Genomic DNA, 234,562 nt, shown 5'->3' with positions numbered 1-234,562 from the left:
ACATGCTATTTATCTGGGAATCTTCCTAAGGCACCACATTGCCTGTCTCAGCATGATGCCAGAAAAAAGTCAAATTACTAGTCTATTAATACTCAAAAGCAGAATAAACCAGGAAGAGCTTAAAAAGCTCTATGCCATGTAGCAACTAAAAAGACCTAATTTAGATAATCTCCTCCTTTTTTATCAGAATTTCAAAAGGCTGCTGAATTTATAAACTTTCCAAGCAATTTTATAAAGCAGAAAATTTTTAATAAACTATGTTATAAGCAGAAGTTATATTGGGATTTGAAGAAGCCCCAAAGACATCACCTTTCTCTCCTGATTTTCTAAATAACTGTAGCACCATCACCAATACAATGGCTAGCAAGGAGCAGGATTCCATCTCTGAACACCAGCTTCTTCAAGGTTGACTTGGTCATCCAGCGGTCCACTGTGAACCACTTTCCTGTGGTCTACCTTCAAAAACTAGCAACAGTGGATGAAGAGAGCAGAACAAATCCTTCCATAAGAAAGGATCCTGATCTCCTTCATTCATTTGTTGGCCTGGGAAGGAGTAGAGGGGAAGAGCAAGACCAGCTGTACTTCGAAGTGGAAGAAATAACCACAAGTGGGGGAGACGTCAATCCTTCAATCGTCAGCAAAGCTCGCCCAAAGCAGGATATTTTTAGGACTCTAAATTCATACACACAGTTCTTGGGAAATCATGTCAAATGTTAGATTGTAAAATTTTAGGCAACAATCCAAGCTGTGCATATTTGTAGGTTATGCTTACCCAGTATTTGGAACACAGTTCTCATCAGGTCTTAATTCGTAAGAGGACAGCTCACAAACCACCCAACCATCTATGACTACCTAAGTGTAAGATAAAAATGTTAGAGGGCTGAGTTATATAGACATTTCCCTAAACATCACAGGCTATTGCCAAGGCTATCGGCTACTGTCCAGAACTGAATGGTAAGGCCCTGTTGCTGAAGACACAACTTCTTAGGTCATCAAACACTGAGAAGTCAGGCTGGTGCCTAACTAGAAGCTTCATCCCCAATGACTAGTGTTCATAGTGCTAGAAGGTACTTTGCACGTTGGAGGAGAAAAGCAATCATCAGCACCAACCAGCTACAAACCCTGCAAGCTACAACAAAGACCGGCTTGCAAGATATACTGATGTAATAGTGGCGCAGATGTTATATGAGTAAGCAACCACTTTTGACTGGATTTAAGACTCACTCCATGAGATGGAAGACATATTTGACACTGCTGAAAGGGCAAAAAACCTAGGATTAAACGGATCACAGGCCTAGGAGGAAGCCTACTACTGTTATTCTCCTAAAGGAACACAGCAATAAAATGACTCCTAAGGACACATTTCTACACCCATAGATCAGAGCATTGCTCGACCCTCATCAGAGAAGCTTCTTCTTGCAGTAGATGGTGATTAACACAGAAACCCACAACTGGGCAATGTGCAGAGAGTTAAAGACTTTGGAGTACTCAGTCCTAAATGGAATGTCTTCATCAAATCCCTCCTCTCAAGATTTAGAGATCTACGTGGAAGAAGAGGTGGAAAGATTGTAAGAGCCAGAGGTGGTGGATGACTCCAAGGCAATAGCATCTTCCAGAAATAAGAGGACTGATACACATATGAATTACAGAGGCGGTGACAGCATGCACAAGATCTGCAAAGGTTAAAATCAGACAAAATCCCAGTACTGAGAAGAAGTGGACACAAAGTCCTACTTGTAACCAAGAAACTATTTACAACTGATATTTCCTCCAGTGGTGTGTAACTGGGTATGCCAACCACTCTAGGGTAAGTCTCATTCCAGGAGCAGTTAGCCTACACAAAATGGACTCCATGGTTTTTTGGTTAGTTTTTTTTTTTTTTTTTTTTTTTTTTTCCTCTGAGAGAAAGAACATGGAGTGGGTAGGGAGAGAGGATCTGGGAGAAGTTATATACAAACTACATTGTATGAAAAAAAAATTTTTTTTTCTCGGAGCTGAGGACCGAACCCAGGGCCTTGTGCTTGCTAGGCAAGTGCTCTACCACTGAGCTAAATCCCCAACCTTGAAAAAATTTTTTTAATAGAAATTAAAATATTAGGGTGTTGAAAAGATGGTTCAGTAGTTAAGAGCACTGGGAATCTGAGTTTGATTCCCAGAACCCACATGGAGGCTCACAACTGCCTGTTACTTCAGTTCCTATTCAACACACTCTTCTGGTCCCCATACATACAGGCAAAACATAAATACATATAAAACACTGAAGTAGTAATAATTTTTTTAAATGTCAGTCAATAGATGCTTACACTGATTATAATAGAAAAGTTTTAAATTATGGATAACTATTAGTAACTTCTTTCCTTATGGGAAAATACCTCTGTTTTTGAATAAAGAGCTCTAGTATTGAGAATCAGTAGAAGTTCTGTGAGGATTCAATATTGCTTCAAAACTCAGGATTCAGGGCCTGGAGAGATAGCTATTTGTGTATATATTCCCTCCTGGCATTTGGAACACCAATGAAGGATGTTAAATATCTTCCTGTCTGGATTGTGCAGATTCACACTTTACTAACTGGGCTTTATTCTACAAGTAGGACAGAACACAGGGCTGCAGGCCTGCTAGGGGGACACCTCAAACACCAGCATTTCTATGAAGGAAATGGATTGTTTTGTTCTTTTTGAGATAAGTCTTTGTAGCCTAGGCTGGCTTTGAACTCACAGGAATTGTCCTGCATTAGCTTGGGTGTTGAGATTACAGGTGTGTACCACCACTTTTATCCAACCCAGGCTAAAAATGATGAATTACATCAGTGTTTGTTGGAATCATAATAAATAATAACAACCTTCCCAACAACAACAAAAATTCAAAACAAAACATAGCTAAAAACCAATGAAGTCAACAGATTGACTCAAGAATAAGTCAGTGCTACAGCTTAACATAAAAGCCTTAAAACTTCCAAACATATCATTTAATTTCATTTAGCACACAGAATAATTCAAAACAAAACATAGCTAAAAACCAATGAAGTCAACAGATTGACTCAAGAATAATTAGTGCTACAGCTTAACATAAAAGCCTTAAATCTTCCAATATTTAATTTCATTTAGCACACAGAATAATTTATTCATTAAAGTAATGCCTATTTACAGAACTCTAACAGAAAATTTTCAAAATTTAAAAACAACTAGCACAATTTTACAATTCTAATTTTGTATGAACATAAACCTTTTGGGTACATAATGTATCAAAATGTAAGCTCTGCTTACACAATACAAACAAGCTTTCATAGTGTCAAGAGAATCCGCCAAAGGACAATATGGCTACTATAAAAACCGAATACGCTTCCATATACTGAATGACAATGGTCATGTGTCCTGGAGTACTACCTGCATCTAAGTAACTCTGATTCTGGCTACACACTCTAGAGGAACACGTGCTGATGAGGGCTGAAACTGATCTGCATAAATGAAAAACTGCTATGTTGAGCAGGAATGATGGACGTTGAGCTTTTTTCTTTACACACCATCTTACCTTTAAAAGGAGAAGAAATTAAGCAGTTAAAAGTAACTACAGAACAAAAGTGAAGCAAAGTGTGGAAAAAAGGCCAACTGAGAAAACAACTTCCGTGATCAAGAGTGTCTTATCCGTGGTTGGTGAGGTGGGAACTTAGGGCTAGACACTGGTGTCTGCAGAGGCAGAGCGGGGAGATGCTACATCCCTTAAAGCACATTTCCGCTCCCCACAAGTTTAGTACAGCCCAAACAGCCTAGTCACTCTTCTGGGTCACTAAGGGCAAACTTTTAAAATACGTAAAGCATGATCTCCAAATGCATACAGCAGAAAAACATTCTCTTCTATATGCAGTGATGGGTCTTTCCAGGAAAAACTTGCACGGGTCTCCCCAATACAATTCCCCTCTCTCTTTATTTGGGGAGAGACACTATCAGGGACCATCCCCAGTGCTCTCCTTACTGTTCAAACGATCAACGGTTCTTCACTTTTATCACTAGTCCCGCCCTTGCACTCATCTAAGGGAGGGCCCACTGTGTTCAGTCACATTAGGAGGAGGCTGGTGGAAGGCTGCTATGTCCCTAGGAAGTTATGTCAGGTCACAAAGATGTACCTTTTCTACTTTTTCCTTAAATAGTTGGTTTATCAGAAAAAATGGTTGACCTTGATTTTTAAAAGATTTATTTTTATTTATGTGTGGGTATGTACCCATGTGTGTGGTACTGGGAGGCCACAAGAGAGTATTAGCCTCTAGGTCTGGGATCACAAGAAGCTGTGAGCTGCCATAGGGTGCTGGGGACTGAACTCTAGTCCTCTGCAGAGCAGCAAGTGCTCTTAACTGCTTAGCAACTTTATAGCCCCTTGACCCCAATTGCCAATAGAGTGACACTTAGTGACTAACTGCTAACTGAGGCCCACAGTGACCACCTGAAGGCAATAACTCCCAAAGCCTTTCCAATCACCAAAAACTACAGGCAGCCAGGCAGTGGTGCTGCATGTCTTTAATCCCAGCACTCAAGAGATAGAGGCAGGTAGTTCTCTGAGTTACAGGCTAGCCTAGTCTACTGAGTGAGTTCCAGGACAGCCAGGGCTACACAGAGAAACCCTGCCTCGAAAAACCAACCAACCAAAAAAAACAACAAGAACAAAACAAAAAACCTACAAGCAACAACAAAAAGGGAAATTCTGTTTGGTCAGGTTTACTCAAGCAGACCTCTTACACAAAATCAATGCTAGAGAACATTTAGTCAAAGTGTGGGCACAATTCCAACATCCTTAGACAGGCAGCTTTGCTGAAACATTTTCATGAACTGGCAAGGATGTTTTTGCATCACTTTTGAGAATGTTACTTTCCTACAAGGCCAGGGTACCTGAGAACTAACTGCATGCCCAAGACACATTTGTGGTTCTCTCTTTTTCCTTAAACTGTTCATAGCCCATTATTTGCTTCTCATGTGTCTCCCAAAGGAGGGCAGTGTCTGGTACAGTGACATGCTAAATAAACATCAGATGAATGAATAAGTAAATAAATCTCATATAATCCAAAGTTCTGTTTGGGGAAAAGAAAAAAAATCTCTCACAATATCAAAGACAATATGGAAAACAAGAAAGATAGCCAATAGTCCCCATCAACTGAGGTTAACAGATTTGATGTAAAAACAATAAAACCAAATCAAACAGACATCCCTTACCTCCACCCCAAATGCCATTTTCAACAACTGGTATTTTTTTGAGATTCAGAATATCTGACTGATTTTAACTGAAAGTTAACATAAAAGGTGTACTCTGGCTGGGTGGTGGTGGCACATGCCTTTAATCCCAGCACTTGGGAGGCAGAGGCAGGAGGATCTCTATGAGTTTGAGGCTAGCCAGGTCTACAGAACTAGTTCCACGACAGCCAAGGCTACTCAAAGAAACCCTGACTCGAAAAGCCAAAATATAAAAGTGTCCTCTGGAAGACTCACAAAGGCCCTGTGACTGTAACAAAATGCATAGGCACCTAGTGCTCTGTGTGTCTCAACATGGCAGAGACTCTTCTGAATACACCAGGTGAGTGTCCAGGGTCCCATAGAGCGAGTGCAGCACACTGAGGACCTTTTCCTGAATGGTGTCAACTTGTTCAGGAGGACAGTAGTCATCCAGACTTGACCTGGAGCCAAGAGAAAAAGAGGAAGGCTATGTGAGCATGATGAAGTCATTCTGTGCGGAGGAACAGGCTGCGTGTGCTACTGTCAGTAAAGAGACATGCGGGTGACTGAGAGCTAGCAGATGTTTACCTACTTTAGGTGCTTTACAAGAACTGTTCTTTATCATTATTTTTAAATAGCTATTCTGTAGGACAGGTACAATTACCAACTTTCTGCAGTTTTGTTTTGAGACAGCATATTGCAATGCAGACCTGGACGGTCTTGAACTGGTTATGTAGACCAGGCTGGTCTCAGGCTCCCTATAACCTTCCTGCCTTTGCCTCTCAAGTGTGTGTGCCAAGCATATGCTACCATGGCTGAACTCAGGCCCTCATACTTGCATGGCATGCCATCTCCCCAGATCATGCCCGACATGCTTTTTAAAGCTCACCAGCCCCATGTAGGTGACAAAGTGTTGTTTCAGGGTAAGGGAATTCTTTTCCTTAAAATTTACTTTTATGTGTGAGTGTGTGCCCATGTGTGTGGGCGTCCACAGAGTCTAGAACAGGGCATTGGATACCCTAGAATTGGAGTTGTGGTTGTGAGTGACCTGATGTTGGGTGCTGAGAACAGAACTCAGATCCTCCGAAAGAGCCGCAAATGCTCTCACCTGCTTAGCCATCTCTTCTGTGTGTATGTGTGGGGCAGGGGTGGAGTTTTACAACCTACAGCTTTAGGAGAGTTCCGCTCTCTCACCTTTACTAGCATCTAGATTCTGCCTGCTTTCCTCGCTGAGAACAGGAGTCCTATTCTCCATCTTCCAAGCTGGCAGTACGACACCTTCCAAACCTTCTTCTCTCCTGATTCAGTAGTTCAGACCCCCTCTGAGGAGGAGTCCTGTGACAACACTGAGGAGAACTCCTTTCAAAACCCTTGCATTCTTCACACTGCAGAGTCCCTACTGCTGTGCAGAGGTTCCAGAGAGTAGGACACGGACGTCTGTGATGGGCTGTCATCCAGCCAATCACACTTACCTTGCAATTGTCACAAGAGTAGGCTTTGGAAGACTTTTCAGTAAAGAATACATAGACTGAATAAGACACTCAATTTCTTCTTCTGTGCTGACGTGATGAGGGAGTTCGGAATAATCGCAGGTTAGCCCAGCCTGGTGAACCTGAAGATAAGGAGAAAATGACACCGTGAGTCGGGTATGCGTCTCGATGGCAGAGTGTATGCCTAGTGTGCACAAGCACGGGCTCCGGACCCACTACTCACAAAGACTCTAAATGGAACTGGAAGACTTCAGTGACTTTAGAAGGCTCTTGGGAGAGCGGGCACGGAGGGGACAGGTAGAGCCTTAAAGCTCACTGGCTGGTGAGCCGAGCTGAACGAGGAGCTTCACGTTCAGTGAGACCTCGTCTCAAAAACAAAGGCTGACGGAGACAGTGGGCTCAGCCGAAGGAAGCGCTTGCCACGAAAAGCCTGGACCTCAGTTCAATCTCAAGAACCCATGTAAAACCAGGAGGACCAGTTCTACAGTCTGACCACTACATGTGCATTGTGATGAGAGACAGAGAGAGACAGAGAGAGAGAGCGAGAGCGAGAGAGAGAGCGAGCGAGAGAGAGAGAGAGAGAGAGAGAGAGAGAGAGAGAGAGAGAACAATCAAGGAATGCTTCAGGCATTTGACTGCATCATCGTTTTCAAGCCCCGAGTATCATGCACCTACCATTCTTTTCTTTTTCAGGTTATGTGTAAAGGTGTTTTACCTGCATGCATGTATGTGCACCACATGTGGGCAGTACCTGCAGAGGCCAGAGGGCATCAGATCCCCTGCAACGGGAGTTGCAGATGGTTGTGAGGGGTCACGTGGGGGCTGGCAACTGAACCTGGGTCCTCTGAAAGAGCAGCCTGTGCTGTTAACCACTGAGTCATCTCTCCAGCCCCAACATGTGCTATTTTTTTTTTGTTTGTTTTGTTTTTCGAGACAGGGTTTCTCTGTGTAGCTTTGCGCCTTTCCTGGATCTCACTCTGTAGACCAGGCTGGCCTCGAACTCACAGAGATCCGCCTGCCTCTGCCTCCCAGTGCTGGGATTAAAGGCGTGAGCCACCACCGCCCAGCAACATGTGCTATTTTTAACAAACGCTGTTTTCAGAGAAGAGTAAGCCTTGGCTTTGCAAGCATTAACTATGCTGTTATTTATTTATTTATATTTAATAAGTGAAGATTAAGTTAGTAAACACCAGCTCCAATAAAGTGGCATGACAGCATTCACAACCAAAGAAAACCAAAAACACCTCTTACTGATGAGACAGAAGCAGCAGACTCAGAGGCAGGGGACTTGGAGTGTCAGCTGTGGCATCTTAACAATCTGAGGAATGCACCTAAACTGTACTGCTATGTGGCCCAGACTGGCTTTGAATGAAGCATGTAGTCCAGGCTAGCCCAGAACATGCTACTGTAGCCTCCACTCCCAGAGTGTGCAGACTATAGTGAAGCCTTTCCTGGCTTCACTTGAACTTTTTTTTTTTTAAAAGATTTATTTTATTTATTATGTATACAGTATTCTGCCTGCATGTGTCCCTGCAGGCCAGAAGAGGGCACCAGATCTCATTATAAGTGGTTGTGAGCCACCATGTGGATGCTGGGAATTGAACTCAGGACCTCTGGAAGAGCAGTCGGTGCTCTAAACCACTGAGTCATCTCTCCAGCACTCACTTGAACTTTTAAAGCTTTACATCTTCTCAAATATTGAGTCAAAAAGGAAAATATCTGCTTCAAGGACTCTAAGGTACTAGGAGTTAGAAATTATGATCACAGGTCTTTGCCTCACCAATCAGGTCACTACTGACAAGTGGCAAAGAACTAACATTTCAAATGCACCAGACACAGTTTTTTTTTCTTTTTTCTCTTTTGGTTTTTATGATCCTGTAAATTTTCAGAGAAAGGAAAAGAGTCCAAGTAAGAACTAATGGCCAGGCGTGGTGGCATACCCCTTTATTCCCAGCATTTATTCCCAGGAAGTTTGAGGCCAGCCTGGTCTACTCAGCAAGTTCCAGGTTGGCCAGGGATATGCAGTGAAACCTTGTTTGAAAATAGAAAGAAACATCAACAAGTAGATGATGAAATTAGAAACCACAGACTAAATTATGGATGGTGGGGTGAGACTGGATTATCAACAAGCCCAGAAAAAAACAAAGTAACAGTGGGGCCTGGTGGTGCATGCCTGAAACACCAGAACTGTGAGTGGAGGCCTGAGGATCCCGGAGGCCTGCATGAGACCCTGTCTCAAATCATAGTAAAAACAGTAAAAGATTCAGAGTACCTTGGCTTCTTAGATAAATAAAATAAGAATCTCTCTCTGGGTAGTGGTGGCACACACCTTTAATCCCAGCACTCAGGAGGCAGAACCAGGAGGATCTCTGTGAGTTCGAGGCCAGCCTGGTCTACAGAGTGAGTTCCAGGGAAGGTACCAAAACTACAGAGAAACCCTGTCTGGGGGCAGTGGGGGACCAACCAACCAACCAACCAACCAACCAACCAAAATAACAAACAAAAATCTTTCTCCTGGGAAAAAATATATATTTAATTTTATTCATTTTTATTTTATGTGCACTGGTGTTTTGACAGGGGTGTTGGGTCCCCTGGAACTGGAGTCACAGACAGCTGTGAGCTGCCATGTGAGTGCTGGGAATTGAACCCAAGTCCCTGGAAAAGCAGTCAGTACTCTTAACCACTGGGCCATCTCTCCAGTCCTCTGGGAAAATATTTTTTAGAATCTTTTGTGAAAAGTATGTATTTTATCACTCTTTAATTTTTAAATAAGTAATCTAAACAAAATGAGCCAATTGAAGAAAACTTTCATTCAGAAAATTACTTGTATAAAGCATCAATTTTACAAAGATATGAAATATTTACCATTTCATAGTCTGGTACTTCCATCCGTTTTTTCAAACTCTGTACAAGTGGAATTAGTGATTCCATTCTGGAAAAAAGCCACCCCAGTCATTAAACACCACAATAACCTTGACTAGCATTGGCAACAAATGGCATACTAGACATTTTTTTTTGTTGTTTGTTTAAATCATGGATTGGGGTCAGGAGTTGTGCTAGACAGTTTTATGTTAACTTGACACAAGCTAAAGTCATCTCAGAGGAAGGAACCTCAATAGAGAAAATGCCTCCATAAGATCAGGGTGTAGGCAAGCCTGTAGAGAATTGTCTTAATCAGTGATCAGTGAGGGAGGACCCAGCCCATTGTGGGTGGTTCCATTCTTTGGTTGGTGGTCCTGGGTTCTATAAGAAAGTAGAGTGAGAAAGTCATGAGGAGCAAGCCAGTAAGCAGCACCCTTCCATGGCCTCTGCATCAGCTCCTGCCTCCAGGTTCCTGCCCTGCTTGAGTTCCTGTCCTGACTTCTTTTGATGATGAACTGTGCTGTAGAAGCATAAGCTGAAGAAACCCTTTCCCCCACAAGTTGCTTTGGTCATGGTGTTTCACCACAGCAATAGTAACCCTGACTAAGACAGGAGCATATAGTTCAGTGCTTGCCTAGCAAGCATGTGCAAGGCTCTGGGTCCAATCCACAGCAGTATACAGAAAATAATGATTAAAAAATAGAGCTCCACCATGGATACATGCTTCAAATGATGGATGGTTGAGAAATGAAAGACAGAGTTGTTCAATACCATCTTCTTTAAATTTATTTGAAACAGGGTCTCACTATGTAGCTCTGGCTGGCCTGGAACTCAAGATCCTCTTGCCTCTACCTCCTGAGTTCTGGGATTAAAGGTGTATACCACTCGCCTGGCTATCTTTTTAACTAAATTTATTATTATTACTATTCTAACTGTTATTTTAGAAAAGTAACTATTTCACAAAGCCCAAGTTAGCTTGTAACTCAATATGCAGCTGATGATGACCTTTATCTTCCTGTCTCTCTCTCTAAACCCTTTTACAGAGAGTGCATAAATAATACTCAACAAAGGCAGTGGTCAACACTGGGTGTCTTCTCAGTTATTTTTTGAGATAGGATCTTCACTGACTCTAATGCCCATCAATTCAGCTAGGCTGGCTAGCCAGTGAGCTACAGGGATACTCTTGTCTCCGCCTCCCTATTACAACCAAGTCTGGCTTTTTAAATAGATGCGCAGGATCTGAACTCGGGGCTCATGGCGATGTGGTAAGCACTTTACTGAGTAAGCCGTCTCCCTAGCCCTTGATTCGAATTTAAGGAGCAACTCGTCAGACCAACTTTGAAATGTGTCTAGAATGGACAGCTTGTGATTTGGGAAAGAAAGCGGTCAGGGTCTTACCCGGGGTTTGAGGCCCATCTCTGTACAGTTTCTTCACCATCACCATCACATAAATCAGCAAAAACTGCTTCTAAATCTTCCAGTTGACGAGTCCGAGTATCAACAATATCTACCAAATCTTCCTTCAAAAACATGGAAAAACTGAAGTTACGGTTATTCCTTTAAAAAACAAGTAAAATACTATTATGATGAAAATACCAGTTCAGTTAGCTAAAAATATTTTCTCTGTACTAACCGAAGCATTCCCCGAAAGAATACACATGTACGTGTGAATATCTATATGCACACGAAGAAGAATCCGGATAGCTGAGAACATTTAAATAAGCTACAAGATGTTCTTAGTGCTAGGCAAGGTGGCTTACACTTACATTCCCCGCACTAAGGAGGCTGAATTTGAGGTAGGCTAGAGCTACACAAACTCTTAAAATAATCATCCTAATAATGAAAGCAAGTACTTAGTGGTAGGTAAAGTGCAGGCTTACCTCAGTAAGGTTACTATCAGGCTTTTTAAACTGGTAAAGCTCCTGTAGAATTTTGTACTCATCCTGCAAGACAAAACAAAAACCCCAAGGTTATGAGTTTCCAACAATATGCCTATTTCCAACAATATCCAAACGTTTGTCTGGGAGAATCAGGCACACTGTATACTTTAAATTTCTAAAACAGATCTATTTTTTCAGGACACATTTACCTAGCTGGGCAGAATATAGTATAAAAATTAGCTAATAGGCTAAGAGATCATCAAAGTATTTTTCTTTTTTTTTAAGATTTATTTATTTATTTTTTATTTATTTATTTATTTTGTTTTTTGAGACAGGGTTTCTCTGTGTAGCTTTGCGACTTTCCTGGAACTCCCTCTGTAGTCCAGGCTGGCCTCGAACTCACAGAGATCCGCCTGCCTCTGCCTCCCGAGTGCTCGGATTAAAGATGTGCGCCACCACCGCCGGGCCGATTTATTTATTTATTATGTATACAGTGTTCTGCCTGCATGTATCCCTTCAGGCCAGAAGAGGGCACCAGATCTAATTGCAGGTGGTTGTGAGCCACCATGTGGTTGCTGGGAATTGAACTCATGACCTCTGGAAGAGCAGTCAGTGCTCTTAACCACTGAGCCATCTCTCCAGCCCCCAAAGTCTTTCTAATATAAGCACATACCATTATATGAATGGACACATCCTAAGATCTAAACAGACGTTAGCTGTTCATGGGAGGCATACACGTCTTCCATGGCGATGAAAGAAGATTCCCCATGGGTACCATGCAGCTACTTCTCTAGCCACAGAGACCTTTGGAGATCAGAAGCAATGCTGGCCTGCAGAGTGGCAGACCCAGAACCTGAGTTAAGGGAAAGATGCTTAGCATATCTAGATTTTGTAAGTGAGGTAAAACGAGTAAACTCCTTCTTAAAAACATAACTGGACAGCTCCGTTTCTAAGTGGCTGCATGGGGCCCAGTGCTAGGTAAGAGCTAAAATGTATAGTGTTTCACCGACCATGACAACACTATGAGCTGGGGCTTATTCATTATTTAAGTACCTACTCTGCAGCACTGAGGATTGAACCCACAACCCTGAGCAAGCTAGTGCTCTACTGCTGAGGTACACCCTTAGCAGGCTGGGGATGACTGCTTCATTGCAAGTACCTTTCCCAGGATGGCACAGCTAGTAAGCTTTCCGAGACAAAGGTTTCACGTAGCCCAGGCTGGATTTGAACTCATGATCCCTATATCTTCTTCCCAAGTGCTGGTATTACAAGCATGTGCCATTACGCTTTGCCCCGTTATCTTTGTTTATTTTAAAATAGAGCTGGGCCAGTGAAACGGCTCAGAGGGTATAGGTGCCTGCCACCAACGCTGATGATCTTGAAACTGACTCTGGAAAGTTGTCCTGGCTTCCACAGGTGCGAAGTGGCATGAGCCGCCACCACCCTCCCAAAGTTAATACATTCATGTAATGACCAATAAAAATAGCGCTAGTAAATTGGAAAGTGCAATGTAGGTTGGATATCTTTATCTGAGATGCTTGGAAGCACAAGTTCTATCAAGTTCCAGGAGTTTTCCAGATTTTGGAAAATCTGGGGACTTTAGGGGTGCACTTCTTCATGGTGCGTAGGAAGTTTTGGGTTTTTGAGTGTTTAAGATTTTGTAATTTTTAATTAGGAATGATAAGCTTGTATGTAATTTTAAAAGACTGGAAAAGAACAGAAGAATATGTGGCAGGAAACATGGCCTTTAAACCCGAAGATAATTCTCATCCGGATGTTTGCGGAAAGGTTACTCTCTGTCATCCAGAGAAATGCCATGCAATTCTCAGGGTCTATGCTTCCAAACTACCACATTTACCTGCGTGAACATTTCTTTGAAGGGATTTTTGACAGAAAAAAAATCCAAGTCAATATCTAGAACAAATGCATCTCCATTCTTCAGCACTTCCAGGATCTCTCCAATGTTGGCTGTGCTTTGGCACTGCTGGCCTCCAGAGGAACAGGGGCCTGATGGCTCCGGGCAAGCACAGTCACTCGGTGGGGTCACTGCATCTCCCTCGCAGTCCTGAGCCAGGATCTCTCCAATGTTGGCTGTGCTTTGGCACTGCTGGCCTCCAGAGGAACAGGGGCCTGATGGATCCGGGCAAGCACGGTCACTCGGTGGGGTCACTGCATCCCCTCGCAGTCCTTCTGAGCAAGGGTCCCCGTTAGCAGCGGCAGTGCTCTCTCGACCGCCCAGTGCCAGCTTGGGCTTCTTGGCAGAAGACACGGAGTCACTGTCCTCTTGATGGTTACAGAGTCTGTGAGGTTCTACCACAACCACGTCCAACTGTAAGGGTTTCTGGTTCTCCAGCTGGTCTTCAGGTACAAATAGACCGTCACTTAGGAAGTAATAGTCGGTACTGGTAACCCTGGATCAAAGGGAAAACTATTGTAAGGAGAGAGCACATTAGCCGGCGTGACACCGCAGAAGAAAGACATGTCTGACAAAAACAAGGGACTTTAATGCTTACACTTTGTCTTCAGTAGACACAGCTTCTCCACATTCTGAGCTGGCACACCACTGCCCAAAGGAAAGACTACACATTGTTTTGTAGTCCAACCTGCAGCTAGCTGTGGCCACCTCACAAGTTCTGGTCAGTGACTGTGACAGGTGTATGGAGTGGTGCTCTCCCCATCTTGCTGACCAGCCATGAGCATGAAAGTGGGAAGTTACGTTGGCCCATGAGGACTCCAGAGATCGTGGAACATGAAGATAGAAGGAGCCAGGTGCGGTGACTCATGTCTGTAATCTCAGAGCTTGAGAAGCTAAGGCAGGGCTGGTGCAAGGATGAGGCCAGCCTGGGCTACAAAGTAGGACTTGGTCTACACATGCACGCACGCACGCACGCACGCACGGGGGGGGGGGGGGGGGGGGGGGGGGGGAGAGAGAGAGAGAGAGAGAGAGAGAGAGAGAGAGAGAGAGAGAAAGAGAAAGAGAGAAAGAGAAACTAGGTTTTTCTAAAAGAAATTGTTAATCAAATAAGAAAACAAAGAATGGGCTGGAGAGAGAGCGGAGAGCGGGTAGGTTAAGAGCACTTGCTGCCCTTCCAGGGGACGAGAGTTCATTTCTTAGCACCTATAAGAGACAGCTTACAATGGCCTGCAACCCTAGCTCCAAGGTATCCAACCCCTTTCTAGCATGCTTTGGCAAATGCAGGCAGACACACACACACACACACACATAAATCTTCAAAAATGTAAATAAAAAACTCTAAGAAAAAAATTATAAGAAATAATTTCTCTAAATACAGAAGTTCTATTTCATAGCTTTAGTTAAAGTATATAATCACAGTATTTTTTTAACATGAAAAGCAATTTCAAAAGATCCGCATATAAAATTCAGTTTATGAGCTCTGGATTTCTGTTTTAAAGATTTATTTTATTGAGTTCCCCCCACCAACTTTTCTGTGTGTGTGTGTGTACCTAAGTGTGCAGGTGCCCATGGAGGTCAGAAGGGGGTACTGGCTCCCAGGGAGCTGGAGACACAGGGGTTTGAGAGGGTCTGGATGTGGGTGCTGAAATCCAACTCCAGTCATTGGATAAAGCTCTAAGTGCTCTTACTGCTGAGCTATCTCTGCAGCCCTGACGTTTTAGTTTTTCCTTTTCTTTATAAAGAGACAGAGTGTGACTAAGGTGCTCATTGTGGCATCCAACTCTAGGGCTCAAGTGACCTTGCTTCCAAGAATCTGGGACAATAGGAATATGTAGGTAAGATTTCTGATTCTAAAAATCCAGCATGTAGCCAGGTGGTGGTGGAACACGCCTTTAATCCCAGCACTTGGGAGGCAGAGGCAGGCAGATCTCTGTGAGTTCGAGGCCAGCCTGGGCTACCAAGTGAGTTCCAGGACAGGCTCCAAAGCTACACAGAGAAACCCTGTCTTGAAAAATCAAAGAGAAAACAAAAAACAAAAAAAATTATTTATAGCTCTCGCATGTGTCCTTCCACAGGCCTGATCACATCTATCCCTTTCTCTTTGTCTTGATAAAACTCTTGTTAATGGAAAAAAAACAACAAAGCAACAACAACAACAACAACAACAACAAAAACAGTATGTACACAGCTTTTTGACTATGTCTTGTTGAGTACTTAGAACATTAAATTCAAATACATGTTTCAGAGGCATACTGTACTAAATGAAAATAATACAGTTTATTCCCCAATTGTCATACTTTATATAGCTTTAAATTGACCTGAGACAGGGTCTCACACAGCCTAGACTGTCCCTAAACTACTGATTCTCCTGTCTCCACCTCCTGAGTGCTGGCATTATGGGCATGTGTCAACATACCTGGTATATGTGCTGGGGATTGAGTCTGGGGTCAAGTACACTAACCACACACCCTACCAACTGAGGCTCCACTCTCAGTCCCTACAGCTATAAATTAAAGAGAAGATAGTCGTCAAAGCAGATCATTGACATAAAAGTAAAAGTGCAAGCTTGTTAAAAACTGTAATGTCCTGATGAAGACCAAGACTGTAACCCTAACCTGAATTTATAGTCTGTGTGTGGTATGCATGCCAGTGTGTATATGTGGAAGCTACTCTGCTGTGGGATGTTCTGTATGGCAAATGTGTTGCTAATTAGTCAATAAATAAAACACTGATTGGCCATTGGCTAGGCAGGAAGTGTAGGCGGGACAAGGAGGAGGATAAAGCTGGGAAGTGGAAGGCTGAGTCAGAGAGACACTGCCAGCCACCACGATGAGAAACAGCATGTGAAGATGCCGGTAAGCCACGAGCCATGTGGCAAGGTATAGATTAATGGAAATGGATTAATTTAAGCTGTAAGAACAGTTAGCAAGAAGCCTGCCATGGCCATACAGTTTGTAAGCAGTATAAGTCTCTGTGTTTACTTGGTCGGGTCTGAGCGGCTGTGGGACTGGCAGGTGAGAGAGATTTATCCTGACTGTGGGCCAGGCAGGAAAACTCCAGCAACACTACTCGACCTGGGTGGCATCCCTTGAGGCTTTTGCTGGTCTGGAGCTCACTAGTAGTCTATGCTGGCTGGCCTATGAGCCATACAGATCTGCCTGGCTCTGCCTCTTCAGGACTGGCATGAGAAGTATGTGCCACCATGCCCAGCCTTTTCATGCAGGCTCTGAGATTAAACACAGGTCCTCATGCTTATACTGTAAGAACCTTATCAACTCATCTCTCTCCGAAGCCTCATATTCTTCTTAAGCAAATTTTACTTTGCTTCTATTCCTACAAATAAATAAACGCAGGTACATGCCTACATGCAATAGACTGTTCAAACATGTTTACTTGTTGGACTAACTAAATCATGAGGGAAGCACAATATTCCCCAAGCTGTTATTAAATTTTGAGTTTCCAAAAATATCTGTGATGTTCTGTGTCAGAATAAGACCCTGTCTCAGAAAACCAAAACCATGCCTGGTGTTGTGGTGCACCCCTTTAATCCCAGTACTAGGAAAACACATCTCTGTGAGTTCAAGGCCAGCCTGGTCTCTAGAGAGTTAGGCTATCCAAGTCAACATAAAGTGAGAATTATCTCAAAATACAAAACAGAAAAACTCTCTCACACATACACATCCCTATCAAGCTGGCACGATGGTTCACACCTTTAACCCCCGCATTTGGGAGGTCAAAGAAGGGCTGTTCTGAGTCTGCTGAGTAACAGTGACAACAAAAATCAGTTGTTTTTACAGCTTCTATTAGGTCCACTCAACACACTGAGCTCACTTGTTTATACAAATCAATATTATGTACAATATTTGCTATATGTTGAGGTCTAATTACTTTTTAAAAATTATATAGTAAGTACAATTTTCATAAATCAAGATGACGTCACTCATATAAATGACAAAAACATATAACACCAAAGGTAACACTGTCATCAAAACGGAAACAGAATTACAGGGCACAGTTTTCATTGTCACTGAGGGCCTAGAAAGCTATGTGTACATTGATTAAAACGTTCTTCCTATCCCAGGAGAATTTAGAACCAGACTGCTACTTCCAAAGACAGACACTGTTGCAACACAACACAGAGGATATTAGTTAAGTAGCACATACAAAAAAACCTGATGTACATATTGCTCAAATCAGAGGGCATAGTAATTCAACTTAGACTAAATACCACAAATCACAACAATAAATTTAAAACCTAAAATCTACTTACCCAGACACCGATTTATTAAAAATGAAAACAAAAACAGTGATTTATTTGTTTGTTTGAGACAGGCTCTCATGTAGCCTCAGCTGGCCTCAAACTCACTATGTGACTGAGGATGACCTTGAACCCTAGATTTTTCTGCCTCTACCTCCAGAGGGCTGGGATTACAGGTATGTGCCACAACTCCCAGGTAAGTTTTATGTTTTTTCAGTGCTGGGAATTGAACTCAGGGCTGTAGGCACGTTGGGCAAGTGCTCTACTATTGAGCTATACCTCCAGTTCTTATTTTCGCATTTTGAAACAGGGTCTCATTCCATAGTTCAGGCTGACTTCAAACTTTCAGCATCCTCTTACCTCAGCCTCTCAAGGGCTGTGATTATAGATATGTGCCACTCACCTTGCCTGGCTCATTTTTAAAAGTTCACCTCAACACACTATATTTATATCAGAAGGATCAGGGAAAAAAATGCACTATTGGTTATATAAATCTATAAGACTTGATGGAGTTAGCCAGCAACGGAATCTAAGTTCCAGAAAATGTCATAACACAAAACAATTTCGCTAGTAATAGATATAAAGATTACATGAAAGAGATTAAGAGGATTAAAAATCTGTTTCTGGTGATTCAAGAACTCTTTGGAGGAGCTGGGGCTTAATGTGACTCTGTATGGAGGCATTTAGGAAGTTATTACAAGAATCCAAAGTATAATTCAGTTCCTTTCATACTTACCAAAAATGAAGAAATTACCTGATTGTGGTGGTAGAAATGTCTTTGCCTACTAAGAAGTGGTGTTTGCCCTCTGTGATTTGCTGAGCCCATGTGGGATGAAGCCATATTATATGAGAAAAATGGCCAGCATAAACTGCAGGCATAATCCAATTTTCAATACTTAATTCTCTGGAAAAAAAACCAGAAACATTACAATTATTAATGAATGATTTTTCCCAAACATTTGAAGACAGTAGGTCTCAAGTATGGCCCCTGACAAGGTTCCTGAGACTATTAGGTTAAACGGTTTTCACGGAAATACTATTACCTTTTACTGAACAAACATTTGCACAAGCATGATGGTGCACAGCATGATGATACACAGCATGACGGTGGATTGGTAACTTAAGTGCCACGCAAGGTCCATTAGCAGTCATTATAACATTACTAGCAATTACCCTGTCCAAAAACTAGTTTTGCTGAAGAATGGTCATGGTTTTATTAATTCTTGCCCCCAACTAGATATTTTAAAATAATTCTGTGTAGCAGAAAAAGGAAAACAGCAGAACTCCTTCTGTTTAGATGTGAAGCACAATGGTGGCTTTGAGGAGAAACACCTGGGGCTGAGTTGTGACGAGTTAATTTCTTCTTTGAAAGATCAATTAACTGAGGTTATTCAGACACAAGGCTGGATTGTTGGATTTTGCATTCTAGTTAAGCTTTCAAAAGCTTGTGGAGTTTTGGTGGAGGATCAAAGAACATCACAACACTACTTATCTGATTAAGTGATGGAAATACCATCCCATTTTCCAATCACATCTATGAGAACATGAATTTTCATCATATCCTTCAACCAAAACACCACACAGCAACAGACTGAATGAAGAAGCAGATAGAGAATCCAGACGTCATTTACAGGGGCAAAAATGAGATCTTAAAAAATTTAAATAATTCCATAATAGTTTTAAAAATGTATTTTTATATGCAGACATAATGATGTAATATTTTACAATGACTATCTGAAAATTTTATTTTTAGTTGTAACATAAATACACACTACTATAATTCGCATTGTTTTCAATATGCTTAATTTTTTAAGAGTATAAAGGAATGCAGAAACTTGGGCATGGTGGCATGTACATGCAGTCCCTGCATTGAAGAGGTAGAGACAAGAGGATCAGGGGTTCAAGGCTGGCCTTGGCTATAAAACAAGCTGAAAGTCAGCTTGGTCTACATGAAACCCAATCTCAAAACAACAATAACAACAACAACAACAACAACAACAAAACCCCACAAAACTAGAAAAAAGAAACAGGATACTAAAAAGTTTAAGAACTGTTCCAACTAATGGGTGGTCTGACTACATGCTTAGCACTTTCAATTTCTAAACTATGAAAGAGAGGGAGGGAATGGTGGAACTACCACATTGCTTTAGGAATTAGTGCCTTGACTTGGAGTTTTAGAAAAAGTCAACTAAAAGGTCTATAGTAGACTGAACGTAATATGCTTTACACATGAGATGATGACAGGATTTCAGGATTTATTTGAAGATATAGAATCCTTCCTGAAGGATGGAATGTGAATTATCAACTTGACTTCTATTCCTCTGACTTTACTTTTTAAGATTTCTTTTACTTTTAATTATGTGTGTGTACAGAATGTGCACACGAGTGCAGGTGCCTGCAGAGGCCAGAAGGTGGTGCCGGGTCCTTCAGAGCAGTCACAAAGTGGTTGTGAGCCACTCAGTGCAGATGCTGGGAACCACACTTGGGTACTCTGCAAGCGTAAGTGCTCTTATCTGCAGGGCCATTTCTCCAGCCCCATCTCTACGATTTTATAAAACTGAAAATCAACAGGATTTGTAACCTGAAAATAAAGTCACTGCGAAGTAGGAAGGACACAATCGTAGAGAGGACGGGAAAACTGAAGATGTAGCACTGCATGATTATGGAACTGTTTTCAGAAAAGTCCTATTTTCTGGACCCCACTACCAGGCTTTAAAAGGGGAGGAGAGCGTATTCAGATTACTTCGCAAGTCTCTTTTAGCATCCCCAATTCTAAATTAGAGACCATCAAATAGTGGCTTGGCTGTTTGTTATAATTTTTTTTTTTTGTAAAGTTTTATTGGAACAACCTCTTGCCATTTGCTTGCACAATGTCCATGATTGCTTTCATGTCACAAAGGCAGGCACAAGTAGTTGGATATGGATACAGTGCCAGGAAACCTAAATTACCACTCACACACACCAGTGTCTTAGTTTCTTTTCCTGTCACTATGATAAAATACTTTGACAAAAGTAACAGCAGGTTTTGGCAAGGAGGTCAAGGCAGCAACACTTTGAAGCAGCTGAACACGTCACATCCATAATCGGCAGGAACCTGAGGCAGGGACCAAGGACCAGGTCTGTTCACTTCCCTCTCTCATTTATACAGACCAGGTCCCCAGCCAGGAAGGGCACTCTCACAGTGGGTGGGTCTACCCCCCTCTAGTAATCCAATCAAGACAACCCCCCACAGGCAAGCCCTGGTGCCCACTTCTCTGATAATTCTAGATTCTGCCAAGTTGACAGTTAACACTTAACCATAAAGAGGATTCAATGTAGCGCTGGCTGGCCCCCAACGGTAATTCTCCTGCCTCAGTGCTCTAAGGGCTGGGATCACAGGTATCAGCCACCATGCCTGGTCCCTGTTTTGCCTCTTTTAGTTTGTCAAAAACTTGTTCTTAAACAAAATAAAAAAGGCGACGGGCAGTCGTGACTGCATGTCTTTAATCCCAGCAGAGGCAGAGTCAGGTGGATCTCTGTGAGTTCGAGGCCAGCCTGGTCAACAGAGCAAGTTCCAGGACAGGCTCCAAAGCTACACAGTGAAACCCTGTCTCGAAAAACAAAACAAAACAAACAACCAAAACAAACAAACAAACAAACAAAGCCGAAATAAAAAGGCAAACAAACAAATAAAAACCCCAAACACACGAGTGTAGCAAAAGTCTATTGTTTATCATCTGCTACATGTTATGCTTCAAATACATAAAATGATTAAAAAAAAAGTCATGTTACCCAAAGAGTGCTTCCTTATCAAACACAGTGTCTGCTGGCATATTCACAGGAATAAGGAGGTCTGGATGTGAGTCAAAATGTAAAAAGCTGATATTACTAGCAGGAAGATGTTTCGAACCTATGGCCCGGTATATGAAGGGCAGAACCTGTAACAGAGACACATACACATTGAGAATTGCACACTGTCAAGTTGCGGACTCAAAATCAATCAATCACTGCACAAACTTGAAGCGCATCAAGTTGATAAAAAGTGGAAAAATACAAAATTTCTTTACTCTAGATGGTTCTGAAGAAAATCTCCGTCTTTATCACCCAACTGCTCAGAACCACTCACTAAAGTACTCCAGCTTTTAGGACATTTTCTGTCCTTTTAGGACGGAGCTAGGCTGGATGACTCATGTTCTCCTCTTACACGCTATATGCCCAGGTTTCCTCCTAACTTTGAAAGCACAGACCAACCCAAAGTTGACTTTGTCTCAGAAATCAACTTTCTTTACCGCCTTCATCTTTTTCCATCAGTAAGTCCCCCTAGCCCACTTTTTTTTTGTAGGGGGAGGGGTTGAACCCAAGGTCTGTGGCAAACACTGTACCACTGAGCTTCACTCTTGACCCATCTTGTTTTATGTCCAGAGACCCTCCATGGGTTCTGTAAACAAAGCTCCTAGACCCACGGACCTCTTGCTGGCCGTCTACCAGAAGTCTGGATAAGGTACCCACGCTACAACAGCAGTGCCATAAAACGTTAACCAACGCCGATGACTTAATGTCCTCAGTAGCCGCCCTCTAAGAGGATCTACGATTATGGTCCCCACTTCACAGCTGAGGGTTCAGGTTCTTGGCCAACCCTCTCATCCAACAGCACAAACAGTAGTCAGGAGACAGGTGGCAGCCAGCGTCAGAGGATGGTCTCTGCAGGCTGACGCGGGTTCGAATCCCTCCTGTCAGGGCTCGGGGGCTTCTGCTGCCCGCTCACCTCCTGGTGATCCTCCACCACCCACACCGGAAGCCTAGGGTAGCGCCTGAGGCGCGTGCGGTCGCCTCCGGTGCCACTCATGTCTCCGCGCGACTCCGGGGGCCGCGACTCCGAGGAACCCGGAGAGGCGCCCGGCATCTCCAAGCCCCGCGCCCCCCACTGCCCTTTCGCGGCGGAAACGCGCGCTCACCCGGTTGCGCTTCCGGATTGGAGGACGTCAAGGTGGAGGGGCGGGTGTGAGAACCATAGGTAGTGTTGATTGGTCCAGATGTCCGTCACTCTCGCTGGCCCGCCAATCACGGCGCAAAGGTGCTGCGACGCTCTCCGGAGAGTTTTCCCTCCCTAGGCTCAGCTTTTTCAGGTTTGCTTTTTAATTCCCGGGGTTTCCTGTTCCGGAGGCGCGGGCGGCGCCTTTGCCGTGGAGGCTGTTGTAGTAACCAGGCTTGGTTCCGGCGGCGACCCCGGGGACTCTCTGTAGGTAAATGGGGGCGCTTGGCGGGTGTTTGGAGAGCGAGTATCGAGGGTCGGGATTTCAGTGGAGTCCAGGGCGGAGCGAAATGATCCTGGGAGTTGGGTCTGGCCGCTTCGGTGCAGATCTGCCGCCGAGGGCGAGAGAGCGACCCTAGGTGCAGATCCCGCAGATATGCAGGAGCGGGATGGGGTGCCTTTCATCTGTTTGTGGAGCACAAGCCATGGTCCAGGCCCAGGGCCGCCGGGGAGGCGAGTCCCGGAGTCCCGCGCTTACCTCGCAGGCTGGCGGGAGATGCAAACCAGAGAACGTGCAATTGAGCAGCCACCAGGCGGAGGCCGGGCTTCAGGGTTCAACCGTGGCAAAGTGCGGAGTCTCAGTGACTTGTAGTCACACCTTGCAACTCTATGTGTTCGATTGACGTTCCTGGACTAGTCACCTGTTCATAATGGCTCCCTGGGTTTCCCTGCTTTCAAATGACAGCCCAGGAATAGGCGTTTTTCATTTACATTGAATTCATTGAGTTAAATTTTGCATCTACAATACATTGGTTCAGTATGTTTTATCTTTTCTAACTGTAGAAACGCCCAGGGTGGTCTGGTAGTGAGTGTTCCACTCCATTTTTACACTATCCAGAGGTGTTAATTACCCTGACTGTTGCCTGACTGTTGTCTAGCTTCATTATATTCCTTTTTGTTATCTTGGAGTCTTTCCATCCTTATTTTCTTGTTTTTAATCACGTTGCATTTTTCTTTTTGTGGTGTCTGGTTTTATTTTTTATTTTATTTATTTTTTTGGTTTTTTCGAGACAGGGTTTCTCTGTGTAGCTTTGGAGCCTTTCCTGGAACTCACTCTGTAGTCCAGGCTGGCCTCGAACTCACAGAGATCCACCTGGCTCTGCCTCCCGAGTGCTGGGATTAAAGGCGTGCGCCACCACCGCCCGGCTGGTTTTATTATTATTATTATTAAAACATTTGTATGTGGGTTTTGAGATCTTTGAGCCCTGAAGGCTTGTGTGTGCCATGTTCATCTTTGAGTCTACAGAGTTTGGGACAGTGCCTCACATGTATTGATTGACTCAGTAAATGATACATGAATCAGTGAAAATGTCTGCTTCCTGGGTGGTTTCAATAATATAAATTTGTGGGGAGAAGAAGGGAAATGAAAACGTAGTGACACAGAGACACAAAGTAAAACCTGCCTGCCGTGTATTGTGTGCAGAAGCTGTGACGGATGCAGAAATGACCGAATGAACCCATGGTTTCAAGGATCTAGTACCATTGAAGGAGCTCAACATGGGCACCCCTGACTGCCGCAGGCAGTTGCTGGTAAGTTCTATAAAAGAAGTGAGTATAGACTAGGCAGTAGGAATCTAGAAGGGATGAGATTATGTTCCCCAGGGAAACCAGGAATGCTTCTCAGAATAGGTTCAGTAAGAGGTTGGTGGATGGGTAGGAGTTCAGTGGACAAGTAAGGGACGGTGGGAGCTAAGAAGTTTCGTGATAGTGCTCCGTTTGTTACGGGTGGGCGGGCGGGGAAAGGATGGGCTGGGAGGGGCTTTGTGGAGAAGGAAATAGGATGATAAGCCTGGGAGAGGTTGGGTTTCGGTCCTTTAGCGCTTCAAATGCTGAGCGTGGAATTTGTACTCAATTCTGTTGGCTCTGAGGAGCCTGTGATGCCAGTAGCTCTTTGGGTCCCAAGTTTAATCATGAGAGTGTTGGAATGAGGAATAATCATTAATCACATTATTTGGTAGCTATGTTTATTAAACAGTAATTGATAGAGCTCAAGTTATTTGTAATTTTTCTTTTTTACTTTGTCAGTTTGATAAAGACTTAAGCATTTTTAAAAAATTTTAATTTTGTAGATGTGTATCTATATGTTCCTATATATATGTGTGTGTGTATTAGAGTTCTCTAGAGTTAGAGAACTACATCTATAGAAAGGGCATTTATGCCAGGTGGTGTTGACATATGCCTTTTAATCCCTGGGAGGCAGAGGCAGGCGGATCTCTGTGAGTTCAAGGCCAGCCTGGTCTACAGAGCGAGATTCAGGACAGGCACCAAAACTACAAGGAGAAATCCTGCCTCGAAAAACCAAAAAAAAAAAAAAAAAAAGTAGGGGGGATTTATTAGTCCCAGCATCCAGTAGTTGCTCAGTCCTTGAGGCTGAGGCTGGATGTTTCAGCTGGTCTTCATTATGTGCTGGAGTCCCGAAGAAGTAGGCTCTAATGCCAGTGAAGGAATGGACTTGCTAACAAGGCAGGAGCAAGCAGGCAAAGAGCAAAAGTTATATATAGGCTTACAGCAGAAGGTATGGCCCAGATTTTTAGATTACAGATCTGGATTAAAGGTAAGTCTTCTTACTTCAAAGATCTGGATTAGAAGTAGATCCCACCCCCCCCCCCCCCCCCACCCCCCCCCCCCCCCCCCCCCGCCCCCCCCTCCCCACTTCAAATTAAGCATAAACCCCTCACAGATGTGCACCCGGAATAGTTATGTTGACAACCAAGAATAACCATCACAGTGTGTCTACATCAGTGGTTCTCAATCTATGGGTTGTGACCCCTTTGGGTCAACAAAATATTATGGTTGAGGGTCACCATAACATGAGGAACTGCATTAAAGGTCTACATTATGAAGGTTGAGAACCACTGGTCTACATTTGGCCAGGGGCCTTTTTTTTTTTTGGATCCAGCCTATTTGGTGTTCTGTAAGCTTCTTAAATCTTCATAGGTATTTTTTTCTTTATGTTAGGAAAGTTTTCTTCTATGACTTTGTTGAATATATTTTCTGTGCCTTTGAGTTGGTAGTCTTCTTCTATCCCTATTATTCTTAGGTTTGGTCTTTTCTTGGTATCCCAAATTTCTTGGACATTTTGTGTTAGGATTTTTTTGGCATGAGTGTTTTCTTTGACTGATGAATCTCTTTTCTCTATTGTTTCTTCACCGTCAGAGATTCTCTGTTCCATCTCTTGCATTTGGTTGGTTATGCTTGCATCTGTAGTTCCTGTTCGTTTAGTCAGAATTTCTATTTCCACCATTCCCTCAGTTTGCGTCTTCTTTATTGTCTTGATTTCAGTGGTCTACATATTTGTATGTATACAAGTGTGCAGGTGCTTCCAGAGGCCAGAAGAGGGCGTGGTATCTCCTGGTGATTGTGAGCCACCCAACATTGGTGCTGGGAACTGAACTCTCCAAGAGCAGCAGGTGCTCTTAACTGCTGGGCTATTCTTGGTCCCTAGAAAGATGTTTCTACATTAAAGCTTTGGCATTTAGTATTTGTGTGTGTGTTTTAAAGCTTTTTGCCAAAGTTCAAATATTTCAAAAGTCATTTATTTGACAGTGTTCTTCTGTGGGAAGAGCGGAGAATGAAAGTAAATAATGTAACTTGTGTTAGTAAGGTTGTGGGTATATTTGAATTTGAGTACAGGTTTCACTGTGATTTTTGGGTTGGATTTATGCCTACTTTATATTACAGTGGAGGGAAATGTGTTTGTGAGGGACAGAGAAAGTCTTTCCTTTAATCTTTTTTTTTTTTTTTTTTTTCCAGACAGGGTTTCTCTGTGTAGCTTTGCGCCTTTCCTGGAACTCGCTTTGTAGACCAGACTGGCCTGGAACTCACAGAGATCCGCCTGCCTCCACCTGCCTCTGCCTCCCAAGTGCTGGGATTAAAGGCGTGTGCCACCACCGCCCAACTTCCTTCAATCTTTTACTAAACCAGAGATGGGAGGTGACTGTGCTTTTGTTCAGTTTAGCAATAGTTAGTTTTGAGTTAGTACAGCTAATGAGGACAGCTTGAGATTTGCTTGGAAACTTGAAGATAGTATGTTCCTGATTTTGTTAATAGGCTAAGCATTTTCCAGGGTTTAAATTTTTTTTTTTTCCTAGACAGGGTTTCTCCTGTAGTTTTGGTGCCTGTCCTGGATCTCTGTAGACCAGGCTGGCCTTGAACTCACAGAGATCCGCCTGGCTCTGCTTCCCGAGTATTGGAATTAAAGGCGTGTGCCACCACCACTGGCTGAGGGTTTAAAATTATTGTTAAGATAATTGTAAACAAACAAGCAAAAAAAAAACCTCTACTTTATAGCATTGGTAGTTTTGAAAACATGTTTAAATAGTCTTTCTGTCTTGTAGAGCGTACATTCTGAGTGGAAGATGTAGCGTATCTAGAGGATACATCACCATGCAAGGCAATACATGGTAAGTGGTATGCTGGAAATGGCAGTTCGGGAAGACTGAAGAAGAGAGGGTAGGTAGTGGGCCAGAGGGTGGGAAGGTTCCAGATAGAAGGGAAGGGCAGGGACTGTGTTCATTCTTTAATCTATGGTCATAGCACATTAGAGGTTTGTGTGCAGGGCTAAGAGCCAGACCAGGAGCGTGAGTGAAACATCCTAGAGCCGTCCCCTGAGTGAGCTTGCAGTTCTTGACTGCAAGTAGGCATTGAAGGTAGAATTATATAATTAGTTGGTGATGCTTGTAAGACCTGCTAAGAAGCAGCATCGAATATTGTAAGAGCAGGAAATCTCAGGAAGACGTGTTAGCCGGTGTTCTCTAGAGTTAAAGAATTTACAGAATGAATTGGTTTATACAGAAAGACTTATTAGAATGACTTACAGACTGATGCACAGGTAATCCAACACTGGCTGGCTGTGAATGAAAAGTCCAAGAATCCAGTAGTTGCTCAGTCCACAAGGCTGGATGTTTCAGCTGGTCTTCAGTCTATCCTGGAATCCCGAAGAAGTAGGCTCTAATGCCAGTGGAGGAATGGGCTTGATAGCAAGGCGAGGACAAGCAGGCCAAGAACAAAAGCTTCCTTCTTCCATGTCCTTATATAAACTTCTAGCAGAAAGTGTGACCCACATTACATCTGGATTACAGATCTGGATTAAAGATGTTTCTTCCTACCGCAAAGGTCTGGATCAGAAGTGGATCTTCTTACGTCAAATTAAGCAAAAATCCCTCACAAGCATGGCATCCATTTTTGAGTTTTAGTTCCAGATGTAGTCAAGTTGACAACCAAGAATAGCCATCACAGAAGACTTATGTGTGGTGATAAGGCTGTTGAAAGTTCAGCAAGAATAAAATTGTTGTTAAGTAAGGAAGTACTCAGGGAGTATTTACAAAAAAAAAAGATAGGAATTTTATTTTTTAAAAAATATTGTTGGTACACGCCTTTAATCCCAGCACTTGGGAGGCAGAGGTGGGCTGATCTCTGTGACTTCCAATCCAACCTGCTCTGTGTTGAGTTTCAAGCAAGCCAGGGTTGCAGAATGAGACTATATCTCAACAAAACAAAACAAAACAGAACCTTATTTATTAAGGTGTAGTGACATATACATGATGTCATTTTAAAAATGAAGTTTTAGTTAAATGGGGTAAGGGAGAGAAAGTTTTCAGGATGATTCCCTTGTATATGCATTGATGCCCAACAAATGATATTTGTTGGGAAGGGAGTTGAGCATTTTGTTTTTCAGCAACTAGAGATAAAGGTCCTGGCACTAATCCTGCTTGGGTACTAAAAGAGGACTGTATGCATTTGTCAGGTGCCAGCATGGTCAGGTTTCAGGTTTGCTTTCATGGTGAAGATTACTGTCTGGTGTTCAGGTGGCTTTCTTGCTATATCATCCTTCACCAGGTAGAGACAGGGTTCTCTCTCTTCCTTTTTCATAAGAGTACTAATCCCATTATTAGAACACCCAGCTGTGAAGAGACACCATAAATAAGACAATTCTTGTAAGAGAAAGCATTTGATTGGGAGCTTGCTTAGAGTTTCAGAGGGTTAGTCCATGATCATCATGGCAGGAAGTGTGGTCGCTGACAGGTAGGCTGAACCACAAGCAGGGGGGCAAGGGGAGAGAGAGAGAGACAGACAGACAGACAGACACACAGAGACACAGAGACACAGAGAGACAGAGAGACTGACTCTGGGCCTGGTGTGGGCTTTTAAAACCTCAAAGCCCACCCTCAATAATACTGCTCCTTTCACAAGGCCACACCTCCTAACCCTTCCCAATCAGTTCCACTAATTGGGGACTAAGCATTCAAATATATGAACATATGGGGGACATTCTCATTCAAACCACCACACTTATGACTTACTTTAGTAAATACCTGTGACTTACTTTAATCCTGGTTACTTCCTCGAGGCCCCTCCTCCATGTATCACCACATAGGAATATAAGAATTTTGAGGAAGCAAAAATGTTTAATCTATAGTAGCATTTTCAGGAAGTTTAAATGTGAAGAAGAAGAGAAAGTGCATAGTTGAGGGAGAACTGGAGGCCAAGGCAAGTGTTTTATGTTGAGTAGACTGGACACTCAAGTGCTGGTGTCCAGGGTCTGGTGGTCGGGAAAGATGGGAAATGGTGGATGGAGAGTAGCAGTCCCCTAGGTTTTGGAGGCTGGGGCTCCAGGTGCTTGTAGTAAGATAAGCTTTGCTAGAAGCAGGAAATCGGGGATGGGATTGGATGCAGATGAGTTTCGTAAGTTGATATAGCATCTGTTCTGAACCCTCAAAGCCCCACCCTCTGTGACACACTTTCTCCAACAAGGCCACACTTCCAATAATGCCACTACCTATGAGTCTGTGGGGGCCATTTTCATTCAGACCCCCACAGTGCTCATGAGGACAGTCTCGTATTTGGGAACCTTGTTTACGCAGTGACGTGTGTGGTCCACATAGATGCATGCAGAGGACAAACCTTGGGTGTCTTTTCTTTCCTCAGGTGCCACCCACTTTATTTTTTGAGATAAGTTCTCTCACTGTATGACTGGCCAAGGGGCCCTCAGGAATCCACCTGCCTCTGCCTTCCCAGCTCTGGGATTACAAGCATATTCACCATGTTTGGCTTTTTTATTTGTTCTGGGGCTCGAACTCAGGTCCTCATATTCTCCCTATTCCATGAGGCTTTTTTTTTTTTTTTCTTTTTTTCTTTTTTTTAAAGACAGGGCTTCTCTGTGTAGCCCTAACTGTCCTGGAACTCATTCTTGTAGACCAGGCTGGCATGAACTTCGAGATCCTCCTGCCTCTCCCTCCTGAGCGCTGGGAATAAAGGTGTGCTCCACCACTGCCTGCTTCCCATGAGGTTTTTTAACGACATTACTTTAAAATTCCGTTTGTTGTGTGTGTGCGCGGGTGTGCAGGTCACAGGGCAACTTGCAGGAGTCGTTTCTCTCTTTCCATGATGTGGATCTTGGTGAGGCCCATGTTTTGATTTCTCTTTTCTTTTTCTCTAAAAAGTCACAGAATGTCGTTCCACCCAGGCCGAGGGTGTCCCCGAGGACGAGGAGGACATGGAGCCAGACCCTCAGCACCAGCTTTCAGGCCCCAAAATCTGAGACTTCTTCATCCTCAGCAGCCTCCTGCGCAGTATCAATATGAACCTCCGAGTGCCCCTTCCACCACGTACTCGAACTCTCAAGCTCCCAACTATATGCCTCCGCGACCAGACTTTGTACCCTACCCTCCACCCATGCCGCCATCAGCCCAAGGCCCGGTCCCACCCTGCCCAGTTAGGCCCCCTTACCCCAACCACCAGATGAGACACCCTTTCCCAGCTCCGCCCTGTTTTCCACCCATGCCCCCTCCAATGCCTTGCCCTAATAACCCACCAGTCTCTGGAACACCTTCCGGACAAGGCACTTACCCCTACATGGTCCCCCCGCCTTCCATGCCTCACCCCCCACCCCCTCCGGTCATGCCCCAGCAGGTTAATTACCAGTACCCTCCCGGATACTCGCACAGTTTCCCACCTCCCAATTTTAACAGTTTCCAGAACAACTCCAGTTCGTTTCCACCCAGCGCTAATAACAGCAGTAGCCCTCATTTTAGACACCTCCCTCCGTACCCACTCCCAAAGGCTCAGAGTGAGAGGCGGTCCCCAGAAAGGCCTAAGCACTATGATGACCACCGGCACCGGGATCACAGTCATGGGCGCGATGAGAGGCATCGGTCCCTGGAGCGCCGGGAGCGAGGCCGCAGTCCTGAGAGGAGAAGACCGGATAGCCGCTACCGGTCAGAGTATGAGCGGGGGAGATCGCCGTCCCGCCATCGCAGCTACGATAGGAGCAGGTACACCCGCATGGAGAGTACTTTGGTAAAGCCACAGAGGCACAGGCACGGCCAGTTTCTATCTGCCTGCAGACCCACAAAAGCTTGTGAACTTTTTTTTTTTTTGGTTCTTTGAGACAGGGTTTCTTTGTGTAGCCCTGGCTGTCCTGGAACTTGTTCAGTAGACCAGGCTGGCCTCGAATTTGGAGATTCATCTGCTTTTGCCTACAGAGTGCTGGGATTAAATTTAAATGCATGTGCCACCACTGCCACCATCACTCGGCATGTACGTTGATTTGTTTAAAAAAAAAAAAAAACAACAAAAAAGCATGATTTAGACATTTTAGAAGAGAGACTGAGAAGAAGTAAATTAATTGTAAAGAAAAACAGAATGTATGTTGGGTGGTGGTGGTATACTCTTAATCCCAGCACTCTGTAGGCAAAAGCAGATAAATCTGCGAATTCGAGGCCAGCCTGGTCTATAAAACAAAATCACTTGTTCCAATCTTGGCTATACGAGTTTTGGTCTGCATTTATTTGTTAAGCTTTTGCCGTAGGGTTAGGTTGTTAGGTCTTAAGATTTAGGTAGACTTCTATCTAGCGCTTAGTGTTAGTGATGACTTGGAAAACTGTCTGCGGAGAGACTGCCTGTCCCTCCAGTAAAATGAGGAGGTGTAGTAGGAATAGCACCTAGAATTTTCTTAGCCACGGGCCACTTCTTCAGAGGAAAGTTCAGTGCAGAGATGGTGTTGTGAGTCTTTGCTGAAAACAACTCTGTGTGTTATTTCTTCTAAGAGAGCGGGAACGAGAGAGACACAGGCATCGGGACAACCGCAGGTCGCCATCTCCGGAAAGGCCCTACAAAAAAGAGTATAAGAGGTCCGGAAGGTAAGCAGGCGTCGGAGTCTCTCTCAGAATTCTGATTTCTATGTATGTGCCGCCGCCTGCCAAGTCTTCATTTCAGCTCTGGCCAGGGTGGCCTGGAAAATCAGAAGCCCAACATTAATACGGAATTTGATGAAGATCTTAAGTGTCCCCAAATTAGAAAGTGTGTATGTATGTATGTATGTATGTATGTATGTATGTATACATCTATCCACAGTGCAATAAAACTATGGACTAATAAGTCTAGATTAAAAAAAATTATTCATAATTATGTTCTTAAATTTACTTGTTTCAGAAAAAAAAAGAGCAGAGTGTTCAGTTTATGCCCCCTTTAGCAAACAGACGCCACGATTGTGATTGCTACAGTTTAAAGCATCATTTCTGTGTTTAAATCTGCGGTCTTAGATCGTGATGACTAAGAGTGGTCCTGGAGTCGGACAGGTTTGAGGTAAAATGAGAGTAGTTCGATTTTCCTTATTGACTGGCAAAGTGTCACGGAAGTAATACACATTAAACACTGAACCAACCCTAAAATAAGTACCAAATGAATGGTAACTGTATATGATTATGCGAGCACTTGACTTTAGAAATAGGTAGTGTTTTAGTTAGGGTTTCTATTGCTATGGAGAGACACCATGATTATGGCAGCTCTTATAAAGGAAAACAGTTCATTGAAGTGGTGGTTTACAGTTCAGAGGTTCAGTCCATGATCATCATGGCAGGGAGTCTGGTGGTGTACAGGCAGTCATGGTGCTGGATACATCTTGACCAGAAGGTAACAGGAAGTTGACTGAGACACTGGGTGGTATCCTGAGCATAAGAAACCTCAGAGCCTGCCCCCGCAGGGACACACTTCCTCCAACAAGGCCATATCCATTCCAAAGACACACCTCCTAATAGTGCCACTCCCTGTGAGATTATAGGGATTACATTCAAACTACCATAGACAGTAAATAAGCAAAGCAGAGAATAGGATTTCAGAAGCTGAGTGTGGTGACTCACAATTCATTGCTCAACATTTGGGAGGCTGACACAGGAGGAGTCAGCCTTGAGGAACCCAGCAGTGAAAGATCTTGAATGGAGTTGTTGCAGAGAAATCTTACCGATGTCTGAACTAGAGTAGGTAACCAGGACTGTAGGGGAAGTGAGAAGAGCGTGTGCGAGGGACTTAGTGTAGAGAAATGCTCTTAGAAAGTCAGCCGGGGATGTCAGGAAATCAGCTGTGAAGGCTTCTCTACTAATCTTCAGCAGAAGTGAGTCTGATGCTCTAGATCAGTGGTTCTCATCCTGTGGCAAACATCTGTCTCCAATTTCCTTATTGTGAGTGGGGGAGACATGAAGAAAGATAAGAAAATGAGTTCAGTCTGGGGCAATAACATTATGACCAGAATGTTCAAAAAAGAAGTGACATGAACTGCTGTCATGTCATTGGTGATACGAAGTCTGCTTACTTCAGCAGCTCAGATGCCGAAAGAATTGGAATGTTAGAGAGATTATGGCCCCTGTGCAAGAAGGACATGGAAATTCATGGAGCACTCCATAGTTTTTATAAGAGAGGGTAGGAGGTAATCAGAATGCATCATATACATGTATGCATTTACCAGATAAGATTTAGTTAGTAAGAAATTGTGAATTAATTTACTTCATCAGAATGGCAGAGATTTCAAAAGAACTGTTTTGATGAGATGTGCAGAGATGGGAACTTGCAAGTGCTTTTGGTGATAGCTTAAATCAGTGCTAGGTTATGGAGACAAGACTGAAAACCAGCACCTACATGGTGGTGACCATTGTGACAGACGGGTAAAGAAAACATGGTGGTATTCTCAGCAGGGAAATGTTAACCCACACGACTAGTGTTGGAGTTGTTAAATGATGGTCTCTACGTGAGAGATTAAAATCCAATGCTAGGTCACCCTGTAATCCCAGCACTTCTGAGGTGGAAGCAGGAAGATCAGGAACTCAAAGCTAACCTTAGCTACAAAGTAAGTCTGGGGCCAGCCTGGGCTACATGAGACCCAGCCTCTAAAGAATAAAGAGCAAAACCAGAATGGAACCTGTGAAAAATGACTCAGATATAGGTGTGTTAAAATAGAACATATTCCTGATTAGGAATATTTACAAACATTCATGGACTATGATTGTTATCTGTGAGGGTTTGGATATTTTTTTGTTTTGTGTTTATACTTTATCTTTCTTTGCTTTTTCTTTTTCTTTTTCATTTATTTTTGTTATTTAGACAGGTTCTCACCATGTAGCTCTGTCTGGCCTAAAACTTGCTATGGAGATGAATCTGGCTCAAACTTTCAGCAACATTCCCCCCTCTGCTTCCCGAGTGCTGGGTTTTAGGCATACATCAATAACCCAGGCTATGCTTTCTTCTTCTACAGTGAACCCACATTTTATTTATTTACGTGTGTGTGTGAGTGTGCCCGTGCGTGTGGAGAGGTCAGGAGACAGTGTTTGGAAGGGCTCCTCTCCTTTCGTCCTGTAGGATCTGGGATTCCACTTGTCCGACAATCAGTGTCTTTAGTTGTTACACCCTCTCATGTACCAGGCTTTTCTTCCGGGCCACTAGCCAGCTCCCAGATCATGACACAGAGACGAGTGCTTGGCTTTAGCTTAGGCTGGTTTCTGGCTTTTTTTTTTTTTAACTTATCCTGTTTCTCTTCATCTATGTTTTTCCTCAGGACTTTTTACCTTTTTTCTGTGTGTTCTACTCGTGTCTACTGCCTGGCGGCTGCCTGGCTAGCCCCCAGCGTCGTCTTCTCTTTCTCCCTCATTCTCTCTTCTTTTTTTTTTAAATTTTTTATTAGATGTATTCATTTTATTTCATGTGAATGTTTTGCATCCATGTATGTATGTGCACCCTATGTGTGCATAGTGTCTGCAGAGTCAGAAGGGGAACAGATCTCCTGGGACTGGAGTTAGGGATGGTTGTAAACCATCATGTGGCTGCTGGGAACTGAACCCAGATCCTCTGCAGGATCAGCAAGTGCTCCTAACTGCTGAGCCATCTCCCCAGCCCCTTGTTCTCTCCTCTCTTCTTCTCTTCTTTCCAGCCTAAATTCCTCCTCCTACTTATTCTCTCTGCCCGCTAGCCCCGCCTATCCCTCCTCTGCCTAGCTATTGGCCGTTCAGCTTTTTATTAGACTAATCAGGTGCCTTAGGCAGGCAAGGTGAAACAGCAACACATCTTTCCATCATTAAACAAATGCAGCATAAAGAAATGTAACACATCTTTACATCATTAGTGAAGGCTGCAGAAACAAATATAACACACCTTTACACTGTTAAAATAATACTCTGCAACATAAGCAAATGTGACAGCTTTACATGGTTAAGATAATCCACAGCAATCTCATGATCCCATTTGTTTTATTTTGATTAGAGCTTTTTGGTTTTTGGTAACAAAACTAATGATGCATGTGGTAATATGTGTGTTTAGAAGTTACAGAAATTTTTGCCGAGGGGTGGTGGCGCACGCCTTTAATCCCAGCACTCGGGAGGCAGAGGCAGGTGGATCTCTGTGAGTTCAAGGCCAGCCTGGGCTACAGAGTGAGTTCCAGGACAGGCTCCAAAGCTACACAGAGAAACCCTGTCTTGAAAAACCAACAACAAAAAAAGAAGTTACAGAAATTTTTGAGACAGGGTCTCACATCTGTTTGCAGACTGGCATGGAGCTCAGTATGTATCACGGAGGTCTAGAATTTATAACAGTCTTCCCATCTTTGCCTCCCAAGTGCTGAGATTACAGCCACGAGCCACCATGCCTGTCTCAGCGTTCTTGGGTAGTAGTAACTTTATTAGTGGACAGTGGGGTGGCCACTGGTTTAATAATGTGGCTATTCTTATTAGCTGTCTTTTTGAAGGAATTTTTTAGGTTCTGTCTAAATTTAATAGGCTTAAGTTAGAATCTACTCTAGATTTTTTTGTCTCCAAGTACATCCATAGGATTAATCTTCATGCATTTTAAGCCCCAAGAATTCAAGGATAGTAGATTTCTTACCTTCTTTATTAGCTAAGTTGATATGACTATTTTGAGGGTCAAAATTAGGCACAGTCTTGATCGAGCAGCAATACTCAAGTCTGTCTTTATGAGGGTAGGAGTGTGAGTGTTGCTTCGGTCAGATTGTCAGACTGCGTTCATTTTTAGGAAGCTTAAATTTTTTTTTTTGGCAAAACAGTATGTGAAAGGTTCAAAACTAGTATCTTCATTGATAAAATTGTCCATAAGTAGAGATTTCCTGCCAGGGTCCAGCCTTGGCTCGGGTTCAGGTTCTGAGGTGGGGAAGGGGCATCGGCTGACCACCCAGTGGATTGCACCCACGTGGCCCCAATAGCTCAGGCCGTCTTTATTTATACTTAAACAGAGTTTGTTTTTGTTTTTTTTTAACCAGGGTTACATGAACAGCTTTATTATTGGCTTCTATTTTTGACTTTAAGAAATACATCATAATTTAAGGAATACATTGTGATCATTATGAAAGCCCCCATTGTTCCCCTTTATACTTCCCCAACACACCTTCCCACCCCTCCATATTATTCTAGACACAGAGTTCAGCGTTTCTGCAGCTTCACTAAATATCGAGCCAGACACATCCTGCTCTCGCAGCCCATATGTCAGCTGGCAGCTACTTGTGGTTACAAAGTTAAAAAGTAATAGACATGGGCACACTGCTTTAAGGACAATATTCAAACCCAGACAGTTCTTTCATGTCTGCAAGATATATTTTTATACAGTTCCTTTTTTAAAAGAGGGTCCCATGTCTCAGTCTTATGTAAAAGGCAGACTTTGACAAAGCACTCTTTTCCCATCTCACCTCTCCCATCAATATAAGCTCCTATGTATGGTAAAGATGGATCTATCCATCCCACATTTTTATTGTGTTTTTTTCTCTTGGAGCATACCAGATCCTACCATGACTCTATGCTTAGTGTCTAGGGAACTTACTCTCAACAGTTGGCACTATGTGTATTCCTGAGGCTTTTTCCCTATTCCGTGTATGCATACCTTACTCTCCTCTCCAGAACTGTGAGACATGGTTAATGTCACAAGTGTTGTTTTCTCATATGTACCTAACCATCTCTGTTGAGTCAGAAAAGTGTCCAGGATTGGGAGTTGTAGTTAGTAATCACAGATAAGAGATTTAAGAAACATTAGCCGCTTACTGAATCTTAGGGGAAAGTATTTGAAAAGGAACAGAATTTCCAGGGAAAATTACAGCTGTTGCCTGTGTGACTGATGAAGCAAAACTAAAAACTGCCCAGAGAATCACCAATATAATGAGAGAGAAAAGAGCCTGCAAGCGGCACGAATTTTGCAGATTCCTACGCTGTCCTGTGGACTGCTGGTTTTTGCAAGTCAGAGTCTGTTTCCACAAGTGCCTTGTCCTGAGGAAACCAGTTGGACAGGTAGTCATATGCTGATCCGAGACTAGGCTGCATGGCTCCCAACAATTTCCAAATATTTTCTAAGTATCTTTTTTTTCTAGGAGCTATGGTTTACCAGTTACCCCTGAACCCGCCGGATGCGCACCAGAATCACCTGGGGAGAGTATTAAAAATACAGATTCTTGGGCCCCACCCCCGGAGATTGCGAATCAGTAAGTAAATCTGGGGTAGGGCCTGGGAATTTGTATTTTTAAACAAACCAGGCGATTCTGATGCTAGCAGGCTGGCATTTGGGAATCACTGATTTAGTGAAAGTTGGTGTGGTGTATTGGCATGGCATTGGCATGGCATTGGCATGTAGGTGGAAAATGCACCAGCTCGCTGAGATGATGCCGCATTATTTTTAATAACTAGCTCTTCACCCCCCCCTCCCCCTTTTGAAGTCGTTCTCCAAGCAGGGAGAAGAAGAGAGCTCGTTGGGAGGAGGAGAAAGACAGGTGGAGTGACAGCCAGAGCTCTGGCAAAGAGAAGAACTACACTGCCATCAAGGAAAAAGAGTCGGAGGAGGCGCCCCCTGACAGAAACGAGGAGGAGGAGGAGGAGCTGCTCAAACCTGTGTGGATTCGCTGTACACATTCAGAAAGCTATTACTCCAGCGACCCCATGGATCAGGTGGTAGGTCTGAGGCCGAGACCGTGCCCACTAGGGTTTCCCCAGCCCAGCCCTGGTGGCCTTTGCAGATCATTCTTTGTGGGCGTTGCCTGTGTATTATGTTGTTGCCTCTATATTGTAGTGTGTAAGCAGCGTCTGTAGGTCCTGTTTGGTCCTGGTAGCACCCTTCCCCAGTGGTGAGAACCAAAGCTGCCTTTAAATGTGCCACCTGTCCCCGGTATCAGTTTTCTGATGCCGTGGTAAAATATCACGACCAGAAACAGCTTAAAGGAGAGAGGTATTTGGCTTGTGGTTCCAGAGGGTTAGAGTCCAGCATAGCAGGGACCCAGCTGGCATGGCAGCAGCTGGCTGGAGCAAGAAGCTGAGGACAGGCAGTCAGTACTAACCAGGCCCCTGCCTGCCTGTCTGCTGAGACCAGACAAGATCGGGCACCTCAGGATGGTGTGGTGTAGAAAGAGATCACATCTCGGGGGCATGTAGGAAGTGAAGAGCAAAAGCTGGAGGCAGTGTGAGGGTGTAAACACTCAAAGCCTACCCCCAGAGATATACTTCTCTAGCTAGTCTGTACCTCTTAAAGGTTCTGTAACTTCCCCAAACAGCAGCACTGTTTGAGGACCGAGTGTTTCTGCCTGAGCCTATGGGGTTGCATCTCTCATTCAAACCACAGCGTTCCCTGAGGGGAATCACCCCAAGGTGAGAATCACTGTTGCAGAGAAACAGTGTTTTAAAGACACCAAAGGCTAAGAGTCTAGTTAGTACCTACATAAGGATTCTGCATTCCGTGATGCTAATGATCTTAATACTGGTATTTTTGTGACCTCTAACCTACAACTAGTCTATGGTGGCATGTATGGGTATGTGTGTGTGTGTGTGTGTGTGTGTGTGTGTGTGTGTGTGTGTGTATTTCCCCAAATGGGAGGTAAAGGATTTGGGTTTCATTTTGAGGTGTATGTATCCTTGAACGAAAGATCACTAGCCATAGGAAGTTTCCAGCACACCTTGGTTGATTTGGGGAGGGGAAACCATTCTGTCCCCTTTCCTGTGCCATAGAGGGGACTCCATGTACATAGTCCTTGGGATGCGCTCCTGTAGGTCTCAGCTGTGGGCACTGCCGTTGCTGTGGTGGACTCAGCCCTCCACACACTTACTCCTCTTCATTTTCCTTCATCTTCACTGTGTTTTCTTTCATCCTCTTTCTCGTTTCTTTTTCTTCCCTGTAAGGATTGTGCCAAGCCCATTAATTATAAATTAAGTTCATATCAAATACTTGATACAAGGTTCATTAGTGAAGTGAATGAGTCCTACAGATTTAGGGCACAAGAAGTTGGCCATGTGAGATTTAGTGCATGAGGTTAGGTATAGATGGGGTTCTGCTGTTTGGGGTTCTATGAAAACAGAGATGCTCCTTGACTTAGGACAGGGCTACATCTCAGTCACACCATGATAAGTTGAAAATGTCTTAAGTCCAGGATATATTTAATACACCTATCAAATGTCATAGTAACCCTACTCTGCTGTAAGTGTGCCCGGAGCACTTAGGTTCTACTCTCTCATTGGACAAAAATCATCTTCTGTCGTCTGATAAAGTATTGAGTAGCTCATGGAAAGTTTTGAAACGTATGTCCTAGAAATCCTGGCAGCATATTATGAAATAGAATATGGGTTGTACCTTGTCATAATGGTGTGGCTGCCTGAAAGTTGCATCTCACAGTCACTGCCCAGCATCTCAAGAGGGGACCATACAGGAAAAGATTAAAACCCCAACTCTGAAATACAGTTTTTTAAACATTTATTTATTGTATGTGTGCGCGTGTGTGTGTGTGTGTGTGTGTGCGCGTGCGCGCGCGAGCGTGTGTGTGTGTGTGTGTGTGTGTGTGTGTGTGTGTGTGTGTGTGTGTATCTGTGATCACAGGACAGCTTGGGGGAGTTGGTTCCCTTTATCCACCAGGCTATGGGATTTGTCAGGTTATGGGACTGGACTCAGGTTGGCAGGCTCGGCAGCAAGTGCCTTTCCCGCCCCGCCAACTTGCTGGCCCTGGAATACAGCAGCTTCTACTGAATATGCACTGTTTCTGGACGGTCAGTTCCTCCTGTTGGGACCCTTCTCTCAAGGGGAACTTGAAAGATTTCCTTGTTTTTGGAAGAGAAGGGTTTGAGGACTCCATGATAGTGGTATGATACTTGATAAACTGGAGCAGGCTTTTAAGTCTGCTAGTTCCTGTTACGTAGCAAAGGGAAAGTGTGTGTGCTGAGCACTTTCATGGTGCTGACCTTGTAGTCCGTGTTTCCAGTGTCCTAATTAGTCGTACAGTATCTGCGGCAGGAAGTCAGTGTTCGGTTTGTGAGGCTGGCTGCCATAAGAAATACTGCTACTTGAGTGAGTTGGGTTTAGTTTTCTTACAAGAAGGTGTGTAGAGGGCTCAGGGATAGCACTCTGAGGTTGTCTTAATCCTCCACAGTTCTGGAATTGTACTGGGTAGGCATTGTGTTCTTACCTATGTCTGCATATAGGACACACAGGGCATGTGTAACCTTGCCCAGGTTCCCCTTTCACCTCTCTGCCAGAGCTGTGCCGCTTGTCTCCATGGATTATGTTTTCCATTTCTGCCATAACAAAGCTTTATAAGCTGGGTGGCTTCAAAAGCAAGTGTTTATCATTTCGTAGCTCCAGGGCTTGGATCTCATTGGCTAAATCAAGGTGTCAGAAGGGTAATATGTTCTTTCTGGAACGCTGGAGAAAATCTTTTCTCATTCATTAAATTGTTTTGTTCTTTGTGGCTATTGAGCAGAGGTTCTGGTTTCATTGCTTAACGTGGTTCCTGTGGGTTCCTCACTCTTGGTGGCCGTCTGTATTTCTCCTCATTTTGAGGACGCTGCCATGGCGGCTCTGACATTCTTACCACCTTCTCCGCCAGAGACAATAAGATTCAACGGCAAATGCCAGACTGCAGGTGTCTGAGCAGCCTCCCTCCTAGTAATCTCCCTTTAACGGTGTAAGAAAGGGAGCGGGCTGGAGAGATGGCCTAGTGGTTAAAAGCCCCGGGTGCTCATACAGAGGCTCCAGGTCCAATCCCAGCACTCATGTGGCAGTTCACAACTGGCTCTAACTCCGTCACCCTCCTCTGCCCTCCAAGGCACCCGTTAGAGACAAAGCACACAGAGAAGGTGGTAAGAACGCCACAGCTGTCGAGGAGGGGCAAAGGAGAAACAGTCACTTCCCCTTCTGAGGGGCAGATAATTGATTTGCCTTAGTTTTATTTTTATGTATGAAAGGTCTGCTTTTTACATTTTGAGGTTATTAGGCCAAAGGGTCTGGGCGTTTGGAGGGATTTTCGTTCTGGAAGGAGAGTGGGTAGCTGCAGAGGACTTCCTCTTGGACTGTGTTTTAGAAGCCCTGTGCTCCTTGGGTGTGCTTGTGGCAGGAAGGGCAGGAGGGGACTTTCTTTTTGCTCCAAGGGCCATGGTATTTTTTAATGTCACATCTAATGGGCATTGGCAAATAGTTCCCGTGCTGCTCTGTGTTGGTGAAGGCCATTTACCTGAACTGCCAGGCAAGCAGTGTGTGTTTGGCCCAGAGGCTCACCACCGGTGTGTGGCATTTTCCTTTTCAAATACTGATTGCACTGGGGCTTTAAAAATGGCATTTTGTAGTTAAAGGTTCTTAGTGTGGCGGTTTTTAATGTGGCTTCTCCCATTGCTCCTTTCCATATTCAGGGAGATTCTACTGTCGTTGGAACAAGTAGGCTCCGTGACTTGTATGACAAATTTGAGGAAGAGCTGGGGAACCGGCAACAGAAGGCCAAAGCTGCTCGGCCTCCGTGGGAGCCTCCGAAGACGAAGCTAGATGAAGATTTAGGTGAGTGGAGGACCCCAAGACTGCGCCGTTGTTACTCCTCACTGCTGGCCTTTTGGGGAATAGCTTCAGACCCCCAACTTGAAATACTTTCCTTCTCCTTCTATCTTTCTGAGCTATAGTCAGCAAATACATGGTCTTATTTTCTCAGTTACTCTCCAGAATATGTAAGGTCTCATTCTATAGGACGGGCTAACAAGTCTACCTCTTACAGAGTTGTCTAGCCTTAGAATCAGAAAGTATTGTATTCCAGCACCCCTCTGAAAGCAGGAGTCTGTGCCTGAACCCTTAAAATGGAGAGCTGACACTTCTTGGCTCTCTCCGTTGCTGAGTGCTTCTTGTTTGATGAGGAAGCCTTAGCCCTGTGTGAAGGCTTTTCAGAGATGTCTGTTTTTTCCACTCGCTCTAGCTTTTTGAGACAGGCTCTCATTCTGTAGTCCTGGTAGCTCTAAATTTAATCTCCTGCCCAAGCCAGACTTGAACTCATGGTGGTCCTCCTGCTTCAGCTTCCAAAGTGCTAGAATTACAGGCTCCAAGGTGTGCTGATGGTATTATCTTTGAGGATAGAAATGCTTTTTGCCACTTTGTGTCCTTAGCCCCTAACGAATGCCATGCACAGATGTTACTACACTTTATCATAGCCAGAAGGTGGAGAAGTGATCACGAGACATTCCATATGCTGTTACCTCTTCTGTCTGGCTCTCACTCGCCCAGATTCATTTTGTCTCATGTCATACAGTAGTGGCAAAATCATAGACTCAGAAGCCAAGTGGCCTGGCTCAGAATCCTTGTGCTCCTTAATTACGAAGTGAGGGAGACCAGCTCCCTCTTATTCCTCCAGGGTACTTTTGAGCAGAGAGAACTTGTAGATAGAAGTATAGTGGAGAGAGACAGACAGAAAACACAGGATAGCCTCGGGAGGGCCTGGGTCCAAACCCACCAGCCCTGAACTTAATTCCAAAGGGCTTTTCATCACAATGCCAAGGGGAGGAGAGAGACCTCCCCCTGTGAGATACAGCCAAGGGTAGACCCTTCCAAACACCTGCACTCAGGCCTGTGGCCCAGTCATCTTCTTTATGCAGACCTGCTGAATAAAGCCACCAGGAAACCTGGATGGGTTACAACAGCGAAGTGATTTTGGCAGAAGACTTCAGACACAAGTCTCTGTGTCTCGGTCTTCCCGTAGTAAAATGGGACTGACAGCCTTGTCCACGGGAGATAACTTTGTGATGCTGGATTTTGTTTTTCTGCTGCTACTTGCTTTTTCCAAGCTGTAATAAAATACAACAGGAAGTTTACCATCTTAACCATTGGAATCATCTAGTTTGGTGTTATTAAGTACATGTGTATTGCCAGCAACCAGTTTGAAGAACTCTTCATCCTGTAAAACTGAAATGTCCACATTAAGCAGCAATGCAGTCTCCCACCCCCAACTATCAGCACATTCTGTCTCTGAGTTTGATGAATTCAAATCCTTCACCTAAGTGGAATCATGTAGTACTTGTCTTTCTTTTGTGGCTTATTTCACACATCATAATTCTCGCTCTGCTTTCATGCAGTTACTTTCAGGGACTAAAATCTTGTCTCTGTCTTTCTCTCTCTGTTCTTTGAGACAGTCTCAGTAACTGGTTTGAAATTCACTGTGTGGTTGAGGCTGGCCTTGAACTCTTTTTTTGTTTGTTTGTTTGTTTATCTATTTATTATATAAACAGTGTTCTGCCTGCATGTATACCTGCAGGCTAGAAGATGGCACCAGATGTCATTATAGGTGGTTGTGAGCCACCATGTGGTTGTTGGAAATTGAATTCAGGACCTCTGGAAGAGCAGCCAGTGCTCTTAAACTCTGAGCCATCTCTCCAGCCCCCAAATAGTAATTTCTTTTCTTCTTTTTTTTTTGGTTTGTCAAGATAGGTTTCTCTGTGTAGTTTTGGTGCCTGTCCTGGATCTTGCTTTGTAGACCAGGCTGGCCTTGAACTCACAGAGATCTACTTGCCTCTGCCAGGCCTTGAACTCTTGACCCTCCTGACTCTGTTTAAGGAGTACTGGGGATACAAGTGTGAACCGCCACACTCAGAAAGGACTATGTCTTTAATTGCTACTATCAAGAGAAAAAAGTATAAAATCTTCAGTGTTGCTGTCATGTATAGCCTGGAGTCTCACATGTGGGGTGCTTCCCTCCCAATACTGTTCTGCCGCACTCAGCGTCCACCCCAGTCCTGTCTCCATCCCTGACTACCTGGCCCCTCCTCATTCCTGCTCATCCTTCCATCGGTCTCCTTCTGCCAAGTGTCTGAGTCACAAGTGCCCCTCTGTGAAATTGCCACTGACCTTTCTGGCTCACAGTGGACTAGCTCTTTATTGAGTTGATACTACTTTTAAAGTGTGAAATCACTATGACTGTGTTATTTTTGTTTGATATTCGTCATGATTCCCATTTTCTTGATAAAAGTCTGTATTTTCTTTGTTTCCCCAGTTAGATTATGCCTTAGCATTACGAACCGGTTTTCATGGCATTGCTTAGCAGTGTTTGGTGTCGAGTAACCCCTCAAAAATTTACTAGAGCAGTGAGCAGTGATCCCAGCTGCCCCTTACCTTGAAAGGTTTAGGGCATTTGAAAGTCTTTGTAGAACCTTCTGTTAACTTCACGAGCTTCTTCTGTGTTCTCTCCTGCCTTCTACTAGAGAGTTCCAGTGAATCTGAGTGTGAGTCCGACGAGGAGAGCACGTGCTCAAGCAGTTCTGACTCCGAGGTGTTTGATGTCATTGCGGAGATTAAACGCAAAAAGGCTCACCCTGACCGGCTGCATGATGAACTCTGGTACAACGACCCGGGCCAGGTGCGAGCTTTTTTATGCTTTTGCTCCGAAGGTTGCAAACCCACACATCACATTTACGACTCAGGGCTGGGAAGATGCATGTTGGCTGGTATAGAAAGGGGACTTTTCCTCCCAGGGCTTGTGTGCCATTTTTCAGAGTTACTTCTTTCACCTTCAGAGTTCAGCCGCCCAGTGTGAGCGCAGAACAGCTGTTCCTTGAATCACATTGATGGCGTTTGTAAGTTCCTTGTTGGGAGCAGGATAGTAGTGCTGTTCATAAACCTGCAGTAGGAGAAGAGGAGTGGCGGGGGGAGGGAAGAGCGTGTGGGTCTTTGTAAGGCAGTTCACCTGGAAGGCATCTTGCTGCTAAATAGTGAACCGAATCATTCTCTACAGTATCATTTGTTTTACTTGCTAACGGTCTCGAGGTTTTGTAAATTCTCTTCTTGGTTAAGCGTGTGAGCTAATGACATGACAGCTAGAACACTTAAAACTTTTTGATTATTATTTTGTTTTGAAGTGATATTTGATTAAAAAACAACAATTCTATGAATATGTGTTTGTTGTTGAGACAGGATCTCATTATGTACTTTTGGTTTGCCTCTTGAGTGCTGGGTTACAGGCCTGTACCACAGACTTGGCTCTAAAAATGATATCTTTATAACAGATTTGTGCTTACAGATACACAGTCCGTACAAAAATGTGTCTTCTATGAATGTGAATTTGTTTCACACAGTAAGACCCGTCCCTCCTTGTTCTGTGTGATAATTTACCAGTTATAGTTGTGAATAGGTTCCTACCATTCAGTATTAATTGGAATTCTCTTCTGATTCTTGTTAGATAACAGCTATTTTAAAAGCTTTTTTAAAATTTTATCATTATTTTGTCTTATGTTGAGTGTATGGGTATTTTGCATGCATGTCTGCCTGTGCACCACGTGCATTCCTTGTGCTCATGGAGGTCAGGGAAGGGCATTGGATCCTCTGCAACTGGAGGTCCATATGGTTGTGGGCCACCATATAGATGCTGGGGATTGGACCCGGGTCCTCTGGGAGAGCAGCCGGTGTTCTTAACCGTGGAACCACCTTTCAGGTTTTGATTTTTGAAAAGGATTAATATAATTGAAATGACTGAGAACAATTGTACTTTGTGATACCCTGGAATTGAGTAGAAACATTTGCAAAAATTTCAGTGCATTTTACACCATATTTTTATGGATAGTCCAGGTTGGTCTTGAACTTGTGACTCTGCTGCCTCGGCCTCTTGAGTGCTGCCATTCCTTACAGGTGCTACCACATTTAGCAGTTTCCTTTCGATTCAGACGGAGGAGAAAGTTTTCTCCATAGTTGGTTTTTTTCACCAGGTTGTTCTCAGTCAAGAAGTATCAGCCTTGCTTTCTGTACATTACTGTCCTGTCCGGCTGTAGGGCTCCAGTCTTGTTTCACTGTTTTGTGTGCAGTACTTGGTCTCCTGGCTTCCATACTGGAGCCTTGTGAAGGGGTCCATGTGGGAGCATCGGCCCCGGGGAAGGCAAGCATGGAGGCTGTTTGTCTGCTGTCCGGGAGCTAGCGCCGGCACTGGGGGTGTGCTGTGATTGTTGCCAGAACGATAGACAGCCTCTTGTGTGCCAGCTCTTCCTTCAGGTAATGTCCTAGCTCTGTCTTTAGATAGTAATGCTGTTTTTCTGCTGTACCTGCAGGAGTGTTAGATTTCCCAAAAGGCTAAAGAGTTTAACTTTACTATTTCTTGCCAAAGTCTGTTGAGATATTTTCATTTATATTTTATTTGTTTTTTGTTTTTTGGGTTTTTTTAAATTTAAATTTATTTTTATTTTTATTTTTTTTCCCCCTGGAACTCACTCTGTAGCCCAGGCTGGCCTCGAACTCACAGAGATCTGCCTGCCTCTGACTCCCGTGTGCTGGGATTAAAGGTGTGTGCCACCACCACCCTCATTTATATTTTAATTGGGTACAATGAATTATAAATCCCTAGAACTTAAAAACAACAACAAAAACTATCAATATATAGTCACCCCTCAGAATCTAAGGAGATTTTGGCTCCAGGGTCTACACAGATACCAAAATCCACAGATGTAGAGTCTTTTATGAATACAGTGTAGTATTTACATGTAGGTGACACACACCTCTTTTATGCTTTAAATCTCTAGATTGCTAATAATACCTTACAATATAGACTCCATGTCAGTAGTTGTTACACTGTATTACTTAGGGAATGAAAAAAAACCTATCCATTCTTAGTCCACTTAATACACTCCTGGAACTAACATGCCTGCACGTAAGTGTGTGCCTGCATGTGTGCATGGAGGTTAGAACACAAGCACAGGTGTGATCCTCAACTTATCTGCACATAAGTGTGTGTCTGCGTGTGTGCATGGAGGTAAGAACACAAGCACAGGTGTGATCCTCAGGGACTTTCTGTCTTCTGTTTGAAGCAGTTTCTCGTTGGCCCGGAACTTTGCCTCTCTGGCCTGGCTAGCTGGTTTGTGAGCTTCCAAGGGTCTCGCCATTGCTAGAGTTCTGGGCATGTGCCCCCTTGCTTGGCTTTTTGTGTGGGTTCAGGGGCTCTGAACTCCAGTCTTTACCGTGCGGGGCATGTGCATTAACAACTGAGCCGTGTCCTCAGCCTGGGCCCTGGCTATTACGGCGCTTTACAGTTAGATTTCAGCTCATGTTTGGTCTTCACACATACACGACCCATTTTGTTTAATGGGGTTTCACGTCCCCGAGTATCACACAGGCTTCCTCTTTGTCTCGTGCATGCTGGTGGTGGTGTGTGGGGAGTAACCATCTTGCTCGTCTGCGCTGACGAGCACTTCATTTTCTTCTCTTTAAGCCTTGCCTCACCAACCCCAGCAGCTCCAGGGCCGGGTCCATTTAGATGGCGTTTCTTTTTTCAAAATCCAAACAGTGTCTGCTCTCCTTTCTAGAATAAATGTTACTTGAGTTCATGGATTCTGTGCTATTATTTATCCTCCGCTGCTTGGTACTTACTGTCCTGAACGGCGTTCAACATTGTTTACTTCCAGAGTACAGCGAAACAAGGTGGAAGAGGGTTGATTTTAAGCTGTCTAGCATTAAAAGCTTTTTATTTTATTCTGCTGGATGCCCCTGCCCCCGCGTGTCATACATACTTCAGTTCTTTTTCTTTCTTTCTTTTTTTTTAAATTTTTTGAGACAGGCTTTCTCTGTGTAACAGTCCTGGCTGTCCTGGAAGTCATTTTGTAGACCAGGTTAGCCCCAAACTCACAGAGGTTCACCTGCCTCTGCCTCCCAAGTGCTGGGATTAAAGGCGTGCACCAGTACCGCGAGGCATACTTCAGTTCTTAAAGCATTACATCTGCAGGTCATCTTCAAAGCAGTCTGTGCATGCCTTTAGGATATGAAGTACATTTGTCTCTCTGTGTGTAAAGTCATTTTCTCTGAAGTAAGAAAAAGGAAAGCGCTGTAGAGAGGCAGGAGACAGTGAGGGTGAACAGTGTGCCGACATTGATATTTCCTGCTTGACTGCACAAATAACTTGGGATTCCAGTGTTGCCGGACAGTTTCCTCTTATCATCTGTTATTATAGACAGTTTCCAGTTTATTGGTTTTGGAACATCCGTTTAATCTTCTAACCGTGACAGCCTCTTCAAGGCCCCAGCACTCATGACATTAAACCTCACAGTTTCGGAGGCATCTTCATGCCTCGTGTGGATTTCCCCCCAATAAAACTAAATTGCATTCTGTTTCTGACAGATGAATGATGGACCACTTTGCAAATGTAGCGCAAAAGCAAGACGCACGGGAATTCGGCACAGCATCTACCCCGGAGAAGAGGTAACTGGCTTGGGTTATGATTTGTGTAGGCACCAAGGAGTCCCAAGGAGATGAATGCCATTGTTATTCTTTTCCCATGAAATGAAATAATGTCGTCAAAATGATCTGTTCGTGTTCCCTGTTATAGCCTGTGTTACTGACAGTTACAGAGGGAAAATATTTGGGCTTTGAGTAGACTCCAGAATGCTGTCAAGGAAACTAAAAAGAGTTTGGAAGGTTCATGTATGTTGTATGCATTATTATTAAGTGTTCTCAAACTGGATACACTAGCGTTAATTTCCTGTTTTCATCAGTGGTTATGGATTGCCCCAGGGAAATGTTCTAACTCTAGCTATGAGGCTCATGTTCTCCTCCCCTGGGGACCTACCCTGTTTCTACCTGCAGGTAGAACTTCAGTTTCACTGGGGAACTTGTCAGAATCTTCATCTCTACCGTTGTTGAATTCCCGTTGACTCTATACCCTAGCCTTGGCTTCTCAGGAACACTTTAAGCTTGGCTGAAGGGATAGAAGACCTTTACACTGTAGCCTTTTGTAACTACTGTCTTTTGATTAGTTTCCTATGATTTTTTTTTCCTGATTTGTGAATGACTATCTTTCCCATCTGTCAATTATTTCTATTAATCCCAGAATTACCATTTTATGATTCAACACATTATACCTACACACAGAATATATAAGTTCTTAATTTCTATTTAAAACTTGTTTGAGGCTCTAATAAAGCTATGAGACTGCTTGATAATTTCAACGAGTTAGTTATCTTTGGAGCCCAGCGAGTGTAGTGAGGAGTTTTGACCAAGTTTCACCTGTGGGCATCTGTTCCTGTGCCTCAGGTGGGGTGGTCTGACCTGTTGTTGGGGATCAGTGTCTGAGGAGAAGAGTGGGGTCAAGGGTAGAGGGGGCGGTTCAGCTGCTCTGTGGGCCTGATCAAGCCAGCTTGACAGAATTTCCTTTTGTTGGCTGGAATGGCCTTTATACCTTCGCATCGCATGATCTCTATAGCAGCCCTTTTCAGGAAGCACGTGACCTTGGGAGGGGGGGCTTTGTAGCTGGGGGTGACCTCACAGGAGCTGTCCTGTGGACCAACAGCTGCAGCCTGCATGCCAACTCTGTTCCCTCTAGCGAGGTAGTAGGCTTTTCCAGGATGGGAGCCTGAGTGGGCCACGGTATCAGCTGTATGCCTGTGGGCTATATTCTACTTGTTTGCTCCTGTACAGATAGAAGAGGCCTGGGTAGTCAGCTTGTTCTCAAGGGGTGGTGCCAGTGCTAACTAGCCGTTTATATAGATGTTCACTAGCATAAGGTTAGCTTAGCTCACTTATTTCTTGTTAAGTGGGGCCTGTGCTCTTGGGTTCTTGTTACTGTGGTCACTACACTCATGGGCCTACCCTGTCAACTCTGGGATAGTGTGGGGACAGCCATGATTGTCCTAGTCATTCTGTCTGTTTGGTGCCATAGTAGCTGCTCTCTGATGGTCACCATACTGATGAGAAGTCATGAAGTCCCTCCCGCTAGCCCAGTTCCAAGTCTCTCCCAAGACCTTTTCCTTCTTTGGTCTTTTTCCTTGTGGAAAAAGGAAAGAAAGGCTACTTCCTTTTCCATTCAAAGTACCTGATCAGGGGCATTGCTGGAACTGTTCACTGGAGAGATTTCCCCCTCGTTGGTGTCTTTCAAAGTCATCTCAGAGCAAGACTGCAGTACAGTCAGTTTTTGTTTGCATCTGCATCTTAAATTAACTTGTTTGTAAACCAGGCCTAAGCTTTTTCCTCCACCTACATCGTTATATCCTTAGTCATCAGCTGAGGAGAGAGGGACGGTGATGCCACAGTGTGGAAGCCAGTAGGGATCTGGGCCATCTGCCAGACAGCTTGTCTGTCCCTTGTTCCTATTGTGTGTTTGATTCTGAATGTGCCACCTTCCTTTTAGGATGGATTGTTGCCTGTGCCACTCAGCCTAATTGCTTATTGCGATTGACAGTATCCAGTTTATGACAGGCAGGTCTGGACACATATTGATTTGGTGTCGTCCTAAAGCCAGGCCTTCCATACTGATCAGGTACACTACGCTTACACCACCACCCCCGCATCCTCCCAAGGCATGTAATTCTTTACTTCAGATGACTTGGCCTAGGTCCAGAGACCAGCATTGTGATCCTCCAGTGTGATCTGCTGTGCAGTTCTTTTGGCACCTTTTCCTGACCTTGCCATTGTGAATTATTGGTTATAGCAGTAGGAGTGTGTGTGTATGCCTAGACTTGCTAAGGTATCTTCCTGGGGCCCCACTTGATACTCCAGCCTTGTGCACCACCATGTAATTGGCCAGAGCACTCTTGTTGGGTGTGGGTTTTGGGTATCCTAGGAACCTGTAAGAATGTCCAGATGTTACGCTTCTTTCTTCATTGTAGGAAGTAGATGGTAGGATAATGTATCTTTTACTCTGCAGATGACGTCGTAGTGGTCTATACATAACTGAACTTTATAATAGTGTTGGCTGTGGTAGGGCCTTGAACCTTTGTGGGGTTTTTTTTCTCTGATCCTCTATCGTACATATGTCTTTATTAAGGTTTCTAGCTTGAGTAACATAATTCTGCAGAGATAATGGAGCAGTTTGATGTGTAGCATGTCTGGAATTTGGGACCTTTATGAATACTGGGATGGAGATGTAATGCAGAGAGGTATTGTGAGAAATTCCAGTCCTCATTTCTGATTGGGATGGAGACAAACACATTGACTGAATGAGTTGCCGTGGAGTTTGGTTAATGTCTCTTTGAGCCACAGTGCTTGGCACAGCAGCTGCCACCAGAGCAGCTGCTTGGGAGAGACCATGGTAGCCTACTGCAACCCTTTAGGACCCTTTAGGGACGACACTGGTGAATTCAACAGTACCAGCACCTCTGTGGGCCTTAAGGATGGCCGGGATCTCCATTGTCTTGTAGTGCAGGATTGTTTGTGGTCCTTGGGTTGAAGGAATGGTGGTGGTAATTTAAGCAGCTTTTGCCTGGTCGTGCTATTATGGTTGCTCTTCTTCCACATTAGGACCCAGTGTGAGGAATAGTTTCATATGCCAAGTTATGTCAGTTCCAATGAGCAGTCAGCAGCCAGGAAAATGACTGCTGGGTAGATCTGAGGTAGATTTACTAAACCAGACGTGGCCAACATTCCATCATATTACACCATTGCCTACTCTTACTGGGTGCAAGGATCCCATCCCTATGGTATCGATGATTTTTGGTTACTGTGTCCAGTACTCAGTGAACTGCCTGGATATCCCTTTTCCACTTTGTACAGAGTCTCAAGGAAATAGTCATTGGACCGTTGAGGAAGGATAGGGTATTCATCACCAGTTGTAGTCATTACAATATGCAGGATTTTTTCTTCTGGAATCTGGTTACTTTTCCAGCCGATGGATTTCAGTCTGAAAATCTTGATGAATTTGGAACTGGAACTGGTCAGGGGATAGAGAGTGTGTCTGTTGAGTGGAGTACTCGCCTTTAGCCTCTTGGTTATCCCTGAGTTCTTCTGCTTGTACAAACTCGAGCTACTCTGGTTGATTGTTCATTGTTTTGTACCCAGTGACAACATGTTCTGTTAACTGTTTCCATGGTGCAGACCCCCTTGGCTGGTACTCCGACTTTACTAGTCATAACGATAATTATGTGACATGGCTTCTATTGGCTTAGTTTCCAGATTGTGTCATCCCTGTTGTTCTTGACAGATTCCGACTACTTGTCCTGTGGTCTGTCCTGGCTGACAGAGGAGGCTACCACTGATCTTGGTGATGCAGCACTCCTCATCACCTAGCAGATTTGTGTTTGTGTCCTTTGGGGGTCATCTGCATATTCCTAGTTGTAGGTACTACCTCCATCCCAGCATGCCTACTCCTTCTCTTCAACATTTGGTTGGGCTCTTTGGGGCTTTCAGCATCGCTTAGATGCACCATTGCATCTTAGACCTACCCTCGGAGGAAACTCCAGTATCTCTTGGTTTTATATCTCGAGTTCTCCCAAGTCCACAAACTCTTCCTTAACCTGAAGCATTCTCTCCATCTGACCCTTGGCAGACCCCCTGTTGGGACATGCTGACTATTTCTTAGAGCTCCTTTGGGACGTAGGCTCTTTCTCCCAACCTCCTATACAACTGGGTTGTTCTGTGAAATAACTCGCAGTGTAGGTCTGTTGGCATGGAGGCTGATTGATTGATGGGGTCTGTGTGTGGGCTGAGGTATAGTGGACACTGCTGTCTGACAGGATCTTCCGTTGCCTTCTGGTGCAGGTGAGCGAGTGATCTAAACAGGGAGGGATGGGCCATCTCTGCAGAGTCAGAAGGTTCCGAGGAGTCTGGGGAGTTAAAATCTAAATGTCCTGTCCCAGGTTTCCAGGGCCCTGACCTTGCCATAGCAGACCTACCTTGGTTGGCTGTCAGTTGTCCTAGAATTATGGCTCTTTCACAGGTAGGCTCTGGTTTGCTCCTAGCTTTTTCTGAGGTCTCACTGCAAGTGATGGGAAGTTCTTTTTGGATCTTCAAGAAGCCCTTCGGCATTCACATCTCTCTTCCTCTGCCATTACATTTCCTTAGAGCAGTAGTTCTCACAGTGAAGTCTTCAAATTAGTATCAGCTTAATCGGAGCTTATTGGAAATGTACACTGTCCACCCACCAGCTGCCAGGGGGAAAGTATGCTGTGATTTAATAAGCCCTCCAGGTGATTTCACAGCAGACCAAGGACTGAGGCCAAGGTAGAGAATATGGTATTTAACACTTGGGATCCATTTCTAAAATCCATGACCCTTTCTTTTGTAGACACCATTTCCTCTATAGTCCTGAATACTTGGTGTCGTGTACCAGCTCTTCCAATGGTGCAGCCTCCCATTTCTCAAAGTCTGAAAACAGTAGTCATCTGGCCACCTGATGCCAGGGTCATTTGTACTGTGTTTACCACCAGTGATAGGGACTCTTTGTTAGGTGGTGGATAGTGTTTCAGCTCCAAAACACCATCTTTGTTCTTATTTCCTTAGCTTATTTGTTCCTAATACCATCTGCTACATCTTAGGTTCTCTAGAAGCAGAGCTAAGGTGTCTCAGATGCAAGCTTGGTGTGATACAACTCAGGTCTGGATTTCCAAGAGCCTCACTCCCTCAGCACAAATGCAGCTTTCTGAACCCTTGGCTCTATCATTTCAAAGCGCTTAAACTCCCTTAATGAAGGAACACCTGGTAACTGCCTCAAGCTGAACACTGGCGCAAGAAAGCAGGACGGATGCCCCAAATTCCAAGAGCAGTTTCACGTAGGGACTCTCCTGGTCAGTCATCTGTCCCATGTGTTTGACCTGCTTTGGCTGTGTGTTTTGTGGTGGTGTTGCCAGGATAAACTGCCTGAGCATTGGGCAGTACCTAAGACTATTTGAGATGTGGATTGAACTGATGGGGAAACAAGAGCCCTAGGGGCTGATTAACTGGGACTACCCAAGAGTCCCGAGCATGATGGCTGGATATTAAGGTGGGATTCCTCTGAGAAAGTGAGTCACCACTCTCACTTCTGTGGGAGGGTCCGGAGAGTGAATAGTGACTGGATCCCACTGGGAAACCAGGAATGCTCCACAGTTGGCTTGGTCGCTTTGTTCTGTTTTTTTTGACCTGCTTCAGCTTTCTGTATGAACTTCTTGTCTCTGCTATGGAAACTGTTACCAGGCACAGTATGGCAGAATGATTCTTAAGACCACTCTGGGCCCCCTCTTTGGGGATGATTGACAGGAGGATGGTCTGGATGCTGTGGGTAGGAAGTGTGCTCCTGGTTTTCAGAGCTGACTGCCAGATGGTGTGTCTCTGGTTGCTGCTATTTAGGAGTGTGGCTTGTTCCGAAAGTCTTGGCATCATGATGCCGCCGAACAAGAGGCCTAAGGAAAAGCTTATCTGCAGAGAGTACAAGTGTTGTTTGTCAGTGGGGGAATCTGGATGAGTATCTGCTGATGGGCCCAGCAGAGCCCACGGAATCACAGAACCTCACCCTTACTCTCTTCTGCGGAGAGCATGGCCTTCAATATGGAGAGTGCCAACCCCTGTGATGCCTGCCAGCAGCTGTTGGTGCAGTGTTCTCATGCCACAAACAGCTATTACAGCTGAGCACAGGTCTAATGTATGTATTTCCTTGCAGCATAAATTGCAGACTGCATCCTTTCCATACAAACATAAGGAAACAGTATGCTCAAGTCTCCCAGGCACTTCTCAGAGTTGTTACTCTGCTTGACTGATCAGGAGCCCTGTGATCTGTAGAGTGTTTATGCTGAGTGAGATGTTGTTATTCACCGCTTAGGATATGGTTAAGGAGCCAGCTGCCACATACATAATTGGCTCAGATAAAAAAGCATTCACCCAGACACCATTGAGTCCACATAAAGGTATGCCCCTGGTATGGGTGCAATTCACAGATGTAGTCTGCAGTTCACGGACCAAGAAATACAACAGCTGGTAGCCGACTACTAAAGTGGTAAGAATGTTACCGTAAAACAAGGCTTACCCTGGCAGGGCATGCACACATGTTCCTATACTCTGCTGCAGGAGCTGTTCATGGCCTGCTACATACTGCACTCTAGTACAAGCCTCCTCACATTAAGGTCTTAAAGTGGGGAAGGAAGGGGACTAGGAATACAGTCAGGCATGTCCCAAAGGATGTTTGCAAGTGCTATCTCCACAGGAGAAGAGCACCTTGGGATCAGATGTTTTACAGTTTGGGACCCTACCACTGGCTAAAGATCCTGTGGAGCTGATGGCGTAGCTGCTAAGAGTTAAGTAGGCTCCTTGGGGTCTTTGCCCTGGAAAGGTCAAGGAACTCATGACAACAGTAGTCCATCTACTTTGTGCTACTTTCGGGCCTTTGCAGGCTCATCTGCCTTCTAAAGAGACCCCGGGCAGCTGCCTGCAGAGTGAGTAGAGCCGTTTCTACAGGTTGTATGCCAGATAGGGCTCCCAAATAGGCTCCTGGTTGGCAAGCTGTGAGTGCTTCCAAAGCCTCCTGGATGCTGACGTCACTTACATATCTACTTGTACTGAATAGAACCAGATTATACCAATAATGATTCCCGCTATGGGTACTGGGGGTCTAGCCGTGTCCCCCAAGTACTCAACTGATGACAGATACCCATTCATTGAGACCATGTATTTGGTGGGGGACATAAAACCTGCAGACACTTCTGGTCTCACTGAACACCAGATCACAGGTCCGTTTGGTCCCCACTTCACTAGTGCGTATGGAGAAGGTTGAGAACCCGTGACTAGCCACATCTTTTTGTTCATTTAGTTAATCCATAGTAAAGTGAATCGTCTGTGGAGGAACACACAGAAAAGCAGTTGTCGGATGTGAAACTGACAATATAGTTCCTTTTAAAAGACAATGATTTTCTACTTCATTTGTAAAACATTCTCATTTTGTTCCCCCAGGCAATCAAGCCCTGTCGTCCCATGACCAACAACGCTGGACGACTTTTCCACTATCGGATTACTGTCTCCCCTCCTACCAACTTTTTAGTAAGTTACTGATGAACTCCCATTCTAGCCTAGGATGGCCTGGAACTTATGGCATTTCTCCTGCCTCATTTCCAAAGTGCTGGGATTATTGGCATGAGCCTCTAATTCAGTTCTTACATTGTTTTTACTTTTAAAATCATTATGTTGATAGAATTTGGCTTTATCATGATGTTTATTTCAGCTTTCTTCCCCCACATTTTATTGTGTCTTTTTTATTTGTAATGGTACCACGCAATAACCAAGTTTATAATAGCCAGTGAATTATGAAGCTGTTATTGGAGCAGTAGAGTGGGAAGCATAAAGTAGGGCATTTCCATGTTTTAAAAGTCAGTGGGCAGATTATTGTCTTGTGTCTAAATCAGAAAATTCAATGTATAATATGACAATATGGTAATATGGTGTACTTATGCACATGTACTATGTTCTAGGTACCATTCTAAGTGGTTAGCACAGTTAATTTAATTTTCACGATCGTAACTGTGTATATATTATCCATACTACCCACTTGGGACATTAGTTCCTATTTTGTAGATGAGCCTGAGTAATTTGCTCAGGTACTAAGTAGCGTGGTGGTTTTCAGAAGCCAGGAGTCTGCTCCAGTGTACATGTCTATATGCTACGCTGTGCTGCATTGCCTTTCACATTATGAAGTTGGTTAATTCTGGTAAATACATCGAGAAGTCTTGATTTCAAAATTATTCATAATTACATATTTTAATAACTTTATTTAGCTATACTTCTTGTGTCATTAAAAGCTTTACCCATATAAATTGTATAATTCATGATGTTTAGCATAATTACAGACTTGTAAAACCATCACCACAATCTAACTTTAGAACTTTTTTATCCTAAGAGAAACTTTATATCCTTTAGGTGGTGTGTGTCTGTGGACTTGGCTAGCCTAGACTTTTCATAGAGATCATATGGTAGCTGCTTTTTCTATGTCTCTGCTCTTTTAAAGATTTGTCCGTGTTGTGGCACGTATCAGTACTTCACTCCCCTTTCTCCTTTATGTTCTTCTTTTCAGCGCAGGGTCCCTTGTATACTAGGCAAGCACTCTGCCACAGAGGAGCTCTGCAACCTACATCCTTTATGGTTTCTTTTCATGGCCAAGTACTATTCCCTTACGGAGTGTGTGTCTGTGCGTGTGTGCGTGCGTGCGTGTGTGTGTGTGTGTGTGTGTGTGTGTGTGTGTGTGTGTGTGTTGTATAGCTACAGCATGTTTCATTTGTTCATTTATTACATTGATGGACTTTGGGTTGTTTCCATTGTCCGCTATTGTGAATAATGCTGATAGTAGTATCTGTGTGGGACTAAGGACATGGCTCAGCAGTTTAGGGAACTTGCTGCTCTTCCAGAAGATCCTCTTTTGGCAGCACCCACATGGCTGCTCACAACCATCTGTAACTCCAGTTCCCGAGGATCTGATTCCCTTTTCTAGCTGCTGTGGGCACCAAGCCTGCAAATGGTATACAGACATGCGCATGAAATAAAATTGGATATGCGAGGGATTGGGGGAGATGGATGACGGAGAAGGGGGAAAGTAATATAATTATATTTTTATTACATTTTAATAAAAGTATTTTTATGACTCTATTAGTCTTCTTGAGTCACTCAAATAGAAAGTGACAGCTTAATTGACAAAAGAAATGATGTGTATATGGATAATCTTTAGTTCTTTCTGGTTCTTATTTATAATTTGTGAAATAATGTTTAGTACCTAGGTAAGAAGTGTCTTTTAGGCTACCAATCTTTATAATTTGCTTCACATTTGACATTTAATATCAAAAGGATTGGCTATTAAGAATGTCATACAAGGAAGAGAGTGTCTCGTGGTGAGATTGACGTGTCTGTCATGGAATTTCAGGTTCTGTTTTTAGGTCACTGAAGTCTTTGGCATTGCATGGTCCCTGGCCTGCTGCAGTGTTTGGGCTGTCTTCTCCTGGGGAGGATGGGGATGCAGCTGTGGGGTTGAGCTTCCGGCACGTCGAGGCCCTCAGGCTCTTCTCTATTGTGGTGTCAGTCTATTTGTTCAGTTATGGGATTAAAGAAAATGAATTTCTAGAAAATGAAGCTATAGGATAGCCTTTAATCTTCTTTATGGTGTCCATAATAAGCATCATTGGTTATTTAATTATATAGTATGCTGCGTAACATCTGAAGTCAGAGAATTTCATCAAGCCAGAGCATTCCCTTTAAAATTAATCTTTAGTGTATGTTTCCTGATATTTGGAAAAACATTGAGTCTACAAAGTTGCTTTTGTTTCTGCCTTGAGTTACTTTGGGTCTGGGTGGCTTCCTGCACATGCGAATGATATCATTAATTTAAATCCTGTCTCGTGTTCTTGTTTACTTTTAGACCGACAGGCCGACAGTTATAGAGTACGATGATCATGAGTATATCTTTGAAGGATTTTCTATGTTTGCACATGCCCCTCTGACCAATGTAAGTATGTGCCAGTTGGCTCCTTTCTCCTTCTTACGTCTCCTGCCTCCCCTGCCTTTCCCTTATCTGTCCTTCCCCCAAATCAAGATAGACCCCTTTATGTGTTCATCAGTTACTCTCCATCCCACCTGTGTGAGCTGTGGGACGGCTGCCGCAGTGTGTCAGGTGGGACTGTGAGTCTGCTAATGAGTCACAGGTTTGGGCTACATTACATGGTGTAAGTAAACGTGTTAGAATAACATTTAGAGAGTGTGAAAAATGGAGAGAGGAGGATAAACTGTGGAGTGATGTGATAAGCTGTTTTTGGGTTGATTGTCCTTAAAGGAAAGTTGGAAGTTGAGACATAATATATATATATATATATATATATATATATATATATATATATATATATATATATATATATAATGTCTCTGAGCAAAAGAAAAGAACAGGACTTGTTCAGGACACTAGGTTTCTGCTTTTGAATCCCGGGACTGTACCTGTGTTCAGAGACGTGGTGATATTTGTGTGGGTATTAGAGATGCTTTTCTGGGCATCAGTCCAAATGGATGCTCTGTGTCTGGGCATCAGAATTGTCCTGTTTTGAAGTTGGCCGCCTTGGGCATTGCCCTGCAGGTCTGGTCCTCAGGTTGGACAGTGGACGGCTGGAGCAGTGCTGGGAAGAGTGCGGCAGTTCTTTACCTGGGCCGAGGGTCCTGTGGGGCCTAGTGAGCTGGAGTTTGGTGTGCAGCTTGCCTGCAGTCGGGAAGCCATCTTAGTGCTGTCTACTTGGAACCCGGAGTTTTCCATAGAGGCTGAGAATCAAGTCTTGATCTTACCATGCTTCTATCCATCATTCCACTTTATTAAGTAGATATGACTAGGTAGTGGTACTGACTTAAAACAGTGTTTTCTTATTTTCCATATTCTATGATATATCATAACCCTGTGGAAGTTTTCTAACTTTTTGGATTTTTGAGACAAAGTCTCACTAGGTAGCCCAAGCTGGCCTGGAGCTTGTATAGGTCAGGGTCTTTGAACTCAGGATCCTCCTGCCTTAGTCTGTTCCAGAGTGCAGGCGTACGCAACCATACCTGGTTTTGTTTTGGAGAGTTTTCTTTCAGAAGATTATACTATAAATACTCAAAAACATATATATATGTTGTGGTAGCACTCCCATATTTGTCTCTCACTGCCCTCCCCTCTCCCTCCTCTCCCACTTAGTTCCTTTCTCTCTCCCCAAATAGTCTCCTTCTGCCTTCATTCCACATATGCACATCTCCATCTCTATGTCTGTCTGTCTGCCTATGAACCCAGATTTCTGTTTGTTTGTTTGTTTTGTTTTGTTTTTCAAGACAGGGTTTCTCTGTGTAGCTTTGTGCCTTTCCTGGAACTCACTCTGTAGCCCAGGCTGGCCTCGAACTCACAGAGATCCGCCTGGCTCTGCCTCCCGAGTGCTGGGATTAAAGGCGTGCGCCACCACCGCCCGGCTTGAACCCAGATTTTTAATATCAGAAAATATGCAATATTTCGTCTCCCCATCTCCCTTACTTATTAATGCTTTCCCTTTTAGAACTCTTCCCCCTCATTTCCCCTTTTACTTTCATGTCACATAAGATGCTAGACATTTTTAGAATTTCAGTAGTTTCTTTGCTGTGTTTATGTGTCTCAGACAGTCAAATTCTTTGTTTACCAAATTCCAGTCTTAAGTCTTGATGGCCTTAAAAGTTCTGTAGTCTACTAACCTCCACTTTTTATGCCAATTTTGTTGGCATGGAAACACTTAAGCTTATCTGTCACCTTACCTCTTAATTCCCTAGATGTCATATAGCTCTCACTTTGACTTTCGGGTCACCTGAATCAGAGAAGACAAACTGTGGCTTTGTAGATACCAATTTGGGGCATGTAGTGAACTCCATTTGCTGACTCTGTGGTCTGACACTAAACTGTACACCTTGGTTTCATTGTCTGTGGATGGGGTATTAGTTATGTTAGGTGAAGGATAAATGCACTGGCACATGGCAAATATTTATCATGGTAATTGATGCATAATAAATATTGGCACCTCATTTTGGAAAAGATATCAGATAGATGACTTTGAACATTTTCGTTCTTTTTTGCTTTTTATTTTATGTTGGACAGGTAATTCTTTGGGCTTTGTTAATGATAGCTATGTTTAGGATTTTAGTTAGTCAGACCTTTTTTTTTTTTTTCCAAAAGAAAGATTTATTTTTTAATATTTATTTTGTGTCTGTGTGTGGGTATGTGTGTGGGAGTGCAGGTGCCCATGGAGGCTAGAGGCATCAGATCACCTGGAGATGGAGTTAAAAGAGGTTGTGAGCTGCCCGATGTGGGTGTTAGGAATGGATCTCTGGTCTTCGTTGGGAGCAGCAAGTGCTATTAACTGCTGAGCCACTGACTCAGCATATTTAAAAAGAGAATTTTATCTATCTATCTATCTATCTATCTATCTATCTATCTATCTATCTATCTGTCTGTCTATTTATTTTTGTGAGACAGATCTTACTATATGATCCAGATTGGCCTTGAAATATACATTTGCTTTTCTAGAGCAGTTTCAGTTTTACAGCAAAAGTGAGTAGAAAATGATATTTTTGTAAAGATAATTTTTTAATAGTTTCCCAGCACATGGCATGAGAAAGTTTGGCACTGAGAGGCAGTTATACCAAATGAGTCAGTTTTTCTTTGTTAAAAGAGATGAAACCAGAAACAAAACTCCAAAATCCCTGACCTCAGCATGTGTTTCATATAAATGCTGAATGTCTTTTAAAAACTTGAGGACTTTAGTCATAACAAGGAGCCTTGTCATTTTTGTGAGTGATGTGGAGAATAGCAATTGAATTTTGAGTTAAGGATTCTAAAGTTCACAGAGCTAGAGCCATCAAAGATCTCTTGAATTTGTAATAGACTCCCATAAGGTTTTTAGACTGCATTACTGACCTGATCCATTTCTTAGAACGAGCCCATCAGCAGGAAGGGTCTAGAGGTGACGGTTGTGTGGACTCTTGACCAGAGCTGACTCTGACAGGTAATCCGAAGGTCTTGAATTGAAGTGGATTGAAAGCTTTGCTGGCTAAGTGTGTAGCACATTCTGGATGGATTGTATCCTGTCATGTAGGACACTTGTGGTTCTTTGTAATACCTGATGTTGTTTGGGGCTTTGACACTGCAAAAGGTGCATTAATTGCACAGTGTCACATAACATTCTCATATGCCCAAGAAAACCCCATGATCATTCTGTGATCAAGAACTTGGTTGGGGGCCTGGAGAGATGACTCAGAGGCTAAGAGCACTGGCTGCTCCTCCAGAGGTCCTAAGTTCAATTCCCAGAAACCACATGGTGGCTCACAACCATCTGTAATGAGATCTGGTGCCCTCTTCTGGTGTGCAGGCAGAACACTGTATACATAATAAATAAATAAATCTTTAAAAAAAAAAAAAGAACTTGGTTGGTTTTCCATTTTTTCTGATCACTGATGATTCATTTCATCACTCACTCACTAGAAAAAGGATTGATTGATTGTATAGATTTGGGGGGGGTACTAATGAATTAATTTTGCCATTATGGGTTCGGGTTTAATATCAGCATGCAGCACTGTGTACTTTTGAGTAATCAAACCTGTTTTGGGAAGCGCTAGGCATTTGTGTTAGTTTGTGGGTTGATGGAAGCTGCTCTGGTGACCTTTGAATAGCAGTGGATAGAGAGAGGACAAGTTCTCTGAGTCTTAGAAAGACATGAGGCTGTGAGCTGGTGAGCAGTGGTGCCTTTCCAGCAGAGTGCCTCTCTGGAGGCCTCTGGTGGTGTGGATGGAAGTCCCGAGTGTGCCCTAAGGAGTGCCCCGGAAGTGAGTTCTGCTGCGAGGAGGTGGGGACCGTTCTGTTTGCATCTTTCTGCAGTCCTTCCTCACAGGCTAGGAAGGAGGACAGGTCCTACTTCTGCTCTTGCTCTGCCTGCCTTCTGTGTATTTTTCCCTCCTGTGTCCTCTCTTGCTGGATGTTCCAACACCACCCGTGGTCTTCGTTCCGCTCTCAAGAAGTTTAACAGTTGTCGTTAGTAGCTTTGCCCTGCTCTCTCTCTAGACTGTCCTGTCTGTCGGCATGTGCTCTTCGATGGCCCCTCGGGCATTGCCTCAGTTAGGGTTTCTGTTGCTGTGCTGAAACACCATGACCAAAAGCAAGTTGATCAGGGAAGGAAGGGTCTGTTTTACTTAACAGTTTGTAGTCCATCATCCAGAGAAGTCAGAAAGAGCAGACACTCAAGGCAGGAACTGATACAGAGGCCACAGAGGATCCCTACTTACTTACTGGCTTGCTCCTCATGACTTGTGGAGCCATGAGTTTCTTCGGGGGACAACTTTGTGGATTTCTGCATTGGCATTGGTGCCGTTGTGATTGCCCTGGTGACCCAAGCCCAGGGATCCAGTACTTGTTCTCAGTTCTTTCCTCTCATGACAGAATGGTCAGTAAGGTCCCCTAGCTGTATTTAAAACTTGTCGCTCTTTCCAGCCGTGCCTTATGTGGACTGTAGCCTGGTCTTCTGGCCTTTGCACTCTCTCCAAGCCATTTCCACAGTTTATGTCGTGGCCCATCTGAGTGTAAACTGAGGTAGTCTCTTTTGGGGATGTACTTGAAAGAGATTGGATGTAGTGGTAGACCCTGGCCCCAGTGTGGTTTATAAGGAGGGCATGACAGTGTTCCTTCCCCGCTAGCTTCTCTCTGTGTGCACTGTGCTTTCTGAAGAGCTCAGTGACCTTCCAGGTCCCTTTTCTTTGTGTTCCAGTACCTGCACCCCTCACCTGGATGGATGTGTCTGTGTACCCTTGGGTTTGTTTCTTTTTCCCCCCCACCCCCAATATCTTTGAGCAGATCCTGCTATATTTCTTTGGCTGACCTAGAACCTACTGTCTAGACTAGGCTGTCCTCAGCTATCCTGCCTGTACCTCCCAAGTGCTGGTATTAGAGAGCTGTGCCTGGCGTCCTGCTGGTCTTACAAAGCAACCCAAACGTTAGCTGGACCGCTCATGCTTTGTCATATGCTGGTTTTAGTTGTATTTACGATGTGCCACATTCTCTTTGTACTTGTTTACATCCCTTTTCCAAATCCTTGCCTTTTTTCTTTTTTGTTTTTGAGATGGGGTCTCACTTTGCTTTCCAGGCTGGCCTGGGATTCATGATCCTCCTGCCTCTGCCTCAGGAGCTTTAGGGTTGTAGGAGTTATGCCATCTTACTGGACTCTAGATCCTTGATTTTTAATACAGGGCCTATGACTTATTCTAAAGTTTAAACCTTATACAGGCGTTAGTAAAGAATGGGTATTTTAAAACCAGGCTAAATTGTGTGCCAATTTGTAACTCTCGCGAGTATTTTAAATGTCTGTGGGGTTAAAGTAGGTTGTAATAATAATAGTGTACTAAGCATATTGTTTTGGTTAGCTGAGGACTGGGGACATAATATGTCCAGTAGTTGGAAATGAATCCTGTAGTAAAATTATAACAAAAGTTAAAGGTAGCAACCACTGTATTTAAAAAAAAAAAAAAAAAAAAAAAAAAGAATAAGAAAGACTACCTAAGAGCTAAACTTCATTTCCAGTAGATGGCATTGTAAGACTGTTTTTCTGTTTTCTTACTATCCTTTTTTGCTGGGAGAATTAAAATTTGTTTCTTTCTGACAGCTGTGGTTTGTAAAAGTGATTACAATGTTTCATGGACAGATTGCTAAGCCAGAAAGAGCGTGTAACACATCTACAGGGCCTCTGGTTTCAATTATTGTGCCCAGCTAGCCAGCTCGGTAACCTCCTTCCTTGCCTTCCTTGCCTTCCTCATCCTTTTATTCATTCAGAAATCTATTTATGGAAAACTCCTGTGTCTAGATATTAGGCTAGTGTCTGATGATGCACTGGGAAGATAAGACAGCTGTGGATTAGTTCATGCTGAACCTTCAGTTTCTCCCATGCTCTGGGTATTAGAATGGGGAATGACGAGTGTGTTCTCTGGTAGGTAAGAGGTGGGTCTAGAATAAGAATTCCCACTTGACCAGCAGCCTGCTCCTTTATACAAGGCCCCTACCTGATGGCTCTCGTAGTTTTTCCCTCTCTCCCAGTGCATAATGGTCAAACTTTCGTTTTAGGGCACCCGTGATAGTTGCCTGAGTAAATATGGCGAACTGTTAGATCAGTGCCTGGCCTAGCAAATACCAGCTACTATTTTTTTTTTTTTTTTTACTTACTACCACAGCTGCTCTGGCCCCAGAACCAGACAGGCAGCATGCATTGTGCCCTGATCAATGAACTAAGTGTATGTAACTGATACATTATTGGGCTGCCATTCTTGACCCGTGTGAAGATTAAAGGTCAAATTAGTACGTGATTGGTTTTATTATTTCTTTGTAGAGGTGACATGTTTGAGTTTAGTGTGTTCTTGTTGTGTTTGTGGTGCTTTGCTAATCACATTAATGAAGTATCAGTATTATTGCTGTCTCTCATAGAAGCTCGGTCAGAGAGATTCTAATTCTTGCCATTAGAGTGCAGTATTTTGGGGCTGGGTGTGGTGACACATTGCCTTTAATACCAGTGCTCAGGAGGCCGAGGCTTGCAAATTTCTCTGAGTTTGAGGCCAGCCTCGTCTAGTCTACACAAGAGTTCCAGACAAGCCAGGGCTACAGAGTGAGACCCTATCTCAAAAAACAAACAAAGGAAGCAGTTGAAAGTCATGCCTAAGGTTGTTACCAGGTTGGGTGAAGGTAAACTTCATTTGGTTCATGGTCATCTGAGTCAGAGAGCAAACTCTTCATTACGAGCCTGCCGAGAAATGCTGGGAAACTCAACAGCTCTTCTTCTTGCAGATCCCACTGTGTAAAGTGATTAGATTCAACATAGACTACACAATTCATTTTATTGAGGAGATGATGCCTGAGGTAAGAGAAAGGATTGCTTTACAGCTTAATGTATTTTATTCTGCTTTTATAAACTTTTTTCCCCTTAAAAAAACAAACCAACAAAAACCCCAAAAAACATCAACACAATTGAAGTTGGTCAGCTCCAGCTTTTTGCTGCTTCAGACCCCTGAAATACCATGTTCACTGTTGAAAGGGTTGCTATAATGTCGCTCTGATACCACAGTTCAAAAATGTAAACCATTGACCTGTTTCTGAACCCATATCTTCTCGTCTGCATCTGCTGATAGTCACCGTACATCTGTTCTCAGCTTTGCTAAAGGGACAGAGTTTGGGCCCTGGCCAGTCTCACAGAGAGGACTGGAACAGTGAAACCGAATGCAAGAGCTGTTGGAATAATCTTGCTCATTATCTCCAGTGACAAGATCAGTGCCGGCTTCATTTTTCTTCCCATATATTTACATTTTTTCCTAATTGTTTTTCATTGCAGATGCTAAACAGCAGATTTATCTAAATATATGCAAGAGATTTAAAATTCCAAAGTAAGATTAATGTGAATCTCAGAATGATTCATTGCCTGATCTGGAATTTAGTGTTGTCAACAAATCACACTGAGAAACAACAGCTAGACGGCAGACAAGCCTGTGCGCTTGATGCGTTGGAGTTGGGGTCAATTTCTGGAGCCCGTGGCTCTTGGGATTTGTTTAACTGGGAAGCATTGTCATGGATGGCAGGGAGAAATGGGGAGGGATTGATGGGCCTGATGTGCATTCTAAATTCCCACCTCTTTCACTCTGGGCCCGTTGGGATCATCCTACCTGGATTTAAATGGCTTAAAGAACAAGGGCTGCCCCCTCCGTTGGTGAGGGGAGGTTTCAGCTTCTCTTTTGCTTCTGTTTGGTTCTAAGGTCATAAGCCTTCACTTATCGTTGTAAAACTTTATGATTCCTGACGTGATCTCATGCAGGCTGATTTATGAACCCTGAGCTAAACAAGTAGGTGGGAGACGGAGGAGACGAAACTGACTTGCAGATGATATGTCTTCTGTGTAGCTTGTCTGCAGGAGGAAGTTTGGTAGACTTCTACAGTTTTCCTCAGCCCTTTTATTTGCCTCTATTAACACTTCAAAATTTTTGGTACAAAAATTGGTAAAATTTGGTAACTTGGCAACAGTGATCCTGGGTGTGGGGTAGGGTGGGATGGGAGTGGAGGACAGGCTAGTTAGCTTGCAGGTGTGTGTGTAGCCTGAGTTCACATAAAGCTCCAGGAGAGTCTTATACATTTTACAATTAGATCAGAAGGCCATGACAGAAGTAAGACTTTAAGCTTCAGATATTTTATTTGTACACGAAAAAGAGCTGAGTTGACATTTTTGTAGCAATCCTAATGGCATTATTGTCTACTTCATTTCTCTTTGAAATCGGCAAGCCATTTTAGGACAGTGGCCAAGCTGTGTAGGGAATACTTTTAGTGTGTAGTTTCAACAAACCCTTTGAGATACTTGGCTAGGACAAGTTAAAACTTCAGTTAATATGTATTTGCAGATCTATAGTAATTTGGTTTTGACTTATTTTTCAGAATTTTTGTGTAAAAGGACTTGAGCTGTTTTCACTGTTCCTATTCAGAGATATTTTGGAATTATATGACTGGAATCTTAAAGGTAAATAATACGGCTTAAAAAAAAAGCAATTCTTCTAAGATGTATGTCACAGTGTGTATAAAAGCTTACATGAAATGGTGTAGGCATAGATGAAGTTTTTTTTTTTTTTTACTTTGTAAATACCTAAGTCAAAGCACGACATCTATAGGAATACTTGCAATCATCGGACAGGAATAAGTGGTTATGGATTTTGCTTCATGTAGTTTATCAGTGCCTATTAGCCAAGAAGATGGTACCAGTTATTACTAGTACAACTACCTTATTTATGTGTATTAGAGGAAAAAAATCTCAGTGATTAATATTTTAAATATAATGACTATTACTGTAATAAACTTGTAAGATAGCAGTTTATTAAATTAGAGAACCGATTGCTCACTAAAACATACATGCATGTGCAGATTAAAGATCTGCGGGTGTCCATGTTCCAGAAAATGTTTAAATTGGCTTATTTTTAAAGTTGTGTATTGAAGGAAGCCTTTTTGAAGCTAGTTTTTAAATGAAATGAATGAGTAGCTTTTAAAACCAAGTGCATGGCATAAATGGTTTCCTAAACCAATGGCATCGTTTAGTTCTTCTAGTGTATTGATTAAACACTGAAGGAATTAACATATATGCACATGTGATATAGTGCTGTGGTTCAGTTATAACAAAGGCGTTGGTGTGTTTTGATTTAAGAAGTGCTTTGCTGTGTGCTCTGGCTCCTTGGCTTGCTCTCTCCCCGTGAGCTGCTGCTGTAGGCCCCTCATTGCGGTCCTCATAGACGCTGTGGCAGCTGCTGCTGATGGATTGAGCTGTTGAGGCAGGGTGGAGGGAGTGGCACTTTTTATGTCCCTGCTTCTGGTGGTGGTTTTTTGTGGTCCCCATAAATCTTGGGAATTAAGTTGCAGCGTTGGCTCTCTAAGGCTGTTTGATTTCTTTCTTCTTTTCTTTCTCCTTGTTTGCTTTAGGTCCTTTGTTTGAAGACAGTCCTCCCTGCTGCCCAAGATTTCATTTCATGCCACGTTTTGTACGGTTTCTTCCAGGTAAATCTTTCGGCTTGTCAGTGACCTGGTGTGACTGTGTGTCTGAAAATAAGCCTGCCATTCTCCTGTCAGTCTTTAGGGACAACTTTTCCATGTTGGATGCTGTTAATTATCTACTTCTCAGGTTGAACTAGGAAATGTAAAACTTTACATGCTGATTGATACCTTTCATAATTTACCATACTCCTCAGTTTGGTGAGCAATAGGTGAATTGATTTATACACTTTGAAAATGTACTCAGTAAAATGTCGTGAAAGATAAAATAATAGAAAAATACATATTGCTTAATTCTGTGTATGGTCAATTGGAAAACTATTAGTGAAAAATTTAATTTATAATGTATTTATAGCTATGTTAAAATGACTGCAATAGTAGTTATATTAAGGTGGTAGGATGTAGGAGATTATTTTCTATTTTGATAGATAAGTTTAAATTATTTTGCAATGAAAATAAATATATAATTGTTCTCCCTTTAAATTAAAATATATAAGTAAATGAGTAATTTAGTTTGTAAAGTAATGTTTGTTTTCTGATTTTTTTTTTCTCAAGAATATACTTGTAAGATATGGCAATTTTTAGTATTGTGAATGATTGGGTCTTCAATGAAATCTTTTGGAAACCTTATTTGCCATCTTTTTCTTGGAGTCTTCTACCGTCCATCTCATTCTCCGATCTTATCTTTACCTGCTCTCTTCAGTGCTGAGCGGTCTTGCAGAGCTTTGCTACAGCTGAGTGACCATCTCCTGCCATTCTTCCCTGGGCTGTGTAATGTTTTCCTTTTTCTACTCCAATGGCTGCTGCAGCACAGTCACTGAGTCCTTGAGTAAAACCTTGAACCATGCCAACACTGAGTGGAATTGTTCCTGGACCTGAGCTCCAGTATTTCACTTCCGACGCCATCTTTTGTATTCCAGTATGTCTTGTTTTAGCTGACTCCACCCCTTCTCGTGTGCACAGCCACATTTCTTTGCCTTCTTTACTAAGTTCTCTCACTTGGCTCTTTCTGTCCCTCTGGTCCCTGTGCTGTTACCTCTGGCCATGTCATCATTCCAGCCCACCCGCCTTTGCTAATGTGTGAACCACTCAGGAATCGGAGGGAGGAAATACAGCTGCTGCCCTCCGCGTGTCTGCAGCTGAGCTAGAGAGCTGGTCTCAGTGTAGCTTTTCTGCGTGGTTCTCCATGTCACTTGGGGAAATCCAGCTCTGCACTCATGCTTTGTGCCTGCCTCTCGTTCTGAGGTGGCTTGGCTGGCCTTCCCCATGCGTTGGAACCTGACCGATGCCGGCTTCCTCCAGCGGTTTTAGTCTGTTTCACCCCAAGTTCTGCTGGGGTGTCAACTCCCCTCCCTCCCTGTCCAGTCCACTGTGGCCTGTGACATCAAGGCCAGCCTCCTGCAGAACAGTGCAGAGGACCTGTTGCAGTTCTGCCCTCTTCCTGAGGTGGGCCCTGGGCTCCTGGTGCTGTCCTTCATTTTGGCTTCTTTGGTTCCTCCTTAGTTGCTTTTATTTGTCTGCTATTTCCCTGGAGAATGTGAGGAAAGAAGACTCTTTTTTTCAAGGCCGTCACACTGGCTTATTTTTATGTTAGGATAGCATCACTTGTATTTTTACTATTATTGTTATTGTTGATTTCGTTTAGGAAATGTATTCAGAAGCTGCTTTTCCTTGTTGCTTCTGGTTTCATTTCAAGTGAATGGATCTTTGATTTCATAATGGAGCTTCAGGAGCAAGCGTCTTAGAAAATAGTATTAGTGAGACATTGTGGAAAAGCCTGCCCTCTCTGTACCTCTCTCCTCTCAGCATTTTATCACCAAACAAATCTATAAGAAAGTAGGCAGTTTTAAAGCCATCATATAGAAAAATCTTACTTTATGGGATTTCAAGTGTACAAAATGCTTCTCATAACTATAGGATAACATTTACGCTGTCATAAATGAAAAGGTCTATTGCTTTATTTTAAAACAGGATTTGCTTTCGTATTAGACTTGCCCCTGAAAATATACAGATTTTAAAAACCTTGAAGGCTACAGAACAATACCCACTATATAAAATTCTTCTTGGACTGGGCGGCACATGGTTGATTTGTTTTTCACAATATGACTTCATTAAAGATCATTTCAAGAAGGAAGTGAAAGCCACATTTGATATGTATTTCCATATGTTTCTATGCATGAGTTTTTTTCTTATATAGTTACATTAGTCTTACACCCTATTTTTAAATAATTCATTGAGCAGATGGGTAGTTTTTAAGGATTCTGTTCTTTAGTGCCAGATTTCTCATCAAAGGAAGCAGAGCAGTTCTGTTGCTGTGAGAAAGACGCTGTTACTCTTTAACATCAGGCCCAGGCAGGCTCTTCTCTCCTCTTTCCTTCCCACATCATTTCCTTCCTTTGTAAAAAACATTCAACCAGTTGCTCCTTTGAGGCCAAGAATAAACACTCTCCCCCCTCCCCACCCCTCCCTCTCCTCCATTGACAGAGTCTTAAACTAGACACCTTGATGCCATGTCTCTCCCGGTGCTGGTGGTGCAGGTGTGTGCCGCCATGTCTCTCCCGGTGCTGATGGTGCAGGTGTGTGCCGCCATGTCTCTCCCAGTGCTGGTGGTGCAGGTGTGTGCCGCCATGTCTCTCCTAGTGCTGACGGTACAGATGTGTGCCGCCATGTCTCTCCCCGTGCCGACAGTACAGGTGTGTGCCACTATGTCCAATTCATCTGCTTTTTGCATTATCAGTGATCATGTTGTTCTCAGCACCTATCAGGGACTCCTTAAATACCTGCTTGCTGATCTTAGTGTGTCATAATAGCACATTATTTATTTTTATTTTATATGTATATGTGAGTGCCTGCATGTATGTATGTGTGCCATGTGTGTACATGGTGCCCACGGAGGACACGAGAGGACATTAAATCTTGGAAATGGAGTTACAGATAGTTGGGAGTCATCATGTGGGTGCTGGGAAGTGAACCCAGACCCTCTGCAAAAGCAGCAAATGCTCTTAAACCTCAGCCATCTTTCCGACCCGACGGTACTTACTTAAATGTTGATGTTTTAGTTATTCATGAAGGTGCTTTTCAAACATTTGTTATTGCCTCTACCCTGCTTTCATGTTTTTTTTCTTTTTAAAATGTTTAAAAAGACATTCTTACTATGTGGCCCAGGTTTTCTCACTACATAGCTCAGGCTAGCCTCAAACTCATTTTTTTCCTTATGCTTCAAAGCCTCCTAAGTGTTAGAATTATGAGCATGTATCACCGAGCCTGGTTTTTGCCTTTCCTTTTCCTCCGCCCATGTTCTAACTGCCCAACCCTGCTTAGCTTCCAAGCCACATCAGCTTGGGTATTTTCAGGGTGATAAGGCTTTAGACTGTACCTCATTTTTCTAAAGTAAAGCTTTAGTCAAACTGTGGCAAAGTACTGACAAGTGCATACATCCTAAGGATGGATCTCAGTGAATTTTTATGAAGTAAATGTGACTGTTTTCAGTACCCAGATCAAGACTACCAGTGTCTGAGAATCCACTCTGGACCAACCCGTTCATTGTCCAGAACCTCGATAGAGACCCCTGTTCTGGCCTGCAACACTGTGCACTAGGTTTACCTGCCTTTGAACTATATAAACTGGAATTTTATATTTTCTTTTGTTAAGTCTACTGTTGCTGTAATTGGTTCATTTGCCTAGTTGTGCCATTTTATATGATATGATTAAAATAAACTTACCTGATTAATGGACATTTGAATATTGTCAGATTTCATAGCTATGTGAAGTATATGTATATTGAAGTAGCATATATATGTACGTTAAAGACCTGTACCTTCTGCATATATGTCTTCTGAGCTATGCATAGGAATGGAAGTTATCAGTGTTTTATATTAAGTTTTATAGTTCTTTCAATTTTCAAAAACGATCATGCCATCAGTAGCGTGTAAAAGTTCACATTCTTCACAGCATTTGACGCCTCCCTCACTACCCACTCTCCATCCCTCCCCAGACCTCTTCGTTCTCTAGTGTTTCTGGGCCAGGCCCCAGCTGCTTCAACGTCGTCTTTTTCAGTTTAGCTCTGCTGATAGTGTTCAGAAGGACCCCAAGTTCTTGTTTGTTGGTTTGGTTTGTTTTTTGCTTTAGTGCAGTGACTAATGAAATGTAGATCACTTTATCCTCTTACCATTTCTTACTATTTTTTGAAGTAGTAGTTCAAATCTTGCCCATTGTTTAATTGAGTAATGTCTAAATGTCTACCTTTCCCCATATTTATTTGCAGAATTTGTAAATCTACTATATATGGCATTTTCTTTTAATTTTAAAATTTCATTTTTTAAGGTGTGTGTGCGTGTGTGCGTGTGCATGGCATGGCACACACATGGAGTCAAAGGGAAGGTCTCAGGAGTTGGCTCTCTCCTGCAGCTGTGGAATCTGGGAGCAAACAGGTCTTCAAGCTGTTGTGCAAGTGTCTCTGGTTGCCGAGCATCTCACAGGCCCCTTTTGTCTCCTTTGAAACAATCTCCTCTCACTGTAGCACAGGCTGGCCCAGAACTCACTGTGCACTACAGGCTGGTCTTGAACTTCTGTTAGTTCTGCATCAGTTTCCTGAGTGCTGGGATTCCAGGCACAGGCACCTTGCCTGTCCATGTGAGCTGCTCTTTGCCAACACATTCTCCATGGATTGCTTTTTTATAATCTGCATGGTGCTTCGTGATGAGCAGAAACTCCTAATCTTAGTGCTATGCTCTGGCTTACATTTGTGGTTTTCTCATTTCTACAGCTTTTTGTATCTTGTTCAGACTTGCCTGTTCTAATGTCATCATGATTTTCTTCCATGTCTTCTTCATTTTAAATTTATACTCTGTCTTGATTTTTTTAATAATTGGTATAAAATGTAGGCCCAATCTCTTCATCTTCAATATAGACATCAATTACTGCATATCATTTATTAAAGACATTTCTTCACAAATTGGACTGTTTTTGTCGTCCGCCCTTAATCAGGATGCCTTGGTTAGTGTTCACAAACAACACAAGAGAAAAAAAAAATGAAAGCTGAGCACACATTTCTGCTTATGTTTTAATCTGCATGAGGCATGTTATGCTTTGCTCTTCAAATGAGATTGTGTTGAGCATGCTACATAACTTGCCCTTTTCACTCCAAAACACCTCAGACATTTTTCTGTGTAAATGTTTTGTGTCATTTTTAATATATTGACAAAGAAGAGAATTCTGTATTACTGATGGCTGTGACTTTTCTGACAATTGTTGAGGTGATGAATAGTTTGAGGGTTCCCTGTTTTACCTATTCCATAGAGTACTTCAGCAGAAGTCCTATGCATTTGTCCATTTACGTTCTGTGTTTCTAAAGATAGAATTCTAGAAATAAGATTGCTTTGTTAATAGAGCACACACAGTTTAAAGAAGAAAAAGTGGCCAGATTACCTCTGGCCAAGAATTTTGGTAAAGTATTAAGTATTCTTTTGAAAAAGTTATTTGCTGACTGAATATTACTATCTATTCTCTACAGTTTTGTCCAAGATGCAAAACATAATGCCATTGTTAGTGTGTACATGTTTCTTAAATTTCTGAGGACTAGATAGTTTTTCTGTATTTCTTTTCTTTCTTTCTTTCTTTCTTTCTTTCTTTCTTTCTTCTTTCTTCTTCTTCTTCTTCTTCTTCTTCTTCTTCTTCTTCTTCTTCTTATTATTATTATTATTATTATTATTATTATTATTATTATTTTGGTATTTCAAGACAGGCTTTCTCTGTGTAGTTTTGGTACCTGTCCTAGATCTCGCTCTGTAGACCAGGCTGGCCTCAAACTCACAGAGATCCGCCTGGCTCTGCCTCCCCCAAGTGCTGGAATTAAAGATGTGTGCTACCACTGCTCGGCTCAGTTTTTCTGTTTCAAGTCTTTTTATTCTTTTATTTATATTTTTGTAAAACATGTTTTCATTTACGACTTTGAAAAAAAATAATGGAGACATGGTCTCACTGTTGCTCTGGCTGGCTTGGAACTCATGTAGACCAGGCTGGCCTTGAACTCACAACACCTCCACCTGCTTCCCCAGTGTTGGGATTAAAGGATTAAAGGGATTAATGGTGCCTGACTTGCAGTCTACTGATAACAATGTATTATAATACTAAATTGAATGATAAAGTTTTATCATTTTTCTGATTTGAAGACATCTATCTCTGTTGCTTCGCGCATATGTACAAACCCCTGCTTGATAGTGTAAACTAGGCATTGTTCAGCGCGTGCAAGTTTGACAGAAACCAAGTCGGAGCAGCTGCTGTATTCAGACTTTCGGAATCTTCTTCCACTTGTCCCTCTTGAATCCTGCTCTTCCCTCTGGTGGTAAAGTGACTGGGAGGAACTAGACGCAGGTGAAGATTTTGTTCTGACCATAGCTGAGGGGAACAGGAAGTGACTGCAGAGGAGAGTCTGTGCACTGCTTGCGTCTTCATGGGAGTGAGAGGGAAATCCTGAGTCCGTTTTCCAGATCGACTATCTAGCAAATTGATTTTGGAAACAGCCCCGTCTGGAGCGGTAGTTGTCAGGTATGGCTGGCTGGAGGCCAGGAGGATGAGAGGGTCTTTCAACATTTCTAGGAAGTAAGTGTATTTGGGGAACTTCAATTGATACAGCATCTTTAAATTTTTTATTGCTATTTTATTTTAAAAATTTAATGTGTATGAGTGTTTTCCCTGCGTGTATGTGCACCAGCATACATGCCTGATGGCCTTGGAGGCCAGATGAGTACATTGTACTCAATCAAGAGGTTGATTTGGAGTTCTGTGCATATGAGTGCTGGGATCGCAACTCAGGTCCTCTGTAATAGCAGCAAGTGCTCTTAACTTCTAAGCCATCTTTAGCTCCTAATATAACTTTACACTTTGAAATTAAAAATACTTATTATGAATACCAACTTTAGAAAATAAAATCATTCCAGATTGTCTTGGTAGGAATATGTGGAAGGCGTAGTAATATAGTTAATCTCAGTGTAAAGAAAGGGGCAAGTATTTTTATATCCTTTGAGTTGAGTGTTAGTTATTCCATTGATAAATACTTGGTCAAGCAGCCATATATTTAACACAGATTCCCTAACAAATTGTCCCCCTCTTCCAAATAACCAAGCAATATAAACGGAGGGAGTTGGGTCTTTGAGAAACAGTTTATAAAGTCTGTCAGTTCATTAATGACTGTCCAGATTCATTCCCTGAAACACAAACTCCGGTTCTTCCCGAATAATGAGCCGTTGTCACGGTTCCAGCCCCAGAGCTGGCAGAATTCCTGCTAACCTTAGCTTACCCGCTCTAATTTCTCATTTGTATCATGTCCTATTTATCCTAGCCAACGAGATAAAAATTACTTTGTTGCCTTCAGTGACATAATTCCATAAATCCCCAACATAAACATGTAGCAAACCAGACAAACCCAAAGAGCCAATTCATTAGCATGGGCAAATTCATGGCAGCGTGAGAGCAAGTGGCCATATGATTAATCTGCTTCAGAAAGTATTCCACAAATATTTATTATGGTGTCTCTCTGCTCGGCGGGGTGTGAGGGGTACAGCTTGTACTCCGTGGGCTGGTACAGGGCTCTTAGGCCTAGTCTAACTCTTATAGTATTTCCATGCAGATTGCATTCCGAGTCTCAGTCCCCTTTCTGGATGAACCTTTCACCTCAGCCCGCCTGTCCTGAGTTTCTGCGTTTTCCCACAGTTGTAAATGACTGTCTTTTGAAGCTGCCATGTGAATTATTCCGTAGATTGTTGGCATGGATTTATTTTCTCTTCCAGCAGCAGCAGCAGCTTTGCACCTGAGAAGTATTTGCGTGTTTAATTATGTCCAGTTTCTGTGCTGCTGGAAAAGCAGGCTTGCTCCCAACCCAAACCGGAGACTGGGTGGTTGGCGTCTTCGTAAGCATTTATTGGCCTTGTTTTTCAGCTTGCAGATATTCCTGTCCTAAACTGGGCAGTACCCACACCACGTGTTCAGTAGAATCTGAGACTTTAAGCGACAAGTCAGTCTGTAGACTTAAGTATTTTCCTCTGCTAGTAGCTCTTTAGCTTTTCACTTTAAATGAGATACCGCTCATCCAGTTCACTGCATGTGAAGTGCGTGGAGTCAGCCAGGCAGAACTGCCCCCAGAGAGCCCCCGTTGCTGTTTTTACCTTATCTGTTGACGTTTGCTCCTTCCCCACGCGCCTTCCTCTCCCGTAACAATATGGAGACTTTTCCAGATCTAAGGCGGACAACATTTCGCTTCTTACAGAGTGTAGTCACCTGTTCACTTTACAGTGTCCCTTGTCTGCCTGTTCCCCTCAGACTCCTCGGAAGCTGAGAGCTTAACACGTCATCATTGCTTCCTCATGCAATCAAAACTGAAAAGGAAGACAGAAGCGTTCTCTGTCTCTGTCACTCTCTCTGAGACAGGGTCTTGCTCTGTAGCCCAGGGTAGAACTTAACAGAGTAGCCCAGGCTGGCCTCAAACTTGCAGTGATCCTCCTGCCTCTGCCTCTGAAGAACTGGATGACAGAAATGTAGCATCTTTGTCTACAAACGTAGACTTGGCTTTCTCATCACTTTACGTTCAAAAGACGACGGCATCCCTGAGGGCGAGATGCAGAGGACGAGAGAAGTGGCAGGGGAGGCAGGTCTGTCTTCTACAGGAGCTTGGGGTTGTGATCATGCCTGCCCCAAAACAGAATCCCTAAGTCTGAGGTCCTTACTCACCTGTTTGACTGAATCACCTCACTATGGACCCATCTTTTTTGCTTTTTTCTTTCTTTCTTTCTTTTTTTTTTTTTTTTTTTGTTTGTCAAGACAGGATTTCTCTGTAGCTTTGGAGCCTGTCCTGGAACTCACTCTGTAGACCAGGTTGGCCTCGAACTCACAGAGATCCGCCTGTCTCTGCCTCTCGAGTGCTGGGATTATAGGTGTGCGCCACCACCACCTGGCGGACCCATCTCTTAATACCTTCTTCCTGTTGGGGATAAAGATTTTGTTTACATTGTTAACTTGGCACGGTCTGGAAGTCACCTGGGAAGAAGTCTTAATGAGGAATTGTCTAGAGTAGGTTGCCTATGGACATGTCAGTGGTGGATTATCTTGGTCGGTTAGTTGATGTGGTATGTCCCAGCCTAAAAATGGGCTCTGCCAGTTGCTAGGTTTGGGTCCTGGACTGTATAAAAGAGAAAGTGAGCTGAGGACATACACACAGGCATGCTTGCATTCACTTCTGCCTACACTTTGTTTTTAATTGCATAGATTTATTTATTGAGAGGAAACTTCTTTTTTAATATTTTTTTTTTTTAGATTTACTTATTTTATGTATATGAGTGCTGTATCTGTATGTACACCTGCCAGAAGAGGGCATCAGATCTTATTATAGATGGTTGTGAGCCACCAAGTGGTTGCTGGGAATTGAACTCAGGACCTCTGGAAGAGCTGCTAGTGCTGTTAGCCACTGAGTTCTCTCTCCAGTCCCCATTTCTGCCTACTCTTAACTGTTGATGTGTTATGACTAGCTGTTTCAACTTCCTGCAGCTTTGACTTACCCCAAATAAAGTGCTGTATCCCAGAACTGTAAGCTAAAATAAACCCTTACTTCCCTTTAAAAAAAATAAAAGTTGCCTTTTTTTTCTTTTAAATATTATTTACATATTTGTGTGTGTTTTATGTTCAGGCACACACGAGGACACAAACACATACACAGGCGTGTCATGGCATGCATGTAGAGGTCAGAGGGCACCTTATGGGAGCTGCTCCCTTCCTACCCCCAAATGGGTCTCAGGAGTCAAACTCTGGTCGTCAGGCTTAGTGCAGGTACCTTTATCCACCGAGCCATGTTGTTGGTCCCCCCAGGCTGCTTTTTTTTATCAGTGTGTTTTATCACAATAGACATGAAACCAGGACAGATGTCAACATACTAATTTTGAGGGACACACCTTTCCATCTGTAACACCATGGGAGTTTGCTAGTCAAAAGTGAATATTGGCTTTAAGGTAGATGTCTTCTAATAAGGTGTAAAAATACCACTGCTGTGAACAGTAATCTTGGGTCAGATAGAATACACCTTTGGGTAGTTTCTTTGTATTTAGATATGTTTTTAAGAGGCTCATGGTCTTTGATGAAGATAATTTGTTTTCAGAATGTTATTTCTTTTAGGACTTTAGTGATTAGTCATTATTAACTTAGGTACTTCTTGAGAGCCTAAGGCTTGTAGATTTTGTTTGGAGTGGGCATAATTGCAACATGGGACCACTCACAGAGTCTGGCACCTAATGCTAGAAAACATCCTCCAGTTGTAAAATAAAACACCAAGCTCATAGTGAGTGCTGTAACGCTCTTCGATCATTGCCGTCCTGCTGCCCCTCTGCCTCTCTCCTGCCTGATTATTGTGTCCTCCATACCAGCCTTGCAGTTCCCGGAGCATACCCATCTCACTCCATCTTGGACTTTTGCTGATTCTTCTTCTCAGATACTCTGCCCCTTGTGATGGTCAGTTTTAATTGTCAACTTTACACAGTCTAGAATTACCTGGGCAAAGTGACTCCATGAGGGATTGCGTACATTAGGTTGGCCTGTGGGCACGTCTGTGCGTGATTGTCTTGTTTATGTTAATTCGTGTGAGAAGACCTGACCTAAGAGTCGGCGGCGCCGTTCCTGAGTCCTGGACTGTGTAGAAAGGAGGAAGCTGAGCACCAGCAGAGGTGCTGGTCGGTCTCCCGCGGCTCTTGACTGTGGCTCTGGTGTGACTGGCTGTTCTGAGTTCCTGCAGCTGTGGCTTGCCCAGAATGAACTGTAACCTGCGGAGCTGTGAGCTAAAGGCGGCCCCTTCTCCCCTAAGTTGCTCTTGTCAGGGTATTTATTTTACCACAGCAACAGGGAAGGACATTGGGATGCTCTGTAGCCGCATGGTGGGTGGTAGCTGCATGGTGGGTGGGCTCTTCTTTAAAGTTTTTGTTTTTGGATTTGTTTCAGTGCTGAGGGTAAACCCAGAGCCTTACCCATGCCCGGGAAGACCTCTGCCACTGAGCGTATCTTCAGTCCGTTTATTTTGTATATCTCTTCAAGGATGCCTTCTCTGACTAGACTATCCTAGAGTGTGTGTGGTGTGTATGTGTGTGTGTGTGTTACCATGTGTTGTTGTGTAGCACAGGCTGGCCTCAAATTCACAGTCTTCTTGCCTGAGCCTGCTGAGTGCTGAGATCACAGGCATGTGCTATCGTGCCTGTCTCCTTGATGATCCTCTCTGCCCTTTCGCACGCAGGTTGTCCTTCAGTAGCTCATCTTGTCCTGACCTATTATATAGCTGCTTTTAAATGTCTGTTCCTTTCCACTGGGCTGTAAGCTTTCGGGGGAGGTACAGGACTTAGCTGTTTGGATCACTGATGATGTTCCCAGGATCTCTAGAACGGTGTCTGCCAGCGACAAGTGTTCAGGAAATGCCAACTGTGTGGATATTTATGAGGAGGAATGGATGTCGACTTAGTCAGTGGTGACAGTGTTCAGTTCAGAGCAACACCTGAGGTAGAGATTTGATCTTGATTCTTTCAAGTGTGTTGGCCCATCAAGGGTCTTAGCCACCCCCAGCTGTGCAGTCTTTATCCCCTTGGGTTTTCTACCCACCAGATGCCTAGGTGCCAGGAATTCCTCTGACCCAAGCAGGGTTTTCTTGCTCCTTTTGGCCACTCGGTGTTTGGCTTGATCCTTGCTTATAACACAGCTCATGTTTGAGGGGAGGGTAGTAATTGTCCTCTCAGGAACAATCTTCCAAGTTCCCAGGAAGGCTTTTGTCCTTTTGGGTGGGGGTAGGCAAAGAAAAGTAGTCCAAGATGTGCAACCCATGTCGGTTATGAAGCTAAATCCAAAGAGGAGGCAGAAACCTCAGCCCCCGTCTTGGGGCCCACACGAGCCGCATGTCTTTCATTTATAAAGTACAGATTGCTCTTTCCCGAGCTATTTTAATGGCGTCTTTTGTTGCTTTCCACCCTGTGTACTTGTAAACCTCCGACAGTTGGTATTTTATCCTTACACTAACTCCATAATGGTCTTCTGTAATATTAGTGCAGGCTCTTCAGCTCCGTTCGTCATGGCAGGTGCAGCACATTAGCACCCTCAAATTAGATCATAATGCAACAATATCTTATTGAAAACATCTATAAATATCTCATAAAGCTTAGAATTTCCCTAAGACAGTAACATCGCCTCTGAAAAGCTTTCATCTGTTACCCTACAAAGAATGATAAAATATTTAGACATAACATGATTCTGTTTATTACAAAGTGTGGTTTCTTATGCTAGGTTACTTTAAATTTATTTAGGCAAACACCTTTTTTGGTATTCATACTTCACCAATAAAGCCTTTATCATTTATAATGTTGTTGTTCCCATTTTGGTAGATGAGATGGTTTATGAGCACTGTTCATCAGTGAGACAAATGGTGTTCGTAGGATTTGGCACCTGGCTGAACCATGTAAATTTTGAAGTCCTGTTGTATATGTGCTCTTCTACAGCCGTTGTCTTGTTTTACCGTGGTGAGTTGATGATTTGCTGTTAACTGAGCAGCTTTATCCCTCTCCCGCCCCCTGTGTTCTCACCCAAGACGGAGGCAAAGAAGTGCTGTCCATGCACCAGATTCTTCTGTACCTGCTGCGGTGTAGCAAAGCTCTGGTACCGGAGGAGGAGATTGCTAACATGCTCCAGTGGGAGGAGCTTGAGTGGCAGAAGTACGCCGAAGAGTGCAAAGGCATGATTGTCACCAACCCTGGCACGGTAAGTCCTGTTGCTTAAGCAGCATCCTTCTTTGGATGCTCCACACAGACAGTAAGAGTGTGGAACTGTTCTGAGTACCGTGGTTTCTTGTCCTCTGGGTAATTTTTCCCTAAGTGTTTAGTAAATAAGAAAAATACTAGAATTTGGGCGTATTTAGTGAGTTCATCTGACTAGTATGTTTATTCTGCCTGAAGATGTGTACTTTCAAGGCCTTCAGTGTACATTTCAAATTTCCCCCCAGGAGAATTATATGAGAATACTCATTCCTTTGTACTGCTCATACTAGCTTCAAAATAAAAACCCTTGCCAGTTTGATAGTGGAGGATATTTAGTTTTTTGCCTAGTTTTATATTTATTTTAGTTTCTAGTGAAAATTCATATTTTAAATGCTTTTTGTCAATTCATGTTTTTTAAAAATAAATTCCCTGTTAATACCCATTATTTGATTTTTATTTTCTGGTACTTATCCTTTCTTTATTGATCATTTGTGGTAAAGATAGTACTTTTTTCAGTCAGTGCCTCACTGCGGCTTAGGCTGCCCTGGAACAATGCACTGCATAGCTCCTGCAGCCTTTTTCCTGATGTTACAGCCTCCTAAGTGCTCGAGTTCAGTCACTTCCTAAGTCCTGAGCTCAGTCCTGCTTCAGCCTCCTGAGTGCTAGACAAAGGTTTGAACTACCACACCAGGCTTCCAATGTTAATTTATAAATTAAAAATTAGAAAATAAATAGCTCTTATATAAAACATGGCATTGTTTTGTATTACATCAAATGATTTTTCCTTTGTTTCCTAAAACAATTATATGTTGGCATTTTATCAGGATCAATTTTTGCAGAAAGTGTGTGTGTGTGTGTGTGTGTGTGTGTGTGTGTGTGTGTGTGTGTGCACGCGCACGCGCGCTTGCACGCACGCGCGCATGAGAGAGAGAGTGTGTGTGAATGTGTATATATGTGTGTATACAAGTGTGTGCGCACGCACACGCGCACATGCATCTGTTTTGCCAGGTATGATGATGTATGTAGTCTCAACTGGGAGATTGCGGGAGGTGGATTGTGAGTTTCAGACTAGCCTGGGCTAAGTATTAAGTTTATGACCACGTAAGGCTGCATCGTGACACCTTGTCTCAGTAAACAAAATACAAAAACTCAGATAAAGAGACAGTGAATTGTTTAGACAAAGCTTTTTTGTTGTTTTTATTTAATTGTCTTAATTGATAAATTGTAAACTCTGCTGTACTTTTTATATAGCATGGTAGTAGTACCTGAACAAATATTTCAGATAATAAAATTCCAAGTAAAATTGTTTAGTAAAAATGTATTTATCCAAAAATTTAATTAAAACTAGAAAAGTAAAACAAATGTTTGCTGCTACATTGTAAAATCCACAAAATTAATAAAGTATCTTTAAAAAGGAAAACAAATAGCACTGTGTATGACGATGAATCTTCCTTTTCTTTAAACAGGTGCCTATATTTTCATTTCTCCTGACCATTTTAGAGCTGAATCAGAGTGGGCGATGGTAGGATGCGGAGTGTGCCCTGTTCTGTAGTGGTCTCTGGAAGCACGCCACCCTGGGCTTCTTTCGTGGGATGGTTCAGCTTCCCGGAAACCCGCCCATCAGTTGGAAGCCTTTGAAAAAAATTAAGAATGCTCTGACTGATCATTGCCTGTGTTGTAGACAGTGGGCCCAGGAAGCCACAGTTTAAAAAAGTCTCTGGTGCTTCTGGTTTTTCCTGGTTTGTTTTGATGTATGGATGTAGGTCACTTACCTGTCACCCAGCCTTCATGCAGCTGGTTTATTGGTGAACCACTGTGAGAGCCACAGCTGGCGAAGCTTGTCTGTGAGGCAAGCAGCCCGTATTGAGTGTTTGGTTAGCAGCCCATGCACGGAAACCTTTGGTTTTTGCAGAGATCAGTGTGCTACAAATGCTACCGTGAAAACTCACAGGAATGAAGAGGTTGTGTTATCATTGGTGTGATTAATGTATATCCTTGAGATGGTGAAAGGCTTGTCTTTGTAGCTAGTGAAGGAAACCAGACTAGTCAAGTAAAAGGCTTATATTAGAAAATAATCAGCAACAGACTAGGAAAGAAAATGTAGCTGTTTGGCTTAGGGACATGATGGTGAATAACTCAGTTATTTCTCACTATTTATGCAAAGATAGTTTATTGTCATAGAAGCAGCTTTTCATTACGTACTCTCCAGAAGGATGCGTGTTACTCACAGGACAAAGGAGGCGCGACACTGCATTTCATCCTGGACAGTACCCGTTTTGAAAGATTGCCTGGTGACAAGGACATTGGGGAATTGATTAAGTTTTTCAAGCCATTATGGTCACATTAAATACTTTCTTGCTGCAGACTTAAAATAATTAATGTCCCTCCCTGACAGTTTTGCCTCTGCCTGAGAACACTTTGGTCATTAGTGAAAATGCTTTAAATTCTTACAGAGAGATGGGATGATAGATTTGTAGGCTGTAGCCAAAGTCTTGAATTTACTTCTTTCCCCAATGCACTAGTCTCATAATTTAGAAGTGATTTTTAATTTTTAAAAACTCTTTTTTGGTAGTTTGAGCCAAGGTTTTATGAGCCCAGACTGGCCTTAGACTCCTGATTCTTCCTGTTTCCACTTCCCAGTGCTGGGGTTCTATGTCTCTGTATCATACATGACTTCGAAGGATACTTTAGGTTTTTGGTTGTTTTTTAAATGATACCGTGTTATGTTGCTGAGGTTAGTCTTGAATGATTAGGCTCAAGTTCTCTTCCTACCTCAGCCACTTGAGTAGCTGCAAGTGTAGGAACACACTACCTCTGTAGTGGTACTATGTAGTAGTAGTATGATACAGAAATAACTCATGAGCATTCTTTGTACAGTTTTTGTAAAAGCACAACATGGCACTTTATGCCCAAACAAAACATGGCATGTTTCTACTGTTAATGTGCATTCATGTAATTTTATGTTTAGGTTACCTGTGGTCAAAATCATCTCATTTTGGATGTTTGAGAACAAAGACCATTTTCTCAAGCTCGTAGTGAGATTTTTATTTTTAAGTGACATACATTTTTTTGAAATTTGACATTATTTTTTAACAATGCCAATGAATTTCTACAAATCTGCAGCTGGCTGGGCAGGCTGGGAACCTACAGGTAGGAAGCACCTTGTCCAACCTCCACTTCCAGGGGAATCCAGGACCTTCTGACCTCAGGGTACCAGGCATGCACATGGTACACATACATGCATATGTATGAAGCACTCATATATGTAAAATAAATCAATCTTAGAGAGAGAAAGCCAGCTGTCTGTTGTATGGACTTAAGGATTATAAATGTACACTGAAATCTAGTGGAGAATTTAAATAGAGGCATCTGTCCTGAAAAGCAGTGTGTTAGTCATTTGACTATGATATTACAACAGACTAAGCCTGAACATCTTTCCTGTGATGCCGAACGCTTCCCCTGTGCTTGGAAGAAGTTAAGCAAAAGTTCTGTCTGCCCAGGCATCCTTTTAAAAGTTCAATTCTTAAAGGTTTCTGTGTAGATTACAAAACAGAACAAAAGATAAAATCACTGCTCATTATGCCAAATGGCAAAGACTTGCAGGGATGACATTCTAGTATTTACATAGTAGAGTTTTTACATGGTATAGTTGCTGTGCCGTCTTCTGTTTGGAGATGAAGGTTTCCTAGAAAAATAATCCGATTAATCCCTTTCCTACTTGGGTTAAAGTCAGTGTCTCAAGACTTCCTATGGGAATAAATGATCTTGATATTCTTTTCTCCCCAGAAACCAAGCTCTGTCCGCATTGATCAACTGGATCGTGAGCAGTTCAACCCCGATGTCATTACTTTCCCAATTATCGTCCACTTTGGGATACGCCCTGCACAGTTGAGTTATGCAGGAGACCCACAGTAAGATATTTCTCAGTGTTTGTCTTGGCCAATTTCACCTTCTACTAACAACTGAATTAGCAGAGGAGTACCTTTAGTGGACATCTTCCTTTTAAAAGTTAAGACTTGAAACGAACCATGTTTCCAAATTTACAAATTAAGTTCTGGTAGCTTGTGAGGAATGAGTTTCTTTACACATTTGACTGCAGTAAATTACTCAGTAGATTATCCCTGACAGTCTTGTCACCAAGAGTCCTGCATGGATTTCAACTCTAGGGAGCTTCTCCTTTATTTATCGTTATGATATTTACTCATTTTTGTTGGGCAATTTTTAATTTGCTTGGTGCCCTTACGGAAAGTAGCACTATATTGGTTCCTACCATGGGGGTATTTGTAAAATTCCAGACAGAGTCAGGGTTGTGTGGGATGTAGGAATTGTATATTCCTACTCTTAGAATTCATATTGCTTTGCAGATGTGGGCTTTTCCAACTGGCACATTAATATTTTTCTGGGAGAAGATGAGAGGATATGTGGGAATGGAGATAGATAGGACCATTATATTTTTCAGGTGTGTTTGGATTTCCTACCTTTTAGACAAATAAACAATTTCCTGACTTAATTAAAAACAAACAAACAAAAAAAAGAACTCGTAATGGGAGAAAGGGCATGGGAGATTTTCAGTTCGTAACTGCAGTTCTGGCTGACGTATATTAGAAGAGGCTAAAGGGTTTTGTTCTTTTTTTTCCCTCTTTGGATAAAAGTATGAAGCAGTGAACCAGGCCCTGTGTAAGTACTTCTTTCTTTCCTCCATTCTCTAAAAACTGTTGAAAAAGGAGAGAGGCCCAGCGCAGGCCAGGCAAGGAGCAGGGTCAACAGGGCAGGAAATCTTTGGCAAATCCCTTCTTGTCAGAAAAATGTTAGTAGAATGTGATTAGGCTCTGTCAACTCTCACGGCAGGACTGTGAACTGATACAGGGCTACATAGTCTGCATTCCCTGACCACTTTGCCAGTATCTGTTAGACTGAGCCCAGCTTACCGTGAACTTGGGTGCAGCAGATATGCTGATTTTTAGTATGGTAAATACAAAGTGTGCATACCCTTTGTCTCTCCCCGCCCCCTCCCGCTGAAAAATTGAATCACTTGTGTGGCTTGAGCATCAGCACTAATGGGTTCTCCATTCTAGTGCTCTTGAACTGACCATCCCTATTTTAAGAAAGGGATTTTTTTTTTCTCATAAAAGATATATTTTAAATGTAAGCAAACACTTCCCGTATAAGGAGTAACACTGAGAAATGGAACCGGATTCCGTAGCCTGAAGTGGTTTTGTGTGTCTTCTGTGGAGTTGATTCCGGAGACTCCTCCATTTAATCTAAAGGAGCCTTCAAGTCACGTAACCACAGGCCCCAGGGGGCACCTGGTCACCCAGTCCCTGAACTCTCAAACCACGTGTTTCTTTAGGATGAGCGTTTTCTGCCACCAGAGTATTTAAAGGAATGTACGTGTGAATGAGCAGGCTTCTTAGAGTAGCTGGTTTTATTTTCGCTGTAGACTTGCCTTCTCTTTGTCTAAGATGACCATCTGTCCTTTTCCTAGGTACCAAAAATTATGGAAAAGTTATGTGAAACTTCGCCACCTCCTGGCAAATAGTCCCAAAGTCAAACAAACCGACAAACAGAAGCTGGCGCAGAGGGAGGTAGGTATTGAACCCGCCCCTTGATGACTGACCTTGGCGCACGACCAACCGTGGTGCATGCTGGATTTTTTTCCAGATTGGTGTATTAATTACACTTTAGTTCCAGATAAGATGACAAAATAGATTTTAAACAAGTAGAGTTACTTCTTTCCCTCTTCTGGTATATTGATTCCTTTTTAAAAACCCTTCAGTATTTAAAGAGGCATTTTTTTAACTTGAGAATTTCATACACACATACAATGTTTTTATCCAGTCCACTTTAGTCCCTCCACTGTAGCTGCTCCCAGATCCTTCTCTCCAGCACTCCCTTGTAACTCCACATACCCTTGTTTTGTAAGTACTGGGCCTGGTTGGTGTTGCTGGTACGTGCATGGGTGTAGGCCGTCCATTGGAGCACATTTTTACCCTTAAGAAGGCCAGTTTCCTAGGAGATCACTGTCTTGAATCACATGTCTGTTGTTTGTTTTGGTATTGGTGACTGAACCAGGGACTTGGGCACTTGCATGCAAGGTGAGCACCCTACTACTGAGCTACACCTCAGATTATAAATATGCCTTCTGAAGAAATAGAAAAAGCTTAAAATTTGTAAATCAACCTTTGTCCCTAATTTGATATTGCATAACATTGGATCTTAGATTTGGGGGGTGTTATGGTTGTAAAAGACCATCCTCCCATAATTCTGTAAAGTTTGATATCTCACATCCCATGTTGTTTACTAATGAGTAGTAATATCCTCTACATTCCAGAATTCTGTTTTAAGTTTACATGTTGCGAATACATTTAGAATGAACACAAACTTCTAAGTGAGGTTTTATTCTGCTGTAGGTAGTACAAGGCTTAGAAGCTTGGAAAAGATGTGAATTCTGGCTTTGTAGCTTCCTGTGACTTGAGTCAGTCAGAGTCTTTATAAAGAAAGGTCCTAAGGGCTGGCTGTACGCCCTACTGTGTACCCAAGGCGCCAAGGCTGAGGGCTGGCTGCATGCCTACTGTGTACTCAAGGCCCTAAGGTCGAGGGCTGGCTGTACGCCCTACTGTGTACCCAAGGCACTAAGGCTGAGGGCTAGCTGCATACCTACTGTGTACCCAAGGCGCTAAGGCTGAGGGCTGGCTGCATGCCTACTGTATACCCAAGGCACTAAGGCTGAGGGCTGGCTGCATGCCTACTGTGTACTCAAGGCCCTAAGGCCGAGGGCTGGCTGTACGCCCTACTGTGTACCCAAGGCACTAAGGCTGAGGGCTGGCTGTACGCCCTACTGTGTACCCAAGGCGCTAAGGCTGAGGGCTGGCTGTACGCCCTACTGTGTACCCAAGGCACTAAGGCTGAGGGCTGGCTGCATGCCTACTGTGTACTCAAGGCCCTAAGGCTGAGGGCTGGCTGCATGCCTACTGTGTACCCAAGGCACTAAGGCTAAGGGCTGGCTGTACGCCCTACTGTGTACCCAAGGCACTAAGGCACTAAGGTCTGGCTGCATGCCTACTGTATACCCAAGACCCTAAGGCTGAGGGCTGGCTGTACACCCTACTGTGTACCCAAGGCCCTAAAGCTGAGGGCTGGCTGTACATCCTACTGTGTACCCAAGGCACTAAGGCTGAGGGCTGGCTGCATGCCTACTGTGTACCCAAGGCACTAAGGCTGAGGGCTGGCTGCAGGCCCTACTATATACTTAAGGCAAAAGGTGTTTGTGTGGACTTCTGAACTGTGTCACTGAAAACCCCTCTCCTGGTATGTGGCCTATAGTAGGAACTTAATGATGGAGGTGGTGGTAGTTACTGTTTTCTTTATATTCAATTCCTGGGATTTTTATGAAATTGCATGTTTCCAAATACAATTTTTTGTACATGAAGGGTAGTGAAAAGGAAGACTTAAGCTCTGATTGTGTCTCATGGGTGAGGTTTGAGGCCATTGTCTTTACTTTCCCCCCTCTATTCTTCCAATGGAGTCTCATTTTATAGCCCGGATTGTACTCACATTTGCAGTCATCATGCTGACAGCCTTGTGAGTTCTAGAGTTATTGGTGTGCGCCATTGTGCTATCCGTTTTCACTTGCCCCCGCCCCTTCTAACATGTCCCCCTGCATCAAGAGTGTAAGGGTTGTGCAGACTCGGCAACTTTTAGAATCACGTAGGTATCAGATTGATTATCTTTCTTAAATGGAAATGCTTAATATGAGGCATGATATAAATATACTTTTTACATGATGATTTCAGATCCCAACCTATATATTGCTTCTCATTTGTAAAAGCATATTTTGTTCAAACATGCTGGGTTAGTAAGATTTAGTTCAGGGCTGGGCGGTGGTGGCGCACGCCTTTAATCCCAGCACTCGGGAGGCAGAGGCAGGCGGATCTCTGTGAGTTCGAGGCCAGCCTGGGCTACCAAGCAAGTTCCAGGAAAGACGCAAAGCTACACAGAGAAACCCTGTCTCGAAAAACCAAAAAAAAAAGATTTAGTTTAGGATTTTTGTCATGTGGTTAATAGGAAGGATTGCTTAGTACTAGAACACCTCCCCACTTGGCCTTCATCTCAAGTATAATATTCTCCTTTTGCATAAGGAAGGTGTAGTGTCTGAGTGTAAGGAAAACATTGAGTGACTCTTTGTTTTCTAATGCTTGACACGTGGCCTCGTGTGGCGTCCGTACTGCTGGGTTACTCAGGATGAGCTCTTTTCTAGGAAGCACTCCAGAAAATCCGACAGAAGAACACAATGCGACGAGAAGTGACTGTGGAGCTGAGTAGCCAAGGCTTCTGGAAGACTGGCATCCGCTCTGACGTCTGCCAGGTGAGGGCGCTGCTCTGAAATCACGTATGCCCACACATCTCTTCCTCACAGGCGTCGGCCGCGAGCTTTTTTCTAATTGAGAAGTTGCTGTGGATTACGCCCTGACGGGAAGTGGAATACCAAACACAGGCTTCTTTCCAGCTGTTCGGGTTTGTTCTTACCTTCTGTAGCGGTGCTGTGTGTGCTGTGGAGGTGCAGTAGGGAGGAACACAGGTGTCTCTTCGGGTGGAGAGCAGTCAGTCGGCTTCCAGATGTATCTCTCCGCTGCAGCACGTGTCTAGATACTTGTGCAAGAGTCCAGCAGCCGTCCAGATGATAGTCATCAGAAGTTTGCCAGGTTTCTGGACCAGTGACTCAGATTTTGCATAGAGAGCTGAAGGCTTTTTCATATTTGGCAATGACTGTACTTTTTCCTTGAGGTGAACGTAATAGAAAACATGTCTGCTGCTTTTATCAATGACTCATTAGTAATCATTCTTTTTTCTTTTCTTTCTTTTTGGTTTTTTGAGACAGGGTTTCTCTGTGTAGTCTTGGCGGTCCTGGAACTCACTCTGTAGACCAGGCTGGCCTCGAACTCACAAGAGATCTGCCTGCCTCTGCCTCCCAAGTGCTGGGATTAAAAGTGTGCGCCGCCTCCACCCGGCTACCATTATCTATTTTGTAGTTGAAATTTACACCAGCTTTGATGTCCCACCAAAGCAGCATGCTCTGGCTTTTCCCTTGATTTATGTGTCATGGGTGGTGTTGGTTAGAGTGTGAGAAGGGAAGGGAAGGAATGAGGGCAGGCAGTACCGTTTGCTTCATTCAGCCCTTTACAGGAAATACTTCATGCTTCCACATCTGTCTAACGGTAGCTGTATTTTAATAAGTTCAGGTATATACTTGTAGGTATTCATTTTACTATAATGAATTAAAGAGTTCATCTTGCCATTTAATTCTGTTGAACAGTGGAATTTATTCAATTGTCAAGTGTTATTAAATGATTAATATTCTGAATGATAGTCAAAATTAACTAATTTTTTTTTTGATTGTTTGTTTTGGGTTTTTGTTTTTTGGTTTTTCGAGATAGGGTTTCTCTGAATAGCCCTGGCTGTCCTAGAACTAGCTCTGTAGATCAGGCTGGCCTTGAACTCACAGAAATCCACCAAAGGTGTGCGCCACCATGCTCGACTGAAACTAATTTTGCATTAAGATGAACTTAATTATGAATTATTGATGTAGTAGACAGTTGGAAGTAGTTGGAGGACAGTCAGCTTTTAGCTGCTGACCGTATTTCCTGTTCTGGATTACGTGCACTGCACCTCTGCCCAGCATGACCACATTTCTGACTGTAGTGCTTTGAGGTGCAGTTATCTGTCTTGCTTTCATTCTCCCTCAACTGTGTGACGTCATCTAATCACTAAGTTTTGTGGTTGGTAGTCATTCTCCAGAACCAAACACAGTGTTGTGAGAGGACGTCATTGACTATGAGCAGACTGGTGTGCCGGCCACTAAAAAACAGTTGACCTCAGTGGCAGCTCTCAGTTGATTGAGAATCAGGAACTGCTTGGGTTTGAGTGTTGAACGTAGTGGCAGCGTGCTTAACCCTAGGTTTGATCTCCAGCACCACGGGGAAATCCTGAGAATGTGATACCTTGAGAACTGGAGCCGGAAGAGACCTTTGAGGCTTTCAGTTTGAGTGGCTTTGCTCTTCTTCCTTTCCTTTTAAAATGCATTTTATTTTATGTGTATGAGTGCTCCGCCTGCCTGTATGCGTGTGCGCTGCGTGCACACCTGGTGTCCACGGAGGTCAGAAAAGAGGAGTGTCAGAATCCCTGGAATTGGAGTTGCAGAGGGATGGTTGTGAGCCCCCCCCCGTATGCGTGCTGGGAGCTAAGCTCAGGCCCTCTCCGAGAACAGCAGGTGCTCCTAACTGCCGAGATCTCTCTAGCCCCATAACCAGTGGTTTTTAAACTTACATTTTTTTGGTTCAATCAAAGTATGTTTTCAATCGAAATTTACGGAGAGCCCATTTGTGACAAGATCCAGATGGCTGATGGATGGTGAGTGCTCATGCTTACCTGGTTTATAAACACGCTTTAAAGCTTTGGGCCCCTCCTTAAAAATAAAGTTATCATTGGAAATAGCCACTGCTTGTTCTTCCTGAATCTGATTGACATGGTGCCCTTAGCTCATGTTCGTTCTTGCTTTGTCTATTTGTCTGTTTTTCGAGACAGGGTTTCTCTGTGTAGCTTTGGGGCCTTTCCTGAAACTCACTCTGTAGCCCAGGCTGGCCTCGAACTCACAGAGATCCGCCTGCCTCTGCCTCCCGAGTGCTGGGATTAAAGGTGTGTGCCACCTCTGCCTGGCTTTATGTGAGACTTTATGATGATTGTTCTCTGTAGCTCTGTAAGTTTTTTAAATGGGTTAAATTAGGCAAAATAAGTGAACTATTTCCCTGTACATTCTGGATGGAAGTAGAATAGATTGTTGTGGTTCTTGAACATCCGTTTTTGCAGACTGTCCCCACCCCGTGCTGGGTCTACCTTCTCTGCTCCCTGCTACGTGTTCATTAGGCCTCATCATGTGACCCTGTGTTGTCTACCACCCCCCTACCCCCTTCACCCCCCGCCCCTTCCCACATGTTTCTTGTTACGTAAGGAGCTTCTGGACCAGGTTCGAGAGTGCAGGGCACGGTTGCTCCAGCACCATTCGTCTGTCCTTGTCCTGGGCAAGAACTAAGTTTGCGTAGCCCGCCCTGTTTTGCTCATATTTACCAGTGAACACACACTGCTAATCTGTGGGTTCCTCAGTCTTTGGGCTGTCAAAACATAGCCATTCTCCTTTTCTCTCCCTTAGATACTGACATCACTATAGTTCTGAATCCCTGTGCACTGCTCTTGGTCGGGGATCTTTGATTTTGGTAGTCTGTTTTTTTCACCTTTGTGTTTTAATCTTTAAAAAATTTTATACATGTATACAATGGTTAATGGTTATATCCACCCCCCATCCCATCCCTCTAGCCCCACCCCCCAGTCTCTTTCCCGTCTCCTTTCCAGCTTTATGCCTCTTCCTTTCCTTTTTCTTTTTTGATAGTGAATGAAGTCCAGTTAGTACACACGTGTGTGGGGTCATCTACTAGGACATGAGGCCCTCACCAGTGGCTTAGGCTCCCCTCCCCCAAGGAAACATGACCTTCTACCAGCGTCCATTAACTCCATTAGCTCCTCACCTAGGTGTAGGGGCATCAGGAGCCTGACCCGCAGGTCAGTTAGAATTTGAAAAGTATACATTGCTGTTTTCTCACAATATTTCAAAGGGGCTTTCTTCTTCTTCTTCTTCTTCTTCTTCTCCCTCTCTCTTTCTTCCCTCTCTCTCTCTCTCTCTCTCTCTCTCTCTCTCTCTCTCACACACACACACACACACACACACACACACACACACACACACTTATCATGGATTAAGAGGAAAGTGAAGATACCTGGTGATTGTAATTTAACACTGAGCTGTCCACACAAGCTCTCTTGAGCTTCCTACAGTTTAAGTGGCTGGAAATGGTGTTATATTGACTGCATGCTTTGTGTTCAGATTATCGTATTTTTAAATACTGGAATTATAAAAACAAAATTGACAAAGTGCCAATAATGTATATCATAATGGCATGTCTCTTATGCCCTTGTTGAAAACCTTGGTGTTCATCTTTTTTATTTTCCACAGCACAGGGAGGCCGTGCACACATAGGTACTCGGTGGATGCTTTACTCAATTGCACTGGCAAGCAAGACTTTCTGTAGCTTAGATCCTATTGGCAGAAGTAGTGTTTCTTTTTAAGTGAATAACATAAGACTGATGTCTACTGTAGCTTCACGTAGACCCGTTTTTATGTGTATTTTTAATAATGCCAGCTTAAAATACTTCAGAGAGCAGAATGAAAAGCATATGTCAATCATTCTGTGGGCTGTACCCCCCTCCAGCTTCTGGTGAATAAAAATGATTCCTTCATTCTCTTGAGTTCTAGAGAAACATTATTCAAGAAAAGAAAAAGATACGCCTTTTGTGAAATCATCTCCCAATAAGGAATCTTTAGCCAGATAAAGAGTGATTGAAGCAAAGCTTTAAGTTCTGAGTCCTCAGGTGCCTTGACTGTGTAACGCTTTCATGAAGGCTGTCTTTGGGTGTGTGATCAGTGAATGTTAGATCTAGTGTGGCTGTGGTAGACCTTGTGCTAAGATAGTCTTAAAAGATAATGGTGAGGTTTAGGGATTTGTGAACACATTAAAAATAGCATACAGATTTTGCATATGGAAATTTTTTCTGGAGAAAATTTCTTTTTTTATTTGAGGCTCCAAAATGTCTTGACCTGAAAATGTCCAAATGCGTCTTCATGTATCCCCCTGAAATTAGAGACAAGGAGGCATAGAAAGGCATACTTGAGGCTGTTCTGCTGAACACTCATAGATCCAGAGCTATTTCTTATAAGATGCCCATAATCCTAGCACTTAGAAGCTTGAGGCAGGAGGATTGTGAATTCAAGGCCATCCTTCTACATAGCGACTTCCAAGTTAGCCTAAGCTCTATAGCAAAGCCTTGGATTTGAAAAATAAAGAAATAAATGCAGGCTGGAGAGATGGCCCAGGGTGTAAAATAGTGTACAAGCAGAAGGTCCTGAGTTCAGTTTCCCAGCACCCATGTAAAAGCTGGGTGGGGTGGCACATTCCTGTAACCTCAGGGGATGGTGGGGACAGGCAGATCCCTGAGACTTGTTGGCTGGGTGGTCTAGCCAAAAAGTGAACTCTATACAGTGAGAGACCCATCTGAAAATGAGGAGAGCGATAGAGGAAGACACCCAAATTGATCTTGTGCCTTCACATTGCACGCACGCACGGAGTAAAGGAGAGAAAACAAGAGAGTTTTACACTTACTTTTTGTCTATTTAACTGTCCTTGAGGTTAGCTACATTTAATATCCTCGTTTTACAGGTAGGGAGACAGGCAGACTAAAATAGCCCCAGGTCACACAGTGAGTGAGTGGTAGAACCAGATCCAGGCATTCTGATTCCAGAGACTTAGAAACTATAATATACTTACTGCTCCCGGTAGACAGTTCTCCACGCTGCCACCTAGCCAGTAAACTGCTTCAGGACTTTATGAGATAGAATTTGGAATGAGGAAATAGTTCTTATTTATTGTAGAATAAACAAAATGTTTTTTATAGAGTTAAATATATTGAAATATTTTTTTTTCCCAGCATGCAATGATGCTGCCTGTTCTGACCCATCACATCCGATACCATCAATGCTTAATGCACTTGGACAAGTTGATAGGATACACTTTCCAAGACCGTTGTCTGCTACAGGTAAGAATTGCCACTACAGATCTTCAGACTCCCACAGTCAGGTTGGAAGAGTTCGTCTTGCACCCTTTCTCTCTCAGTTTTTTGAGGCCTTTCTACAAAAGTAGACCCGTCTACCATCTTTATCTGTCAGCAGTCAGTACCTCTTTCAGCGTTCCCTTGTTTATGGCTCTTCTTTCTAGATTCCAGGACTCTAATCCTCCCCTGAAAAGGGTGGGATTTGGGGCTTGTTTTCAAAAGAGCTTGCAGCACAGTTCTGAAATTTGATTCTGAAGGAGCTAGGGTCCCTTAAATGTGTTGCTGGAGCATTATAAAGGTGGTGCCTGTGTGCTGAGTCTTTCAAGCTTATTTCATTCAAACCGTAGCTGGCCATGACTCATCCGAGTCACCATTTAAACTTCGGAATGAATCCCGATCACGCCAGGAATTCTTTGTCTAACTGTGGAATTCGACAGCCCAAATACGGAGACAGAAAAGTTCACCACATGCACATGCGGAAAAAAGGTTTGTTTGGATGAACCAAGACACTGCTCTCCCTTTGTGTAGTCTGTGCTTCTTCCTAAAACTCGAATCCCGTCCCCATCCGTGGACCAGTTCCCTGGTGGCTCCTTAGTCCCCTCCCTCTCTAGAGCTTCTCACACATACTAACTTGCATTCACTCTGGGTAGAACATTCTAATAAAGATGGATGACTATTTTAGAAAAAATGTATTCTTCTATCAAATATTTTAAATACTTGCATGTAGATGTTAAACTTTTTATAGTCAAATTGGGGTGAGAAAAATTCTTTTCTATGTCAGAAAATACTTCTTATTTATTTGTATCTTTGTGGTTTTTCAATAGGAATTAACACCCTAATAAATATTATGTCACGCCTCGGCCAAGATGATCCAACTCCTTCAAGGTAAATTTTTAAAAAGCAGATTTATGAGAAATAATGTGCATATTCTATAATTTACTCACTTCACGTGTACACTTCACATGGTTTGGAGAGTCTATTCATAAAATTTTTCAACTGTGGCTGTCTAATTTCAAGACATTTACACCATATCAAAACAAATACCTGTGCCTGTGAGTAGTTCCGGTATCTCTCAGCCTACCTGGCCCTAAACACCCGCCACCTGCCCTTACTCCTTGTAGTTAACGCCTTTCTGAACAGTTCGTGTGAGCAGCTTTATCGTCTGTGGCTTTTACTTCGTCTTCTGTGGCTTACTTCTCTTGACATGATTTGTCTATAGCAAATGCTCCTTATTTCCTCTCATTGCTAAACAATAGCCCATTGTGTGAATCTAAAACATTTCGCTTATTCACTCAGTTGATGGGGTTTTGGACATATGCTTTGACTTTTCTTGATATTTACCCAAGAATGGAATTTTGAGGTCATGTAGTAACTATTTTATCTTTCAAGGAACTGATTTTTTTTTCCAAGTGATTACACCATTTTATATTTATAACAGCAGTGCATAAGTGTTCTATACCTCTTAAGAAACATTTAATTTAAAAATATTGCTGTATGTGTGGTATAGCGCACACATACTCTTGTGTGCACAAAAGGCCAGCAGAGGACGTGAGTATCTTTCCCTGTTGTTTTCTGCCATGCTGCGTTAAGACAGGATCTCTAGCTGAACCAGAAGCTTGCCATTCATTGTCACTAAGCTGACCTACCAGCAAGCTTCAGAACCTTCTTGTCTCCGTCAGTACTGGAGTTAAGTATATGCAGCTGTGCCCACCTTTTTGCATGGGTGCTGGGGATTTAAACTCAGGTCTTTGTGTTTTCACAGCAAGCTATCTTTCCACTGAGCCATTGTCCCAGCCCTGTCCCTGTTTTTAAGTAGTTGTCACATCTTTCTGATCCTAGCCATCCTAGTTGGTATGAAATATCTTATTTCCCTCTTGTGTCATGATGTTGGTATCTATTCATGTGCTTATTGGCCATTTGGAAAGATATCTGTTCATATCTCTCTCATATCTGTTGATCTCTCTCATATCTTGTTGAGTTATTTTTTATTAATAACTTAATACAAGTTTTCTACATTCTGGATGAGTCTCTTATCAGATCCATGATTTACAGTCTTTCCTCATTCTAAAGATTGCCTTTTATTCTGAGTCCTTGGAGACAAAGAAATCTTTATGAAGTCCAGTTTATCCTTTGTTGTTTCCATTGTGATTTGGGGATTATGCCTAGAAAGCCATTCCCAAGTGTAAAATAACAAAGATCCTTGTAGCTTTATCTCATTTGTGTAGGTTTTTAAGTCCACTCTGAGTTGGGATGTGGTGTGATGTAGAGGCCACCCCACTGTATTTTTCTGTAGTATCTAATTGTTCAACACCATTTGTTGAAGAGTCTCCTAATTAATGCCCTGATGAAAATGTGAGGGCTTGTACTGGGACTCACCTTTTACTCTGTGGATCTGGGTCTGCCCTTGTGGCAGCGCCACGCCGTTTTGATTGGTAGCTTTGGAGGAAGTTTGGAGATACTGCTGTATAGTTTTTTTTTTCTCTGATTTTTTTTATTTGGTGTATTATGGTAATATTGGCCACAGTTTGATTTTCCTTATTTCTTGATTTCACAAAAGATATCTTTATTAACATCTTCATTTTCGTTTGGCTTTAAGTCCTTGAAGAATTTGGGAAGTGGGCTGGGTCTGTATTAGCTCCACATCATGTTACACCTTAAATGTGAAATGTCCCCCATAGGTTCGTGTGTTTGAACACTTGGTCCCCAGCTGGTGGCACTGTTTGGAAATGTGGAAGCTTTAAGAACTGGGACTTAACTGGAGCAAAGGGGGCACGTGCCTGAGTAGGCTTCAGTCCTTCCTGGTGGCAGACACAATGTGGCAGACTGCACTCCTGATGGTGTACCTTCTACACTGTGATGCCCTGTGTCTGTTCACAGTAAACCCTCCTTCCCTCAGATTGCCTCTCACAGGTGTGTGCTGTGCACCCCTCAAAAATGGAACAGAATCCCGTCCGGTTGGCTGATATGCCAAGGGTTAGCAGGAGGATTATTTTGTGTGTGAAGTAGAGCAGACTGTATTCTGAAAGCCAGTTGTGGAGAGTGCTTGAGGGAAGCTTCCTTTCCACGTGGGAAGTGGAAATGGTGTTGGCTGTCACTCCCTCTGTCTAGGTTCAAGTGGAGGAGGGAGGCGAGGCTAAGGCAGTAGCTTCTGAGCTGCCTTCCTCCACAGCTCACTTTCTGTCCTTCCTGCAGCTTGATGGTTCTTCTCTGAAATGCTTGAGACTACCAGAAGTATTTAAGAATGTTGCACAGTTTGAATTGTCTAACATTTTAGACTATCGCATTGACTTGATCACTTTGAGTAGCTCTAATCCCAAAGTCTAAATGTTCCGGAATCCAAAGATTTTTAAGAACATTGATATGATTGCATGAAAATCTTGTGTTTCAGTTTCATCTCTTTTGCTGTGATGATGATGATGATAATAATAATAATAATAACAATAGTCTGACCAAAAGCAATTGGGGAGCAAAGGATTTGTTTCAGCTTACAAGTTACAGTCCATCATCGAAGGAAGTCGGGGTGGGAATCTGGCAGGAACTTGAAGTAAAAACCATGGCAGAACAATGCTTGGTTCCATTTTACCTTATATCATGGAATCCACATGACTAGTTCTTTCATAGTTTTATCACATTTTCGTTTGCGGGGGCAGGGCACACATACTGTGGTGTGTCTGGAGGTGAGAGAACTAACAGGGGGCAGCTGCTTTTCCTTCCACCATGTAGCTCCAGGGATCCAGCTCAGATCATGAAGCTTGGCAGCCAGTGCCTTTACTTGCTGAGTCTCTCCTCCTTCTCCTTTTCTTGCTCCTCCCTTCTCTTCTCCTATTTATTCTCTCTGCCTGCCAGCCCCGCCTATCCTTTCTCCTGCCTAGCTATTGGCCATTCAGCTCTTTACCAGACCAATCAGGTGTTTTAGACAGGCACAGTAACACAGCTTCACAGAGTTAAACAAATGCAACACAAAAGAATGCAACACATCTTTGCATCATTAAACAAATATTCCCCAGCATAAATGAATGTAACACATCTTAAGCTAATATTCCACAACAAGGACCCCTACACAATTCCCTAACAAAGCACATCACTCCCACCACAGTTGTTGGTATGTAAACTACATCTTTTGATGGCACTCATTGGTCAGATCTCAAGAGGACTTTGTCATCCTCTTTCTCCTCCTCTTCTATTAAAAGAGATGGATTTTGTGGGAATGTAGCTGTCTGGGAGTGCATACCTAGCATTTCTAACACTGGATTCCATTTCCAGAGAGAGTCTAGGAGTGGGAGTTTAAGTGTGTGCAGATATGAACTAGAGTGGAGGGAGGGAAGGGTTAACAAGGGGTGGGGGTGGGAGTGGGGGTGGGGAGAATTTGAACTGCGGCAAAAAGAGTAACACCTCAGAATCATGTCCTTTCTGAATTTACTATTTTGAAGCTTCAGAGCAGACAGCAGCTGAGATCTAAAACCGAGGTAGCAAACGTAGTTAGGTGGCTGATTGCAGCAGCAACCCGGAGGAAGCTGGCAGAATGCTAACATACTCTTTTCCTTTTGCTGAGACTATGTGGTTTTTGTAGATGTAGAGTCGACCTCATGTGTCTGATCTGCAAGGGCCTCCTGGCCTCAGCCGCGGGGTCTGCTGCGTGACTGCTGTGTGTGTCTGCAGCTGTGCAAGCCGCTGAAGCCCAACTTAAGAGCTTCACACACATTGAAATCAGTGGACATTTACCCAGAGTCTTTTAGTTTGAGGCAGTTTGCAGGTATTTTAGGGGATCCAAAATCAAGTACCACAAAACCCCCACTCTTAGGGAGGCACGATTGCCTGGGGTAGGATGAGACTGCTGGAAACCTGAATTATGTAGGAGCGACTCCGTTAAGTGCTTTTGTGCAGATCAAAAGGGAAACACAGCAACTGCCAAGGGGCACGGGATGGATGAGGCCGTTGTTTCGGGATTATAGGTCAGTTTTGTACTGTGCACTTGAATAATTGAGTTGACTTTCAACTGTTCGCCCTCTCCCGTGTTTGTTTCTTGTTGCTGTTGTAAATGGGATGCAGTCACCTCTGCTTCTCGGTAGCGTTTGCTTATCTTTGAAGCGCGCTTCCCAGGAGTCTGCACATTGGTGGTTGGGTCTCAAGCAAGGGACTCTGTAGAGATGTCTCTAATACTGATCAAGGGGAGAAGAAGGGAGGCACCCAAGCCAGAACTTTGGTCCACCAGGTTGCTGACAAAGCTTTCCTTGGGGTGCCCTGAACCCTCGGCACCCACCCTGCAGTACCATTATGAGTGGCCAGCCACTTTCTGCCTGTTTTCCTGGAGCTGCTGTTGCACTAGACATCTTACTATCTCCGATGCCTCGGTTTGAGATCTTAGCTGTTGTCTGCTGCAGAGCTTCCACCAACTAAGCAATGGCTGAGCCACCGCCGGGCAGTCCCAGCCCACGTGACCTGGCCCTGGACTGTGTTGACAGGCATGACTTCTTCATGTGGAGAGCCACAGGCTTTCTGAGTTGTGAAGCATTCCTGCTTCCTTCCTCACAAGCCAGTTGTCATTTTACATTTGCTTCTGGAATGCCCAGCTGGCCTTGTGAAATCCTGCTGGTGTATTTTCCACAACGCGTGTCCTTTTCTTTTGCGTATTATGATCATGCGGCAGTGCTAATTTTCTTTATTAGACAGTGAGGGGTTTGAAGGTCTGTGATCCTGCTCTTTTCTCTCCTTTTCCTTTCACAGAGAAGACACTTCAGTAAGTAAGCATTCAAACAAAGAATTACTGTTGACAGTAATTACTGTTGATGTGTGTGGTTATGTGCATCGGTGTGTTTACATGTGTGTGCAGATGCACATTCCCGTGTGTGTGCGTGTGTGTGTGTGTGTGTGTGTGTGTGTGTGTGTGTGTGTGTGTGTCTAGGCCAAAGGTCAGTGTCTTCTTCATTACTCTCTGTCCAGCATTGTTCACATGATGCATGCTGGGCCTGAGATCTGATGAGGCTGTGGCCTCTCTTCTCCTTCCCTGGAAGTCCAGCTACATACAGTGAGAGACGTCCCTGAGTCGGGTAGGAGTTTCCCCTGACCTTCAAGAACCCTATAGATCTGCCCTACCAGTCACTGCTTGAGACATGAAACATACAAGTGAGAAAAGTTGTGTGTTTACCCTGGGATGGCTTTGCATGGAATAAATGGCACCTTAGACTGTTCGCTGGTAGAGAGAGACTATGTCTTTTATAAGGTGCATTGAATTAGATGAAATTTGAGGTATAAATGTGACAGTTAATTTCATGATAGCTCTGTTAATTCAGTTCTCAAAATCAGACAGTGTTTACTACTCAGCAGACCCCTCACCCTGGTCTCGCTTTATTGGTAAAGATGAGTGAGGCTGTGAACAGTGGGAGGAACAGAACATTTGCTGTTGCTGTGAGCTCTGGTGGCTTACTCTGTTTTTTAGTTACTGTTCTACCACTGTGTCAAAACACCATGACCAAGGCAACTTAGGAAAGAAAGCATTTGATTTGAGGCTCATGGTTCTAGAAGGTGAATCTGTGGCCGTTTTGGTAGGAACGTGGAAGCCAGGGTGGTGCTAGAGTAGTAGCTGAGAGCTTACATCATTTCCACAGGTAGGAAGCAGAAAGGCCTCACTGAAATGGTGTGGGCTTTTGAAAGCCCAAAGCCTACCCTCAGTGATACATGTCCTCCAACAAGGCCACACCTCCTCATACTGTCCAGATAGTTCCCCCAGGTGGGGACCAGTTGTTCAAATCTATGAGTCTGTGGGGCCATTCTCATTCAAACTACCACACTCTGTCTGTCCACTTTCTAGAGAAACTGTTGGGTTAGGAACTGACCAGCATAATAGTCACATTTTTGGTTTATGGTTTATTGTCAAAGTTGAGTCATAATGTGGAAATAGAAAACCAAAGCCAGATATGGGCAATTTTTTTTAATGAATGGTAAATTCAATATTGAACAACCCTTTTTAGAATTGTTGATCTTGAATTTTAACCAGTCTAATTTCTGGTAATTTAAATACTAGACATAGTCATTGTCTCTATTAAAGATCATAAAAGAAATTAAGGTAAAATTTATGCCAGTAAGATGTCATTTAAAGTCACATATGACTTAGCAGTTCCTGTTCTTTGACTAGGTGTCTTATTATTCTCTAATAAAGCTACAGTTCAGATATAGTTTGTCTTTTGACCCCTTCCCCCAAACTCCTAACAGGGTTCCATGTTTTCACAGTAAATAGTTTTCACTGTGTAATACTTTGAATTGTTAGGGGGAAAAGAATCTCTGTCAAAGAAAATGGAACTTTATTTTCATGGCTCATAAAACAGACTAGTGTAATTTCTTTTTCTTTTTAAAAACCTTTCCATTCCTTTTTTAATTTGAGTGTGTGTGGGAAGAGAGAGACAAATGCAGGGGCAGATAGAAACAGACAAGGTGTTGTTCTCCGGCTCAGGATGGCCTTGAACTTCATGGCATTCTGCCTGCCTCCACTTTCTGAGTGCTGGGATTACAGGGGTGAGCCTTTATACCTGGCAGTTCTGTTTCTTAGAACAATAGCTGACTAGTTTAAAAACACACACACACACACACACACACACACACACACACACACACACACACACACACACACACACACACACACGAGGATTTCAGGGTTGTTTCATCCTGCCTTTAAATAATGTCTTTATTCCTTGATGTTTTCTCTAAGAGAAATGGCAGGCACTTTTGGAAGTCAGTAGTTTTTGTTTGTTGTTTGTGTTTTTTCAGACAGAGTCTGCCCTAAACTAAGTGTCCAGGTTGGCCTTGAACTCAGAGCCCTTCTGCCTCAGCCTCCTGAGTGCTGGGATTACAGACTTGTACCATCATGCTTGGCTCAATTAAAAACATACACCCTTCCTAGTCACTCTTAGCTAATAGAATAGTAATAATGACAGCAACCTAACCCTAAGTGGTCTGTAAGAATCAGAAATGGGGCCGACTGCTTTATATGTGTATGTACATGTGATATATGTATATGTGTACATGTGAAGCAGTCAGAGGGATCAAGAGTTCCTCAGCCTCGGCACTTTCTTTATCCTCACTATTGGCTGCTAACTCCTGAAGGAGTTTTCTTTTGGAGGGCTACTACTGAGGATTGAACTGAGTGTCTCATGTGCAAGGTAGGTGCTCTACCACTGAGCTATGACCCCAACTGAGTAGCCTTTTCACGAAAATATGAGCCATCAATTGAGATCAGGTTTCAGGGTGACTTCTTTATAGTGTTGCTTCATCATATCAATAAAGTATGACCTATATACCGGGGAGGGGAGTATTTACATTGACGAGGGACATCATCAGGCAGGATTTCCTAGAGCTTTTCCTGAACCTTGAGGGAGAAAGTGGTTTTTCAGTGTATCTGAGTGTAGAGGAGCAGAGAGTAGAAAGTTCTTGGGAGGGAGAAAGCCTGGCTGAAAGACGGGCAGTAACTGCCTGTTCTGTGTTCTGGGAAGTGCCCTTTCCGAGAATGTTTAGTGGTTTGGAACAGGAGGCCAGCACACAGGTGAGAGGGTAGCAGCAGTTAATGAGGTGGTAGATAGGTTAGGCCTGTCTTCAAGGACTAGATGGGAAGGTGAGTTTTGAGGTGAGGTGGTGAGATGCTGTCTCGGGGGCTCTTCTGGAACACATTCCTCTTTCTTTGGCTCACCTGATAGCAGAGTGGAGACACCATAGTCAGTGTGAGAGTGCCTGGCTTATTGGGAAGCTTTGAAGTCTTGTGTCCAGGGGAAGCTTTGGGCCTGAAAGTTGGAGCCATATAGTATAATGGGATGAAACCCATTCATTCTCCACTTCTCTCTTGGTGACGGTTCTGTTGCTGTCAAGAGACACCACGACCAAGGCAACTCTCAGAAAAGAAAGCATTTAATTGGGGGCTTCCTTACAGTTTCAGAGGTTTAGTTCATTGTCATCATGGTTGGGAGCATAGGGGCATGCAGGCAGGTGCTGGAACAATAGCTAAGCACTACATCCTGGTCTGTCAGCAGAGAGAGACTGTGCCTGGCATTGGCTTTTGAAACCCTAGAGCCCACCCCTAGACACACACTTCCTTCAACAAGGCAGCACCTCCTAATCCTTACAATCCTTTCAAATAGTGCCACTCCCTGGTGACTAAGCATTCAACCATCCGAGCCTATGTGGGCCATTCTCATTCAGACCACCATACCTTCCTCCTAGGTGGGGCCTGGATGCCTTCAGGATAAGATAGGATAGCCATTGCTGGAATTTGAGAGACACGGCTATAAGGGGCTGGGTTACTCAGTGAACTAACTCTACTGTTTCCTTTTTGGAAGAGATGGGGGAAGTAAATGTGCTCTTTTTTCTTTTTTAAATAAAAGCTTTTTAAAATTACATTTCTCATGTGGTGCACACCCACGTGCCCGTGTCACGGCACATGTATGGAGGTCAGTGGACAGTTGGTTGGAGTCATTCTCTCTGTCTATCACGTAGGCCCCGGCATTCGTACTCCGGTGAGCAGGCGTCCTGACAACGTCTTTCTTTACCTGTTGTACCATTTTGCTAGCCCTAAATGTGCCATTTAAATGCTCTTTTACATTTTCATTGCAGGATTAATCACAATGAAAGGCTGGAGTTCCTGGGAGATGCTGTTGTTGAGTTTCTGACCAGGTAAGGAGGTCTTCCCCCACGCAGCCCCCCACCAGTAATTATATTTGATAAGTTGCATGCTTATTATGTTACCTCCTTTGTAATTAGCCAAGCAAGGCATTGGACAACTGTGTCTTTTCTCTTATGAAAGGCTTCAAAGCCACATGTCTGTGGCTCTTGCTCTGACAACTGCTCTTGCTGCTGCTGTAATGAGTGAGATTACAAGATGAAAGGCCGGTGTCTCTGGCCTGTCAAGCATGTGTTAAAAGTTGCTTACAGCCACAGGATTTCAGCCGGTCCTAGACTAGTGCTCCAGAGCTTACATTCCATTTGAAAGGGAAGGGATGATATTTTAAAATGTCATTTCATCTTCCAGGATTTGCCTTTGATCCTGTTCTGTCTTTCTAATCTTGAGGGAAGTAAAGCTTACAAGTAATTTTAGTGACTAGGTGTGTGTGAGTGCAAGAGAGAGAGAGAGAGAGAGAGAGAGAGAGAGAGAGAGAGAGAGAGAGAGAGAGAGAGAGAGAGAGACTGAGAGAGAGACTGAGAAAGACTGACTGTGTCCTCTTCAAAAATGTTCCAAGGTTCTTCTAAGATCTTTGATTGGAGGAAGTGCATTTTGTCTTTCCATGCTCACAATCTCTCCCTTAGGGAGATGACACAAGCTTCCCTTGGAACTGTCTTGAACTATTTTATTCTCTTTAGGTCAGTGTTTTCCAAAAGAAAGACACAAAGACAAGGGGCCATTTCCTAATACTCCAAGACTAATGAGCTTAGCTGTCCCGGTGGACAGCAGCTCTGATGAAGTGGGGTGCCACAGAACAGAGCAGAGCACTGTGATCCAGATCGATTCTGTGTGACCCTGTGCCTTGTCGCTCTATGCCCACGAGTTCCCTTCACTCATCATTGCATAGGACCTGTCACTGTCACTGCTCTGTTCCTGGCTGCTGGGATTTGGGGCACTATATCACAACATTGCTACTGGGGTTTCCCAGAGTTGTCTTCAGGGGCCACCCATAATCCTACCCAGTGTAAAGCGTTGGTTAACGTCCTAAGTTTGGACTTTCAGATGTGTGCTTCTGTTAGTCACAAACAGTGTGACAGATTGTATCGTTATCAGATTTCAGAGAGATCTTTTTTTGTTTTGTTTTGTTTTTGCTTTTTAAGCCATGGTCTTACTGGCTATCCCTGACTGGCCTAGAATTCGCCATATATACCAGGCTGGCTTTGAACTTGGCGGTGATTCTCTTGTCTGCGTCTCTGGCATGCTAGTATTACAGATGTGTGTCACTATGTCTGCCTCCAGAGAAATCTTTTAACAGAAGTATATATGGACATAAGAGTACGTGTTGCTCTTTGGACTTTAGTGCGTTCGTACATAATTTCCCCTTTAGGTTGTTCAGTGCAGCTGGCATCTGTTACAGACCCGGTGCCACCTCTGTCTCTATGTTACAGGGCCGCAGACAGTGTTGTGATACGTATTTATATGCTCTCTTGTGTTCTCTCCTCCCCGCCCCCCACAGTGTCCACCTGTACTACTTGTTTCCTAGTCTGGAAGAAGGAGGCTTGGCAACCTACCGGACTGCCATCGTTCAGAACCAGCATCTGGCCATGCTTGCAAAGGTATGGGGAAACACCCGAAGCTTTTGTGTGGAGTCGGACATTCTTTTCCCGAGTCCACACAATTCTGCAGCTGAATGAATAATTCTTGATAGTGTATTGGGGAATCATGTTTTATGGATCAGACCATGGTGGGGGGGTTATTTGTTTGTTTTGGTCTGTTACCTTGGTGGTTTTCACCAGCAGCTAATGAACTCCACAGTGAGGTCACTTGGAAACAGATGAGGAAGAAATTGACAGATGTACGAGAACAGGCTAAACATTTGGGAGAAAGTAACATGAGAGCTTTGCAAAAGAGATGAACTAGTGTACTGTTTCTGTATTACATTTGTTATTAATTTATGTTAGCAGGCGGAATTATAGCTCTGAACAGAATACTTCAGGCAGTTCACATCTTACGGGATACTTGTTAGGCCTTTGGGAATCTCCAAATCCTAAATCCCAGTAGTAATATTTAAGATTTAGGCTGTGTACTGGGCTCACTGACCTAGCTCAGTGGCTACCAGAACCTCTGCTTAATTTAGACTTGTGCTAGGACTTTATTCCCCTGGTCTGGTCTGGTGTTTCTCTTCCATGTGATGTTTTACAGTAGCACATAACAGATAGGAACATGGACACTTGGGCTGGCCCCTTAGGGTTCTGTCCATCCCTTTTCTTACATACTGGGTAGCAATAGATGAGTAGTTCTCTCTGCCGAACCTCAGCTCTCTCATTTCTAAGGTAGGAACCACATTAGCTCCCACCACACATTCTGGTTATGAGAACTAAATGAGGTCATGAGTTTTCATGAGTCTATTTAAAGTGGGTTTCATGATCCTTGTTCATAGAAATCACACAAACGTGTCAATAAATTTGTGGCAGCTAGTTACTTTGAGTGTTGTTCATCCTCGTTCTTATGATAAATTCTCACATTTTATAGCCTTTGTGTTTATGAAACAACAGAAAGAACGGAGGCTCTTGAGTCCCTAGACGGCAGCGTCTCCGGGAAAAGCTTTCCTTTGCTTTGCCTTCAGTAGTTTCTTCCTCTACCCTTTCGTTTTGATATAAAAGTTGGAAAAGACTAGTTTTGTGACTGGCTTGTTGATTTGATCTTGTCGGGATGCAAATATTAAAAATGTAGCACACTTTAGCCTCTGGTTTTTGTGTTGGCAAGAAAGCATTATTTTACTTTGTGTAGTTCCATCATCGTAGTTTACGGTGGGAGGCCGCAAGCTGCCGTTGGTGGCATTTGAGAATGCAAATGAGAAGAATGCCTAATGAAAAGCTATAAGCAACCAGGTAAACAACCACGATTTCAGCGCCTTCCAGTGAGTGATATCCAAGTGCCGTATAAAACTGCTTCGGTGGTTAGTTGGTTTGTCAGCTGCTTCCTGGTAGTTTATATTCATGTGATTGGAAGTACGTTGTCCGTCCTTGTTTTCTTTTCGGTTTGGGGCATAGTGAAGCTGCCCAACTGTCCTTCAGAAACTTAGAGGGATGACAGTGGGGAGGACATTTACTGGGTGTAGGAAATTGCCATAGCCTGAAAGCAGGCATTATTAACACATTGGATCCGATACAGGGATCCTATCCGTCCACGAGAGATGGCCGGCTGGCTAGTGTCTCCCTCTGGGATTTCTCTATGGTCTTTTATTTCACCAAACCCACCCCAGCACAGTTCTCTCACTAGGATTCCAAGTACTGGAAATATGGTGTGTATAGCCAAGCCTGGCTCCTTTGCTTTGATATCTGAAGTTACTTATTTCTTATGCTAATATATAACTAAATATAAATCTTTGTAGAAGCAGACATGTTAAATGAATATTTTCTTACAAAGTTCCTCAGACTGAAATTAGATGACTGGTCCCCCATCAACTAGCTTCCCTGTAGCATTCATCTCCAGCCGAAGGCCATGAGGTCCCACCTTTTCCTAAAGCAGTGGCCCTGAAACTCTTGGGCAATAAGGAGCTAGAGAACTACCGACAGGGCTGTGAATTGGGTGCTTGGATTCCAGCACTCACTCTCCTTTAAGAGTTCTGCCAACACCTACATAGAAAAATAAGGGTAAGAGAGTGGGGGGTATGAGTAGTTGGAAATTCTCAGCACTCCAGAATAATTGTTTATAACATAAATATGCAGTTTGCAGTCTGCTCTCAAGCAGGACTCCAGACATAGCAAGCGATTGTATTCCCCAGTGAGGCTGTGAAACAGATGAAGTTTACATTCTCTAGTGTAAACTCTGGCACTTTGGGATCAAGGCTTTTTTTGTGTGTATTGTTTTTTAAAGGAACTTTCTGCTGTTATATTTGTGGTAGTTGAAGCTCATTTGACTATATTTTATACTAGATTCTTAGCAGTGTTTCCAATATAAATGTATATGGATGCTTGACATAGAGAGTGAGACATATAATCTGAATGTCTTTAATCCAAAAACTGATGAAATTCCAACTGTGTTAGGTTATTCAGTAGCTTGTATCTTATTCCATATTATGTTTCATACTTTTGTTTAGTAAGTATTTTTAAATTTAGTTTTATGGAAATGGAAACAGATTTATTACATGTTTATGTAATATTTATGTCTTAGGAATTCTCTTGCTGTGATGAGACACCATGACCATAGTAACTCTTACAAAGGAAAACATTTAATTGGGGTTGGCTTACAATTTCAGAAGTTAAGCCCATCTTTGTCATGGTGGGAAGCATGGTGGTGTACAGACAGACATGGTGCTGGAGAAGGAGCTGAGAGTTCTACATCTGGTTCTGCAGGAAGAAAAAGCCACACTGGGCCTGCCTTGAGCATCTGAGACCTCAAAGCCCACCACCCCCAGTGACAAGCTTCCTCTAACAAGGCCATACCTACTTCAACAAGACCACATCTCCTATTAGTGCCTCTCCCTATGGACCTATGGGGGCCATTTTTATTCAAATCACCACAATTTGTATCTTTTTCCTTTTATGAAAAATAATTACTTCAGTCTCAGGAATTTTTAAGGAAGTTTTCTGTAGCTTGAGTTTTCCTGCCTGGCCCACAGTCAGGACAAATCTCTGTCACCCGCCAGTCCCACAGCCTCTCAGACCCAGCCAAGTAAACACAGAGACTTATATTGGTTACAAACTGTATGGCTGTGGCAGGCTTCTTACTAACTGTTCTTACAGCTTCAATTAATCCATTTCCATTAATCTATACCTTGCCACATGGCTCATGGCTTACCGGCATCTTCACATGCTATTTCTCATCGTGGCGGCTGGCAGTGTCTCTCCCACCCAGCTTCCTGTTCTCTCAATTCTCCTCTCTGTTAGTCCCGCCTATACTTCCTGCCTGGCCACTGCCAATCAGTGATTTATTCATTGACCAATCAGCAACACATTTGACATACAGACCATCCCACAGCACTTCCCCTTTTCTTTTCTTAAAAAGGAAGGTTTTAACCTTTACACATCTCCAAAGTCAGCTTGGTATATTTGGGAATTTGGGCGTAGCTTCTCTTACTACTTCCTGCTGGAGGGGGGCGCTGTATCTTCTGGGGAAACAAAGAAAATTTTAGGATCATGGAGTAGTCCCTGAGGCTGTATCATCTGAGCCAGTTACCTTGAAACGGTTCTGGATGTTGGATCATCTGGGCCATGGTGTCATCAGAGACCTTTCAGGTGGTCTTGGCTGGTCAAACCTGATGTGTCTTAATCTGGAACAAATCCATAGCCTCTGGCTTTCTGTGGAAACAAAAGCAGTCTCATTTCCAAAGTAACATATCCTTATATCCAAATTTTGAAGTCAAGGTACCTTTAAAATATGCATATTGGTTTAACTCAGCTTCCTTTACAATCAAATATCTCTCTGTAGTTAAGAATCCCAAAGACAACACAATCCAGATTCTCTGTGTGATATCCATCTTTACGGGGCTTATTTTTTATATTAATTTTACTGTCTCTTTAAAGACTTTATTTTTTAAAACTATGTATTTGTTTCTGTAACTGTATATATCACCTTTTTAATCTCTTTCAAGCCTACGTATATTTTACACACATTTTAAACTATTACATCTGAATCTGTCTTATTGTGAATCTATTGCCTTAAACTGCAGCAGCTGTGGCTGCTGGCTCCGCCCACCTCAGCTTCCCAACATGGCGGCGGTATGCTTACCGCCAGCTCTGGGAGCTATCATGGGTCTATGCTTTTATCCAAGCACAGCATGTAGCCCAGAAACCTCTTTTTTTTGTTTTGTACTAGCAAAGGCTAAATCCACCAAGCAGCTTAATGTGCCACTTGCAGAGGCCTCATTCCCGCCATATGGCGGCAGGTCGAGCGCACACGCTAGGAACCCGCCAGTAGCTCAAACCGGCAGGCTGCTGCTCATTTGAGAGAGACAATTAGGAAGCTGTTTTTAGCTCCGTTTTAGAATCTTTTCTCAGTTTTTAGGTGGAAACTCTTGCCACCACGTTGGACGCCATTTGTAGCTTGAGTTTTCCTGCCTGGCCCACAGTCAGGACAAATCTCTGTCACCCGCCAGTCCCACAGCCTCTCAGACCCGACCAAGTAAACACAGAGACTTATATTGGTGCTGTGGGGATGGTCTGTATGTCAAATGTGTTGCTGATTGGTCAATGAATAAATCACTGATTGGCAGTGGCCAGGCAGGAAGTATAGGCGGGACTAACAGAGGAGAATTGAGAGAACAGAAAGCTGGGTGGGAGAGACACGGCCAGCCGCCATCAGGATAAGGAAGATGTAAAGTACCGGTAAGCCACAAGCCACGTGGCAAGGTATAGATTAATAGAAATGGATTAATTTAAGCTGTAAGAACAGTTAGCAAGAAGCCTGCCACGGCCATACAGTTTGTAACCAATATAAGTGTCTGTGTTTACTTGGTCGGGTTTGAGCGGCTTGGGACTGGCGGGTGAGAGAGATTTGTCCTGACTGTGGGCCAGGCAGGAAAACTCTAGCAACAGTTTTCATTCATTTGGGTCTAGCTTAAAAAGGTCTTATATTGTGTATTAGAATATGAAATGAGTAGATGTGGAAAACCAAGTAAAGGAGCTAGACTTGGTGGTAGAAGCCAGAGTCTGAATTGGAAGGTGAAGAGAACTAAGCCACCCTAGCCATACAGTGAGACTGTCTCTAAAAACGTTAAACACCCATCTAAGAAGAGAAATCACATAAGGTCATAAAATGTCACCAAATGTAAAGGAAGTAGACACTAGTGGATTAATAAGTGCTATTCCTAGTACTGGGCCACACATTTTCTAAGGCCACATCCAAAAAATAAAATACTATTAAGTACAGATGATATTCTCAAAACCCTTAAAATTAATCCTGTGGTTACATGGCAAGTCTCAGTGAGCCCAAGAGAGATGGGCGTGGGAGCCTCTGAAAGGAGACATACATGCAAAACACAGAGCTCTTTGAAGCCTCACCCAGTTAAATATTTAGAGCTGAAAGTATTTTTGAAATCCTCACCTGTTCTGTGTGGTACAGACATATCTGTGTCACGTATTTCTGGAATCTAGAGAGTCAAGACTCTTGGTTAGACCTTTGGGTTAGGTTTGCATCTTCTAGGTGAACCCAGACGTCCATGTTCTTGTAGCAGAATCTTTTTTAGTGTAGTCTCATACTTGGTTTGCACTTGGATTTGAAAAGTCAGATTTCAGTGATTTCTGACCCCAACTCTGACTCTTGGAATCTGGGGAATCCTTCAGCTGGTCAGGACTGAACTGTGTGGATTTCTTTTTTTTTTTTGGTTTTTCGAGACAGGGTTTCTCTGTGTAGCTTTGCGCCTTTTCCTGGAACTCGCTCTGTAGACCAGGCTGGCCTTGAACTCACAGAGATCCGCCTGCCTCTGCCTCCCGAGTGCTGGGGTTAAAGGTGTGCACCACCACCGCCCGGCAAACTGTGTGGATTTCTAATGGATCACCTGATAAACTTGCACGAACAGTGCATTTACCGTTGCTCCTTTCCCCATGAGACGCAGAGTTACTTTGACAAAACCGTCTCACTTTTTATCATTTTGGATTTTGCAGAAACTTGAACTGGATCGATTTATGCTGTATGCCCATGGGCCTGACCTGTGTAGAGAATCGGACCTCCGGCATGCGATGGCCAATTGTTTTGAAGCATTGATAGGTAATTTCCGTTGAAAATCTGCTCCTTGCATGTGTTGAGCTTGTTGGAGAGTGCATGAAATTCAGTGGAGAAGCTTACAGTAGAGTGGCTTGTTCCTAACGCACGTGAACACCCACCACACTGTGCTGTAGTTGTTGTAGTGTCTCCACAAATCAATCATGCTTTCTAGTTACTGCATGCTTCGTCTCTGATGGCATGCTTAGTGTTTCCAGAATTGAACTGAATTAATATGAACAAGGCTTGCTTTCTAGCTTCGACATACGTACACACGCAAGGAGACAGGAACTAAATTGCTAGTAAGATCCCAGTGTGGTTTTTGAACGTATTTTAAATCATTTACAAAATTTTCTGATTTCAGTATCTTGAAAATAAAACCTTTTTAATTCTTACGTCTTGAATCTATGTAACTATTGTTGGTTTTTGCAAAGCAAGACTGATACAGGCACTTCTTACCCAGGCATTATAACTGCAGCATATGGTTATCTGTTGGTACAAGAAAATTAGTGGAGAATTAATTAGCTGGTAATTGAAATATACTGTACAATAAAATATTATAGTTGATGGACAGTTTCTTAATTTTTAAGTAAACAATTAAGTACATTTTATTTCTCAAAATCCTTTGCGTTTCTTTTTGCCCTCTTCCTTTGAAAATGAACACAGAAGTTTCTATTACAGTTTCACATTGGTGATAGTGGAAAGAGAATGTTCGTAGTTATCCACTCTTTCCCAGCAGTGTCTGGTTTTCATCAATAGGTCCATTTCCAGGGAGTTTACCACGTGGAATTGTTGGGCCTTTTACATATACTATCTACAGTGTGGCGGTTTGGCGTCGGGGTTGAGCAGACATGATTCGATTCCTTATTCCCTCAGTTGTCCGATATGTGTCTTTGGTAGACAATCCAATCTCTGATCTTCATTTTCCCCGTCGGAGATGGAGACAGTGTCACTTCCTCAAGGAGTTCTTGAAGGAATCATTCCAGGCCTGCCAGCCCCCGGTCCAGAGTTGAGTTCCACATAGCTGAGCCTTCCCACCAGTCAGTGAGGAGCCTGGACCACAGGAACCTTCTGACACTTTCCTGAGCTGCCCCATGAAGGGACAAAGAGGAATGTGGAGTAGCTAGCCTGGTGTCTGCTAGGCCCTAGACCATAGCTGCTGTGCTGACCGTTTTGCTACAGCTATTGATACAGTTAGTAACATTGATCAAAAACGTCTTAGCACTTTAACATTGTACGTGGATGTGGCCATTCTGAAGACAGATATAAAATTTTGATTGTAAGAAAATATGACTTTTCTACTCATATATTTTGCTACCAAGTTAAAATGTTAGTATAGCACTAACAGCTTATGATTAATGCTAAGTGCATTTACAGTGCTTAATTATTTCAAATTAAAAGTGTAGCATATCCTGGTTTTTATTTTCAGAAGCCTTCATTGGTCTAGACTCTGGCTTTATCTATTTTTTTCTTAGAGTCATGCATATGTTTGTTTTAAAATATGTACTATATAAACAGAAACTGAATTGAAGTGTTTTCTTTAGTATAGTTAGGTATTGTCCCTTTCATAGGGTATATGCCGCATCTCCATGAGAATTCATATCTCACCTCTTTTGCTTACAAATTTTAGTGAGTTAACTATATTTCAGTCTGAATTTTACCTCGGATGCATAGCTCAGAGCAGGGAGGTGTTCCCTTTAAAACGATCTCTCCTTATTCCTGGTCTGGTTTTGACTTGCCTGTTGACTTTTTTTTAGAGCTGTGTAATTTTCTCTGAATATTAACACGGCCTTCCTTTTGGCTTTTGCTTCCTTCCATCTAGGAGCGGTTTACTTGGAGGGCAGCCTGGAAGAAGCCAGACAGTTATTTGGACGCTTACTCTTTAATGACCCGGTATTTATGCTCAGTCATCTTCTTCCCTCAGCCGTCTATCAGAGCAGAAGCTTTGTTCTTTAGAAAGACTGTAGGAGAAACTAAATGCCAGCCCTCGTAGGCCGCAGATGTCGAGTACGTTAATATCGGCCTGTTCAGCGCTTGCAGATGTGAGAGTTTGGTGGTATTTTTCTCAGGGATTTCTCTTTCACCTGATCTCTTTTCTTTGTGGTCGCTTCTAGATTGCATATGCATCACACATACAGTAGGGGTGGTTGTGTTGGGTCATTTCTCTAAGTTAATTATGGTTTTACACTTTTTAACAAATGGGTACCGGCCTCGTGCCGTTAAAGATATTAGTTAAAGATTATAGTTAAAGATATTAGTCTGTTCATGGTTTGTTTTTGCTTTGTTGGATTTTTTTCTCCTCAATTATGTAGACTAGAAAAATGAATGTTTATGTTAGACAGGAGTTTCTGATGGGTCTATGAATAAATCATCTAGGAGAACTTTTTAAAGCAAATTGTAGTGTTTGTTTTTTTGATTCTAAAATAGTTTCTGTTACTAATGTTTTAAGCTATTAATATTGCCAGGGATACCCTTTTACTCTTGCATGTGCTAGAGCATCCTAAATGCTTTCTCTACCAAAACAAGTCAATTTAACATTAAGAGAGAAAGGCAGCTCGATATTCTGAATTGAAATGTCATCATAATTGAAATAACTCTTGTGGAGGATGGAGAACACAGGATGCCAGTGTTGTAAGTCCTCATGAGACCTCTTCTTACATGCCTGTCAGGTGTCATGACTGCATTACTTGGTGTAGTTAAAAGTCAGTACTTTTAGAAATGTGACCTCACTGTTATGTCTAAGAATTAAGTTCATTTTCCTAGATATGTGATGATTTCTCTATTTGTGTATTTGCTTGTATTAGAAGAATTATCTGCAGATGGTCCATAGTCCCCCATTTTGTCCTACATGCACAAACAACTGTGTGTCTTGATTTGCGTCTGTAGCAGATGGCATGTATTTTAGGACTTTTCCCTCAGATTTTAAAATATCATAGTTCTGGCCTTTTTCTTTTGTTGGCAGTTTCAGCCAGCTTTTCCCCGCCTTCCTCCTCCAGTGTCTCCCTTCCCTCTGCTTACCCCTTCTCCGCTGTCCTGGCTGAACCTGCTCCTGCTCCTGCTCCTGCGCTCCTTCCCGGCATGTTTGCGTCTTGTGTTCTTAATTGGATCCGCTTGTGTTTAGACGGTTTTCCCCCTTCAACTGCTCTGTCCCATTTGTCTACTTAGTAAGCTTATCTTGTATTTCCAGCGCCTAGTGCAATGCTGACCTGCCCAGCATTTAATATTTGCTAAAAGGGTGAAATGAAGAAGTGTGTAAATGGAAAAACAGAGCCCAAACATTATCTTACAAATGGAAGGGCTGAGGCTCAGAATTCATTTTGATGTCTCTTGTAAAACTGAGCAAGGCCCAGTAATACACAACTTTCTGCTTCAGAATTTTCGTGTAAACAAGCTTGGGCCTTTTAACTTGAGTGGCGTTTCCACATTGGCTTGAATCTGCTAGTTATTAAATGAGTGAAACGTTGACAAACCAGTGTGTGTGTGTGTGTGTGTGTGTGTGTGTGTGTGTGTGTGTGTGTGTGTGTGTGTCTGATGTTATGAAAATGTAGTCAGACGAACAGCCAGGAAAGAACTGCAGACAACTAACGCAGGTTGATGAACTCTGTGACTCAAGAGTGCCCACACAGCAAGAGAGAGGCGTCCTTTAAGGCCAGGACTGGTGCTGAATACTGAGGTTCTTGGTTGGCTGCTGGGCATGAGACCAAATTAAGAGAAAGGTTTGGTTTGAAATGGAGTGCTCTGGTGAGGTTTAGCAACTGAGTGTGTCCCCAGTAGTTATTCAGGGGACCGGGCACTGTGGAGCAGGCGAGAGCGCAGTGTTGTCCAGAAGGAGGAAGGTTCTCCGCAGAGGGTCCTTTCGGGTTTCTCCTGCTGCTGGCTGAGAAGGAAGCCTTGCTTTCTGTCAGCGTCCCTGTTGACATTGTCTACACTCCCCTTGCAGCCCTCTCAACAGCAGGGCTGGCTGTCTTCTCTCCCTCAACTGATTTTTCACTTTCTGCAACAGTATTTGCTTGTATAGCCCTGCAGGCTTACCCAGTGAGTTTTCCTGCGTGGAAAGCTTGGGTTTCATCACTCGCCCTGGCCCTCTTAAAACAGTGGAGAGGTGTTATATAACCTTCCCTACCTTCATCCATCTTTTCTCTTTGTATATCTGTCCCCAGCATCTCTGACCCAGGCCTTTCTCCCGCCCTCTGGAAATTGAAACTGTGTCTCTTTAAATTGCTTCTGAGCAGCCTGGTGTGGGGTCTTCCACAGACTTGCCATTTTAACATGTTTAGTATTGGCCCCATCGCTTTTAGTCTCTATCTTTAAATCAGAAACCTTAGAATGTTTCCTGTCCCGAAGCTTTTCCTCTCCGTGTATCCATTCAGTTTTAAATTTTCATCACTGTTGGTTGACTCAAGTGAGTCTTGGATTGCTTCTCTTGCAACTGGCCTGCATTCTTCTTAAGGCCTCGAATCCCTCCCTTGTTTAGCTGTCTGCTGTCCCTCACTGCGTCAGTCTTTCGTTATGCCAAGAGTTGTTGTGTGAGTGAGTGACGACGGGCCTTTCTAGTTTAAGATACTTGATTACTAGTCTATACAACGGAGCATAGAAGGTCTGGGTAGGTTTTGGTGTTGTTTAGACAGGACCTCACTGTGTGTGTAGCCCTGGGAGCTCACTCTATAGGCCAGGTGGCCTCGAACTCAGAGAGATCCACTTACCTCTCTCTCCTGAGTGCTGGGATTAAAGATGGGCACGGAGATCTGATGTTGTCCTCACCTGTTCGACCTCTTTTAGTCTCCTTTTCGCCCACGCTGTATGCCATTCCTTAGACGTTTCCCTTTTGTGCTTGTATATGGCTGGCTTTCGGTTCTCACCCTCTGCTGTTTCCTAGATTTTTCATGTTCTTCCAGTCTTCTTTGAAGAGTTTCCTAACAGCCCCAGGCAGAGTGATGTGGCTTTCCCTCTGGTGCCCACTCCCTCCCATCCTGGTGTAAGAGCCTGCCGTCCATCAAGGAGCCTATCTCAACTGCAGCCGTTTCTTTTCATATGAGATTTAATCTGAGAAAGAGGCAGCTGTGGCATAGTTGAGAATGATTTTTCTCTATTAAGGGACCTACTGCAGGTACCTAAGCTCTGTTTATTTACCTTCGTTCTTCCTCATTAGGCCCCTTTGAGGACAGAGTTGTATCCTATTTATCTTAGTAACCTAATACATAATAGGTTTTTAATATCAATATGCTGTGGTAATGACCCAGTCAATCTTGAGTCTTTTCTAGAAGCATGTCATAGTCCTGGAGCTAATTAACGGTATTGCTGGGACCCCGGTCTAGATCTTTCTAGTGTATTTTCTCTGACACTGCACTAGGATAAGTAAAAGGAGATGGATGTGAATGAAATGTCTGGTTGTAAGGTGGCATGGATTTACACCAAGTGGGTGGCCATGACCATCCAAGGAGAAATCATACCTTTTTTAAAAGAGAAAACCATGAAGCAGCAAGGAGGAAACGAATTCGAATGTCTGTGTGACTCTTGGGTTCTGGAGAACTTGGGCACGGTTGGAGGAGGGCTGCTTTATGAATGCTGTTGGTCCATCGTTATTGATGTTGCTGTTTTCTTTGACCCACACCGGGCTTCGCGCCTTCACTGCGTTACTCATTGAGATATCAGGGAACACTTTGACCCAGGGACTAGGATTCTCTTTGGCTTATACCTGAGGCTCATACCTCTAGGTTTGGGGAGAATAAATAAATTCCAGTGTGGGATCAGAATGAAACCTAGGCGCCCCACCAGACTGCAGCTCTTCCTGACACCACACTCCCTAGCTTAATGTGAAACGTGAAGAGTTACTGCCTGAGTGCATGTGAGGTCAATGCCATAAGGCATTCGAAATTGTGACTTAGATGAGAGGTCATTGTAGCGGAATAAAATAATCCAAACTGAAGCAGGAATGAGGATCTGTAAAAATGACGACATACTCCACAGGAGACAGGGGCTGATTTGGAAGCATTCTTTTTGTTGTGGGAGGAGAGAGAACCAGACGTTGAGAGAACACCAGGAAGTGTGAGGAGGGATGACATTCAGTATAATTCACTCTGGGGAATAAAAGGGAGAGGTTGTTAATTTGACTAACAGTAGTCCCTTCATGTGCCTTTAGAAATGAGTTTGATATTTAAACCCTGTCTTTAAACATTGTCTGAGAACCTCTGTGTGTTGTTAAGAAGTAAGTTGGTCAAAACATGGGACTTTTCATTTCGCTTTATGACCTTATGTGTCACAAAGGATCCTAATTTTCCTATACCCGGCCAAAAAACAAACTTTGGAAAAATATTTCTCTTCAGGTTATTTTTCTCACTTTTTTAAAAAAGTCTAACGCCAAGGCCTGAGAGTAGATCTAGGTTGAGGCTCCCTGAACCTGGAGGAAAAACCCTTTAATCCCAAGGAAATTGGAATTTAGAACTGCTCCTGGATTTAACTCAGCCAATGAGATAATTTAACAGGATGTTCCATAAAGTTTATTTATTACCATATTTCAAACAAACATTTGTGTGAACCGTGTTAAAGCATGGTCTCATAGTTGTGGGGACTTAGGAACTAGACGCGGGGTGTTTCTGCATCCTCTGAAACGAGCTCACGACCATGAAGTGAAATAAGAGAGATGTGAGGGGAGTTTCACACAAGCTGTAACAGATACCCAGGTCTGGGGCATGCAAAGTATGAATACAAGAGTAGTTTGATCCAGCGTAGTAGGTTCAGCAAATGTGGAAGTTAGTTTTAAAAGGCTCTCTTCCTCCCCAGCTTAATAGGCTAATGAGAGTCACTACAGGCAGTTTGAGTGGTGAATACACTTTTAAAAAATTAGTTTGCTAGCACTATTGAATTTGCAGTAAGTGGAGTCAGCATCTGAAATAGTTCAGTATTTCAAATAATGACATTTTATTTAGTACTCTGGAGTGTGTTAAATGACTCCCTTGAGCACTAAAGGCATCATTTCATTTTCCAGGATCTTCGAGAAGTCTGGCTCCATTATCCTCTCCACCCACTCCAAGTGAGTATGGCCTTCTTGTCTGCAGTGAGCCTTAGAAACTCCATGGCTTTCTCTTACTTTTGTCCCATGCACGCTTCCCCCCTCCGCCGCCCCCTCCCCCCCCAGCCACATACACACCTTTATCCTTTGATTCTCTTCCCTGGAATTAAGACTTTATGTTGGGTGCCAGTATAGGAAATTTTGGAAATAAATAGTAAATGTACCCAGGTGTTGTGTGTGCTCATGTGATCTGGAAGTCATGGGAGTCATGTTCCTCACAAGACAGAAGGAGCTGCTATGGGGGTATAGCCCTGTCCCAACAGATGCAAATGTGCTAGCTTAACTCTTACATACCCTCGCGCCTGCTAGTGTGGGGAAAATGATGTTAGAGGTGATCTTAGGCATAGTTAAAAAGTAGAACACATACTCAATTAATATTGCTACGTTATAACCTAATTTGGGCCTTAGATATTGATTCAGATTGCATACAATTTACTGCACACTGATTTAGAAATTTAAAGGATCTGAAACAAGGTGCATGCTTTTCCTCGGTTCACTTTCAGAGTTTCTGTTGTTTTTTTTTTTGCTGCTTTAGTTTAGGGTATGTGTATATGTATTTCACCTCATCACACATCTTATATGTGAATATGTATTTAGCATAAATAATAATTACTAGTAATCAGATGTTCATGGGAGGTTTTATAATAGTAGATGGCAACTCAGAGTGCTTTAAAAATATTCTATTAAAAAATAAGGTTGCCCAATGTTGTTGGAAATGTTAATTTTATTTATACTTCTTATATTTTCTCCTTGCCAGGTGTTAAAGGCTCGTTGTTACATGGAGTAACACCTGTCTAGTGGAATAATAATATCTGCTGGAATCGGAATTCAGTTTTAGTGATGCTCATTTGCCCAAACAGTTTGGTCTCTAGTAGATGCACAGTAGTCCATGTACTCTAAAATCAGACTCTTAAAGGGCACTTCCCAAACAGCAGCATTTTATCACCTAGAAACTTGTCAGAAGGGCAAATTCCTAGCATCCACTCTAGATGTGGAAAACCCTGGAGTCTTTCTACTCTATGGGCAGGGCCCAGCCATCTGCCTTTACCAAGTCCTGCAGGGGCTTCATGAGGGTAGAGAACTGCTGCTTCTTGACCTTTTGGCTAGAACGAGTGGAGTTTAAGAGTCACTGCTCCCTGGCACATACTTCCTCTACACACACACACACACACACACACACACACACACACACACACACACACACACACGGCAGCTGTTCTTCAGCTTGCATCTTCCTTAGAGAGTTAGTCTAATACCAGGGATTTTGAACTATCTGTGTACAGAACTTGGCCTTGAAATTTGAATGAAGATTGGAAAATATTATTTGAGCCTTCTTTAAATATTAGGTTTGTTTGCTATTCTAAGAGTGAGGAAGAGGCTTTCACTTTTTATTTGGCATTTCAGAAATTTCTGCCCACGGGAGATGGAATTTTACAGAACAGTGTCCTGCAATTGATAATTACTCTTGTAACAAAACCTACATGTGATTTTTATTTTATTTCTGTTTTCCTATAGCTACAAGAGCCAAATACGGATCGACAGCTTATTGAAACTTCTCCAGTTCTACAGAAACTTACAGAGTTTGAAGAAGCAATTGGAGTCATTTTTACTCATGTTCGACTTCTGGCAAGGGCATTCACGTTGAGGACTGTGGGGTTTAACCACCTGACCCTGTGAGTTCAGAGTACCCATGTAGCCCTACTTGACCATTTAGAGGAGGGAGTTCCAAACCCTCCTGCCCTTCAGAGGAGAGTCATGTGACTAGACAGACAGCAGCTAGACAGTGGACCGGGGGTTGTTCTCTCATCCCATGCCTTCGGGTCTGTTCACAAGCATCTTGCTGTCTTCATGAAGTTTATGAGATCTGAGGGAGTTAAAACTTTTGCCCATACAGAAATATGTATTAAGTATTATCAGCTTTGTAGACCATGTGGTTTATTTGTCACTTGCCATAATACCTTAGAAACAACCATAGATTAAGAAAAATAAATGTGACTGCTCTCTAGTCAAAGCTGCAAACAGGCTGTCACTGGATCTGACTTTCCAACTCCTACTTTAGAAAATTGATTTGTTGAGACTATTGAAATTAAAAATAAGAAAAACTTTGCTAGAGATTAAAATCCTGAGTTCAGTCCTCAGCACAGAAAAAAAAGTAAGTAGCAAGATTGTAGGTGTGAGTATGTATGCAGCTTTATATAATACAATGGTTTTTTTCCCCTTCTCTTGAGTGGAAAATTCCCAACTCTCTTTAAACTATAAAATTAAAGACTCTAATAGCTTTTTATAAACATTTGTAAATTAAATTCCAGATTTGAATAAATAACTTACATATTTAATAGCTTTAGAAAAAAATTAGAGGCTCTTTTCTTTCTTATGAGAGTTTTTTTCCATATTTTACTGTACTTTTCAGTTGATAGAACTAATCTTAATTTAGTAGTCATTTAATCCTTCAAGTATTCACTGTCGAGCTGGGCAGATTAGTGAAGGAGTTAAAGTGTGTACTGCTCTTTCAGAGACCTGAGTTTGGTTTCTGTACCTATGTCAGGTGCTCACAATCATTGGCGGCTACAGCTCCAGGTGATCTAACACCTTCTTCTGGTCTTATGTGCACATACCTATCACAAACACAAACACCACACATATGCAATTAAAATAAAAATATTTTTTAAAAATTAATTTTCCTCAGTTGAGTGTATCAGGGTATTATATTTAGTTTTATGCTTTAAAACAAAATGAACCAATTTTAATTTTTAAATTGTAATCTTGAAAATTATTGTTTTTAAATCAACAAATGCTTATTGGTTAGCTTACAGTGATGTGTCCTTTTCCAGAGGCCACAATCAGAGGATGGAATTTCTAGGTGACTCCATAATGCAGCTGGTAGCCACCGAGTACTTGTTCATTCACTTCCCCGATCATCATGAAGGACACTTAACAGTGAGTCTGTCTTCAGTTATCCCCTCTCATGACTTTGCAGGGTAATGGAGAGCAAGAAATGGGAGGCGCAATGCACACTTGTTTAACCTGTGACTTAGTTCTCGTGACTGTGATAGTCATTTTTCTTTCCTCCTGAGACAGGGGAATAAAGTAATTACAAAAAATACTTGCCATATAAATTACACGGGGGCGTATGTGTGTGTGCGCGCGTGTGCGTGTATGTGTGTGTGTGTGTATACATATATATACACACATGCGCACATTATAAAATGTGAGTGAGTATAACTCAATGCAAGGTTGAATGTGTCAGATATTATAGAGGCACAGGCCAGTTGCTGGACTTAGACGGTCAGGAAAAGATTCTTCTCGTTACAGAGTGCAGGGTAGGCTTCATGGGCATGGTGATGTTGGACCTTCAAAGATGGGTAGGATTTAGCCATTGTGAATTTGGTAAGAGTTGATTTCTCTGCAGTGGCTTCCTTCACACTGAGTCCAGAGAAACAAGGGCATGCATGAAAAACTTGGTCTGAGGCAACAGGGACTCGTGTGGCCCTGTGGCAGCATGAGAAGGGAAGTACAGAGACGAGGTTAGATTCAGACCCAGAGTAAAATGGTCACCGTTCCTTCCACTTGTTTCCCTTAGCCAAAGTTTATGAACTTTAGTTTGCTGCATACAGTTGTTGCTGTGACACTTCCCAGTAATATATAGGTGAAAAAGCCGGTCCGGCAGTCACTGATGTCGGAGGACTCAGAGTAAGCCCCGAGAAGCCCCTTGAGAACAGGGCATCGGGAAGGCTGGGGCTCCGTCAGGAGGAAAGTAGTGCTGCACTGGCTGTTCTTCATTGTAATCTCTATTGTGTTGAAGCTAATGGCAGTTCGTTCATACTTTTTAGATTGCTATGTGCGGTTTTCTTTGGATAGAGTCAAATCTTAGTTCTGCAACTGTGAGACCTATCGGTAGTCTGTGTGAGACCTCAGTATTGGATGTAGAGAGAACATGGAGTTTAGATGGGAATTGCAGTGGCGTTTCTCTACTCAGTCTTTACTCACTCACTGAGTGCTGTGCTTCTGTCTTACAGCATGTGCTGCATGTGCTGGGCTAAGTGCTCAGGAATCAATAGCACCTCTCACTTTACAGTGAACAGCTTGATTGCCATTTAAAATTAACTGCCTTGAGAAAGACAGGAGTTTCTTTGTTTAGTTGATAATTGAATTCTTTAGAAAATATGAATCTTTTTGAGAGCTAGTGTCTCACATCTTGCTTATGAAAACAATATATTGCATGTTCCTTTTTCTCCTTTAGAGAAGAAACTTCATAGATGTCAGAAGTATCTTGTTTGTCTGAGAAGTAGTCACACCATACCAAACAGCTTGAAGTAACTGTCTTAAGGGCTCTGAGGAGAATATGTGGTTCAAATGGGCCTCCTCCTTCCCCTGGTATTCTTCCAGAATTAACTGTGGATTCTAAGACCTTATGGGGATGGGGCCTTTCCTCAGATGCGCTGCCGCTCACTAACTCCAGCACTAGGCAGCAATGAACTGAAGCACAGGGAGACCTGGGTCCTGCCTGTGAGCAAACCCAGGGCAGTGCTGGAGATTTCAGGGCCTGGCTGCTTTCCACAATCCCTTCAATGCTGGGAGTGGGTCTTAGTTAGGGTTTCTGTTGCTGCGAAGAGACACCATGACCACAGCAACTCTTATAAAGGAACACATTTCATTGGGTGGCTTACAGTGCAGAGGTTCAGTCCATTAGCATCATGGTGGCATGCAGGCAGACATGGTGCTGGAGAGGTAGCTGGACATCTTGTACAGGCAACAGGAAATGAACTGAGACACTGGGTGGTATCTTGAGCATAGGAGACCTCAAAGCCCACCCCCACAGTGACATACTTCCTCCAACAAGGCCATGCTCACTTCAACAAGACCACATGTCCCATTAGTGCCACTCCCTTTGGGGACCATTTTCTTTTAAACCACCACAGAGTATAATTGATTTTGGTTTTGTTATTTTGAGATGTTTTGTTCTGTAGTCCAGGCTGGTTTCAAACTCATGGCAATTTTCTTGCCTCAGTCTCCCAAATGTTGGTATTGTGAGTGTGGTCTAGCACACCTTGCTCCAGAAGCAACTTTATACAAGATGAGTTTCTCAGCCTTGCTGTCTTCAAATTAGAGTTTTTATTAGACTGGTGTTAGCAAATGATAAAACTATGGTACAATGGTTTTATACTGTATTGTTCCAGAATGGTTTGGAAGAAATGAATAGCACCAGCAGATCTGTTGGCAAGACAAAGATGATCTGTCATAAGCACAATTAAACATTGGCGTGATTTTTCCTTCCTTGAAATGGCATTTCCATTGGCTTCTATCACTCTGTATTCTGGACCTTCCTGTACCTCTTTTCTTAGCTACTGTGTCTTTGACTCCTTTGCATGTTCAGCTTATTCTTTACAGCTAGCAAATATGTCAGCATCTAAGAGGTCACTGCTAGAGCATGTCTCCTTCTAATATATTGTCTCTCAGACAGTCTATTCCGTGTGCATCGGCAGTTTCACCTTATTGGCAGAAAGCTTGCAACTGATCTCTTCAGGCTCCCTTATTGGCAGAAAGCTTGCAACTGATCTCTTCAGGCTCCCTTCTGTCCTAAGCTCCAGTTCCAGGTGCTAAAATGAAATGTAATATTCTTCCACCTCAGTCTTCTTGAAGCTTCCTGAGTAATGGGTTAATGACAACATCAGCTATCTGGTTCTGTGTGTCAGAAACCTGGAAGTCATCTTTGTCTCCTCCCTTTCTCTTCCCTCCTCCCAAGTTCTAACAGTGTTACTCTGTATTTCTGGAATGTGTCCTAATCTCCATCCCCATAGCTGCCCTCCCCAGTCCTGATCACCTGGATCACTAAAATGTGTTCTTCATAGCTATCAAAATGTTACAGGAAGAATGTGATTGTCAGGGAAACCCAATTAGAAGCAATAACTTTTATAAAATTATAAAGGATGGGAGGCTTAAGGTTCTGGTCATACAAAGCGCAGGGTAGTAGAGCATCCTTCTGCAAGAGGAGTAGGCTCCCCTAGTCCCCACATTTCTTCTGAACTATCTGCTACTCTTGAAAAGCTTGCCTGGTATTTTTGAGGGCACTTTTGTGCTCTGCCTAAGAGATGGACAGTTTAAAGCTGAATCTTTCAGGAGGCCCTGATCTCAGGATGGCTTGAAGTCATTTTTCTTCTATCACTTTGTACCCCGATGCAATCCATTTTATGTGTTTCATCCAGAAGAGTCCTTTTACAACAGCTCTCCTGTGACTACACCAACCAGCCATTTATCCTCAATTTGCTAGCATCAAAATTGTCCCCGTTCTCAGTTGTCAGACCTCCCCTCTTCCTTCGACTTCTGCTCCATAGACGACCTCATCCTGTCTGTCTTGTGATTTTGAAAACATCTGTATGCTACTTCCTGATTTATGTCCAAAGCCTTTCTTTCCTCCTCACACTAGACTTGTAGCTATGGGATATAGTGATACTCAGATATCCAGATACATAAACATGCAAGCCTTTAACTGGATTTCTAACAGGAACTCAGACTTAAGTGTCTAAAGAAAACAGTTTGCGCCTCAGTCCTGCTTCTTTGTCGCTCAGTGTTCTTCATGCTGATACAGATGATTCCATTAGTTGGGTTGCCAGAGGCCTTAGGGTCAGCCTTGTCTTTGCCTGGTCTTACACCTCCCCAACTTCAGGTACCTGTGGGCTTGAACTTCTCGTCCGTTCTGAGTCTGACGGCAGCCCCACCGCTGACGCTGTCTGGCCACAGCCACGCTGTCCCGTCTACCTGGCCCTTTCCTCTCCAGTCTGTCTTCCGTGCAGTATGTAGAGGGATTCTTTTCCTCCGTGTTGGAGACTGAACCCCAAGGTTTGTCCATGTGAGGCGGGCACTCTTAGCCTGAGCTGCACCCCTAGACAGACCATTTTGAAAGGGCAACCAGGTAACAAGTCTCCTTTACATCAGACCTTGCATTCTTTCCACCTTCAAGGTAAAAGAAAATGCTGTTTAGTCTCTTCCCAGCCTCTTGACATGGGCCTACAAGAGTGGGACTTCGCCTGCGCTGTGATAGTCCTCTCTAGGTAATCCACGTAGCCAAATTCCTCATCCTCTCTAGCTCTGTTTAGTTAGTTAGCCTACTCTGCTTAAACAGGCAGTCCCTTCCTCTGGCTCCTAGTTCACTCCCTTTGATTGGAGCTTCATCCCCATTTTCTCCCTGGGACTAGGTATGTGTTATTCTAGTCTTTTCCCATCAGAGTATACACTGAAAACATTGTGTCTTTTCTATTCTGAATTTTGGTTCATTGGGAAATTCCTGTTATATTGGTACTCAGAAAAAAAATAGGCTTTGAATGAATGTTCTTCACAGCCCAGAGTAACCATCTTTAAGTCTTGTTTGGACAGTGGCTAGAGAACCAGCCAGACCCTTAGTGGTCTTGCCTACACCTCTTCAGACCGTCATGTGCTCTTTCCACTCTGCACCAGTCTGCTTGGTCCAGGCCTCTTCCGCCATTGCCTTAGCACATGCTGCTTCTCTGCCTGGAAACCGTTCTACTTCGGTCCTTTATTCTGCCTAGTGTCGTCTAGTATCCCCTCACTTGGCAGTTCTGACCTGACTTCTGAGTGTAGGAGAAGCTTCCCTGACCCCCCATTCCACCCGTCTAAAGTCTGCATTCCTTTCTATTCTAGTGTTTATTTCAGCTTGCCTACTCCACTAGACTAGAAGTTCCCTAAGAGATGCTTGATTTCCTCTCTAGCCCTGCAGTACCTAAGATAGGTTAGGTTTTCAATACAGACTTGGTAAAGAAGTCAAAGAGGGACAGTTTGCAGAAGGGTAAGTCACACAGCGGGCAGAGGGAGTGGTTCTGTAGAGAAATGCATGTTACTTTACATTCAAAGGATGAACTGGAAACTGACTTTTAAATGTGTGTGCAGATTACTGGAATTGCATTGGAAGGGTAGCAGTTGTTCCTTCTTGTGATCAAAGGCACTGAGTGGCAATAAATCCCATTGGAAAGTCTGACCGTGGAGCCAGTTGGGTACACACTTGTTTTACAAAGAATAAAGACAACAGGACAAATGTAATTATATTTTCCAAGTTTTGCAGGTTGTTGAGGAAAAGTCTTGCCCTGTGAGTGAGTACTTAAAGAGCCTGCTCGGGAAGGAATGTAGATCATATACAGTTAATACACAGTAAGCCTTAGCTTAATGGAGTTTGAATTGGGACGTCTGGGGGAGATCTTCTATCTAGACACTCAGGTTTTTGTTCTCTAGGGTAAGCCTACCTGGTAAGGGCAGCGTGACCTGAGAGCACCCGAAGGAAAACCTTACTCGGGCCCGAATGCCTGTCCCACATACTTGCAAACATGCGCCCTTCCTACTTAGCACGGTGTTCCACTGTGGAGCTAACAAGGGCTGCTCATTCCATGGCTGCCGTGTGCCAGGCACTGTATCCGATGGTGACTTCACTAGCAAGATGAAGTTGTGCAAGTGTTTTGCTTGATTTTAGAGGCGTGATGCAGGTAATAGGAGAGAGAGCAGGGATTGCAAAGCTTGAGAAGTGGTGATCTCATCCTGCCCTGCTGCCTCCTGATAGCAGAGTATAAATCATCCAGGCAGGCAGGTACCCCAGCCAACAGAGCTCCGAAAAGATGGATTCCCCAGCCTCCTGACATCATTTGGCTCCTCACGTCTGACCTGCATTCTGCCGGCTGTCGTTTGTGTACCTTTTCTTTAATTGCCATGGGAAAGGGAGGCCGTCTAGCTACCCCTCTTGGTAGAAAAGACCTGTGTGGCAGGTCACTGTCAATTTTAATTGTAGACTTTGCTTTCAGGCCACTGTTAAAGCCCTTAAAATAATAGATCCCAGTCTACTTGCCTTACACTAGGTGGCCCTCTTGGGTAGCCTATGTCCTACGCTGTGGTTTCCTCCTGGAACCCATTGACTAGGGAAGTTGAAGGAAACCAATCAATGTTGTCCTTATGGAAGTTTAAGTTTAAAGTAAGTGTGGGAGACTTCTGTGCTGAGATTGTAGGAACATCCTGAATTCTCAAAACCAGAATCTGAGGTTTAGAATATTTGTTGGCCCTTGGCTGGCATTAAGGGATCAGCAGTACCTTTGTCAGGTTTTCAAAGGCATTAACTGTACTTTTATTTGTTTTTGGTTTAAAATTAAACTTTGAGGAGGGCTAGTTTAAAAAAAAAAGTTGGTAGGGATAGGTAAGTATTTGGGCCGGGCGGTGGTGGCGCACGCCTTTAATCCCAGCACTCGGGAGGCAGAGCCAGGCGGATCTCTGTGAGTTCGAGGCCAGCCTGGACTACCAAGTGAGTTCCAGGAAAGGCGCAAAGCTACACAGAGAAACCCTGTCTCGAAAAACCAAAAAAAAATAAAAAAAAAAAAGGTAAGTATTTGGTAGAAGGGAGGATCTTGAAGGCTTTAAGGAAGTGGGTATCCAGAAGGTTTTGTATTAAAATAAATCTACAGGAACTCTAGAACTTTCTGGAATCATTTCCCTATTACTGAAGAGTGAGCAAACCTTACCTAATACTGATGCTGCTGTGGATAGCACCTAGCTTTCTCCTAAAACTAAAAAGTAGATCATGCCCCTGTAGAAAACAGTAATTACGGTATCAGCATCTTGCCTTGCACTAGCTTGCCCCTTTAGGGGCTCCTTTTCCTCTGCAGGGACATTGCACTTTCTTCCATCTCCTGTGGCCTTGCCTGTACCAGCTCTCCCTCACTTGGCTCTGGTTTTTCTTCTAGCTCCCTCGATGGTCACCTTGCTGTGTCATGGTTTCTACTTTTGCCGCTGTGGTTCATTTTCATAGAAAACCCTCCCAGCCATTTTCCCATTAACTACCTCACTCTTTTTTAGTTCTATGCTCATCATAATCTATATGAACTATTTTTTTCCCAGAGGGCAAGCATGCCAAGCTCAGAGTTCAAAATTCTGATTCCTTGGTGTTTGGGAGAAATGTGGGTACCAATACCTGAGAAGCATCTTAGACCTCAGTCTTGAAGTTGGGTAGAAGACTCTTGAGAAGAGTGACTCAGGTCAGCTTCTCTGGAAAGCTTGGTCGAGAGGAGCAGCTGTGTGCTCCTGAGTCTGTGCTCGGGTCTCTGGAAGCATGGTGGTGACTGTTGTGGCTGACCTGTGTGTGGCTTTCTTAGGAGTGGGTCCATGCGGAAGCACTTGAGAAGGATGCTGTTGATCCTGCTGGATCCTCAGCCTCCACTGCTGCCATGCTGACCTCACATGGTCACAGGTTTTGTTTCTGTTGTCCATCCTCACTGTACCCATGATTTGGCAAATAGCAGATTTATTCTGAAGTTGAAGTCACTGGAGGACAAAGACAGAAATTGTCACTTTAATGCCCCTCCATCTGGGCTTTCATGCTTCGAGAACAAAGTCTTACCTCGTTTTACTTCATGTTCCAAATGTAAATGGACTACAAAAATAAGGTTAATTACTGGTCCCCCTTTCCTCATTGATTATTAGTTCATACTCTGAATTTTTAACATGAACTTCACAGATCTCAGTTACTGTTAGCTACCTTGCTGCTTTAAGCCCTGCCAGGGCTTGTCGTAAAGTAAAGCTGAAAGCATTCCCTGTTTTCATCCACACTGCTTTCTTTCTCTGTCAGACAGTATTACTCCATAGGGCGGGTCAGTGACCCTGGAAGTGGCAGCTGGGGCCTGATTGCTGGTGTCTTAGTCGGGGTTTCTATTGTTGTGAAGAGACACCATGACCACGGCAACTCTTAGAAAGGAAAACATTTCATTAGAGCGGCTTACAGTTTCAGAGGTTTAGTCCATTACCATGATGGTGAGAAGCATGGTGGCATGCAGGCAGATATGGTGATGGAGAAGGAGCTGAGAGTTCCTCATCTTGATCTGCAGGCAGCAACAGGAGACTGTCACTAGGTCTGGCTTGAGCATATGAGACTTCAAAGCCTATCTCCACAGTGACACACTTCTTCCAACAAGGCCACACCTACTCCAACAAGACCACACCTCCTAATGTGCCACTCCCAATTGGCCAAGCGCTCAAACACATGAGTCTGTGGGGGCTATTCCTATTCAGACTACCACAGCCAGCCATGTGTCATCACTTGTGTATGTTCTTGTTCACATGGGGGCATTGATCCTGGGGCATGAACAGGCCATATACACAGCCTGTGGAATTTCCCTTCTTACCCAAAGCGTGGGTTCAACTTACTCAACATAACCCTATTCCCCGAATAAGCTTCCTATCCCTGTGTCATCTGCTTCAGCTCGAAAGAGGTAGCACTTTCAACTCAGGTACTCTGTAAGTTGGATTGGATTTGGCCTTTTCAATTTTAAGCTCTTTTGTGGGTTTCAATTTTTGTCTTTTTTTTTTAGTATACATTAATTGTACAGCACAACGTGTATATAATTAGTTTTAAAGAACTAGTGTTCCGAAGAAACAGTGTAGTTAGGAGGAATAGGAAGGAAGTGGAGCAGAGACAGGCGACGAGTTAAGTCTCAAATTCAATAGCGGCCATGGCTTATGAAGATCAAGTTGTATTTCTGCTTCATGAATCATTGCCAGACAAATTAAGAACATATTGTTCCTTATTTATCTAGTGTCAAGGATTCAGTATCAAGCACTGAGAATAAATCTTGATTTTCATAAGCTTTGTTGACACCGTGGAGCCATAGAACATAAAACTTGCATCTGATAAACACAGTGCACTATGGACCAGTGGCGGGTGTGATGCTCGCATGACTCATGGCTGCTTCCTCCTGACCCTGTGTTCAGGAACCAACAGTTTGTGAGTGCTTCTGGTAAGGAAAATTAGAGATTTAGGTGCAGTGTTCCCCCAAGTCTTAGGGACTGGGGATACTTATGTCAATTCTTTCAAGTTTGGTGAGTTCCCATCTTGTTATCTGCCTGCTTCCCCAGTCTCCCTTCCCATCTCTCTCCTATGCATGTTAAATGCTTAAATTGGGCTTGTTATGGACACTTGGAATGGATCAGTTGTGTAATTTTCAGGCAGTGTCTCACATTACTATTCAAATAATCCTTGGAGGCCTCTTAGTAATCTTGAATTCCTAGGAGACATTTCTGTTTTGAATTCCTGAGGTTAAAATACATAAATAATTTTGAAATTGGGGGCTAGAGTGATGGCTCAGTGATTTAAAGAGCTCACTGCTCTTCTAGAGGATCTGAGTTCTGTTACTAATAACCATGTAGGGAGGCATGCAGCTGCCCCCTCCAGCAATTCCAGCATCCTATGGTCTGCACAGGCATCTGTGCACTTGTAGTGCACATGTATGCACACATGAAAATACACAGTAAATAAATCTTAAAAATAAATCTTAAAAATGGTATTTAAGGGCTGGAGAGATGGCTCAGCGGTTAAGAGCACCGGCTGCTCTTCCAAAGGTCCTGAGTTCAATTCCCAGCAACCACATGGTGGCTCACAACCATCTGTAATGAGATCTGGTGCCCTCTTCTGGCCTGTAGACAGACATGCAGGCAGAACACTGTATACATAATAATAAATCTTAAAAAAAAATGGTATTTAAATTTGGTTAAAGATAAAGTGTCTGAGTATGAAAAGACTGAGATACGGGAGTACATAATATAGATCTTTAAAATAATAATGATATAAATAGGTGATTCAATAATATTGAAACATCTCTTCCTTAAGTCATGTAGTATCAAAATTAGGATCTGTCATGAAATATGATGCTTCTTTTAGATTTAAAACAACTTTATAAACAGGTTTGTTTGGTGGATGTGCCCCTATAATTTTTGGCTATGACTGATTATTTCAGGGTATGGGAAATTTGTTTGGGATGGTAAAAGTGGGTAAGGTTTTTAAAATTAATGTAACTGTACACAAAGGGGTATATTTTATTGGATGTAAATTATATTTAATTAACATGATTTTTTAAAGTTTCAATGCTTCCTAGTTTGGTAGCTTTGAACTTGTTAGTAGTCATATTTTAGTCATACTGCTTTGTACCTCTCTCCCAAAGTCTTCTCACTGCTATTAATTAAGTGATTGAGTGTGTGACTGTTGGGTTAAGTCGAAGTGGTAGAGCAGGGTGAGTTACTGAGGAGACAGTAGAAGTATTTGGAGTATGTTGTAGTCACCCGAGGATAGAGGACCTAGATCTGAACTTACCTGGTATCCCTTCATGACATGCTGTCCAGGTGGTTGGGTTCAACACAGGAACAAAGGAGAGACCAGACTGCAGTGGTGTCTAACTGTGCCCCAATTCCTTTTTACCAGTTGTTGCGAAGTTCTTTAGTGAATAACAGAACTCAAGCCAAGGTGGCAGAGGAGCTGGGGATGCAAGAGTATGCCATCACCAATGACAAAACCAAGAGACCCGTGGCCCTGAGAACCAAGACACTGGCAGACCTTTTGGAATGTGAGTGCTCCCTACAGTGTAAAGCTTTTTTTTTTTTTTTTTTTTTTTTAATTTTAATTTATTTTGCAATACAATTCAGTTCTACATATCAGCCACGGATTCCCTTGTTCTCCCCCCTCCCATCCCCCTCACCTTCCCCCCAACCCCCCCCCCCCCCCATTCCCATCTACTCCAGGGCAAAGCCTTCTCCACAGCCACAGACTGAGGTCAACCTGGTAGACTCAGTCCAGGTAGGTCTAGTCCCCTCCTCCCAGGCCGATCTGGATGCAGAGATCCATGACAAGGCCCTGGGTGGATCTCTGGGAGTCCAATTAGCGAGAATGAGGAGGGTTTATATGAGCGAGAATTGTTGAGACCACAGTGTAAAGCTTTTAACCAGCACGTTCAAGGTTCAAGTTGAACTGACTAGAGCTTATTCTCATGATGATGATGATGATGATGATGTTCTGGCTAAAGAACCTCTTTTCTCTCTTTTTCTATTTCTTTTCAACCAAGTTCTGTATATTCCAGGTTAGCCTAGAAATTCCTGTGTAGTCAAAGGTAGACTTGACCTCTTGGGTGCTCCTGCCTCTACCTCCCAAGTGCTGGTATTATAGGCATGGGTGACCACATCTAAGAAACCGCTTTTGGTTTCACTTTTTGTTTATTTTTGCTTTTCACTAAGACGTGAATAATGTATTTTTTTTGTTCAACTTATATTCAGGGGTGGCTGTTCCTCCCACCATCCTGACTCTCAGTCATTACATCCCTTTGTGAGAAGCAGTAATCCGATGTGAAGATTTGTTACTGTGAATCACAGTAGTGGTTTTCTTTTGTTTGTTTGTTTTTGCTGCCCGGCATCCTTCATAAAGGGACACAGGTGATAGGATAACTTACTCACTAAATACTGAAATTACCAACTATATCTTTTGAGTGAGTACAAAACACTGAACAGACCCCATCTTTTGTGTTTTCTGATATGGTCTGGAAGCATTATAATTAATCCCATTATAGCTAATTAAGGGATTATACACATAATTTTATTATTTCTAATATTACTTCAAAAGAACTAGACTATTCTCTGGGCCTTAGAGCTCTTTATATTATAGTATTTTCAGAATTGGAATTATATGCAAATCCTAAAGTCTGCTGTTCAAACCAGCTGGTGTACGAAGCACAGACCATCTAATCAAGACACTAAAGAGAAGTGAACTCAACTGAGTGATCAGTGGCACTGGAGTTTTTATTTTAGCTCAATGAAAGATACTTTCAGTCTCGTAAATAAATGCACCATTTGTCTACTTAGTTAAAATTCTTTTAAATGAACTCATCTTTGGAATTGTCCCTTATTAATTCAGTTACATAGATTATTGTGTTGTCATTGAGTTGTTCTTAATTTGGACAGGTAAAATCTTTAAGTTTCTCATTTCTTTTCCTGTTTATGAACTTTAACCTGGAACTGGTACACTATGAACTTTAACCTGGAACTGGTACACCAGTGGTCCCAAGAGTGGTGTTGGGCACGGCGGGTCCAAAGATGTGCTTATTCCGGCATCGTCTGATCTGCAGCTCGAGTTTTGATTCTTTGTGTTAACTTGGTTATTTTCCCAGATACCAGTCCTAGTCTGCACTGTAGCATTTGGTGTAGCCTTTACACCAGTGGTTCTCAACCTGTGGGTCATGACCCTTTGGGGAAACAGCCCTTTCACAGGCGTCACCTCAGACTCTTGGAAAACACAGATGTTTATATTACCATTTGTAACAGTAGCAGTGAAAATAATTGTATGGTGTGGGGTTGCCACAACATGAGGAACTGTATTAAGGGTCGCAGCAGTGGGAGGGTTTAGACTGTTCACTTAGTCCCTAGCTAACTGCAATCCAGTCTCTGTGTTCTGTGATTTTGTATCCTAACCACGCATCTACGTTGGTGCTTCTGGTATTAGTCATAAAGGGTACAGTTTTATTTGAAGAAAAAAGAAATAATTATGCTTTTAAAAAAAAAGTGTCTAGAAGTCAAAAACCTTGTGAAAATACTGCTCAGCCCTAAGGGCCGGGAGATGTCTCAGTGAGGACCCTTGTGGAGGACCCGAGTTCTGTTCCATTCACCCATGTTGACACACATATACATGTAATTAAATATGAAGATTAACAAAAATGAAGGAAGTTCAGCTCTTGCTGTTTCTGGCGAATAGCAGTGCACTGCTTACTTCGCATTCTGTTTTTCAGCATTTATTGCAGCGCTGTACATTGACAAGGACCTGGAATATGTCCATACTTTCATGAACGTCTGCTTCTTTCCGCGGCTGAAGGTGAGCTCTGGCGCTGTCGTCGCTGTGCGCGCTGTTTCCGGTGGTCTGAAGCACAGCACTCAGCGCTCTGTCTGATCCCACAGGAGTTCATTTTGAACCAGGACTGGAATGACCCCAAATCGCAGCTGCAGCAGTGTTGCCTGACGCTGAGGACGGAGGGGAAGGAGCCGGACATTCCCTTGTACAAGTAAGTGCTTCCTGCACGCCGGCTGCTGGCCACTGTCCGCAGTGTTCTCAGTGGGTGTTCTCAGTGGCTTGTTCGTGGGCTTAGATGGAAAATGCAAAATGCATGGATGACGGAGACAAGAGACTTCAGGAGACACTGGCTAAGCCCTGAAGTGCTCTGTCGTAGCAGCTATAAGTGGGTGCATCTTGATTGTCCCTGCTTTCTCCCAGGTACAGATCTCTCTGACCTCCTGCCTGCCTGGCAGGAAGATCTACTAAGGCTATGAGATCAAGGTATAGCAATTCAGATGCAGTACTTGTTGATTTTTTAGGTGTATTTTTTTGTATGTGTATGTATGCTTTGCCTGCATATATGTATGTGCACCACATGATGAGTGGTTGGTGCCTATGGAGGTCAGAAAGGAACTGGAGTTACAGACGCTTATGAGCTGCATTTGGGTGCTGGGAATTGAACTTGGACCCTCTTCAGGAGCAACAAGTGCTCTTAACCCCTGAGCTTACCTCTCACGCCCCCAGGTGAAGTAGTTTTTTGTACAGTTTTTTATGTGTCTGATTTCTTGTAGGGGTGGTGAGCTATGTATTGTTTGTAGCAATATTTGAGTGGGGCTTTGTGCTCTCCGGTGAGTACAAGGGAAGCTGTTGGCCTCTGTCTGTTATTTAAGACTGTCTCCCTTGAGTCTCTGTTGGCCTCTGTCGTGTCTCCCATGCTGGGCAGAAATGGAACAAGTGTTTACTGCTGCTACTTTGTTACTCAAGTGCTTGGTCTTCCTGGAATCCGAGTCAAAAGTTGCCTTCCACTTTTGAATGTAGCCAGAAGACATTCAGAAGCAATGTGCATGAGTAACGGGTCACTATATCACATAACACCAGTACTGATGAGTAACGAGTCACTATATCACATAACACCAGTACTGATGAGAACAGATTCGACTCGTATCTTGTGATGTTCACATGTGGATTGAGAAGGGCTTTAGATGGGAATTGCAAAGTAAGGGATCATTAGCGTACATGGCTGTCTCCCAGGGTATGTTGATACGTGATTTAGGGATGCTTTAAAATCTACTTTCATTGGGCTGAGGAATCCTCAGCAGTTAAGAACACTTACTGCTCTTGCAGAGGGACCTGAGTTCAGTTCCCAGTACCCACATTGGGAGGGCTCACAACCATCTGTAACCCAACTCCCGGGATCAGATGCTCCTCTGGCCTCGGTGGGGACCTGCATATGCTTACTGCTCTAGTTGGCAGTTTGAACCTGGAGAGTGAGGGGCTAAAGTGAGCCGACTAACATTTCATGCAGTAGCCAACTTTATTCAGAGCATCAGGCAATTTATACTCTGAGGGATAGATATGAAGAATCACATGAGTAAGGTGCTCAGTCACAAGGACAAGCCACACATGCATATGACAAAAACATGTTTTTCCATAAAGGCATATGAGTAACAACTGAAGTAAACTCACACCCATGCACTACACTTGGGAGGAACACAAAAACACTCCAAGAACATTTCTGTGGTTTGTAGAAACTGAGGTCACAAAGACCCTTGTCTTGTTTTCTTCGAGTTTTCTCACAAACTCAGAATTCTTACGTGACCTCATTTTTAAACTGTGTTCACACACATGCATATACATATATATTCTTTATTAATTAAAAATAATCTAGTTTCAGTACTGTTTGCTCCATGCCTTTGGGAACACAAGGTTCTAAGCATCCCATGAGAGCCCCTCCTTTTGGACTTTTCAAACTTCACACCATTAAAACAATTGTCACAACAGTTTCTGAGCTTTTGTGCAGCCAGTAAAACAGAGGCCAGAAGACTCGTCACCCTGTAGCCAGCTACTCTAATGTGCAAGTGACTGTCAGTATGAAACAGTGTTGTTGTTGTTGTTGGGGAAAACCCCTAAATATTTAGAAGTAGCTTATTAATCTGTCTGATAAGCATAATGAATACGCTGTGTGATATGAGTGTCTCAAAGGCTCTCTCCATCAAAGTGATAACTGAGGGTCAGTGATAAAGATGGTGCCTGTCTTACAGCACAGGCATGATTGCTTTAGTAAGAACTACCTTTAATGGAGGCTGGAGAGATGGCTCAGTGGTTCGGAGCACCGGCTGCTCCTCCAGAGGACCTGGGTTCAATTCCCAGCACCCACATGGCAGCTCACAACTGTCTGTAACTCCAGTTCCAGGGGATCCATGGCACCAGGTATGCATGTGGTGCATATATGTGTGCATGCAGGCAAAATACTCATACACATAAAGTAAAATAAATAAATCAACAAAAAACCAAAACTACCTTTAAGAAGCCACAATGCACACCCCTTGAATGTGTGAACCAAAGGAAATTGCTGTGCTCTCTGCCCATACGTCTTCCCACAAGATGATGACTTCTTATTATCAAGATGATGGGCTTGTTTTACATAGTTTCCATGATTACTGTGTTCATTCTATTATCATTCTTGGCTACTTTTAATTTCCCTTTTCCATGAGTTATCAGTTTTTTTACATTTGAAATCTGCACCTTGTCATTAAATCCGGAGTACCTGGAGCTTTGCTTTTTAGTGATTGTGTTATATACTTGCCGTTATAGCATATCTCTGAAATGATCACAGATGTTTCAGAAATTAAATATGTTTTCTGATCTCTTCGATAAAATACTAGACATTAGAAAGAATCCATAAAGGGTGTGAAACCATTGAGGTGTGACTTGAGGTGTTATTACCCATTTATTGCTTTTAGCTGTGATAAACATTGTAATATCACTAAAGCCCTCAATTCTTCATATAAAAGTTTGTTAATTGTGTGATACTCAAATATCTACACTTAGAAGTTGTTTTAAAGTATTGCATATTTGGGGGAAAATACTTGACCATGAGCCCTCAGATACCACTCCTATTTGAGAAAAATAAACCGCAATGCAGATATTTTTTTCAGACTTTCTATTTCAAAATTCTCTATATAGCAAATCAAAAATTGAACCACTTCCTTTTTCCATATTTCTTGTTATTTTTATGTTCCCCTCTTTCTGCAATCAGAATAAGGTTTTTTGTTTGTTTTGTTATTTTGTCAGTTATATAATATCAAATAATTGAGCATTTTGTCATAATTGATGTTCTTTCCTTTCAGGACTCTGCAGACAGTGGGGCCATCACATGCTAGAACCTACACTGTGGCTGTTTACTTCAAAGGAGAAAGGATAGGCTGTGGGAAAGGCCCAAGGTATGAGAGGGAGATGTTTGTTTTATTGAGTGTGTGTCTATGTTCAGGGAAGTCCCTACCTGGTATTTCAAAGCTCTGCAGTCTGTATTGCAAAATTAGAATGTGGAGTGTCTGCAGTTAGAGCAAAATGAATCCCAAGGACTAATGTCTCCTCTAAGCTAGCTGTGAAGCCTGGTAATCAGCCTTGGACCGGGCATACCGTTACACAAAGGTCCTTGGCCGTGGGGAAGAAACTCTGTCAGTTGCTACACTGGTCAGTTCTGCCCAGTGGCAGCTTCTGCAGAGTTCAGATATATAAGGTGTGTCATGGTGTGCATGGCACCGCCGTTAGACATTTCATTTCCTATCACTTGAGCTTTGTGGACATTCTTACCATTTTTTAGGAAAAAGAATTGTATTTATTATCTCCTTTCTTTGAACCCTCTAATCTGTGCCTTGCCTGTTTCTCTCTGTACACATTTGATCCTTTCATGTTTAAGCTTTACATGGGGTGTTTTCAGACTTAAGAAATACTTTAGACCTAATATAAATGGGAGATATTCTGCTGCAGTGTTAGAAGTGTGGAACAAATACCTTAAAGAGACTTGTGCAAATCAAAGACTTTCCTGCGTGCTCTTGTGTATGTTCCCAGCCATGCAATTCCATGTGTGATGGAAGTAGTCACGTGGCATTTTATGCACGACATATGAAAATCAGTGTTAATAATTCGTCACTGTAATTTGTGTTTTTGGAGTGGCAAACCTTTAAAATCTACCTCCCCATTTTATTCAACAGTATTCAGCAGGCAGAAATGGGAGCAGCAATGGACGCACTTGAGAAATGTAAGCCTATCTCTTTTTCTATAATTATACCTTCATAATGTAATGAGTGTTTTGTGGAAGGAAAATGAGGAAGTAGAGGAATGGTTAAGTTCTAATCGACTGTGATCATATTTTGTTCATAATTATCCTCCATACAGAGCACAGTAGAAGGTGTGCTATGTGTAAAGCACACATAATTTGTCAAAGGCATTCCTAAGTGGGTTTGGTTTTCATTTTCCTTCTTTACATAGAGCTCTACTCTCAGCATGGGAACCTCTGTGAGTGGCACGTTGTTTCTGGCCCTATTTCCCCACACTTGATAGTCATATAAGCCAGGCATGGTGACACACAGCCTGTCGTTCCAGCTCTTGGGAGGTAGATTCAGGGGATCACGAGTTTGAGGTGACCTGAAGCTATATTGTGTGGTCAAGGTGAGGCTGGGCCACATGAGACCTTGCTTCAAAGCAAAACAAAACAAATGAAATAAAACAATAGTATGTAAGTGGGCTTGGTGGTGCACGCCTTTAATCCCAGTACTCAGTAGGCCTGTGGATCTCTGAGTTCAAGGCTAGCCTTGTCTACACAGAGAAGCCTTGTTTGGAAACCCCCCCCCCAAAAAAAAAAATCTTATGTAGACATAAACATATACACGGGGAGATTTTTTTTCTGTTTAATTTTTTAACCATTGTCTTATTTGAATTGGATGGTAACTACATACTTCTGCATACATTTACATGCTAATGTATGTATATAATAAGATATCTCACTTTTGTCCAGTATATCATGGGCAGCCCTGTGAGTCATAAAATATAGAGTGGCGCCAATTCAGTCTTTCTTAATAGTTGCAGACTATTTTCTGCTGTGGGTGTGCTATATTTTATTGATGATTTTTCTCATGATTGGTGGCTACTTTGTGCGTGTGTTCAATGTCTACAATAAATGTCTATGTTGTAGTGTATTTAGTTCTGGGGATATAGATTGTCTCCAGAGTGGAATGCCCATTTTGAAGAAACTCCAGTTGCCTAACAGACCATAGAGAGAGCTGCCTGGTCTTGTAAATTGAAGGCATGAATCGGGACACTGTCCTCTGAGGCCTACTGTGCCGCACAGAAGGGCCTGTGGACACAGCATGCCAGTGCTTCCAGAACCAGCTATAGGAGTGGGAGAGAGTGAACACTCGAGCTCCAAGTGAAGTGACCCAGGGTTCTCAGGCTTGAGCGAGGTTCTGGGAAAGGTTGGAGGAAATCAGCAGACAACGGCTTACTGTTGAGGGTCAGAAGCCAGGGCTGCCAGGGTCTAGCATTGGTGGAATCCGCACTGAGAGTTTTACATTGACTTTTTTTTTCTTGAGACTGTTTTCATTGATTGTTTGTATAAATGCACCATCATTTATTGAAGTAGAGTGGGATTCTATTTTCTAGTTAAAACAACAGAGTCCCCCACACCCCTCCACCCCCAGCTTCTGATGTTTATATTCAGCTATAAGATGGTACTGGAAAAATTACTAATCCCCAAAAGTACTATAGGAGTGGATTACTTAAATGCTGGAAGGTAATTTGGCATTATGTCAGGTCCTTAAAGAAGTTCTCACCTTTTGGTTCTGATTCCGTTTCTAGGAATCCAACCTAAGGAAATACTTAGATTCTGAACTATAGCTCACATACCATGGCAATCATGACAACTTGATTTATAATAGCAAAACATTTAAATAAAATGAAACTGCACATTAAACAGTAAGCAAGCTTATCAATAAATGGTATCTTAAGGGTTGGCAAACCTTTTCTGTAAAGGACCAGCTGCATGTATTTAGGCTTCACAGGTCATAATCTGTCTCAGTTACTAAATTCTGACATGGTGGCACACAGGTACAGGTGGTGTCAGACGTCTGTGTCTGTTTTAGTTACAGAAACTGATTGAGAGCTGTGTTTGGCCTGTTGGCAACAGTTTACCAATTCCTGAATATCCAAGTGTGATATTTTTGTAGCTATTGAAATAATGCTGTTGAAGACTGATACCAGAGATACAAAGGAAAATATGTATCCATAGACACATACCAGTGTAGGGATGGAGCGTGGAAAGATTGTCACTGTTTATGTAGTGTATGTGTACACACACGTACAAAACATATGTTACTACATACATGTAGTAAAGCTATTCTAAACAAAGCGCTGTGGATACATTCTGAAAGCTTGCTTGTTCATGGTTAGATATGAACAGTAAGACTTTAGTCCAAACTCATTTTCACAGTAGAGTCTACTGAAGAAACAGGGCTTATTTAGCAGAAACTTTTCACTGAGTTTGGGGGATTGGTTTGACCATTTTTTTTTAACGACTTACAGTATTAGAAGTCAAAATGTATTCAGTGTGTAAGGGCTCAGTATTCCTGATAGAATGGGACAGTATTCCTGTCTTAGTTCTCAAGTGATGGTGTCCTGGTCTTGTTAATCACTCACTCTCAGATACACGAGGACTTTATGATTCACTGTTTGTCTTCCAAGTGCTTTTCTACTCTGCCCCTGCCTTCTCCAACCTGTAGTGAAGATGGGACACGGTGTAGAAAAGAGATAAAAAAGAATTTAGGAGCATAATGCATATAGACAGACACACTTCATTATGCTCCACCCTCCAGCAAACAAGTAAACAGACTTGCTTTCCTGGGCAAGCCACATCCCCTCACCTCCAACTCCTTGTGTGTGAAAAACAGAATAATCGGTTTGTAAGAACACTCCTGTAGCTGGCCAGACAGAGCTGTGTTCTTTTTCCATGTGTTGCCAGCCAGCATGTGTCCTTTGTGACCTTGGTCTGAGTGTGTCACTGGCCAGGTACACGCCATGTCGGTTTCTCACTCTGTGCTTGATTTCTCACCTCGTTGGCGCACAACACTGTGTGTACATCATGGAGCAAGAGAATTGTGGAATTGCTAAATCTTCATCCAAGTTTTCATTGTGTCTTTGCTGTTGCATGAGGTCAGATCTCAGACTAAATATAGCTCAACTGTACCACTGAGTGACAGTTCTCCTTGTATCAAATCAGAGCTCTCCACATGCGCTTTGCGAATACAGCTCCGGCCTTTGATGGTCCTCTAAAGATAGACTTGCACCCCGGACACAGTGACTGAATGTGGCCTCCTTTTGTCCCTCTCACGTGGGTTTGCTCTTCCGAGAAACTTTCCTTCTTGGTAAATAAGGGTATGATAGCATTGCTTGCAGGGAACTTTTAGTTTGAGCCTTTCCAAACTCTAAGACCCTACATTCCTTCACTCTTCCTGCCTCCCTGAAGTCACTCATAGAGAATGCTGCTTAGAGCTCCTGCCTGTTTGGAAACACTCCAGAATCTTAAGTCTCTATTTTAACTTGCTGTGTGCTTTGGTGCCTTTACTCGGTTTTATATCCAATATTGAGATTAGAGGCAGAGATGTCAATCCAGACTTCCAGTGTATTTATGGATAACAGAAGAGTAAAAAAGATCACTCTTCGCCTGTATTTTAGAAAACACAATGATGTATGTGTGGTGAGCGTGTGTTTGTCTGTGTGCGTGTGTGTTTGCCGCCATTCTTTGCACTCGTGGATATCCTTTATTAAGTACTAAACATATCTCCTTGTGTCAGATAACTTCCCCCAGATGGCCCATCAGAAGCGCTTCATTGAACGGAAATACAGACAAGAGTTAAAAGAAATGAGATGGGAAAGAGAGCATCAAGAGAGAGAGCCAGATGAGGCTGAAGACACAAAGAAGTAAAGGAGGGCACGCGAGTGCTGGTGCATTTACTTGCCTAATGACTGTGACTGCTGCCCATCGAGACCTAGCCTAGTTTCCCTTCAATGAATGAAGTGTGCCCATTGAAATAAAACTCCAAGTCAAACTGCGATTGTTGTTTCATTGATTAGATGTTCTGTTTCCAGCTGGATGGTCTTTATTACAGAGTATTTGATTTCTATTTAGTGGGTTGCATTAGTCCCTTTATTTTGCTTTTAAAAGATTAAAATTCAGGAAACCGTATTCTATGGACTAGTCGTTGTTTTCTGTTTCAGACTGTGACTTCAGACTATCAGCTGACGAGGAACAAGCTCACTTTACCAGAGAGTTTTGGTATTTGTCACTACTGACTGTGGTGACAAATTTCCTTTTTTGCAATCTGCATTGTTGATCCAATTTTTCAGCTTTCCTCTGGATGTTTCTCTAGTACTCAGGAGCAGATAAGAAGCTGACCCATCGCAGGCAGTGAGTGTGGTGTCGAAGAAACCCGTTCAGCGTCTAACCAGTTAATGGAGCTGCAGAAGGAAGGGCTCCAGTGAGTCACACACATTCTCTGAGTCATCCGAGGAGGGAAGAAATCGTGCTGTGTCAGAACATCTTTTAAACAGCTGCTCTCACCCAGGGTTTGTAGTCCCTGCCGAAGTTTATAGTCTCAGAGTCTCCTGAAGTTGCATTTAATTTTATGTGTGTGCAGTGGGGGTAGGAAGGGCAAAGAGTCACGAAGAGAAGTCTCCATAGCTTTTATCAGCTTCTCTAATGGTCCCCTAGTAAAAAGACAACATTTTTTTTTAAACAGTTATTTTATACTGAACATCAAGGGTTTCTTAATAATAAAAGAAAAACTTTCTTGTAACACAAATGTGTTTTATTCATTATTTCAACAGATACCATAGAGCAAATGCTTACTATGTATCAGGTACTGTTCCAGGCTCTGAGGAACACCACCACCTCAGGGAGTTTGTGTGCTAACACAAGGACACCCCAGTTTTACAAGGGACTAGTAAAGCAGGGAGGCTGGTTTAAGGATATCATTGAATTAAGACAAGGACAGGAGAGAACTCTTGGGGGACCTGGAAATGTTTCCCAGCTATACAATGATACCTTACTGAACGTTCTCAAATGTATTTTAGCAGTAGAAAGAGTTGTTCCTTTGAAAATATTCGAAAGCACAAGCAAGAAAGTAAACCCCTCATGGTTCCATCACCCACAGAATTTGTCTGTCCTGTCAGACCTGTGTATGTTCACGGGTACAGCTCACTCAAGCATTTAGTCCATGGGATGCTGTATAGCCGGTTTCCATTGCCTGTTTGAAATGATCTGGCTTGGGGTTTTGAACACATGTTATTGTCGATGGCTGTGTGGATGTATCATCTTTAGCTGAGACACCGGAAGATGTGTAGGTTGTAAAAAGTCTATCACATGGTCTTGCTTTGCACCCTCCAGAGCGGAGGGGTGGCCTCCCTCGGGCTTGTGCCTGCAGGGGAAAGGTCATCCTGGTGCCTCCCCTACCAGGGAGGCTGAGGACAGGATGGCAGGCCAGCACTGGGGAGGGAGAGGGGCTCCCCTTCAGCCAGTTGTTCAGCACGTCTCCCAGGCCATTGGTGCAGTCACGCCTGAGCATCAGATTTAAGTTACATATTCAGTGGACAGCAGGACAGGAAGTGAGGAATGCGGGACTCCTGGGTGGCCGTGACAGTGATGACAGTGGTGGCCTCTGACACATGTTTGGGTTAAGGCAGCTCTCCACCATGTGGCTCCAGGGATGGACCTTGGTCATCCTGCAGCCGGTCCTTTTATTTATTTTTTTTTAAAATTTTAAATAAGCATTTTCATGAATCTTAAATGTTCCAAAATAATGCCAAATTCAGTGTGTGAGTCAAAGATCTTTATTGGGACTTGTCCTCTGGCCCTTTTCTGCTTCCTAAAGTGAAGGGTCTTGAACATGGGAGAAGTGAGGTCTAAAATACCAGCATAGCTCTTGTCATGGGGACTTGCGGGCACATCAGAGCAGACTGGCTACCGTGACCACAGACTCCCGCCCTGCCTTCTCTCCACCCCAACCCAGTGTCGTGCTTCCAGTTCTGCTGAGGGCTAAGTTCGTGCAGGAACTCAACTGAATGCAAGTCCTGTTGGTCACTGAATCGGAAGGTTGCTTGGGGGTGGTTGAGAGGACAATTAAATGATGCTGTGTATAGAGATGAAGGGACTCAACTCCGAGAGACTGGGAGGGGATGGAGGGAATGCAGCCCAGCCTGGAGTTTGCAGTTGGGTTTATAAGTCTGGGGTAGTGAGCAGGAGATGCCGAATGTGCGGACTATGTGAGAAACATTTATCTGTGTACCACGGCTGAAACTTGGGACTTGTCCACTCCTGCACCTAATGTTGCCTTGAGTTGCATCAGCACTTAGATGCAATTAAGTGTTCATCAGCCCAGCCGTATGGAAAGAACTTGTTCGCTCACAGGCTTCTCGCACTGACGCTTACTTATGACTCAGAACTTCCCCTGTGTACAGATTAAGAGATGTTAAGATTGACAGCCGTGAAGCAGTCCTACTTACAAATTAGGGGTTTTCAGAGCACACTGCATTAAAGGTTTACTAGCATTTGTAGCATATACCACATCCTGGGCATGAAGGTTAGAGGGCAAGCCCTTGTCCTGAGAGGGCTCACTGTTTAGGAGAGGAAATGCCAGTGTGTGTTGGGGGCCACACAGAACCAGGCGAGAATGACCTGTTCCTTTCAGAAGGTTAGGGTTCAGTCACATCAGGAGGGATGGCCTGTCCCACTACGTGGACTTTATCCACTGGACAAAAAGACTTTTTTCAAGTCAAACATTTTATTTAACCAAAATAGTACTATGACACCGTAAAATTGCCAACACGTTTTTAAAAACATGTAATAACCAGTCTATCTGCACGTGTGCAGTTGGCTGGTTCAAGGAATGATTTAGATAAGGCTCATGACGTGTGTACATTTGGTTTTTATAGACTCTTAAGGGACTTTTGACCTAGAGGAGTCCTCTATCCCCTTTTTTCCTGACCAGCTGAAGAAACCACGTCAACACATGGTGTTCCATATCTGGGTCATAACACATTGGTTTCCTGCGACATTAGTCGCTTCTTCCCTGTATACTCTAGGTTGGGTCTGAAGCCTTGGTTTTAGAGGGAGGTTGGAAATGTTTGACAAATGTGTATTTTAAAGACACTCCTTCCCCAATTATTACTTCAATAGTGCCATTTATTCAATTCTTTTTGGCAATAGATGATTGAGATGGTTAATTTTATGTCAGATAGGAAAGCTACCGGTGTTTTAAGATGCAAAGTTTGTGGTAATTTGATATCTCATGGGCTCTCTTATGGCCTCTAGAATAAAAGTTTCTTACAGTGGCATGGGAATTGGATGTGAGCAAGGGGCGTCAGCCTTTTACACAGTCCTACCTACAGACTGTCCAACCTACAGCATTACCTCTTCTCTTCCCTCCAGGGCCTTGACTGCCCTAAGAAGGTCATCTCTTTACTAACCATTTCTTACCTTTGGCCTCAGCTCGGCTGCTAACTCAAGTCAGCCATTTTCTGGGCCTCAAATGAAGTGTCCATTAGGCTCTTCCTGGTCCATTCTATTCTCATCCCTACTCATTCTGTGTGTGTGTCTGTCTGTCTGTCTGTCGGTCTCCCTCTCTCCCTCTCTTCTCTCCCCCACCCCCATCTTACTAGATGCCCTGGATGTCCTGGAACTTAAGAGATCCAACTGCCTCTGCCCAGTGCCAGGATTAAAGGGATGGCCCAAATCTTTATTGTCACTATCCCTTGGCTTACCCACCTTCCCTCACTGGTCCACAGCTCCTGATGAGCAGGACCACCGTGAATCTACCTTGGAAGCAATGGCTTCTAGCACTCCACTCTACTCCTTGTGGACTCTTATCACTGTTCAATGAATAAACATAGCTGGGCTCCTCTTGCCTGTTCTCCCACGAGCCCCAGCTACCTCCAGCAATAATGTAGCTTCCTTTACACCATCTTCCTGAAGGACCTCTTGAGACTGAGGTGAGGCAAATGACCCATTGGGGTCCACTGGACTGTGCCTGCCCTCTCAGGATCTCCTGCACTTGGATCCAGCAGGAACTAGATTTTCAGACTGAACCCCAGGAGCTCCCGTGGAATCCAGGCAGAGGTAGAGTGCCTTTCGCCTGCCTTGGCTTGTCTTCTTTTCCAAGGCAGAAGCTCCCAGGAAGTGGACAAATCAGATGTCAGCTCTGGGAGCTCTAAGACAGTAAGGGCCTCAGAAACCAGTAATGGAAGCTTAGTGTTTGGCGACAGCGCGAACTGGAGGCTTGGGACAGGCTTTTCCCACCAACGCCCGTTATCTTCAGCCTCAGCTCCCTCTCCAATATGCTCCACCTTTATTTAATCTTACATCATCTTGGATAACACATCTTTATTTCTAACTAAATTGTCACCAAACTGCTGCTGTTTAGTACTTTGGGAACTGTGTAGTTCTGAGTTTAATTCTAAACCAAACCCCAGACCGGTTTCCCTTGCAGCCACCCCAGATAGATTCTTACTGCTGACTCACAAATCTGGGGCTCAGAGACATCCCTTTGAAGAGAACCCCTCCCCCATTTGTGCCAGTAATCCCATGGTAAGTGGAGCCAACTGTCCCATGACTCCATGAAAGTTCTTTCACTTCATATTAGGAGAAAGTTTTAAATGAAGTGGTTTTTTTTTTTTTTTTTTTTTTGATCTGGCTAGCTAATCATTTGTATGCCGCATATTAGCCCGTCATGATTTAAAACTCTCCGATAAAACAACCCCTAATGAACATGCAGTGAGACGTAATGGTGGCGGGTCCAGTGCTCGCCTCTGTTATTGCAATAATAGGGGTCTCGTGCAGCTGTGGAGAACAGTGGCTGCCCCTGACTGGAATTCAGCTGGAAAGATCAAGAGCGAGCCCTAATTGCCTTTCTTCTGAGATCAAACAATTGACTTAATTCTCCAGGCCTCCACATGGAAATGTGTTTGAGGAGATTCAAATGGGTTACTACAGAGGATTAAGGTTTTCTCTGCAGATTATACTTTTATGCCCTGTAGTTCATTGCTTGAAGTGTTAAGTAGTTTTGTCAAAATAAGCAGGGCTGGAAGGATTTTTAGAAACTTACAAATCACCTAAGTCTTGCTGAGTAACACAAGGGACCTTTTCCCCCCTTCTCCCTCTTTTTTTTTGTTTTTTTTTTTTTTGTTTATTTTTTAATTGGATGGTAGTGACTCGGGGGTGTGGAAAGATCAGCCATATGAAAAGATCAGCTGGGAACTTCTAGAGTCTCCGATAAGAGGAATACCAGCGTGGCAGTCTGTTGTATTTGACTCTTAAAAATTGTCTCGCAAATGATGCAGTTAAAGAAGCCACATAAAGAGAAGGGATTTTCTCCTGAATGCTTAACTGCCTGCAGACAAAGTCCAAAGGGGATGTGAAATCCGACCCTGGAGGCCTCTCTGGAGTGCTGTGCTAATCAGTGTTATTTTACCCACTGAGAAGTCAGTTCTGCTTAAAGGACTTGGTGGCAAAAATAAGCTTTCATTTGCTTAAAAATGGAACATTCCCCAGAAAGGGCACTTGTTAGAAAGCCCTCAGTGGTAGTGTCCTTGGATCTCTCCACCTGTGATTGTTGGCCACTTCCTCTGACTGGCTTTCCTAGGATCCACGAGAATGGGTCTGCCCTAATCCAAAAGTTGCTCCTTGGAACTCATCCTGGCCATCAGCTGCCGGGAGAGTGCTGATCTGTCCACCCTTCTACTTTTTGGGTCATCGCTGGGCTTGGCCACATTGAGAAACTGAGTAGATGCCTAAATACAGTATAACAAAGAGCAAATGTAAACTGCAGACGAGGTTAAACCCTGACAATGACTGGGCAACCTTGACGTGCAAACAGCCACAGCACTCGTGGGGGTTGTTTTGGGTTTCGGTTTTGTTTTCTGGGCTGGTACAGTCATTTGCTTCTGAGTCAACTCCTTGTACCTGGGTCCTGGCAGTTGCCAAGGAAATTATTCTTTGACTTTGATTTCTCATAGGAATCTATTTTTCTCGGCCTCACTTTCATTCTTATAGGTAAGAAATCCATCAACAGACAGAAGGACTTGCCAATACTCCCAAACCACTAACAAAGGCTTTCAAAGCACCAATTCACTCCCCAATGTGTGCAGGGTCCGGGAAACCTCATATATTATTTATGACCCCTCTCTCCTAGGAGGCCAATTGCAAGACAGAGTTAGGTAGTAAGGGCGGGGGTGTGAATTTAGCCCAGGCAAAGCAAAATCATGCAAAAGGGAGAGAAACCAAAAAAACCTAGAGGGAAGGTGTGGGAGTCGGAGGCTGCCAGAGCCTGCTGGTTCTCAGAGCTGGGAGCACTGGAGCATGAGCACCATGAAGCAAGGTGTGGGGTGGAGCAAAGCCTAACCGGAGGTTAAGGATCATAAAGTGCACCCCACCCCCCCACAGCGCTGTATCCCTCCTGACTCTCGGGAGATCGCATCAGAAAACTATTGATTGCTCAATCATACAAACAGCAAGAATAAAGGTAGGTGTTGACATCAATGACTAGAATGGCCCTAAAGAGAAGTGCCACTGCACAGGTCTAGTCGTATCTGGGTCACGGTGCCCAGAGAAATTATATTCTTCCACCCCCCGACATTTTGTATTTCCCATCCCTATCACTTTTCCCCTTTTGCCCATTCCCATCCTGATGGAACCCCCAAATGGACCCCTCTGCTCTATCCATTCCCCAAGCCGAAGCCTTCTGTGTGTTTAGATCAGCATCTCTCTGTTAAGTTCCTAACACCAGTTAAACCCCTTAGGCAGCATGGCAGCCTCACATTTAGGACTTAGAAGGCCTTATATGCAGGTGCTGAATGACTGCTTGAAGACGGGACTCAGCTGACTTTGAAAGCCCAGGTAGGCCATGATAAAAATTTTATAGACATTGGCATTAGAATTCCATATAACTTTCACATATTAAAAGTATTATTTTGATTGCTTTTCAACTCTTTTAGAAGGTAGAAAACATTCTTGGTTTGGGGTGATAACAAGTGGATGATAAGGCTAGATTCTGTCCATGGGCCATAGCTTCCTGACCTCTGCTTTGAGACTGAAAAATGCCACCAGGAAGCAAGCCACATTCAAAGCGTATTGCGGTTCTTTCCCACCTCTGCAGACGTGCTATGGCAGTGGATAAAAATGCCGGCCATCAAAGCCTCAGATGCAGGATCAGTCCATGATCCCTGATGGGCAGACAACAGGACGGACTTACAGAATTGTCTGCTTTTCTTCCAGATAATGAGGCTGCAGGCCCAGACGCCTTTGTAATTTACACGGCACGTTCCTTAAACCCATGCCCTTTATCTGAAGTAGGCACCAGGGACCACAGGAGCGAGTCTGAGTTTTCACGACAGCGTATGGTTTTCAAAGCATTTAACACACGTTGCCTCATTGAATCTTCAGAACAAACCCGAGAGATAGAATAATGTTTTTCTTCATTTTTATGAATAAAGAGAACACAAACAAAACCAAGGCTTCGAGAAGTCGTGGTGTTACTGCCTGAGGTCAGTCACCGGGAGGGAACGCAGGCTGTCAGGAGCCAGGGAAAGTAACAAAGAGACTCTGAGTCTTGACCAACAAAGTAGATGGCCAACCCAGAAAGCAGCAATCCTGCGGTCCCGTTAACATGAAAAGAATTGGTGCGCATACAAAGATGAAAAAGAAATGGAAGTCCTTGTTTGAATATTTTCAGAAATAGCCAGGCTTGTTTGTTGTAACCTAAAAGCATATCTTAAGGGAAAAGGGTCTAAAAGCCGAATAAATCTCAAAGATAAAAAGAATAGACTTCAAGGCAATAATTAGACTTCCCCCAAGCAGTCTTCGGATGCTTTTAAATGGCCGGCACTGCTATGTGAGTTTTGGTAGTCTCACCTATGTCCAAATCTTAAAGCAGGCAGCAAAGAGAATGTTAAGAAAATCACAGAGCTCAGGTTGAACATAAAGGGAAACATGAATTGGGACACAAAGCCTGGGATTGTGACCCTTTCGCACAGACCCGAAGGGGATCATAAAGGCCTGAGGCTTTAATGAACCACAGCGGGTTAGTGGCGAAGGCGATCCTGCTGCCCGCTTGGGGTAGCTTTCCTTCTGGGAAGAGGTCAGGGAAGTGGGGACAGCCTGCTGCTACTGTCTGCTTCAATAGAGGCCACACAGTGACATCACACAAACCCAAAGGTTTTTGAACACTACCCTCAGGAAGTGTCACTTGATGACAGAGCCGATGCCCTTGCTGGGTGCCGGCCGAGAGCAAGAACTTGGGAGTTGCACTAATCTGGGTTCCAATCCCCAGTCCTCTCTTACGTGTGCCTGTGGGGCGCTTGCCTCTGTAAAGCGGATGGCTTATAAAGGGTAATGTAGTCACCACATCATTGGCTTATGGGGAGCGCTAAATAAGACAGTGCATATAAAATGCCTGCCACGTAGCAGGTGAATGGTACAGATAGGCTCTTGTCACTGGTGTTATTTGTCAGGTCAGTAGCAAGCCTGCATGGCTAATGACTCTGGAGAGGCCAAGTCAGTCAGAGAAGGAAAAGCTTTGGATTGGGATTCAAGAGAGGACGTGCATATCAAATTCTGGCCATGGGGGAAGGCTGTTCACGAAGCTGGGTTGTCTTATCTTAGGAATGGAGTTCATAATGTCTGTCTCACAGGGTCACTGGGAGTATTAAGGAAGACAAGATAACGTTATAAGATTATATTGTTATATTGTATCATAAAAATGCTCAGGACAGCATCTCCAATTGCACACATTTGTACCTACCACATCTCCTTCCATAAAAGATTTGAGACATTCTTCAAACCTCAGGCAAAGCCCAAAACCCACATAAGAAAAAATCCACACAGGATAATGAACTATAAATACAATGTAAAAATGAGGATACAAGAAGAGGTGAAAGTAGGCACAAAAGATGCCGGAGAAACAAACATTCAAAATTATCAGCAAGAAGATTGTGTCTACTTTCCCATTCAAACCGAATAGCAAATGTGTCTCCAAGTGTGCTGAGAGGCAAAGGAAAAAAAATGAAAGGTGTGGCTTTTCATTCTTTATTGAAAGAATGCATGTCTGTCTTTCCATCTCTTCTCCCCGTCCTCCCCTCCCGATTCCTACAAACAGACTTTCGGAGTCTTTCCTACAGCTTTACCACAGTTAGTGTTCTTTCTAGATGTCAGAACACAGCCAGGTTACCTTCCTCGCCTGAGATCACACAGTGGTCTGAGACAAGGTCAGGGGTTCCGAGCCAAAGCCTTGAGGAGAGCTGTTTTGCTGGGGCCTTGCTGAGCTGTTCACTGTTGAGTGAGCCCGGGACTGCCTCAGTGCTGAGAGGTTTGTAGGTTTTCAGTGCAAAAGGAGCGGAATTCAAGTCTGCTGGTATCTCTGATATGGATAAGCAGAGTTAGCCTTCATGGCAGGCATGGCTTGGAGCCACTGAGCGAAGAGAGGCAGCCTATTGCCCTCCAACTTGTGACGATGTCCGCATGCAGGGGTGCAGCATGACTGAAGGCTGCCTGTGCAGTGAGCTTGAGCAAGAGCACAGCAGAATCTTCAGGGTAGTGCTCTTTACCAAAACATCCCAAGTCGGACACGAGCGGGGTAAGGACAGTGTGGAACACACTTGTTAGCGGGAGTGGAACAAGGCAAGAGGGGACGAAAGCAACCTCTCCCCAGAGTTCCACCGGCCTGTGATTTGGATCTGGTAACGGACACCACAACTCTGTTGTCCAGAGTTACAAGTCATCATAATGAAGTGACATTTGTGTTTACCGCATGGTATAAAGTATATTGTTCCCCCCTGGTCTTTTTTTTTTTTTTTTTTTTTTTTTTTTTGGTTTTTCGAGACAGGGTTTCTCTGTGTAGCTTTGCGCCTTTCCTGGAACTCACTTGGTAGCCCAGGCTGGCCTCGAACTCACAGAGATCCGCCTGGCTCTGCCTCCCGAGTGCTGGGATTAAAGGCGTGCGCCACCACCGCCCGGCCCCCCCTGGTCTTTTTAATAGTTCCATAAAGTACTGCATTAAGGAGCTCCACCAGGGATCATCATATGGCTGCCTGGACTGGAAGAACTTGCCCATTATTGCAGCCCACAGTAAGTAAGTGGCACCATCGTGTCTCTCTAGATGGCTATAGATTATGTTTGCATGGGTTCCAAAGTGCATTGTATAGTAGGGTCGTCGTCGGGGACACATTGAGTGACCAAGGAAGCAATGCCTTCAGGCCACATTCCAAAAGTAAATGTGCCATCTGATGTCCAGGGCTTTTCTTCTAGTGTCTCTTGATCAAAGTCTAGGCCTTACCCCCTACAGTGTAATGTGTGTGTGGGGGGGGAGGGAAATAGTAATTGGTCCAGCTCTGTGTATCTGATGTTGAGTTTGAACAAGCAGTAGGCTTTACACACCACCGGAGCACATGTAAAAACATTACATATATTTTTAAGTAGCTATCCATCAACATCACCCTTTTTTTTTTTTTAACCTGAGATTTTGACAAGAATTGGCCAGTTGACAGTTTGATGTTAATGGTTTTCAGACAGAGTCTTATATTTAAGAGAGAATGTGTCAATTGATGATGGAACTTTGTTCTTTGGGGGGAAAAACCCAGATTGATGGCAACTGAATTCTATTTAATAAAATGTGAGTAGCTGCCTACTTGGAATGATAGTCATTTGACCACTGCATGGGCCAAGGTACAGAAAGCTGGGCTCATCCTTAGGAAATAATTCTGCGGTTTGTCTAGTACTTGAAGAAATGATTGATTGAGCCTTGAAGCTTTTACATCATAGAGCATGAGAAGCCATGGCCTGTAAACTATGAGAGCACTTGTTAGAAGTTCTGCTCAATGACCGTATAAAGCCTGAATAATATTCTCATGAATAGCACAGTTTTTATCAGAGTCATTTGATATTGACTGTGTGAATTAATTGAAAGATATACTCTGGTCTCTAAATAAATTTATCTGTTTAAATGAGATAATTGGGTACTAATTAATTGCATTTTGGACAACATCTGCCAAAAATGATTTTAGTTTGGTCTTGTAATCAGTTAACTGAGGGTCTGTGCATCAGGAAGGTATGCTCATGATGGAACATGATTTGGAGGAATTTGGGCCTCAAATGGCTGGCTATGAGGATAGTTAACTTTAGTCCTAGTAGTTTAGACATGAAGCCACAGAGTTCACTAGGGAGCCCTAAGTGGAATCCTGGCCTCTAATTGGAATGGAAAACATTTGAGGACAGGGACAGTGATGAACACAAAGCAGGAAAATAAGCAAAAGCAAAAAGAAGTGTAAGGGGGATTTCCCAGACCTAGCATCACAGACGCAGACTATAAGGTGCTGCACACATATGCAGAGACTCTGGGCTACAGAAGCCATTTCCAATCCACTGGCAGAAATCTCCTTCAGAGTGAAGAAGTCTCGGCTGTATGTGGTGTCCTTGTCCTTTTCATTTGTGTTATTTTTGTTCTGCCAATGTATCAATCACTAGATCACTGGAAATGTGAGTGTCCTTCAAAAGAAAGGTCTCAAGGAGATGGTGGCTTTTAGGAGTCATGGCTATTGTCAGTAAAGGAAAGTTCTTTTTGTCCCTGGAGATGTTGTGGACTTACTAAAGAGTGTAGCTTCCCACTTACCCGATTTGATATCTTCCATTCTGCAAAATGTAGCCCTGACACAGAAGTTAAGTGGTAACGACTCCACTCAAGAAAGGCCGCCACAGAAATAGCCCTTAGCTCCGGTAGCAGACTTGCTGACTCTTCTTGACCAGGCCTTTCTACAAGCGTTGGAGTCAAGTTTCTCCTGCTCTTTGGATGGCAAGCATGGGCTAAAACAAATAAATAAAGAGAATGTCTCAAGATAGCTGGAGACATTTTGTTTGGAGCCAGGCGTCTGGAGTTATTCAAATTCTAGACTTGGAACTGTATTGTTTCATAAAACTCAAATGTTGTACGTTCATGATAACAATTCTGAATCAAGAACTGACTAAATACTGTTTTCCAGGGCACACATGGTACATTTTAAATTTGATCACAGAATGTATTTGTAAGCTCAAAATCAAATAATATTTTAGCAGGGGAAGTTGATGTTGCCATTTGAAGAAAAACAGGTTTGTACTTAAGGCAGACTGAAAATAGGGAGGGAGGAGAGAGAGAGAGAGAGAGAGAGAGAGAGAGAGAGAGAGAGAGAGAGAGAGAGAGAGAGAGAGAGAGAAAGAGAGAGGCTTGCACACATGACTGGTATGAAGCACTGGCACTAGGATTTCCATCAAGGAGGATAGCAGGAAAGAACCAAGGAATGTTAGGATCCACATCATGTTTTCATGCAAGAACAGCCTTTTACCAGCAAACCCAGAAGTCAGAGCACCATGAATAATGGCTGGAAACCAGAGATTCTATGGCAATCTGCAAGCCCAGCTTTATGCATTTGCATATATTTCTCGGGAAACAAGTCAGTGAAAAGGAATTGGTGCAGGGAATGTTGGCAGTGTGTGCCTGGGATCCCAGCCCTCAGGAGTTCAAGGCCTGCCTGGGCTACACAGGGCAATCTTATCCCAAATACATACCAACTGCAACAACAGAAGAAACAATACAGGCAGACTAAGGTTTCTCTGTCTCCTCTTTGCCTTCACTCCTTGTGAAGGCCTGGAGGACAGGAGTTCAGTTATGAAGATGTGTGAATTAAATTGGGATAAAAGCATGACAGCCATGGCTGGAAGAAAACCACTGTTTTTGTTCAGTAACTAAAGAATAGGAATGAAGGTGTGTCGATAAGTTTTCCTGTTCTTTATTTCAAGATATGTGGAAATGGATGCTCTGTCTGGAAGGTTTTATTAAAATTGACTTAAAATAGCAACAACAAAAAGGTTATTGGCCTTTCTGGAGGTGATATTGCAGAGGGGTCATATACCTAATAACCAAGGCAAGCATCAACTTTGTCTCTTACTGCTCTGAGACTCCAGGAAAGTTTTTGTTTGTTTGTTGTTGTTGTTGTTTTGGTTTTTAACACTTTGTCATGCTTTAAGTGAAATAGCAGACTTTCAAAACCATGAATTCTGTTGTCAAGGATTGTCAGGGACAGCAGGGTACCATCTCAGTGGCATCACAGGTGACCATATCATCTATTCACCTATTCACGTCTATGATCCTAAGATTTTGTGCTTGATGCATGTCAAATTCTCCCCCAAGGCTCCTCTGACTAGTGGGGAGAAAGAGTAGTTGGTAAATCCCATAGCAGGGGGTCACACCTTGCCAATTAGAAATTTGTAAGGGCTGAGAAAGCAAGTCTGCTGTGGCAGAGACCCATGCAAAAGGCAAGAACGTCTTTGCAGACTATCTTATTGGAAGCTTCATCTTTGAGTTTCATTGGTCTCAGCAAAGAGGAGAGATGCATTCTGGGAGACTGACCCACAGCTGCACCTCAACCAGGGCCTATTTCCATTGAGTCAATGGCAGCGGGTTCTAGAAAGAACTGTTTAGAGGGCCGACTTGATTAACAGTATTCTCTGAGATATGTGAAGCTATAGGAAACAAGCTCCCACTGTATTCCTCTTCATTCACAACAGGATTTACACAGCCTTCACTAACTTTCTGCCTCCATCTTTGAGTTGATTTACCTTCTGCTTGCCCATTGTATTAGTCAGTTTAGTGTTGTTATAACAAAAAAGTCTGATGCAGAATAATATATCAAGAAAAGAGGATTATTTAGTTTATGATTATGGAAGCGACAAGGTGCCATCAGCATGGCACTGGTGGCCTGACAAACCTCTTGCTGTAGTCACGATGCAGCGGAGAAGCAGAAGGGGCCAGCTCAGAAGCATGCAGAGGAGCATGTATGTGATTGAGGAAGCATGAACCAGGGAGGTGCCAGGCTTACTCTTTTGTAGCAACTTGTTCTCACAAATACCAATTCATTCCTACCAGGCATGATTCACTCCATGGAGACAGTACTAAACTGTTTGGGAGCATGGCATCCCCAATGGCCTAATTACCTTCCACTAAGCCCCACCTCTTAAAAAAGTCTCATCGACATACTACAAGGCACATGAAGATCAAGCTTCCACTATGTGAGTCTCTAGGGGACAAACCATATCCACACCACAACACCCAGGACCTCAGATGTAGCTGCTAGAGTTGATAGAAGCAGGAGGTAAGTGACACGGACTTCCAAACCCAATAATGCAGGATTCAGCCTCTTTCAGAGGATGGATATGTGGCAGTCAGGGCCATAGGAGTCTCTCCTAGTCCTGAATGGCAGAGCACTCATTCCTTGAAAATACCATGATTCTGTTTGCATCTTATTATAGTCTGGACCTGTGACCAGGACATCCTTGATCTGAACTCCATGGACTTGACCTTAGAAGATTCTTGCTGTCACAGTACTGACATGATCCTCAGGTGCTGGGAGCCAGAATTCAGAAGTCTTTCCACAGATCCCACTTCTGTAAGAAAATGGAGCTGAGGGCTGGAGATGTACCTCAGTTGGCAGAGTGTTTGCCTGAAATATAGGAAGCCTTGGGTTTCATCCCCAGCATTGTACAAAAGCAGGTGCCACTCGCCTGTAATCCCAGAACTTGGGAGGTACAGGAAGGAGAATCAAAAGTTCGAGTCATCGTTCTTAATTACCTTACAAGTTTGAGGTCAGTCTAAGATACATGAGACAGGAAGAGTAAAGGGGAGTGGGACAGGGTGTCGGGATAATTTGTCTGATTGGAGGAGGACCCAGTGACTTCATATTCAATAGACAAGATCATTATGCTTCTGGGATCTCCAAGATAACCCTTTTCCAGCTGAGACTGAGGAGAAAATGTGAGTTTTATTTTGAGTAGAGATATTGCTAGAGAGAAGATGGTAAGCCTAAGGTTAAAGTTGCTAGGTTGGAGGTCAAGGAGCTCCATGGTGATTATATGGTTATACAGGTCCATAGAGCTGCCAAGAAGTCAAGGACTATCAGAGAATGTGAGCAATACAAGTGTCAGACAGGAGGCAGGGGGTTTGAGAACCAACAGGATTTACTGCTGGACTCTGGCAGAAAGGCCCACAGTGAGTGAGAACCACGGGAGGACTTCTAACAGGAGCGAGATTATGATGACAGATGGCCCTGTCAAGGGGCGACTGGGGAAGGTAACAAGTACATAAAGCTTATCTCTACTGTTAATGTTTAATGCAAAACCCTTGCTTTAAAAAGTGCTGATGAGACTCAATATTCACCGACTACAAGGTTAAATAGATGCCGGCAAAGAGACAGATGCATGGCACTACGGATGGGAGTTGTACACAGGAAGGATTCTCAGGTGGATGGAGGGACTGGAAATGATGACATGGAGGAACTCGGGTCTTATTTGATTCTTGACGTATGGGGCAACTTCGGAGAAGCAGATGTGCGGGCATTAGGTACACTGTGGCAAGTTGAGTAGGATGCCTTCTTGGTTCAAGTATAGTGGGACTCTACAAGGGGGTAAGTGGCAGAAGGAGGATAGTGAGGAAGCCACAATTTATAGTCTGGGAAGAGCTGAAAGGAAGGGCAGTTCTTGTATGGATGCCAATATATTACCGGTCAGGAATAGGCATGCAAGAGCATATTAATTAATGAGCTAGACCTCTGGCCCAGGAGACTGTACTCTAATGAGATGGAATATATAAACATATAACATGTAAAGAAAATAATCGGGAAAAGCAAGGTTAGTTAATCTTAGGTTCTTAACAAATGGGATTGTGCTGTCTCTATCAAGCTTAACCAAAGAAGAGGGAGTTTTATACAGCTCATTAATAATCTGCTTTCCCTGGCCAAAGACATGGCTTGGGCAGAGGCCTGCATCAGAGAACCTGGAGAGACACCCAATTAGATGAGTAAGTGAATTAATAAATGATGTTATTAGAGATTCAATTAATCTAATTATTTTCTTTCTATACCCACCAAATATTCTTTTGGTTGTAAACTAACATTCCTTTGGGATTTTCTGAAATACTGACTATAGGTGCTCCATGTAGTCTTGTCCTCATTACAAGAATCTCTTTTCATAGAGTAGTAAACAATCATTTTTTTAAAGTCATATTCATGAACTTAGCTAATGGTAAAATTTATTTTTGGTTTCTAAAGCTGACAGCCCACTCTAGGCTAGGCCCATTTTAAAATAAGTAGCACTAGGGATCAAACCTAGGGCCTTGTACATGCTAAACAAACAAACAAACAAACAAACAAACAAACAACAAACAAACAAACAAAAACACCCTGCCACCAAAGGGAGATGGCTGTTATCTAGCAGAACTGGTTTTTATTAAGATGGGGGGGGGCAACATGCAGTATGTCAAGACAGCCCCTGTGGCTGAGGAAGGGACTGAATTTGGGAAGAAAAATGATTGGGCATCCCTGAAGCATCCTTGAGCAACAGGCCGACCTTTACACGATGGCAAATAGTTGGTGGTGTGAGCAGGGTAGTGATGCCTATTTCTGGAAGCTACATAAGGACTAGATTGGATAGTAGACCTTTGCAGGGAGAAAGATAAATAAGAGGAGCATTGAATCCCAAGTGAAAGATGAGGCAAAGCCCAGAGAGAAGCAAGATGATGGTGGCGGTGGGCAATGAGGGGGCAGGTTGTAGGACAGGCTTCTCACCATGATGCCAGCAATCACCACAAGGCCCGTGGATGGACTGTGAGGTGTGTTAAGTCTTTTTTTTGTTGTTGTTGTTCTTTCGAGACAGGGTTTCTCTGTGTAGTTTTGGTGCCTGTCCTGGATCTCGCTCTGTAGACCAGGCTGGTCTCAAACTCACAGAGATCCGCCTGGCTCTGCCTCCCAAGTGCTGGGATGAAAGGTGTGTGCCACCACTGCCCAGCCAAGTTGTGTAAGCCTTGAAGACTGTTTGTCCAATGTTGGGGACAACTAGTGTAAGTTTACCTGAGGATCAGATTGAGCCAGTGAACTAGGCAATTTAGCATCATAGTGACCAAAATACCTGACAGAAACAAGAAAGGAAAGATTCCTTTGGGCTCATGGCCTCAGAGGAGTCAATCCACGGTTGCTTGGATCTGGATACCTTAGCAGAAAAGCATAGCAGTGAGAGAATGGGGCAGAAGACAGCTGGTCCCATCATGGCAGGCAGGAAGCAGTCAAGAATACCGTCTACTTCCAGTGACCTACTTCTTCTAGATGGGCCCTGACTCTTAATGTTTGTGACCTCCAAACACAGCAATGCCAAACTGGAAATCAAACATAAAAAAAACCTACATTTATGGGGAGCCTTTTATATTCAAACAATAACAACCTACATCAATAAGAAAATGGATTAAAATTCAAGAAATTTCTTTTTTTTTAAGATTTATTTATTTATTTATTATGCATACAGTGTTCTGCCTGTATGTCTGCCTGCAGGCCAGAAGAGGGCACAGATCTCATTACTGAGGATGATTGTGAGCCACTAAATGGTTGCTGGGAATTGAACTCAGGACCTCTAGAAGAGCAGCCAGTGGTCTTAACTGCTGAACCATCTCCCCAGCCTGGCTTAAGAAATTTCTTACAGGAACCACCTGAAAGAGATAATGAAAAGAAAACTAAAAGTGCCCTCTAAGAGAGGGAAGAAAAGAAGAAAGGAATGGAGGGATGGAGAATGGAAGGGAAGAAATGAGGGCAGGGTAGAGGGTGGTTCTGGTGGGTCCCTTTTAGAGTGCTGTCCACGCAACAGACATTCAGTAAAGCCATTGCAGAATCTTCTAGTGTCTTAGTACATCTTCTGCTATAATAACAGAACACCACAGACTGGATAATTCATGAACAATAAAATTTTATCTGGTCTGGTTCTAAAGACTTGCAAAGTCCAAGAACTTGATATTAGCAGGCAAAGGCATTTGGGTTGCAACACAATGTTTTAGAAAGGCAAGAAGCGTTTGCAAGCTGAAGAGGAAACTTGGGTCAAAGTCATCTCTTATATCAGTACCCCACCTCTATGAACGTTGCAATGGAGGCATCAATTCTCATGACTTCGTCATCTCTCAAAGAGTCTTCCTCTTAACACAGTGGTGGTTAAATCTCACCATGAGTTTGGGAGGAGACATTCACACGACAGTCTTCAGCCAGAATACCCATCGTTGCACCCCCGGTCTCTTAGGAGCGCCTGTGCTGATGCCTGCTCTCTGTAGCAGTTATTGGGAGCAGGCTGTTAGGAGCACAGGCTCTGTGCAAACGCAGCAGCTCTATTTCCAAGCATACAGCTGGGAGATCTGAAAGGCTCATGCCTACCACAAGGACACATGCCTTTATTTAGATTTTCAAAGACCTTCACAGGCAGGGTCTGTGTGAGAAGGTGAGGCGGCAAGAGGGAAGACACAGGCACCCTTCACCCCAGCCAGTCCTCTGTAGTTTGTTCTTTCTCTTGGAGTGGGCCAGGGCTGGGCAAACCTACACCTCTGTTCCCAAATGTCAAGAACAATACTGACATCATCTGGGATAATGGGATTGTCATTCCTTTCCAGAAAGACACAGTGAGAAGGGAGCCTTCCTGCAGTTGGGGAATTCAGTCAGTGTGTGTTCTACCCGGATAACCCAGGAGACTGTGGGCAAGTGTGGCATCGCTGTGTGGGCTGATGATATAGTATCGTTAAACTTCACAAAGTGGGCCTGTTTTGTTTAGGAGTGGCTTATTACCAGATCATGGACATGCTTTTCTCGTCTGTATGAGTTTGAAGAGAGTAAAGTTGCAAGCAAACTTGGAGCATGGGTATTGTCTTAGTCAGTGTTCTATGGCTGTGAAGAGACAACGTACCCACGTCAACTCTTAGAAAAGAAAGCATTGGGGGCTTGCTTACAGTTTCCAAGGTTTAGTTCCTAATCATCACGGCAGGGAGCATCGAAGTATGCAGGCAGACATTTGAGCAGTAGCTGAGAGCTACATCCTGGTCCGCAGTCAGAGAGAGGGAGGGTGACATTGGCCCTGGCCCCTTTTGAAACTTCAAAGCCCACCCCAAGTGACACATTTCCTCCAACAAGGTCTATCTAATCCTATCAGAGTTCTACTCCCTGGTGACTAAACATTCAACTCTATGAGCCTATGGGGGGGCCATTCTTATTCCAAGAACCACAAGTTTACATATATATATAGTTTTAAATGTTGGCAATTATTGTTTATGTGAATGAATGTTCACTAGATAATTCCAGTGGAGAAGTTGGTAAAAGGTGTTTCCAAGACAGCTTGAAGTTTTTTTTTTATTTTGATATCTATTTTATGTATATGAATATTTTGCCCCCTTGTATGTATGTATATATGTTTGTATGTATGTGCACTACATGGTGCCTGGTGCCTGTTACTCACAGGGGTCCAGAGAGAACATTGGATCCCCTGGAGCTGGAGTTATGGATGGTTGTGAGCCACCATGTGGGTGCTGGGAATAGGACCTGTGTCCTTTGCAAGAGCAGCAAGTGCTTTTAACCACTGGGCCAGCCGCCTCTCCAGCCCCAACAAAATCCCCTGGATTTTATTCAGGGTTTTAAGAAAGTCTTCAGTGCTAACGCCAGTGGGAAGGAATACCATCCTGCTGAGGCATGACCAGGGCGCCAGGCCTCCCCTTGGCTCTTTCAGCACAAGCGCGTCTCCGACAGTAAGTCCCCTGGTGCTCTTCTTATCCTCACACTGATCATTTGTTGTTTCTGTCCTGCTTATTCTTTTTCATTGTAGATCTGCATAAGAGTGATTACTGATAACAACATGACAGAGTCACTACTGGACTGTCTTGAAATCGCCTCTATCAATGGAATTAGTCTAAAACTTTTCAGTTTTGCCTTAAGCAGATTCTTAGGACAAAGGCAGAAAGTAGCTGCATTCTTTGCCAAAATGTCACAAGAATGGTCTCTAGCCCAGTAGCTAGTATTTTCCCCTCTGAAAACTCTTAAGCTGGGCCTCCACTGCTCTTAGCACTATTGTCTTCCAAGCTCCTACTGGAAGAGCTCACTGTGCCCCACTTAACAACATTTAGCCATTTTCCTAGTCCAGAGTTCTAAAGTCTTCCACATTATTTAAAAAACAGACAAACAACAACAACAACAGAAACCCAGCATGATCAGGCCCATCACGGCAATATCCCACTCCCAGACACCAACTTCTATCTTACTGGCCTTTCTATTGCTATGAAGAGATACAAGGCAGCTGATAGAAGAGTTTACTGGGAGCTCAGGGAGAGAGAGCTAACTGGGAATGGAACGGGATTTTGAAACCTCAAATCTTGACCCAAGTGACATACCTCCTCCAACAAAGCCACGCCTCCTAATTCTTTCCAAACAGGTCTACCACGGACCAAGTATGGAAATATGAGCCTAGGGTGGCAATTCACATTCAAACCAACATACCTGCTAAACAGATTTTCAGCCTATCTAAGAGACACATCAGACAGAATCCTCACAGCAGATGCAGTTAAATGAGATGATCATAAACTGTGTTTTGTCCAGTGCCTCAACATCAAGTTCTGATAAAGATTTAGAAATCAGAAATTGAGGTCACACAGCTTAATGAGCAGGTACAGTCATTAAAACTTGCCTTAGACAATGTGGAGAGGGGCTGGGCGTCATGGCCCACACCTTTAATCCCAGTGCTTGGAGGCACAGGCAGGTGGATCTCCATGAGTTCAAGGCCAGCCTGGTCTACATAGTAAGTTTCAGGACAGCCTGGGATACATAGTGAGACCCTGACCCCCAAAAAAATATGTGGAAAGGAGAGGTATTTCTACTTTGGAAGGTGAGAGACAATGAGCTGTTTGGCTAAGAATATCGGAAAGATAACCATGACCTGGTACAGCCATAGACAGCAAGCCACACCTGTCAATCCCAGCAGCAAGAGCACACTACCATCTTGGCAACTCTTGACATCTCCACTGTTCATGGGAATTTTTCTTCTGGAGATCTGGAACTTGTGTAGCCTCAAACTCAACAGAAACCAGCTTTTCCTCATCTGTTGTTACTGTGAACACAGTGCTCCCTATACCAGTTACTACGCTTAGTTCCCATTCCATTTGCCAAGATGCATTAGCAGATGGCCATTCTGGTCACCGACTAAGAGGTCATAGGGTCACATACCTTCAACTTTCCCAGTTGACTGCCTGAGACTGGTTCTGCTCTTTCACTCACTTCTTTCTAGAACGACCCTTCCCTACTCCAACATCACCACTACCACCCATTTTTATCCTGGTGAGAAACAATGGGAATTTGATAGATGATATTTATACTAGAGTTTCTCAACCCAGTGTCATTAGATGTCACACTCATTTGTGATGCTTCAAAGTCTAACCTCCAATCATAAACTTTAAATAATTTGCATTTGAACTAATTGGAACCAAGGGAAACAGACACTTGATATGAAAGCCATTTGAAAACAGTTTCTCCCTCTACTTACAACAGTGACTGGGGGAGGGGGAATGAATTCAAAAAAGGGCTTCAGGGCTCAGTGGTGTTGATAGACCAGCGTGTTACACAGCCACACCGTTAGTTCTTAGATATTCACTCAAAGACAATACCATCTCAGTTTTGCCATCCTTCTGTGTGCCTCTGCCCTCCTTACCCCCTTCCTGGGTTCTTGTGTTAGTTTCTTTCCCAGGCTCCTCTCTGGTGGGCAGATACTTTTCCCTATATGCCAGGAGTCTGCACGGTGTTGCATGCTGGCTGAAAGGCTAGGAGTGTAGCCCTGGCTGAGCACATATTTCCAAAGGAGAAGCATGGTTCTGCACAGAAACACTCACACTATCTTCTGGAATAAAGACTCCCCCATCTACAACACACGGGCTTTTCTTGTCATTGACATTTGCTAAACCATGGCAGTTCATAAACAGAAGAAACATATTAACGTTTATAATTTTAAATGCATTAGCATTTAAAGTCTTCCTTATTTTTTTTAACCAATATATACACACCTTCTTAGTATCATTCCAAATCTTTGTCTCTTTCCCTTTCTGTGGTGGTTTGAAAGAAAATGGCTCCCAAAGGAAGTGATACTATTTGGAGACGTGGCCTTGTTGGAGTAGGTGTGATTTGTTGAAGGAAATGGGGAGATGGGCTTTGAGGTCTCATATATGCTCAAGCCACGCCCAGTGAGACAGACCATTTCCTGTTGCCTGTGAGTCAAGATGTAAGAACTCTCAGTTGCTTATCTAGCATGTCTGCCTGCATGCTGCCTTGCTTCCCACCGTAATGATAATGACTAAACCTCTGAACTGTAAGCCAGCCACAATTAAATGTTTTCCTATATGAGTTGCTGTGGTCATGGTGTCTCTTCACAGCAATAGAAACCCTAACTAAGACACCTGCCTTCCCCATTTTGATACATGATATCTCTTCCCTAATCATTCATTTCATCTGATTTCAATCTTTCGGTTTACTTTCCCTTTTTATTTGACTAGCAGCCATGTAAATATGAGAAACAAATGTGCCTGCCTCACTTTCCAATTAACTGAAAAACTTAAATTTCAGAATAACGCATCATCAAAAAAAAAAAATGGTTCTCCGCTGAAATAGGGTTAAAGTACCTCCCTGGAAGCTGTGACTTAAAGCTAACAGCATGTGGCAATCAAATCATTTATCTGCATGGGAAGGAGAATGTTGGTGCTGCTTTAGGGGCCACCGTGTGTAAGGTGAGGCACAGGGCAAGAAAAAGGTATTTTGTTTTTGTCAGGGTGTATTTGAGACGCTGATGAGAGAGATGGTTAAAAATCTGTCAAGCCAGTGGAAAGCTCAGGTGACAGGCTTGAGCCCTGGGTCTGTGAAAGAGCGTTCATAGGGAAATTTCGGTGACAGTGGAGACAGTGGGAATGATTGTTTCCTCAGAAGAGTAGGGATGGAGCCGAGCACAGGGTCAAATGTGTCCTTTCGGTGGGGGCACTGGTGTGTTAAAAGCCCAGGTATATTGCTGAGAGAAGCCGGGGCAAGAGAGAGAGAGAGAGAGGAGTGGCCCAGGAGGAAAGTGGGTAATCACCGGAGGAGCACTCACACCCTAAAAGCAGGGATGACAACATCAAAGGAATAGTGGGGCTGTCAAAAATGTCAAATGCGTGCAGAATATCAAGTGGAGGAGGTTTTCAGTGTGATGACTGTATTTTAAGAAGAATCATGAAATGGACATTTCCGGGTAGGGCCACAGAGCCCATCTTACCACTGCATTACTGTTAGAGTGCAGTATTTCCTTGCACTTTGGCGAGGAACTGCTCCTTATGTCCCATCCCTTCTCAGTTCCAATCAGGCTCCAGTGTATGGTGCTGGGAGGAAGTAGCAGGACCCCTCTTATCTGAGGCACTGGGTAATTACCAAACAAAATCTAGCACATGTGTTTCATGTTGAATATTTTAAACCTAATCTGTGTCTGACTTTTGCAAGCAGGCTGTAGCATTTTAAGGAAGCACATGACTGGTACCATCTTCCATTGAACTCATTTTTGAAAAACAAATTTCCTGTGTAAAGGTATTTTTCCAGTGTAGTGTAGAGACTGGAAACTTGTAGTACTGTCAGATGGTTCTGAAATGCTTTTGTGTGCCAGATATTGATCCATGATGTTTGATGACCAAGACTTTAATTCCTATAAAGCTTAAGTATATGGAAGATCGATAGAAGAATCGCCCATTTGAACAGCGAGCCTTGTACTTTTCAAAATGGCAGTTTTGATTTTCTCTGCAGGGTTTACTCAGTGCCCTTTCTAGAAAGATCCACATGACTAATCTACTTGATTTTTTTTTTGTTGAATAAATCTTCCATTTTTCATGTGAAATTTATGGCTTTAGCTTATTATAAAATTCAAATTTTATAACAGAACACGTTTCGGCTTTTCCCTAATTGCCTGTGAATTACTTAGAATTTATTTATGTGTAATATTGAGTTCATCTTGGTCCTGTGATGACTCCTAAAGAAGGGCCTGACTAGTACCTATTTGCTGATGACTGAGGGAATGTGTCCTTTTGATGGGCACAGTTCTATTTCTGATGTAAATGTCATGTTTTTACATGGTGCTTCAGCTTGTAAATTACTTCAGGTTATCTCAGAAGTAGAGTGAGAACTCATCTTAAATTCAATCTACAATACCAAAGAAGCAAGACAATGGCTTGGGTTTTTCTTTCTTTCTTTTTTATTGTTCGTGGCTTGATGTAACACACAGTAGCCTGCAAATGCACAATCAGGGGAGGCTTCATCTTGAACGAGGGTGTAGAAGAAAAGTCACCACGCCTCATGGTTTAGATAATACTATGAATTGGTTCAGGAAAGTAAGGTCATGGAAGGAGTGTGGTCTTTGGAGCTGGGTAGATTATACAAAATCTATTAGTATTGTGACTTTGGAAAACTTTTTTTAATGTTGTTCATAAAATTGAAGTAATAATACTAACTATCTCCCATTGTGGCATAGGAATTAAATGTGATAAAATTCGTAAAGGCTTGGCCATCAGATGGGCACGGCTGGGTGTTCAGGAAACTTCCGTTTCCTCCTGCCCTTTGCTGTGTTTAACAGAAGCAGACATTCAGTTACGGAAGATGGAGAGCACTCAGAGACAGTCAGTCTTCCTTGTCTTACAAATCAACAGCATGTCTACGAGCTGTATCATAGTGTGCTTACCAGAGAAAAGCAGAGCAAACACAAAGCCTGTGCCATCAGGATTGTGAAAGGGCTGGGGGCAGTTTTAGTTTGCCATTTGCAATCTGGTATTCTCAAGTCCTGAGAGGAAACCCACAAACCACTCACTCTGCTTCGGTTATTGACATTCTAGTGGAGAACTGGTTCTTCCATAGGATTATTACTCATCATGACTGAAGGTCGATAGATAAATTAAAAACAACCACTCCTCAGCCCTGGAAGTGACTCACTTCTCAAGTAATGCTCTCACTTTCCTTCACGATGCTTAAAGATGCCCTGAATCAGAGATGTTCACTGTCAGAGGGGCCTCTGGCCTGTTCCCAGAAGAATTCCGCAGCTTGTCTAATAGAAGTACACGGGCATTTGGCTGAGTGCTTTCTGGAGCTTGTCCTGCAAATTCCTGTAATTTGCACCAGGTCACTTGTTATCCATTTTAGCTGACTGCACAGTTTGAATCACGGGTGTGAAAAGGCAACCAAAGCAATAGTTAGCAAAGACCTTCCAGGAATGTGCTATTGCCGTCTTGACCATGCGTAAGCAGGGTCGTGAACTTCAGCCAGCTCTTTCCTTCGCAGAGAGTACAGGCACACTCACACACATACCCCACATACAGAGAAAGACAGAGAGGCAGATAAAGAAACTCAGATGTAAAAGGCAACAGAGCCACATACACAGGTATACATACACACAGAAACACCCAGTATTTTTGAAAAACAACCATTGGTTGTAAAAAAATTAACTTACAGTGTTGATCTTCCAACCATCCAATAGATAAACAAAAAGAAAAAAACCCAACAAACAAACAAAACAAAACAACCCAAGAAACGGCAGCCTTTGTGGAAAACTCTTCACCTAGCTAAAGGCAGACAGTCTTACAAACTCTAGCGGTCACCGTCCTTGTTCTGAATACCTTTGTGGTTTTAGATGGATTAGGCTGAAAAGGGTTAGTGTTGTTCTCGGTTGCAGGACAAGCGTGGTGTTTAGGTGCTTATTTTCCAGTTTAGCATTTCACTAATAGCCAGTCATTTTCCACGCAGGTTGCTCGGTGACAACCGCATGCAGGATTTCCCGCTATGTGGTCTGTTCTCTTTAGATATGTCTTATTATCCATTAAAGAGTAATAAGATAAATATGTACCATCAAGTGACTATAGGGAAATAAGTGCCCGGCACAACCTTGCAAATGAGCAGTTGCTCTCTTGCCTGGAGAGCTTTAAAATAGTTCACCCTGGAAACACTCTAAGAAGCTGGTTATATATAAAAATAAAATCTTTACTTGGCATTGCAGTTCCCCAATCCTCACAGGAGTTTTGTTAAAGCTCTACTTGCTATGAATGGAGGCATTTACGGAAGTCAGAAAGTGAACATGAAATGGCCCTATGTTGGGCAGGTTTGATGCAAGGTTTGAAGCATAGCAGTGAGCAGAAATGTTGGGTTTCTGCAGAAGGCAGCTGCCATGGATGGTAGAACAGTCATGGCTAAGACTGCTGGCGGCTACTGTAGTCAGGGATAAGGTACTTCTTAGGCTCCTATTGAAAGAAGTAGGACTGAGGGAACCGGATGCAAAGATCCGCGGCCAGGCCCCAGGTGGAGCTCTAGGAGTCCAGTTGGTGAGAAAGAGGAGGGTTTGTATGATAGAGAATTGAGACCAAGGTTGGAGAAAGCACAGGGACAAATAGCCAAACGAATGGAAACACATGAACTATGAACCAATAGCTGAGGAGCCCCCGACTGGATCAGGCCCTCTGAATAGGTGAGACAGTTGATTGGCTTGAACTGTTTGGGAGGCATCCAGACAGTAGGACCGGGACCTGTCCTCAGTGCATGTGCTGGCTGTTTGGAACCTGGGGCTTATGCAGGGACACTTTGCTCAGCCTGGGAGGAGGGGACTGGACCTGCCTGGACTGAATATACCAGGTTGAACTCAATCCCCAGGGGAGTCTTTGCCCTGGAGGAGATGGGAATAGGGGGTGGGCTGGGGGGAAGGTGGGGGGGGGGAAAGGGGGGAGGACAAGGGAATCCGTGGCTGATATGTAAAATTAAATTAAATTATAAAATAAAAAAATTAAAAAATATATCAGCAACTAAGGGGGAGTCTCAACCTATTTCATCTGATACAGTTGTAAATAAAAGTAAATAAATAATAAAACATCATATCTGCATTACACAATCCACTGTGTGACTAATAATGTTTATAAGCTGATAAAGTATAAATATATTCTTTCTCAAAAGCATTAAAAATAATAAGATAAAATAAATACGTAGAATAAAAAAAAAAAGAAAGAAAGAAGTAGGGACCATAAGTCCCCACCCAGGGGCTGGATCAGCAGAGGATGACTCCAAGTCTCACTATACAGTTAGGATGAGGTTGAGGCAAGCATCTGCTGGACCTTGAAAGTCCTTGTTTGGGTCTCAAGTACCTCCCTAGATCAAGCAGTAAAGCAACTCACACAGTTCCAGGCACCGCCCTGCTTGTCTGCTGAAGTGTCTTAGGGAGTTTTGCTGCAGAGCCCGTGACATTCTCTGACTGCTGTGCCCCAGGATCTTCATCCAACTCCCAATCTCCTTCCTAGTTACGTTTGTGAAGAGAAGATTGGAGGCTGGGGTACTACACAGATTACAGTTCTGGGAACAAATGTAATTATTCAGAAAGTTCTTACATCTCTTCTCTCTAAGTATCATGAGAATTCAAATTTAGAGATTAGTTTTCCCTAAAATCAGTCTTGCTGTTCGGGCTGCTTTAGTAACATTGCTAATGAAGGGAAAAGCTTTCAGAGGACCCACTTGTCAAACTCTGCTCCAACCAGAAGGGCTGGATTTGTAAATTCCATAGACATCTTTAATTCCATCCCTCCTCTGCACGTTCAAGTGTTATTTTATAGGCAAACAGGAAAGTCTATTACTGGATTAAAAGCTAGAGATACCACATCGAGGGATTAGCCTTTTGAGATTAATTTAAAATATTATGATCATTCTTGTTATATGGCTTGGGTTTTCCTTCTTGAGTTTATCCGAGCTTTCCTGGCAAAACCATTTCCAAATTCTTTCCAAAGCCATGAAATAAGACAGATGTCACCAAATGCCCCCAATCCATACTGTCAAACATCTAGAACATTGTTAAGTTGAATCTTTGATTTTGATTTTGCATCCCTCTCCTTAGGTTGAATATTACTAGTTAATATGTGGTGTCTTCTCAGAGAAATGGCTGACAGGGTCTAATAGAATAAGCCCTCAAAAGCACATGCTTTGAGATGGGTGTGGTGCCACAAGTCTTTCATCCCAGTATTGGGGTGGCAGAGGCAGGTGGATTTCTATGAGTTTGGGGCCAGCTGGTCTACATAGTGAGACCTGAACTCAAAACAAACAAACAAACGAACAAATATATTTTAATTTGAAAATGGCAGGTTGAGCATACATTTGCTTTTTAATAACCCTTCAAACCCACCGGGGATCCAAAGGTGCTATGGTTGGACTGTGCTGCCCCCAAAGTTCAAGTGTTAGAAACCCAATTCTCAAGTTCAAGTTAATGGTAGTTGAGGGTGAGACCCTGAAAAGTAGTTAGGATTGGATAAAGTCAAGAAGGTGGGACCTTCATAATGGCACTAGTGGTTTTATGACAAGGGCCACTAACTCAAGATAAACAAAAGGAGAAGCTACTTGGGTAGGTCCCACAGCTCTGTATGCAGAACAAGAAGTTTGGTCTTACCGATAAGCCAAAGCAAGGGAGCCACATCTGTTTAACCACTTTACAAAAACAGAGGGCTGTTTTCCAAAACAAATGTAAGCCCAGAAAAGAAAATAGTAAAGCTTCCAGCTGTGAGTTAGTGTTCATGTTAGACCTGTAGCTGCATAGGTACTTCCCGCTAAAGCAGCGGTTCTTGACCTATGGGTTTCGGCCCCCGTGGCGTTGAATGGCCCTTTCATAAAGGTCGCATATCAGATATCCTTCATATCAGATATTTACATTATGATTCCTAACAGCAGCAAAATTATAGTTATGGAGTAGTAATGAAAATAATTTTATGCTTGGGGGGGTCACCACACCACGAGAAACTGTATTAAAGGGTCACAGTCTTAGGAAGGTTGAGAATCACTGCTCTAAAGTCTTCTGAAGGAAACATTATAAAGCAAAACTGTGTTGACATTCCCATCCAGAATTCTCTCAGGAGGACCTTTTTTGGGGTACCTACACAACAGTAGAGGGGATCCTTACTTATCACCCTGGTTTTTGCTGTTAAATATGAAAGATTGTCAGTCATGAGATAAAATAGGAAGAACTCTCCTCAAAGGGCAGATGTCAGTCACATGGAAAAGTGGGAATAGGGTCAGCCGTATCAACTAAGATACATTCAGCTGCAAGGAACAGAGAATATCAATAACATGGACTTGGCTGGGTGGTGGTGGTGGCGCATGCCTTTGATCCCAGCACTCAGGAGGCAGAGCCAGATGGATCTCTGAGTTCGAGGCCAGCCTGGTCTACAGAGCGAGCTCCAGGACAGGCACCAAAACTACACAGAGAAACCCTGTTTTGAAAACAAACAAACAAAACAAAACAAAACAAAACAAAAATAACATGGACTTGAGCAAGTTGGACATTTGTTTTCTCATAGGAGGAAACATCTGGGGATAGGAGAGTTCTTACATGGGAAGACTTCCGGCTTTCATCTTTCTGGTCCACTATCTTTACCACATTAGTGGTGTTTTTTCCCCCTCAGTTTTCAAATAGCAACAGAAGTGCATGCATATGTATTACACATGTAATATCTAAACATAGGGGCATGAGATTATTATGATTAACTTAAGGCAGGGTTGCTCAGCCTTTTTTTATGATTGACATATTGGACCAGGTACTTCTCTGTTTTGAGGGAATTATCTCTTGATTACAGTGGCATCTCTGGCTTCTGCCCACTAGATACCACTGGCAATCTACCTTGTTGTAACCACCAAAAACTGTGTCTAGACATTATCACATGTCCCCCAGTGGATGGGCTAGGGAAAAATAGCTCCTTTTTGAGAACCACCTCTCAGCAGTAATTCTCCATCCATGATGTTACTTATTCTGGAGGGGTAACCCATGACCAGTCTGAAATGGGCTACTGGAGGCAATGATCTAGAGCAAGTCTCCTAGCAAAAAAAATCAGAAGCATGAGCTCTTAAGAGCTCCGTGTAGACAGAGGAGCCGACAGCCTTCCTTGCTACAGTGTGACTTTGTGATTTAATACATACATGGAACAGTGGCCTCTCTGATTGTTGCCTTCTGTCACCTCTCAAATGAATAGGTATCTTTCTTGCTTTGGTTTGCCTTTTACAAGTTTTATTTTTCAGGTTATTCTGTTTCTTCTCCACTGTGTCTTAGATGCTGTCCTGGCTAGTCTTATGTCAATTTGACACAAGCTAGCGTTACCTGAAAGCAGAGAACCTCCATTGAGAAAATGTCTCCATAAGCTCCAGCAGTAAGGCATTTTCTTAACTTGTGATCAATGCGGAGAGGGCCTAGCCTACTGTGGGTGGTGTCATCTATGGGCTGGTGGTCTGGGTTCCAAAAGAAAGCCGTCATGGTGAGGCAGCCAGTAAGCAGCACCCCTCCATGAGGCCTCTGCATCAGCTCCCGCCTCCAGGTTCCTGTCCCAGCTTCCTTCATGATGGACTACAATGTGGAAATACAAGCCAAATAAACCTCTTTCTCCCCAACTTGCTTTTGGTCATGGTGTTTCATCACAGCAATAGTAACCATAACCAAGACAGATGTGTTTTTCCTTGGCCATAGATGCTCTTCTCTAACCCCAAGAAGCGCCATGCATCCCTGGCAGAGAGACTGGACCACTCCTTAGAGAGCGTGGACTTGAATCTTGGTACAGCAGCTGAATGAGATCGTGTGTTGTCTCTCTCGCTGGTGGAGCTCAGCAAGTTGCTCTAGTACACGCGAACAGTGAGGACTTTTGGTAGACACGCTTAACTTGCTTACTCAATGCCTGTGTCCAACCTCCTTCACTCAGACCTGTCAACCCGGTTCTCCATTACCCGACTTTACCACAGAGGTGATAAAAGTGAACAGTAACCAGTTGCTTACACAGCCAACGGCAGCTGTCTGTCACAGTTCTGACCAGTGAGAGACCGACAGAAATGTGTGACAGAGAGCCGCTATACGAAGATACTTGCATTGTTGATGAAGGAAACAAACAGCTGGCGCCCGCCCTTCCTGCTCTTCTCAACAGGTGCATCCCTGAAATCACAGTCGTCTAACAAACACGGGATCACAAGCCCACATGCTGAGGATGATGTCGTGGGGTGGAGATAGGATGTAGGCTTTTCAGTCATGTTATTATCTACTGTATTAGTTCAGGATCGTCTGTTTCTGGACTTACTAGTATTTAAGTATTAAATTTATATTTGGTTAGGGCATCATTTTAAGGCTGAATGGTAACTGATTAATTATAGAAGGAAATCTTCAGATCAAGTCAGAGTTTATTAAAAGGCAGAATCAGTGCACTATACTCACGATACAGAATGAAGCTGCCACACCTCCATGGGTCCAGCTGCCCCTATCTCTTCATTCCCAAGAGGATGAGGAAGCTCCAAGCCACACATTCTCCACATTGTTGCCAGCTCCTCACCATCCAAGAGAGAGAGCGCCTTGCCTCGCCACGCCTCGCCCCGGTTTCTTATGGGGTCACATCTCTGCAGAGAACACCCCTCTCGTTGGGCCAAGCTGCTTCTTACAATTGGCCAGCGGGCTGGGCGTCAGAATTCCCATAACAATCAATAATTTAAGGGAGGAAGGATTGCAAGCGATCCTTAATAGCCTGGCTTGGTAGAGTAGGATAAGAGGTACTGATGTCTGTTATTAGCATCTGCCTACGGTAATGGCTTGGAACTCCCCTCCTACCTGAGCATCTGTTTTACAATCCTAGGGGTGTGTTCTCTTAAACCCAGAATGTTAGGTTAAGGCATTCTGGGTTTACTCTATAGAGGAGGGCGGACATAACTACGTGCATCAGTAACATTCTTGGCTTTTGAATTTCTGAACGTGCTCCTGAAACTTATTGTCTTAAAACTCATATAGCCTTTCGATTTTGCAAAAGAAAAAAAAAAAAATGTGTCATGGAGCTAAAAAAAAAAAAAAAAAAAAAAAAAAAAAAAAAAAAAATCAGTGCACAGAGGTAGGATTTGTCCGAAGTAAAGAGAGAGGTCAGTAAGTTGGGGCATGAGAGGCACAGTAAGTGCTTGGGAATCTCCCTGAACTCTGCCCCGGTCCCACCCCAATCCTGAAGTGGAAGGGGTAGGTTTGAAAAAGGGAAGCGTACTAAGAGGCAGCGCGCTCCTTTCTGGAAGACAGCCTCACAGATAGGTCCTCACCTCCCAACAAAATGGTGCCGTGGGTGGCAAATGGAACATGTGGAGGCAGAGGTTGAGGCCACGTGTTTTTCTTTATGTTTTCCCACCTTATTTTTTTTGAGACAGTGTCTCTGCTTGAACCTACAGTTCACCAGTTAGATGCACTGGCAAGCCAGTGAGTGCCAGGAACCTCCTAGCACTGGCATTACGAGAGTAGGCTGCCACACCTGGTGTCTTACTTGGGCACTGGGGATCTGAACTCAGGTGCTGACGCTTGTGCCACAAGCACTTTGCCCACAAAGCCATTTCTCCAGCTCCTAAAGGGGGGGGGGTGCTCTTACCAGGACACAACATGTCACTGCACAAATGGATGGACAGGCAGCGTTCATGACAGCGCTGTGATAGCACTGTGGGCGTCAACAGAAATGCTGATGACCCTGGAAGATGCTATCTAGGACAAAGGTCAGGCATGTCCGAAGAGCCTGTCCACTCCAGCGCTTCAACTCCTGTGAGTCTCCAAGACAGCCTGCCTGCCCAGGGAAAGTGAGAGGGGAAAGGGGAATTAAGTATGACTTTGCAGAGTTCAGACGTAAAATGATCCAGTTTGCCCGGGATTGGTGATGATTAAGGTTTCTGCCAGCGAATGAAATGTGGTCTTTTCGTGACAGAAAATAAAGGAAGTTAATCCTTTTTACTTCCAAGAACATGGCTCAAGAAAATTGAACCTGCTACAATAAGACAGTGAGGCATAAGTATATTATTTAAAGTAATTAAAGATAAACAAGCAAAGAAATAAAAATGATAATACATCAAATAAAAGGAAGAGGAGGTGGAGAGGAGAGAATGGCTGAATAAGTTAATTAAATCCTCATCTTTCATTTCTGGGAGACAATAGGCTAAATATAAATTTGATACATTCAGAAATCTCCTATGCTTTATTATTTAATATTTTAAAAGTAACAAGCATACGGATTAAAACTGGAAGCAGTTAAGGCATTTCTTAGGCAAGGCACTGATGGTAAGCAAGTAGGAAACTTCTTTCCGTTGTATTCCTCATACTCTTGGCTGTTTTTCTCACTGCATTCCTGTGTTACTTTTATATAAGTGAGACTGGAAATAAACATCACCATTCTGGGTGTGTTTGCTGGGCTATAAGCTGAAGTGGTATTTGCTGACAGAAGACATGTGTTTGAAGACAAAAGTGCCCCTCAGTAAGCATTCTGAAAGCACTGTGCACTAAAATGCAGCCAAGCAGACCCCTGTAAGAATCCCCAGACCCAAATAACAGGGAATAGACACCATGGGGAAAAAAAACAAGGACAGCAGCATGCAGCACTAGTGCGGGAGGATTTTCAGATCAGCTACTTAGAGAGAGGCCGTGTGCAAGGCTGCCCGTAGCAGTTGGAGACTTGCATTGATAAGTGTGAAATTTTAATATTCCTCCCCTTATGTATGTGTGAGGTATGTGCATTTGTATGTGTGTTTGGTGTGGGTTGATGCACATGTGTGGGGTGCATGTGCGTGTGTGTGTGTGTGTGTGTGTGTGTGTGTGTGTGTGTGTGTAGATCTAATGTTAAATTCAGGAATCTATTCAATTGCTTTCCACCTTATTCACTGAGGCAGGAGTTCTCAATTGAATTTGAAGCAAACTTTAGGAATCTCCTGTCTCTTTTTCTTCAGTACTGGAATTACAGGTGGGCCACCACACTCTCCCAACATCTATGGAAGTTTGGGGGATCTGAACTTTGGACCTCATGTTTGCATGGCAAGTGTTTAAACTATTGAACAGCTTTCCCAGTCTTAGAGGTGTGTTTATTTGTTTGTTTGTTTTTTGTCATATGTAGCAGGAATGGTTCTTTCAAAAAATTCTAATGTATTTTTTATGTGTAAGGGTGTTTTGCCTGCATGTGCACCATGTGCACGCTGTGCCATTGGAGCCCAGAAGAAGGCCTTGGGTCCCCTGTGATCATAGCAGCAGCAGGATGTGGCCCACTATGTGGGTGCTGGGGATTGAAACTGGGTCCTTGGGAAAAGCAGTCAGTGCTTTTAACCACTGCACCATCTCCCCAGCCCTGTAAGAATGATTCTTAAAACCCACATGAACTCACACATGTGAAAGTAGTATGCATACAAGCACACACACACACACACACACACACACACACACACACACACACACACACCTGGGTTTATCTTGAACTCTAATTTCCCAATCATCTTTTTCTCACTTAGCTTTTGGGTCTTGGACCACATTGGAAGGTAACAGTCTGAGATCCAACCCCACCCCTCATCTGCTTCTCCGCAGTGGGCTGACAGGCAGAAGGCTGGCAGTTGTGAGTGAAATCTGAAGTCATTTGTCTCCTGTTTGAATATGAGATTTCCAGAACAAAGGACTCGTCTTTGCAGAGGTCAAGGAAACAGCCCAGCAAATCCTCATGATGTTGTCAAGCATAGGGCACTGAGATCCACTTCCTTCCTTCCTTTCTGTCTTTTCTTTCTTTTTTTGGTCTAGGTGACCTTTGTACCAAAAATCTGGGCAACAGCCTTCATTATCTTCTCAGGTTGATGGGACCAAAATGAACAGCAGTCCACTCTGGGAAGTGACATGAATGGCATGCCCCAATTAGTGCTTCATTCTGTCTGTGTGAAGTAACATTTTCAACATCTTACCGAGTTCATTCTCTGAAAGTCTGGAGAGGTGAGTGAGGGTTATATACATATTATGGGTGACGAATCAGTTCTAGTTGGCTTAGGGATGGTAGAGGCAATTAGTGGGGTTAGTTAAACATTTCAGCCTGACATTTCCTAAAAGTATTTGCGGGACTCTTAAAATGGGCAGAGTGAACTGGCGATTTATTTTCTAAAATTGATTTCAACTGGTGGTACCAAAAGTATGATCCCGCTGCTCTATACTATATTATGGTCCCACCAAAGAGAAAGTCTCTTCATGTGGCCACAGAGAGGTGAATAGGAGCCCCTGACCTCTCACAGTGCAATTTTGCTTTCCCAATAACAGCCTTCTGGAAGCTTTGGGGGTAGATTGCTTTTGCTAGAATGCAGCACCTGAAAACTGGCCTTTGCTTTCTGGCCATTCATCTGGCCACCCAGGAGAGGGCTTATTCACGGGTGACAATGAGGACAGAGGCTTAATCAAAATCAAACTCCACACACCTATTTTATGCCTACTACAGGGTGCTTTGGTTGAAATTCAACCCTAGGATTTTTGAAGCCTTGATGGGCAGAGTTGGAAAACCTATCATTTAAAAAGTGCCAGCAGTCATCTAGCTCAATGGAGTGTCAGAACTCCTTTCTGAAGACGACGGTTCTTTTGTTCTGGGTGAACCACTCGAATGGACTGCTTAGTTCCCAAAGCAAACACACCTAACTGTCTGCTGTCAACTTGAACTCTTTTCTGAAAACCTCAGCACTAAGGGGAAAAGCTTGTGATGGGAGAGAAAATTTCTGTTTAATCATAATGGATTTTGTCTTCACCTGAGGCACTCAATTTCCTGAGCAAAATATATCAATGGGATAATGCGAGCAAGATTAAATGGTTAATAAACAATAATTGTGAAGCACTCAGATAAAATGTGCACACAAGATGTAACGTGATGGATGGCGATTGGGTTTTATTTTTCTTCGCAATAGTCAACCACTTGGAGGTTCACAGTCATCCTGAACTCAAAATGAATTTACAAGTAAAAATATGCACAGTTCTCTTTAGGGGAAATTGTGTCTGGATATGATGGTACCTTGGGAGACACGGCAAGAGTGCAAGGAAGGATGGACTGGAGAGTGATGGAAGAGACTGTCTCCTTTCACTTGCTGTGTATATACGCAGAACAGTCACACACTATCACAATCTGGAATTGATCCAGATGATAACTCAAACTAGACACAAAAGTTATTATAATGGGAAAAGAAGAAAAGGAGTAAGGGTCTGTGGAGATGAACCCTTGGTTAAGAGACCTCCCCATGCAAGCATGAGAACCTGAGTTCAAATCCCCAGAACTGAGTGAAAAAGCTGTGAATGGTTGTTGGAGTGTGCCTGCCACCCCAGCTCTGTGGAGGAACAGAGAAAAGAGGGTCCCTGTACTTGCTCTTCTCCAGCACAGCTCCAGGTTCAGAGAGAGACCCTGCATCTCAGAGACAGATAAAGCCAGGCATCAACTTCTGGCCGTCATGTGTGTGCATATCTACACAGACAAGTGTGTGCACACAACATGCACACATGGAAGAAATAAAAGAGAGTAGTCGTGCTGTGATTTAAGTTAAAATGTCCCCTAGAGGTCCGTGTTTAAACTTGGTACCAAGCTGATAGTACTATTTTGGGAGATTATAGAATCTTTGAGATGTCATGCCTAACTTGTAGTAATAGGTCATTTCGAGGGCTTTTAAAGGCTATACCTTATTTGGGTTCTAACTTGCTTTCTCTACTTCCTGTGATGAAGATGCCACTGTGCCTTCCTACTGCCACAGGTAGAGCTGCTCCAGGCAGCACCTTCCCCTCACCACAAGGAACCAAATCTCTGAATCCATGAGCCCAAATAGGGCTTCCTTCCCTCGAGTTGTGTCTGTTCAGTATTTTGTCACAGCGCTTTGAAAACAGATCGACACTGAAGATTGGTACGGAGAAGTAGAGTCCCTGTGGTGACATGTAAGTCACAGGCCTTTGGAGCTGGTTCGTGGGAGAAATGTGGCAGAACTTTGGAGCTGTAGGCTCTGAAATGCTGTAGGCAGAGCTTTCTATTCACTTTTTGGCTAGCACACGGTGAAATGGGCCTCATGGCTACCTTTTCAGACATACATGGCATTCTCATCTCACAGTCCTCCTCTGTCCTTCCTCTGTCCCTCTAGCTGGACACTTTGCTCACTTCAAGTATTCTCCTCTTTTTCCCACTCCCCCTTCTTTATTGTCCTGCGTGTGTGCATACATTTGTATGTTATTTGAACCCCAATTCTATATATGAGAGAAGGCATATATTCATCCTAGTCGGCCATACTTTGCTTAACAAGATGATCTCTGGTTCCACCCATTTCTCTTTCAAATGTAATGATTCTATTATTCGTTACAGCCGAATCAGATTCCACTGTGCATATGCACCACATTTTCTTCATTCATCTGTTGATGGACATCTAGCCTGGCTCTATGTCTTGACTGTTGTGAACGGTGCAGTGATAAACATGGATGTGCAAGTATCCTTAGGGTGTGTTCCCAGGAGTGGTACAGCTGGGCTTGCGGTAGGTCTGCTTTTAGGGTTTTTAGGAAGGAACCCTCACTGGTTTCCATAGTGGCTGGACCAGTTTACATGCCCATGACCTGGGTGCCTCTTTGCTTACATCTTTGCTGCTTTGTGGTCGCTTGTTTTCTTGGTGACAGCGATTCTGACTGGGATGAAACGGAATTTGAAAGCCATTTTGCTTTGCTTTACTTTTCTTTCGTTGTTTTGTCTGTTCAGAGCATTAGCCCATCTATTGATTGCTTGATTTTCTTTTCTTTTTTTTTGTTTTTAACTTTTGAAGTTATTTATAAGTTTGAGAGACTAATCTCTGTTGACCGTCTAGCTAGTGAAGGCTGTCTCCTATGGTTTAGGCTGTCTCTACTCTGTAAATAGGGATGAATGGGCGTTCTGACAGAAATTCAGAATACCAGAATACCAATAGAAGTGCAGACGGAAACTGCCATGAGGTTTCCTAAGGTGTGGGGGCTTTGTTGGGAATTGGATTAGAGACTGCTCATGTCTCATCCAGGTAAAAGATCTAGTTATGTTCAGCCTGTGTCCTGAAATTTTGAGTGTTCCTGAGTAGAATAGTAAGGAGTAATTTATTTGGCTGGGGAAGCTGCACCATAGTGTATCATGCAGGCTGTGGTGACATGGTTGTTAATTGCTCTTCTTAGTCAGATTTACAGTGATGGCACAGAGCAGGAACGGGAGCAGAAATATACAAACAATGTACAGCTTTTTTTTTTTTATGAGGTGGGGGGAGAGAAATACGATCTTGTTTAAGGTTGTGGACAAAACAAGTGCAGCCAAAGAAGCTATAATCATTAAAAATACTGATGCCATCAAAGAGTATTCATTTGGCAACATGAGACTAGAACCATGACTTGATGGAAAGAGCCCTTTCATCGAAGGCTCGGGGACGGGATGGGACATGTAAATCATTTGAAAAACATTCATAAAGAAGAGTGCCTGAAGACAGAGACAGTGCCTAAAAAGAGATATCTTTCCTCCAAGACATCTCGCTGAAAATGGGCAACAAAGAAACACTTTCCTAGGGTTGGCCAGGCAGGTTCTCAGAAGCTGGTCCAAGGAAGCCTGGCGACTTCTTGAGCCGGCATCAGAACTTGGTATCATCTCTATGAAGTTGTTTTTGCAGGTATGGTATTTAGGAAGTAAGAGTGACAAGGCCATGGAGGCTTGCACATGGGTTTTAGAAAAAGCTGGTGACGCCAGGAATGTTTCTCAGGGCCAGGTTCCTGCAGGGAGGCGCTGAGAGGCTGAATCGTGGAGTGGTAAGGAGTAGGGACCCCAGGATTTAGGAGACGCCAGGGATGTGGGATGTTGGCTAAGCAAGAATGCAAGCACTGAGTGGAGCTGGCCCAAGAGAGGTCCCATGTGTGTTGCAATTGGGAGGGTCAGAGTTTCCCAAGATGGTTGGAGTTCACATTCAACTCCATGTGTCCTAGATATTGGGCATGATTTTAGGAGTCTACTGCTCTACTGCTCTACTGGGTTTTGGTCTTGTTTTGTCAAGGGAATCACTCTGATTCCCTCCTTTTAGAATGAGGATATTTACTTGATCTCATTAAATTTTGAAAGTATACAATTTGATTTAATTTTTTTAAAAAAGGGGTTCGCAATTAAGTCTTTAACCCTGAGCTTCAGAAGAGACCTTTGGATTAGGACTCTGAACAGTGTTGGGACTATTGGACTATGGGATGCTTGAAAACAGACCAAATTCATTTTACTTTATGAAATGGCCATGAGGTTTTGAGGCCCAGGAGCACAATGCTATGGTTTGAGTCTAAAATGTCCCACATAGATTCATGGCTTTTTATACTTGGTCCTCTGCTGCTGGTGCCCCTTTGGGAGGTTGTAGAAACCCGGGGGCATAGGGCCTAGCTGGCAGAAGCAGATCACTAGCATAGGCCTGTGAATGTTATAACTACTTCTAGTTTTACCCTGCCTTCTCTATTTCCTGGTCCCTGCATGCTCCCATTCCCACAAATGGAGCTATTCCTGCCCCCATGCCCTCCTTCCCTGGATGCACTAAAATCCCTCTGATACTTCAAGCTCAAATAAATCCTCTCTCCTTAAGTTATTCCTGTTAGGTATTTTATCCCAGTGATCTGAAAAACAACTAAGATGGGTGAGTAGTAGTAGAATGTCCTCCCACACCCCTCCTCCCTCCCCCCATTAATAGTTACCTTCAAAGGCAGATGAGGTTACAGAAAGGATTGTTCATTGGGAGGATCATTCCACATTACCAGGTGAGCCGGGTGCAAACCACAGAATCCTTCTAAGTGAGAAGCATGGCGGTCAGAAAGAGCCACATGGCAATGGGAACAGAAGACAGAGTGAACCACCAGGCAAGGATGGAGATAGACCGCACCTCACGCGGGGAAGGCAAGGAAGAAAGGACCAGAGACTTCACAAAGAATGGAGCCCTACCAGCTCAAGCTACGGAGCTTGTGTTAATTTGTTACAGCAGCAATAGGGAACTAATATACAGAGTCATGGTGTAAAAGGTGCTGTAATTTTCAAGCTCTCTTATGGCTAATTGGACATGGCAGGACCTGAGGGGTGTCAGGGTGGGCAATTTCATCTCGGAGGACTGGATTAAGGGCAATCCTAACTGGAAGATGATGCTTGAGACTGAGGCACCTGGAACCTCCTCTCGGGAGTGTTCATTTATGAATTAAATTGAGAACCACGCATCGGAAACCTCTGCAAGCACTGTTTATGGACAATAGCGTGGCTTGGGGGCAGGGACAAGAGAGGAGAGGGAACTTTGGTTGTCTTTCCAACTGGGGTAACGTCTTTGCTCTTAGCATGCTGATTGTTCCTGGGATGAAGAGTGCATTTTTGTTACTGGAGTTTTAAATGATTGTGGACTGAATTGTGTCCCCTTCCTCTACTGAGGCCCTAACTCTAGTAGCATGGTGTTTGGAGATGAGGCCTGTGGGAGATGAAGTCATGACCATGATGACTGCTCCCCTTGCTGTCTCGGAAGTAGTACGGAGTACGTTTCTGTCATTTCATCCATGCAGTCGTTGGCACAGCTAGCCATTTGCACGTGTGGCCTCTCCCCATTCATGGATTCAACTAACTAGGATTAGCAAATGTAAAAACACTGTATCCCAACTGAACAGGTAAAGACTCCTTTCTACCAGTCCGTGCACAATAGAGAGCAACAATTTATGCTAAATTAAATTAAATCCATTATCTAGAGATTATTTAACTTCTGTAGGAAGTTGCATATGGGGTATATGGAAAAAAAAACATGTCATCTTATATAATAGATGCCAATGTTTCTGGCTGTTGGGATCCACAGGGGTCCTGGCACCAATTTCTGTGGCTACTGAGGGACAATTTCCTGTTGTTATGGCAGCCTGAGATAATTGAGTTAGGTACTGACAGAAAATTCGGAGAAGGAACTAGGACTTGTTTTCCATATCATACTGAGGATAAAACAGGAGGGTCAGATGGTTAAAGCCAATGTTCCATGTACTGTTCTTTCCTCAAGAGAGCTGGATGGCTTTGTGCTGTGGACTGGATTCTGCTTCTCTCTGTAGGTGTGATAGGTGGTACTCCAAGGAGGCTCCAAGGTATTGGTCTCCCAAGGTGCATGCATCTTCTTCCAGTCACATAACTCAGTATGAACCAAGGTGCGGTGTGCAGGAATTTTGTTGTATCTAATTAAAATCTCAAGACAATTGACATTAGAGTGGGAAATTAAATGGGTAGGTATTTCCTGAATCACAGGTGTCCCTCTAATCTGATTCTGGAGCTCAAATACAGAGGAAGTCAGCCATTTAAACCAGGAAGCGTTATCATCGTGGCTGGCTTGAAGATGGAAAAGACCATAGACCAAGAAATGTGGGTGGCCTTGAGTTGCTGGGAGCAGTTCTGACTGACTATCAAGAGGGAAGAGGGACCTCAGTTCCAAAATCGTAAGGCACTGAAATCTGCCCCCAGCCTGAATGGTTTGGAAGCAGCGATCACTCCACTGGTATGTACCCATAACGCATCTCCCCTATTCCCCCATGCACTTTCAAAGACTTTAGAACCTCCAGACAACCTTGGATCCCTGGTCAGAAAGTGTAGCCATGGCACATCAAACTTACAACCCGCAGTACTGTGACTGTTACATGGAAATTGTTTGAAACGATGTATTGTTTATAATGATGTATTACTCAGAAACAGAGATCTAGTATTGCAATCGATGCTCTTCTACTTCCTCCAACTTGGGTTCACCTGCTCCAGAATTACTGAATAGTTAGCCTTCTCCTTCATCAGAACATCTCATTCTGCCTCTGATGTATTTTGTAACCTTGGAGATGGCCCTGGGCCCTCTGCACTTTAGAGAAGACTGCCTTTCCTGGATTTAGAACCCTTATAATTTTGTTATTCAAAGAAATTAATTTGGCTCCATGGGACAGACCATTTTAATTAAATATGAAAATGGCCTAGATGATAAAATGCCAGGACTGCTAATTATTTTTTTTAATTTAATTTAAATTTTTGACCTGCATAGAAAGGAACAGGTTTCCTTATGGCATTTTTCACAATACTTAATTTTGGTTGCTACTCTCCAGCCCACCTGTTTCTCTCCCAAACACATATAGACAGAACATACTTCAACATAATAAAGATTATAGATGATAAACCTGTGGCCAACACTATACTAAGTGGAAAGAATTTGAGAGTATTTCCTCTAAACTCTGGAGTAAGACAAAATGCCCACTGTCTCCATTGTGACTTCATGAATTTTCTGCCTCCAGAGAATGCTCCTGCTGGTTGCTTTTCTAAACCCTCTCAGTTAAGGAAACTGGATTTAAAGGCTATTTGCCACAGTGAATCTGCTCGATGCAGTGTGCCTCTGTTAAACATCAGTGTTCCCATCCCAACTCAGCTAGCCCTTAGTGAGCATTTATTCTATTTCATTAAAAAAAATCTAAGTAAATTCCTGGAAATGTTTTTTTCCCTCGGCACAGATCAATCCCATCTAAAGATATCTATTAACAGGCTACAATGTAGGTTCTATGAGATACATTATAGTAGGCTTACATTTGACCCACTGAAAAGATAACGTATGTCTAGTGTGAAGGTGAAAAATTGGTCACTGGTGTCCAAACATCAGACTTAGATTGGGAAGAACAAAATTAGGGTCAGATGCAAGGATGATGAGGCTCAAAATAGCACAATTTCTCCACAATGGGTCTAGCTGGTTCCCTCTGCTTTGTGCCCGATTTATCTTTGCACAGTCTCCTTCCATAGCAGCAAAACGACTCCCGCAGTCCAGCTTTCACATCCTCACCACACCATCCGAGGAAGACGGACTTTGTCTTCTTGAGGTCTTTTCCAAGACAAGGGAAAAGCCCCAACCTCTTTCTTAAAGCCCCCACCAATCTTTCTTATGTCCCATGGGCCTTATAGATTCTTATATCTTCTTCCCTATACAAAATACCAAGACTCAGGGAAAGGGAAGAGGAGGCCACTTGGTAAATGCTCTACTTGAAGACAAAGGAGGAATAAATCATCTTACTGTTGATGGCCAAGAATAGGAAAGTCTGTGGCCACACCTCCCTGAATGCATCTGATCTCAGAAGCTAAGCAGGTCGGGTTAGTACTGGGATGGGTGAACAGGAAAGGAGCAATTGGCCAAGGAAACATTTAGGGGCTCTTGGAGGGAAGAGGTGAGTCACAATAATACAGTTAAATAAATACTGCGAGAAAAGCACAAAGTTTGATTTTAAAATTATTTTTTCATTAACCAATATTAATTACACATGATAATGGGGTTCATTATGACATCTGCAAACATGCACGTAATATATTTTGGTATTATTTACTCCATTACTCATGCTTGTCCCACCCCTTCCTTCTAACCCCTTTCTCTTCTCTACTTGTCCTTTCTACTTCTATGTCTTTCTTTGGTTTTGATGATCCAGGGCATGTTTCTTTAGATTTGTTTATAGGAGCAGAGATGAGAAGTTATTTACAGGAGCGTGGGTTGTAGAATATTATTTTAAGGTGTGTGACTTTTGTTTATGTTGCATTTGTTTAACTCTGTGAAGCTGCGTTACTGTGCCTGTCCAAAACACCTGACGATCTAATAAAGCACTGAATGGCCAATAACAAGGCAGGAGAAGGAAAGTCAGGACTGGCAGGCAGAAAGAATGTATAGAGGGAGACATCTCAGAGAGGGAGCTCGCAGCCCGAGAAGGAGGAGGACTCCAGAGGCCAGTCACCCAGCTACACAGCAAGCCATGGAGATTTACAGAAGTAAGAGAATGGGAAAAGCCCAGAGGCAAAAGGTAGATGGGATAATTTAAAGTTAAGAAAAGTTGGCAAGAAACAAGTCAAGCTAAGGCCGGGCATTCATGATTAAGAATAAGCCTCCATGTGTGATTTATTTGGGAGCAGGGTGGCAGACTCCCCCAAAGAGCAGAAACAACAAACCTGCGTACCTTGCAATGGCTATGCAACTGGTCCCCAGGGAATCTGGGGAGGGAGGCTCTCTTTTCTGTGATAAGATATTGATGGGCTCAATCTTGAAAGCTCAAAGGATTCTTATGTTTTGTTGTTCCCCCTCCCCATCCCCACCAATAAAAAAGGACTCAGCCTTTTGTCAGAGTTGGAAAAATAAAAGTCATGAAATAATTGAACTTCACTAATTTTTACCCCTCCTTCAAAATCCATTGGAGAAAGGGAAAGGATATATTGATAAGTAGGAACATGTCAGTAAAACCAGGGAGGAAAAACCAAGGGTAGGGTTGTTAGGGGGACAGCAATTAATCTAGTCCAGTTACAGTGTAAAATGTAGACACAGATGAGCAGGGGAGTTGAAGGGTTTTCCTCTTTCCTTGAATTCTAGCAGGAAGTATCCTATTTAATTGAGAAGATAATTGGGACTCACTGGCAGTTTTTAAAGTGAGGAAAGATATAATCCATTATACCCTTTGGAAACAATAATCTTTTAGATATGAACTGGAAAAATTTGGAGAGAGACAAAACCAGAAGCCAGTTAGGAAACTATTATAGTATCCAATGAAAAGCTGTAAGGTAGGGCAAGTTTGCAAGCAGAAAACGGTAATAATGGAATCTCCATGGTAACAGATTAGTTATAAAGAGTTAAAGGAGGGCTGTGAGTAATGACATGGAATTCTGATGTCAGGTGATAAGCAATAAGTAAGGAGGCACTCAATAAGCACAAGATGTTCTGGAGCATGTCAAACTCCACAATAGAGGTGCTACTTGCCTGCCTTGGGGAGGCTGATCCTTAGTTGCTTGGCAAGAAGAGGCCATTCCTTTGGCTATTATCCATTTCTTCTGAGCAAAATAGTTAGCTGTGAACTCTTACATTATGCCTATGCCTAAGCTCCTAACACTGCAGATCTATAACACAGAGGTAGAATTGTAGACCTTCAGGAGTGTTGGGACGGAAGGGGTTAGCTTGTCATTCATTTTATCTATGCAGGATCAGACTTGAAACTGTAGATTGGGGTAGATGCAGATCAAAATATATTTCGAACACCAATAAACCTGTAGGAGAATAAGTTTTAGTGTGATAGTCACATTAACTTTCTTCACTTGCCCTTGACATTTTTAAGTATTCACTGATTTACAATCAGAGCTTGGGACTCCGGCTTCCTCTCACAGGACTCTTTATGCCGTGCTTATGACTTTGTGATAGTCTTAATGGCTAGCTGGATGACCTCTACAATCATCTGGGACGTGGACCTCTAGACACACCTGTGGAGGATTGTCTTTATCAGGCTAATCAAAGCATGAAGACAGATCCATTGTGGGTGGCACCGCTCCTTGGGATGGATACTGGACTGTATCAAAAGAAGAAAGTGAGCTAAGCACACTTGCTGCCATATCTTCCCTGCCATGATAGACTGTACCCTTGAAGTGTGAACCCCCTCTCTTTTAGGTTGCTTTTGTTGTGGTATTTTATCATAGCAACAAAACAAGTAACTAAGTCAGACATCTCTTTAGGCAGCAGATGCTAAGAGAAGAGGGTGATATATTGGGTCATTTATTTAATTTTTCTTCTCCCAAGAATGGATAAAAAGGTCAAAAGTAGCCCGGGATCTTTCCTTCCAAGGCTTTTCTCTTAGGAGGTATGGGGATGAAGTTCCCTGCCAGTGAGGATGCTTCCAAGACTCTGTGCAGTATAAGCATTAGCACTCACCTTTCACCTTGTGTGAGATAGTCACTCTCTTTTTGTCCACCAATGTATCATCAGTCAAATGCTTCCTGAGGTTCTGGGGATCCCCTAATTCCCACACCCTATTCTTGCTACAGGAACACTGGGATTATGGACACATGTAACTATATCCAGGTTTATATGAGCCTCGGGGATTTGAACTCAGGTTCTCAGGCTTGCATTGCAAGTGCTTTACCTACTGGTTCATCTCCCTAGTTCTCACAAGTTGGAAGAATTTGAATTTATTGAGTATTGTGGTCAAATTGGAGTTTATGTTTAACTCAAAGTGCTAGAGGTCCCAAAATGTCAGCTTCTAGTAAGGGCTTCCAGGTGGAGGTGTGTATGAGAGTCACATGGAGAGAAAGAAAGCAAGAGGGAGGGGAGGGTATGGGATAGGCTCGCTCTTTGATAACAACTTGACTTTCATGGGAACTAGTCCATTCCTATGAAACCTGTGACATTCCTCAAAATCAGAATTAGTTCTTTCATTAGGGTGTTCATGAGCCAGACTCATTCTAGTAGGTCCTCCTTGTGAAAGGCTTCACTGCTATTACATTGGGCACTAGGCTTCCAAGACATGAATCCTTACAGGAGCAAACTATATCTAAACCATGATAGGGAATAAAGAAGATGGGGCTAGGATCCAGGGGAACTGGAAATAGTATAAGTGATGGGACTTGAATGTAGTAGACAGACTAGTGAGCCATTAAAGAGGAAGAACCCAGAAGAAGATGAGAAGCAGAAAATCAGACATAGTGATTTGAAATGTCCCCCATATTCTTTTCTTTTCTCTCTCTCTCTTTTTTCCAGACAAGGTTTCTCTGTGTAGCTTTGGAGCCTATCCTGGAATCCTGGAACTCAATGTGTAGGCCAGGCTGGCCTCAGACTCACAGAGATCCGCCTGCCTCTGCCTCCTGAGTGCTGGGATTAAAGGTGTGCACCACCGCCGCCCAGCTCCCCCATATTCTTGGTCATTTGAACACTTTGTCCCCAGTTGGTGACACTTTTTTTGGGGAGATTTAGGAGGTGTGGCTTTGTTGGAGGAATTCTGTCACCAGAGATGGCTTTTGAGAATTTAGAGACTCCCGTTATTTCTAGTTGCTCTCTCCACTTTGTTTGTGGATCGGTATTTGAGCTCTCAGCTTGCTACTCCAGCTGCTTTAGCTGCAACTTGCTGCCATGCTTCTCCACCATCATGGACTCTAACCCTCTGGAACTGTAAGCCCAAATGAACTCTTTCTCCTCTAAGTTGCCTTGGTCATGGTGTTTTATCATAGCAGCAGAAAAGAAACTAATACATTAGATGACTATCTGGTCCAAGATTAGACAGTGATATCTAAGAAAAGAACTATAGAAACATAGTCATAATGAAGGCAGGAAAGGGAGACCTCACTATGTTACTTTAGTTGTCTATGACATGTCTAAGTGATGATGACCAGAGTTGATCTCATGTCTCTATGAAGGGCATGCTAATGAAACTTGAGATCCACTAAAGATAGAATTATAGGAGCAGGGAGACACTTATTTCCCATTTTTGAGATTTATACTCCTACCCTGAATAAAGAAATGGAGAAAGACTAATAAGGCAGCAGAACACACTACCTCCCCTCCTACCACTCTTCCCTCCCCGGGGGCATTCTCTTCCTTCCTGACTGTTTTGGGTCCTTGTAGACATGTCAGATCTGTTAGCTGGTCCTAGGAGCTCTTTCTTACAATATCCTTCCAGGGTAGGCCCGCTGCTTTGAGGTTATGAATTCAGTGTCAGTCCTGTTGATTGCTGGTCAAAAGTCATGTTCTCAAACCTACTTATCAATAACACAGCTCAAACTTTGAACATATCTTTCTTGTTTGCTAACTGATGCTGAACTCTGATGCCATGTATATGTTTACTTAGGCTGCCATAACAAAATGGCATAGACGGAATAGCTAAACAAATTCTGAAGGTCGGAAATCTGATATCAACTATTGTTTTCTTCTGAGAGCTCTCTGTATAGATTGTAGATGTCCAGGATCTCCTTACGTCTTCACATAATCTCCTGTCTGGGCATGACTTTGCCCTTAATTCGTTTTCTTGTAAATTTCCACCCTATAGATGATGTCTTTTTAATGTAATGACCTTTATAATGACCCAGTTTCCAAATGTACTCATATTCTGCAATACTGGGATTTAGGACTTTGATGTATGAATTGGTGATAGTGGTGGAGTTCCTATCACTTCACCTAATATAGAAAGGATAGTTTTTCTGACTTTTAAAAATTCCATCAATAGTTCCCCCTTGCCCATTTTCTTAAAGATATCCTTATGCATAACTTTGAGAAACATATCCCCCCTCTGATATGTGTCTGCTGCTGTGATAAAAATACTACAACAAAAAGCAATTTAGGGAGGAAAAGTGTTTGTTTCAAGTTTACAATTCCAGGTTGTAGCCCACCATTGTGGGGAAATCACGGTAAGAACTTCAAACAGCTAGTCACTCCATATCCACAGTCAAAGGCAGAGAAAAATAAATAGATGTATGCTCACTTGCTTCCTTGTGCTCAGCTTGATTTTCCCACTATTATACAGTTCAGGGGGCCCTGCCTAGGGAATCATGCCACCCATAGTGGGCTGGGTCTTCCTGCATCAGTTAATTTTGTTAGTACAACATCCCCCCCACGCCACAGAAATTCCCACAGGCTCACCCAATGTAACCTTAATTCCTCATTAAGATTCTCTTCCCTAGGTTGCGTCAAGTTGAAATGTAAGCTAACCATCACACTATTTTCACTCTCTGTTTCCATGCCATGCATTAGGAATGCTGCTTAATGTCTTTAAAGATGAAGCGAGACAGTGACACTCGATGGGAAGATACCAGTTGGGGTCAGGCTGCTGGGACTGCACATCTGGAACTGGAGAGGGTTGGAGAACTCAACCCCTAATAATCACGATATTAATAACTCTTCCTTCAGAAACAGCATGGAGAAATGAAATCATCATTCCTACAGTAATTAGAAATTACAAATAAACTACAGGTTTTAGGATTTAACAAACTTTTACAGGTTCACTTTGTGTGCAAATTTGGGCTCACAACTAGTGCTAAGGGCATAATCCAGGTTCATGTTTCTTCTATAGCTTTGCTTTCCATCTGATGTCTCTCCTGTCAACCTTCGACTTGAATGGTTTCCTTCGAGAAAGTTTGAGACTCAGGGATGACTGATTGCGTGGAATTCTGTTACTATCAAACATGAATGAAGAATGTCCTCCAGAGCTTTGTTTCAGGAACATAAAAACTTTAGGCAGCTTCACACAGGGAGAGGAGAGATGACAGATCTGTGGGGATGACACACTCTTCTTGATCAGTGTGATTATATTAGAATGCTCTACTTGGATATATTGATTTGTCTTTGAAAGCTCACTGTGCCACATAAATCTCATGGAAATACCTTAAAGAGCCGTCCCAGAAGGCCACTGTCTCTTTCTCAACAAAGAGAAGCAAAACAGAGAAGCATTTGTCAAAGATTCAAACAGAATAGCCCGTTTATGAACTGATGCTAGATGGCTTCCTATTCTGACATTCATGGGATTTTAAAACAAAGATGCATTTTATGATTAACCTCCAACGCAGAGGAGCAAAGAGCTATATTTGTCTCTTTTGACTTACTTCAGCAACCTGATTTTTTTTAAAAAAGGAAAAGAACCACCTTCAAGGAGAAAGTATTTATTATACCTCAAAAATTCAGTTTATATGTGCTGTTGTGCAGAGCAATTCCTTTCTCCCCCTGCTTAATAGCCAAGTGATCATTTGTTTTGGAGATTCACTGAAGCTTTGGAAGATTTAGCAACCCACGGAACAAGAGCATTTCTGAGTGTTTTGCTTCTACTGCTTAGGCCAGGGAAAATAGGCTTCAGTGAATTATAAACGAATTGAGAAATATTGATTAGAAGTTCCTCACTTGCTCTATGTTCTGGGACACAAAAGTACAGTTTCCCAACTTTCAAGAGCTGTGATGAAAATGATATATGTGTTAAGTTTCTCTTTCTCTTTGGAACTAGGTGACCTTGGATAAATTTCCTGAGTTAATTTTTTTTTTTTTTTTTTGGCTTTGGTAAAGTAACTATTGTTCTGTCTACACTGTTAGGGAGGAAGTGTCAGAAGAGGGGGTCTCCCAGGTCCAGGATGATGGGCTTTGGGCTGATGTGACTTGGTAAATCCCTTCCTGGTTATGACAGGAATGTGATTAACCCTTTAAGCCCCAGTTTCCTTATCTGTGAAGTGGGCCTAATGATACATTCTCTCTCAAGAGGTTGTTTTAAAAAGTACATGAAATAATTTACAAACATAGTTTCAGTTTACTTACAAATGTGAAGAAACATCACAATCATCACTTACCATGAAAATAAAAGATATAATTGAACTGACTTTGTTATATTAGTCCCCTAATATAATAAATAAGATAAGCACTTGAAGAAAAATCAAATTCACAAAGTAAAACTATGGGTAAGATTTGTTGAAACAAGTTTATATTATTTGAAAAACATATATTTTAAATATCTACATTAGCATGCATATAAATATATTTATGCAAGTCATAAAATATATTTATTCTCAGTTAAAATTTCATAGACACTTTAAGTAACAACCTGAAATTTATTTACCAAGACTTTGTATTATCATCATATTTCTGTTTCACATGCAAAACCATTTTCTAAATAAAGAAAATATTTAGTCACAAGTACAAGAGTGGAATAAGATTTAATAATCTCCCCTAGGAACTGATTTTAAGGTTTAAACTATCCTTTTATGAACAGTGCATTAAAAACTCTTAAATCCTTCTTATAATGTCTTCATATTTAAGCTTCAGTGGAGAAAGAGAGGCGCTTACCAGTCTCTCACTTATTTAAAAATATTCCTGGATTTAAAAGTATTAAGAGCTTTTGCTTGAAGATAGCAGCATAAAGATAACTGTGCTGAGCTCTGGTCGCTAATACCAGCTGAAAGCAACACGGCTCTAACAAAAAGAGTCTATCTTTAATGAAGCCAGGAGACAGACACAAGTCCTAACTATGAAGAATTGCTTCTAAATATAGGGCCATTTGGCCCCGATTCCAGAGGATGCCAAAAATGGATACAGGCTGGACCGTCCACATGCACAGGGCTGTTCTCCAATAATAGGCACAGCTCAGAGGCCTTTCCCTGTTGTCCCTTAACTAGAAACCATTAGGTCCACATTCTACCCGGCAGACCAGACGGGAATAGAAGGAGGGAAATACATTAACTTTGCAAAAGCACACTGGAAGCATATTGTGGAATAATGACACTGTTAATTACAATGTTGACAATAACGATAGCCGTTGGTTGCCAAGTGCTTATTCGGTGCCAGGGACTGATTACATGTACCAATCCAGATCATTCTCATAGTTACCTGTGATGAGGGCACTATTTTTACCCCAAGCTTACTCGTCAGTTTCAGGCTTGGAATCCAGGGCCAAGTCTACACTCTCAGTTTTCAAGACCTGCCGTACTCAGGGAGTCAGCTTTGATCAAATGATAGTAAATGACAGTTCTCCTCACAGTCAACCTGAGCATAGGCCACTGATCTCTGTGCTCATTCCAAAAAGGAGGCCCGTCTTAGTGTTTCTATTACTATGATAAAACCCCATTATCAAAATCAACTTTGGGAGGGAAGGATTTATTTCAGCTTACAGTTTCATGTCATAGTCCATTGCTGAAGGAAGTCAGGTCAGGAACTCAAACAGGACAGGAACCTGGAGTCAGGAGCTGATGCAGAGGCCATGGGGGGGGTGCTTACTTGCTTGTTCCATGATGTCCTGTGATGTGGAACTATGAGCTGAAATAAACCCTTTCCTACCCAAGTTGATTTTAGTCATGGTGTTTTACAAAAGAACCAGAAACCCTAACTAATATAGAAATTAGTACCAGGAGTAGGGTATTGCTTTGACAGACTTGACCCTGTTTGGGGAGAGGACTGTGGCAGGATTTTGGACCTTTGAGCTGGACAAGCCATTGAGTGTTTTAGAGTGTAATGAGCTATCATGGGAACTAAGATAATGCTGAGAGCAGTGCAGGTGAAGGAGACCTGGCCTGGGAAATCTCAGGGGGACATTTGAGAGCCCCTTAAATACCACTTGGGGTCTGTTTGATATTGTGAATTAAGAAACACTGAAGTGACATCTTTGATTTGTTGGGATAATTGATGCTGATTAGCTGGAACTGAGAAATTAGCAGTGATTAAGAAGAGACCAGCATCACTGAGGCAAAATTTTCTTGGAAATATTTCCTCAGGGCCAGCACACAGAAGCTATGGTCCAGAAGGGTCCAAGGCTGTACCTTGTGTTGGCAACCTTACTTGGTAATGTGAAAGAGTCTTACCAGGTAGTACTGGTTCTGAAGGGGTCATGGAGAGCAGCTGAGGCTTAGCACTTGGGAGACTGGGAAAGAACCTTGATGAAGGTGCAACCTCAGCTGAGGAAGAAGCCCCAGGATTGAAGGGGTCATGGGGATAATTTGAGGCTTGGTATCATGTGACAGAGTCAGAATTCCTGAACAGATTCCAGGAGAGGCTGTTGGTGAAGGTGCAGCGTGATTGCAGTGAAGACCTTAGCATTTTGGAGATGCCAGTCTAATGGGGTGACAGGCAATGACAGCAGCAGCTGTGGATTGGGGCCAGCTTGATTCCTGAAGACCAGATGTGTGTGTTGGAGCCTAGAGAATCATGAGAGAAATCCCAGACACTGGAAACTCAGTTTTTTACATTGTTGGAGATTTAGAGAGATTCTGGAGCTTTAGAGATACCTTGGAGTTTTAGAGAGACTAGATATTTTAGAGAAACACTTTGAACTTTGAAGAAGACTTCAGATGTTTTGGAGAAAAAAAGTGAAAACAAAAGGAAAGAGGATGGTGTATATCAGAAGATGAATTAAACCACGACCTGAACTTCAAACAGAAAATAATGGAACTAGTAAGCACCTCCTAAAATATTTCAATGTTGTTTTTTAAACCACCAAAAAGAAGACTTGATTCTGTGAACTGGGGGTGCGTACCATGTCCTTATGTCTTAGGGTAATTGTTATGAAAGTGCGGTTGGGTATCAAAAATAAAGAAATTGGGATGTAGGTGGATTGTGTGTGGAGGATGAGAATGTAGGTCAGCTGATGGATTGTTTGCTCAGCATGCCTTAAGCCCTGGGTTTAATTCCTGGTACCATATAAACATTCTATTTCTGGCATAGTGGTGCACACCTGTAATCCTGAGAGGTAGAGGCAGGAGAATCTGAAGTTCAAGGTCACCTTGGTTACAATGGCTGGGCTGCATGAGACCCTGTCTCAGAATAGAGGACAAAAAGGAATCTGATTATAGACTTTGTCGTTAAAATAGTACTAGTTACACAGTAGACATCTCTTTAGTACTTGCTGAGTAAGTAAGCAAAGTCACCTTAAGTGTGGAAAAGTGAAATCAGCATTAAATTTCATAGCAAGAATGCTGGGAAATGACATGGCAACTGTTACAAAGTCTTTAGGGAAATAAAGAGTGCTCTGGGATCTCCATACTCTGTTAAATATCATAGCGAAAACAAATTATTTTTTTGGCACACAAAATGAATCAGAAATGTCGTACACATTAGTTTTTTGGCAAAAAATATCTATTTGGTTATGAAATCCAGCTAAGTAAGTGATGGGGGCTGATAAAAACAAAGAGTTCAGGAATAGGAAATTGGAATACTGATGTGGGCACTGAAATGATTTAGATACGGCACCAAGACTGAGCAACAGGAAATGAGGAGTTTAGATGAGAATGTGAAGGTTATAAATTGTAACAGCATAGAAATAAGGACCTCACCACAGCAGTTGCGAGGTCGGCAGGAAGTGCAGAGGGGAGGAAATGTATGTTTCCCTGTTTCTCTGTCTCTCATGGTGGCGTTTGAGAAATTATAGTACTGATAACTCAACCGATGAATGTTTAAGTACATTATTTTAGCACATAAAGGTAATACCAGGATAATTTAACATAGCCATATAACAAACCACACCAGTATATATGGAGGGTTTGTGTAAATCTGAAAGAATGGGTACATAAGATATTTTCCTCGTCTTCCTTAAGAAAGTTTATAGGCACTGTTTAAAGTTGATTAATAAATTTTAAACGTAGATTAAATGTATTATTCAAAAGCATAAAATTTAAAACTAGAAATTTATTGCAAACATAAAGCTACACACAAAACAAAACCGAGAAACCCAGATCACACAGAAAAATATAAAAAAGTATTAAAAGCATAAAATACCAAGTGAAAGGTATTATCAGTCTGGCAAGTGTAAGTAGAGGAAGCACCCTTTCTAACGTTAAGGGGAAAACTGCCTCTTACTTCATATTGTTCAAAAACAACTCCATAAGAAAAATGAAGATGCACCTCAGAGTGATTCTGCAAGGTGGGACATTAAAAGTGGGGACCTAGGGAGATGGCTCGGTTAGTCATGTGCCTGCTGAATAAGCCTGAAGACCCGAGTTAGAATCTTCAGCACCTGTGTGAAAACTGAGTGTGGCAGCACGGATGTAGCCCCAGTCTGCAGTGAAAGTGGGGTGGGGAGTCGGGTGACGGTGTCTAGGGGTTGTCGGGGAGAGGTGGTAGTGGTGAGTCCTTGGAGCTCATTGGAGCCAGCCTCATTAATAGGTAAACTCCAGGTTCAGGGAAACAGCCCCGTCTCAATACTAAGGTGAACACCACCCAACGCTGACCTGTCTGCACATACCCATACAAACTTACTTTCAATGCACATATATATACACCACCTATGCATTTACCATGGATACACACAAGAAATAGGAGGTAGATAACCCCCATTCCCACAAAGGGAGGAGTGTTTGAAGATTTTCATTGTAGAAATCTTTCATTTCATTGGTTAGTTTTATTCCTAGTCTTTAAAAAAGGTATTAATAATAGGATTACCTTCCTGCTTTTTCTTTCTCAACATTCTTAGTGAAACATAGCAGAACTATTAATTTTTCTGTTTTTTTTTTTTATCTTGATGCTTTGCTGAAAGTACTCATCAGGTCTAAGTTTTGTGGTGGTGTTTGTTATATATAGCATGTATTATGTTGGCATTTTACTTCTGTTCCTAGGGTTTTTTAATCATGAAGGAAGGGTGGACTTCACAAAGTGCCTTTTCTGCATTGATTGAGATGATCACATGATTGTGGTGATATTGTGTTCCCCCAAATATTGTGCACCCTAATAAACTTATCTGGGGTCAGAGAACAGAACAGCCACTAGATATAGAGGCCAGAAAATGGTGGCACTCACACCTTTAATCCTAGCATTCCAGAGGCAGAGATCTGTCTGGATCTCTGTGAGTTCAAAGCCACACCGGAAACAGCCAGACGTGGTAACAAGAGCCTTTAATCCCAGGAAGTGATGGTGGAAAGCAGAAAGGTATTTAAGGAGTGAGGACCAGGAACTAGATCTGGTTAAACTTTTGCCTGGTTAAGCTCTCAGGCTTTCGAGAAGCAGTTCAGCTGAGATCCATTTGGATAGGGACACAGAAGCTTCCAGTCTGAGGAAACAGGATCAGCTGAGGAACTGGCGAGGTGAGGTGGCTGTGGCTTGTTCTGCTTCTCTGATCTTCCAGCGTTGACTCTAGTACCTGGCTCCAGGTTTGTATTTATTAATAAGAACTTCTAAGATTCATGCTACATGTGATGATGTGTCCATGACTCTGTTAATGTCACATCTTACTGATTTGCAAACATCGAATCCTCCTTGTGTCTCTACCCAGAGGTCCACATGGTCATGGTGAATGGTCTTTTTGCTCTGCAGTTGAATTCCAATTGCAAGTATTTTACTGAGAGTTTTTGCATTCACATTTAAAGGGGAAACTGGTCCATGATGTTCCTCTGTGGCTGTGTCCTTATCCACTTCTGGTATGAGGGTAATACTAGCTTTGTAAAATGAGTGTGGTATAGTTCTTTGCTGTTTTATCGTATGTACTAGTTTGAGGATCATTGATGTTAATTCTTTTTTAAAGATCTGGTAGAATTCAGCAGTGAATCCATCTGATCTTGGGCTTCTTAATTTTTAACGGGAGACTTCTAATACCATTGCTTGTTAGAGATCAGTTTATGTTACTATAGCCTCTTGATTTAATTTTGCTAGGTCATCTATATGCTTGGAAATATACCCATTTCTTTTGAAATTCCCAGCTTGTTGAAATATAGGTTTTCAATATGGATTTTGTTAGAATTTGTTATAACAGCCACCTGATTGCCTTTAATTTTGTTAATTTTGGCTTCTCTCTGTTTGGTTAGTTTGCTAAGGCTTAGCAATCTCAAAGAATCAAGACCCTCTGTTTCATCAATTCTTCATTTTGTTCTTTCATTTGCATTTCATTGTTTCTTGCTCTGATCTTTACTATTTCTTTTTATCTACTGATTTTGCTTGTTTTCCTAATACTTTGAGGTACATTATTAAGTCATTTATTTGGGATTTCTTTGATATTTTAATGCAGGTATTTGTAGCTATAAACACTTAGAACTACTTCCATTTTATTCTGAATGTTCTTGTACATTTGCATTTGTATTTTCATTTGATTCTAGGAATTTTTAAATCTCCATTCTGATTTTTCCAGTGACTCATCATTCAACATTAGGTTGTTCCGTCTCCATGAGTTTGTGGATGTTCTGTAGTTCTTTTGCTGTTGAGTTCTAGCTGAATTTCATTGCAACTAGATATAAGAATTTATTTAAAATTTCTTATATTTGTTAAGAATTCCTTTAAAAGAATTTTTCTATTTATTATTATTATTATTATTATTATTATTATTATTTGTGTGTGTGTGTGTGTTTGTATGATATGGCACACATGTGCATGTCAGCGCACAACTTATAGGAGTCAGTTCTCTCCTTCTGTTATGTTAGCCTGAGGCTTAAACCAGTGGATTGTCAGGCTTGCTAAATGTCTTTATGCATTGAACCATGTCACTGAGAAAAATGTATGTTCTGAAATGTTTAGATGGAATATTCTGTAGATAGCTGTTCAATCCATTAGATCTATGTGATTGAACTCTGATTTTTCTTGTTATTATTTTTTTGTCTGGATGATCTATCCATTAGTGATAGTGTGGTATGGAAGTCAGTCATTTATTATTGTGCTGAACTACATCTATGCAATTTTATCTAGTCTATTTTTATAAAATTATTTTTATGCTTAGTTCATGCAAGTGCAGAATGTTAATATCCCTTTCATGGATTTTAATCAATATGAAGGGACCTTGTTTTTTTTTCCCTTGAATAAATTTGGTTTGAAGTCTATTTTGTCTCATATTAACATGGCTACCCCTACTTGCTTTCAAATTTCATTTACTTGGAAGGTCTTTTTGCATATTTTATCCTAGGTTCTATTTGTCTTTGCCACTGAGGAGTATTCTTTGTAGGTAACAAATAGGTGGGTTGTTTTTAATGTGCTAGTCTGTGTCTTTCGATTGGAGAATTGAGACCAGTAACTAAAATTTAGAGTCCTATTGAAAGGTATGTACTAATCCTGTCATTTTGCTGTTTTTGTAATGTTTGGTTCTTTTTTATTTCTTGTTGACTTATTTAATATACTTTCTAGTGTTTCTGGTGCCTCACAGGTACACTTATTTTTCCTCTTCAGTGGGTAGGATTCCTCTACTTAACCTCTGCAATGGAACAATTATAGTATGATATGTACTAAGACATTTATTACTAAGGGCTGGAACAGGAAGAAAATAAGGTGAGTAACACTACCAAGGAGTATTACAGTAACAGAGAAAAAGACAGAAGGAAAAGTAAACACAAGAGGGATTAAAAAAGATGTGAGAAGATAGGGAAGTCTGGGCCAAGGTAAAATAAAAAGAGAAAGGCTTAAAAATCCCCAGCACCCATGTCAAGCCAGACATAGTAACATGGTCTCTGTTCTCTTATGGTGAGATGAGAGGTGGATACAGGAGAATCCCCAGAAGCTTGTGGGTCAGTTAGCCTGGTGTGTGCAACAGGCACTGTCTTAAATAAGGTTGGAAGTGAGAACTGACATCCAAGGTTGTTCTTTGACTTCTACAGATGTACTAAGTTACACATTCACCTATGAAGATGCATACATACACACATACATGGACATGCATAAAAACAGATGCCACTTAATATCTAATTTGTATTTTGCACACTGAACAGTACTTCACTGTTCTCCATTTTTTAAATATCTCTGTGTATTTCTGTGACGCATGTTCATGTATGTGTGTCTGTTGTTCACTGCTATTGGAATATCCCCACAAACTGATGCTAAGGCCCAATTACTGAAAACAGCACCTACATAACTATTGAACATGGAGAAGTTGAGGTGATATCTACCTGCCTAGAGCCTTCACCTCTATGGAGTAGTATTCACAGTACTAGAAGGTTCTCTGCATACGATCTAAGGGGAAAGGTAAGTAATAACCCAGCTACAAACCCTTCAATCTATAAGAGTGACCTGCCTGCAAGATACGCTGGTGCAATAGTGCCACAGAGCTTGTGGGAGTAATCAACCAATATCTGAAATGACTTAAGGCCCACTCTACAGATAGAACCATACTCAATGCTGCTTGGGTGGTGGATAAGAAGCTGAGACTAGACAGGCCAGGGACCTAGGTAAAAACCAAACAATACTTTTCTGCTAAAGTGGTTCTTAACCTGTGGGCTGCAATCCCTTTGGGGTCACATATCAGATATCCTGCATATCAGATATTTATGTTACAATTCATAACAGTAGCAAAATTATAGTTACGCCCGGCTAGCTCAGTCAGTAGAGCATGAGACTCTTAATCTCAGGGTCGTGGGTTCGTGCCCCACGTTGGGCGCCAGATATTGGTGAAATTATTAAGGTCACTCCACGTAGTTAAAAGGAGATTTATTTAATGGTGTAACTTACAAGTTAAGGGTAGTTAGGTTGCGGGGTCTGGGGAAAGTGTATCACAGTTCAGTGGTGTTCTCTGGAGCTCTGCTTGGCCCACCTTCACCGTCCAAGGTCCCAGAACCGAGTGAGTGCACCGCCCATCCAGATCTCAGGTCTCCAGGCACCTCCCTTGGCCCCGCCTTGTAGGTGTGACAGTTGCCGAAGTCTCAATGGGGGTTGGAACTTCCAGATCAAAGCTGGAATGGCTACCCACTACAGAATAATTTTTTTATTAAGAAAATTTTTTTCATTCATTTTACACACCAAAGATCCCCCTCTTCCCTCCTCCCACCCACCACCCAGCCTCCCCTCTCCCCCAAAAGAAAGCAAGGGCCTCCCATGTGGAGGCACATCTAGTAGAGACAAGTCCAAGCCCTTCCCCTTGCCTCAAGGCTGCATGGGGTGTCCCATCATAGATAGTGGTCTCCAAAAGCCCATTCATGCATCAGAGATGGATTCTGATCCTACTGCTAGGGGGGCCCCCCAAGCAGATCACAACTGTCTTGCCATGCTGAGGGCCTAGTCCAGTCCCATGCAGGCTCCACAGCCATTGATCCAACTTTCATAAGTTTCCACTAGTTTGGTTTGGTTGTTTCTGCAGGTTTCTCCATTATGATCCTGATGCACTTACTCATAGAATACTTCTTCTCTCTCTTCGACTGGACTTCTGGAGCTCTGCCTGGTGTTTGTGGATCTCTGCATCTGCTTCCGTCAGTCATTGGAGAAAAGCTCTGTGACAACAGTTAGAGTATCACTGGTCGCAACAGAATAACTTTATGATTGGGGGTCACCATATGTGAGAAACTGTATTAAAGGGCCACAGCATTAGGAAGATTGAGAACTACTGTGCTGAAGGAATGTAGCAATAAAATGATTCCTAATGACATTCTTCTATATTCATAAATCAATGCCTTTCTCAGCCATCATCAGAGAAACTTCCTCAGGCAGCAGATGGGAACAAATATTGAGACTCACAGTCAGACAATATGCAGAGAATGAGAGACCTTGGAGCACTTAGCCCTAAAAGAGATTTCTTCATCAAATCCCTCCCCTCAGGGGCCAGGAAGCTCTGTGGAAGAGGAGGTAACAGAGTGTAGAAGAGGGGATGGAGGACATCAAGCAGGTCTTCAAGGCACAGCAGGGCTGGTGCCCATGTGAATTCACAGAGACTGTGGCAACATGCACAGGGCCTGCCTGGGTCTACAGCAGATGAGGTCCTAGAGCTGAGAGGGGAAGTGGACACATGCTCCCATCCCTAACCCCAAAGCAATCTCCAATTGATAGCCACTTGCAAAGAAAAATTAATTTTCTCCAGGGGAGTCTCACTGGGGAAACATGGGTAAGTCCCCATGTCCAGCAGTAGATGGCCAACACAAAAACTAACTCAATGGCATCTTTGGTGCTTCTCTGTCTCCTAATGTTAAGTCAGGGCACTATTTTCTTTTTTATCTTACAGGCCCTTTGTGTACATAGTATGGCTTCTGGGTTGGGATTTTATGGGATTCCTGAGTGTGTGGGCACGTGTGTCTGCGTATGTGCATTTCTTGTGCTGTATCTTTGCCTTGTTTTCTTGTTTGGTTATTTTGTCATATTTCCATTTGTTTGTTTTAGATTTATCTTATTTTATTCTTCAGATGCTTCTTTGTTTTCTAAGGAGAGACAGAATGGGTGTGGATCCTGATGGGAGGGGAACTGGAAAGAGCAGGGGGAGGGGAAACCATAATCAAAATATAAAAAAGTATAAAAAATCTATTAAGGAAGTTTCATTTCTTTCTTTCTTTTTTTTTTCTTTTTTTTTAGGTTTTTCGAGACAGGGTTTCTCTGTGTAGCTTTGTGCCTTTCCTGGAACTCACTCTGTAGCCCAGGCTGGCCTCGAACTTGCAGAGATCCGCCTGCCTCTGCCTCCCGAGTGCTGGGATTAAAGGCGTGCGCCACCACCACCCGGCGTTTCATTTCTTTATTTGCTGCTGAAACTAGGTTTTTTGTTTGCTTGATTTTCTTTATCACCAACCCCTTTGTAGCAACTAATTATCCTTGGCTTATTCCTTGGAGACTATAGCAGTGGGAGCATGGATGCCATCCACTGCCTCCAGCGTCAGCTCAGTTTTCCTGAAGTTATTTTAAAAGTAACTAAGTCTGTGGTAATTTTACCACAGTGATAGAAAAGTAATACATAAGCAGTGCTCAGTAGCTTAATATAGTTCACAGAAAAGTCTGATGATAAATTTGGGGTAGAAAACGATCATAAAACATTAGAAAATATTTTTAAACCATTGGCTAACCTATAATAAAACAATTCTTACCTTTTAGATTTATGTATATGTGGTGTGTGGGGGTGTGTTTGTGTGTTCACATGTGTGTTCATGTGTTTGTCCAAAGTTGATATAAGATGCCTTCCTCAGTTGATCTACACTCCATTGAGGCAGGGTTTTTTGCTGAACCCAGAGCTCATTAATTTTGTCTATAATGGCTTTCCAACCTTTCCTGGGGATTCCTGTCTCTGCATCATGAGTCCAAGTATTAGGATTACAGAGGGCAAGTATTAGGATTACAGACAGGCTGCCACTCTGTGAGTTCTAGGAATCTGAATTCTGGTCCTCACACTTGTGAAGCAAATGCTTTATCCACTGAGTCATGTCCCTAACCATAAAACAACTCTTTCTCTAAACACGTACACCATCCTAATCATCACTAACCAGATGGAACTGGCAGTTGTTCCATCAGCCACACACACACACACACACACACACACACACACACACACACTTTCCTGTTTTGTATTCTCATCAAATGGTCTTATTTAGAAATTCACATTTCATCTTGATTAAATCTCTAAAACAACCCACTGTTTCCATGCCAGACTTAATTGTTTACGTTGCTCTTGCTTTGAATTTCTGGATCCTTAATTTGATTATGTCACTTGTCTACTTCAGCCCCTTCAAGGACATGTTATAAGCCATTAGAGGAAAACTCAAAACACCTTGTCATTTACTTTCGACTCAAAGTCCTCCCAAGCTTACTGCTGGCTTTTGTCATACTGACTCACTTGCCTTTACTCCAATGAGATCCCTATTGTCATCACTCTTTCCTCAGAACATGACTGCCAGCTGTGTCTGCAAAATTAACATTCATCCTTAAAAGTCAATTCAATCATTATTTCTCCCAAGAAATATTTAAGCATTTAGACACCAATATTTCACTCCCAGAATCCTTTTCATTCTTAGATCATTGGACGATGTAGGGACTTTTTTCTCCATTATCACTGAAAGATGGTGACAACTATTTTCCAGAGGTCAAAGATCCTAGGTTTAGAACTGTTTATGTAATTCTGTATCAGGAGGGGTCCAGTCTAGGGTCCAAAGTATAACTTGACATTAATCTTTGTCTTAGTCTTTGGAGAAGAGATGAAATAATTTGCATAGGAAATTAAGAATTGTCTCATTGAGATGGTCCTATGATCTCTTCTCACTGAAATTTGAATTTGTAGAGATCAGTTAGATACAGTCTTGACATGATGGAAGTAAAATGTCAGAGAGGGATGGCAACATATTTCATACAGTGGTGCTGTGGAATATCTGTCTGTATGCTGTGAATATGTGTTCCTCTCATTGGTTGATAAATAATGCTGCTTTGGCCTTTGGCAAGGCAGGATAGAGACAGGTGGGAAATCTAGGCAGCGATACAGGAGAAGGGCAGAGTCTGAGAGATGCCAGCTAGCAGCACAAGAAGCAACATGCCAGCAGATAGGTAACACCACAGCCACTTGGCAATACATCGATTAATAGAAATGGGTTAATTTAAGATGTAAGAGCTAGCTAGAAATAAGCCTGAGCCATTGGCCAAACATTTATAATTAGTACAAACCTCTGAATGGTTATTTGGGAACTGGTGGGTGGGAGAGATTTGTCCAGTTCCACAGTGGCATCTGGTGTGAGATATAAAAGGTTAATGCAAAGGGTGATGGTTCTTTTCTACTGGTGTTAAATGACCTGAATGAAGCTGCTTCATTTGGGGCCTGTGAAGTGGCAATGTAAGACAGAAAAGGCTGTTAACTCTGTTGCTAGTCAGCTATCTAGGGTCCTTCTGACTCACCTGATAAAAACACGGGTAGTATAGGTTAATGCCACTCTCAGACCTATCAGAAAATTTCCTTTGTGTAGTGAATGGGGATTGTGGTGGGTTGAAAGAAAATGCTTCCCCAAAAGGAGTATCACCATTAGGAGGTGTGGCTTCATTGGAGTAGGAATGACCTTGTTGGAGGAAGTGTGTCACTGTGGAAGTGGGCTTTGAGGCCTCATATATGCTCAAACCATGCCCAGTGAGACAGACCACCTCCTGTTGCCTGTGAATCATAAGATGTAAGATGTAAGAATGCTTAGCTCCTTCTCCAGCACCATGTCTGCCTGTATGCTGCCTTGCTTCCCACCATGACGTTGATGGACTAAACCTCTGAACTGTAAGCCACCACAATGGGATGTTTTTTCTTTATAAGAGTTGTTAGGGTCATGGTGTCTCTTCACAGCAATAGAAACCCTAACTAAGATAGGGGTTAAGGTAGAAACTCACAACTGCTCAAAGGGCAGAGAATCAGTGACTGTGGAGGCCTCAACCACAAATGAGACATCCATATTACCACCCCTAACCACGGCTCAGGGACCGTCACTATGGAGGGAAGCAGAAACATTGTAAGAAGCAGAAGCTGGTGGGGAGCAGAGTAAAACAGGCTTCTCTGGACACACTAGGACCACTTTGCTGTTGAACTCATGGCAGCTGTGGTTGCCTGCTCGTGTCTGGTGAAGATCAAACCACATAACATTCTGGGACCAGCTGAAGAGCTATTAAAGATTGATGGCTTCTAGAGGAGGGAGAGTCGTTTTTGCTAAGAATTTGGGCCAGTGGATAGCCCCAAACCTACGGGTATATGGGCAGGTACAAACTGGACTCAGTGGGTTATTAAAAAAAAGTGAGAACATCAAGTTGGGAGGGGGAGGGGGTAGAGTAGGATGTGTGAGGATTGGGAGGTGATTATGATCAAAATGCATTCTCTGCGTGTTTGAAATCCTTAGAGGCTTAATAAAATATTAAGAAATTACGAGTGAACAAAGAGAAGCTCTCCAAGTGTTGGTCTGTGGTAGCATTTGTATCGATACCCTTGGCACCTGACAGAAGAGAGCAAGGGCACCACAGGACCGGAGCAGCAGCAGGTGGTGATGGCTGGTGGTACCAGGTTCATACAGGGCTCTCAGCTGTACAGTGTTAGCAATTCTCATAGGTGTCTGAGAGCCTTGGTCCTAGAGCAGTGGTTCTCAACCTTCCTAATGCTGCAACCCTTTCATACAGTTCCTCATGTTGTGGTGACCCCTGCCCCCTACTGTAAAATTATTTTGTTGTTACTTTATAACTGTAATTTTGCTACTGTTGAAAATCATAATGTAAATATTGTGTTTTCGAAATGGTCCTAGGTGATGTGGTGGTTTGAATGTAATTGGCCCCCGTAAGCTCATTGGGAGTGGCACTATTAGGAGGTGTGGCTTTGTTGGAGGAAGTGTGGGGGCGGGCTTTGAGGTCTCCTATGCTTAAGATGCGCCCGTGAGTCAGTTCACTTTCTGTTGCCTGGATATCAAGATGTAAAACTCTCCGCTCCTTCTCCAGCACCATGTCTGCCTGCATGCCACCATGTCCCACCATGATGATAATGGACTGAACCTCTGAACTGTAAGCTGCCACCCCATTAAGTGTTTTCCTTTATAAGAGTTGCCATGGTCATGGTGTCTCTTCATAATAATTGAAAACCTAAGACAGGTGATCCCTGTAAAAAGATCATGTGACCGAGAGGGGTCATGACCCACAGGTTGAGAACCACTTTCCTATGGACTCCGAAACTCTTCTAGTATTCATTGCCTGCAGGTTCTCTTTTCTGACCCCTGACAGCCCTCTACTTTAGCTTCAGTTCTTCACCTTCTCGTGATTTCTGCTCTTTCTCTTTTCCTTGCTTTCTTGCCGGACCTGTTTAGCTGTATCTTGTTGTCATGGCTGCTGTCACAGATGCCAGCATTCAGGAGGCAGCTATTGTCGCCCTCACTCCTGTTGCTGCTGCTGCTGTTGGCCACTGCCGATTCTCATCTATCAGACAGCTGGTCACCATGCTGAACTCACAGCTCAGCCCACTCACCACTCAGCTCTGCCTCTCCTGCACCCGTCACCTGCCGCCCTTCTCTGGCCATATAAGCAGGCTGCTCAGCTCATGTGGTGAACTGGAGGGGAGCCATCCTTCAGTCCTCTCTTCCTTGATGTTAGACCATGAGCCCAGTGAAAGGTTTCCGTCGGGCGTTCTTCTCTTGCCCGCCTTTAGTGGAGAGGGCTGAACTTCAAAGTGAAGAAAGAGTTAGTAGCATAGCTGGTTATCGGTGACAGGTAGGAGGAGAACAGCAGCTTCAGTGTCAGAAGAACCATTGGTACCCGAAGCCTCAAGAGCAGTGTGATGGATCTGCACCTGCAGGGGAAGCCGCGGAGGCCATTATATAATTTCCTTATGGCATGGGGGCATTCAAAATGACTGGAGCTGCATTAAGGATAATCTGTCTGCTCCTTTGACTGGCAGTTCTTTTGCTCAAGCATCCAGGGCAGGTGGGAGTGTCTAAAAGTCGCCAGTGAAGGAGTCAAATTGCCCCTCCCCCAATGTCTTTGCTTATTTACAGGAAAGCAAACGCTAGAGCGCGTGTTTGCCAAAAGAACTTGTCATTAACATCGCTGGTTATTTTAACTGGCTATTTTAACTGGCATTCTCACAATACTTAACATCGGCCCCGTGCTGCGGGGAGAAGGTCCGTCTTACCTGTCTCACATCTGTTTTGTTAAGGCAAGACCCTTTGGATGGGAGAAGCTTTTCTCTTAGGAGAATATCTTCCCAAACATCCATGAAGCAGAACACTTCTTAAGATATGGAAGTGTGAATATACTTGGCTGCTCATGCCCTACCCTGGCCTTTTATTTCAGGAGATGGTGGTTCTTCACCCTAAAGCAATCATTTTTCTCTGTTGCCCAAATATCAGGCACCAGAACAGTCTTAGGGTTACTGTTATGAAACACCATGACCAAAAGCAACTTGAGAAAAGGGGTTATTTTGCTCACAGTTTCATATAACAAGTCATCATCAAAGGCAGTGAGGGCAGGACCTCAAGCAGGGCAGCAACCTGGAGGCAGGAGCTGATGCAGAGGCCATGGAGAGGTGCTGCTTATTGGCTTGCTATTCATGGCTTGCTCAGCCTGCTTTCTTATAGAAGCCAGGACCACTAGCCCAGGGATGGCATCACCCACAAGAGGCTGGGCCTTCCTCATCAATCACTTAGAAAATGCTCTACAGCTGGATCTTATGGAGGGCTTCTTTCCTCTCAGATGACATTAGCTTGTGTCAAGTTGACATAAAACTAGCCAGCACAAGAACTCACCCCATCCATGCCACAGGTGGTAGTTTCACACTATGCCAGTGGCCAGGGCATGGCCAGGAAAGTGATCCAATGTGAAATCCTATATTGGGTTGTTTCTTACTGAGAGGACATTGGCGAGTGGGCAGTGTTCCTCGTAGAGCTTTATTACTGCTTTAGAATCTAGTAGTGTTTGTCACACCTGAGGTACTTTGGACCTGATTCACCATGGCCAGCTTCTACTCCTTGGTCAGGCAGTTTCTCCATGTCGAAAGTGGAAGGATAGGATGGGCTTTCTCACTGAGCAGCATCTTGGTATTTGAGCATGGTACTCTACCACTCATTATTTTTTTTTTATTAAAGCTTATTTGGGGACATAATTAATAGGAAGAAGAATTCCTTGATCCATTGAAGTCATTTGTCTAAGCAGTCATGGTTAACATACCTGAATCATACTGGTGTGGGATGGAGCCAGGGTTGGCAGATGACTCTACAAATGTCCATGATATACTGCATTTTTGCAGGTCTTTCTTATTGGACTTTCTTTGGACTGCCAGTCCCCAAATAATGACATGGAGTCTTACTATTCATTATGAAAGCTTGGCCTTAGCTTAGGTTTGTTTCCAACTAGCTCTTATAACTTAAATTAACTTGTTTCTATTAATCTACATTCTGTCACATGGCTTTTTAACTCTCTTCCATTCTGTATGTCCAACTCCCTCCATGTCTGGCTGGCGAAATCTGTCTCTCTTCTTCCCACAGTTCCCATTTCTGCCCAGAAGTCCTGCCTAGCCCCTCCTGCCTAGCTATTGGCCATTCAGCTCTTTACTAAACCAATCAGGTGCCTTAGGCAGGTGAGGCAAGACAGACACATCTTCACACGGTGTAAACAAATATCCTGCCATACTCCATTGTAGCCAGTGTTCTATATGCTGTGTCTTCAGCCAGTGACAAACATTTTAAAGTCTTACTCTTTGTTTTCCTTGTGTTGTCGAATATTATTTTAAGGTGTGCTACTTTGTTTATGTTGCATTTGTTTAACTTTGTGAAGCTGTGTTACTGTGCCTGTCTAAAACACCTGATGGTCTAATAAAGAACTGGACAACAGCAAGGCATGAGAAAGGAAAGGTGGGGCTGGCAGGCAGAGTTTATATAGAAGGAGAAAATTGGGATTGGGATCTAAGATCTAGGAGCCAGAGAAGGAGGAGGACTCCAGGTGCCAGCCACCCAGCTACACAGCAATCCATGGAGTAAGAGTAAGATTTACCAAAGTTAGAGAACAGGAAAAGCCTAGAAGCAAAAGGTAGATGGTGTGGTAGTATTGTGTTCCCCAAAATATTGTGTACCTTAATAAACTTATCTGGGGTCAGAGAACAGAAAAGCCACAAGATACTTAGGCTAGAAAATGTTAGTACATGCCTTTAATCCTAGCAGTCCAGAGGGAGAAATCCCTCTGGATCTCTGTGAGTTCAAGGCCACATTGGAAACAGCCAGGCATGGTGACTCATGCCTTTAATCCCAGAAAGCAGCCTTTAATCCCAGGGAGTGGTGGTAGAAAGCAGAAAGGTTTATAAGGCATGAGGACCAGAAACTAGAAGCATTTGGCTGGTTAGGAGGCATTTGCCTGGTTAAGCATTTGGCTGGTTAAGCATTCAGGCTTCTAGCAGCAGTTCAGCTGAGAGCCATTGGGATGAGGACACAGAAGCTTCCAGTCTGAGGAAACAGGACCAACTGAGGAATTGGCAAGATGAGATAGCTGTGACTTGTTCTGTCTCTCTGATCATCCAGTGTTCACCCCAATAACCGGCTTCAGGTTTGATTTTATTAATAAGAACTTTTAAGATTCATGCTACAAGATGGGATAATTTAACATAAGAAAAGCTAGCTAGAACTAAGCCAAGCTGAGACCGGGCACTGATAATTAAGAATAAGCTTCTGTGTGTAATTTATTTGGGAGATGAGTGGTGGGCCTCCAAAGAAAAGAACCAAACAACAACTTACAACATCCTTGAGACAGGCTCTCGGGCTGGTCTTGTACTTGCTAGATAAGCTAAGGATGACCTTGAGCTCCTGATCCTCCTGAGTGCTGAGAGCTCTGTGGTATAGTCATGTACCCCCACAAGTTTATACAGTGCTGGGACTCTAACCCAGGCCCCTGTACATGGTAGGCAGTCATTCTGCCATTGAGATAGATTTCCAGCCTTAAAAAAACTAAGTATTTCACTGACAAAGCTAAATGTTAATTACATTTTTAAGTTTAGGTTTTTATGTCCTTCATCTTCTATATATTTTATTATATTACTTGGTTTCATATTTTGAAAGGATTATGAACTCTGATCATCACACATGGTATTTAAGTATAATTTATTTTGATAGTTGAGAAAAATATTTATTGCAGATTGGCTGCTAACATAATTTTAGAAAATTAAATATTATGAAAGATAGAACAAAACAATGCTATAGGAATATATTTAAGGTATATTGTTTACTTCCAAACTAGAAAACTATAAAATAAGAAAGATTTCTTCCATAGAAAATAGACAAACAAGAAGTTAATAATCAAGAGATCACATGTCAAAATATAATTATATATACATATCTATACTAAATGCTATTTTTATGTCAATAAAGTGCTTAAATACGTAGTTTTTCAGTAATTTTCCTCTAATTACATGAGTTGGTAATTCAAATGCTAGGGGAGGGACATGACCAATGTAGACAATTACTCTAAATTTAAATTTTCATCTCAAGTGGGAAAGAATAGCTTTTATGTAGCTTTTTTCCCCCACTCCATGCAAAATTATGCAGAGTTAAAGACTTTGAAATACTTAGAATCATGATTTAATGTATCCAGTTCTGTAAAGTGGAAAGGTAGCCTATTAATTTCTCCTTAGGGGTTTATTAGCTTCAGCCACATAAGAGACTAAAAGGCATCCATCTATTTATTGGTAGTTAGGAGAATCAGGTAATTTTTTTTTTTAAATTCTAGCAGTTGAGAGTATAAACAAGCATTTTTAATGAACAATGCTGAACCATTCTCAGCATGAGAATATTTAACGGCTCTTCTAGGACAAGCAAAACCCAACTTTCTTTTTTATCTCTGCAGAGCATTGCAGAGAACCATGTGCGCTGAAGGTGCACCAAAAAATGCTTTTAGAAACACCGGAATTAATGTGTCCAGAAACAAAAGAGTAAGAGCTGGAGGAAGCTGAAAGCCAAACTCACATGAAATGTCTGGGGTGTTTCGGAGGATGAGAGTACATTTAAAACAAAAGAGTTTGTACAGGTGAAAAGTTATTTGTCTCATTAACCCTCATTTGAAAAGCATTCTTTCCCTCTAAATCAGTGATTGATTTATTTTTCTTTCCCTGCCTGGAGCTTCCCAGTGCTGAATTTCAGCTCCTGCTTTTTGTTATTCCCTCATCCTAACAAAATACCACTCTACTTAAGTAGCAGAATTCGGAAAACAATGCTGCCTTTTGACAACAAACTAAACATTCAGAAGGCATTTTAATTCCAAAACATAAAAAAAAAAATGCCGATGTTTTGCAAAAACTGTAGCTGTTTTTCAGACCTGCTGGATGAGCCTTCCCCCAACCCATTTGTTTTGATGGTGCAGCAACTTTTCATGGTCTACGCTAATATCCTACACACGCTGCTTGCTCAGCACCATGGTTCCCCCCATTAGCATGTATTCAGAAGAGATAGGCATTGCCTGTCTCTGTGTGTAGAACACTGTCCCTCAGGTATTCAACCTTTTCCTCCTGATTCAGAAACCAGCTGCAGTATTACACACACACACACACACACACACACACACACACACACACACACACACCCCTAATGCCTTTCCCTGAGCCACCATCCAATATTGCACCTAGGGATTTCAAGGTTGATGCCTGTGGTGGCTCTACACCGAGACTCTAATATGGAGACTCATTACAAGCACAACAGAGACATTTTAGGCACTTGTTATCTGAAAGGGAACGCATGCTTATGTAAAACTTAAGGTTCAAAAGCTTAGGAAAAGATTACAACCGTTCCACCTGATTGCTTCAGCCACAGCTTGACATTCCCAAAGGATAGATATTAAAGAGTATTTTTTTCAGAGACAGATGAATTGACTTATTCCGGTATTCAGTAAACATTTGTTGGGAGCCCACTGTGTATGTAATGGCAGGTATAGTGATGGACCATACAGATGTATGGCTTATTGTATTTACCACACGAGTACCATTTCCTAGAGGGCTTTACCAACAAAGTCAAAACAAAGAGGGCTGATTATTGTGAATGGAGATGAGAACTGTTCCTTATAAACATTGGTACCATGAGCAGGCATCCCCAGCAGATACATATTACTCATGGATAAAAAGAGAGGGTTTGAAGAAACACTTTTGCATTCAAAAATGTAGATCTAAGTCAAATTTGGTTGAGGGGCAATGACAGAAACATGAGGGCCTTCAAGTTTTGCCAAGTGCAGCAATACCAGCCCACCTTGATTTTGGAGGTCATCTGTTTTCTGAAGCCTGTACACTGTACAGCTCTAACACTAAGAGGTGTCAATGCAATGCGACATTAGGATCTCACAATCAGATGGTGGTGTGTGTGGGGGTTGCAGGTATCAGAACCTGCTCATGCTTTAAGAATGTCGTTAATTAGCTGGGCGGTGGTGGCACACACCTTTAATCCCACTACTCGGGAGGCAGAGGCAGGCAGATCTCTGTGAATTCGAGGCCTGCCTGGTCTACAAAGTGAGTTCCAGGAAAGGCACAAAACTACACAGAGAAACCCTGTCTTGAAAAACCAAAACCAAACCAAAACCAAAAAACCCCCCAAAAACCAACAACAACAACAAAAGAATGTCGTTAATTGCCTTTAATACAGCAGCATAAGAATAATCAAATGGCTGCTTAAGAGAAATGTTAAAAGGCTTTTTATCTCTGAAGAAACATCTGAACTGTGAGCTAGATTCACAAGAGGGTGACTTTTTTAACACTGCTGAATCCATCATTGAATTATTCCATAAAACACAGCATAACCATTTCCTTACATTTTTCTATGTAGTTTCAAGTTTGATGGAAAGATGAGTGGCCTTATATCCTTTAGGTTTTTGGACAAAAGGGGTGATCAAACTTTACTCACAGTAGCACAGAGACGGGGGCTATTACAAATTCATAGACTTGAACATCAAACTGGTCCCTAGGAGAGAACGCATTTAACATATCTAACACTAACCATCATAGCTTAGCAGCTCTGCATACTGTATGTACAGGTTCCTCCATCACACTCGGGTAGCTGTCCAGGACCCATGGTTCGATGCTGCCACCCAGGTTTGTGGGAGAAGACTGAGTCACAGGTTACTAGCTAAGAAGAAATCGGAATGCAAAATTCTGACTTTGATTTCTGCTGAATGAAAATCTTTCATGCCATCACAAGATGAAAAAAACCTGATGAACCATTGTAGCTGGGCCCATCTGATCTCGGCATCATTCTCCTGTTTTCTACAGTGGTACCTACACTCATCTTCCCACCAGCACCCCAGAACTTGCTGACCCCAAATTGAGGGGTCATCTTTGAGGGTATGTTCTACAAATCCTCTTCTCCATCCTTCTTCTTCCTGCTTCTTATTTTCTGACTATGGCTGGCAAACCTCACTGATCTTGCATCTTTAGCCTCAGTCACCCGACCATAATGCCATATGTAGCCAGGCTCTTCCATGCCCTCCATTTCTCTGTGTCCATTGGAAACTTGTGTGTTTAAGTTGCTCTCCCAACCCCACTTGGCCAATTTCCCATCATCCTTTCTGTGACTCTTTTCCACATATTGGACCTGTCAACTTTTCTTGTTTTCCTTGTAGTGTTTTGGAAAAATGTCTCTCAGTCATAGCCCATTCTTTGCTTTTGCTTATTTCATAACTACCATCTGAAACTGTGTCTACTTCCTCCCCCCTATAGTTTCTTGTGGTTTCTCTGCCCAATCTCATTCTTCACCTCAAATGGCCATCTATGTGTTGCTGCCTGTGGTGGTTTGAATGAGAATGGCCCTCATAGGCTCATAGATTTGAATACTTGGTCACCAGGGAGCATTACTATCTAAAAGGATTAGGAGGTGTGGCCTTGGTTGGAGGAAGTGTGTTACTGGAGGGTGGGATTTGAGGTTTCAAAAAGCCCCTTCCAAGCCCAGAGTCTCTCTTTTCCTCTGGCCTGTGGATCCAGATGTAGAACTCTCAGCTCCTTCTCCAGCACCATGTCTTCCTGTGTGCAGCCATGTTTCCTGCCATGATAATGATGGACTAAACCTCTGGCACTGTAAGCCAGCCCCAATTAAATAGTTTCCTTTTATAAGAGTTGCATGGCCATGGTGTCTCTTCACAGCAATAGAACAGTGACTAAGATTCTGTCCCTCAAAATCACATCTATACCTTAAATTGATTATATTAAACTTTAGTTCTGTGTATTTAACTACTGCCTGGCTTTTCTTTTTAAATGTTACACAGTGTCTGAGAATGAGCATGTTTGAATTGAAGACTGTCTTTTCCTTCAAACTTTTTCTTTTCTTTGGTATCTGGGTGATATGTGCTCAGTCTAGAAATGTGGGAATTGTTCTCAGCCCAGTCCACTAGCAAAATGGTTCAAAATCTCTCATAGATCCATGGACATAAAGACCAGATCTCTGTTACACTGTGCTAGTGCCTGCCAAACTGTCTCACTTCCTGTTAGAAGGACCACACCATCCCTGCTCTCACCCTCTGCTCATCATTCCTTCTGTCTTCTCAGCCTTTCTTCATTCTGGAACCAGAGTTGTCTCTCAACAGAACGTCTTACCATATCATTGCTTCCTGTGTTTAGATCACGCAATAACTTCCATTATAAAGTCCAAACCCCATCTTGTGTCTCACACTGCACTTCATGAGCATGCCCTTCAGCTCCCTTCTCACTCCAGCACCCTTTTTCCTCACCACACAACTCTCCACTCACACAAGACATTTTCAATTCTCTAGCATACCGTGGTCTCTTCAAGTTTCAGGCCATCTGGTAGGCTATTCATTCTACATAGATGCCCTTTCTTATTCTCCTGACCAGTTCATTTTTATTGTTTAGCATGATCATTTATTTCATTTAGAAGCCTTGACATGTGTCCACAGCTTGGCATATTACAATAGTTCTTTTGCTCACAACTGCATATTCAATCATCTTCTTTTCTGCTAGACAGTAAGATACAACCCACCATTGTAGTGCTGAGTACTCATTATAATAATGCTTATTCATGCCACTGAATTGAAGATAATGAAAAAGGCATAATTTTGGATGACCTGTTGGATAGGTTGCATGAATTTGCTTAAGTTCTTCAGAAACCACACTAAAATCCTATCAAATAAGGAGAATGGCCAAGGAAATGGATACATTTTATGTGTGTATCAGGTTTTCATCATCCATTCATCTGTTGTTCGGCAACTAGGTTGGTTCCATTTCCTTGCTATAGTGAATAAAACAGCAATAAAGTTGGAGGTAAAAATATTTTTTTGGTGGGGTATGGGGTTTTCTGAGGATATGCTAGGAGTGGAGTATCTAGGTCATATGGTAGCTCTACTTTTAACTTCATAAGGAACCCCCAAACTGATTTCCATAATGGCTATATTCCCCATGTCTTCTCTAGCATTTGTGACCATTTTTCCAGATGATGGTCATTCTGACTAGGGTGAGATGGTATCTAGAGAAGTTGAACTTTTAAAAATAGTTATTGGCCATCTGTTGTGTAAGAGACTTTTCCTGGGGAAATGCAACACACATACACATCTACTCATCCCAGATAGGGAGCCCATGACACATCAAAGTATGGATACCATCGACGTCCAACTTGGTGAAACAATGAGTTTTATTGGGGTTACTTACAAGAATATGGGTGAGGGGTTACTTACAGGAGCATAAATGATTCATAGACAGCTGTATTATCAAAGTCTACCCTAGCATGAATGACAGCTCATAAAGCTGGGAGGCTGGAGCCCACTGCACAGACCGCAGGAAGCTCAAGAGGTTGGAGAGTGTCTTTAGTAACTTAGTTGGTCTAAACCTCTTCCAGGAAGCTCAGATGGCTTCTGCTTCGTTCAGGCTGCTTGGCTCGGTCCATTGCTTTGTGGTTTGCAGTGTCTGAGAATGACTCTCAGCAATCTTTACTGTTTACTCTTCTGGAGGGATGGGCCTAGGGATTAGTTAGTTTCAGGGACTTCCTGAAGCTATTTTGAGTTGGTTACTTTCTGTCTTAAGGAGCTTTCCTGCAGAATGGAATCTTTCAATTTTGGAAGAAACTGCTACACAATACCACTTGTTTCTTTTTTCAAAACTGCCTATTCAATTCATTAGCCCACTTGTTGAATGGCAGTTTTATATCCTTGATATTTAGTTTCTGCAATTCTTTGTAAATTCTGAATATTAGCCCCTGGTCTGAAGAACTACAGGTAGTAAAGATTTTCTCCCATTTGATGGCTTGTTTTTTTTCTGTTGTTAGTTTTCTTTACTGTGCAGAAAAAGTTTAGAATAGGATCTTAATATGAATTTTTAGAACTTGCTATGTAGACCAGACTGGCCTCATACAGAGATCCATCTGTCTCTGCCTCCTGAGTGTTGGGATTAAAAAACTACCATGCCCAGCCATAACCTTTTAATCTTATGTAGTCCCATCTGTTGGTACTTGGGGCTAGTTTCTGTACCATTGATGTTCTGTTCAGAAAGTTCTTGTCCAACTCAGCTTTAGAAGAATGCTCCCTCTTTGTTTGTCTAGGAGTTTCAGTGTTTAAATTAAAGTCTTTGATCCTTTCTGAGTTGATTTTTGTACAAGGTGAAATATATGAATCTTATTTAGTTCTTCTGAGGTAGATAAGGATCATTTTTTGCCTAGGATATCTTTTTTCCAGTGTATGTTTCTGCCTCCTTTGTCATTACATTTAGTTGTACACCCACTGGTGGCCTCACCAGGCTCCAATGGATAGTTCTAAATCAGTGTTCATACAAATGGCCCTGGTTAAACTAAAGATGTCACCAAACCAAACAAAAAGTCATGAATCTGGGAAAGGGACCAGTAAGGATAGGAGTTTGTTGGGGATGGGAGGGAGACAAAGGAGGTATTGGAGAGAAGAATAATCAGAATGATGTGTGTGTGTGTGTGTGTGTGTGTGTGTGTGTGTGTGTGTGTGTGCATGAAATTGTCAAAGAACAAAATTAATACCCAAGAAAGGGAACAGTAGCCAGCTCCATATGGACAATTTAAAAAAATGATTTATGTAATTCCATTTTAATAGGTTAAGTTCTTAACTGTAGGACCAAAACATAGCAGCCAAAGAGTAAACACACATGACAACCTGAAAAAAGAATGGAAGGAAAGACCCCGTGGAGATGGATGGATGAGAGTAGGATGAACCATAGAGAAGCAGTGCTATCCCTACACTAAGGCTATCCTGGTGGTCCAGATAATCACACTCATCCATCCTCCTGCCACTCCTTCATCACTTAGTACCTTATATCGCCATTAGCCTCTGCATTTACCATTGTCACCTCTTCATAGTGGATGATCTGTGAAGAGACACTATAGATGTTATAATTATGACTAAACTTTCCTTATAGAAATGGGGAGTTTGTATTGTATGTGTGTGGTGAGTACATGCATGCATGCACGTAGAGATCAGAGGACAACTTTGTGCAATTGGTTCTCTTCTTCCTTTACATGGGATCCAGGGATTGAACTCGGGTCACGATGCTTTTGCAACAAGTGCTTTTATCTGATGAGCTGTCTTGCCAGCCCCTCCCTTCACTGTAAACTTCAAAGAACTATTTGACATTTGAAACTATGTACATTAACTTTAGAAAAATTAAAATTAATAATAAAAAAAACCCAAGTAAATGGCAATCACCTATGTGGAATGAATGACCCTAGTTTCTGATGAGGTGTGGTCGGTTGATGGCAGTAATTGATCTGATAATAGCCACCTTCTCTCCTTTAAGGAAGCTTAACTTTTAAAAAACGGCTATTAGGAAAGCTTACTCCGAAAAGACAAAAATAGACTATTCTAATAGCTCATTTAGAACTTTAATTGGAGGTTTAGTTGTGTCTTCTTCCAATTAAGCTAATTGAAGTAGAACTCTGATTGGGTCCTGGGAGAGGGGGAGTTCCCCAGCCGAGGCTCAGAGAATAAGAGATGTAGAAGCAGATGCTAAGTAGTGCCGGTGAGTCAACTCTGGAGGGGTTTCAGTTAGTTACCTATTGACTGACACATGCAGGGAAAGTAGCCAGAAAAGTTCTGGAAAAAAAGTCCAAACAAACCCCAAAACAAGAGTAGGTGGTGGGAGGCCTCACCCAGGGCTTTACATGAACATATTTGTATGGTCTTTGGAATTTTAATTGGAAGCTTGCAACCTTTTCGAGAGAGCTTCAGGTATGGAAAACTTGAAGGGTATGTGCGAAAATATGAGAACTTACTGATCTCCTCATCAGCTCTGGAAACTTCTTTCTCTCTTTGATTTTTGGGGGCAGGCCCTCAGTAAGGAACCATCTTTCTTAGTCAAATGATTTACCCACAATTCCTAGGGCACACCTTGGCTTCTGTTGGCTCAATGGTTTTGTTTCTATCTCAGATTCAGGTGTGCAGTAAGCGTCTATGGATTTTGTTCTAAACACAGATTTGCAACTCCATCTTTTCTTGTTTGTGCTGTCTTGGACTGTATTAGCCACAGTGTTCACACTATCTGTTTCCTCTGAAGAGATGCTACTGCTCTGCAAATGCTATATTAATACCAACCAACCAACCAACCAACCATGTGAGCAAGCAAACAGGGCTAGGGACATACCTCAATGGTAGAGTCAATGTGCTCAGTGCAAGCTAGGCATTAGGTTTCTATTCACAGCATCAGGGGTCAAAAAAGAAAACAGGAAATGACAAAAATTTACAAAAGGGTAGATTTTAATATGTCTACTGTAGTGTGTATGGGGCCTCCAATGTGAGTAATGGTGGTGTGCCAAAAATAACCCTGAATTTTTTCTGGCATTGATCAAAGAATTTGCATCTTAAAGGATGCAAATTTGCTTCCTTGAGGTGCTCAAGTCCTGATGCTGAGGTCAACCTGCCCCTCTACCTTCTCTCACCCAGTAGCCCATCCTTTGAACTTTTCCCCTTCACCAATTTATTATTATTATTATTATTATTATTATTAGGCTAAGTATATTTTTGATTGTTTGAGAATTTTTGCCTTAATGTGTTTTGATCAGATCCACCCCCTACTCCCTCCCCTCCATCTCCTACCAGATTGCCTTGCCATCATCTGCTAATAGCTCTTCAGTAAGGGTGGGACTTTAGTAGCTCCTCCTCCATCCCTCTTGGAATTTTAGCTGGCTTTATCTTATGCCTGAAGCCACAGCTGCCCCCACAGGCCACTTCAATACTTGGTCCCCAGTTCGCGGAACTGTTTTGGAAGGATTAGGAGGTGTGGCCTTGTTGGAGGATGTGTCACTGAGGGTATGGCTTTGAAGTTTCAAAAGACCACTGCCATTCCCAGGGCTCTCTTTCTACCTCAGGGTTGTGGATTCAGATGTGAGCTCTCTGCTCTTTGCTTTGCCATCAGGGACTCTAACCCTCTGAAACCATAGCTAAATTGAACTCTTTAACAAGTTGCCTTGGTCATAGTGCTTTTTTTTTTTTCCACAGTAATAGAAAAGTAACTAAGACAGAAGTTGGTACCAGGGAGTGGACAGTTGTGGTGACAGGCCTGATCATGTGGTTTTTTTTGGAGGGGTATGGACGATTTTGGATTAGGAAGGCAGTTGAATGCTATAAGCAGGGTTTACTGGGTCATCTTAATTTGAGCTTGAAAGGCAACAGTGTGAGAGCCATGCTGACTATGGAGGCCCAGCTCAAGAGATTTCAGAAAGGGACAATGTTGGCAACTGGACTAGAGATGACTCTTTTGATATGAGGCTGCTCCTGCCCTTGTCCTAGGAATCTTCCTGAGGATAAATTGAAAAGTAACGGACTAATTTCCTTGGCGGAGGAGATCTCAAGACAGCCTAATATTGACTCTGTCCCGTAGTTATTAGTAATCATATGCAGGTCTACAATGAAAAAGAGCAAATGTAGCAAAAAGAAATAGAAAGTATACAGTTTAATGAGGGGGGTGTGTACCAGGAAATTTAATGTTGGAGCCAAAGGCTTGTGTTGAAAGGGACAAGAAGACTAAAAAGAGGCCTGACCTGAAATGAAATAAAGGGAAGATTCCATTTGGGCAAAACACCACCCAGATAAGCTTCCAACCTGTAAAAAGGAAAGGCCTAAGGAATTTTCTGTTCCTAATCAGTAGCAACAAGTCAAAACTCTATGGATGTGATTCAAGGTTCACCCCAAGTTGGCAGTCAAACTCGCCATTGTTTGTCCATGTGACTTTATTCATGATGGGTCCATGAATACAGGTGTTGTGGGATCTTCCTTTTCTGTTAAGGAGAGCTGCTGAGGCTGGGTGTGTGGTAGAGGAGTCCCTGCCTGGAGGTCTTGAGAGACTATTGAGTGAAGCTGTGAAAGTGAAGCTTGGGTGTGTCTCTGTGTCTGTGTATGTTGCTTGTGGTTTTTCTTTGGCTCTTTTTCTTATTTGGTTGTTTTGTCCTGTTCCAATGTGTTTTAACTTAATTTTATTATTATTCCTTAGATTTCTGTTGGTTTTCTAAGAACAGACAGAAAGGATGTTGTGGCTCTGGATGGGAGGGGAGGCGAGGAGGAACAAGAAGGAGTAGGGGGAGGGGAAAACCATAATCAGAATATATTGTATAAAAAAAACTATTTTCAAAATAAAAACAAGGGAAGCCTACATCATGTTGGAGAACCTAAGATGTTAAAGGTGCCAGAGTCATCAGGTGAGAGCTGCATATGAGGTGTGGAGCCAGCCCAAGAGAAATATGTATCTTACAGGCAGTCAAGCCGGAGGGGTGAAGCCACTTAAACCTTTTAACATCAAACGTGGAGCTATGGGATTTAGAGTCTGGGTCCAGTATTTCCTTACTATGTCCCCACTCCTCCTTTTTGGAATTATAATGAATATTTTTTTTGCCATTGTATGTTGGAAGTATGTAATTTGATTTTTAATTTTACAGGGGTTACAATTAAGAGATGGCTGTGAATCTCAGATGAGACTTGGGATTTTTAAACTGTGTGGAGATTATGAAAGACCATGGAGGCTTTTGAAGTTGGACTAAATGAGTTTTGCATTATGATATGTCCACAAGTTTATGGGGGCCAAGGTGTGGAATGTGATGGTTTGAATGAGAACAGTAACCATAGGCTCATATATTTGAATACTTGGTCCCCAGTTGATGGAAATGGTTGGGAAGGTTCAGGAGGGGTGGCCTTGTTGGAGGAAGTATGTTATTTGGGTGGACTTTTTGTTTTAAAAAAAATTCTGTAATTCCCCATGATCTTTCTCTGCCTTTTGTTTAGCGATCAGGATGTAAACTCTCCACTATTCCTTTTTCTGCCGTCTAAACTCGTGAAATTGTAAGTCTAATTAAATACTTCCTTTTATAAGTTGCAATGGTTATAGTGTTTCATCACAGCACTAGAAAAGTAACTAAGGCATGTCTGCTTTCTTACAATAATTGCTGAGCCTTGGATGAAGAGGTTTGATATAGATGTCCCATTTAAAGGCGAGCACTCTTTTTAGATTTATTTTTAGTGTGTGTGTGTGTGTGTGTGTGTGTGTGTGTGTGTGTGTGTGTGTGTGTGTGTAGGTGCCCATGGAGTTCAAAAGAGGGTGTTGGATCCCCTGGAATTAGATTTGCAGGTGGTTTTGAGCTACCTGAGGTGGGTGGTGTTGGGAACTGAACTCTGGTCCTCTGCAAAAGCACTACTTGCTCTTGACTGCTGGGCCATCTTCCAGTCCCATGCCATAGTCTCTTATTCACTGCACCTTGGCCAGTTGTGAGTCATGGTATTAATTATCATTTACTGCAAAAATCAAAGACTTTTCCAACGAAAGTTGAGAGATGCACCAATCTATAGGTAAAGGTAAGTATTTGGAGGGCTGTTGGTACTATTTAGCAGAGTAATGGTAGTAGGTTCTCCTCCAGGGTCTTTGACTTACTCAGCCATGTGTTCTTGGGCCAGCTAACAGTACCAGGCATGACTGCTGTCTTGTGGAGCAGACATTAAATCCAATCAGAAAGCACTTGGTTGCTCCCATAACTAATCCATGCCACGATTGCACATTAGAGCATGTCTTGCCAAGTCAAAACTGATAAGATTCTTGACTATTTTTCCTCCCAAGCATTGTGCTATAGCTGTAGGCTTTTCTGTGTCTTGCCCAGTCCCACAACTGATTATAAAACAATCACTTGGAGGCTTAATATTATTAATTATAAATGTTTGGCCAGTGGCTTAGGCTGTTATTAGTTGGCTCTTATAATTAACCCATTTCTGTGAATCTATGTATTGCCATGTGGCCCATGGATTGCTGGTAATGCTCTGGCATCTTACTCCTCTGGCCACTGCTGGCATCTCTCTTGACTCCACCCCTCTTTCTCCCTGTATTCAGTTTGGCTTTTCTGCCTAGATCTATTCTGCCCTGCCATAGGCCAAAGCAGCTTTATTTATCAACCAATAAAAGCAACATATATTCACTGCATACAGAAGGATATCCCACATCATTTCCCCTTTTCTGTCTAATTAAAAAGGAAGGTTTTAACTTTAGTGTTGTAAAATTACATATAACAAAACAGGTATCAGGTAAGAATTACAGTTACAATATTTAGTCTATTTGTATTTGGCAAAATTAAAGAAGATACTCTGTCATCTATCCTATCTTTGTGAGTCTAAAGTTTTATATCTAATTTATCTTTTATCATAACTAAGGAAAACTATAATTATAACTATCTAGTCTTCAACTCAATCAAAGACCCCAGAAGGATATATTGCTACCTGAGCAAACAGAAGTGCATTGTAAGCAACTTCCAAAATTCTGGAAATGATAGCAATATCTGTCTGCCTGGACGGTCACCCAAAATTCTTCTGTTACATTGGGGGATCCGTCATTAGCCCATAGGCCTAGAGTCTCTGGCAGATTTCTCAGTGAAGCAGGAAATTTGAAGGACTGTCCCGCCTCTTTTGGCAAAATTTGTCAATCACTTTCTTCTGAGTTCTGCAGAATGTCTGGCAGACTCTTTCATGAAACAGGAACCCTGAAGGACTGTCCCATCTTGTTTTGGCAAAGTTCAGCAGCCAATTTCCTGTGGGTCCTGCGTGTCTAGTTTATACAGCATACCGTCAAGCAGTCAAGGCAAAAGCAGTTTCTTGCCCAAATGGCTAGCCTTGCCATATTGAAAGCAAACTCCATAAGGAGCTTCTTCAATGCCCATCATTTTCTTGAAGTAATTGGTGGTACCAGGAACAGACATGTCTCATTGTTGAGAAAAGTCTAAGTTCTTAAAACATTTTAAATGCCATATTCTGTAGGTTTTTGAAGTGTTTGAAGAATACCTACCCATCTGAAATGTATCTCTGCATATCTATAAAGCCTAACTAATATGACTATAAGTTTGACTATTATAGATGATTATTAATTAGTATTTTTAACTATATATTACATTTTTAAATGAGCTGCATTAACACAATACCTTAAACAAGAGTAGAAATATAAATAAATATACATATAGTATAGCAAAATTGACCTTAAATTTGTATCAATAAACCCAAATCCATTCCAATATAAAGTATTTTGAAATTAATATTTGTTTTTTGGATTAAAGTAGATTTAATAATCTACCTTTTTATCATTTCTATATTATATCTTCCTTTTTTCTTTAGAAAGAGATTGATTATTACCATTAACCTTTTATAACCAATCCCCTTTAAATGAAAACAAACATTATTGGGAATTCCTATACTATTTTCTGTTGATTGAGGGTGCTGGTAACCTTATAGGAATCCTGAAAAAATTTAGAATTATGCAAGTCCTGACTAGGGTATTTTGTGTGGCTGGTCCATCTTAACCACTGTCCTTGAAGCTGTTGTGGATGTTATATCACCTGAGCCATCGTTCCCACTGGAGACCTTTCAGGGGGTCTTGCTCGATCAAACCATGTTAACCTGGAAGCAAACCACAGGTTCTCATCTTCTGTGGAAACAAAAGCAGAACCTCTTTTCCAAAGCAACATATCCTTAGAACCAAATTTCAACCTTTTAAGTATATATGTTGATTTAGCTTAGCAGCTTCCACAATCAAATGTCTCTCTGCAGTTAGCTCATTAACAGTCAAAAAATTCAAGGAAAGGGCTGGAGAGATGGCTCAGAGGTTAGGAGCACCGACTGCTCTTCCAGAGGTCCTGAGTTCAATTCCCAGCACCCACATGGTGGCTCACAACCATCTGTAATGAGATCTGGTGCCCTCTTCTGTATACATAATAAATAAATAAATCTTTAAAAAAAATTCAAGGAAAACATAATCATATACATAATCTAGACTCTCTGTATTTTCCATCTTTATGTGGCTTATTATAATTTTTATTATTCTATTTCTTTTTCAAGGACCTCATTTTATTATCTTTACATTATTCTTTTATTTTATTTTATTTTTTTTTTTAAATTTTTTTTTTTTTTAAAGATTTATTTATTTATTATGTCTACAGTGTTCTGTCTGCATATATCCCTGCAAGCCAGAAGAGGGCACCAGATCTCATTACAGATGGTTGTGAGCCACCATGTGGTTGCTGGGAATTGAACTCAGGACCTTTGGAAGAACAAGCAGTGCTCTTAACCTCTGAGCCATCTCTCCAGTCCTACATTATTCTTTTAATCTATGACGGTCTCTATCATTTTCCCTTTTTCTTTCAAGCCTATGTACAGTTTCTAAACATACTGTGACCTGTTTAGAGGTTTTTTTTTTTTTTGTCTGAACCTATCTTTATTGGGCATCTGTAATCCTTTTTTGATCATTGCTTTAAACTGTTAAGCGGGCATGACTCAGACCAAAGCTGTAGCTTTAGCTGATGGCTCTGCCCTGTTCAGTTTTCCAACATAGTGGAGGTACCAAGGAGAGTTATGCTTACCCCCCAACTATGGGGTCCATGTACCATGGTGGGAACCTGTCATGCTGTGCCTAAGCCTGAATGTCGCATCATCTCTGTACTGCGGCCCACGTGAGAGACATAACTGTTTTTGGCTCCATTTATGTGTTCTACAGCACCCCCATTAAGTATTCTCAGGTCGTATATGGAAATTTCTGCCCCACATTGGTTGGGTGCCAAACATAGCCAGAGGCTTTTCTTCATCCTGCCTGGTCCCACAGCTGCTTATAAAATAATCACTTAGAGGGTTATATTAATTATAAATGTTTGGTTGATGGATTGGGCTTATTATTAAGCAGCTCTTATAACTTAAATTAGCCCATTTCTATTAATCTGTATTTTGCCACGTGGACATGGCATTGCTGGTCTGCTGGCATCTTGCTTCTTGGGCGGCTGGATGGTGTCTCTCTCAACTCTGCCCTTCTTTCTCCCCGTATTCAGTTTGGCTTTCCTGCCTAGCTATATTCTGCCCTGCCATAGGCCAACATAGCTTTATCTATCAACCAATAAAAGCAATATATATTTGCAGCATACAGAAAGACATCCCACATCATTCTGCTTAGAACCTTCTGTCTCTATGAAATCTAACCCAAAGAAATGAAGCTTCCATGTTAATGCTAGTTTTCTCAATTTCCCAGCAATCGGGTCTTGCCATTGATTTCTGGTGGGTAATCAGTGCAGTTGCAGTGACTTTAATTGTTTTGAATGGGTCTCTGGGACCCTTTGACCAACAGCTTACAGGGAGGTAACTCTCCTAGTTTTCCCTCTGTTGGGAAACAACTTAGGTAAGAAAGGGTTTTGTTGTTTTGCTTTGTGTTTTCATCTTACAGTTCAAGGGGGAAGTCAGGGCAGGAATACAGAGCAGGAACCTGGAGGCAGGAACTGAAGAGGAACCCTGATTACTGGCTTGCTCCCCTCTGGTTTGCTCCCCTTGCTTTGTTACATGATCCGGGACCATCTGTCCAGATGTGACACCACCCACCTGAGTTGTTCATCAAGAAAATGCCCTATAGACTTGCCCACAGGCCAGTCTCATGGAGGCAATTCCTCAACTTCTGTTCCCTCTTCCCAGGTGACCCTAAGGTGACTATAGTTTGTTACTAGCATAGTAAGTCCCCCCTGGTACTGCTTTTTTTGTTTTTTGTTTTGATAGTGCATGGAATCTTGGGGAGGCATTATCTCCCTGTACAATGTAATTCCTTTTAAACTCTTTGTGTTTTGGGGAATATGAAATAGTAGGCTTCATATGGCTTTTCCAGAGGACTTTAGTGTTATTTCTCCCCATACCTTCTCCTCTTCCCTCCTTCACATCTCCTTCCCCACCCAACCCTTCCTGCCCCATGTTTTCCACTTTCTCTTCACAACACCTGTGTTTTACTATCTCCTTCCACCCCTTTAAATCTCACTCCTGCTGGGGGGCGTTTTAGTTTCTTTCCTTGTGCAGCTGCTCCAATTTAAACACACATATCTAAAGATCAAAAGCTAGACTGAGGATCTACATTTGAAAGAGAACATGTGATGTTTGCCTTTCTGGGCCTGGGTTCCCTCACTAGCCATGACTATTTTCAGCCCCACGCACATACTTGCAAATTTCATAATTTCACAGCTGAATAATATTCCATTGTGTAAATGTACCACATTTTCATTATCCATTCATTGGCTGATGTATGTCTAGGTTGTTTCTGTTTCATAGATATTGTGACTAGAACAGCAGTGAACATGGCGGATCAAATATTTCTGTATTAAGATATAGGATCCTTTGGGTGTATGCCCAGGATGGGTGTGGCTGGATCAAATAGAAATTCTATTTCTAGCTTTTTTGGGAAGTCTCCACAATGGTTTCCATAATGACTGCACAAATTTATACTCCTACCAACCATGAATAAAGGCTCCCCTTTCCCCATGTCCACGTATGCATGCTTATCATGGTACATGTGTGTTGGTCAGAGGGAGCCTGAGGGAACTGGATCTCTCCTTCCATCCTGTGGGGCCTGGGGATCAAGTTCAGCTCATCAGGTTTGGCCCAGGTGCTTTTACCTCCGGAGACATTTCCCTGACCCTCACCAATTTTATTTATTTATTTGACAAAAAGTCTTTCTATGTAGCTCTGGCTGTCCTGGAACATATAAAGTAGACCAAGCTGACTGTGAACTCTCAGAACTCCATCTGCCTCCACATCCCCAGTGCTGGTGTTAAAGGTGTGTTCTACCATGCCCTGGTCACCAAATTGTTTTGAAAGATGATAGATGTTGGTGGATTCAAGCTGAGGCAAGCAGTCTGTATTGAACATATTTATTATTTTCAACATAAAGTATTTGTTAAATATATATCCAATTGTGATTTTATGATATCTCAGAAATTTTATATAATATATTCATAAGTCAGAAAATACTTTGTCATGTTCTTTTTGATTTATAATAAAGAAAAATATTATACCTAATACATAAACTAGGTAGTAAAGTATTCATCACAGAATAAGTATTGAGGAATCATTGATGATCAGGTCAATTTTTAATCTGTTACTCAATTTTTTTAGATATCACAAATGGATGCTTTTCTACAATGCCCAAGGTGGTAACAGAAAACTCTATGGTAATAAATCAGCATTAGGTTGGAAACTGTGACATTCTGAGATAATTTCCAGCTCTTTCTGAATCTCTGCAAAGCTGTAAGTCATGGAAGAACCAGGTGTCTTTGTCAAGCTTTTCACCTTGACCTTCTGAGAATGAGAAATGAGGACAATGACATGAAAATGCGATCAATACACTTCTGTCTCCTCATTTTGTGGTGAATGAAAGGGCAGACAGGGAGGGTTAAAACAGAGAATTGCCTTATTCTCTCAGTGTCCTAGTCAGGGTCACTATTGCTGTGATCGAACACCATGACCAAAAGCAAAAAAGGGTTTCCTTGGCTTACACCTCCATATCACTGTTCAGCACTGAAGGAAGTCAGGACAGGAACTGAAGCATGCAGGAACCTGGAGGAGGAGCTGGTGCAGAGGCCCTGCAGGGGTGCTGCTTATTGGCTTGCTCCCCATGGCTTGCTCAGCCTGCTCTCTTACACTACCCAAGACCGCCAGCCCAGGGATGGCACTCCCATAGTGGACAGGACCCTCCCATCAGTCACTAACTGAGAAAATGCCCTACAGGCTTGCCTACAGCCAGATCTTATGGAGGCGTTTTCTTCCCTCCTTCCCTCCCTCCCTCCCTCCCTCCCTCCCTCCCTCCCTCCCTCCTTCCTTCCTTCCTTCCTTCCTCCTTTCTTTCATTAATTTTTTTCATTTGTTTTATAACCACAGTTTCCCCTTCCTTCTCTCTTCCTCTTCTTTCCTCTCACCTCCTATCTGTCTCCACCCCATCCTCTCCTCCTCCATTCAGAAAGGGGCGGGCCTCCCATAGGAGTCAACAAAGCATGATATATCAAGTGGAGGCAGGATCAAGCTCCTCCCCCTGCATCAAGACTTGGGGAGGCATCTCAGCATGGGGAATAGGTTCCAAAATGCCAACTCCTGTGCCAGGGACAGGTCCTGATCCCAATGCTAGGGGACCCACAAACAGAGCCTGCATAGGACTGACCTAGACCTTCTGCTTACGGGTAGCAGGTGTGTAGCTTGGAGGTATTTTCTTAACTGAGGCCCCCTCTTCTCAGATGACTTTAGCTTGTGTCAAGTTGACATAAAACTATCCAGCACAGGATACCCATCTGCTCCTCCTCCTTTCTTAGGTGATTTACTTTAAGTTTTGGTGATGTCTCACCCAACTGTTGACATTGTCTCAACCTCTAAGAATTTTGCTGTAGTATCAGTGAACAGCCATAGCTGAGTTTCCGCTGCTCACAGGAAGTGGGATTGAAAAATAGAAAATGAAATTCAATTAAAGAAAAATAGTAAAAAATATATTTTTTTTAATTTATACTCAAAAATTTGTAGCTGATAACTTGCTGTGACTGTACCCACCTGATGGATCAATTGGGCTTTCAGGGGGTATCTCAGCTGCCACACTATTGGGCTGAGGCCTATCAGTGGAGCCAATGACTAGCTAATATCCCTTCTTCCTTCGTATCTGTGATAGTCAGTGTCTATCACTATAACAAAATACCTGAGTATTTTAGAACTCTGTCTCTGGGTATACCATGGCTATTTGTATCTTGAAATCATTGAAATCAGAGCAGGTATGAGCATCAGGAGACCCCCTACAAGATTGGACCTATTTATACTTTCTCATGGAAATTGGGGAGGCTTAGGAGGTATCTTAAGATGATGAGGTTCCTTCCCAAGGATATATGAGTGGTTAACATTTTCTGAGAGGGAAGGAGATTCTCTTATTTTATGGAAAGAATTTAAACTCTTTGGTTCACCAGCTAGACTTGAGTAGATTAGTTACTTGGGACTGTCATTAGTGTCCCATCTGGGCTTAATAGATATTTGCTCACATCTCCCCAGAAAAAGTCATGTGATACTGAGATAACCAACTTAAGGGAAAAGACTTATTTTTGCATTTATTTTCAATATTTTAGCTCATGTCACTTAGCCCTCTTGCTCTGGGCCTATGATGGCCTGGTATATCATAGCAGGGGCTTTGTTGTAAAGGAGGCCTATTCATCTCCTGGTAGCCAAGTAGAAAAAAGGGGGGTGATGGATCCAGGGTCCCAATAGCTCCTTCAAGGGCATTTTTCCAATGGCCTAACTTTGTTCCACTAGATGCCACCAGCTAAAGTTTACCTGACCTCTTAATGGTGCAATGGGCTGGGGTTAAGCCATTGGCCCATAAGCCTTTGTGGGATGTTCAAGATCCAAACTATAACACCTTGTACTTTATTCACATCATCTGAATTGCTGAAAGAGAGACAGAAAGTGCTAATTCCTCTCCTCACGTCTTATAGGGCATTTCTACTTGACAGGGGTTCAGTACAATTCATACGCAAAGTATCAGCGTTGCATGATTATACTCATATAAACAGAGGTTTTGCAGATCTGGTGGAATTTGATATTTCTTGGGGATATTTTTTCTTAATAACACCGTTCCAATTTTATAATAAGAATTACTTGGGTAATTGGGGTTAATAGACAGAAATTTGCTTTTCAGGCTTTTTTTCTCCCCACAGAGCCTTTGAACTCATCTCATGGAGAGTAATGACTTTGGGGCCGCAGCCATCATCATTAGAATTTGAATAAAGAGAAAATTCCCTTTTTCCCCAATAAATAGCCACTCAAATGGACATGCATACAGTGGAGAAAATGTGGGGTTCAGTGGCAGGATTGCAGAGTCTGCATTTAAAAAAAGTGAGTTGAAGTAGAATTCTTGTGATGGGGACCTACAGGCAAATGGCCCTACGTACTTTGTTCATGAAGTAGGAATGATACAGTCTAATGTACAGATACTTTATTAAGTAATATAAATGATAGTTATTTCTAAAGTGCTGTATAAAAGTAAGGCATTATTAGGCAGCTAAGCAAAGTTAAAAGCTTTAATAAAACCTATCCTTGACTGACTGGATGAAGGCAGTTTTTTACCAATGTGCAAATAAGACATGTTCGCCTTTAAAAGTTAGGTTTTTGAGACTAAATGGCTTAGGAAGCAATAAAGATGATCTAATATGTCAAGGGAGACATTTTAAAAAAAGGAATAAGTATATTATAGAGAGAAGTAGGAGATGATCTACTTCTTTTTAAGAGCCATATCTATTCATAGCATATTTGGAAAAAAGTATTGAATTTGGGAATATGAAACCTAGAGAAGCACTATAAAGAATCATGGTGTCATTCCATATAAATTGTTTAGTGGGGCAAACTATTATTAGTAATGGGACAGTAAGTCACATCAGCCTTGATGAAGGGTATGTGTCTGTTTTGTCTAGTGCTGTGCCTTGTCACATTGATCTGTGCCTCAAGAGTAGGTGTGCACATGATTGCTGCAGAATGAGCATCCAAGTCTAGCACTTAATATCAGAACCATGTGAACAAGGCTCACTGATTCCAACTTATGAAAGAAGATGAGAGCCAACTGCAGCAGCAGGCTAAGTCTTTTAGCTTCTTCTTTTTTTTTTTTTTTTTTGGTTTTTTTTCGAGACAGGGTTTCTCTGTGTAGCTTTGCGCCTCTCCTGGAACTCACTTGGTAGCCCAGACTGGCCTCGAACTCACAGAGATCCGCCTGGCTCTGCCTCCCGAGTGCTGGAATTAAAGGCGTGCGCCACCACTGCCCTGCGTCTTTTAGCTTCTTAACCTATTGCAAATTTTGAAAACCCCAAGAACAGAAGGCTCTTCCCAAATGTCCAAAGTGGCTAATCAACAAAACTTAGTATGAAAGAGAACACAGTCTTCATTAAGGAAGTTCATCTCTTAGGTTTAAGATAGAACATTGGCCAACATTACTCTATTGGTGATGGCTTCTTAGGGTATTCCTATGTGGGAGTCCAAGGTCTTAGGAAATCAATGAATGTGGCAATTGATTAGCAATGCCTACCATGGGGTGGGAGTCAGGGATAGTAGACAAATATCTGTTAAAATGGTTTTTAACCTGAAACAAAGGTTGAACTTGTAAATGATTTCTGACTTTCTCTTTTGATGATACCTACATTATTATTGTGGGATGTGGTTTACTATAGTGATTGAAATTGTGGGGGGGGGGCGGCTTTGGGAAGGACAGTATGAGACTGACAGGAATTGAAGATAGAGATGGCAAAGATTCTTAGTGCCCAGCAGCTACACATGTGCTAGTGTATGTATCCTAGCCTCTTCCTACATAGTTTGGGGCCGTGTGGCTGAGTTCTGCCTGCCAGGGATATTTTGGAGGCAGTGTGCTCCCAGGACATCAGTAGAAGCGGGAGGAAGGCCCCAGCTGCTCTCAAGTCTCAAGAGGAGAAATAAATACTATGGAGACTGTAGATTTTTTTTTTTGGTTGTGACAAACAGGGTTGTTTCCCCCAATCCTAAAATCATAACGGAGAGTGGTTTATTATGACGAGTAGAAAGGGCGCATCTTACTTAAATGTCTGCCTAGGCTCATGAATTGTTTCTTGAAGACGTTACCTTATGCTTCCGGCCTATCTTACCATGTTGGGTTAGGGAATTATGCCAGCACCCTTCAGTCTCTGTTGGCTCTGTCTATCCTTAGGGGTGCCACAGTTCTGAGGGTGGTACAGAGTTGTGGGGCAAGGTGAGGATGCTTGAGCAGGAAGAAACTTGGCTCTAGAGCACAGTATGTACTAATGTGCAATATTCCTAGCCTTCAAAAAGTTTATTTTTAACAGCCTCCTTTCCTCCTGCAGGCTTCTGTTTTTGAGTACATTACCTTCAAAAAATAACAAACACAAGGAAAACCAAACAACAATAGTGAGTTTCCACAGCATCCATACCTTCTGATGCCGTTTGAGTTTGCAAAGCCCAGTCCCCTTCAGGGTCCTCAGCTGAGACCAATTCTAATGCTCAGGCACCCTTTCCTTTTTTTTCTTTTCCCTGTTAGTCTGTTTGATTTCTTATCTCTTGTGGTGGTTTGAATGAGAGGTGTCTACAATAGGGTCACATGTTTGAACCCTTGGTCCCCAGTTGGGTGGCCCCGTTTGGGGAGGTTGCAGAGCCTTTAGAGGTGGAGCCTGACTGGAGGAAGTACGGCATGGGGGGGCGGGGCTTGAGGGTTTGTAGCCTTGCTCCGCTTCTGGTTTTCTTTCCACTTCCTGTTTCCAGCTGAAGATGTGAGGTCTTGGCTTCTTGCTCTGGCCACATGCTGTCACACCTCCCCCTACCACTATGGCCTCTCTCTCCCTGGAACTGTAAGCCAAAAGAAACTCTTTCTTCCCTAAGTTGCCTTTGGTCATGGTGTTTTATCACAAAAACAGAAAGGTAATACCCCTCTATTCCCGAGAGGAGGGAAGATATTCCGGTCTGGCTTACCGTTGAACTTTCCACAACAGACTGTGTGTTCTTAACCGAATATACAAGGAACCAACAAATGAATAAGTGAAAAATCTCCTTGGCACAGCTATGAATTCTACTAGTCAAAAATAATTATCAAACAGCCTCCGCAGAAATAGGAGGCAGCTTAAAAAAGAGTAAGATGCGAAGAAGCATTGCCGCTCCAAATGGCCTAAAAACATCTCATTTGCTCCACAGATCAGGATGTTGGATTTTATTCTCATTTTACTCCAAGCCGGCTTTTGCTTTTTCTTTCTTTTTTTAAGTGGTAGACCCACAGACCATCGTTTCTGAAAGAATGAAATAAAGGATGTAGGTTTGGAAGGGACACAAATATAGCACTGTCACTTTTTTTTTTTTTTTATCTGAAGCAATTACTGTGCGGACAAGCAACCTTCTCAATCCAGTGACACTATAAATAACAGCAGAATTCATGGTGTCCCGGCAGTGTGGTGCACAGGGCAGTGCTGCTGCTCTAGATGGTTCACCAGCTACTTACTACAGAACTCATTAGGTTTACTGAGCTATCCAGCAAGTTGAAATACTGGATTCAGAAAGTTAAAGTATGTCAAATATGCTGAAAAACAAAACAAAACAAAACAAACAGAAACCTCCATGATGACAAACAAGAGTTGAGAGAATTGGGGGGAAAAAAAAAGCAAGTTAGAAAAAAACAGTTTATTAAGTAATATCATATAAATAACGTTACAAAAATTGATTTGCAAAAGGCATATTTACTCTTCGTGAGAAATCACTTTTTAAAGTTGCATTCTTTTCAAATTTATAAGACTAAGAAAAGAAAACCAAATAAAAGGAGCCATGTCAAGGAGTGTGTTATCTGTCATTTGACTACAACATAAGGCCCAGCCACACTGAGCTAGAGGGTCACTGTTTCCACCTCATTCTTCTAACACAGAAAACTTTGCCACATAAGGTGTGAGATTACAAAGGTCTGTCCACCTGGATGAAGCCAGCCCGATTGTTTCCATCCACCCTCTCCTCTTGCTGAAGATACAGACAAAGGACTCCAGCCAGTCGGTCTTCAAGCGTGGCATAAACTTCAATTTATACTTGAATTATTTTTTAATTAAGTATAGTCGGTACCAGAAGCCTTTATTTTCTTGGTTCAGGAATCACAAGTCACAGGAGGAGAATGCCAAACTGCCTGAGCTTGGTATGACCGCAGACGCACACAGCGTTTATTACAAGGCCCATTCTGATGTGGCCTCCTTGCAAAGCAGTGAAAATAACCTCAAACGAAACAGCACAGTGGGTTTCCTGTGTTCTTCTGAGCAGATCTATTAGACATTCGCTGCTCAAGCATTCCCCGTGAGTGCTGAGTGATTCTACATATGGGTTGTTGTTTTTTAATAAACACTAAACTAATAGATCATAGAAAACTAAAAGG

At 42.8% G+C, this 234,562-nt stretch overlaps 2 protein-coding genes across 5 annotated transcripts; one reads left to right on the top strand and one right to left on the bottom strand.

Annotated features, from left to right (window-relative positions):
- Nucleotides 1–2,929: 2,929 nt before the first annotated feature.
- CUNH5orf22 (chromosome unknown C5orf22 homolog) lies at nt 2,930–22,520 on the bottom strand. The gene is made up of 9 exons (XM_052743091.1): nt 22,345–22,520; nt 21,372–21,517; nt 18,355–18,504; nt 13,286–13,838; nt 11,428–11,490; nt 10,946–11,067; nt 9,551–9,617; nt 6,668–6,807; nt 2,930–5,656 (listed from the first exon to the last, which is right to left on the bottom strand). The coding sequence occupies exons 1-9, from the start codon at nt 22,480–22,482 to the stop codon at nt 5,524–5,526; spliced, it is 1,512 nt and encodes a 503-aa protein (XP_052599051.1). The 5' UTR covers nt 22,483–22,520; the 3' UTR covers nt 2,930–5,523.
- A 166-nt stretch (nt 22,521–22,686) lies between these two features.
- On the top strand, nt 22,687–142,600 carry Drosha (drosha ribonuclease III). 4 transcript variants are annotated; one of them, XM_052743088.1, is made up of 35 exons: nt 22,687–22,818; nt 24,035–24,141; nt 26,949–27,014; nt 30,054–30,884; nt 31,659–31,751; nt 37,241–37,351; nt 37,583–37,814; nt 41,526–41,667; nt 44,346–44,500; nt 48,235–48,315; nt 55,744–55,830; nt 58,190–58,276; nt 65,120–65,191; nt 66,749–66,830; nt 67,778–67,852; nt 80,445–80,614; nt 84,397–84,521; nt 86,096–86,195; nt 88,868–88,975; nt 94,201–94,308; nt 94,671–94,809; nt 95,148–95,208; nt 103,918–103,977; nt 105,480–105,579; nt 111,571–111,673; nt 113,490–113,560; nt 118,653–118,697; nt 120,252–120,409; nt 121,568–121,673; nt 131,971–132,112; nt 134,318–134,400; nt 134,484–134,587; nt 137,709–137,801; nt 138,576–138,622; nt 142,209–142,600. In XM_052743088.1, exons 3-35 carry the CDS (start codon nt 26,998–27,000, stop codon nt 142,337–142,339), a joined length of 4,119 nt encoding a protein of 1,372 aa, XP_052599048.1. In that variant the 5' UTR covers nt 22,687–22,818; nt 24,035–24,141; nt 26,949–26,997; the 3' UTR covers nt 142,340–142,600. The 4 variants fall into 4 exon arrangements, with proteins under 4 accessions (XP_052599048.1, XP_052599049.1, XP_052599047.1 ...); XM_052743089.1 differs by having other exon boundaries at nt 22,689–22,822; nt 84,397–84,497; XM_052743087.1 differs by having other exon boundaries at nt 22,689–22,822.
- Nucleotides 142,601–234,562: the final 91,962 nt, after the last annotated feature.

The sequence above is a fragment of the Peromyscus californicus genome, unplaced genomic scaffold (genome assembly GCF_007827085.1).
Source record: "Peromyscus californicus insignis strain IS unplaced genomic scaffold, ASM782708v3 Scaffold_18__1_contigs__length_77618521, whole genome shotgun sequence".
Taxonomy (NCBI): domain Eukaryota; kingdom Metazoa; phylum Chordata; class Mammalia; order Rodentia; family Cricetidae; genus Peromyscus; species Peromyscus californicus.
This window is presented reverse-complemented; position numbering and strand designations above follow the sequence as displayed.

Coding starts and splice junctions, on each gene's coding strand:
- CUNH5orf22 (XM_052743091.1), bottom strand. CDS start 22,482: ATGCCGGGCGCCTCTCCGGGTTCCTCGGAGTCGCGGCCCCCGGAGTCG. Junction 9,618..10,945: donor AGATGGGCCTCAAACCCCGG/GTAAGACCCTGA, acceptor GCTTTTTTCCAG/AATGGAATCACTAATTCCAC. Junction 6,808..9,550: donor AAGTACCAGACTATGAAATG/GTAAATATTTCA, acceptor CCTTATCTTCAG/GTTCACCAGGCTGGGCTAAC.
- Drosha (XM_052743088.1), top strand. Junction 134,401..134,483: donor GCTTCTTTCCGCGGCTGAAG/GTGAGCTCTGGC, acceptor CTGATCCCACAG/GAGTTCATTTTGAACCAGGA. Junction 137,802..138,575: donor GGCTGTGGGAAAGGCCCAAG/GTATGAGAGGGA, acceptor TTTATTCAACAG/TATTCAGCAGGCAGAAATGG.